The sequence below is a fragment of the Schistocerca gregaria genome, chromosome 2 (assembly GCF_023897955.1).
Source record: "Schistocerca gregaria isolate iqSchGreg1 chromosome 2, iqSchGreg1.2, whole genome shotgun sequence".
Lineage (NCBI taxonomy): Eukaryota > Metazoa > Arthropoda > Insecta > Orthoptera > Acrididae > Schistocerca > Schistocerca gregaria.
The window spans coordinates 29,729,992-30,018,349 of record NC_064921.1 but is presented as its reverse complement, the minus strand read 5'-3'; the positions used below and the strand labels follow the sequence as shown (position 1 = coordinate 30,018,349).

The 288,358-nt window shown below is 42.7% G+C and overlaps 1 protein-coding gene across 1 annotated transcript; it reads right to left on the bottom strand.

The window, feature by feature from the left end:
• Positions 1-63,302: 63,302 nt before the first annotated feature.
• On the bottom strand, positions 63,303-219,608 carry LOC126336187 (odorant receptor Or2-like). The gene is made up of 5 exons (XM_049999694.1): positions 219,572-219,608; positions 150,636-151,402; positions 148,922-149,021; positions 78,408-78,566; positions 63,303-63,922 (listed from the first exon to the last, which is right to left on the bottom strand). Exons 1-5 carry the CDS (start codon positions 219,593-219,595, stop codon positions 63,866-63,868), a joined length of 1,107 nt encoding a protein of 368 aa, XP_049855651.1. The 5' UTR covers positions 219,596-219,608; the 3' UTR covers positions 63,303-63,865.
• Between the last annotated feature and the right edge of the window lie 68,750 nt (positions 219,609-288,358).

Below are 288,358 nucleotides of genomic sequence, written 5' to 3'. Positions count from 1 at the left end.
GGATGCGTTCGGCGACTGAAGTCATGGACGACCGCAATCTGTTATTAATGGCGCGCTCCCGAAAAAAAATGCAAGTACAAGGTCTCACGTTCGGTTAACTCGGAACGCAGGTACTTCCCTATGAGCCTCTGAAACCCTAGTGGATTCAGAGTGCAGGTCGACCCATTTGCTGGTCTGCCAAACCAATTTGACCCCGAGCCACGACTATGCATAATGGAATATGTCAAATGTGAGACCTTAACTTTTCCCGGCGAATCGAATGTTCAAATAACTTACGGGTTTGCTGCCTGGTGACGTCGTCGAACACCGCCGATATTTCGACAAGAGTACACCCTGCCATTCTCAAGGCACAAATGCAATGAAGAAAAATTGTGCAAGCAAATTTAATACCTCGGTTCACAGAAGAGAAACAAGGAAGACACCACACATAGAACAAGTGTCAACACAACCAAAGATAACCAACATCAGAAATATAGATAGTTACTATTAATCAACAAGTGAGGAGGCACTAATTCTGTCCCTCTGTTTCTTGATGAGAGACAGAGCCGGATTCCAAGCAGCATTTAAACAAAATCCACCATTTCTGTTAATAAGATTGCTTGTAGTCTGATTTCAACAGCTTCCTTAATGACACTATCCCAATAGCTGGACGTGCAGGCCAGAATCTCCGTGTTGTATTCCGTAGGATGACCGGTGTCGAGGCAATATTCTGCAATACCGGATTTGCTAGGCTGTTGTAAGCGTGTGTGACGCTTATGTTCAATACACCGGTCTTCTACAGTCCTAATTTTCTGACCAATATATGACATGCCACAACTGCAAGGAATACGATAGACCCCAGCCTTCCGTAAACCAAGATCATCTTTTACGAACGCCAACAGGGCCTTAATCTTAGAAGGTGGTCGAAGAACACGTTTCACATCATATTTCCGCAAAATACGACCAATCGTGTTGGAAATGCTTCCTGCGTAGGGCGAAAAGGCCGTAGACTTGGGTGCCACTTCGTTGCTATCGTCACTCACCCGTTGCACTGAAAGTTGATGGCGCAACGCACGTTTGATCTGCCTCTCACTATAACCATTCTGACGAAAAGTGACTTAGAGATGTGCTAGCTCAGCTGCCAAATTTTCATGGTCTGAGATAACGTGGGCCCTGTGAACCAAGATGCGAAGTACTCCTTACCGCTGAGCTGGATGGTGACAACTATCAGCTCGCAGATACATGTCAGTGTGGGTGGGCTTCCTATAAACAGAATGTCCCAGCGTACCATCAGTCTTCCTTTTGACCAACACACCAAGGAAGGGAAGGCATCCATTCTTTTCCACCTCCATAGTGAATTGAATATTCGGGTGGACTGAATTCAGATGTTCCAAAAACCGGTTTAAATTCTCACTACCATGAGACCAAACAACAAAAGTATCGTCTACATATCTGAAAAAACACGCAGGTTTTAAGGTCGCTGACTCCAATGCACGTTCCTCAAAGTCCTCCATAAACAAATTGGCCACAATAGGTGATAACAGGCATCCCATTGCAACTCCATCAGTCTGTTCGTAGTACTGACCATTGAATAAAAAGTAAGCGAAAGTCAGCAAATGTCGAAACAAATTTGTTAACTTGACACTAAACTTAAACTCAATTAGCTGCAACGAATCAGAGAGAGGAACGCGAGTTAAAAGAGAAACCACTGACTAAAATATCAGAGTCATTCAAACGCAATCCCTGCAATCGACGTACGAAATCTGCAGAGTTCTTAATGTGGTGTTCACACCTACCTACTAGTGGGCTCAACAAACTAGCAAGATGTTTAGCTGCACGATATGTCGGAGCACCAATATTAGAAACAATAGTTCTCAACGGGACAGCCTCTTTATGGACCTTAGGGAGGCCATATAATGCAGGTGGTACAGCACAGTAAGAATTAAGACTCTTGATAGTTTCCTGTGTCAAAGAACTTTTCTTCAGGAGTTTATTAGTCTTTCTCTGAACACTCTTAGTAGGGTCAGCAACGACTTTGTGATACGCCGAATCAGAAAGTAGACATTGCATCTTTTGAATGTAATCGTGCTTGTTCAACAAAACGGTGGCGTTTCCCATGTCCGCAGGGAAAATAACAATATCAGGATCCATTCTAAGTGAACGTAAAGCGGCCGCCTCAGCTGCTGTAATGTTACACTTGGGTGGACGGGCCCCAGTCAACACATGACAAGCTTCCCTCCTAACCTCTTCCGCAGCCTCGGAAGGTAGTTTATAAACAGCCTGTTCGATAGAACTAATAAAATCAACGACTGGTAAACTCTTAGGCGTCGGTGCGAAGTTCAAACCTTTCCCCAGCACAGACAAAGCTGCGTCGTCAAACGTTTTCTCCGTGAGATTGATCACAGAACGTCGAGTATTAGAATTAGACACTGACCCAAGGAAACGTTCAAACTTCGCCTAATAACGAACAGTTCCAGATTGAAATTCCCAGTCAGACTGCAACCAAGAGGCACCGTCCACCCAATCCCAAGAAAATTCAGAAACATTAAACGCCATCAGTAAATGAAACTGAAATAATTTCTTAGAAACAAAATCTAATTGACGGCTAGTATAGTGGATCCTTTCACGAACAAGAGCTAAACCAGCATGTTGCTTGCATTTGTCCCTTGAGAATGGCAGGGTGTGCTCCTGTCGAAATATCGGCGTTGTTCGACGACGTCACCCGGCAGCAAACCCGTAAGTTATTTGAATATGTCAAATGTTTAGACGATCAACTCAGGTCAAATAAGTACAGCCACACATCACTCGTTGTGTGCATGACCCTAGAAGCAGTACCTCTGACGGTTCAGAAGGTGACTAGCACATGCTGTAAGTGGCACACTAGCAAAGGACACAGGTCTCACTTTTTAGGTAGAGACCTGCAATTCTTTACTAGCGAAGTGCCAGTACAAGAGTGATCTTCTCTTTCTGTTCACTTTCTACCTCAGCTCGGTAGCAAATGTCCGTTTACATCTTAGACTTCCCCCACTTAAGCACAAGCCAATCACGAGTTGGAGCATGGCATTCGAAGCTCGAAAGCGCCCCTTGCTCTTCATATACCGACTTGACCAATCAGAGACTTTAAAGTTAATTGGGAAAAAAGAAAAAAAAAAAGAGATTCAGCTTCGCGGCCTTCTTTCTCACGTGTTTATGCCATGTCTTTTCTAACAACATGACCAGGATGGAACCACAGCCCTCCACGAAAAGCTTGTTATCTCCGCTGTTGCGTCCATTCCAAAGTTTCCAAAGAATGGTGAAACTGGCTAAAAGCCTCGTGCTGTTATGTAACAGAGTCTGGACGTCTGGGCGCCAAACCCGTCCCACGGAAATTTGTAGAACGCTCACAGTTGTCCCCATCAGCTTCCTGCCTAACAAGAGCCCATCCTCTGCTTTATTGCCGGTCTACAATGTGCTGTCCATTGCAGCAGCGATTTCTCAGCGCTAGTCCGTCTACCTGGATGCAGATGCCGACCGACCGGCGCCAACCAATAAGACTCCAGAACTTGGCTGTCCGGAAATGTTTCCACCCAGGTTCCGCAGAAAAAGGGCGCTTCACTCGGCTCACAGTCACCATGCACCTTTACTGCAGTCGTTTAAATCGGCACCCTATTCCTTTCAACACAGGAAAAGCTTACTGTTATTCCTTCCCTAAAGCGTGGAAACAAGAGCATTAACTACTGCCCACCATTTCATCATGATGTATGAAGTCAAATCGTAATAAAGATCATCTTCCCTAAGAACATGGAGCGGCATAACACCGAATCAGAAGCGAGAGTGCCCTGCAGCCTCTGAATACTTCATTGCTCTTTTGATCCTTTGTTAGGCAGAGAGGGACAGAGTGGACACACATCTTTGAGTATCCCAACTGGATGACGAGTTTTTCAGCACTACCAATAGAGACATCCAGTTGTGCAGCGAGGTGTTTGATTGTGATCCATCGATCACCTCGAATGAGAGTATCGACACGTCCCAGCATTTCAGTCGTCACAACTGTGTGTGGCCGGCCGGCACCTGGGAGATCGGACAGATCTGCGCGACCTTGTTGCGATGATGACAGATGCCTAGCCCAACGAGTCGCTGAGCTTTTGTTCACTGCCAGGTGTCCGCGCACATTCTGAAAGTATCTATAAATATCTGCGGTGTTCTGGTTTTGTGCGAAAACGAAGTCAGTGACAGCACTCTGCTTGAAACTTACCTCAATCACAGACGGTATTTTGAAGGCTGTGTATAGCACTGGCACACATCGGAACTTCATGGAACTGTAGCAGATGAAACGTGAATTTTCCACGACCTTACAGAACAAATTCTGCACTTTTTTAACCGAAACTGGCCAGGAAAAATCTGTGCTATTAGTTATAAAACATCCATTGTATTAAAGGCTGCTTTCGCCTCTGCACTTTCTTTACTAATTTGATTTGCGGTTGTATTTTTTGGTACTTCGGAATAAATTACACGCAAATTATAAATACACCAGTGCGAGAATAGTCATCAATGGGTCCCAAATGTGTAACTTATTCTGTCACTTACTCATGTCTACTTGAGTCACCCTTTGTTTTCGACCTTGTGCGGCCGCATACACATTCGTCACGGCACGTGGCGGTCTAGGGACGGTTTCTAGCACGTGGTGTCACAATACATATCAGTCACTTGAAGTACAATAAGCTTTTTGAACTTCCAGTAGAATGTTCTCAAACTTCTTGAACCAGTTATATCAAAACTGGCTGTTTGAAAACGTTGGACAAATTTCTACAGGCGCGGAAGATTGTAACAGAATTTCCAGTGGCGACTAGGAAATGAAGCAGTTGAGATAGAAGTGATTGTCAAATAAATAATGACCATATTAACGCACTTCCCTCTTTCTTAATTACTTAATGTGCATTATAACTATATTTTCATCTATTTTATTGCAACGCATAATAAACTATAGGGAACTTGCGATGGGTCACCCTTTTTACCATTCGCAGAGTCAACTGTATTTGAGTTCTTTCCCTAAGCTACATTGTGTATGAATACCTCTAATTGAGATCAGTAGTGTCCATTTGAAATATCGAACGGAGATGGGTTTGCAAGCTCACAAGTAACTCATGTGACAGGTGTAACAGAGGTGTTCTGTGGTTGTCCACGTTATTTGTTAAGAGAGAGTCAACTTACTCCCGTGAGACCCTGGCTAACAAATTCACATAAGTGATGTAAGACATGCACTTCCCGCGAGACGGGGAAGACCTCGCAGCGCAGCGCATCCGCCGGCCGCCAGCAGGCGCAGCTCAGCCGCTCCCCCCTCCAGCCGGCCGCCAGCAGGCGCAGCTCAGCCGCCCCCCCCCCCCCTCCAGCCGGCCGCCAGCAGGCGCAGCTCAGCCGCTCCCCCCTCCAGCCGGCCGCCAGCAGGCGCAGCTCAGCCGCTCCCCCCTCCAGCCGGCCGCCAGCAGGCGCAGCTCAGCCGCTCCCCCCTCCAGCCGGCCGCCAGCAGGCGCAGCTCAGCCGCTCCCCCCCTCCAGCCGGCCGCCAGCAGGCGCAGCTCAGCCGCCCCCCCCCTCCAGCCGGCCGCTGCCGGCCCTCCGCAGCCAGTCGCCCGGCAGTGCCCGGGGAGTGCAGCAACCGCCAAGTGCCGAAGGGTTGAGCTCGCAACCAGTCGCGGACTGCCTCGAAAGAGCTTCGGCTCACCGCTCCCGGTACCCTCCGGTTACCCAGCGTGATTCTCACGTTCTTTTAGGGACTCTGAGGCATTACCAGGGCTCTTTCGCAGGATCACGCCTGCGTGCTGCAGGCCTTTCTTTTTCCGCACCTCCTTTAACAGCGCATATTAGCACAACATAGGGAACTCCCACTTCCGTAGGGAACAACATACGCTTTCTCGCATTTACGGAAAAGCCGATTTGTCGCCTCCTCCTTTCCACCTATAAACAATCCCAAGTGCGAGATGGCGGACGCCGCTAGCACTTCTCCAGCTGCTACCCGCAGCAAGACTGCAACACACGAGGCGCGAGGATCGGATGCACCCGCCCAAACACGCGCCCTGCCGGCTACCAAAGGCAAGGGAGCGGTTGGCGACGTTCGTCAGCTTGGCGCGAAAGCGCAAAAGCAGCTCGAGTCGCGCCGGCTAATCACCGAGCTTTTCGGGGCAGACGTCTCACTAACAAGAACAGCGACACTTAACATAATCCGGCCGGGGTCGCCGAGCGGTTCTAGGCGCTTCAGTCTGGAACCGCGCGACCGCTACGGTCGCAGATTCGAATCCTGCCACGGGTCACCCAGAAACAACAGACCAATAGCACACAGGTAAACAGTCAACAAGACATCGAGAGTGTAACCCATACCACCAAAGCAGTAACACAGGCGCCACAACCTATGCCACAAAACATAAACACAAAATGCAACACACCAATACCCGCACAAACAGCCGCTAACTCTACAACAGCGCCTCAGGCTGCCACACGCAACACCAACACACCAACTGGGTGAATGCTGGAAACACTATTCCCTCGACACACGACCGCTCAAATCCTTACCAAGGTGCTAACGGCCGTTGCTAGACTGATCACTCTGCGAAAGAGCGCCGAACCCGGGCAAAACTGGGCTGTCATACACACTGCCATCACAACACTCTTTCACACTCTTACATGAATAACATACCACACCCGGCCCGTAACGCAAACCCGCACACACTATCACAGACCAGCTCTGGAATGCAGACTCGTTCTACAACAAAAGGGCAGAATTTGCCGCGTTCATGGAGCGCAAGGGAATATTCAGCGAGACTAAGCTTAAACCGCACAAATAATTAAACTTTCCTGGCTACTGCGTCTATCGTACCGACCGACCGGGCGACGCCGTGGCAGGTGGAACTGCAACCGTCATACACAGACATTGAGCACACAAACATAGAGCTCCCTGAACTGGAAAAATCGAGGCTACGGCCGTCAGAGTCAAGTTCAACGGAGCCTACACCGCACTGATATCGGTCTACAACAGCCCTGTAGGCATTTCAACACGCGACATCAGCACACTACTCAAAATCTCACCGCGAGTAACAGTCGCTGGAGATCTGAACGCAAAACACCCAGAATAGAATTCACGCATACGAAATCCCAACGGCAAAAAACGGTTTGAACATTCACTAGGCAGAAACTACATTACACTAGCACCGACTGAATCGGCGCACATTCCCTATCTGAGGGGACACAGGCCAGACGTGTTAGACATGCCCCTCATCAAGGGCATTACATCGCCACTCAACGTTGCCGTTGAAAACGATCTGCCCTCAAACTACCAACCTGTCATACTATACATTGAGGAAACACTGCAGCACGTGGAACAATGCAGGATGTTGGACTATGGGCGTGCGAATTGGACATTGTTCAAGGAAACGCTCGATAGCCACATCCCACGTATACACGAAATTAATGAAACAGCACAAATTGACGAGGCAGTAGAAACCCTCACTAACGCTGTCCAGGACGCAATGGCAGGCACCATACCTGATCACACCTCACAACAACACAATGCGGCCCTGTCCCAGGAAATCCTGGGCCTAATCTCAATGAGGAATCGCCTCAGGAGACAATGGCAGCGCACCAGGCGTCAGTACTTCAAACGGCACATTAACAGGCTACAGGGCATCATACAAGACAAAATACAATGCGACTGCTACGGTCGCAGGTTCGAATCCTGCCTCGGGCATGGATGTGTGTGATGTCCTTAGGTTAGTTAGGTTTAAGTAGTTCTAAGTTCTAGGGGACTAATGACCACAGCAGTTGAGTCCCATAGTACTCAGAGCCATTTGAACCTTTGAACAAAATACAAACACACAGAACACAACAGTGGAACCAAAAACTCGAAGGGCTGGACACCGCCCGACCTGGCGTGTGGCAACTAGCCCGACACTTCACCAGGGAGAAAATGTACACCCCAACGCCAGGGCCAGGTGGACCTGCATACTCAGCGAAAGAGAAAGCAGAGCTAGTGGCCCACACACTCTCATCGTCATTCACACCGAACCTGGTACCATCAGATCCAGTGGTGACACTTGCTACTGACCAGGAGGTTATGCGCATTTTGGCCCAACCATCGTGCGACGACATTCGACATGCTAGTTCAGCTGAAGTCCCCTGGGCCATAATGCATTCAGCTGCTAGAACCCAGTACGTTGTCCTCGATGGTGAGTGTTCATCGGAGGTGAGGTTATCACCTGGAGTACTGCAGGGAAGTGTGGTACGTCCGCTCTTGTTTCCTATCTACATAAATGATCTTTTGGATAGGGTGAATAGCACTGCGCGGCTGTTTGCTGATGATGCTGTGGTGTACGGGAAGGTGTCGTCGTTGAGTGACTGTAGGAGGGTACAAGGTGACTTGGGCAGGATTTGTGATTGGTGTAAAGAATGGCAACTAACTCTAAATATAAATAAATGTAAATTAATGCAGATGAATAGGAAAAAGAATCTCGTAATGTTTGAATACTCCATTAGTAATGTAGCGCTCGACACAGTCACATCGATTAAATCTTTGGGCGTAACACTGAAGAGCGATATGAAGTGGGACAAGCATGTAATGGCAGTTGTGGGAAGGCGGATATTCGTCTTCGGTTCATTGGTAGAATTTTGGGAAGATGTGGTTCATCTGGAAAGGAGACCGCTTATAAAACACTAATATGACCTATTCTTGAGTTCTCCTCGAGCGTTTGGGATCGTTATCAGGTCGGATTGAGGGAGGACATAGAAGCAATTCAGAGGCGGGCTGCTAGATTTGTTACTGGTAGGTTTCCTTGTTTTACTTTTCCTAATCCCCTTCCTGTAACCTCTTTTCAAGACACCAATCATTCCTTCCATCTCCTCTTCTAAACCTTTTCCCACCTGACAGACATCATCTTCAGACCTCTTCCTATCTCTCTCTCTCTCCATTCTCAAATATTGTTTTCTTTCGTGTTATTGACTCTTGTACCTGCAACGTGGTTTCTGTACAAGTTGCAGATAACCACTCACTCTCTGTTACCTTCTGAATGTCAAATAGTGTATTCCAGTCAAAACTGCCAGAAGGTTTTCCTGAATCAATGAATGCTATAAACGTGTCTTTGCCCTCCTTCCACCTGACTTCAAAAACTGTAGGGTCAGCATCGCCTCGCTTACAGAAACGTTTCTACAGAAGCCAAGATGATCTTTACGAAGTTAGAATCTGTCAGTTTTTTTTCCATTCTTCTGTAAATAATTCGCATAATATTTTGAAACAATGACATATTAAACTGATGGTTCAGTAACATATACACTTGTCATCCCATGCCTGCTTTTGATTTGGTATTATTACAAAAATCTCAAAGTATGAGTGTATTTCACCTGTCTGACAGACACTGACGGAAAAATATCACAACACCAAAAAATGATTAATGCAGAGTAATGAAAATTCGGGAATACACATGCGTAGGCAACAAATTAACATTGAGAAGACCACAGGTTAATGGAAGCGCAAGAGGGGCCATTGTATATGTGAAATGCTGATAACCGCAAGAATGTTCAATGTAAGTCTGCAAACGTGAATGCATTGGGTTGCATAAGTAGTGGATGTCAGTCTCTGGAATGGCGTTCCATGCCTATCTCGTTTGTCGCACAACTTCATCTTGGTATGTTCTGTCGGCTTCAGGGTCTTTAGTAATGCAACACGAGCTCTGACAGGGCAAGGTTGGGAATGAGATACTCCGTGTTATTTTCAGAGGAACCATCCGGGAATTTCCCGTAACTGGTTTAGGGATTCCAAAGAAAAGCTAGATCTCCAGCGCCAGACAGGGGTTTGAGGTGGCGTCCGTCTGAAAGCAGGGCCAGTGCCTTGACCACTTTGTGCTCTACTCTGAGGGAAGTCGGCAGGATGTAGGTCGATAGCTCATAGGCAAAGTGGTCCCTTTCTGAAGCAGAGGTTGCCCAGCATTCGTTTCCAATCCAGCAGGAGAAGCTGTATGCTTTTCCAGCTTGAAACCAGTTGCGTGAAACAAGATACCAAACAGAAATTCAGTGGATAAGTCGTAAGGAAATGTATTCGTCCAGAAAATAGGTCCCTGCTTCGATCTCTTTTTGAGCATCGCTCAACATTTTATGATTCGTACCACGCAGAATTGACAGACAACGCAGAGAAGATTCAAACAAGATTGTGCTTAGGCATAGGTTTGATTGGTAAGCGGAGATACTCATCTAAACTGGGTGGAAGATGCTACTAGACATTGTGAGTCACTGATAAGGGAATCGTACACTCAAAGTGAAGTCAATTTTGCTCATACTTCGCATGGTTGCAGACCTGCTTAGAAGTAACTGTAATAGCATGGGCCTACATCACAACCCAGTGTTGTGTCCAGGGCATCATCGACTGCCACAGCCACAGTCGACGACAATCGATGCATCCGCTCTCAGCAAAAGTAGGCCACTTCTGCGGTTCACCGTACCGTCGTGTAGCAACAGTCGGGCCTACGACACTAGCCACAGTTCGAGACGCTTCTGTGTGACATAGAAACGTGGCTTCTTGCACATTGTCAATCCCAGATAGCACTTAAACCCTACAGTGCCAGTCTGTTTGCATCTGACAGCTGGTGCTTGCTAACGACGTCTATTATGTGCTAGGCAACGTTGCACCAACGTCGCAGCTGCCAGCGATGTTGCTGGGTCTCGGACTTTTGACCGCTGCCTGACTATATGCACGCTGGGACAGCTGTGCACTCTGCCGCCTTCACGAGTCTACAACATTGGGTTCCAGCCTTCTCTGCATTTGTCAAGGTTCAAACTAAGAACCTTTCTCCTATGCCATTAGGGCAAGACGCTGTCTGCTGTATTCGGTGTCGGCAGGCGAAGCTAGAGCAAGTTGCAAAGGCTGTAAACATGAGACTTACGCTGACAGAGGCGGCAGGCACAGTATGCGCTCGCTACCGATAACATGGTTGGCGCTGGGAGACTCCGTCTCGGTGTATGTTCCACAAACGCCAGAGATTAACACTAGCACAGCCGAAGACTGATTGAATGTAACTAAACTCGAATATAGGGTCTGTTGTGCTACCTTGATCTGCTACAACCACATCCATCACTGGTATGAAATCACTGCCAACACCTAGCCATCCAAGACACCACATTATATAACAAATGTTGGTCTAGTACGAAGAACTTCGCAAGCATTTTCGACAAATCGAAATTGAAAGTGTTATGAGATTGCTTAATGCCAAAAGGATGTACCAGCCTTCGAGCAGCGGCGTAAGAGCGAACCAACCAAGACGGCATCCAATGAGTCTCTGAGAATTGTACTGTCGGACAGGCCCGTCATTCTAACTTTCGGCTAAAGGGACGTACAGAGACGAAGGTAATTGTCAGATTCCTTGAAGTTATTTTGGATGTCTCCTCAACTGCGAGACCAGGAACTGTATTCGTTTATGGAAACAATCCAGAAACCCACCTAGATGCGTCTCCACCCGCGAATGAAGAAGACATCAGGGGAAGATTTGACAACTGCTTAACTATGAAAGCACAAAAGAGGTCACTCGATAAAGTTATCACATTTCTTTAATATATTATATTATATTTCGTAAAGTGTGCCGCAACTCATCCACAACATGGGAACGGAAACAGAGTATATGTAAACAACTGCTGTGGCATCGCTCTCGTCCTAACAACAACGTCCTCTCAAAAGTTGTACACAACACTGGTGTTGGACAAAATTGTGGAACCACCACGAGAAAAGCATGGTTCAACATAAAAGACAGTTTTACGTGGCCACGAGAGCCACTTGTGCCACGTCCTCAATACGTTGGCAGTGTCACTCGTGACGAGAGCAGTGTCTGGTGCAGTTGTGAGGGCGTCGTGGACGATCCTAGTCAACTGAAACGATAGCAAATTGTTGGTATTCATATGGTGGGTGCTGCCGTAATCAAGGGAGCACCAATCAAAGATTTATACCGTAGACAGTGGAAGCGGATAAACATTAGCCGATAGCTCACAAATTGGACGAAAGTGTGTGCTGCGTGATCGTGACGGATTGTCATAGAAGGCGCTTGTGATAAAAAGTACGGGGATGACAGCTGCAAATGTCACCACAGAAATAAATGTTGTACTCGCTGACCCTGTCAACACGAAGGGAAGTCCAGAAGCAGGGAACTGCAGGGCGATCTGGAACACCAAAACCATTCAAATGCCCACAACAAGAAACCGTGATGTTGAAGCCATAAAACCTGGACTGTGAGGCAATGGAAGAATTTAATTTGCTGAGTCTTGTTTCCACCTTCTCACCGAGTTAATGTCCTAGAGATGAAACATGGCGGAGATTCATGGATGATTAGGGCAGCCTTATCTTGGTATGCCACGGGCCCCCTGGTTACTCTGCAACCTCGCAATACTCCATAACATTATGTGACAATTTTGGCTGTTCATGTCCACCCCATTGTGCAATGTTTATTCTTCAAAGGTGACGTTGTATTCCGAGACTACAATGCACCTGTTCACACATCTTGCATCGTCCAGGACTGGCTTTGTGAGCATGAGGATTAATTCACCAACTCGGATTAATATACGAGATAGAGAACATCAACGCCTTTGTTGTCTACTTTGGAGAGAAGCATGCGTGATCAAGATCCACCTCCTTCATCGTTACGTGTGTTATTTTGTTGGAAGAACGACAAAAAAAATGGTTCAAATGGCTCTGAGCACTATGGGACTTAGCATCTGTGGTCATCAGTCCCCTAAAACTTAGAACTACTTAAACCTAACTAAGGACATCACACACATCCATGCCCGAGGCTGGATTCGAACTTGCAACTGTAGCGGTCTCATGGTTCCAGACTGAAGAGCCTAGAACCGCTCGGCCATACGGCCGGCTTTTGTACGCGTAAAAGACATGAGAATATGTTGTGCTTTTGCTGTTTCCATATTTTTTCCCATCCCCACAGTTGAGGAAACACCAAGGGGATCTCACGAAAGGACTGTGATGAGCTGAGAAGGTTACGAATCTCAAGTCCATCCTTTCATAACGAAACTCAGATTAGATTACATTATATTTACTTTCATTCCAATTGATCCGTAGGAAGGAGGTCCTCCAGAATGTAGAACACGCCAAGAAAACAACAACACATGACAAATATTTACAACTAAAACAAATAAGCTAATGTACCATTCCACAGGTCCCAAGTGGAATGATCGTCATTTTTTAATGAACACTATATGAAAGAGTCATTTTACAAATACTAATGCACTGAATTTAAAATAAAAAAGTTTTTTATTTATTTATAAGGTAATAAACGTGTAATACAACAACTATAATACTTATCAGGAACTAGGAATTCGTGGTGACCAACGTCGATTTCGGAATGGTAAAGTGATCGATTGATATAACTATATTCTTTCAAATCCCATAAGAGTTTGATTTCGATAACAAGATAAAAGCTATTATCCAGCAGACTCTGACTAACATATCTCCTAAGTGAAGTTGAGTGGAGAGATCCATGGTGCCTCTGAAATCAGGACAAAACTGAGACAAGGAAATGGACTATCGCCTTTGCTGTTCAACAGTGTTTTAGAATACATCATCCGAGTATGACGAAAGAAATAAACAATAGAGGAATATAAAATGGGTTAAGGCTACGTTACAGGCATATCTATATTACAATATAGCCTTTTCAGATGATCTAGTGGTCTTTCTCAGATTTCACAGATATGGTAGCCGAAGAAAAAAGCATCAAATCTTATAATTAAATTTTTCTCGAGAAATTTGAGTGTCATATTCACCTTCGATAATGATGGAAGCTGAAGAAATGAATTAATATTGGTACTCCGGCGAGGAGACCCGTGTTCAAGTAATAGCCATGACACAAATTTTAATTCATTTCTTCACCTTCCATCATTAACAAAAGCAAAAGCTGGGTTTTAAACTCCTTTGAGAAGAAGCACCTTATGACAAACTTAAAATTAATTCGAAGAATACTGAAAGTTGGACTAGGAAAAATTATGCAAGAAGAGTAGATTAAATACCTAGTTAAAATGATAGATCCAAACTTATCGGAGAAACGGCTTCGTGTCTTGCGTTAACCAAATGGAAACGGCAAAGAAGTGTTTGATGACTTTAGTCTATACCTGAAAAGCTGCCGAAAATATATGTTTAAAGTTGGTAGTGCCCATAAAACATCGTCCGTATTGGTACTAAATGTTTTCTCCAAAAATTATTTTGGGTAGCTCAAGGAAATATGAGTTTAAAGTGGACAGCGCGCATGAAACATCGTCCAAATTGGTGCTAAATGTATTCTCCAAAAATTATTTCGAGCAGTTACCTCAAGAGCCCCCTAGAACAGTATTGGAGACAACACCGTGTCGAGGACAGACTTCTGAGGAAAACTAGCACACTTGTACTAGTTGCCGCCCAATGTGGCCGAGCAGTTCTACAGTCTGGGACCGTGCGACCGCTACGGTCGGAGGTTCGAATCCTGCCTCGGACATGGGTGTATGTGATGTCCTTAGGTTGGTTAGGTTTAAGTATTTCTAAGTTCCAGGGGACTATTGACCTCAAAAGCTAAGTCCCACTGTGCTCAGAGACATTTGGACCATTTGTACCTGTAAAAGGGACTCCACCAAAAATACGCCAAGCAAATCTAATACTTATTTGGCAGTGGTGATGCCTGAGGATGGCGGTAACGTGTCGCCGAAACTACATGAAACAATAAAGACATTTCCAAGATACAGCTGTGATGGTACTTCTTCTCATTCAGAACAGTAAATGACTGCGATAACGTACTTAAACTCTTAATCTTGAGCAAATACGGATCACCATAACGGATACATGGATTAGTCACAACATGGTCCTTGTAGAAAGACATAATATCGTAACACCACATCCACCAAAAATAAATATGGAAGTATAGAGGAGATAGTCAGAGAGGATATGATAGACAGAATGGAGGACATGGACCAAGAGGAGGCTGAAATGGACAAGAGAGGGGAAGAGAAGGTAGGCAGAGAGAGGGGGGGAGGAATTGAACAGACACAGGAGAGGAGGGGATAGGTGGGGAGAGCGGGAGGGCGAGAAGGGCAGAAGGAGAGGAGTGGAGCAGGCAGACAGAGTGTGGGAGACGAGGACACTATCGGAGAGAGGTGGAGTATAACGTGCCCACTTTTCTCTGAAACTGTCCACTAATATAATTCAGAGGGTGATCCTCAAATTCCCTTGATCAAGTAGTCGTTCAGTTACTCTGTTCTGTATTAGCACCGCCAGTGGCTGTTCTCGCTTTATTGTTTGGTTTTCCGCTTTTCCTATATAGTTGGTCGAGCGATCGAAGACCGGAAAGCTTGCAGATTCGATGCACGGGTAAGGGTCCTTTTAAAAGGATATCTCCGCTATAAAACTGCTGAGCCTAAGCCAGGGGCGCGGCCATGGCATTATCATTCCCCCAGATCGCTATTCAGGGCACAGAACATGCGTTTTGTGGTGTCACCGCCAGACACTACACTTGCTAGGTGTTAGCCTTTAAATCGGCCGCGGTCCGGTAGCATACGTCGGACCCGCGTGTCGCCAACTATCAATGATTGCAGACCGAGCGCCGCCACACGGCAGGTCTAGAGAGACTTCCTAGCACTCGTCCCAGTTGTACAGCCGACTTTCCTAGCGATGGTTCACTGACTTCTACGCTCTCATTTGCCGAGACGATAGTTAGCATAGCCTTCAGCTACGTTATTTGCTACGACCTAGCAAGGCGCCATTACCAGTTACTATTGATATTCTCAATCATGTACCGTCAAGAGCGACGTTAATCATTAATGGATTAAAGTTAAGTATTCCACCAGCTACATCCGTTTTTAGGAAGTCTAATTTCCTTGTCCTGTTCCAGACCTCACGCCAGCCTGCGTGAGCTAAATCGCGTGCCTTTCGGCCTCCGCTAAGTAACACGGTGTTGGCTCTCCTGCCAACCACAACACTGGCGACGAGGCACAACCGCGTTCTTATTGATATTGCCATGATTTACTTGTGTATTGGCTTCGCCAGCAGTGTGTCAGGTTAACCGGACCGCCGGGCGAGCTGCACGGAACCGTCAACAGCCCTCGCGCCCGACAGCGCCGCTGCCGCCAGGCTCTCAGCCACGTGTGCCGCGCCGGCAAGCAAATGCAGTGATCAAATCCTGCCCGCGGTGCGTTACTAGACATTCGCGTGAGAATTGTCCATCACGCGAAGCTATTTGCTTTTATTGTAATAAAAAAGGAGATGTTCAGAGTGTTTGCCAGAAAAAGCTCAGATCAGAAGCTCCAAACCATTCCAGGCCCTTTGCTTCGCGCCGGAATCGGAATCGAACCAAGGATAATCAGGCTCGCGAAACTTCGCCCATGGAAATTCATGTAGCTCATTCCACTTCGCTCAGTGCCACTCTCTCTAGTGGTGACTGTGTTCGTCCGAAAACTGGTGTGCTTCGATATCGCCGGAACTCCCGTCAAGTCGCAAGTGATTATGTACCAGTGTCAGTTCACGTTGCACGAGACAGTCGCTCTTGCCGTCAGCAGGACAATAAACTTTTTGTAGACTTGAATATTAACGGCAAAGTGATACCATTCCATCTCCATACCGGAGCTGCAGTTTCACTGATCAATCAAGACACTTACAAACTTCTGGGCACACTTCCGTTGCGTGCCGCAAATGTTAACTAGCTATTCAGGTCAAGAGAACCCTGTGTTAGGAAAGTGCAGCCTTCTTGCAACATACAAAGGACAAACAAAACTTGTGTCATTTTACGTCCTTCGTTCTTCTTCTGCAGTGAACTTGTTTGGTTTCGATTTATTTCAGTTCTTTAACTTGTCTATAGTAAATCAGGTCCTATCAGTGAACCAGACTGTGCCTTCAGACAGTGTTTCTCGTCTATGTGAAGAATTTGCAGACATTTTTGCACCCGGCCTCGGTTGCGCTAAGAACTATAAAGCACATTTCGAACCGAAAGTAAACGCGCAGCCGAAATTGTTCAGAGCGCGCAATGTTCCCCACGCATTGCGTGATGAGGTCGCAAAAACATTACACGATTTGGAATCACAAGGTGTAATTGAAAGTGTGCAGGCTTCTCTATGGGCGTCACCCTTAGTAATTTTGCCAAAACCTTCCGGAAAATTGAGACATTGTGTGGACTTCAAGGCAACAGTGAATCCACAACTAGTGATTGCAACTATTCCTTTACCCCGCCCCGAAGATCTTTTTGACAAACTGTGCCCGGGTACTTATTTTTCGAAGTTGGGTCTAGCAGATGCGTACTTGCAAATATCGGTGGACGATGAATCCCAGCGCGTTTTGGTGGTTAACACGCATCTTGGGTTGTATCAATTCAAACGACTGCCATTCGGGTGTGTATCCGCCCCTGCATTGTTTCAGCAATATCTACAAACTGTTTGTGCGTCGGTCCCTACCGCAGCAAATTATGTGGACGATATTGTAATTTCCGGAAAGATGGAAGAAGAACATTTGGCCAATCTCCGAACATTAATTCAGGTCTTCCGACAACATGGTATTCGCTTGCGGAAGGACAAATGTGTGTTTTTTGCTCGTGACTTGCCATACTTGGGACATGTACTCAACGCCCAAGGCATACATCCCAGTCCCACGCACCTGCGTGCCATACAAGACTTGCTTCGCCGCAAAATATGAAGCAGGTACAGAGTGTGCTGGGAATAATTGATTATTATCGCCGTTATATACCACACGCCTCTTCCATTTCAACTCCGCTTCATCGCTTACGCCGTAAGGGTGTTCCGTTCGTCTGGACGACGGAATGCGACCACGCCATTCGCCAGTTGAAATCGGCGTTGCTTTCCATTACTTGCCTTACGCCATTCGATCCCCAGAAGCCCCTTTTGTTGATGGTGGATGTATCGGATTTCGGGATCGGTGCTGTGCTTGCGCACAAGATGGATCGCACGATCGCCCCATTGCCTTTGCCTCCAAATTGCTCTCGTCTGCTCAGAGAAATTATTCACAGATCGAGAAAGAAGCACTGGCTCTCGTATTTGGTGTTACAAAGTTTCATGATTTATTGTATGGTCGTCACTTTACCATAATCACAGACCACAAACCTTTGACATCGCTTTTTCATCCGACCAAGCCTGTACCTCTACGTACAGCGCAGAAATTCATTCGCTGGTCTATTTTCCTCTCGTAGTCCCGCTACGATGTCTTTTATCGGTCCATTGCTAAGCAAGGAAACGCCGATGCGTTGTCCCGCTTGCCTGTTGCTGAGGATAGGGCATTCGATTTCTCCGAACTTGGTTGCATGTCATTGATGCGGAAACCGATGACGTGGTCGAATCGTTTCCGATTGATTTTCGTCGTGTAGCTACAGCCACAGCTGCCGACCCTATCATGCTCCCGTTCTGCGTTTTGTTGCTACGCAATGGCCCTTGTCAAAGTCACGGATCGGGGACCCGTTGGTTCGCCGATTTTTTGCTCACAAGGAGACACTTTTTGTACGACGTGGTGTTTTGCTGTTGCGTTCTGATAATGATCAGTCCAGGGTCGTGGTACCACGTTCGTTACTGCCCTCTGTCTTACAGCTTCTCCACCAAGGACATTGGGGTATAGTGAGAACGAAACAACTTGCTCGTCAGCACTGTACTTCGTTTGGAATCGATGCTGCGATTACGAAGATGTGCTCTTCTTGCATGGTGTGTGCCGAACAACAATCAGCACCACCGCGGAAATTCTTTGCAAGGCCAATAGCCACTTCCCCTTGGCGAAACTTAGACATCGATTTTGCTGGTCCATTCTGGAATGCTCGATGGTTGTTTCTGGTAGATTCATTCAGTAATTTTCCTTTTGTTGTCCTGTTGTCTTCCACGACGTCATCTGCCACCATCCAAGCGTTATCTGCTATCTTTTGCATTGAAGGTCTTCCACAGACTATTGTTTCCGACAATGGCCCACAATTAATGTCTGCAGAATTTGAGTCATTCTGCAAGGCCAATGGTATTCAACATCTGACGTCCGCGCCGTTTTCGCCACAGTTAAACGGTGCCGCTGAACAATTGGTCAGGACTTTCAAGTCACAGATGTCGAAGTTGAAAGAGTCGCATTCTCGGGAGGACGCGTTATTGTGAAAGGTCTCTGTTGGATTCCTTTCATGTTAATTTCTTAAATCTGTTGTCATTTACGGCATAAATTCCTCCTCTAAATTTACTGTGGCGTTTCTGACTATCTGCGAGGAGACTGAGTAGTGGAACGTGTTACTTTTACACATAAACAAGAACGATCTGTCACACTACTACACTCTAAAACACAGTATATATGCAATTCATGCCACACAGTCTCATACGGAACCTACATCCGCTTTCTTTTATGTACTGTATATGATAAGATACTGTCATCCCCCTTCCCTTCTGTGTGAGTGGATGAATGAGCAAATGAATTTCTAGTTGCATGCTTGAGGGTAGCAGCAAGCCTGTCTGCTAGAGAACAGTAGGACCAACGTCGGAACAGGTAGCTACGCTTTCTAAAAGCAAAGAGGTTTCTATCCTTAGTATGGTTCTGTCCGTCCCTTGTCATGTTGGTATAGGAAGCTGCCCCACTGGTCACTTCCGTTTTGTATACGGAAGCACCCTTGGTAGGAGCGCAGGTCAGTCTGTCCGTGGCGAGCGTCTGAAGTGGTAAGATCTCCGGCTAAGCGCGTGTCTGCTAAGTCCGCAGGACAATGGATTTCTTAAGTTCAGCCCAACTGAAAATTTAATCACCTTTATTTCAGGTTTTAGCTCTAATAAAATATCTAATGTTATCTTAAATTGCAACGCAGTGTATTTCGAGTGTGAACTTCAGAATATCTTCCAGTAGTTGCTTTGTCACTACTTTGTGAGTAAAGTGGAAACACGTGTTGATCAGTAACTCTAACTAAGATCATCAATCTTAATTGCGAATGTGCGTGAGATTATAACGTCTCGCCTTAACAATATTTTTCAATATAGCAACTTTTCTTTATGTTCAACCCACGTGGGGTGTACTTCGTGAGACCACTACCACCGTGCTTATACAATTGTTTGATCCATCAGGTTAATAGTAAGACGATAGTAACCAGTTCGAGGTTTTTCTTTTGTAAATTGCTTTTCAATCTAATTTATTTTAATTATCAAAATTATTGTGGAGTTACACTCTTTGTGTAAACCAAGTTGACCACGTGAAGCATGTGGTGTAATCATCAAAGTAGCCCTCAGCTATTCTTTTCGGGAAGATTTCTCAGAGAGTTAGTATGAATTTAGTACACCAGTGTGTGGTAATTACATGACGGACAGGATTGCGTTACAAACGTAACTTCTTTGGGTGAAAATTGGATCGGTTGGTTGTGGTTAATTTCCTCTTACATATGTTTCAATGTTCTTCGTGTGTTATTTTATGAATGTAGTGTTGTATGCAGTCTCCCAATCTTGGCTCCCTATTTGATGTGTTCTGTAAGATTACAAACTCACATTTTCACAATCCTAAATAAGGCACCAGCTTAGTTATGACTCAAGTTTAATATGCTGAAATTTCAATGATCAATGTTAAAATAAATTTCCAAATATAAACTGATTTATTTATTTTTATTTAAATTCTCTTTTTTTATATATGTATCACCGGTTTACGTATGACTATTAAAAGATTATAATTAATGTTAGTCTGGTTGGAAATTGGGTAAGCTAGACTGGATACCTGGTGAAACAGTTGCTCAGTAATGCAACGTTAACTTCCTCAGAGAGCTCACAGCTTTTAACCCGCTTTTATTGTCTATCAGCACCGCTTTCACATAACAAATTAAAGCAACAACATTACACATGGCGACCCTGTACTGTGATTCCGTTAGACTCTGGAATCTCTGAAACGTTAGATTGCGAGCGTTGTATAATCTTAATTTTTTTTCCCCCACAGCGCTCAAACAACTTCTGCGTTGTTTTTGAGCATACTTTCAATAGATTCAAGGCGTTGTTGAGCGGCGTTGTGTTGTTTGTCTTGTTTTGTTTCCTATATTTGTGTGTTTTAATGTGTGTGTGTTTTTTTCTGTCTTGTAAATTGCTCTGTTTCGATGAAAGATATAAATTTGTTTTGCGTGTGAAAAAGTGCGTACTAGGTTGGGTACCTTTCGTGTGACTGTCGTGATTTTTGGGGGATACATTTATTCTGATTAGTGTGTTGCGTACCGGTCCGAATGGAAGGGAGCGGGTGGCACAGCCTCGCCTTTTGTTAGGCTCCCCACCTCGTCGCATACGTCAACATAGGGTCCTCCATACGGCGGGCGGAAGCCTTATGCCACAATCGTACGCCGATTTGCGGGGGAGGAATGTTGTGTCACCGCCAGACACCACACTTGCTAGGGGGTAGCCTTAAAATCGGCCGCGGTCCGGTAGTATACGTCGGACCCGCGTGTCGCCACTATCAATGATTATAGACCGAGCGCCGCCACACGACAGGTCTTGAGAGACTTCCTGGCACTCGCCCCAGTTGTACAGCCGACTTTCCTAGCGATGGTTCACTGACTTCTACGCTCTCATTTGCCGAGAAGATAGTTAGCATAGCCTTCAGCTACGTTATTTGCTACGACCTAGCAAGGCGCCATTAGCAGTTACTATTGATATTCTCAATCATGTACCGTCAAGAGCGACGTTAATCATTAATGGATTAAAGTTAAGTATTCCACCAGCTACGTCAGTTTTTCTGAAGTCTAATTTCCTTCTCCTGTTCCAGACCTCACGCCAGCCTGCGTGACCTAAATCGCGTGTCTCAGACCGTTTGAGGCGAAGAAACTGATCTACATCTACATGGATACTCTGCAAATCACACTTGAGTGCACGGCAGAGGGTTCATCAAACCACTTTCACAATTATTCCATTCTAGAACGGTGCGCGCAAAAATTAACGCCTATATCATCCTATGCGAGCTTTGATATCCCTTATTTTATTATGAATATCTTTTCTCCCTGTGTAGGTCCGTTACAACAAAATATTTTCGCATTCGAAGGAGAAATTTGGTGTTTGAAATTTCGTGAGAAGATTACGCCGCTACGAAAAACGCCTTTGTTTTAATTATGTCCACTCCAAATTCCAAATTTTTCGTAATTCTAATTCGTAAGTGTTAAGTTGTCTTTACGGCCTTTAGATGTGACTGATGTGTCATGTTAAGGAAGTTAAGCAGATTCCTTTTAGCACTTACGTGGATCACCTCACATTTTTCATTATTTAGGGTCAATTGTCAATTTTCACACCTTACAAATATATTTCCTAAATCGTTTTACCATTTGTTTTAATCTTCTGATGGCTTTACTAGACATCTTAATTTGAAAACAATCTAAGACTGCTTCTCAGATTGTCTCCTAAATCATTTACATGGATGAGGAACAGCAGAGGGCCTATAACACTACCACGGCTAACGCCAGAAATCGTTTCTGTTTTACTCTAGTTATTTCCATCAATTACTACGAAATATGACGTCTCTGACAGGAAATCACGAATCCAGTCACATAACTCAGACGATATTCCATAAGCACACAATTATACTACAAGCTGCTTGTGTGGTACAGTCTCAAAGACCTTCTGGAAATCTAGAAATACAGGATCAATTTGAAATCCTTTGTCAATAGCACTCAACACTTCGTGTGAGTAAAGAGATACTTGTGATTCACAAGAACGGTGTTTTCAAAATCCGTTTCTACTTTGTGTCAATAGACCGTACTCTTCGAGGTAATACATAATGTTCGAACGCATTATATGTTCCAAAATCTGGCTGCATATCGAAGTTAATGATATGGGCCTCAAATTTACTGGCTTACTCCTACTACGTTTCCTGAATGTTTCTTTGACCTATCCAACTTTCCAGTCTTTGGGTACGGATCTTTCATCTAGCTAGCGGTTGTGTGTGATTGTAAAATATGGAGCTATTGTATCAGCGTACTCTGAAAGGAAACTAACTGGTTTACAGTCTGGACCGGAAGACTTACTTTTATTAAATGATTTAAGTTGCTCCACTACTCAGAAGAGTAACTCTGCTTTAGCAGCACTGTCGTCGATAGCATTTCTTCGCTATCGCTTTGAGAAGGCATCGATTGTGTGTTGCCCCAGCATACTTTACAAACGACCAGAATATCTTTGGATTTTCTGACAAAGTTTCGAGACAAAGTTTCGTTCTGGAAGTTACTTTAAACATCTCGCACTGAAATCAGCGCTAAATTTCGAGCTTCTGTAAAAAATCGGTAATATTAGAGATTTTGCGTTCGTTTTAATTTGGCATGTTTTTCCGTTGTTTTTCTGTAATAGTGTTTTGCAGCAACGGTCTACCAAACGAAACTGCCAATACTAATCCAAAGACACACTACATTAGCAAGTCGTAGTATGGACGGCGCACGCGCATCCTTGTTTTCATTGGGAGAACACGGCTACGGTCGGGAAAACGGTGGTCAGAGAACCAACGTACCAACTCCCCATGAGCCATTAAAGGGAGACTGGCGAGAAAAATGGCAAAAAGCGGAATCAAAATCATCAACGCAGTTCGTGGGCACAGCAATGCCGAACGACGATTAAAGAGATCACAAAGTTCGTGAAGCTCAACAGCGAGGGTTTGTAGAAGCTGATGTTCTGCACGATCCAGACCCGCGAAAGAATCTGCAAGGGCGGTGAGAATAGTCATTAAATATCGGCTGCACGTAAGGTCATTTTAGGTTAAGAGCAGTTAAGTAAGTAGGTAAAAGGCAGTTTGTGTACTCGCTGTGCGGTGTGAGAAAATACGAAGTATTTTGAGAGAGGATGAGCTGTAGTAGAAGTCATGAGCACCGAAACATTATTTTGTGAATACGTACATGAATGCAAAAAATAAAGATTTGTTTCGTATGAAAAGACCCCATAAATCTGAAGATATTTTGTCTGCTAGCAGAGCTGTAACAGAGATCACGAGATGTGAATCATTAATAGGTGAACGTGTAGATGCATGCGGGGAAGGTCACAAGCCGCCATGGGATGACCGCAAAGAGCGTTGTGATGCAGGGCGTTTTTGAACGATGAAGATTTACTGAAAACATGGAGAAGGCCACGCAAAAGCAGATTTATCACTTATAACTTTTTCTATGTATAGTGTGGACCATACCGAGTCAGGAAAATTATCCGCGATGACGCGATGAAAACCGTGAGGTTTAAAGCTTCTTGTGTTACTACTGGCGTTCAGTGCTAGTAGCGGAATGCACTGAGAAACTGTCAGACGCGAAAAAGAGCCGAGCTCTTGTACACCAGGAGCGAAACACACTGTGCGACTGTTTAGGGCAGAGTAGATTTGCAGCGCGCCACGTCACAAAAAGAGACGTCTGTTTGAATATACTGTTCGCAGGGTTTGCGAAGATCGTCCGAGGAAAGTTCACAGCTTAGTGGTTAAAAGGTTTTTGCAGCAACAATACCGCCCATGTGCGAAAAGTTTTAACGTCGGTCTCAAGGGGATAAAGTAGAGTCCAGTGCAGGCACGGAAAGGAATTATTTATTTCCCTTTTAATTTTAATGAGTGCAGTTAGATAAACTTACGCTTTGTGGTGTAATTTATTATGCTCGTGATCGTTGTATACAGAGTGTTACAAAAAGGTACACCCAAACTTTCAAGAAACATTCCTCACACACAAAGGAAGAAAATATGTTATGTGGACATGTGTCCGGAAACGCTTACGTTCCATGTTAGAGCTCATTTTATTACTGTTCTTCAAATCACATTAATCATGGAATGGAAACACACAGCAACAGAACGTACCAGCGTGACTTCAAACACTTTGTTACAGGAAATGTTCAAAATGTCCTCCGTTAGCGAGGATACATGCATTCACCCTCCGTCGCATGGAATCCCTGATGGGCTGATGCAGCCCTGGAGAATGGGGTATTGTATCACAGCCGTCCACAATACGAGCACGAAGAGTCTCTTCATTTGGTACCGGATTTGCGTAGACAAGAGCTTTCAAATGCCCCATACATGAAAGAGGGTTGAGGTGAGGAGAGCGTGGAGGCCACGGAATTGGTCCGCCCCTACCAATCCATCGGTCACCGAATCTGTTGTTGAGAAGCGTACGAACACTTCGATGAAATGTGCAGGAGCTCCATCGTGCATGAACCACATGTTGTGTCGTACTTGTAAAGGGCTTGTTCTAGCAGCACAGGTAGAGTGTCCCGTATGAAATCATTATAACGTGCTCCATTGAGCGTAGGTGGAAGAACATGGGGCCCAATCAAGACATCACCAACAATGCCCGCCCAAACGTTCACAGAAAATCTGTGATTGCACAATCGCGTGCGGATTCTCGTCAGCTCACACATGTTGATTGTGATAATTTACAATTTTATCACGTTGCAATGAAGCCTCATCCGTAAAGTAGTAGTAGTAGTAGTAGTAGTAGAGGGGTTTTTGGGCGCACGACAGCGAGGTCTTCAGCGCCCGTTCAGTAACATAGTGGGACGGGTGTCAAGAAAGAAACTCAGAACAATTATATAAAACGGAACATAAAACACGGTGAACAATCACTGAAAAATATGTGCTCACCCACACCGAAGCGTGGGATGAAGCAGGGCGTCAGCAGTAATACATGGACAACACAGAAAGAAAATGGTAGAAGGAGCTAAAACAATGTAGCAAATGGAAGTGGCTAGCTGACCGCAAGGAAAAAAGGGAGGAGTCAGCCACTCTGCAGTACACTAAAACCTCCAGCCTAAGAGTTTAGGCCAGAGTCCAGACACATCACAAAACTTAAAAACCCTAGACACACACGTCTCATCATTAGCTAAAACAGAAGGCAGATTCCCAGCAACTTGTGCTTCTGCCCGTGCATCACGGTATAAAATGCAGTCTGTTAAAATGTGTCGGACAGAGATGTGCACACCACAAGCATCACAAAACGGAGGATCCTCCCGCTGAAATAAAAAGCTATGTGTCAGAGGACAGTGCCCGATCCAAAGACGTGTCAGGGCCACCTCCTCCAGCCTGAGCAAGCGGCAGGAAGTACTAAACGGCCGAGTGGTTGACTTAATCAACCGCAGTCTATTGGCCGTCACCGCCTGCCATTCATCGTCCCACAACTCCATGCACTTCCTGTCGAGTGCAGAGATGACAGACTGCAAGGGGATAGGACACTGAACCACATCCTGCTCTCTGCAGGCCTCCTTGGCAGCCCGATCGGCCTGTTGATTGCCACATATTCCTACATGACCAGGTACCCAGCAGAAGGATACATCTTTACCCTGCCGTTGTAGCAAGTACAGTTGGTCACATATCAGCTGGACCATCTCCTCAGTCGGGTATAGGTTCTGCAATGATTGTGAGGCACTAAGAGAATCGGAGCAGAGAAGAAATCGATCGCCCCGAACACGAGTCATCTGCTCCAGTGCCTTCAGGATCGCGTGGAGCTCCGCTGCAGAAATGGTATATTCAGCAGGGAGGCGAATCCGGGTAACATGATCAGGGAACACTACAGAACAGCCAAGGAAATTCTCCTGTTTTGAGCCATCAGTGTAAACGACAGTGAAACCGTGATGCACATCTAAAATGTAAAAAAAAAACAGAGATTGGAATGTAAAATCTGGTGTGCTACATTTCTTAAAATGAGTCAAATCTAAAATAAGTTTGGGTCTCCGGAGGAGCCAAGGTGGAGATCTGCTCCAACCGCGACGTAAAACACAAAGACCAGCCATAGACATCGCAGCGAGGCAATCCTGTGCGCAATTCCCTTAGGGCCGCGTCGCACGTTGCCGGTTATGAAATAACCGTGCCAGAGGAGGTTGAGCAACGGTATGGTATGCAGGTGTGTATGTTGTGGACAAAGTTTTATACGCCTGGCGCACTGTCAATAGCCGTCGCCGCATAGGAAGTGGCGGTTCACCAGCCTCTGCACAGAGGCTTGGTATGGGGCTAGTTCGGAATGCCCCAGCGGCCAACCGAAGCCCTTCATGGTGCACAACGTCCAACATCTGTAAGTAAGAAGGCCTCGCAGACCCATACACCGTGCACCCATAATCGAGCCCAGATCGCACAAACACCCTTAAAACTGGAGCAGTCAAGTCCTGTCAGCTCCCCATGTACTGTGGCTAAGACATTTTAAAACATTTAAAGCCTGAAGCGACCGCCGTTTTAGGTCTTTAAGATGAGGTAACCACGTGAGCTTCGAGTAAAAAATGAGCCCCAAGAATCTCACCGTGTCTTTGAAAGTAATAATAGTGTCCCTCATCCTCAACTCAGGAAAGGTTAAAATCGAACGAGAACGGTTAAAAAGAACACATACAGACTTCTTGGTGGAAAACTTAAAACCACTCTTCCGCGCCCAGTCATCCAAACGTCTAATCGTAAGTTGCAACTGACGAGTTGTCGTTGCAAGGCTTGAAAAAGAGCAAAACAAAGAGAAATCATCCACAAACAAAGAACACTGGACAGGACTTTTCACTATGGACGTAATGCTATTAATAGCGATGGCAAAGAAAGTCACACTTAAAACGATACCCTGAGGGACACCGTTCTTCTGTTCAAAGCGTTCAGAAAGGACGTCACCAATTCGGTATCAAAAATATCGTGGCGAGAGGAAAGACTGAATAAAAAGAGGAAGAGAACCACGAAAACCCAATTCGTGAAGTTGCTCCAGGATGGGACGCCCCCAAGTGGTATCGTAGGCCTTCTCAATGTCGAAAAATACACCTAGAAGGTGATGAAGGCGTAGGAAAGCTTCTTGTATAGCCGCCTCCAGGGGGGCAAGGTTATCGAAGGTGAAACGAAACCTCCTGAACCCACACTGAAAGCGACTAAGGACTTGCCAGGATTCTAACATCCAGACAAGGCGGCGGTTGACCATCCGCTCCAAGGTCTTCCCCACGCAATTAGTGAGGGCAACACTACGGTAGCTACTCGGGCTCGTGCGATCTTTCCCAGGATTTAAAAAAGGAATTAAAACTGCCTTACGCCACGCGTCAGGAAAGTGACCCGACGCCCAAATGGCATTAAAAAGCGCGAGGAGGATTTCTCTGTTGCGCATTGAAAGGTGCCATAGCATACTGTAATGGATCCTGTCGTGACCAGGGGATGTGTCACGAGCTCCAGACAATGCAGTATCCAGCTCCCACATAGAAAATGGGCAGTTGTAAACTTCATGAGAGGTGGACTGGAAGTCCACACTACATCTCTCAGCAACGGCCCTATGGCGCTGGAAACCTGGATCCTGACTGGTTGTTGCATTACTGTGGCAAAATACGCTGCCATAGTCTGGGCAATGTCTCGCGGATCTGTGTGGAGAATGCCGTTATTCTTTACAGCAGCTATGGGGCACCTCCCTCCTCTGCCAGAAATTCTCCTGATAGTCTCCTACACAATGGAACTTTTGGTGGAACGATTAATGGTGTTAAGGAACTTTTTACACGACCTCTTCTTGCTCTCACGAATAATGCGGCGACATCTAGCCCTCGCCACCCGAAAGGCTGCAAGATTCTCAGCAGTCGGCCGACACTTGAACCGACGCATAGCTGCACGCCTGGTCCTGATTGCAGAGTGGCATTCGGCACTCCACCAAGGCACAGGTGGCCTCTTCCGGTAGCCTGTGGACTGTGGAATGGATGCTGCAGCGGCCTGGTGGACCGTTTTGGTAATATGATCCACCCACACCACAACCTTGCACAGTGTTCGAATTGGGCCAACTGGCTATAAAATGTCCAGTCGGCTCCACTGAGCACCCATCGTGGTTATCTCCTTTCGGGACCCACGCGATCTGGCAGGTGAATTCAGACTGGGAAATGATCACTGCCGTGCAAGTCAGCGACCACTTCCCAATGAGCACTCGCGGAAAGAGCTGGAGAGCAAAGCGAGAGATCAATGTCAGAGAACGACCCAGTCGCCGTGCAGAAATGAGTGCTCTGTCCTCCATTGAGCAAGTAGGCACAGGGTGACAGGAGAAGCCTCTCAATTGCTCTACCCCTGGGACAGGTAATTGCAGAGCCCCAAAGCACATTGTGGACATTAAAATCACCACAAATAATGAATGGCTGGGGGAGCTGTGTAAGAAGGTCGGTGAGGGCCGCTTCATCAAGTACATCATGTGGGAGCAAGTAAAGCGAACATACAGTCAATGGATGACGCACGTGCACGGACACGGCGACGGCCTGTAAAGTCGTCGTAAGTGAGAGAGGCGAGGAGTGGTAGTCCGTCCTGACGAAAATACCTACGCCTCCTCTAGCTCTCTCTCCACGCCGGTCGTCCTTTTTGTGGAGTGTATAGCCTCGCAGCTCAGGGGAGTAAGAGGGATGGAAATACGTCTCCTGGAGACAGAGACACAGTGGTCTACCCTGAGAGAGTAGACGAAGTTCCTCCACATGCGTCCTGAACCCCTGCAAGTTCCACTGAAGTATGGGAGCCATCTATGTTGGGGGTAGCACCTTCATCCTGACTCTCCGACGGGGCGGGGAGACCGCAGCAGGTGGAGGGGCAGGTGTGGGGCGAGATGATTACCCCACACATACGTCGTATTCCATCAACTCTGGGGAAGAGTCAGATGAAGCCTCACGTAAAACAACAGCCGCATGGTCAGACGGTTTACCACGGGATTTGACCCGGTGTTGCTGCTGTACCGGAGCTTTCTGTGGTTTGGTGGGCTTTGGGGGAGCTGATGTGGGAGTGGTAATTGGCGCACTGGGCTTGGGAACAGCCTCAGCTGTCGGAGGCGACAGGGGCTGGCCCAAGTTCGCCACTGTACCCTTGTCTGCCATTCGAGTAGGGGCTACCGGCTCTGAAACACTGGCTGCGCTGCAAGTGCACTGACAGCTGCAGGTGTTAGTGCCAACACTCACCACCTCGGTCTGCGTTGAGGCATCGACTTTTGGAGTAGGCTTGGGAACCAGGGATGCGAAAGATGTAGCAAATGTGGGAGGTTGCATCGGCTTATAGATCTTCTTGGCCTCACCATATAGGATACGCTTGATTGTTTTTATTTCCTGGACTTTGCGTTCCTCTAAAAATATTCGGCAGTCCCTACTCCAAACAGGGTGGTTCCCAGAGCAATTGATACATTTGGCTGGAGAGGAGCAACTAATTCCTTCATGAGCAGCCTTACCACAGTTGCCACAAGTCACTTCGCCTTTACATCCTAAGGTGGTATCCCCAAAACGCTGGCATTTGAAACAGCGCATTGGGGTTGGAAAATAAGGCCTCACACTAAGGCGAAGGAAGGCAGCCTTAAAATGTTCAGGAAGTTTCGTGCTATTGAAGGTCAGAATAAAGGAGTCGGATTTGACACGATTTCCATCAACCCTCCTCATGATATGTTGGACATCAACGATACCTTCCGGAACCCACTCATGTTGCAGTTCTTCCTTGGAAATGTCAACTAGATCCCGGAATGTCACAACACCTTTGCTGTAGTTCAAGGTGCTGTGCAGTTCAGTGTCTATGGAATATTTTCCAAGGCATTTAGCAGACTGGAGGTTAGTTGCTTGCTGGGAAGTGGAAGTTTTCACTAGCAAGGTCCCATTATGTAAGCGCTTCACCGATTTTAAAGAGCCACAGATTCCCTGCAAACCCTTTTGTATATAGAAGGGCGAAACCTTCTCGAAGCCACCCTCCTTCCGTTTCACAACGAGAAAAACATTCGGGCTACCAAAATGCATTCTGTTACTTAAGACTCGAATTGTCAGAGAAGTGCCGGGGTCAGGGGGACTGACTGCACGAACCCTCTTAAGAGACCGGGTGTCAGAACCTTTCAGCGGCCCACCCTTTCCGCTGGGAGGAAGAAAAGAGGATTTTGAAGGATCCATCTCGGTCCCACGAGCAACTATGGAACTAGAAGTCCACCTAGACAGAGCCTTTCGTGCCTAGAAAAGCCTTATACAACTGGGGTGCGGGAGGTGCCCCAGAGGTTGCCCGCTTGCGACTGTTCCCTTCCTCGCAATCCAGGCGATCAAGCCAAGATTACCATTCCCCGCAACACACAACATTCCACCGCCTCATGAGACCAACTGAAGAGCTACTAGATTGAGAAGTAGCGACTGCAGGCCACAAAAAATTACAGTAGACGGGAGAGTTGTGTACTGACCCTATGTCCATCCAAACTGCACCTCATGACGCCATTCGCAGAGCATGACATGGCAGTCGGTCGGTACCGATGGGCCCACCACTGCCTGTGGGCGGAGAACGGGCTGACAGAATGTGTTACTCAAGCAGACGCTTATCTTTATGTGGAAATAGCCATATATATATATATAATTGGCAGTACATTGGCTGATTTTAACCCAGCAGATTCTGGATCCTCTTCACAGAGTGCTGTTCTCTGGCTACTGTTGTAAAATTTCTCTGTATTCCTAGAATTGCCCTAAATACTAATCACAGTATTTTTTGGGGTGCCGTCTTTTTAGCAAGCAACATAGCTTTCCGAATATAAATGTTTATTATGGTAGTTTTGGAAACGAGCCATGGCATAATTCTTTGTATTTCCTGGCAGATTAAAACCGTGTACTAGACCGAGAATCAGACTCGAGACCTTTGCCAGTCTTGCAAATTCCGTAGGAGATCTTCTGTGAAAGTTTGGAAGGTAGGAGGTGAGGTACTGGTGGAAGTAACCCTGTGACGATGACTCGTGAGTCCAGCTTGGCTAGATCAATTGTTAGAGCACTTGTCCATGACAGCTAAAGTTCTTGAGTTCGAGTATAGATCCAGCAGACAGTTTTAATGTGCCAGGAAGTTTCTTACAGAGTTTTTTTTTTTTTTTTTTTTTAAGATTCAGCAGCTTATTAAGATGTGCTTTGCTTGCTGCTTGCCGAAATTCGATTCGTGACTTCAGATACAGGAAAATAAGGCACGATATGCAGCGCAACACTCTCTCTGAAAAAATTGTTAATCATATTGACTGCAAATATAGTCTTAGATTTCTTACGTGCTGAACAGTTAACTTGCATGTACCATTTCAGATTTGTTTCAACAGGCAAATGTCTGTTCCTTTTGTATCACAGATCTTTCAAAACTTCGTTCTTCAGAAAAGTCTCCTTACACTACTGTGACATACAGCAGTCCACATTAGCAATGCCTTGTAGAGTCGAGACTGCATATACACCGAATAACCAAAGAAACTGGTGCACCTGCCTAATATCATGTGGGGCCCCAATGAGCACGCGGAACTGCCGCAACACGGCGTGGCATGGACTTGACTAATGACTGAAGTAATCAATTATTCAAAATGACAGTCACAATCTCATTATTTATTTTGCCACCAACCGGTTTCAACCCGCGATGGGGTCATCTTCAGGACAATTTACACCATTTGGTCGCTCGCTGGAGTCGTCACTCTTCCTGTGCACAGTTGGTAACTATCAAGTTGGTAACTATCGATAGTTACCAACAGTGCACAGGCAGGGTGACCACTCCAGCGAGCGACCAAATGGTGTAAATTGCCCTGAAGATGACCCCATCGCCGATTGAAACCGGTTGGTGGCAAAATAAAATATGCAATTGTGACTCTCATTTTGAATAATTGATTATAAGTATATTAATCGGTGTTATCTCCACACAACTATGTTGTCTAAAAATTAATGACTGAAATAGTGCTGGAGCGAACTAACGTCATGAATCCTGCAGGTCTGTCCATGAATCCGTAAGAGTACGAGGGGGTGGAGACCTCTTCTGAACAGCACCTGAAAGGCATCCCAGATATGCTCAATAATGTACATGTCTGGGTAGTTTGGTGGGCAGCAGAAGTGTTTAAACTCAGAAGCGTGTTCCTGGAGCCACTCTGTAGCAATTCTGGCCCTATGGAGTGTCGAATTGTTCTGCTGCAATTATACAAGTTCGTTGGAATGAACAAGGGACAGAATGGATGTAGGTGATCAGACAGGACGCTTACGTACGTGTCACCTGTCGGAGTCGTATCTAGACGTATCAGGTGTTCCACATCATTCCAACTGCACACGCCCCACACTATTACAGAGCCTCCACCAGCTTGAACAGTCCCCTGCAGATATGCAGGGTCCATGTATTTATGAGGTTTTTTCCATACCCACACACATCTACCAGCCCAGTAGAACCCGAAACGAGACTCGTCCGATCAGGCAACATGTTTCCAGTCATCAACAGTCCAGTGTCGGTGTTGACTGGCCCAAGTGAGGCTTAAAGCTTTGTGCCATGCAGTCATCAAGGGTACAAGAGTGGGCATTCGGCTCCGAAAGCCAATATCGATGATGTTTCGTTGAATGGTTCGCACGCTGACACTTGTTAATGGCCCAGCACTGAACTCTGCAGCAATTAGCGGAAGGGCTGCACTTCTAGCACGTTGAACAATTCTCATTAGTCGTCGTTGGTCCAGTTCTTGTAGGATCTTTTTCCGGGCGCAACGATGTCGGAGAACTGATGTTTCACCGGATTCCTAATATTCTAGGTACACTCATGAAAAGTTCGTATGGAAAATTCCCACTTCATCGCTACCTCGGAGATGCTGTGTCCCATCGCTCATGCGCCGACAATAAAAACACGTCCAAATTCATTTAAATTTTGATAACTTGCAATTGTAGTAGCAGTATCCGATCTGACAACTACGACAGACACTTGTCTTACATAGGCGTTACCGACCGCAGCGACGAATTCTCTTTGTTTACATATCTCTGTATCGTGCCTATACCAGTTTCTTTGGCGCTTTAGTGTATAAATCCCATTTGAGTCGTAAACAATGAATGATGAGGGTAGTAGCGAATGTTTCAGAACCCTAAAACCTTACATTGTAAGTAACAAAGGACAGCATTACCAATAATCTCTGCCTTCTAACTGTCTCACACAGCATAAATCACAATTATTATACTATTTTTGATGAACAGTTTCAGAAATCTCCAGATCTAGAAATGAATGTTAAAAAATTAAAATGAGTTAAATCTTACACAGAATAAATATTAGTCAGCAATATAAATTAAGTAAATTAGATTATGAATGAATATATTTGGTTACATAAAAACTGGCGCAACAACTGTTGTGCATCGGCAGTTGAACTATTTGCGGTCCCAAAATCTTCACATAAATGTGCAAATGCAGTAAAGTGGTGATCATGCCTTGGAAAAAGTGAAAGACAAAGTTATAACTACATTAAAATGTGCTTCTTTAGCCCATATACACCCATTACGATGAGGAGAACTAGATAAATATGATTTAAAATGTTAAAAGTTTGCACATATGGAAAACAAGTATTAATTCATGTTCTCAGAATGGTATTTAGCTTTAGCTACGATCTTCAAATTATTAAAAGCTTAATTACAGGAAAAATTCCAAGGTCACATATGAAAATAAAAAAGTAAGTAAAGAAAATATTTGAAAAAGTAAACAAGTGTATTCATTATAAGCTAAGTGAAAGTACTTATTTATTTTTTCCATAATATTTTATTTACTTCTTGCATTATAACTTCTTTTATTATGTGACCAAATCTTTTCTTCAATTAAGTTTTCAATAACTTGAAGATAACAGTTAACCTTACATACCATTCTGTTGTTGTCGTTGTTGTCTTCAGTCTGAAGACACTGCTCTATCCTCACTCTTCGCCTCAGAATAATTACTGAAATCTACATTCTTTTGAAGCTGCTTACAGTATTCGTCCCTTGATCTTCTAAGTGCATAAATTAAAGCTGGTTTTTCATATGTATAAGTTTTATTCTGTTAATGATGTAACTTCATAGAATGCTATTTACGCCAGGAAGACTTTTTAGAAGCACTTGACCTTCACTGGCTGAAACTGGTTGTCGAAAATATATATATGATCGAGATCATGTTATTCAGTTTCAGTGAAAGATCGACATTTCCCATGTGATGGGAAGCACCATAACTGAGTGATCTGGAAGCAAGGAGATTGACAAAATGTGAACGACAACTTTCTCCATCTAAAGTGATGAGGCAATAAATTAGGTTACGCTCTTTGAATATTGTTCTCCTTTCTTCACTTACTGTCAACGAAACTGTCCTTATTTTGCGGTGATACAGAAGGCCTCTGGCAGCTCAGAAAATGTATTTTCTCGCTAAAATTAGATAATTTTAATACATTCGTCAAAGGAGTCTTAACTGCCCTTTTGTACAATATCTACTTCTTCTGACTGGGGAGATCAATAAAATACATACATGTACATACTTTTGAATCTGATAATAAAGAAAACTACATCTACAGTAACGTCGCAATGGCAATTTTTTGTAGTCAGTGTCCTCAAAAATACATACTTTAGCTGCATTCATCAAACATACAAAAAAGAGATTCATCTTTCCTGTAACTGAGTTCAGTAGTGTGCATTCTCCCCAAAAGAATATCATAATTCCGTCTTAAGAATGAATTCCCTTTGAGGCGAGCTTTTATTCTTCGTCTTGCGTCATAAGTGTGTTTTCTTTCGGTGCTATGTTGAAATGGCTCTGTGTCACTAACCTACCACCGAGCGAGATGGAGCAGTGGTTGGCACACATGACTCGCTTGACTCGCTTTCGGGAGGACCACAGTTCAAACCCACGTCCGGCCATCCTGATTGAGGTTTTCCGTGATTTCCCCAAATCGCTTCAGCTAAATACCGGGATGGTTCCTATGAAAGGGCACAGCCGACTTCCTTCGCCATCCTTTGCTAGTCTGATGGGACCAATGACCTTGCTGTTCGGTCTGCTCCCTCGAATCAACCAACCAGCCACTAACGTACCTCCCAAGCACTGCCAAGGCTTGACGAGGACCTCGGCGACCGTTTGGCCGATTGAGCTGACCCACTGACTTCGTGTGTTTCAAGGGCATCGGAAGTGAAGAACTAGTTTCATACTCGTTCATGAACGTTCTACAGAGATTCGTGTGGCTATAGTTCTTCACATTTTTCACAAAGATAATTTTTTTATATTTCAGAGATAATGCAGGTCATGGGTACATGACGAAGGTATACTACAAATATATGTGTGTACCGGTACTTACTCAATATCTCTTACAAAAGCACAAGTTTCTTGCAAGTAAATCAAAATTTGTTGGTAAGATGTTTGGTGGTCTACTCCAAATCATGAACAGAAAAAATAAAATGAAGTAGTATTTTTCCTCTATACCAAATCACCCAAAAAATCCAAACTAGTACGAATAAGTCCATGTTGTTGCCGCTGCTCCCCCCCCCCCCCCCCTCCAAAAAAAAAAAAAAAGAAAGCGGCGATGATGTTTGGGCACATGCCAGTTTCAGTTAAATGAAAAACGTGGATAATTCTTTTCTGGAATAGTCTTCACAAGTGACGAGAATCGGTGTTATCAGTATGAATCTCCACAAAGCGACTAAGCCCACGATGGGCCTCTGATTGTTCATCGAGACTGAAGAAAAGTGTCACGTCAGTTGAACAAAGTAGGTCTATTATGACAGTATCACGTGGTCGTTTGAATGTTCTATGCATCATTCTCAAATAGGGGGAAAACGATGTAGAACAAGTGAAGCATTAAAACCCTATCTCAATTTTTCTTCATACTTTTATTAATCCACACTTCGAACATTTTGGACTGACGAGATATACATATAGTGTACTTCCTCGGTTGCATTTTTGCACATTTCCTTATACCATCTGACACAAACCTGGTTTTCAGTTTCGGACAAGTTGTGCAGACTTCATCAACAGCACATCTTTATCACAGATAAATATCCCCACAGTATTTGACATACCTAAGTGTACCTCTACAACCCAGTAAGTCATATGCCAATACTGTTCGATCATACTGTTCACAGCAACGCTGGTTTTTGAATCTGTGGCTAATTTTATATGAGCTTCATAAAATTCATCACTGATGGAAAGGGATTGCGATAACATTCTCAAGAGCAATAATAAATAGTGTTTTCTGAAGGTAAAAGATTACGAAAAGTTCAACAAAGCCAATTCAAGCATTGTTGGCGAATAGGCACGACACTGTTTCTTTAAACATTCACTGCAAACAACCTACCCGTCAAATTTCTGGGGTGTCATTGGTTTAACACTATCACGTGACAAATTATGTGACAATAATAATGTAGCACTTCAATGGGACATTCTGTTGGTAATTTGTATTAAGTTAAAATGTGAACCTCGTAACACAAGTCTGTTTAACTGCAGATGATCCTGTAATAAAGCAAGACTTTACGGAACGTTTATCGAATACAGTAATCAGTGATACCACCTCAGTTGTGACCTGTTTTGAGCATATTTTTATCTGTAAATTATGAAATCCATGAGTGTGAAAGTTTACTATGTCTTCTAGTCAACTGGAGCAAATTTGGAACAAATATATTTTTTCTTTATATGTCGATATCTTAAATTAATGGAAATTAGTTTGTAAATACATAACAGCAAATGCTGATAAAACAAAATTATATCATTTATTGTTATTTTGCTATTTAATTTTAATATCAGATTAAACATAAGTTTCAGTTTGTATTTTTGTTGTGATACTCAATCGCTGTTTCATTACAACATAAATTTAACTGCTTTATGAATATTCTCAACATCATAAAACTCTAGGATCAGCTATAACACTCAAAAATCCTCAAATGAATTGACATTCCTCATAAACACTTATTAAATTAAAACTGAACTATAATTTGAAAACGGAAGTTACACAAACAGCATGTCCGGCATAGTTTTCTGTTGAAAAGGTTAAAATCATATGAAACTCTTTGGAAATGATGTTTTTCGGGTAGATGTGAAACTGTTTTCAAGTTTTCATGTCCGATCTAAACATGTGCTCATCTTGTAATAATGAACCATTATTATGATGGATTGGTTAACGTGCAATACAAATAAATCCACGTATTTTGAAAACAAAAATTATTGCTTCAACCCTGTTATAATAACAACCCGGTTCAAAATCGTCTGAATTAATATGACACTGACACCTAGACGAACTGACGCCACATGCAAATTAAGTAAACTATATTTTGAAAAATGAGATGATGCCTCTCTTAAAACAAATACATATTTTGACTACAGTGCTGTGCACTCTTATAAAAGCCACCAAAAGTATATTTTTCTTCGTATTCAAGTAGGGGGGATCATTACAACAATACTGTTTACACATATGCACACACCCTGCCGTGCGTCAGTGTCAAATTGGAATTGTGGCTAAAGCTATAAGAACTGTCACATTCATGCATGCAAAACACGGTTTAATTTCTTAGACTTTTCTTTGTCCTTTCGTAGAATCCCGTGTACTGCCGGTGGTCTGCGTCTTCCCAGTGCGATATTCCGACGTTGTAACTCGGCGTCTTCATCGAGTGTTTCCTTGGACTGGTCGCTTAGCTTCTTTCTTGTTTTTCTCTTCTACTTTATTTTTAAAAAATCTTTGCATTCCCTCACCTGAGAGGGTGAGGGCAGGCTGTCTAAGAGGTTCTTCATACTCTATCAGCGTTAGGGTTTTACATACATAAGCCCATATATACACATATATTAGAGTTGAGAATACTGTCATTTTAAATTTAAATTACGTCTAAGTATTAACTTTGTCTGTGGTTCTTATGCTTATAGGTAAAAGTTTGTAACAGATCTCACAGCTGTGTGCAGTGACTGGTTTCTAGAATGTTTATTGTACTTATATCTGTTTTACAGATCCCACTGCTTTGTTCAGTGACCGGTTATTACAATGTTTCTTTTGTTTTTTTCCATGTTATACCAATGTGTCACTATCCTGGGTTTTGCTATCTTTTATCGAGATGTGCTGGTGTTTCTTCATGTTCTGTGAGGGAAGAATGGTGAGCGCCATGTCTGGGAAGAGCTAGTCTACTGTTCGCGTTAGTGTACGTAATATAAGGTTTTCTTGTTTTGGTTATTTTTGATATTAGCATGTGTTTTGAAGGATTCATTTTCCATATCAGACTCTCAGGTTGGCTAAGCGCGTTTGCTGCGGGGTTATTCCATCTCTTGCGACACTTCGTTGCTTGGTGTTGTACTGTGAATTCTTAGGAATATGCTTAGTAATCTTCTTTCAGATTTCATTATGCAATGTTCTTGGTCACCGTTGCAGAAATTCCCCCTAGGTCGGTACACCATATTCAAAGAGCGGTCTTGTAAAGGCTTTACAAGAGTGCACTGACGTTCGGATGCTGTAACCTTCGAATCTTCCTTTGACTGCCATAATTAGGTCTTGCCTTTTTCTTATTTTGTTCAGGATTTCTTGTTGATGGGTACGCCAGGTTAGGAATCTGTCAAACCTTAAGCCGAGATTCCTAGCCGTATTGATTAATGTAAGTGGTGTGTCTGTCCCTGATCGAAAGGCGGATGTCTCTCTCGTCTTGGTTCTTCTTCGTGTAAGGTTGCTGTGATGAAGCAAAATCAGTCGAATTTTGTTGGGGTTGCTTTTAATTCGGTTGGCGGTCATACATATTTCCAGCTTAATCAGGTATGTGAGTGCTTTCCGTGGTGTTGCTTGTGTTTGCCTGACAGAGATCTAATACGCAGTATAATCCGTATACAACGTCACTACTTCTTTGTTGTCATCGGTGGTTAGTATGTCTGTCGTTGTACAAGATGTACAACAGCAGCGATATGATGGCTCCCCCTGTGGCAGGACGGTCTGTGGTGGGCAGCAGTCTGACGTTCCCTTTCCTGCATGCACTCTGCACTGACGTTGGCTGATTCGTCTTTTTTTACCGTCATGGTGGAGAGTCCCAAGTTGATTAATTTCATTAGCAGTACGTTGTTCCATGTCTTATCGAACGCTCTTTCGATTTCAAGAAATATTGCAAGTGTGCAGTGGTTGTTGTAGAAAGCTCTCTTAATGGCGTTGGACAGTCTTAAAAAGCGGCTCATTGACAAAATGATTCTTCCTAAATCCTGATTGTATGTTTGGGATCAGGTGCCTCCGTTCTATGTATTTTCGTAGCCGATTAGTTAGTATGTGCTCGTATGTTTTATTGGCCTGTAGCACCCTGGGCTTGCTTGGGGTTGTTCGGGCTTTGGTGGCATTATTTTTTCGTTTCTCCAGGATTCAGGTGTTCCATTTTCCATCAAATTGTTAAATATCGTTACAAATATTGGTTTAATTGCTTCTTGTGGGGCCTTTCTGAGATGGAATCTTCGCAGTTCATCTTCTCCAGGAGCTGAGTTCCTACCCGTAATTATCGCATGAGTTACCTCGTCCTCTGTAACTGGTGTTGCTAAGTGTTTCTTCTTCTTCATTGTTTACAGTCGGAGTGTTGAATTTTGCGGTTATGTTATTTTCTGTTTGTTGTCTATGTATTTCATCGAATCTCGGGTCAGTGGGCAGTGAATGCACTCCTTTTAGTAAATTTCTGAGTTCTTGCACTTTTTTTTCTTCGGTCGTAGGTTCGTCAATTGATAAGCACGGCTCTCCTATTCTCTTCTGTTCCGAGAATGTTTTGAATTTGTGTCAGATTTTTCCCAGTCTTTGTATTCCAGTTGTTTGGAAGCTGCTATCCGATTATTTTGTCCGTAAACAGATTATTCATTTTATTATTGCATTCTCCCTGTTCCAGAAAGGTTGTAGGTTGGAGTCATTTGTCGTTCCAGTTGTTCTGTATATCCTTTTTCTCTCTCTCAAAAGCCTTACGTGCTGCCTCTGGTGTCGCTGGTTGCCAATTTGGGATTTATTTTTTGGAATACTCTCTTCTGTGGCTTTCTAGAGTACTGTTTTGAGTTTGGTGTTGACTGTTTCTGGGTCGTCGTCGTCTGTGATGGGTACTGGGGTCATTAGTTGTTCAAGTACAAGTTGCTAATGTCTCTTCCAGTCTGCTCTCCTACAGTTGCTGATCTTTCTTTCTTCTGGCCTGGGTGGTAACGCCGATGACGGGGCAGGAGAGGGGGCGGATCGGCGCAGTGGTTGCGAATATTATCGGTAGATCGTCATTTGTTATCGGCGATCCAACTTCATGCTGTACCATGGATTCTTGCAGATTTATGTTATATAGGACATGGTCCGGAGTTGAATGGGCGCTGTTCTCTATGAATGTTGGCTGGTCGATGGGTACTCTTTCTACTCGCTGATTTGTATGTGGATCGAATAAGAACTGGCTGCTGTTATCGGTTGGGTGGCCTGAGTGTCTGCGTTTGCCGTACCCGTCCACCATCGGTATTAATTTCCGGTATGTGAATGGCTAGCGGACGAAGCCTGTTGGTAGGAGTTGCCCTCGCTTCGTGTAGAGACAGGCCACTATTGTTTCTCCCTTCCTCTGATCGCGATTTACTTGAATGTGTGGTGTCTGTTCTTTCGGACATGTGTGCAGGTTGGGATTAGAACCAGGGGTCACCTGCTTACTACACAGGTGCGGTAACCACTGCGCCATCCGGGACCCAGCGTTATCGCAGCTGCATGGACTACCCGGGCGCACCTCACGACCGATCCATACTGCCACCGGACGCCACCTATCCATAGTCCCTGTCCATTTTCTCCGTATTCGCTCTTCCGAGATTCCAGCAGGAGATCGGAAGCATTTGTGCTTCCGCACTGAAGTAGGTGGTGTCATTGTCCAGCTAGGCCTGTCAAATTATATGAGTGTGTCGTGTCTGTTCTTTCAGACACGTCCGCGTAATCTACATCAACATCTATGCGACTACTCTGCTATCCACGATAAAGTGCCTGGCAGAGGGTTCAATGAACCACCTTCATGCTGTCTCTCTACCGTTCCACTCTCGAACAGCACGCCGGTAAAACGATCACTTAAGTTTTTCTGTGCGAGCCGTGATTTCTCTTATTTTATCGTAATGATCATTTCTCCCTATGTAGGTGGGTCCCAACAGAATGCTTTCGCAATCGGACGAGAAAACTAGTGATTGAAATTTCATGAGAAGTTCCCGTCATAACGAAAAACTCCTTTGATTTAATGATTGCCACTCCAATTCACGTATCATGTCCCTGGTACTATCTCCCTCATTTTGCAATAACACAAAACTAGAAAACTAGCCGCCTTTCTTTGTACTTTTTCGATGTCTTCCGTCAGTCTCACCTCATGCGGCTCTCAAACCGCACAGCAGTACTCCAGAATAGGGCGGACAACCGTGGTGTAAGCAGTCTCTTTATTAGTAGACCTGTTGCACATTCTAAGTGTTCTGCCTATGAATCGCAGTCTTTGGTTGGCTCTACCAACAACATTATCTATGTGATCGTTCCAATTAAGGTTGTTTGTAAGTGTAATCCCTAAGTATTTACTTGAATTTACAGTCTTCAGAGTTGTGTGATTTATCGCGTAATCGAAATTTAGCGAATTTCTTTTAGTACTCATGTAATTAACTTCACACTTTTCTTTATTCAGGGTCAGTTGCCACTTTTCGCACCATATAGATATCTTATATAAATCATTTTGCAATTCGGCTTAGTGATCTGATGACTTTACAGACGGTATATGACCATCATCTGTAAACAATCTAAGACGGCTACTAAGATTGTCTCCTATGTCGTTAATGTAGATCAGGAACAATGTCCCACTGCAGCTGCCAGCAGTGATCCCTCCCCTTTCCTTGTCTTTCTTCCTCTCTCCATCTTCAATTTACATGTAATGAGTAGCAGCTGCGGATTCTGCGTGGTGTCTGTTCTGTCACCAATTTCTAGCACATTCGTAAAATTTTGCATGGGCCACCGCTGAGCTATAACAACGGTGCAATAAGTTGGCAGCCGGCCGCAAACACTGACTATTAAAAATCGGCACCATTCGGAAGACCTCCTGTTGATTGTTCTCTGATTGAAACAGATGTAGCCCTTAGCGAACCCAAAGTTGTGGCTCTGCAACTGACTAAGTACTAAGTACTGTTATGTTCTCTGTGTGAACAGATGATTAATTAAGAGCAGTAACTACGTACAATTACATGTATTATGCAGTACGATACTCGATCACAAATGTTTATTGAACGTTCTGAATATCATATTTCCTCTCTTACTGTTTACCGCGTTTTAAAATGTCTCTGTAATACGCATTCATGATTCCGTGTTCTTTACGTGTCAAAATTCATACGATAGCAGCTGATCAGTACGAGTCGAGCATGACCTTGAGTTGTCGGTAGTAGAAGACATTTCCCCCTCTCACATCCCCTGACCTCGCAGTGACTGCACTACTTCCGCGCTGCCCATAAGGTAAGCCGTCAAATTTCCTTTCAGCTCACAGCTGAATTCGTCATCTTGAAATATTGCTATCTCTTTAAGTATGTTTGTGTGTCACTGAGCTGGGAAATTTGTCTCTTAAAAATCTCTATTTAGTTGTTATAAGCACGTTATAGCTCCAGTCACATTAATGTGACAACGTGTAGAAAGAATAACCATCTTTTGCAGTGTGGAGCACTGCGGGACGTACTAGAATAGAGTCAATGAGGTTCTGGAAAGTACTGACAAGGATGTGGAGCCAAGCTGAGTCCAGTGGCGTGGCCAGCTGCCCAATGTTTCTCGGATGAGGATACATGGCGAGAACAATCCGACTCAGGGGGTCCGACCCAATCTTGATTGGGTTTCGATTCACGATGCTTCGTGGCCAAGGGAGTACAGTAAACTAATTCTGGTGCTCTTCGGTCCATGTACGTACACTGTGAGCTGTGTGGCTCTGAATGGCTCTGAGCACTATAGGACTTAACATCTTAGGTCATCAGTCCCCTAGAACTTAGAACTACTTAAACCTAACTAACCTAAGGACATCACACAACACCCAGCCATCACGAAGCAGAGAAAATCCCTGACCCCGCCGGGAATCGAACCCGGAACCTGGGCGTGGGAAGCGAGAACGCTACCGCACGACCACGAGATGCGGGCGTGATAAGCCTCCTTCCTCCGGCCTGGAACCTTCAAATGTATGTTGCAGATGTTTGCGTCAAAAACTTTTAAACCGTACACGCCAACAGCCATCTTTCTGAGGTAGCACAGAACGTGGTTCTTGAGAACAGGCCACCTGTCGCCGCTCAGCGGACGTCCAGTTGCGGTACTGGCGAGCGAGTTCCAGTCCAGCCTTCGTCGCCGATGAATGGCAGTCAGTACAGGTGCATGGACTGGACATCTGCTGCAGACGCCCATACGCAGCAGTGTTCGGTGAATCGTATCTGAAGAGACGCTGCTGGCAACCCTTTGGTTCCTCTGGGCCGCCAGTTGCTCAGCAGCTGCACGTCTGTTCGCCAGTACACATATCTGCAGCCGTCGTTCACACTTGTCATACATGGCCCATGGCGCACCACAGTTGCCTCGGAGATGATCTTGGGTAGCGCCATTTTGCCGTGCACGGTATACCTGAACCACATTTTACAGACTTAACCGTTTCGGAACTGTTTCTACCAATGCCCCAAAAGCCAGTGATCATGCCCTTTTGGACGTCAAATGAATCGCTCCATTTCCGCATCACGACAACGATTGCAGTGCTGCCAATATCCCCTGGCACAACTTATATACCCTCCACTGAATACTTGGTTCGGGTCGCGTCTGGTCTGAGGCCCACAATTTGATGACCACTGCTCTGGATCTACGTTGATGTCGAACGGAGAGTACAACATTGCCCGCTGTGACATTCGCATACAGCATAGTAAAGCAAGATGCTACGGACTTCAGACTGTTCATTCTGCTTCACAGTCTCGAGGCCGAAATGACTGTGGGTACACTGTTCCTGTTTGGACTGGAAGGTAATTACGATGAATACGTGAAACACAGCCTCACCAGGACCGGACAAAGAAGGCGTCTCGCTGGTGTACGCACATTAGGCGCTCAATCGAAAGGTCGAGAGCGCTATAATGCCAAGGATAAGCCAGTAACAAACGAAGTTCGGGAGACTTGGTACGAATTTTTATGCCTGTGCGGAAAGTAGCACTACCGGAAAAAAATACTAAAACTCTGCTTTTGACCGTATCTTATCGTTTGTTGCTTTTCGGATGTCATATGCAATTCTAACATTCTGTATGGTGTCTGTTTGTTCTAATTCGTGTCTCTCTACCACTTTCACGCAAAGATGCTCTGAGCGTGTTTTTTAGGGAATTGATTAGTTTGAAGCTGGGACCTGTTGCTGGTGAGGAGACGCCAGACCACATATGACATCTAGAGTTCAGAAGAGTTCAGTGAAACTAGCGATGATATAATCAAACACTTAATTATTTCAGCGTCAGCTCCACTGCACTCCCTGTAAAAGAATCTTAATACTAACTAATTTTAGTTGAAGGGGTTCAAGGGTTTCTTTTAGGTACCTGGTAAAATAACGCCGAAAAATCAGTTAAGTTTACCATTGGAATTTTTATTCTACTCACAAAACATTGTTTATAAATTGCACTATTGATAAAAGGCAATATTTTAATACAGGATGATAAAAACCACCTGCGTTGAATAAAAATGTGAACGAATATTCCCTGAATGGGTTTCCAAGTTCTACAATGGATCGAAGGATGACCTATGCCATATCACATCTATAATCTAGGTTTAAGTTAAGTTTCATAAAAGAGAGAACTATGAAAATGGTCTACAGTGACCCTCAATTATCTTTAATTACTTATTTAACTTGTTGTAAATTACAGTGGTTGATGTGGCTTCTCAATAATTATATAACAGAAAAATCATTGCGTTTCAGATTTTATCTTCAAGTAGCAAATGTGAATATCACGAAGTTTAATTGACGATCTTCAGGGTGCACTCAGCCTCGTGATGCCAATTGAGGAGCTACTCGACCGAATAGTAGCGGCTCCGGTCAAAGAAAACCATCGTAACGACCGGGAGAGCGGTGTGCTGACCACATTCCCCTCCTATCCGTATCGTCAATGAGGATGATACGGCGGTCAGATGATCCCGATGGGCCCCTTGTGGCCTGAAGACGGAGTGCTTAATTGACGATCGACACTAGTATTACATAAAAAGGGGATGTAGCAGATGAGACTTCTGCAGTTCTGAGTGAAGCTTTATGTGCTCTTATGCGGCATCGTGTGCGCTCATTACCTTGTCGGTGGTTAGGCAGCGTCAGGGGCGGCGGGCAGCGCAGCTCCACACACCTCGCCGTCTCGGTAGCAATTCTCTCGAACTTATCTATACTACTGTTTACCAAAGTTGGTTTAAGAAATAGGTATCTGGCTGTGTTTTCAACTGACCAACCAGCATCTCAATGTTATCCTTAAGCTCTGCCTACAAAAATTCTGTCTGTCCAATGAGAAACGTTATACCTTTCGTGGTGGGGCAATGTTTTTAGTGTTTTCTACATAAGAGAGATGCGTATACTCTCACGATAAAACTTACAGCAGGTGTGGCTCTTTTAGTGTTAGCGTAAGATCTATACTGTTCTTCTGGAGGACTCTACCTTTTAACATGGGCTGGGGGATGGACTTCCCGGCGATCGGCCAGCGATGTGGGTGTCCCATTGTCCCACTCTTATCGTAGGGCCTTCTAGCCTACACGGCTCTGTTCTCGGCTTCTGTTCTCGTTTCTCTCCTCAGAACTGCGTCTGTTTCACGGTGGGAAGGTGGTGTTGGTGGTTAGTGTTTAACGTCCCGTCGACAACGAGGTCACTAGAGACAGAGCGCAAGCTCGGGTTAGGGAAGGATTGGGAAGGAAATCGGCCGTGCCCTTTCAAAGGAACCATCCCGGCATTTGCCTGAAGCAATTAGGGTAAATCGCGGAAAACCTAAATCAGGATGGCTGGAGACCGGATTGAACAGTCGTCCTCCCGAATGCCGGTGGGAAGGTATGACATGCATTTAGGCGTTCTTATGTTAGTCTGTGGTATTCCATTTGCTCACTCGTTGATCGTATTACTTTGGTTAATTTAATGTGACATATTGCCGGATTTGGTACCATATCAGGGTTTTCATGGAAGGTGTTGGATTTGCGTGACATCTTACACAATGTAGAGGAAAATTTGGAAATTTGTGGTAAGGTCTTATGGGAGCAAACTGCTGAGGTCATCAGTCCCTAAGCTTACACATTACTTATTCTAACTTAAAATAACTTACACTATGGACAACACAAACATCCATGAGCGAGGGAGGACTCGAACCTCCGATGTGGGGTGCCGCACGGACCGTGACAAGGCGCCCTAGACTGCGTGGCTACCCCGCGCGGCACGATGTCGAGGATTATGACCCTCACCAATAAGACAAAAGCGAAGAGACGACATTCACGTCCTATGCATGAAGCGCTATTATAGCCTAGAGACGAAGATGGACGACGGGATCTTCTTGTACAAGGAAACTGAAACCTCTTTCAATCTTCGCGAATCTTCGATGCTCATCATATCCAAAAGGATGTGGCAACGCGAACAGAAAGCGAGGAACCTTCAGTGCTGCCTTACAGAGGGCACCTGACAAGATCTATATCCAAAGTGCGCCAGTCGGCTTCATTCAGTACTTTTGAAAGAGTGGGTCGCCGTTTCTCTGGTACTCAACTTGTCCAGTAGCAGTTAGCATCGCTGTCTGGCATGCTCTGGGTCGTCAGTTCGAATCCGATCACCAGCAATTATTTGTTATTTAGAGTTTGTCATCTCTGTGATTCATGTGAAAAAATATCCAACATGATTATGGACGCACAACGGCAATCAACAATCTTTCATTGCGGAAATCGTTAGGAAATTCAATATCACAATGTCAAAATGGTGCCGAAAATATCAAATTTTAAGCATTACCTCTCACCACGAACAATGCAGTGGCCGACAGACTTCACTCAATGACCGAGAACAGCGGCGTTCCCGTAGACTTGTCACTGCAAACAGACGCACAACAATGCATGAAATGACTGCAATGAAGTGGAGCAAGTCAATCGTTCCTCTCCCTAGCAACACAGTGGGAAGAATGTAAGGCTACAGAACGACAAGATCCCTATTAGACTCGTTACTTAGTGTGCACCACAGCTGTCGGGAGCTCCTTTCTGGAATGAAGCCTCTGTTTTTTCTTTAAAGTCAGTACCGCCATTAGACTGTCTTTATTATTTGCAGTGTTACATTTACACGATCATTATTTCGGCTTTAAGTCGCCATTATCAAGTGTTTTAATGTTATACAGCGCCCGCTGTCGGAAAATGCGCAGTTGATCGCTTTGATTCAAATGGCATTCTCAAAAAAGTCCCGGGCGTTACTCGCATGTGACAAGCTGGGTGATATGCCTGTTTTGGTCACTCCCCATAAAAGCCCCAACATGATCCAGGGAATTATTTTTCATTGCGATCTCATCTAGCAGTCCAACGACGAGCTACGCGCCAATTTGGAACGATGGAGCGTTCACTTCGTCCGGCGCGTCTATAAAGAGTCTACCGACAATAGGGTTGCCACCGGTGCCTTCATCTTGGCCTGCAAGGGTGATTAGTTGCCTGAAAAGTTCAAGGTGATGTTATGCCAATGCGACATCAAACCTTACGTCCCTCCCCCTATGCGGTGCTTTAGGTGTTTGAAATTCGGGCACATGTCCTTCCAGTGCAATTCCAGCGCCTCAGCCAGCCTCAATGGCCGAACGGTTCTAGGCGCTACAGTCTGGAGCCTGCTTCGGGAATGGATGTGTGTGATGTCCTTAGGTTAGTTAGGTTTAAGTAGTTCTAAGTTCTAGAGGACTGATGACCTCAAAAGTGAAGTCCCATAGTACTCAGAGCCATTTTTGAACCAGCGCCTCATGTAGAGATTGCAGATGTTCGCTGCATCCAAATACTCCATGTGTGCCTCCTCCCACCTGTGTCAACGGTGGAGAGCACCACTTCCCCTGCTAGCTGGACTGCCCGTTACTCCAAAAGGAGCGGAAAAACATGAAGTGCTAGACCCTGGACACGCTGTCTTACTGCGAGGCTAAACTAAAGTTCTAAAGGTTGAACCTTGTTTCTGTGCTATCTACCTGTGCTGCTACTACAACGGCGACGCCATCAATGATGACATTACCACCCGCCCCCCTCCAACGCCTCAGCCTCCTCCAGTGGGCCCACAGGGCTGGCCATCTTCTGGCCCCTCCAGCTAGCTTCTTATGTTGTTCACAAAGCTTCGACATTGGGGGCATCGCCGCCCCAAACGCCAGGAACATTGGTCCCCTACACCCCCCCCCCCCCTCCCAGCCAAAGAAGCATCAGCCATCAGCCTCCTCCAGCTCCTCTCAAGCAGAATGGGTCCTTTGGGATTCTGCCTTCCACAGTCCCCTCCGTGGTCAAGCGGACACCAGCTAGTGATTGAAAGAGCACTGGCTGCTGGTCGAAAGGCTTCATGGTATTTCTCTGTCAAGCTATTTCTGAGAAGCCCTCCCCGCAAGCCAGTAAGGTGCAGTGAGAGCCACCGAAAAAGAAGTCTGCTGATAAACGGGAGCCTCAAGTGGCAACTGCACTATCACTGCCCCACAACTCTGCATCCGAGGACTAGATGCAGATTCTGGCATCCCCTGACACGGCGTCGCCTCAGATGCAATGGTACTAGATACCAACATTCCACCGGTGGTGACAGTTGATGTTGAGGTGTAAATTGTATCCTCGGTCACTTCATGGATTCCCAGACGACAGAAAGTGTCATTTTCCAGCGGAACTAGCTGAGTTACATCAACTTTTAAATGTTACATCTGCATTTCTGCTTGTCCTTCAGGAAGACCGGTTTCCTGCAATGTGGACCCCCACCCTTTATGGCTATTGGGGTACTACAAAAACCATCCTGCATCTCACAGATTGACAAATGTAGTTTGTATTTTTGTAATTATTCCTGCCTGTAGTGAAACTGTGCCACTTCTAACTCCTTTAGAAGCTGTGGCTGTCAGGATAAGGACAACGCAATAAATTACGATCTGTAACATCTACCTCCCTCGAGGTGGTGATGCACTGCCCCATGTATTGGCTGCACTCATTTATCAACTCCCCCCACATTTTCTCCTTCTGAGTGACTTTAATGGGCATAACCTTTTGTGGGGTGGAACCAAGGCTGCAGCCATGGCAAAGATGAAGACCTACTAACTCAACTCGACCTTTGTCCTAAATATAGGCGCCCCCACCTGTTTCAGTGTGGCACATGGCACATACTCGGCCATTGATCTCCCAGTTTGCAGTCCTGGCCTTCTCCCATCTATCCACTGGAGAGCTCACTACGAATTGGGCGGTAATGACTACTTTTCACTCTTCCTACCCCAGCATCCCTCACCTCGACCCTTGCCCACATGGTTTCTCCCCAAGGCTGATTGGGGTGCTTTCACCTCTGCTTCCACCATTGACTCTCCATGGCATAGTAACATCAATGAGGTGACCCACACCACCGTTACTATAATTGTTGCCCCAGCTGAATCGGCAATCTCTTGTTCATGAATTTGTCCCTTATTGACGTAGGTCCCTTGGTGGTCACCAGAAATCACTGTAGCCATTAGAGACTGTAGGTGGGGCCTCCAACGTCATAAGTGCCATCTCACTGCCTTCAAACAGCTCTGTGCCCAGATCCGCTTAATCATCAAATGATGGAAGCAAGACCGTTGGGAGCACTATGTCTCTACCATTGGCACATGACCCTCTCCTTCCCATATTTGGACCATGCTCTAACGATTGTACAGCTATCAGAATTCTCCAAATATAGCTGGAGCTGTATCTGCTGATCCAGACGTAGTCACAGAGTGCTCTGCTCAGCATTATGCTCGCACCCCTGTGTCTCAGAATAACTGCTCTGCCTGTCATCTCCTCAAATAGCAGGTGGAATGGCATCACCTACCTTTTGCCCCACAGCACCCTTAGCCATATAATGCTCCCTTCAGTGAGTGGGAATTTCTCAGTGCCCTAACTGACAGTCCTGGTCCAGACCACATCCATTCCTAAATTCTTAAAAATCTGTCAGCAGCTTACCAGCGCCATCTTCTTGCGATTTTGAACTGCATCTGGGGAAGTGGCGAATTCCTGTCACAATGACGGGAAAGTATGATCTTTCCAGTGCTAAATCCCAGAAACAACCCACTAGATGTTGGCAGTTGTTGTCCTAAAAGCGTCACCAACATTCTGTGCAAGCTGCTCGAATGTATGGTTAGCTGGCGGTTGTGCTGGCTCTTTGAGCCTCGGGGTCTTCTGGCTCGGGGCCAGGGCGGTTTTTGCAAAGGGCGCTACACCATCAACAAATTGATCCACCTGGAATCTGCCGTTCAATTGGGATTTTTCCGGTGACAACACCTTACTGCCGTCTTTTTCGACCTAACGAAGGCCTATGAGACCACTTGGTGACACCATATCCTCGCTACTCTGCTTGATTGAGGTCTCTGGGGCCTGCTCCCGATTCTTAGTCAGACCTTTTGTCGCTCTGCACTTTCCGAGTTTGCATCGGTGCTTCCCACAGTGCATGCTATCCCACAGTGCGTGCTATATACAAGAGAATAGGGTCTGACAGGGCTCTGCCCTGAGTCTCTCGCTCTTTTTAATTGTCATCAATGGTCTCATTATATACTGACGATTTTTGTATTTCATTCTGCTTCTCTTCTATTGGTGTGGCTGAACGCCAGCTGCTGGGACCTATTCTGAAGGCACAATCGTGGGTCCTCACTCAGAGCTTTCAGTTTTTGGCCATGAAGACTTGTGTCAAGCACACCTGTCATCGTCGTACTGTCCACACGATCCAGAACTGTACCTCAACCAACTGCTTGGTGTAGTGGAGACTTACCGCTTTTTGCAACTGGTGTTCAACACCCACTTATCTTGGCTACCCAATCATCGTCAGCTTAAGGACAAGTACTGGTGGCATCTTAATATATGCCTGAGCCACACTCACTGGGGTGCTGATCGTCCTACACTGTCCTCATACAGTCCTGTATTGTCTAAGGGAGCCTGGTGCAGCGTCAACATCGCCCTCCAGATGGCGTCTGTTGGACCCTGTCCATCACTGTGGAAGTCAGCTCATGATGGGAGCTTTCAAAATGAGCCCACTGAACAGCATCCTCATGGAAGCTGGTGTTCCACCATTGCAATTCCAGTGGCAACTACTACTTCCAAATTATACAAACAACATTCATAGTTCACCTCGCCATCCAAATTACTGCCTCCTTTTCCCCACCCATCTCTCACAATGACGGCCCAGAAGTCGAAATTCCTTTGATGTTCGTGTTCAGTCGCTTCTTACTGAACTGTGCTCTTCCCCTCTACCACCTTTCCTGTGGTTCACTCTCCACACACCTCCATGGTCCATACCACAGCCACAGCTTCATCTGGACCTATTGCAAAACGCCAAAGACTCAACTACACCTGAGGCACTCTGCCAACGATTTTTCTCTGTTCTTGGCGAGTTCTTTGTTGGCTTCGCTTACATTCACGTTGGACATACTGAACAGCGCTCGTTGCCGGATGGCTGCAGTGCTTTCACTGCTCAGTTGGTAGCCATCTCTCGCGCTCTTGAACGTATCCAGTCCTGCGCGTGTGAGTCCTTCGTCATCTGTAGTGATTCCTTAAATAGCCTACAAGCTCTCGACCAGTGCTTCCCTCGACATCCTTTGGTAATGACTATCCAGTTGTTTCTTTATGCCCTTGGCAACGGTTGACGTTCAGTGACCTTCATTTGGACCCCAGGACACTGTGAAATGAACTTGCTGACCGCCTGTTCAAACAGACCACCATTAAACCAACTCTGGGGACTGGCCTGTCAGAGACTGATTTGTGATCGGTCTTCTGCATCAGAGTTTTCGCGACTTTGGATACTGAATGGTGCACCCACAGAACACAGTGCTACCAAGAAGACGACGACAGTCATAGATGCGATCCACTTGCAGGGACTCTGTTGTCCTTTGGCAACTGTGCATCGATTGTACATGGCGCAATGACCCACCTCAGTGTCGCTGTGGCTCCCCTATGACTCTCGTCCACATCTTATTGGACTATCCAACTTTAGCCACTCTACGGCGGACTTTTAACCTTCCCAGCACCCTAACTATAGTGCTGGGCGACAGTGTATCTATGGTCGATTTAGATTTGCTTTCTATTCCTGACGGTTTTTTTATCATACAATATAAAGGTGGGCATCTCGCCTTCTCTCCAAGGTCCACATTTTACCTATTCTTCACTCTTTATTTGCATTTTGTTTTCGTTGGTGTTCATCTCCACTTATCTCTTAGACTCGATATTTTAGTGTGTTGCAGAGTGGCTGGCTCATGCCTTTTTATTCTTATGATAAGCCAGCCCAAGCCAGCTGCTCTATGATTTTAGTATCTTCATCTACTTTTCCTTGTGGTTTTGCCCTTTTTTGTTCCCTTCCTTCGTTTTCTCTTTCAGTGTGGTTCAATATTACTTTTATGCCCTATTACTTTACCAAACTAATTGTAGGAGATGTTTTACCCTGAGAATTGTTTACGTGAGGAAAAAGGGATTGATGATCCTCTAGTTTGGTACAAACCTTATGCTCCAAACCAACCATCCGACCAATGTGGAACGTCGACGAACGTATCCTGTAAGACGGTGTGGCGAAATCTGGCGTCAATGGTCTCTGGCAGCGGACGACCAATGCGAGTACCTTTGCTAACAGCACGACATCGCTTGCAGCGCCTCTCCTGGGCTCGCGACCATATCAGTTGGACCCTAGACGACTGTAAAAATGTGTCCCAGTCAGATAAGTCCCGATTTCAGTTGGTAAGAATTAGTGGTAGGATTCAAGTGTGGTGCAGACCCCACAAGCCATGGACGCAAGTTGTCAATAACGCATTGTGCAAGCTGGTGGTGGCTCCTTAGTGGTGTAGGCTGTGTTTACATGGAATGGGCTGGGTCCTCTGGTCCAAACTGAACAGATCATTGACTGTAAATGGTTATGTTCTGCTACTTAGAGACCATCTGCAGATATTCATGGGGTTCATGTTACCAAACAGTGGAAGTTTCGTGAGTGACACTACGCCATGTCACCGGTTAGCAATTCGTTTGAAGCACACTCTGGATCATTCGAGCGAATGGTCTGTCCACCCAGATCATCCAATATGAATTCCATCGAACATTTACGGGACATAATCGACACGTCAGTTCATGCACAATATCCTGCACTGCAACTGTTGTAACTGCGACCGGGACGGTTGCACGGTAGCAAGGACGGAAAGCGCGGCGGGACCCGCAGAGAGGCCCGCGCGCAACAACACAACGGGAGAGGACGGACACGACCAACGAAGGACAGAACGAATACGACAAGATCGAACAACGGAGTCACAAGCAAACAAACATGTCCACTCGTACACAGAATAAGGAAGTAAACTGTCTAACGTGAGGCGAGGTATCAACCGACGTACACGTGATTAGACTGGCTGGCTGAGAGAGAGGTAGGCGCTTAAGTACGCTATCGGGGGGCCGCTATTGGCCGTTGGAACCACGTGTTCCTCTGTGGCGTCCTCACACTAAAAGCGGACCAGGAGGCGCGCGCCGCCACGGCTTACGGCGCGATGGTCCATGACGTCTGGCGCGGATTCAAATTCCGCGGCGCGTGGTACCCGATCCCACCTCCCCGAAACTTGCACGTAGGGCGGAAACGCCCCGGACGGTGAGGAGAACGTACGCCCGAGGTATCCATGACAGCCGATCCAGAGTCCAGGGCGGGGGAGGGAGCTACCGAACCACCCGGAGACGGAGAGGGCTGGCGGCAGGCCCGTGGGGAGACGTCAACCAGGGGCTGGGATGGTGACTCGAGGACCACGTCCGAACCCGAAGGAGGTGGGGAAAGAGGTAGTGGCGCGAGTCCCGAGGCAGCACGAGAGCGGAGCTCATTATGATGGCGGTGCTCCAAGACTTTCGACGTCTGCACCGATGTCACACGCCGTCCATGGGCCACGACGACCTTGGCGGGTGTCCAACCCGCCTTGCACCGGTACTCGTGGGTCCACACGGTCTGCCAGGGGTATACCGCTGCGAGGGCCGGGAGTGGGGGCGGGTGGAGGATGGCAGCAGCAAAATGGAGCAGGGTCCGCGGCTGCCGTGCATGAAGCAGCTCTGCTGGACTGCGTCCGTCAAGTGGCGTAATGCGATAGGTGCTCAAAAACAGGTGCGGGCCGATGTGGTTGGAGATGTGTCGACCACCTTAGTTAGTCAACTGGTGTTTAAAAGTGCAGACAAGCCTCTCCACCACGTTATTGGACAAAGGATGTAAAGGGGGAATACATATATGTCCGATACCATTGGCCCGACAGAAGTCGTGGAAGCAGGACGCTGTGAATTGGGGACCATTATCGGAGACCAATGTGTGGGGCATTCCCTCAATGGCGAGAACCTAGGCCATGGCCGTGAGTGTACTCTCCATGGTGGTGGATGCCAGGCGGACAACATATGGGTATTTGGAGTAGGTATCAACGATGAGTAACCGCATGGACCCCAAAAAGCACCGGACACCCGAGGACTCTGAAGCTGTTGCGGTAAAGCGTGCCGGGCACCGACTTTGTCCGTCAGCAACTGCAGCGACTCTTGTAAGATGTCTAACTGGAGCTGCTGCATAAGCTGCTGCCGTTGTTCCAGCAGACAGAACACCTTCTCCCCGCCATACCAACAACAACCACCGTGTACCTCGTCGGCAAAATGTTGTAACTGCGACCGGGTCGGTCCCGGGGTAGCAATGACGGAAAGCGTGAAGGGGCCCGCGGACAGACCCGTGAGCAACAAAACGACGGGAGAGGACGGTCACGACCAACGAAGGACAACCGAGTCACAAACAAACAAACACGTCCCCTCGTACACAGAACAAGTAAGTAAACTGTCTAACGTGAGACGAGGTGTCAACCGACGCACGCGTGATTGGACTGGCTGGCTCAGCGAGAGGCAGACGCTTGAGTACACTATCGGGGGCGCCGCTACTGGCCGCTGGGACCACGTGTTACACTGTGGCGCCCCCTCACTAAAAGAGGGCGAGGATACGTTCGCCGCCACAGCTTACGGCGTGATGGTGCAGAGACCTCTATGGGTCTCCGACGTCCATGACGTCTGGCGCGTATTCAAATTCCGCGCCGCGCAGTACCAGAGCAACACTTTTAAAATTACGGATGTCTAGAAAGGTGTAGTATTGCTGGCTTTCCAGCCATCATATTTGGCTACAATAACCTCTTTTAAGAGCAACTGAGAAGGCATCAGTTCCGAGATGAATTAATGTGGTGTGAGGTACCGATGATAAGTGGTTTGCTAGGTAAGGGTGTTGTAAGAAAGACCGACTAAATTGTGGTCTTTCTCGGCGATTTTTTGCTGCTTTCAGTAGTTGGGCGCCAAAATGTTAATTTTCTATTATTAGTATTGGTCAAACTACGCAGCACATGTATTTGGATTTCATATTTAAAGGATCTCTCAATAGCATGCTACCATTTCATTATTTCGCAAGTATTAATACCTAGCAGAATAATAAACAACTGCAAAACGAAAAGGCAGACGAAGCACTTCGATGATCTTCGGATCGCGCCTAACTTGGGTGGTTGTAAGACATGAGATCGTTCGGCAGTCTCGGAGGATGGACCTGTTGTCCGCCGTGGTATCAGTTAAGCCTTAATTATCAATGCCTAATGTTTAAATCAGAGCTGACTCGGCAGTGCCAGAGTGGTAGTTAAGACTTTATTAGCAATGTATACTTATTTGGACATACAGGTGAGAACAGTGTAATACAATTTAAGAAAATACACACTTAATTAATTTGCTGAAGAATAAAAATCATTTGTTACTCTGAAAAGGGCTGTAACTGTGCAGTTTCTAGTGTTCTGCCAATTAAAAGCGAGTGGCATTCCGTATAAACAAACTGAATGGAAATCTAACCATCTCTAAAACAATAGTTCCTCGCTAAGAGTTTCTTACAACCTCAACATTACGGATTTATGACCCATGTGCTGTTTTCTGCGCAGAGGACAACGACTATAGAAGTCTGCATGTTGGTGAACATTTGTTAGAACTTTTGCATCCCGCTCAGGACGGTGGAAGGAAACAGGCAAATGGTTTAAAATGGCTCTAAGCACTATGGGACTTTACATTGTACTGAACTGGGGACTTAGAAACGAAGCAGACGCTTCGTCCCGCCGCAGGCCTCAGTGGTTCACAACACCACAACAGGCCACAGCAGTCCGTCCACCCAACTGCCGCCCCACATCGAACCCAGGGGCCGGCCGGCTACAGTCTGGAACCGCGCGACCGCTACTGTTGCAGGTTCGAATCCAGTCTCGGGCACGGAAGTGTGTGATGTCCTTAGGTTAGTTAGGTTTCAGTAGTTCTAAGTTCTAGGGGACTGATGACCTCAGAAGTTAAGTCCCATAGTGAAACCAGGGTTATTGTGCGGTTCGGCCTCCAGTGGACCCCCCCTCCTCCTCCCCCCCCCCCCCCCCCCCCGCCAGTCCCCGAGAACGTCTCATACAAGACGAGTGTAGCCCCAAGTGTTTGTTTGGTATATTAATTATGGTGTACGCGTACGGGGATACGGTGTTTGCGCAGCAATCGGCGACGCAGTGTAACTGAGGCTGAATAAGGGGAACCAGTGCGCATTCGCCGAGGCAGATGGGAAACGGCCTTAAAAGCAATCCACACGTTGGCCGGCACACCGGATCTCGACACTAATCCGCCGGGCGGATTCGCGCCGGGGTCCGGTACTCCTTCCCGCTCGGGAAGCAGCGCGGTAGACCGAGCAGCCAGTCAATCGGGCTAGACACAATACTGATATGGAAATGTAATAAAAGACATAAACGTAATAAATAAGGTTTCATTAGAACGCCACAATATGAAATACAAAGGGTCGAACACACACTGGTTTTAGATGTGTAAGGAATGTGGAATACAGGTTCAACTAAGAATAAGATAATTAGCCCCTACATATTACAAAGTCACACCATGTTCGTATATGAAAGTCAGTAAAAGGTACACTGCCATTACATGAATAGAGTTTCGCTAGTAGTTTTTGTAACAACAATCACAAACAAATGTAGAAAGAATGATGCCTGGTAGTGTGGAATGAAGCAATGATTTGGTAAATGGATTTTTGTGCATTATGTTTGAAGCAAGATCTTGAAAGGCTCTCTCGACGTACATAAAAAACCCAATTATAAGCCTCCGTAGGAAGATTTAAGGACAGGTGACCCCTGCTGATGGCGTGACTCGTTAGGGAATTGGGTCGGTAGCAGCAGATGGTGCGAGCAGGCGCAGAGCTCACTAAGAATGCGAAGGGCAATGACCTAGCTTTGTGTAGCTACAGCTGTGACCAAAACAGGAGCATTGATGAACCACTTTCGTGGTACCGTGTCAACAGTGGCATTGTTCATAGCACAAAATCAAAACAAAACATTACGTACTATGTATTCATATAGTAACAGTGTATGTAAATATGTTTATCTAAAATTTATTATAATTATTAGGAATTTAATTTAAGGTATTTTGTATTGTTTCATGGAATTGTACTGAAGCTGTATGCTGAGGTTTGAGATGTCTGGAGTTTCACAATGCAAGACCTCATCATGGACAACAGTATGGGTTGCTGTTGTGGGCTGCTCGCGTATGTTCTGGTAAAAGGTGTGTGTGCAAAGTTCGTCCGTCTCCACGTATTTGTGAAATGTGTAGGTGCTGTGTTTATTTCATTTGTAACCGTGTGAAGAGGACGTCTTTATGACGCTTTCATATGAATAAGTGCAGAACGACATGGTGTCGACATAATGTTCAAAAAAATGTAAAGTGTAAAGAATGGTTTCATCAAATTTAAGGGACGGCGCGCCGATAGTAATTGTGTAGTACTGTAACAGGTCGAAAAATATTTTGTTGAATTTAATGGACGGCAATGCGCTGATAGTAGTGGCATAGCAGTGGGTGAGTTTAAAGAACAGCGATACGCCAGAAGTGAAAATATAACTTCTTAAGGTATATTTTGTTGAATTTAATAGACGGAAATGCGCCGATAGTAGTTTAACAGGAGAATACAATTTTGTGTTTGAAATTGTGTAGGAGACAGTGAAGTTCTATAAAGTATTCTCGCAGAAATGATAGACTGTAAGTTGGAAAAAAGCTACTGACTACATAAATGCGCAGAATAATGATACTTCAAAAATATTTACTATTTAAAGATTAATGTAATTACAATAGAAAATGTAACTAAAGATTTATGATTTTAGGATATAAGGTTATACACGAATTGATTGAGGGTAACATACATAACACTATGATTATACACGTGGATTAATAACCTGAGAATGAAAAATTATAAAGTAGAATCAACTTTTGAAAAAACAGTAGAGAATTACAAGTTTAGTGGAGTCGTATGGCTCTTGAGAGACGATCACTGAAAAATTTATAAAAAATTGAGTCAAAATTTGAGAGCTAGCCCTGAGAAAACTCTACCATCAGGTGAGCAAGATGTGTGAGACAGGCGAAATACCCTCAGACTTAATAAGAATATAGTAATTCCAATACAAAAGAAAGCATGTGTTGACAGATGTGAAAATTACCGAACTATCAGTTTAATAAGCCACGTCTGCAAAATACTAACACGAATTCTTTACAGACGAATAGAAAAACTGGTAGAAGCCGACCTATAGGAAGATCAGTTTGGATTCCGTAGAAATTTTGGAACACGTGAGGCAATACTGCCCCTACGACTAGGCAAACGTACGTATCTAGCATTTGTAGACTTATAGAAAGCTTTCGACAACTTTGACTGGAATACTCTCATTCAAATTATAAAGGTGGCAGGGGTAAAATACAGGGAGTGGAAGGCCATTTACAATTTGTACAGAAAGCAGATGGCAGTTATAAGAGTCTAGGGACATGGAAGGGAAGCAGCGGTTGAAAGGGGGCGAACAGGGTTGTAGCCTATCGCCGATGTTATTCAATCTGTATATTGAGCAAGCAGTAAAGGAAACAAAAGAAAAGTTAGGAGCAGGTATTAAAATCCATGGAGAAGAAATAAAAACTTTGATGACGTTGTAATTCTGTCAGAGACAGCAAAGGACATGGAAGAGCAGCTGAACGGAATGGACAGTGTCTTGAAAGAAGGATATAAGATAATCATCAACAAAAGCAAACGAGGACAATGGAATTTACTCGAGTTAAATCGGGTGATGGTGAGGGAATCAGATTAGGAAATGAGTCTCTTAAAGTAGTAAATGAGTTTCTCTATTTGGGGAGCAAAATAACTAATGATGGTCGAAGTAGAGAGGATATAAAATGTAGACTGGCAATGGCAAGGAAAGCACTTCTGAAGAAGAGTAATTTGTTAACATCGAGTATAGATGTACGTGTCAGAAAGGCGTTTCTGAAAGTATTTGTATGGAGTGTAGCCATGTATGTAAGTGAAACGAGGACGATAAATAGTTTAGACAAGAAGAGAATAGAAGCTGTCGAAATATAGTTCTACAGAAGAATGCTGAAGATTAGATGGGTAGATTACATAACTAATGAGGAGGTATTGAACTAAATTTGGGAGAAGAGGAGTTTGTGGCACAACTTGACTAGAAGAAGGGATCGGTTGGTAGGACATATCCTGAGGCATCAAGGGATCACCAATTTAGTATTTGAGGGCAGCGTGGGGGGTAAAAATCGAAGAGGGAGACCAAGAGGTGAATACACTAAACAGATTCACATGGATGTAGGTTGCAGTAGGTACTGGGAGATGAAGAACCTTGCACAGGATAGAGTAGCATGGAGAGCTGCATCAAACAGATCTCTGTACTGAAGACCGCAGCAATAATGTAATCTTTTAATGTTGTTTGATTGTAACTGCTAGATTCGAAACAACAGGAGCTGTGACCAAAAAATACGGTGAATGTGTTCTTTTAGCAGAAACTGCTGTTGCTACAACCATTTGATGTGATTTGTCTGGTAGTCTGATCCACTGAGACAAGCAGCCTCAACTTGGAACACGTTCTGACCTGTCAGTTAGGTTCCAGAGGCGCTAAGGTGACAATTTGTTTACCATGTTTGTGGCTCATCAAAGAACTTAATATTTCATATGGTGTAAAGCATTTTAACTGACAATTTGCAAATGAGACGAGTGAGTGTAAAACGTCTTCCCAAACTTGGTGAACGTAAGGAAAACCATGTCATTTTCCACGGTGTTCAAGGATCGTCTTTGTTGTGTACATAGTTCAGCGTAGTCAGCGCATACACATCTTTCCCACTAGAGCGCGCCCCGCTAAGCACAACAGTGCAGGCGCAGCGCTCGTATGTCTCCGCACTACGAGATGGCGCTGCCTTAGAAACGGACCAAATTCTGCTTCCTTCGATCAGCGTATTAATATGTAACGCAGCCAATGAGATTGCTGCTAACGTAGAACCTTTTCTCCTTGCAGATCACACTCGTGCAGTGATACCTGAATGAGCGAGGTATTATAATGGGTGTACAGACCTCCAATTAGTCAGTCTCCATTTGTCTGCACCAGTCTGTACCAGTCTGCATTAGTCTGTACCAGTCTATAGTCAAGTTTCAGTCTGCGCCTAATAAGATTACCATATTTCTGTATATAGCCATGAAGAAAAATGAATAGACATTTTGTCAAGTATCAGAGATATGTGAGAAGAAGATTAACGTACCAAGACCAAAGGAACTTCAGATTGTCAATTGTATACAGCATCCAGAATCAAGTTACGTAATGTCTATGCTTTTTATTATTTTAATAAATGTGAAAATTAATCAAGTTCTGTTTAAAGTTGGTCACCGTCAATCTGCTACTCTAAGTGTGCAAGTGGCATTTCTATCGTCTGACCGAACGGCAGAAGATAAACACGCCATGATAAGACCACGAGACATATTGCTGACACTCGCCTACTTCGTTAGAGCCACAAGTCAAATAATCTGATGGTGTGTGTACCGAAGGTCTTACAGTACGCACAGCACAGTCTTCATCCAGATCCGGACTTCATATCCAAATTTGTAACTGGGGATGAACTTGGGTCTATGCGTATGACACTGAGACGAAAAGTCAAGAGTTCCTAATGGAAAACCAATTAATCTTCTCACCCTAAATAGACATGTCCAGTCAAAATCGAACATCAGTGTCATGTTCACTGATTTTCTTTTATTTTTTCTCGATGTCGAGGGCACAGTACGACCAGATTTCATTCCAAGGGGAACAACTATACACGCCAAATTTTACAAGGGCTGCTGGTAGTGTTTTCGATACGGTATATGAACGAGGTGTCCAGAAAAATGGACCATTGGCTTACTTCTTCATCTTAACAAAGTGCGTGCCCACGTCGCTTTTGATTCATAAGTTTTTGACCGAAAAAAGTGTTACTGTCTCTCCAAATCTGCTTTTCGAGCTTTAGCACCGTGCAACTTCTGGCTCTTCGCAAAAATAGAAACTGTGCTCAAAAGAAAACGTTTTGACATCATTCCTGACATTACGACAGAGCAGCTGAACGCCCTTCCAAAACAAGCCTTCCAGAGATGCTTCCATTCGTGGAATCAACGCTGTTATAAGAGCACTGCTGGCCAAGGACCGTACTTTGAAGGAGAGTAAGTCAAGTTCCATGTAAGCTTACTACTTTGCTTCTAATAAAATTATTCACAGTATTTTTTCGTCCTAATCATATCTAGCATTAAGTCTCACTAACTGGATGAACGATAGCCAGGCCGACCCATCTGCATGCTCACAACGCTGCTTTCACAATGCAGCCTTCGCTGAAGTGTTAAAAACATTAGTATGTGTATAAATTCATTTGAAATTACCATATTTAATACTTTGGCAACGGCCTTGCTGCAGTGGTTACACCGGTTCCCGTGAGATCACCGAAGTTAAGCGTTGTCGGAGGTGGTCGGTACTTGGATGGGTGACCATCAAGGCCGCCATGTTCTGTTGCCATTTTTCGGAGTGCACTCAGCCTCGTGATGTCAATTAAGGAGCTACTCGACCGAATAGTAGCGCCTTCGGTCAAGAATACCATCATAACGACCGGGAGAGCGGTGTGCTGACTACACGCCCCTCCTATCCGCATACTCCTCGGAGGATGACACGGCGTTCGGATGGTCCCGGAGGACCACTCGTAGCCTGTAGACGGAGTGTGAGCGCTATATTTAATATTTTCTCGCTTGCGCACATAATACTATTGTTATCCTTAATTTTCTAGAGTTTACTCTAAAACAGCTCCTCAGCAAGATGTGAAACCTGCAACATTTTAGTACGCATGGTAAATAACAGATTAAGATTGTGTGCCTAGTAAAATCCCCTTTTAGGAGGAATAGCACTTAGTTTTCACTGTGACCAACTCTATAAAATGTCTTCAATAAGGAAGTAAAGTTGATCCTTCAAACTACGCCATGTTTCACAATTTTAATCCATGTTCATCACTGAATAAACTATTTGTGCATAAAAAGTAATATTTGGAATGCTACTATGTCATAACTCATACTGTGAAAGATGCAAGGAAACTAAATCAACGTAACTCCTGGCAGAAAGAGAATGATACTGATTATTTAAGAAGAATTACACCAGTAATAATATTTTTATCTACAGGATAAGAGCAGTTAATGTGATTAGAAGTTGGTCATAAACGATACATTTTCCTTACTTAATTTTATTTGAACTATAAACTTACTATCCGACTTAACCACTATGAACTGCTATATTATGAAATCTGATATAATACTTTTGAACAGAAAAAATGGAAAGTAACTAGACTCAAAGTACTAAATAAGCAATTCCTAGTAACGGAAATGAGTAAGGTAACAGTTAATCTATTCTTGATAGTATGGTCATTCAAGGTTTTGCACACATTCAGTTGTACAAAGATGGGGAAGGAACCCAGCTGCGTCCTGTTTAAATGTAAGTAACTGAGCATGTTTCGAATTTAATTACAATATATTAATGACTGGCTGATTTGCTGAATAAATTGTGAATCATATGGCAGTAACAAGTTACAATTCTGTAGATATAAATGAAAGATATATTGTCGAAGTTTGTGGTGCTACAATGTAATTTTTATTTTACAAATATATTTCTTAGGGGTCAGAGTAGCCAACAAATGTCAGAGTAGTGCCATGTTTATGTGGCCGTCTTTCCCATCTTGCAGTGAACTCTGTGCTGAGAGTGTTGGACAGTGCTGCCACCATCAGAGAGGTGGGCTACAAGCTGGACTCTATGCCGGTGTGCTTTGTGAATAGTGCTCCGTTTGCATCTTGGTCGTGCGATTCTCCCTGCATCTTTCTTTCAGTCGCTGTCCAGTTGTCTCAGCAGCGTGTAGTACGAGTAGGACGCCTTCATCAGCTGCAACACAACACACCGGCAAGGGTTATGTACGAGAGCAAGTTTATTACTCTGGGTCACTCTGCATTTGTTGATACCACTAGAGCAAAGTATTACGTCGATACACAAAACCATCACGTCACACTTTCCGTAAAAAATTACGCAAAAAATTTTTATATTGTTTAGAAGAGATAAAAGGAAATATTTTTTTGCGCAACAAAAATGTCACAAATGGCCCGTTTCTCTCTAGGGATACATGAAGTACTTGAAGCTATGATGAGACTGTGTTCAAACTGCCGTTTGACGAATATTGTTTTAGAGATCTTGATGAAAATGTCTGTTTACATCAATGCTCAACTTGCACCTGTGTGCTAATGATTTTCTAAAACAATACGGTACTGTTTACGGCCAGGGTCATACGTTTTGTTTCTGTAACGCGTTCAGATGAGGATATTGTCCTACCTGTCAACCACCAGTCAAGCTGAGGTAAGGTTCCAACATGACGAGGTCCTACCACACATTACTATTGACGTTAGAGAACATTTAGACATGTCTTCCCCAATTATTGTGGGTCTGGAAGAAGTGAGCTAGTACGGCATCCACTACCACGTTCTTCATTCTACCTTTATTTTTGCAGGTTGGGGGATGGGGATGGGGGAGGAGAGAGGAGAGGAGCAGACGACTGTTTTCGTATGATACAGCAATAGATTCTGTAAAAACTCTGGTTGCCATTTGGCTGAAGCTGCAGCCATTATTCGTGGAACACCTCCTTGTTCTTGTTAAACAATCATGAGGGCGCAGGTACCATAACTTACATTCATGTAAACGGACATTTTCAGCAACATATCTAAAACAATATTCGCCACAACGCAATCCGAACACCATCTCTGAGCACAACTTTCGTCAAAACTTTCTTCGGTCGCTTACGGTGCACCTGGGACATTTTTATAACACAAAAATGTGTATTTCTGAGGGTATTTTTACAGTTTCAAGAAAATGCGTTTTATTTTCTTTTTCTCTCGCTTTGTTAAAGTAAAACATCATCAGTGGTATGCAGTTAAAGATATTTACAATTTGATTCGATTTGTTTCCTATATCGCCGGCCTTTGTCGCCGAGCGGTTCTAGGCACTTCAGTCTGGAACCGCGCAGCTGCTACGGTCGCAGTTTAGAATCATGCCTCGGGCGTTGTTGTGTGTGATGTCCTTAGATTAGTTAGGTTTAAGCAGTTCTTTGTTCTAGGAGACTGATGACCTTAGATGTTAAGACCCATAGTGCTCAGAGCCATATTTTTTTTCCTAGATCGAAAAACAGTTCGTTAACAAATTGTTCGTTTCCACTTACAGTGATTTCTGTTGGATTTTTCGCCAACATTAGGAAGTGCAGTCTGCAAGCACGTTTTTCGTTTTTTTCTTCGTTGTGATCTAATTTTGCGCTGCTTTTCAGAACTAAGTGTTTCTGAAGTTTAACACAGCACAATTTCGTACACCACTGTTCTTTGTTTATTTTTATACTTCTAAGGGCGTACCGGATTTGGTGGTTTAGCCAACATTACCACTGATCTTTTTTATCTATATTTGTTCCTCCCTCTGTAGTTCATTATGTGTAATTTATTCTATTTCATTATGTTACTGTATATTTATATACTGTGTAAGAGAAATGGAGAAGTAGTGACAGAGTTTAAATTTTTGTGTGGTGACTGGTGCGGTGCTGGGGGGGTGGGGGAGGGGGGGGGGGGAAAGGGGAGAGGAGCGAACATGAGTGATGAGTGGATAGTAAGTCATCAAGTGCATAGTAGTGTCATGAAGAATGACTTAGCAGAAAAAGGTGAAAAAGATATTTATTATCTACAAATGATGAATGGTCTGATTTATTCTTTATATCTTGTGTCAAGTGTCCTGCCACTCACCCCAATGTACGTTTTTAACAGTCTCTCCAACTGAGCTGATACATGCCAGATTGCTGGTATCTGTCTGGAGTTAATTTCAGTTTCAGGATGCGTTTTTGTATTGAGTTGTTTGTTAAGCGAGCAACGTTTATGTCTAGTTCTTTGGATATGTTATCTATTTTATGTGTGAATTTGTTATGCTAGATCACTGTATGCCATTCTTTTGTGGTTATGAAGGTTGTAGGTGTTGCTCTGGTTTGGATACTTTTTTCATAATTTACGTCTTTATTTTTCTGAGTAGTTAGTTTCTCCTTCAGTCTTTCTTAGTGCCTGTTTTTAATGCTGTTTGTTTTACAATGTTCAGCTCTTTTTGTAGCCAGAAGTGTTTAGGGGGATACTGTTCAGTCTGTTTAATATGTATTTGATTCTGTTCTATTACTGATCCTGCAGGTGGTTTGAGGATATATTTAAAAGATTGTCACTTGCTGTGGGTTTTCTGCATGTGTCAAATATAAGAAAAGACAATCACAGTCACTTATAACCATTGGAAGCCAGACACTGTATAATATAAGTAATCACATTTTAAAAAAAACTTTCCCTTCCTTCGACCACTCTCACTCAATCGCCCAGCGCCCCTACAACAGTCTCACCTTTTTCCTCCAACTCAGTCTCCATCACTACACTATTACACTATGCACGTACTGCCCACTCATCTCTGGTCCTGTGTGTGGTTGGACCTATAGTGTATTTTCAAATGTTTATGAGTACTGCAACATCAGCAGGAAACCCCGCTGCGCTTTCCACAAATTTCGGTAGTAATATTCTCGTTGAGACTATCATTCCCTTCCAAATGTCAGTGACCATCTACGTGATTAAAGTTACATTTATGGCGACTTTCGAATACTTAGAAGAGTCGTATAAAACATACCTGCAATTACTAATTTCGATCCATTTTTCATGTTTAACTTCAGCCAGATTAATAAATGCTCGGAACCCATGGAAAATTCGCTGGATATTATCAAATTCTTTACTGTTAGAAATACGCCACCACCACTGGCGAGTAACCTACGCTTACAATAAATATTCCAATATGAATTTAGGATTTCGCTGCCATTCATTTCCGTTTTACATCTACGTTCTGTTCTTAATACCATGAAGGTTACAATGTCTAGATAGTATTAGCAACACAAAACTGAAACCGGAAGTGAGAAGCAACGAAATCCTAAATTCAGATTGGAATATTTATTGTAAGCATCGGTTGGCCACTAAACGTGGAGGCGTATTAACTGTAGTAGAGAATTTGATATCTAGCGAAGTTATCAAGGTCTCCTAACGTGAATTAATCTACGTGAAGCTAAACATCAACAGCTGGTTGAAAATTGTAATCATATGCCTTTATAAATGACATGCGTGACAACTTATCAGAATTTCGTGAGTAAGTTTCCTGATCATGCTACTGTAATTGAAGATGTCTTTAACATGCCTGGTATAGATTGGGAGAGTCATGCTATCAACTGCGGTGTCAGACACAGGAATTCATGTGACTTCATTGTTCTTGTCCGAAAATGACTACGAGAGTGTCATTGAAGGTAACGTCTCAGATCTCCTAGCAAGAAATAGGCCTGAACCTATCGACTCACTTGACGGAGAGGAAGACGTGAGTCATTATAAGGCTCTGATATCATATATAACTACAATTATTACAAGGAATGTTAAGAAAGGCAGGAAAATATTTTTTCTTAGCAATAGTGACAGGATACAAATTGCAGAGTATTTGAGTAGTCAGCGTCAAATATTCAGCGCTGGGGACGAAGACGTGGAGCAAAAATGGAAAAAATTCAAAAACATCGCTCAATATTCCTTAGACAAATACGTTCCGAGCAATGTCTTCAGGTATGGAAAAGACTCACCGTGGTCTAATATTCGTGACAGAAAATTGTTCATAAAAAAGAGAACTTCATTTCAGACTGAAGAGACGTTAAAACGTAGCTGAACCAAACAAAAATGACAGCAAGAAGAGCAATGACAGAAGCGTTCGACTTTGAAAGAAAAATTTTGTCAACTCATCTGATCAAAAACTGGAAGAGATTTTGGTCTTCCGTAAAATCAGTAAACGGTCCGAAATCATCTACTCAGTCTCTCAATGATCACAATGGCCCAGAAACGGAAAAAGACAGAGAGAAGGCCGAATTACTGAATTCGGTCTTCCGAACTTGTTTCACCGCGGAAGATCGCGGCTGTCATCGTACGAATTTCGAAATGGCATATACTGAGATAATTGACATCACAATACAATAAACAACTACAATCGCTTTTTAATAGAACCGCATCTGAACCAGATGAGATATCTGTGAGATTCTGCAGAGATTACGCGAATGAACTTGCTCCCATTCAGTCAACTGTTTATCGTAGGTCGCTGAAGTAACGAAGGGTACCTAGCGCAGATTCCCGTTTTCAAGAAGGGCCGTAGAACAAATGGACATAATTTTAGACCTAAGTCGCTGATGCCAAACTGTTATAGGATAATGGAACATGTTGTATGCCCATGTATTATGACGTTTTCGGAGAACGAAAATCTACTCTATCAAAATCCAAATGGATTTCGTAGACAGAGATCGTCTGAAAGTCAGTTCGCCCTGTTTTTCTACGAAATTCGCAGCGCTGTAAATATCAGTTCTCAGGGTGATTAGGTGTTTCGCGACTTCAGGAAGGCATTTGACGCTGTCCCTCACTGCTGTTTATAAAAAAAAAAAAACATTCGATCTTACCGAGTACTGTATCATTTTTGTGACTGTATCCAAGACTTCCTTGCAAATAGATCTCAACACGCCGCTCTTAACAGAACAAAATCGACAGGTGTAAAGGTAATTTTCAGATCACCCCAAGGAAGTGTGATACGATCGCTACTGTTTACATTGTATACAAGTGATCTAGTAGAATGCGTCGAAAGCTCTTTAAGGATGTTCGAAGTGATGCGACTGTCTCTTAAGACAGCAGCTATTTGCAGAAAAGGATCTACAGGATTGATGAATGATGCAGGGTCTGGCAGTTAACACTGACCGTAAGTGCTGAAATCAGACAGTCACGACACTAAATACCAAGATCCATAATGAGGGAACAAAAGAAAAGTGAAGGAAGGAACAAAATAGAAAGACAGTTTTCAAATACTGGTTGGAATGAGATTCAGAAAAACATTAGTCCTAATGTGCTCATCTGTAATATAAAAACGTCATTTTACAATACAGTTAACAACATTGTTAGCACCAATGAGACTGTACGCAATCGGAGTCTGTGAAAAACATTTATGACAACAATTCCATGTAGTTGACACAATAATTCATAGATACACTTGCAGCGGTCACATGAGTAGTTGATAATGGATCAGAGAACAAATATCTCTGATTACAAGAACATCCCCTGAGTATATATCGGTGTCATTGATACACAGGCCGGAAGCACGCTCTTTTCCAGAGGCAAAAAATAACGCTGTGTACTTGTTGCTGGGAAATTTTGTTAGTTACGTCATTAACAAACTAGGATCCGACAGCACCATAGAGTTCAAAGTACAAATGATGTGTGAATATCACAAAATTAGAAGGTATTCGAATCACAAGAAAAAGTTCGGTAATATGTTAAAAATTATATTTGAAAGAATGGGCATTGCTTAATATAAAAAAGAAAACTGTGTTGACAGTGATGTATTGTAATTACCTTAATGATATTATTTAAATTTTTACTGTAAATTTTTGATATGTGCTTTTTCTACTTCAGAAAGTAGTTTTTGAAATTCTATAAACTAATGTACAGAACTTATGTGACAGTCAGGTTGTGTGTCTAATAGTGTGTCAAAACACAAAACATTAAAGCTGTATTATTGGTTTATACTGTAAACATGAAAAATGACAGTTTTTATGGAAATGTCTTTATCGATTGGTTAAAACCATAAGATTGCATCTGATATAATGTAATATTCAATGGCTGGAAAATTGCCCTGTTCATTCTTGCACTGTGATGTGTAAGTCAGTTTTTCAGTGAAAGATCTACTATATAGGCATCATCACTTCAGATAAATAACATTCCATTAATGTAGAGAAAGTTTAGTTGGAAGGCTAGTCAACTTTATGAGATTTCTTTTCCGCCGTTCTCAAGTATTTAAGAGATTGTCTAATATGATTATTAAATTGTTTTTATGTGCGATGGGCACATACATTATGTGTTCATGGTTAGTACATGTACTTAGTATGTATTTGGAATATGTAAAATTGTTCCTGCTATATATAGAAGAGAATTGCCCGCAGAAGGCAAAGGTCATATCTTAACAATTAATACACTCCTGGAAATGGAAAAAAGAACACATTGACACCGGTGTGTCAGACCCACCATACTTGCTCCGGACACTGCGAGAGGGCTGTACAAGCAATGATCACACGCACGGCACAGCGGACACACCAGGAACCGCGGTGTTGGCCGTCGAATGGCGCTAGCTGCGCAGCATTTGTGGACCGCCGCCGTCAGTGTTAGCCAGTTTGCCGTGGCACACGGAGCTCCACCGCAGTCTTTAACACTGGTAGCATGCCACGACAGCGTGGACGTGAACCGTATGTGCAGTTGACGGACTTTGAGCGAGGGCGTATAGTGGGCATGCGGGAGGCCGGGTGGACGTACCGCCGAATTGCTCAACACGTGGGGCGTGAGGTCTCCACAGTACATCGATGTTGTCGCCAGTGGTCGGCGGAAGGTGCACGTGCCCGTCGACCTGGGACCGGACCGCAGCGACGCACGGATGCACGCCAAGACCGTAGGATCCTACGCAGTGCCGTAGGGGACAGCACCGCCACTTCCCAGCAAATTAGGGACACTGTTGCTCCTGGGGTATCGGCGAGGACCATTCGCAACCGTCTCCATGAAGCTGGGCTACAGGCCGTCTTCCGCTCACGCTCCAACATCGTGCAGCCCGCCTCCAGTGGTGTCGCGACAGGCGTGAATGGAGGGACGAATGGAGACGTGTCGTCTTCAGCGATGAGAGTCGCTTCTGCCTTGGTGCCAATGATGGTCGTATGCGTGTTTGGCGCCGTGCAGGTGAGCGCCACAATCAGGACTGCATACGACCGAGGCACACAGGGCCAACACCCGGCATCATGGTGCGGGGAGCGATCTCCTACACTGGCCGTACACCTCTGGTGATCGTCGAGGGGACACTGAATAGTGCACGGTACATCCAAACCGTCATCGAACCCATCGTTCTACCATTCCTAGACCGGCATGGGAACTTGCTGTTCCAACAGGACAATGCACCTCCGCATGTATCCCGTGCCACCCAACGTGCTCTAGAAGGTGTAAGTCAACTACCCTGGCCAGCAAGATCTCCGGATCTGTCCCCCATTGAGCATGTTTGGGACTGGATGAAGTGTCGTCTCACGCGGTCTGCACGTCCAGCACGAACGCTGGTCCAACTGAGGCGCCAGGTGGAAATGGCATGGCAAGCCGTTCCACAGGACTACATCCAGCATCTCTACGATCGTCTCCATGGGAGAGTAGCAGCCTGCATTGCTGCGAAAGGTGGATATACACTGCACTAGCGCCGACATTGTGCATGCTCTGTTGCCTGTGTCTATGTGCCTGTGGTTCTGTCAGTGTGATCATGTGATGTATCTGACCCCAGGAATGTGTCAATAAAGTTTCCCCTTCCTGGGACAATGAATTCACGGTGTTCTTATTTCTATTTCCAGGAGTGTATTATTTGCCTTTGGAAGACAATCATTGTAACTGTGATAAAAACTGGGTTGTACACCCATATGTCAGAAACCACAACAATTCTCACTTTTTAATACTGTCCTGATTTGAACATACGGTAGATGTAATTGAAAAAAAATGTGCCGAGGAAATAATAGGAATCTAGGAATAATAGGAAAGCTACGGGCCTTTTCAGGAGTTATCGCTTTAGTGATCAAGAATATAATTACAACGTTAAATATGAGTTCTGTATATAATACGACTAACTTTATTGCACACTTCGGTCTTGAAGGAAGAAGTTACACAAATTCATAATCGCCACAGAAGCCCTGGGAGAAATAAAATTTGTGCCGAGGATGGATACTACCTCTCATAGCGAATACATCAGTACGACATATGGTAGAGTGCTACGCAAGAGACGTCTGACAGAGAAAGCAAATGAGCAAAAGTGGACAACGCTCTTGAACAAGGGGATGAAGTGCGTCATACACAAACGTTAGACTTCACAGCAGCATCAACATGTCGAATTCTTTACAACGCAGGAAAGATAAGATATTCAAATTATGTTCCAAATTACGAAGTGCATGGATTGAATAACTGATGTAAACACTAGCAGCGAAACTAGAATGTAAGCAGGAGATGACATCGTGTTACTGTACTTTAATAGATGTCATTTATCTTCTTTTTCATCAGGTGACTCCTTCAAACCGATCTAGTCATCTTTTTATTGAGCTTCCTAAAGTTCCTTCGCGTCTGGGTTTATACATTTTTTGTGATTATTGTACCTGGCATACGGCTTTTGTGTTCTTTCCGTCTTACCTGATATTATTTTACTGTGTCAATTATGTTTTGCATATTCAGTTCAGTTCGAGTGTCATCATTTCTCTTTTTATCGATTAAAGTATATCCAGCCATATATGTAAGGAAATTCATTTTACATATTCAATTCTCTTTTCACCTCTTGTTAGGGGTTCAGTCTTCTCATCCACAGAGCAGTGTAGGTATACCCATAATCTTACAGAACGTCCTTAGAGTATCTCTGTGGCTTTCTTTCCCAACATCCTGCCTATATCTTCACAGAAGTTGTTGAGTATGCCTAACTTCCTTTGTATTTCACTATTTATGCCATTGTAATAATGTATGCGGAATATTTAAATGAATTAACTTTCTCTATTATCTGATAATCACTTTGTATTTTAAATCAGATGGGCAGGCATCTTAAATGTTCTGGCGTAACCACAAGAGCCGGAACGAAGATGAGGAACGCAAGAACAGAGAAAGTGGTGAGGAAATGCCGGCCAACGGTGTGCGGAACTGGACGGCGCCGCGCTGCTCCTGCTAGCTTTGGCCGCTAAGATCGCCCCAGCCTGCAACGAACTTTTGTGCTACGCTATCAGATTGTCATGATCCGCATCAAGTGCTCACTTGGACTTCGTGTATAGCAAGAAATTTACTATTTTCATGTCACCCCTCGCTTGCGACTACTACCTGTAAACCTCCAAAATTAAGTACTGACAATTTGCTTCCCAAAAACAAAACTACTAATGTTATTTGTTTGAATGGTTGAATAGCATTCCGAGAACGCAGCATCCTCTAGGCACCCTATTAGTGACGACTGAGTAAGACACCGCATTAAAAACGCCACTGACAATGTCTTCATAAAGGAGACGTTCGTATTGTATTCTATGGCTAATTTATTTGAACTGGAAACAGCCCCATGAACCATGGACTTTGCCGTTGGTGAGGAGGATTACGTGCCTCAGCGAGTAAAATATTCCGGAGGTAAAATAGTCCCCCATTCGGATCTCCGGGCGAGGACTACTCAGGACGACGTTACCAGGAGAAAGAAAACTGGCGTCCTATGGGTCGTAGCGTGGAATGTCAGATCCCTTAATCGGGCAGGTAGGTTAGAAAATTTTAAAAGGGAAATGGATAGGTTAAAGTTAGATACAGTGGGAATTAGTGAAGTTCGGTGGCAGGAGCAAAAAGACTTCTGGTCAGGTGAATACAGGGTTATAAATACAACATCAAATATGGGGTAATGGAGGAGTAGGTATAATAATAAATAAAAAAGTAGGAATGCGGGTACGCTATTACAAACAGAATAGTGAACGCATTATTGTGGACAAGATACATACGAAGCCCATGCCTACCACAGTATTACAAGTTTATATGCCAACTAGTTCCGCAGATGACGAAGACATTGATGAAATGTATGATGAGATAAAAGAAATTATTCAGATAGTGACGCGAGACGAAAATTTAATAGTCATGGGTGACTGCAATTCGATAGTAGGAAAAGGAAGAGAAGGAAACGTAGTAGGTAAATATGGAATGGGGTAAAGAAATGAAAGAGGAAGCCGCCCGGTAGAATTTTGCACAGAGCGTAACTGCAATAGGAAACGGTTTTGCAGACTGCAAGTATTACATATCAAACCACATAATTTTCGTTGGTTTTGTCGTCTGAGTGAATGAGCGCGTCAATGTAGCAGGTATGCCACACACCGTCAGGTGGCTTGCGGAGTATGGATGTAGAAGTAGATGTAGATGGATCGTTGAAACTGTTAAAACTAAATGTGAATCACACACGTGGGGAAGATGATAAATGTAAAATAGCCAGATTTTGGTACTTCAATAATGTAATATTTACTTCGGTCCCTTAGACGGTATAGATGGGGCTAATTCGATTTCATTTGCTTTTTGGAAGGTATCAGTTTGAAATTACCAGGACTCGAACCCGTGATCTGCTCACATGGTAGACCCTCTACCCTTTCTTTTTTTTTAAGAATGCACGACGATTACCACTAGACTACGGGCTCACAGTCCATCTGAGCCACCGAGGACACAGAGAATAGTGCGACTGCAGTAACTAATCTCTGCCACGACTTCCGTAAGACCCACATTCCCAACTTATTGTCCCTCACTGTATACATAGTGCCTGTGCCCATTTTACTCGTTACTCGCGGCTTTTTGCCGATTCCCGTAAGAGTTCAGGCACTTTTTGTGCATGCGCACAGAAGAAGGTGGTCAAATGGCCGGTGTAGTAAAATTATTTCGCCAGTGAGGCTGTTCGGCAGACGGTGATTACGGGTTAAGTGACTCTAAATAGGATCCTGATTGACTATTGCGTTATTCGAGGAATCAGAGATCTTCCGCGCTCTTTGATACCGGGAGAAGATTTTCGTGCGTGAGTCTTGTCGAATCGGTGGTCAGCTTCGTGTGTGCGATCATTTAGCCCAGAGCTGTAATCATTCTTCTGAAAGTCGTGCAATAACTGTTTTTTGAAGAACTGTATTTATATATAAAGGCCGAGGATGACGTCTATGGAAATTTCGAGTTTTTCAGTGGAAAATTACACTTTTTTCGTAGAATAATAAATTCTGGATGGCATACCGTGCAGTCGTGAAAGTGAAATCCCAAGAGTTTTAAATGGGAAGAGTTGCTCGATACTTGAGCGAGCATTGAAAAGTATTATACAGCGTATGTTCCTATAAACTGATAAAATGTGCGCTTCTTTTGATAACATGCCATCATTTAAGAAGTTAATAGCACTACTAGAGAAAGAGTGTGTGCTTTAAGTGTGACAGGATTAGTCCAAACTATGCTTATTTTCGTACTTTCGTTTCTGGAACTTTGTGCTAGAACGCACTTCGTAGCAAGATTTTTGAACTCAAAATGACTGTACAGAACAGACATTTCTTGCAGGGATTTTTCTTCATTTACTCGTTACAAACAACGAAATTAACTCAGTAAACATGTATAATACAGTTATATATCCCTATACACACTGTCGTCATGGGCATCTAGTTTTGTGTCGTTGCAGCTTTACTCAACTGAGGAACATTATACGCCGCGTCATGGCAGATAGTGTTTCTGAAAAGTCACCGAGCTGAGTACTTTCGACGTTAAAAGAAGACAAAAGTGGCACAAGGCCCTGCAGTTGGTTGGTATACTCACACAATAAGCTAAACTCCGTGCCGTGCGAAAGACCCTAAGGATACTGACCAACCGCCGTGTCATCCTCAGCCTATAAGCGTCACAGGATACGAATATGAAGGGGCGTGTGGTCAGAACACCGCTCTACCGACCGCTGTTAGCTTTCGTGACCACACCCGCTGCTTCTCGCACGCACCCTGCTCGCCGGCAGCGCTCGGCAGACCGGACGGTCACCCATTCAAGTGTCAGCCACGCTGGACGGCACTTAACTTCGGTGAGCCGACAGGGGCCGGTGTTACCACTGCGACAGGGCCGATGGCCGTAATCATACAGTACACATCCAAAATTTTAATTTTGATGTGGGGCAGTGGGCACCAATGTCGTGTCTGATAAGGATGCCGTGGGTTTCCTTTGGTCATCACACGAATACTGCACCTGGAAATCATTTACAGTTGCGGTCCCCTCTGCCACTCTCCGAGCCTGTTGGGATGTTTGGCTGATACGAACCAAGTCCTTCAACAGGCTGCCCATCTATCACGAGGTGAAAATAAAGGATGAAAAAAAATTGCATGAATTTGATGATCCAAGTAGGGTTTGGTGTTCCTACCGTGCGGCTGCCCGGCGGAGTACAGTTTCCAACATGCAGTGAACGGAGCTTTTGCACTGATCGGCCAGAACGCGTGTTGTGTGTTTTCAAATAAAATAATTTCATACGCCTGGGGATGGGATTTAAAAATCTCGAAACCAGTCGTGGTTTGAATAAATATTAGTGCAACTGAAGCGGATCTCTCTAAATTAATTATCATGCATCTCAGATGCGAATATTCTATGTACCAAATCTTGTGATTCACAGCAAGTACAAACAATAATTTGTAGAGACATTTGAGTCACAGCCTTGTTGACTATAATAGCTGATTGCAGGCAGTCTGGTAGATTCGTAACCATATTCTCAGCTGAGAGAGCAGCAAAAATTGATTTTACGGACATCAAAAACTCAACTTTTGAAATTTAATTTATCCAACTACAATAATTACATCATCAAAATCAGGGACGTCACTAAAAGTTAATAGTCATTGCGGTTCTGAACACTGCACGTAGACAGTAATCGTAAAAACTGAGACTATTTCAAATAAAATGATCATACATTGATATTACACTTTTGTTAGCTCACCTACAATACGAATGAATTACATTTGCGTTGCGAAGTGTACACCTACCCGTGGCAACAAGCAACGAAATTGGTGTGTATAATGCGACAATCTTAAGTGAATTTTTTTGAGCCATCGGGTTTCATTTCACAGCATTCCTGACCTTCTCTTGGATGCTCTGCAGCAGCCTAAATTCGATATTCTTTTAAAAAAATTCTGGCATTACTTTTCTGCAGTCATAGAATTCGAGGCGAGGCGGTTCTTTTGCTTTTACTTGAGTATTGCACAGCAAATGGTTGGTCCCTTTCGACAGCGGAGCTACGAATGGAAATACTTGTTTTGCAGTGTTATTCTACTGAGCCACACCTTTGTAACAGGAGATGCCTTTCTAGGTGCCAGTGTTTACACTAGCATAAGTCGTTACATTTCAGTAAGACAGTGTTCGTCAAAAACACTTTTAAATGTTTTATTATTGAGGCACAGCACCAGCGTATTACCTCTGGAGGCTAGCTATTACAGTGACAGATGTACATTCATATTTACGGATTGTTTATGTGTGAGATCTGTTTGATTACACACACACACACACACACACACACACACACACACACACACACACAGAGGATAAAAATTAACAAAAGAGACTAACAACAACAAAAAACAAGATTGGAAAGGAGGTATCCCAGCGTTAATTTTTATCGCTTTTTGGAAACCATAGGGCACGTAAGTTAGAATAATTAGACAGTGATTGCTGCCCCAATGTTTTCGTATGAATTCTAACTGTTGTGCCATGATGTGCCTCCGTCATCATCAAGGTGAGAGGGCTGCCACTCACAAGTAGTTAAGTGTCTGCAATTAAATACACGTTCCAGGGACATTAATGTCATAACAGTCTATGTTCGACATCGACGTGCAGTAACCACTCTCAGACGGCAGGTGGCAGGACTAGCAGTGGAGGCTATACAAAGACTGCCGGAAGAAGTGCAGCTGTTGTCGCAATGCGGAGACAGAGCAATTTCTCTGACGTCCGAAAATGTATGTTCACTGGCTTTCGGGCCAAGCGTGGAAACAATTCCGAAACGGCTAAGTTCGTAAACTGTACGTGTGCATGGCAAAGCTGCATTATCCAGAACTGGCACCGACTCAACTGTGGTGGACCACGAGCGTTAGATTACAGGGAGGAACGAGAGCTGAAGAGATGTGCAAGGGAAAATAAACGGGCTACGGTTGAGCATCTCACTGCCGAGGTAAACCGAGGTGATATCAACAGTGTTTCTTCAACGATCGTTCAGTCAAAGTTGCTGCATATCGGCCTCGGCATAATGGCATCTATCAGCAGGACAATGCAACGTGTCACACAGCTCGCTGACTATGTGCACGGTCCTAAGAGCACCACGATGAGATTACTGTACTCCTTTGTCCCCGAAGTCCCCGGATTGAAACCCAATCGAGGGTCTGTGGAACCATCGCGACTGAGCTATTAGCACCTCGGATCCCCTATTGAGATACCTAGCGCACGTGACTACGGTGCTGGAGTCGGCATGGCTCCACATCCTCTTCAGTATCTTCCAGAACCTGGTTTGCTTACTTTCTTGCATCACGCTTCACAGCGGCCCGCACTGGGAAAGGTGGTTGTTCAGGAGTGTGAAGGTGCTCAAATTAATGTGAGTGAACTGTGTAGCCCACCATAATATTCTTCAGTCCACGCAACAGTATTTGATGCAGCCCGCAAGAGCTTTGCTGCTTGGGTTAATGCGTTAAACAGAACAACGACAGCGACAGGTCTAGAGAAACTGGACTGACCGCTACGAAGGCCGCCGTGTTGACGGGGTAGAGGTGGCCCGCCGTGATGAGCAGCGGTTTGTGGGCGCGCGCCATCACGATGCACAGCGCCCTCTGGAATCCAGCACCGGCGCCGACCCAGTGGCTGCTGTACGCCGCCTCAGACAGCGCCTCGCCCTGCCAACAACAGCAACACGGTGGAGCGCACCCTCTGAGATTTGTCCAGATTGCTGCAGGTGGGTCACTCTTTTTGCAATCTGCGTAAAGTGGGTTGCGATCAGAGGCTACTGAGCTGGCTTAGAGTTTAGCGACTTTTCACGTGAAGCAGACATTTTCCGGCAACTGTTAGAAATTAACTTGTGAGAAGATGGGAGGAAACAGCGCTCTCCAGAGAAGTGTTATTACTGGAAGTAGGAATTGTTCAACGAGAAAGTCTGCGTTCTGCTCGTCAGGTTGTCTGCCACAAAGGCCAACATGTGAAAACAGTTTGATGTTGACAGCGGAAGCAGGCGATCTGGCAGAAACCCTCCTGGCCGTAGGTGGTCGGTCGTGGATGAAGTCATCTGTGAGTGTTCAGTGTTTTGGCAGCCAATAGTGTCCCGACCGTCAGAGATGAAAAAATAATTATTCCAATAGGAAAGCATACGAAATTTTGAAAGTGCATACCCATTTACAGGTGTCTCATTATTAACAATTCTTTCGGTTTTCTAGGCAAGTGTGGAGATTTAGTGCAGGTGCTCCGCTCGGTGGGAAGAGTCCTCCTATTAAATCGTTGAGCCATTACCCAGTTGGATGTGATGCAAAGAGACCGAGGTGACAACGCTTTGGATGGTGTTCACATGAGGAAACATATAGGAGCAACATGGCCTGACTGAAGTGTTGCAGACATAGTAGCTAGTAATGGCTAACGATCACGTTGCTGGGACTGGAGCCTCCTATTGACGTATTTTTTCAGTGTCTGTAATGTACACTTGGATTTTTAAAAACCCAGTTTCTGCAAAACACAATTTATTTCTTTTTATATTCTTTATCCATACAAGTTTCGACGCCTATCTATCACCTTCAGTTAGTCTCATTTATTTCTGTAAAATATTACAGAGTACTCTAGGTTGGCATTCTGTTTTAGGTCTAAAAATGTAACATGTGTCTTTTGTTCTGATGCCTCTCTTGCAACGACATTGATTACAAAGATGCCATCGTACAGGTTCGTGGGCTTTTATGATTTGATAGCATGTCATCTGCAAGGTATCGTGAAGACTTTGTTTAAAGAGCTATTATTTGTTAACTTTTTCCGAGAATAATGACGCTGCAAGTTCTGGATTTCCAATTTATTCTCATCCGGTATCACACATCGTCATCCACAAAAAAAAAAAACTGTAGGTAAAATTTTATCCCCACGTTCATCAAAAGATGCTACGTTCCTGTTGCCGCCTACTTGCTCGTCGTTTCGTTTCTGTCTACTGTGGTTATAACTTTGAATGTTTCAGGAGCCGAGTGTGTGTGCGTGTGTGTGTGTGTGTGTGTGTGTGTGTGTGTGTGTCAGAGCGAGAAAGGCAGAGAGAGCGAGAAACTCAGAGAGGGAGAGAGAGCGAGACTGACAGAGAGAGAGAAGAACGGACGAGTGGCTTACGAAGCAGATGTTCTTGGATAACAGAGGATATAGTACGTTTTTATTGAGTACATGTCTTTGTGCAATTCATTACTCCTCCTAACGTTGTTTTCTTGGCTAGTGTTGTGTATTCGTTCAAAACTTTCTTCCCTTGTATTACTGTTTTTCAGTGCGAAAATTATGCTCTATTGGAAGATTTTGGCAGAGACTGCCACTTTTTCTCAGGACCTTGAGATAAGTTGCAAATGTCATTTGGACGATGGATATTCTCTACGGCAGGATTCTGAAAAGTTAAGTGTATGCTATTACCTTTTTTTACGTCCTGAGGGGCTCGCAATGTAACGTTTTTGCAGCGCCATCTGGTTGATGTATTTTAATTTTGTCGTTAAGAATTAGAGCCCCGCTATAGTTTCACGTATGTTACTACGTGTTAATAGTTTTTTCGATAGCATATTAAAACCGAATACGCTGGGAGTGAACAGTCGACTGCTCACTAAAGCTGAGACTACATGAGATAGCATTGTTCAATGGAACACTGTTACATAGAACAATGAAGTGTGGCCAGAATATTACGACTTGGCTGAACTTCGTTATCTTCTGATTATAATGGCAGCAAAGTGCGCTTCTATTTTGTCCTAGTTTCTCAGTTACCCCAGTTGTGAATGTGACAAATTTTTGTGAACTGTCCAAAGTCCGTAGGTTTGCTTTCTTCTTTAAATAATTTTATGAAGGAGGAGACCAGAAAGAGCTTTCCTCGGGCCGGAGAATTTTTGGTAATCTGAGATTTCATCTTGTATGTTAGTGGGAATATAGTTAGCGCCAACGGCAGAAGCAGCAGTCGTTTTTTTTCACGCATCTGGTGGTCTAGCGGTACGAAGAGGAAATCGAGTAGTGGAACCACTGAGACTTTATTTATTTATCTTTTAAGTATGTATTTATTTAATGTGACCTGACTGTGAAATCATAAAATATATACTGGCAGTATTTCCGCTACCACTGCTGCTGCCATTAACAATGATAATAATAATAATAACGTCAATAATAATGAAATTAATAACAACAACGTCAGTGGCAGATATAAAAGTAATTTATAGGTGTACAAAATAAATGTTTTCTGATATAGCGAATTCTGGGGAAAGCATATTTAAGAAGACTGCACCAGCTAAGAATAACGAAAAATGAGGAATATCTGGATGGAAAGGGGGATGTATAGGGATGTATACGTGTGAGGACTGTGTAGTCATTATTGCCGCTACAGTAGGTACGTCATTAATTGTCTTCTGAGGCTGGAGACGTTACCCAGTTTTCTAAGATGCGAGCGGTTATTCCAGAGTCGGGTTCCTACTGCTGATAAGAACTTCTAGAAAGTGCCTGAATGACGGAGTGGGGACAGGTGTTTCTGTCGTGTTGTTCAGAAAAGAGCGTGATGGACGAGAAGAGATATGAGGGACAGTTTACATTTATAAGACAATAGAGAAGACAGAGGAAATCGCTGTGCTTTTCTGCACGCTGACAGGATAGCTGTGCAAATGATGGTGAAATACGACCAAAGAGTTGAAAATAACAGATATAACGAACACGGCGGACATTCATAGCGTTACAGGCACCGTGAACTGTACTGAGAAAAATCTTGAGGGATAACATCGCTGTAATCAATAATTGAAAATCTAAGTGACTGTAAAAGTTTCCTTTTGACTTCGTTCAGAGATGCTGATGTCTTCTTGCACATTCCGTTTACTTGCTCAGTCCAATTTAGATTTTCATCTTATTACTCCGACAATCTTTGCTGATGGAGATAAGTAGCAATTTGTCCCTTTTAAGATTGAAGGTGGTAAGGATCCTCGATATTTCGCACTATGAGCCTCGAATGACCAACCAGCAGCACTTGGGTTTTGGATTGGTTGAGCTTTAACCCCATATTCTGTGTCCATCTTCATGGGGCACACAGGTCATTATTGATACTCTCGATAGCTGCCTTCTGGTTTATTGGCTTTTGCGCCTGGGTACAACTGGAGGTCATCAGCGTACATTTGGTATTTACGGTAAGACAAAACTGATGACACACAAAGTCTAAGGCCTTGGATAGTGAAGGAACAATGCAATTAGATCGTTAATCAGTGTGTGCGACGGCAACGTCCATTTTAGATACCGGCTTAAAAACTAGTCCTTGTTTCCACGCTTCAGGGAAAACATTTGTAGCTAAGGAGTGGTTGAAGACGTCTGTTATTGTGGGCACTAGTGCGTCAATAATAAACTTCATCACTTAGAATGTGAGTTTCACTCTAACGTCAACGTAACCTTCACCTCTTTTGTTTTTGTTCTATAATTAAGATGCAGTTGACACAACAGTGCGTCTGTTTAGTAATTTTAAATGTTGAACCTGAGTAGCAAATCTTAGTTCATCATTCACTGCAAGTTTTGCTAATCACAAAATAAATGTTTTTCGTAGCAATAACTGATTCTGATTTTTAAAAAAAGTCGAAATATATGAACGTATCTTTCTGTACATGATTATCAATTAGCTCTTACAGTGAGACAGTATCTCGTCCTCGCTAGACATTAACAAAGCCAGTTAACTGATTTATAGTCACTCGCGTCATGAGCGCGCTTTCATTGGCAGCGGCGTGGCTGCAGCGCGCGGGTCGCTCGAGTTGTCGACTCTGTATACAAGTAAAAAACTATATCTCTACATACACTGGCCTTTCATTTTTTGAGACATACTTTCCCAGATTTAAATTTAAAACAATTCCCGTCCTGGGCAAGGATTACGAGAGGTTTTCCTCGGATGTAAGGCAAATGTCTGAATTGGAAATCCTCTGACATGTTCCCAACTGCGATTCCCTTTGTTGCCTCACTACCGAACTGCGTGTACCAGCTGCGAAGCCCTGGTCTTCACCTGAAGAACTCGCTCTGCCTTTCGGGGTAGGGAATGAAAAGTATTAAAAAATGCAGAGATCGTGAGTAATTTTTCACAGAGAGCAGAAAATATTACTTTTATAATTATTGTGGACGGAAGGCGTTACGCAAGTATTGTACGACAAATTGGGTTATCTGGGTAGGGCGGAAAACGTACTCGGATAGCCCATGTGGTTAAGGTGACAACTCACATAAAGTGCAGAAATCCACTTTCGAATCCCGATCTGGCAGAAATTTTCACTTGTCGTCATTGAATTCATGTCATTACCCAGTTGTGGCCGACGTCAGAATTTATTTCATTTCACCATCTATACGTACAGTCTTAAGACAATAAAACTGACCGCCGGCCGGCCGCCTCAGAGACTAAGTCCGAGTCGTTCACTTAAGGTGGCCAATAAAACTAATCGCCCCTGACAACTCTAAGCCCGGCCATATGCACGATCTGGCAACACTGTGAGATGCGGAAGTGTCAGCAGGAACTGTTGTCTACTTCACAGACGTTGTCGGGCTGTGTGAGCCCGTGGTCTAATGGTGTAGCTTAGCGTGTTCGGTCAGAGGGTTAGCTGCCCTCTGTACTAAAAAACAAGAGTTAATAGATCAACACCGAACTCAAAAGGGTGTCAGGGTGTCTTACGACGTCCGCCCCGATCGGATTCAACGAACCAATACGAACGAAATGAGATTAATAATATAAAAAAAGAAAGTGGCAAGCGACGTGCGTTCTAAGATTGTAGTCGCCTGTTCGCATCCAACTGTATTTTTTTTTACAACATTTCGGTCTAGAGTTATGTGTCTGACTGAACATTGAAGATAATTCGCTTTTCTACCCACTAGCAATAACAAGTATTCCAGAAAGAATTCCCCAGGACAGCTGCGGCTGCGTCGCGATCCTAACAGCTTACGCTCGAGCATTTCCTCGCGCTGCAGAGGCTACCGGCCACCGGCCAGACGCCACCTGCCGCCTGAAATCCGGCACCGCCCATGTGAACGCGGCGCCACGCTGTCAGTGTATGTATCAACTGTCATTTTCGAATTTGAAGTTGTATTATCATCTTGAAGTTAAGCATTGGATTTTGCATACTTGAAAATCATGAGCTACAGTTAAACATTGCAAAATTGAGTCGCAAGTGGAAATAGGTCTAACATCTGCAACACATCGTTTACTTTTGGTGTAACAGAGGGGTGAATGCAGAGGAGGCAGCTAGAAAGATTTGAATTGTGTGTGGAGCGAGTGCTTTTGGGAAAAATACGCCAGAAAAAGATATTATTGTTTCAACAAAGATCGTTCTGGCATGAATGATTTTCCAATTTAAGGAAGTCTCGACTACTGATATACGTGATGCATTACCATTTTACCGTCATGCGACATTTGCATTCAACAGGCGAAGTTCAGAAGTCTGGTGTAAGAGTACTGCACGCTCTAATTCGAACAACAAAAATCAACGGAGTGACTATTATTGAACGTCATCAGGTCGCTCATTGAGCATACGTATGCAGTACTGTTACTGGTGACGTGTTATGATGCCGTTTTCGTTAACTTCCTAAAAAGAAATGAAAGGCTGAGCCCCTCAAAAGACATAAACTCGAGCAAAGAGTAATGTGAACATAATATTTTACATCTGATAGCTCCTAAAGTGTGTTTTGGGGTACGATTTCTGCTCCAAGGGCTGTGAGCAACACAGCTGGAATATGTTGCCAACAACTGAGACACCTTTCGGTCTCAGTGTAAGAAAATCGAGCAACACAACTCCATCACCTGTGCTACTGCATGATAGCGCACTGTGTTGATTTGAGGAACAAAACTATCCAGGAGATTGATAGGAAGGTCGTCTCTCAGGCACTTGTATTGATAGAGAAGTCCTCTCTCAAGCACTTGTTCCCCTCGTCATATATTCGTCAAATTTTACCTTTCCCGCTATTGATCGCTCAACCGTCAAGGCAATTCATTTCTAGACGAAAATACTCTTAAAACAACTCTGGTATAATGATATCGTTGGAACCAGTAGGTTTCTACTTTAGCATTGTCAGATCGTTTTAGATATCGTGAAAGAAAATTCTTTTGCTGATTAATTTCTCTTTGATGATTACTGTTGCGTTTAGTAAACTAATGGAAAATGCAATTAAAGTATTCACTGTACTAATACAAATTGAATTCAGCATACTACAGAAACATCACGACGGCAGTCTATCTTAATAAAGCATTAAGTTCAAATGGTTCTGAGCACTATGGGACTTAACTTCTGAGGTCATCAGTCCCCTAGAACTTAGAACTACTTAAACCTAACCAACCTAAGGACATCACACACACCCATGCCCGAGGCAGGATTCGAACCTGCGACCGAAGCGGTCACGCGGTTCCAAACTGAAGCGCTTAAAACCGCACGGCCACACCGGCCGGCAAACATTAAGTGTCTGTAAGACGATTGAGCCTACTTTAACGCGAATTAGTAGGATATTACTGACTTTTGACTTCGAAAAGGTCTGTATTTACTTCATTTTTTGTATCATTCGCAAGTATTAGGGAAATGTGGCATTCCATAGATAAAATTATGTATTCACAACAACAGAAAATATGTCTGCAGAAAACAAAACTGGCATTATGAATTTGGCAGTACCGTAAGGTTTTCGTTATGGCACTAAGGATTACTGAAAGTAGCAAGGCGAATTTTGCTCAAGCGTTGTCTTACGATTCCGTTGAGTTTGTATCTGCCTGCTTGTAGCTCTGAGCTGGCCGGGGTGGCAGAGCGGTTCTAGGCGCTACTGTCTGCAACCGCGCTACCGCTACGGTCGAAAGATTCGAATCCTGACTCGGGCATGGAAGTGTGTGATGTCCTTAGGTTAGTTAGGTTGAAGTAGTTCTAAGTTCTAGGGGACTGATGACCTCAGAAGTTAAGTCCCATAGTGCTCAGAGCCATTTCAACCATTTTTTTGTAGCTCTGCTAGAAAAGAATTAAAAATCTGGCTTTCAGCGACTCTCGAAAGGCGAACGAAAGCAGCTTGCACCTGGTAGCCAAGCGTGTTACATGGGAACTGGTTTTTTCCTAAAGTTAGAAGACGTTCTTTTCTGGTTGAATTGTTGGAAAATGTCAGTGAGACGTGTACCGTTGGTCTAAGCGTTTCGGTGTTGAATTTGTACCAATGATTTTTCTACAGGTTTTTTCTGTCCCAAATAGAGAGTTGAAGTCTCCCATTAGTATTTTCACGTCATCTCGGTGAATTTCGCTCATAGTATTTTCGAGTGTATATCTTTTATAGGGGCTCTGAATGAGCATAGTCATAAGTCGATTGTTGAAGGGTGTGATTTCTTCGACAGAGTTGATGATAGATCTGTGTTCGAGAAATGCAGTGCCGAAGACTGGTACGCCTTTCGCTACCTATTGTTGTATTTTGCTCTTGAAGATGCAATGGTTTTCCTAATGCAAGGTTTCATTGTCAATGAGTCGTGGTTCTTGAAGAGCAAGGATGAGAATTTTTTGTCTGTCGATTTCTTTTGTGAGATTATTGAGGTTTCTTGTTTGGATCAATGTATCGATGTTTAGTTTTCAAATGAATGTTTTCTGCTTGTAGGGAAATTTACCAGAGATCTTCGATGTTCTCTGCGTGCTAACCTGGACTCCAGAGTCCGACAATCCAACTGCCGCCTATCGGTGGCCAGGTTGCGTATCACCTGGGGTAAAGCTACCTATGCTTGCATGGTTCATGTTTTCTTATGTTTCATTGGTTTGGCCTGGGTGATACTGGGACCGGACAGGACCAGAGGGTGTGGAAGCCTTTGGAAGCAAATATTTTCAGCCAAGCTCATTGAGCTAACAGACGGTGACCAGAGTAGCGGTGATTTTCACTCAGATATGTCTGGATTTTGGGTTCAACGGGTTGGGTAGCCGTTCAGGATTGTGTTAGTATTTGGTTCACCCTAAGTATTTGATTTTATCGGTACCACCCATATGGGGGAGGGTTACCCCTATCGGGAACACGGGATTTTTATTATTATTATTATTATTATTATTGTCATTATGTCATCAGCAAATCCGATATGGTGTATCTTCCCACCACTGAAATAGATGTGTATTGTTCGATTCAGTATTTCTATCACATAAATACGGGTTATAATTTCGTTACATTGCTGCTAGTAGACATATTTCTCACTTTTTCTTAGACAGTTGCTAGCTGTTACTCCATCATAGGAATTTATGTGGGCAGCATTGTTGAAATACAGACGTTCAAATTATCCGATTTCTGTAATTTCATTTCGATAACAGATCGTCCTAATCGGATTCAGCCTGTCAGTCTTAATGTGGATATCTGACTATGACTCTCATCATATGATAGACTAGGTAAACCACATTCTTAATCTGACTGTTGAATCCAGATCACTGATCTATGACAGGGTCTGAATTCTTAAACACTGTGGAAAATAATAATCCAATGTGCTTATTACAAATACGTTATTTAAATATAAATATATGAACTAATGCGACACCAGTTTATTTACAGGAGCAGAGCCCCATCCATCATAGCAGAGCAGTGCGAGATTGGTTTCAAGGCCAAGAGAGGATAAAGTTGTTGCCGTTTGTTCCACGATCACCGAACATCAACCAGATAGAGAATATGTGGGCAGAGGTAGCAAGGTCATTGCCATGCTGACCTACAAATGCAAGCGACCTTTGGATGAATATAGAAAACGTATGGTGGGAAGTAAACCATCACGCTACACTGTCGACTACTTAATGAAATCACTTCCCCTACGCCCTCGAGAAATCTTACGTAATGATCGTGGGTGGGTTGGTTACTAAAAGTATACTCGTCCACAAAACCCATGTGACAATTATCTCATAATCGGTCAAGCTTTGCTTTTGTCGCAGCTCTTTAGCTAACAACAAGTCCATGTACTTTCAGTCCCCTCCTTACAATTCTTGTAATGCAAGGTAATTGAAAAATCTCACCAACTCGACGCCGACTGAGGAACTGACTGGTGCATGTGTTGTTCAACAGAAAGTAGTTTTCACCCTCACTGGAATCAATGACTGTTTGTGTGCGTGTGTCTGTGTTTTCGTGTTAACGCACAATCTGAATAAATACTATTACCATTAGAGAGACAACCAACAATAAATATTGCATCTAATATGCCTGTAAAGTATTTTAATGCGATGGGAAGTGACAAACTGAATTTTTACCCAACCCACGACCTGCATATTACGTTACGTAAGATGTATGAACTCCATAGTATCGTTAGCAGAGACAGTGCGCTCGTGTTTCGAGGCGCGCGACAAGTGCAGCGATTAGCAGTGCCCAGTGCCGCCGCGATTTGTTTATGTTGGCTGAGCGTGGACACTGCAGCAGACGCTTCGCCATAAACAGAAAGAAATCACTTTGGCTCTGACTGCAGTGAGCGGATATCACTGCCTGCGTGTTCTTATAGTAACCAACGTGAGTCTCTGCTCACAGGTGCCATGGAGAAATTGCAACGGGTATCATGTCATTAGTCATCAGAATATTAACCAGTGATGAAATGCCCACTCTATTTGAATCCCAAGAAAATAGGAACCTTCTCACAAAGGAATGTGAGGTGATATCAAAATTTATCCAGCATATAAAAATTAACTGCAGGGCTTTCATGTATGCAGTAATAGCACACAAGGAAATAGTATGCCTTGGAAGCGTATATTTCATTTTCTCTTCTCATATTGACACCCTTGTTTTAATATAAAGTGAGAAAATAAAAAAACTAAAGTTCCTGAGAAGCATATAAGTCATTTCCTCTTCTCATATCACAACTTTTGTTTTAGTATGAAGTAAAAAAAGAAATAAACAGTTTAGGATTCTGAAGCATAATATCACACCAAATTCTTATCGTAGGCACTATCGGAAACGCAAAAAGCAGGGAGCTGTCCATTCTTTTGTCCAACAGTCTGTTTCCTTTCATGCATTACTCCCGCTAGGAGATTCTTATTTAAGGACTTGTGGGCATCAAGTTCTTCAATAGAACAAGCCTTATGTTATTGTGCTAATTACGGTATGGAAAAAATGCCACAAAGACAATTTCCCCTAAAGCAGTGGGGATATTTGCAAATGTCTGTATTCAGCAATGACTGCCAGCTGTCACAACACTTCACAGAATCCTTGCGACAGGCAACACAACTGTGCGTGCACTTTAGACTTCATTCAGTGAGACCTCAGGAGATGTATGAAAACGTCAAATTAACGTCGCTTTCCGAGTCGTATTCAATCCAGAATGAGGTGTTATTAAGGTAGTTGGGCGTTCTAGCAATTGCACTTTTATATTTCCCATATGAGTATTTCGATAGCCAAAAGAATCCGTTAGTGTGAAACTATCGGGAACTGCATTAATATCAAACTGCAAGAACTTGAGACAATACGTGGACTCTTCTCTTCGCTGGGTTTCCTATTACTGTTATTTAGCATCCTCTCCGTCCTAGTCGTAAGGCATACGAAACTTCAGAGTCGCTTTCCGCTATTCCTGACAAACATCAGCAACCTATAATCACTGAGAGTCACAACTGCATGATGAAAATGGTTTAGATTGTCAGTAGTTGTTGTGGTGTTATGCTGTCAAACTGCTTACAGTAACGTTAAGGTGGCGCATATAATTTAGCGCTGAATACCTACTTAAGTAAAGATAGTGTTGTGGCGTCGTCGCTTGGCCTCAGCTTGAGTAATCCGATTTAACGAACATCGTACTCTAATCGCTGGCTCCTAACACAGTATGACTACAAAGATTATTGTGCGGGTATTACATTAATTCTGCAATAAAATGCTTAACAAATCTTACCCTCAGCTATGCAGCTGGAATGACTCGTTACACAGGTACTCTATGTTTCACTTGGTAAAGGGATCAGTTCGCTGCAAACCTGCTTGTACTGTTCGTAAATACTTGTATACTTCAAAAATGGTTCAAATGGCTCTGAGCGCTATGGGACGTAACGTCTGAGGTCATCAGTCCGCTAGAATTTAGAATTACTTAAACCTACCTAAACCTAGGACATCAAACACATCCATGCCCGAGAAGGATTCGAACGTGCGACCGTAGCGGTCGCGCGGTTCCAGACTGTAGCGCCTAGAACCGCTCGGTCACCCCGGCCGGCATACTTGTATACTGACCATTCGTTATTTGACTAAATATGAACTACAATCTAATTCGCATGTATATGACATGGGTTAGCGCCGGCACAAATGTATGACTAAGGGTTGGACGCCGTTGAAGTCCCGTCACATTGATAGCAAGACAAATGTTCGCAAATCACCTCTATTACCTCCAAAAACAATTGCATCTTAAATATCGAAGGACCGACATCCACACTGTCACAGCGCGTTGAAATACAGCAACGACGGCAGATGAAAATTTGTGACCGACTGGGCCTAGAACCCAGACCTCCTGCTTACTAGATAGACATTCTGATCACTGCACTATTATTTTTTTTTAATTTTTGAGGAGACTTTCAGCATCAGGTAGGCGGAGGCAAAGAGGGCAGGGGTCGAAGATCCGAGGCCTGGCCACAATGCCTCCCCCATACCTGTCACTGAGCAGCTGCATTATTCCCATGTATTCCATGTTTGCACCCGCATATTCCTTTAAATTGTAGAACAAAATTGAAGCAGTAATTAAGGTAAAATAAATTACAGATTGCCGCTTCCAATAGCGTTCGTCCCTTGTAGAACATAACTAATTACAATGAAAAGGGTGACGGGTAAATACATAACAAGCATTCATTCAAAAATATATTCACAATTTAATTTATTATGGACTGGATGCATATGAGATCTGTAAGGAGGCCATATATTTTACAACAAATAAAAGAAATTTCGGAGCCGGAGGAGATTTGCCAAATTAGAACAGTTCTGATTTTAGAACCAACGCAAAAGATTATTCCAAGAATAAAAAAAGTGAAAGAATAGAATTCTGCTTCTAATTAAAAAAACTGTCCACCTCTTCGTATCCCACATAAAGCAATAGATAAAAAATTTTAAACCATTCTTTATATTTGTTATTCTTCTTCAGCTTAAAATGTTCTTCTGCAATATAGAACATGTACTCTTCTAAGTTCTGTTTGTTACGACGTAAAAATGCAAACTGTCCCAGAAGCCACGAATAACTGTTATTCTTTGCGGACGGGTAACATGTCCAGTCGGGTTGCAAAGCTTCAGTTTTCGGTATATGACTTTCTGCGGTTCTCTTGACAGTGCTAATTTCTTCCTAGTCCAGTTCCAAATTCTGATTCTATTTTCACATATGAAGATGTGCGCTACAGTTTCTACAAACCGTCATTTGTCGCAGTATGGAGATGGTCTCAATTTGATTTTCCATAATCGTTCCGCTGTGGGTATGGTTTCGTTTACAACGTCGCAGAATACGACACTGACTCTAGTTGGTATAATTTTATTGTTGATATTTTTCCAGACTTTCCTCCAGTTTTTTGCAGGTTAATTTACCGGAATTGGTTTGTGAAGACGATGTCTGGTAATATAATCATAGACGGTTCTAGTGTTGGTTTGTGCTGGTGGAAGTCTCATACAGCTCCAATAGCCATAGTACTTTCGGACGTAATCTAGGCTGGCGTGCTATATTAACAGGAGCGTTCCTATACCCAGGATCTAACGAGAGGAACAAAAGTTTCGTGTTGCTCGTCTTAGTGGCATGTATTTGTTTAAAAGCATGTCTTTGATTCCAAGTCCTCCGTTTTGCCTCTGCAAAGTCGCCATGTCGAAGGGTACTTTGAAGATATTTTGTTTCCACACATACCAAGAGGCTACAGCTAATATTTTATGTGCAGTGACCTGCAGTATCGGTAAGACTGCTCCGACGTAATATATTTTTCTAAGTATGTATGCATTTATAATCTGAACTTTGTGCAGTCGGTCTAACGATCGCATGTCGTGGTTCTTCAACAAGGTTCTGATTACATTAAGTTTCCGCTCCCAATTATTCATGGCCATGCGCTTGGGATTCGCCCTTAATTACAATCCGAGTTGGAGTCTCTCTTCAGTTACATCTAACCAGTGCGCATCTATTGCATTATTGCAAGAACCAAGTTGCAGTATTTTCGTATTAAAATTTTGTAAATTTGTGGTAAGAACTTATGAGACCAACCCCCCCCCCCCCCCCTCTCCCCGGCCATTATTCCACTCGCTCGCGGCCACACTGTATTCCTGCGTGGATTCGGACGATGTCGTATGTCTAGCACTGAAAACTTTCGATGACCCGTGGAGATCCAAATAATTATACAGGATGTTTCAGGAGGAGTAGTAAATATTGTAGGAGGTGGTAGTATAGACAAATTTCAGAAATAATGACATATAACGTGTGTCCAATTTTTATTGAACATACATATAGTTGGATTCAATGCATTTTCGTTTCGTAAGTTGGTCCTTACAGCACCCAGTTGTCTACACGTCCTTGAAAATGAGCTTCCAGCGTTATTGGAAGAGGTTCATTTGGCTACAAGAATGCGTATGTTCGTCCAGCCTGACGGGGCTCCTGCACATTCTAGTCGTCAGGTAACATTATCCAAACCTAACATTTCCAGAAGATGGATCATTAGATATGGGCACTTTTCTTGGCCTTCAAGGTCCCCGGACCTTATCTCTTTCGATTTTTGCCTGCGGGGATGGTTAAAGGCGAAGTCTACAAGGAAAATGCAAACCCAAGAGCCGATTTGATCGTTTGGATTATGAATAGTGCAGCCCTCATAGAAGAACGCAAAGACGACCTACACGTGGTGTTATCAAGAGAAGTCAAATGTGCATCCTTTCGGCGGTTTCCCTCGCCTGCTCTCAGAAACTGAATCCGAGGTCACAGAATAAAGCATACGTTATGTGTAGACAACTAGCCTACTCGTGCCCTCATCGCTTTCACAGCGATGACATTGCAGAGCCAGTATAGACAATGAGCACAATTTGCTAGCAAGTTAATGCAGTCCTACCTGTTGTGTGATGATGTCCGCCGTCCAGCAGTAGAAATATATCTGGGTGCTGTGAAAGGGCAGGACCATGGCGTACTGCAGGGCTGTAAGGGCGTCCTTAATCTGCACACACATACACACATGTATCAAAGACAAATGTTCCCTAACGTCTCGCCTGCACGTATTATTAACACAACAGAGGCACGCATGTTTACCAGGGCACAATACCCCAATGAAGTTGACTACTGTAGATGTATAAAGAACAGATTGAAAGGAATCTACTATATCCTTTACTGCTTTCATCTCCTGACACATCTCTACAGTAAGCATGTATTAATGCTCCATGGTTTTTTTTTTCACAGCTGAGCTATCTGGCTTGATATCGTTTGTCGCTCCGACGTGCTATCTTCTCTGAGATGCCAGTTGTCCTATGAGTGCTCTAGAGCACCTGGATGCGTAGATCTGGTCTCAGAGTGTACAACCAGCGTGCCTACGTGTTGCCCGTCAAGTTGCAGTCAGGCGAATTAACTCCATTGCCATGTAAATTGATTACAGGCCATATACACTTTTCAGATTATAAACCAAGTGCCACGGGCTATAGCGGTGACTGAAACAGGAAAATGTCAGATCAGCACGATATCATTTACCTGTTAAAAACTAGACTACTCTATGCCATTAAGTGGCAAAATAAATGTTAGTGGGGAAAGCATCACTTCAGATAATAGGTGTGCGAAAATGTATTTCGGGATCCGCATCAGGTGGGACTGATGGATGAGATTGAAAAAGTTCAGATAAGGGCGGCTTGTTTTGTACTATCGCGAAATAGGGAAGATAGTGCCACAGACATGATACGTGTGACGGGATCTTCTCATGAAATTTCAATCACGAGTTTTCTCATCCGATTGCAAAAACATTCTGTTGGCACCCATCTGCATAGGGAGAAATGATCATCGCGTTAAAATAAGATAAAACGGGGCTCGCACAGAAAAAATTAAGTGCTCGTTTATCCCACGCTCCGTTCGAGAGTGGAACGGTAGAGAGACAGCTTGAAGGTGGTTCACTGAACCCTCTGGCAGGCATTTTACTGTGAATAGGAGAGTTATCACGTAGATGTAGATGAAGATGATTAGTCTTTCAATGTCCGGTTATTGTGAGACTTTTAAAACGGTACAACAGTTCACCATGTTCTTCACCAGAAACCTGATCATGCAGAGTTATAGATTCATTGGTTTGGTTTTGGTTTCGTTTTGTTTTAGGGCGCAAAAACAACTGGTGTCATACTCGCCCAAGTCAGAACTATAGATCACAAAGACAGAGAGGAGATAAAGAACGACTATACGTCAACCCCAACCGACGAAAGAGAAGACAGCTCAAAACAGGGACGTGGAGAAAGGGCTATAAAATTTACCATAGAGAAACGGAGGTCCATAACTAAAAATTACATGGCCTTCGGCATATTGCTACGACGGATAAAAGGTAAAACGCGGTCCACAGCCCGCCATCATTTGCTAAAATGGACGATAAATCAGACGGCAAACACAAACGGGAACGTAAACGGTTAAAAATTGGGCATTCTGTCAAGGAACGGCGGACAGTTAAAACTTGAATACAATGTGCTCAAAGTGGACGGGGAGCGCTACTTAAGAAATGGCGATGGCTTAAAAGGCAGTGCCCAATAGGCAATCCAGTTAAAATGACCTCCTGTAGGCGGGAGGGCAGAGAGGAGGTCGTCCAGCCGATGGGAGAGCCTTAATAACCCGGAACCTACTCCCATGAAGGGAGGACAAATGGCGAAGCCAGAGGGATACCACCTCCTGACAGAAGGCAACACACAGATCATCGGAGGGAATACAGGAACTAGCGGACTGAGGAACGACGACTGCAGCTTTGGAAACAGCATCAGCAGCCACAGCCTCGTTTCCTCGCAGACCGACATGACCAGGAACCCAATTAAACTTCATAGGTGCCCCATCAAGAGTGACAAGTGACAGTTTTCCTGGACCCGTTGCACTAACGGATGGGGAGCAGGAATACAAATTAATTTATTTTGCATTCAGGCGACACTTACAGCCACCATGCAACGGATAAGCAACATATAACTTATGAGGTTAGCAGGAATACAAGGCTGATTATGGACCAAACACTGAACCCAGTCATTGAGCTTGGATGTATAACATCTCATAAAGCCCGTCATTGTCCTAAGCTACACTACGCTCCCGTATTTCCACTTATGTCCTCTCCCTTCGGCTCTCCTAAGTCATGTCCCTACCCCTAGCCTCTTACCCCTTCACAGTCCAATACTTTACTGACAAGTCAAATGAGACAGCCAATCATATTTTACTGCATATTAGAAAATAGAAGCTCAATCAGTGTTTGGCTGCCATCTTGGACACGCGGCAGTGACCTCTCTTCGGGCTAGGAAGAGCCAGCGGCTCTCTGGCGTGGCGATCGGCGGTTGTTGACTGGAGCGACGCAAGCCAGAAACGTGGCGGGCGATACGTGGCTTCTGTGCACAGAGAATTGGCCAGGAACAAGTGGTGTGCCCGGCGGCCTGCTCAAGCAGTGCTGTTGCAGAAAGCATAAATGCATTTGTGGCGATGTAAGCACGACGAAGCCGACGTTCAAATTAAGGTATGATTTTATTGTGCCTCTGATGAGAGTTTACTGGAGAAGCCTCTTAGTACTGTTCACTGCTGCCGTCACGGTCTATCAGTTGCGTAATACCAAGTACTACATACATCAAAAAAAGTTTTGCATCACTCCGGTTCTCAGAACTCCTGAAGACAGACGTTGACTGTGGATATTGTGTCACAGACACAGTCGCTTTGACTGTTAAGAGATGTCACTAAACCCGCCTAGAGATGTAAACAACCATGCATGAGCACCGCCTATTAGACGGAGAGGGTCCGACAGCCGATCAGTTCCAGTCATTCCATCAGGAAGGAGGTACACGGATGATGCTGTCTGTAGTTCAACCATGCCTGGACGGTCAGACAGCGGTTCGATCGCTTCCGCATTGTTACTTTGTGCTAGAAAGGACTCTCAACAAGGGCAGTGTTCAGGCGTCTCGGAGTGAACCAAAGCGATGTTGTTCGGACATGGAGGAGACACAGAGAAACAGGAACTGTCGATGACATGTCTGCCTCAGGCCGCCCAAGGCCTACTACGGCAGTGGATAACCTTTACCTACGGATTATGACTCGAAGGAACCCAAACAGCAACGCCACCATGTTGAATCATGCATTTCGTGCACCCGCAGGACGCCGAGTGACGACTCAAACTGCGCGCATGATGCGCAGCTTCACTCCTGACGTTCATGGCGTGGTCCATCTTTGCAACCTCGACACCATGCAGCGCGGTACAGATGGTCCCAGTAACACACCGAATGGACCGCTAAAGATTGGCATAACGTTCTCTTCATCGACAAGTGTCGCATATCCCTTCAACCAGAGAATCGTCGGAGACATGTTTGGAGGCAACACGGTCAGGCTGAACGCCTTGGACACACTGACCTGCGAGTGCAGCAAGGTGGAGGTTATCTGATGTTTTGCGGTGGCATTGCGTGGGGCTCACGTACACCGCTGGTGGTCATGGAAGGTGCCGTAACGGCTGTACGATACGTGAATGCCATCCTCCGACCGATAGCACAACAATATCGGCAGCATATTGGTGAAACAATCGTCTCCATGGACGACAATTCGCGCCCCCATCGTGCACATCTCTTGAATGACTTACTTCAGCATAACGACATCGCTCGCTAGAGTGGCCAGCATGTTCTCCAGATATGAACCTTATCGAACAAGGCTGCGACAGATTGAAAACGGCTGTTTATGGGCCACGTAACACTCACCAACCACTCTGAGAGATCTACGCTGAATCGCCGTTGAGGAGTGGGACAATAGTGGCCAACAGTGCGTTGATGAACTTGTGGATTGTATGCCACGACCAATACAGATATTCATCAGTGCAAGAGGACGTGCTACTAGGTGTTACACGTACCGGTGTGTACAGCAATCTGGACCAACACCTCTGAAGGTCTCGCTGTATGGTGGTACAACATGCAGTGCGTCGTTTTCATGAGCAATAAAATGGGCGGAAATGATTTTTACGTTGAATCCCTATTCCAATTTTTTGTACAGGTTCAGGAACTCTGGGAACCGAGGTGATGCAAAACTTTTTTTGATGTGTGTATTCTGTGGTTCGGAGTTAAGGTGCGCAATTTAATAGTGGTTACTCGTTTACAATGTGTCAATGGTATTTGAAAAGGAAGACTAAAGGCATCCTTATAAGGCATCAGATAGACTGGTGTTTGTAGCAGTTTGACGCTACTGACGTTGCTACGAGTGCTTGCATATTACTTGTTAAGTCGATGAAATGTCCTCTGCATACGAGGGCACGGTCTGTGACGGCCAACTCCATGTAATGTTGCTTCTGTAAAACGAAAACTTGCCAATATACACTGTCTATACTGCTGAATTACTGGACGGGAGAGAGGCAGCGGTTGATAAATGCTGCAACAGAAGACAAGCATTATTTTGTACTCATTACGGATTTCTGTGTTTCTGTAAATGATGCTGAACAATTCGTCTAGCTCCTAACCTGGATCGAAAGACTAGTGGATTCCGTAATTGTAGTGATGTTCGAAAAAGACGATAAATCAAGATGATCGTATTGTGGTCTGACAAAAGTAATACTTTTAGGTTCTGTATTGTTGTTTTTAAAGATTCTTTTCGTAATATCATCCACTCACGTCTCTGATTATCAAAAGCTATAGTATGGAAGTTAAAGGTTGGAAATTGTGTTTTTATAAGATCTTGCTGCAGCAATTCAATTTTTAGTAACTTTATCCTGTTAGTCATACTTATACTACTTTCCGGTCAGTACTTTGTGCTAGTTACGCCGTTTATAATATGGACCACTACTGAGTAATTTGATAAATAAATTTTACCTTTGGGTCCAACTCCCGGCTTCCTTTACACTGTAGTAGCAGAGCGAGCCCAATCGATTGTGTAGCTACTGTAGTTACGGTAACATATTTGATTTCTGTACTGTCAGTTGTTGAAAGCTGATCTGCCGTTTTTTATTTTAGTATGTCCTGGGATTCGACCTGTTGGCGGCAGGGTGAGTGGATCTATGACTTGCAAAGAAGGGATATTCAAGCGTAGAGTTCGGGAACCGATGGAAGCATTACATCAAAATAGCCATAGGCCGCCTTTATGCAAGATTTCGGACCCCTCGATTTCTGCCGCATTTGAGGAAATTACTGAAGTTCCACAGCGAGAAGATGGTATGACTGCCAATGAAATGCGTAGACTACAGGCTCGATTCAGTCACTGCTAGACAGAACGAATGATTTGCTCTGGATATATAAGATTCAGGCTGAGCAGTTGCAAGCGATGCAACGATTCAGCAATGCTTCCAAAATAACAGTCAAATGCACGATCAGTGAAAGAAGTAGTGATAAGAAGGAAGTGGAGCGAAACGTGCTTGAAACCTTGTTTGCTAATATAACTAACCCGTTACAGGTAATACGCCTGGAGTGTGCTAAATTATCATTGACATCAGTCGAACAAATAGTTCATGTGCTCTCTTTCACGCCTGAATTTCATGGCAAGGCGCTGGCATGTCAAATTAGTGATGTTCACGTGTAAGAAATTATGGCGGTTAAGCTGCAAAGTATTATGCACTATAAAATAAAATAATACTTGGGAACAATTTCGCGAAAAAATTGTTAGGCTGTTTCCACCTTGTGCCTTAAAAGAATTAACATTCCATTATTACGAACGTGAACAAAGCCTTGATGAATCGTTAGTAGAATACGTGGAACGGGTTTCAAAAAATGTGATAGTCTTTGCTTTGCAGTATACGGAGGAGCAGCTAGTAACGTATATTTTCCTGGGTTTAAGCCCTGAAACGAGGCAACGTACGGTATTTTGTGGAATTCCGAACAGGATGCCACGATTAGAAGAAACGTTAAGACAAGTACAGGGTATCTAATCTGATACCCGGAGGGAGGCACGGGATAAATACGGAATAGCGAGTGTAAAAGGCAACACGCACGTGAAGCGTTGCGGCGTGGCGGCTCACAGAAGGTCATCTCCACCCGCAAGAGTGGTATCAAGAGTGCGTAAGATGACGTGCTGGGGCTGCGGTAAGCAGGGACACATACAAAGGGTGGAGTGAGGAGAGGCGCAAAGGCAGCAGCGAGCGCTGTGACAATGAATTAACGGTCAAGGAAAGATTGTGAACGGGATTAGCGACAAAGCGGTCCTCGTTGCCGCTAATGTGTGCCGCCTTTAAAGGGGAACCGGCGTGCGGATTTTAGGACTTAGGCAGCGTCATCTCCGCTTTTAATTATGATTGTTTGTTAAATATAGGCATACGTTCAAATTGGGAAGATTGTTGCCAGAGTACTGGACGGCAGATAAAACAAAATTAAGAGTGAGAGGGTGTGTCAAGATTAAAGCTGGTACTGGGAAATTTGCTGGGAGATAGATACGAAGGTGACAGAAAATCTAGCTGCCAATTGTATCCTCGCGACCGATTGGATTTCTAAGATGAGATTAATTCCCAATTGGTCTTGTAGCGGGACAGTGAATTTCACAGCGCTACACTCGTTCCCTCAGATATAAATTATACTGTCGCAGCTGTATGAGCGCTCGACGGCAGAGAAAATATATAAGAAAATGAAGGTACAAAAATTGTAACTCTTTTTGTTTTCTACCCGCTTTTTTCTCTTGAGAGCGGAAGCTTAACTTTGTAAGAGGTCCATGATTAAAGAATTTGTTGCTAGCGCACTCGAGCAGATGTAATTTCGATGTATTGCTCACGCGCTGCCTGCGATATGTAAGCTAGAAGAGAATCTGAGACCAAAGAGCAGTATTGACTGCAGTAGTAACTTGTGTAGCAGTAGGAGTAAGTTGTCGCTACCGAGCAGTCGTGTCTGGTGTATCGTGTTGGCTGGGCCGGTCGTGTGCAGCGATGGCGGAGCCTGAGCGTTGCAGGATAAGGTAAAAGCAGCCTCGCGCATATGTAGTATCGTTACATCAAGTCCCATGTAAATGTTAAAAAAAATCTGTAAATAATAATCTTTCTCATAAAAAGTAACTTTTGACATTCATCTCAATTTACAGAATTCACTAATATCTCTAATCCGTGGCCATCCCGATTATTGAAAAGGAAAATCAGTTTTTTTCTTTTATATAAGACAAATCTATCGGCCAGCATTGCACTTTTCTGCGCCAAGAAAATTTCTTATAGGAGCAGATATATACGGGTTATCCGGTGATCTAATTAAGGTAAGATTTTTCAGTTTATGCAGAATGATGTATCAGGGCCATGACGCAGCATTGCTAACGTCCAAAATTTACCAGGTGAAATTGACTGCCAATTATTGAAAGGTTATAGGTTTGTCACATTGTATTATATTTTCACTGTTGGGTAGTTACGTTAAATGAGAATATTATTCATATTATTTTATTTTTGTGGGGAGGTTACACTTGGCGATAACCGGCCAGGATCGTATTTTTGTGAATTTCTGAGAAGTGGTCAGCTATATATCTGCTCTTATTTACTTAATATTAATAGTAGTTTGCATCTGGCCCAACGCATTTACCAATTTGTCACTTTTTCTTTCACAGATCATCGGCAATTTATTGCTCTTTGTTGTCACTGTATTTGTTCCATTTTTGCTTTGTCTTTGTTTGATTTTGTGCTTAACTTTGAGTTGTGAAAATGCCGCGAAAAACTGCTAACAGTACATCGCGAGTCGTAATGAGTGAAAAAGCCGACTCTAATAATTTGACTGACAATACTAGCGACACTCAGTGTAATAGTGATAATACTCTAATTACAGATAATCAGTGTGTGCCGATAACTAGTAATGATTTCGATGCTAATGATGAGCAAACAAATTCAATTGTGTCCTCTGTTCATTTAACGACAATTGATGACGCGGCACGTTCCGTTACAATGAACGCTGTCCAGTTTGAAACACATGATTTGCAAAATTTACACAGTGAACAGATAAATTTTTCTCACGAAGATGAACAATGTAATCAAAATAGGTCAAATTTATTTGATTACGAGGTAGTGACCCTCAGTGCACATCCAATTAGCAAACCTTTTCGTGAATCAGACAATGACCAAATGGTTTCACAAAATGTGACAAATGCAGATACACCATCACACAGTACAGAGAACAGAGTTGGTAATTTTGGCTTGGATCAAGTTGTAGCATTATTGCTACAATTCAGTGAAAAACAAGACGTTAATTTCAAACGACTTAATGAATCGAACAAACAACTTAATGAAAAACTAGACAACAATTCCAAACAGTCGAATGAAAAACAAGACAACAATTTCAAACAGCTTAGTGAACAGATTAAAGCCGTTGCCGTGCAATGTCATGATACTAAAGAACAATTACGTGAAGAAATTAAGGCATATGCTAGGGACAGTAGTGAAGAAATTAGATCTGTTGCACAAGAATTAAGTAATACACATGCAGCCACAACTAAATTACTTAGAGATGAAATTAGTGTAGTCGCTAAACAATGTTCTGAAAACGCAACACAGTTACGCGACGAATTTAAATTAATGCCAGCAGAACTTTCACACACGCTGGACGCGAAAGTCGACAAGAAATTTGAACAACAAAACAGCCTAATTGACGAACGTTTTAATCACCACCTACAAAACAGTGAAACGCGTTACCGTAAATTCATACAGGATCAGAACAAAGTAAAGAAACAAGTCATGGAAACAATTACTGCACAGAGACAAGAAGATAAGCGTAAATTATTTACAAAAGCAAAAACATACGTAGACAATAACATTGCTACAGTATCAGACGAAATCAATACTATTAAACAGTTGAACAGCGAATTGCATGATGAAATCTCCGATCTTAAAACAAAAACAGACACACACACAGTAGACTCTCAGACAGTGACCAACAGACTTGAACAATTAGAATTAATACAGGATCCCGATGTCATTAAAGCAGACGTTAAGAAATTGAACAAAACTACCCGTAAAATCCAAAAACAAATTAATGCTTGTGACACTAAAAATGATAATCAGGTTAAAGTATTGACTGAAAAATTTGATGAATTGGCCAGTCGTATTGACGTTATCGAAAATAACAATGACACCAAATCAGACGATAGGTCACGAGTTTCGTTTAATCGAACACCCGAATACCAAAATTTACAGCAGACGATTAGTGAGATAGGTTCGTCCAATAATACATTACGTAAGAAATTGTCATCTGTACAGCACGAATTGACGTAGATGAAAAATATGCTCCTGGAAATTGAAATCAGAACACTGTGAATTCATTGTCCCAGGAAGGGGAAACTTTATTGACACATTTCTGGGGTCAGATACATCACATAATCACACTGACAGAACCACAGGCACATAGACACAGGCAACAGAGCACGCACAATGTCGGCACTAGTACAGTGTATATCCACCTTTCGCAGCAATGCAGGCTGCTATTCTCCCATGGAGACGATCGTAGAGATGCTGGATGTAGTCCTGTGGAACGGCTTGCCATGCCATTTCCACCTGGCGCCTCAGTTGGACCAGCGTTCGTGCTGGACGTTCACACCGCGTGAGACGACGCTTCATCCAGTCCCAAACATGCTCAATGGGGGACAGATCCGGAGATCTTGCTGGCCAGGGTAGTTGACTTACACCTTCTAGAGCACGTTGGGTGGCACGGGATACATGCGGACGTGCATTGTTCTGTTGGAACAGCAAGTTCCCTTGCTGGTCTAGGAATGGTAGAACGATGGGTTCGATGACGGTTTGGATGTACCGTGCACTATTCAGTGTCCCCTCGACGATCACCAGAGGTGTACGGCCAGTGTAGGAGATCTCTCCCCACACCATGATGCCGGGTGTTGGCCCTGTGTGCATCAGTCGTATGCAGTCCTGATTGTGGCGCTCACCTGCACGGCGCCAAACACGCATACGACCATCATTGGCACCAAGGCAGAAGCGACTCTCATCGCTGAAGACGACACGTCTCCATTCGTCCCTCCATTCACGCCTGTCGCGACACCACTGGAGGCGAGCTGCACGATGTTGGGGCGTGAGCGAAAGATGGCCTAACGGTGTTGCGGACCGTAGCCCAGCTTCATGGAGACGGTTGCGAATGGTCCTCGCCGATACCCCAGGAGCAACAGTGTCCCTAATTTGCTGGGAAGTGGCGGTGCTGTCCCCTACGGCACTGCGTAGGATCCTACGGTCTTGGCGTGCATCCGTGCGTCGCTGCGGTCCGGTCCCAGGTCGACGGGCACGTGCACCTTCCGCCGACCACTGGCGACAACATTGATGTACTGTGGAGACCTCACGCCCCACGTGTTGAGCAATTCGGCGGTACGTCCACCCGGCCTCCCGCATGCCCACTATACGCCCTCGCTCTAAGTCCGTCAACTGCACATACGGTTCACGTCCACGCTGTCGCGGCATGCTACCAGTGTTAAAGACTGCGATGGAGCTCCGTATGCCACGGCAAACTGGCTGACACTGAGGGCGGCGGTGCACAAATGCTGCGCAGCTAGCGCCATTCGACGGCCAACACCGCGGTTCCTGGTGTGTCCACTGTGCCGTGCGTATGATCATTGCTTGTACAGCCCTCTCGCAGTGTCCGGAGCAAGTATGGTGGGTCTGACACACCGGTGTCAATGTGTTCTTTTTTCCATTTCCAGGAGTGTATTTCAGCCTTTAACACATCACAGCATACGCCACTTTCCGAACATTTCTCACTCTCACACAGCCAGTACAATTTAGGTAATTTACAGAGAGTACGTGACTTAGATTCCGAACAGTCACAGACATATTATCGTACAGTCCTGAACCTGTTCAGACATTCTGAGACGAAAATTTTGATTACAAGCACTTTCTGTCCGTTAGGAAATTTAAGGTATTTAAAAATGACAGAACACAGATTCACCCTTTGGATTGGATACAACAATTTAGGTTTGGTTTTCCACCAACTTGGCCCGTGATACACAAACTTGAATTTATTTGCAGTTTTTTGGAAGGCGAACCGTCAACTCGTATGAGACCGATCGCGAGACAGTGTTACTCGGTAGAAGAATTTCAGAATGCCTTTCTGTCAGCGTATTGGTCGAAGATGACACTGCGCGGTATCAAGGATCAATTAATTAGCTTACGAAATTATGAGAACTCAAATTTTCCCAGTGTCACGCAATTTTTTGAGCACATGGTCCAACAAAACCAATACTTAAGTGACCCATACAGTGAATCAGCACTTATCCAATTATGTATTTCTAAATTACCACGATCGTTAAGAGTATAACTTTTAACAGGTCAGCAGAAAGAAAATATTTCGGCATTCAGAGATCTGTTACAGGTTTTGGAAGTTCATCAATCAGACTATTCTTTCATTAACAAAAATTTTTCACATCATAACCAAGGCAAACAAGCATACGGAAATTACGATCAGCCACGCTATTTTAATAGCAAAGGTGATAGACGGTCCAGGAATGACAACCACCAGAACTTTAAGAACAGACAAAATTTTAATTATCAGTATCCTCATAGTTATCAGCAACAGCAAAGACATTTTGGCAACAATAGAGGCTTTTCCCCAGAACATCAACAAAACCAGTCGGTTTGCATACCTAACCAACAATGTTGTGTGCAAGGTCAACCAAGCTTTAATGTTTCGCCGCCTACACGTATAGCGTCGGCTCCACCAAATAGTAACGCACAGCAACAAGGAAATCACTACGTACAGAGAACACACCATTTCAACTCATATCACAATGCGCCGTATAGCAACGATTATTATGACAGACGTAAAAGTAATGAACACAGTTTTCAGCGTAACAGTCGGTCTTATCAGCAGCAGAATCATCGGCAACAACAGATTATCATGAATGAACCAGACAGTAGATATCATCCCCAACGTAATACGTCAGGGAGAAATAACAGAACAGTACAAATAGTGGAAATGCCACAGCATCCACCCGCAAACAACAGCACGTCAGATAGAATTTGACTAGATACAGCACAGATTGAACCTTCCAGCGATGTAAGCAATACTTTTGATACTTAGGCTCTTGTTCACGAAAATGTTATTACTTTTGACGACATCCGAGACACTCTTTTGCATGAAAAACCAGTTATTCAAGAAACCATTTCCCACCCTGTCATTGAAGTAAAGATTGGATCATCCACATTTTCAGCAGTAATCGACTCTGGATCACCTATGTCAGTTATAAATGAGGAAACGTTCAACGAATGTAACGAAGAGAATACTTATCCTACGTTACCATTAGGCAAAACTAAAGTAAAAGGTGCAGTATCTGGTAAAGGAGTAGATGTAAAATTACAGACACACTTATCATTTTGTATTGCAGGTCATACGTTCCACTCAAATTTTTGGATTGTTCCCTTATTGACAACAGACGTTATTTTAGGTACGAATTTTTTGGTACAACACGACGCAATTATTGACTTTCAAAATTCCTATTTAATGTTAAAGGATGAAAATGGACAACTGGCATTAGAATTTCAGCACTCTTTATCTGCAGAAGAACAAACAATTAATCGGACAGAGGTCATTTCTGCGTCACGTAACATAAACTGTCATTCCACATTGTTCACAGATACGTATGTTCACAACTACAATACACCAGACGAAGCCGACTATGACGTTATACAAATGATTTCGGATAAGGTTAAACAGAGCAGTGCAAATACAGACGACAAACGCACGCAACTACGCAAAATTCTTTTTCAGCAAGCTCCAGTTTTTGACAACATCCCTGGTACTATGTCCGGTTTAATGTATGAATTTCAAGTTAAACAGCACGACACGTTTAAAGCCAAACATTATCCCATTCCGTATATTCACAGAGAACAAGTTAAGAAAGAATTGCAAGCTATGCTTGACCAAGGTATTATTGAACCGGCAGTTAGTCCGTACATAAACCCGCTCCATATTGTTAAGAAAAAGTATGGATCACTTCGACTCGTACTTGATTCGCGTCATGTCAAGGACATTATTATTAATGAAACAGATCGCCCACAGACACTAGAAGAACTTCTACAGAAATTTCATGGTACTGCTGTTTATTCCACATTAGATTTGAGATCGGGATTTTGACAAATTCAGCTCCATCCGAACTGCAGAAAGTACACAGCATTTCTCTTTTTTGGTGACTGTTATCAATTTTGTAAATTACCGGTCGGTTTAACAATTTCTTCAGCAGCGTTTATTCGCGGTTTGAATACTATACTCCCGACAGAACTTAAAGACAGAATCACAACGTATGTAGACGATATTCTTATTGCAGAAGCTAACTGGTCTGAACACAACTTGATTCTGGAACAACTGTTGCAAACTTTTCGTGCACAAGGACTCACAGTTAATCTTAACAAATTGCACTTTGGCAGAACTTCCATAAAATTTCTTGGACATGTAATTTCAGCAGAAGACATTGCGCCTGACCCGGAAAAACTTCAAGCTTTACGTGACATTACTGTTCCTACGACGAAGAAACAACTACGCAGCTTTCTGGGTTTAATCAACTTTTTCCGTACATTTATTCATTACTCTGCTTTAGACACCCCTAGATTATGCCAACTGACGGGTAAAAACACTATTTGGTCCTGGGATAGCCAAGCACAATCTGAGTTTGTTAATTTGAAACAAGCTTTGTTGAACGCACCACTTTTATCACACCCAGAACTTACTAGAAATTTTTCCATTGCCACCGACAGTTCTAACACAGCTTTAGGCGTACACATTTTTCAAGAAATTGAAGAAGACGGTAATACAGTAATTAAAAACATCGCCTTTGCATGTCGCATTCTGTCACCTGCTGAACGCAATTATTCTGTTACAGAACTTGAAACATTATGTGTTGTATGGGCATTTATCCGATTTAGGGATTTTCTTTATGGAAGACATACTACCGTTTACACAGACCACAGAGCTATTCAGTTTTTACTTTCCGTCAGATTTACACACGACAGGTTAAGCAGATGGAAACTTTATTTACAGGAATTTAATTTTACAACTGTTCACATTCCCGGTACACAAAATATTGTAGCAGACGCACTGTCCCGTTCTCTCAGTAACAATCGGCAAGACATCGCAACCAACTTCTGCCAAGCAAATTCTAGCGTCATGTATATTCAACATGTCGCATTTGAAAATTTCATTTCATCGTCATTACGAGACATAGCACAAGAGCAGAGTAACCATCAGAAACCATTACACGGTACGCAATAACATTGTTTCACCGCTCTCACCCTGGTTATTATGCATTCCTGACGAACTTGTTAACAAATTAATTTTGTATACTCATTTAACTTACGCACATTATAGAACCAGAATATGTTTTCTTATACTGAGAACTGTTATTTTGCCAACATGGAGAAACGTATTCGACGAGTTTTAGCGTCATGTAAAATCTGCCAGAAAGCTAAATCAGACACGACTTCACATATTCCTCCGTTACATCCCATTGTACCTGTTAAATTGAGACACATGACCGCTGAAGACAATTTTGGACCGATTCCCAGAACTAATAAAGGTTTTTGCTACATCTTTGTCGCTGTTGAACTCACTTCGAAATTTGTTACCTTCACTCCGTTGCCCAAAGCTACTGCTAAATCTATTTCGAATGCATTTATAAAACATTTTTTATTTCATGTAGGGCATGTATTGAAAGTAATTTCCGACAATGGACCACAATTTCGATCTGCGATATGGACACGTATGTTACGAGCTAGAAACATTTCCCTAATCTATATATCCAAGTATCACGCTTTTCCGAACGACTGATAAAAGAAATTGGTAAATTATGTAGAATATACTGCCATAAAAGATATATTGATTGAGATACACACATACTGTCATTCCAGGATGTAATTAACTCCATACCAACAGAGGAAAGAGTAGATGCAGTAAATTTGAACTTCTATACGCAGGTCTATACAGAATTCGCAGCATTCCTCATCCCAATGTGGTACATGTTGAAACTTTGAGAACCAGAAAAAGCAAAGGCAATCACCACGTCTCCAATATTAAACCCTTTATTGAATGTACATACTTTATGATTTATCACATTGTAATGCCTTTTCCGGTTATTGATATGAACACTTACTGATGATTATCATATTTTTTCCTGGCAAGTGCCCGGCAAGGTAAGGTTAGCAGGTCGCTTTTCTTGTCGTTATATATCAGACCGTGCACATTTTCGATTTTATCTGTATGTATGATTGTTTTCCTGTCGAAAGTAGAATTTTTGTCTGTATGCACTATGAAATGTTTAAGATGTAACAAACACCAGTTGACATTGACATTTTGCCTTATGATATTTCAACATCTTGACTATTCTACATTTTTTGCTACTACATTATGATACTGTGTGTATATTTTATGCACTTAAAAACTGTCTACGTTTTTGACCTAATATGTTTTCTGTCATGCTATGCTGTATGCTTAATTATATTACTAGAAACAAGTTTTTATTTAATGGGTATATGAATTAAATGCAAGATATTAATCCTTATTCATAATTCTTCAGAAAGTAATACCGTGCAAAAGAAATGAATTAAACAACCACAGTGGTTTACTATGAAATGGAAATTTTACCATCAGAATGAAGGAAAGAAAATGCAATATATTGTCATGAAGAGTAAATGGATCAGAATTAACAAGCATTAACCAGAATATACTGTACACATCGTATGATAGCAGTCTTGACTAATTATTTTTCTTTCAGAATACAAGGCGATTGATGCAGACTGTGAGACAGAACTACAGATGTTAATTTTAGTGATGAAATATGCTAGAAGTGAGAAACTCTATGCTATATGAAGTAATGAATGATAATGAATAGTTGTATGAAGTAAATGGTAATATGAATATCCATAATGAAGTGTCTATTTTTTGCAGATGATAATAAATGATGATGAATAGTTATATGAAGAATATGCTAATACGAATAATAAAGTTTTTCTTTGCAAGTGATTATAGTGATGAAGTTATGGTAATATGAATAATGAAGTTTTTCTTTGCGGATGATGATAATGATGTATTTTATATGTTTACTGTTAGTAAAGAAATGCTATGTAGTTATTTAAGTATTTGTTGCAGTTCCTTTTGACAGTAGGTCTTATGTCGCATAGTATAATGACTGAATGTTTTGGGAAAGACAGCTAGAGTACATACATATTAAGTACACGTTTCATTACCTGTTAATTCGAAGTTCACTATTTTTCAGCATAATATGCATTTCTTCTTTCAGCTCAATAATCCATTTTGTATTTTTTCCAGGAGAAGCTTTTCGTGACGTAATATGCTATAAGTAGTTAGTTATTAAACCTGTTCTAGTACTTACATTTTTTTACCGAGTTGTGTCTATCATTTATGGATGTGATCACATATACTGTACTTGTTTCATAACCTTGCTACAGCTGACTCATGACGAATGACGTTAATAATCCTTATTCCCAGCAATAAGTCAAAAGCAAATATTTTCATGCCCCAGCAATTAATTATCGATCCCAGTGCAATGCATTGCTACAAAAAAATTTATTACGAGTCCCAACTATTACCAGTATACAACTAAATAATGCTACCAGTTTAAGATGTATTTTGTTTCCTAAAGATAATGCAAATTTTCTGTGTGTTGATTCCATTATGTCTAGGCATTATTGGAATACCAACCTTGAGTAACAGTTCCAATGTCTTGCATTTTAAATATGTCTTATGTCACTTACATGATATCATATATAAACACCAGTAGCTTGATGCTACACTCAATAGATCCTGTTTTAAATGATGACTTGTGAATAACACTGAATAATGTTTTGTAACACTATATGAATACTTTGTAACTAGCCAATGAATGTCAAAAATTCAATAGTTCCTGTTTTAAATGATGACTTGTGAATAAAAACTGAATAATGTTTTGTAACACTATATGAATACTTTGTAACTGGTCAACGAATGCCACTGACTCAATCAGATGAGTTATGAATAGTGTTTTGTAATACTCAATACTTGCTACATGTTTAGTAACTGGCCAATGAATGCCACTGATTCAATTAGATGAGTTATGAATAGTGTTTTGTAATACTCACTACATCTTTAGTAACTAGCCATTGCGTATATAATAGTTTGTCATTTCTGAATGTTTTGTACTCAGTGCGTGTGCACTCTATTTTGTTAATATATTTTGTACTCATTGCGTATATACTTTGAAATTTCTGAATATGTTTTGTACTCAGAGCGTGTGCACTCTATTTTGTTAATATATTTTGTACTCATTGCGTATATACTTTGTCATTTCTGAATATGTTTTGTACTCAGAGCGTGTGCACTCTATTTTGTTAATATATTTTGTACTCATTGCGTATATACTTTGTCATTTCTGAATATGTTTTGTACTCAGAGCGTGTGCACTCTATTTTGTTAACATATTTTGTACTCATTGCGTATATACTTTGTCATTTCTGAATATGTTTTGTACTCAGTGCATGTGCACTCTATTTAATTTCTTAATATGTTCTGCATTTATCAATGATGTATATATTCTGTGATTGTAGCCTTAGTAAACTAAATAGATTATAGAAAAATTTGTTGCTCATGGCAAGTCCAATTGACTCACCATCGCTGCCAAATTTTTGCCCCCCAGTGGAGGGTTATGTAAGAGGTCCATGATTAAAGAATTTTTTGCTAGCGCACTCGAGCTGATGTAATTTCGATGTATTGCTCACGCGCTGCCTGCGATATGTAAGCTAGAAGAGAATCTGAGACCAAAGAGCAGTATTGACTGCAGTAGTAACTTGTGTAGCAGTAGGAGTAAGTCGTTGCTACCGAGCAGTCGTGTCTGGTGTATCGTGTTGGCTGGGCCAGTCGTGTGCAGCGATGGCGGAGCCTGAGCGTTGTAGGATAAGGTAAAAGCAGCCTCGCGCATATGTAGTATCGTTACATCAAGTCCCATGTAAATGTTAAAAAAATCTGTAAATAATAATCTTTCTCATAAAAAGTAACTTTTGACATTCATCTCAATTTACAGAATTCACTAATTTCTCTAATCCTTGGCCATCCCGATTATTGAAAAGGATAATCAGTTTTTTTCTTTTATATAAGCCAAATCTATCGGCCAGCATTGGACTTTGCTGCGCCAGGAAAATTTCTTATAGGAGCAGATATATACGCGTTATCCGGCGATCTAATTAAGGTAAGATTTTTCAGTTTATTCAGAATGATGTATCATTGCCATGACGCAGCATTGCTAACGTCCAAAATTTACCAGTTTAAATTGACTGTCAATTATTGAAAAGTTATAGGTTTGTCACATTGTATTATATTTGCACTGTTGGGTAGTTACGCTAAATGAGAATATTATTCATATTATTTTATTTTTGTGGGGAGGTTACAACTTCAATTATTCACTAGTCTTAGTATGAATCAGACGCAAAACGTATTAGCTAGTCTTGGTCGGATGAAGACGAAAAAAACTTATTGAAGTGCAGACGTATTGTGGAAGTTTGTATGAAATTCGGAGGATGGAAACAGCAACGTAAAATACATTGCATTCAATATGAAGATGGGTTCCTCGACAATGCAATTTATTGCAAAATTTCGGAGCAGCTAAGACTGTTCACGCAGAAATGAAGCAGGAGATTTTTAGAGAACAAGACCTGGACGCCGCACGAGAGAAGACATGTTAACATGGTAAAGTATGAACTCTTATCTACGCCATTTCCCTGTGTTAATCACATTTTGTTATTCTCTGTTCTCTTTCGAATAATTTTTGTAGTGGAAATTGGTTTGACGTTTGCTCAGAAACGCCACAAGGACCACCCCAACAATAGCTTTTCTGAATCACGAAGTCCGATAACTTTTCGGTAATACAAAGTCCGATTTGCATTTCATTCTTTCCCTTTTTCACAGTCATTAATAATTTTAAAACCCCTTTTTATTCACCATTTCTTCCCACATTTTCAACCTTTTCTTTTCTTCTCTTTTTCTTTTTTATTAACCACTACAACTGGCTCCCGTGACAGGATGCAATCTTCGGATGTGTCGTTTTTGAGCAAATTTGAAACTTTAATTTGTATTTTTTTCCAACAGAGAATAACCAAAATCCTGAAGTTTAAAGGGTAACTAAAAGACCAACTTTATTGTACCTAAGCAAATGATTATACAACAATATCGTAAAGAATTTTTGTAACTAATTCAATCAGTTTTTCTTTGCATGGCATATATTGATGCAAAACTGTTATTTTGAGACCTTTTGGTGATTATCCGATGGAGATGTATTAAGAAAATCCATATTTTCACGAATACGGTTTACGCAGAAGTGATTGACCAGCCGTTGCAGGACAGAAAATTTAATGGTGAGTCACACAATTATATTTCATTCAAATATTCAATAGCCAACTGCTGAATCCATTTCCACACATCCTGTAGTTTTCTTCTAGATTTTTACAAAATTATCTATCTCTGTTGTAGTTTGTGGTAATTATCGTATTGTTGTAGCATATGAAGATCGTGAATTTGACCGCCAAACAGTCATTTCTTACGAAAAATTTTGTCCGCCCTGCTGCATCTTTCGCAATCATTTTTGCAATAGAGCAATCATTTACATTGACGAGAGCCGGTCGCGGTGATCTCGCGGTTAAGGCGCTCAGTCCGGAACCGCGTGACTGCTACGGTCGCAGGTTCGAATCCTGCCTCGGGCATGGATGTGTGTGACGTCCGTAGGTTAGTTAGGTTTAAGTAGTTCTAAGTTCTAGGGGACTGATGACCACAGATGTTTAGTCCCATAGTGCTCAGAGCCATTTGAACCATTTTTTACATTGACGAGAGAATATTTCAACCTAAATTTGAGTCAAATCTTTGTTAATCAGACTTATATTATTCCCTTTTTGACTTACGATTATACATCCTATTACAATGGAACGCGGTAAGGTCGAGATAGTTTCGGCATATGAGTTAAGTGAACCAGATTCATCGTTCAACCAACAAGAAAAAGTTACCGTTTCCCTCCATGGACGAGTTCACAGATCAATGTAATATTTTTGCCTCAAACTCGCAACATTTGTGATAACACACAGATGGCGACTTTAAATGACGCGAGTCTAGACCGTCAGCCCCATCAGTGTAAGAACTGAATATGAGACAAATTCAGCAACGTGACGCAAATCGGACACAGGAGACTGACAAACTGTACCGACTATTAGAGTTATTTGCAAACATGAAACAAGACGTTAGTCAGAAAATTGACGTATTAAACCATACTATGACCGCAAATTTTGAACTAACGACAAAACAGATGACAGAATTAAATACCACCACTCAACAGCTCAGCCAGCGATATGAGACATTGTCCGACCGAGTCACTAAACAGGAAGAAACTTTGGTTACATTCACACATGAAACAAAAAACATATCACCCGATGTGAGAATCAGTTAACTCAAATAGTTAATGTGCAGCAGGAAGTGAACACCCATGTGGAAGAGTTAGCTCAGGCCCACACTTCAGCTAGCTCCAACCAAGTAAAGCTGACTGAAGAAGTGTGAAGTATTAGCTAACAACTCCAAATGGTAGTTCTTGAACAAACCCACCTCAAAGAAAAGATAGAAAAATTAGAAGACCGAGCGGATCTCGCGTCACTAAACAACGACACCAACATGGCCGAAAGAATTGTACATGAATGTAAATTGTGTGACGACTATCTGGACAAGAAACTTGAAACAATTACACAGGACATACTTTCAAAAACAAAGACACATGTTACAAACGAGACAAAACACACAGAAGACGAAGTGACAAAATTACGAGACAATGTTGTGCCGTGTTTGGCGATTGGTGCAAACGCATCGTCAGGGAACGACAAAACAACTAAAACCATGGCTAATGACAAAGACAGAACACCTATTGTGGAATCACCCATTTCCAATCAAAATTACAAAGTGCCGCTTTCTTTTCCACCAAACGAGCAACATTACGGTACAACACCTAGAGAAGCAAGTGACATAGACCACATCAATACAGTTATGCCAACCGGCATGGCCGATGACACGTTTGTGGGGCATGGCTATTTCCAGACATTTTCCAGTGAGGACAAGCACAAAGTCCACCCTATTGTCTTTATCAGATCATTTGACGGTGTTTTTCCACGTAGTTGGTCAGAAGTCGATAAAACCAGATACGTCACCAATCTCATCAGAGGACGAGCAGCTAAGTGGGGTTCCACTTTGAAACGGAGGTGCCTTACGTTTGAACGGTTCGAACATGCCTTCATGGGCGAATTCTGGTCCGAGAATGAGCAACAGAGTCCAAGGAGAGAAGTGTGCAACCCCGACACCTATGACCCTAAAAAAGAGATATTAAGAAAATACTTTGAGAGGTACCTAGACAAGACACTGTACTGGTCCAAACCAGCCGACTTGCCAGCGATAATTGACACTTTAAAGAGCCACTTACCCTTTCCATAACGAGACAGATTAATAGGAGTACCGGAGAATGACATTAAGACTTTCTTAAACTTCTTAGATGAAATTGGCGTATTTCACAGAGGCGATTGACGCCATTCAAATTTTACTAATATTAGTAACCAAAATCAGCACCCACCCCAAAGGAACCGTAGTGACGGTGGTTGGTGGAACCATCCGTCCACGCCGCGACACAATACGATGCCTAGGCGCGAAACATATTCAAATGGAAACGTGTATGACGGTAGGAACAACCGCAGAAATTCGTGGAATAATAAATAACAACAATAATTATCACTCATCTCGAAATGGTAACCAGATGCAAAATGAAAATCACGGACAGTACAACAACAACAGCAATGGGAGACGTGAGAGTAACCGGTACAACCCGGGGTACTTTGACAGGAACATGCCATGTAACAGACATAATTACCACCAAAACAACAACAATCCCAACAATCACCGACAGAATATGTGGAACACACAAAATTCACGCATGACAAATCATAACCCTCCACGGAATCCGCCGCCGTTCCCCAGTAGTTACGCACTCCCCGCCACGAAGTAGCAATAACAATTGCGGCGCGCCATCAGCTGACGCGTGGGCGCCAACCGGCCGGAATGCAAACATAGTGGAGCTGGTCGATGAACCCGGCCAAACACAGCAGACGACGGAAAACAGTCGACGACCGAGCTAAGCGCTCGTGCGTCGGTCGTGAGGGGTTGTAAGAGCGCAACGGCTGAGACGGTTTGTTTCCTCAGGTACGACGACAAAATGACAGCAGAACAGGAATTAACTGACGAAAAAAACATTAAATTAGACAGTTGTATTAAAGAATTCATACAAGCTACGGCATGGGTTAAGTTTAACGATTATGATGTACAAATTTTGTTCGATACTGGTGCTGCTGCAAGTGTGATGTCAAACGCATTCTATAATGAATTGAAACAAATTATAAACATACCTACTTTACGCATACAGAATTGCCACGTGGTTAGTGCCACAGGTACTAAATCTAAGAACATATGCATGCAAGCCCCACTCAAGTTCACATTTTCCAATACACAGTTCAAGTGTAATTGTCTGATTGTAGACAAGGTTATAGTACACTGCATCCCAGGGATGGATTTCTTGAATGAACACAAAGCAATAATAGAGTTAAGTAATGGCATATGTCAATTATCTGTAGGAGAACAACTAATCAATGTTGAACCTAATAAGATGATTGAACCACGACAAAAACATTACGAAGTACGCGAATTTCCATTGATATATCTTACCATAGTTAGTCTATGTAATTTAACACTTGAATATTTAGAATATCAGGAGACTGACCAGGTTTTACTGTAGCAGAAATGTGTTGAATCTGACTATTTAACGAAACAACAACAAGAAGAATTGTACAAATTATTATGTGATTATGCACAAGGTTTCAGTGAGAGGCCTGGTGTAATCAGAGGTTATAGCTACAAAATGGATGTTAAGCCACATAAGACTTATTGTACGACACATTATAATTTTCCATGGGCGAAGAAACCTGCAGTTTTACGTGAAATCGGGCGTATTTTGACCTGGGGTGTCATAGAAAAATCACATATCACATTCCCCTTATTACAGTTCTATCCTGGCGGTAGGCAAGCAAGATGGCAATGTTAGATTGGCGCTAGACGGACGTGAAATCAACAAAATTATTATACCTGTTAACACAAGAACCGTCAACTTGGACGAACAGTTGCTAAAATTCTATAATGTACAATACCTAACTAATATTGACCTCCGCTTATCCTACTGGCAGGTGTCCCTTCACAATGACAGTCGTAAATACACTGCTTTCCCTTGTGAAGGACGCGGTTATCAGTTTTGTGTGTTGCCTTTTGGTTTGCGCGTAAGCGCGGGCGTGTTCATCGAGGCGCTTGACGCCGTTCTCGGCCCGTGTTTGTTGTCACGCTTCACGGCGTACGCCGATGACATTGTCGTGGCAACAAATACATGGGAGAAACATATTGATCTGTTACAGCAAATTTTATTTAAATTTTCACAAGCTGGAGTCACAGTAAATCTTTCGAAGTCCAAAGTGGGAAGGTGTGAAATCAAGTTTTTAGGCCATATTGTCTCGCCGGAAGGCATTCGTCCCGATTCTAAAAAGATTGATGCTATTCGTAATTTCCCTCCTCCACAAAACCGCAAACAGTTGAAAGCATTTTTAGGATTATCTTCTTTCTTCCGGAAGTTCGTTTCACAACAGCTTCTGATCAGCTCTCACCTGCTAACTCTACTGAAAAAGAACGCAATTTAGAGGTGGACAGAGTTTTGCCAAGCTGATTTTCAGGCTATTAAGCATTGGTGAACGCACACCTCCTCTGCCATCCTGACATGACGTCAGATTTTTGCCTTGCCACGGATTCGTCATCATACGGCCTTGGAGCTTTTCTTTTTCAAATTCAATCAGCATCAAGACAAACTGTCATTAAACCAATCAGTTTTGCGAGCCGCGCGCTCTCTGAGTGCGAGAGGTCGTACTCGGTGACGGAGCGGGAGGCTCTTGCCATTATTTGGGCATTCCGTAATTTTCGCTACATTCTTTGGGGTAAATATACTCGCATATACACAGACCATCAAGCCCTTTCTTTCTTTCTTGCTATGATGCAAATTGCTTCATTCACGGCTCACCCGGTAGTGCCTTTCACTCCAAGAGTACGGCTTCGACATAATTTACATTAAAAGTGAATCAAACGTAGTAGCCGTTGCCCTGTCCCGTTTGCAGCAAGGCATACAGGATTTTTCGGAACTTTCCGAGCAAACATCAGACTTTAACATCTTACTTATGTACGATGGTTCGTACGCCCCATACTACCGCAATATGTGCAAGAACTTTGCTTCACTTCAGGGCAGTGACCCAGGTGGTCAAACATCAAAAAGAAATTACGTACAGATCCTTCTTCCCACTTGCAAAAATATTACACTATACACAAAAATGTACTTTTTCATAGGCGTACCCCAGACTCGCACCATTGATGTGATTGTCTACAAGACGCACATATTGACGATTTTTTTCTGTTCAGACACAAAACTTGGGGACACTACGGAGTCACCAAATGCACTGATAAAATAGTATAGTATTGTTATTTCCCCAATCTGCGTCGGAGAGTGTTGCAAATTGTTCGTAAATGCATCATCTGCCAAAAAGCAAAATTTTCCAACTGATCATCTTTGAATGAATTACACCCTATTGTACCAATCCAGAATTTGGAATTAGTATCGTTGGATGTCGCCGGACCTTATCTCAGAGCTCATGGAGGTGTGAAATACATCGTTGCTGTACTTGATGTCTTCTCAAAATACTTAAAATTGTATGCTATCCGCACACTCAACGCATCTGCTATTGCTAGACGTTTGACTAACAGCTACTTTACAAGGTTTGGCACACCCCACAGTATTATCACGGATAACGCACCATATTTTACGGGGAAAAATGGAAATCTTTTGTTTGCCACAGATGACATCAAACATATTCTTACATCAGCATTTCACCTGGAAGGAAACCCAGTAGAAAGGATTTTTAGAGAGTTTGGTCAATTCATGAGAATACATTCACCTCGCAAACACACAAACTGGATTCAATTTTTAGCACCCTTTGTGCAGATAGTAAACAATTTGCCTCATGCCTCAACAGGATACCCACCACAGGAATTATTATTAAACAAACCTGAACAGAACAAGTGGGCTATGCCCATTCCAAAGCTAACCGCATCCATAACACATATACCTTTGGAAGAGAAAGTAAGACAGGCATACACTACGTTGTGCAATAAAGCCAAGATCAGGAAAGAGAAGTATGAGAAACATGTTACAAATACATAAACCTATCAGGTTGATGACCTTGTTCTTTTGCGTTCACATCCCAAGTCTACAAAATTAAAACAACTGAACAGGAAATGGCAGCTATTAAATTCAGGTCCTTTCAGAATAGCAAGCATACCTCACCCAGGTTGTTACTCCCTAGAATACCCGTTATCTCACAAGCCGAGGGGGCTGCAGCCCCACAGACATTTGAAACCCTTTGTGCACTAAAACAACATAATATAATGACAACTAATTTGAACATGAGCAAGTCGCTGTGAAAACGAGATCGTAAATATTTATATTGAATACACGAACATTAAGTTATACAGCCTAACAAACGTTAATTTATGGAAATTATATACTGCAGTTACACTTGTGCACATAACTATGAAGAGGATGTAAAGCCAGGTAAGTACACTTACTGAATGAAAAAAGATATTCATATAGGAATGAGATCTACGCAGGTTACATTTGTTGTTGATTGTAGATTATAAGGTGAATCAACAACTAGTTACTTATTTCAAGGCACTCTAATGACAGGAGATAATAGCTATTGAGATCAGTAATGACATAGGTATGTAGCAGAATGAATGAGGATATGAGAATGAGTTAATATTTAGGTTCAAATGGCTCTGAGCACTATGGGACTCAACTGCTGTGGTCATTAGTCCCCTAGAACTTAGAACTACTTAAACCTAACTAACCTAAGGACATCACACACATCCATGCCCGAGGCAGGATCCGAACCTGCGACCGTAGCAGTCGCACGGTTCCGGACTGCGCGCCTAGAACCGCGAGACCACCGCGGCCGGCAGTTAATATTTAAGTTAATATAAGAAGGTAAGTTACTGTGAAGTAGCTGATGGAGACAAGAGATTATTTGCGAAAGATATTATTGGGGTTTTATGAGAATGGAAGTGCCAGATGGCCCCACGTATATATTAATCTTTGATGAGGAATATGTTTAATGTAAAAGGATAAAAGGATATAAATAGGCCTATATATATATATATATATATATATATATATATATATATATATATATATATTATAATGAATAAGAGAAATATGTAAGTAGGGAATGAGTGAGAATATTTTGGTAATATTGTGCTCCATAGAGAAGTTAGAAGATAGTCTACATCTTTAAGATTACATGAGAATTTCAGTTTGAAAGAAAACATTTGTGATGAGTTAGAACACTTGAGTACAAGACTTTAAATGTGAATCTACACTCCTGGAAATGGAAAACAGAACACATTGACACCGGTGTGTCAGACCCACCATACTTGCTCCGGACACTGCGAGAGGGCTGTACAAGCAATGATCACACGCACGGCACAGCGGACACACCAGGAACCGCGGTGTTGGCTGTCGAATGGCGCTAGCTGCGCAGCATTTGTGCACCGCCGCCCTCAGTGTCAGCCAGTTTGCCGTGGCACACGGAGCTCCATCGCAGTCTTTAACACTGGTAGCATGCCGCGACAGCGTGGACGTGAACCGTATGTGCAGTTGACGGACTTTGAGCGAGGGCGTATGGTGGGCATGCGGGAGGCCGGGTGGACGTACCGCCGAATTGCTCAACACGTGGGGCGTGAGGTCTCCACAGTACATCGATGTTGTCGCCAGTGGCCGGTGGAAAGTGCACGTGCCCGTCGACCTGGGACCGGACCGCAGCGACGCACGGATGCACGCCAAGACCGTAGGATCCTACGCAGTGCCGTAGGGGACCGCACCGCCACTTCCCAGCAAATTAGGGACACTGTTGCTTCTGGGGTATCGGCGAGGACCATTTGCAACCGTCTCCATGAAGCTGGGCTACGGTCCCGCACACCGTTAGGCCGTCTTCCGCTCACGCCCCAACATCGTGCAGCCCGCCTCCAGTGGTGTCGCGACAGGCGTGAATGGAGGGACGAATGGAGACGTGTCGTCTTCAGCGATGAGAGTCGCTTCTGCCTTGGTGCCAATGATGGTCGTATGCGTGTTTGGCGCCATGCAGGTGAGCGCCACAATCAGGACTGCATACGACCAAGGCACACAGGGCAACACCCGGCATCATGGTGTGGGGAGCGATCTCCTACACTGGCCGTACACCTCTGGTGATCGTCGAGGGGACACTGAATAGTGCACGGTACATCCAAACCGTCATCGAACCCATCGTTCTACCATTCCTAGACCAGCAAGGGAACTTGCTGTTCCAACAGAACAATGCACGTCCGCATGTATCCCGTGCCACCCAACGTGCTCTAGAAGGTGTAAGTCAACTACCCTGGCCAGCAAGATCTCCGGATCTGTCCCCCATTGAGCATGTTTGGGACTGGATGAAGCGTCGTCTCACGCGGTCTGCACGTCCAGCACGAACGCTGGTCCAACTGAGGCGCCAGGTGGAAATGGCATGGCAAGCCGTTCCACAGGACTACATCCAGCATCTCTACGATCGTCTCCATGGGAGAATAGCAGCCTGCATTGCTGCGAAAGGTGGATATACACTGTACTAGTGCCGACATTGTGCATGCTCTGTTGCCTGTGTCTATGTGCCTGTGGTTCTGTCAGTGTGATCATGTGATGTATCTGACCCCAGGAATGTGTCAATAAAGTTTCCCCTTCCTGGGACAATGAATTCACGGTGTTCTTATTTCAATTTCCAGGAGTGTATTTACAGTGCCCTTGAAAATGAACGAATGCAAGAAAAGCAGAGTGAACATAATGATGATTACAGCTGTTGAAAGAAGTCTTATAAGAATGTAACTTGGAAGCACATTAGCTTTAATTTATTTCAGACGTATAACTTAGTAACCTTTCGTAAAGTTTTGTTAAGCCACTATGTCGAAGAACACATTTATAGTTCTTGTTCAGACAGGAGAAAGATGTTTTAAGGAACTTAAGTTGAAATATAGTTTTTACACAGCCCTCATGTGAATACATTTGTATAAAATTTTTTTTGAGAAAGTGAAATTTAGTGCCATGTTAACCTTTATTATACTTACACACGACAGAAAACCCCTGAGGAAGGAGAGTTATTAACGCCGTTTTGCGACTTGTACAACACCTCCACTTAAGCGAACAGATGCCAAAATTACATCTACTTTGAAGACAACATTTGACTTTTCAGGTAATGCAAGGTAAGTGCAAAGGAGCAGTGACCACCCGCAGCAACGAACTTCGAGCAACGGAAGCTGAGAAAGAGATGTTTTACTGTCAATTATAATACTATGTTCGTTATTTATGTTTTATAGAAAGAAATGATACACATACATGATGTTTAACCTTCACTAAAGTAGAAGGAAGTTCATGGTTGAACTCGTGAAAGGAAATTTGCTACGTTATGATATAATACACATTATGAGAGAGACAATCTGTGTGAGATATATTTTCCATTTGTATAGACGGTATGCACAAGAACTGGAGATAACGAGTAAGCACTGAGCAGATATGTGATTTATTCATGCAAGGATTTGTTGAGGTATAATACGCTTAGTCGTATGAACAGTCAGAACACAAACTGAGAATCTGTCATGATGTTACACTACACAGACTTGACGTAAGGACACTTAAATTTACCCATGATTTGGTAAATGGTAAGCACCTCCTTTCACACACCCCTTGAAGGTGATGCAAACGTTATAATGTATTATGTTCTTTTTTATGTAGTAGCTGTAGGATTTGGTAGTTTATAGGTAGTGAACAGTTTCTTCCATTCTTTCTTTCTTTCTCCATTATCCTACCACTTCCTGCAGCTGGGTATTGTTTGTTTATGGAATGTAAGAGTATGTTTTGTGACAGTAAATTTTCAGGTATGAATAAAAAAATGACGAAAATTAAGTCTTTTGAAAAGGGATTATTGATGGCATTACAAGCCTGGTCAACCATTAGCCAGATATGGAATGAAAAGAAAGAAATGAATAATAAATGAAGGAATTTCCGTGCTTTAAATATTAAGTCTGATATCCCTTGGCACGCCCAAACTTGAATAAAGAAACTCAAAATGACCATAAACCCCAATAAAAGAAAGCCAATGGGACTTTTTTGTGTAAATATTTCACACGCATATTCTTGTAAATTTATATGTATTTGTATATGTGTTAAGACTTTGTATATTGTCAAAATATTTGGAAATGTGACCACGAAATGTAAGCTTTCATAATTAACGATGTAAACATGCTGGGACACAGTGAACTTTGTTAAAATGTAAATATGTCAAAAAGTGTTGCAAACTGTGTTAATCTGTGTACGTTATAAACGACGAAATTTGTGTTATTTGTGAAACTTATGGTGCATAAACCAAAGAACTGTTTGCAAACCAATATAAACTGCAATTTACTTCGACGATGATGTGGATTTTCACACTGCAAATTAACGTTTGTTGGCGAGTGTAAACAACGTGATGAAACACCTACCTTTGCGAACTTCGACGCCGTTGTTCCTGGCCGGCCTTCAGATACTTTGGACACAACTAAGTCAGCACCTGTCGTAGGCGATGTGGAGCCTAAAACTACATCGACCACATATGCCCCGGGAACAATAGTCATGAAAACGCACAAGGGCCTGGAATGTTGTGTCGTAACAGAAGACATGGACATTGCTTCAGATCACGCACACGCTAAATCTTATGGTGTCACTGGACTTAACATGCCATTTATGCTGGAATAATAACTTGTACTGTGAACTATATGAAAGTGAATACTGTGCAAGACTGTTATAACACAGCGATTTTGAAACTGCCGCACGCGAAATTCAGTGATGCTATTGCGTGTGAGCAAAGACTACGTGCTGCCCGAGATGCGTTGGGAAACCAACGCTGGAAGCACGCAACATTAACTGCGCTGGCGAGCAGCTTTCTCTAACAAACCCTATGTAAATGAAAGTATATTAATTTTGTAAAAAGGATCAAAACTGTAACAATTGTATTTAGTATATAGGTTTAGAAAGTAAGTATTGACAAACATTATTCCCTATGAATGCACGTGGCCTTTCCTATGCAAATATGTATATATTGACATTTAGGTATAACTATTATATTGTTTGCTAGCCTGCCATGCTAAATGTTTTAGCGTGACAGTCGAGGGGGCGATGTAGCGGGACTTTGAATTTCGCCTCGCTACACTCGTTCCCTCAGATATAAATTATTCTGTCGCAGCTGTATGAGCACTCGACGGCAGAGAAAATATATAAGAAAATGAAGGTACAAAAATTGTAACTCTTTTTCTTTTCTACTCGCTTTTGTCTCTTGAGAGCGGAAGCTTAACTTCAATTATTTGCTAGTCTTAGTATGATTCAGACGTAAAAACGTATTAGCTAGTCTTGGTCGGATGAAGACGAAAAAAACTTATTGAAGTGCAGACGTATTGTGGAAGTTTGTATGAAATTCGGAGGATGGAAACAGCAACGTAAAATACATTGCATTCAATATGAAGATGGTTTTGCTTTGTATACATTAGTAATTCCTCGACAATGAAATTTATTGCAAAATTTCGGAGCAGCTAAGACTGTTCACGCAGAAATGATGCAGGAGATTTTTGGAGAACAAGACCTGGACGCCGCACGAGAGAAGACATGTTAACATGGTAAAGTATGAACTCTTATCTACGCCATTTCCCTGTGTTAATCACATTTTGTTATTCTCTGTTCTCTTTCGAATAATTTTTGTAGTGGAAATTGGTTTGACGTTTGCTCAGAAACGCCACAAGGACCACCCCAACAATAGCTTTTCTGAATCACGAAGTCCTATAACTTTTCTGTAATACGAAGTCCGATCTGCATTTCATTCTTTTCCTTTTTCACGGTCATTAACGATTTTAAAACCCCCTTTTATTCACCATTTCTTCCCACATTTTCATACTTTTCTTTTCTTCTCTTTTTCTTTTTTATTAACCACTACAATCTAATTGCCAGCTTTCTTTTAAATTTTGTCCCGAAGAATGTTCTCGTTTTGCCCTCATGAATAGATGACTGGTGTGTTTCTCACAGGGTAAAAAACGGAGTGAACGTGGAACTGATCTGTTGGAAGTACAATTGGCTCACTTGAATGATGCAATAAAAGAGAAAATCAAAGGAGTTTGCGCCGAGTATTCGGATGTTCATACAGATAAATTAGGGTTTACTGGATTACTACAATACTGGGTCAAGTACCGGTAAAGAAGCCACCTTCTGGATTATTTTCACCTAGGCTGAAGTTTTTAAGAGAGCAAGTGGACAAGATGTTACAGAAGAGTGTCAGCGGCTCCTCAGAGTCACCTCACGCTGCACCTGTGTTTCTGGTGCCGAAGGCCAGTGGTGGACAGCGGACAGTGGTTCACTACCGGCAGCTTAATGGAAAGGTCGTGTTATGGTCAGTAACTCTTCTTGACTTGCACTGGTTTAACAGAGTTTACATACTCATCATGCTCCACCTCACCATCTCAACCCGGTCTATAATCACATATCGCTGGATGAAGCCAGTAACAGCTTGTGCTTCTGACTGGAACTTATTCGAGTTTAGTGAAATCTCATTCGGCCCAGCGGCAGGTGCGTCTGCACTTCCCCAATTAACTGATGTGGTATTTTCGGATACCAAATTTGAACATGTGTTCCATTTTCTGGATGATCTTGTCGTTTACAGCAGTCCTATATCAGAGCAAAATTCAACATCTACATGATGTATTTGAACGTTTCAGAATGGCTGGGTTAATGGTCAATCCCACAAAGTTCTTGGAAGTTCTTGATATGGATATTATATTACAAATAGTTGCATCGGCTTTAGGATTGGGAACGGTTTTGCTGAAGAGCAGGAAGTGGACAGCAAGGTGATCGCCTATGCCTACCAAACATTCAACGAATCGGAGAAAAGATATTCTTTCTGCGAGCTGGGGGCATTAGCGGTGATTTTTGGTATTAAAAGGTTTAAATACCATCTTGAACACAGTAAATTTTCGCTCTATCTGGACGACCAAGCCAGGTCGCAGAAAACTGGATACATTGCGAGGTGGATCACTAAGATTTTGATTTTTTAATTCGACGTGCATAATATTAAGGTGTCAGCAAATGTGATCGCTGATAACTTGAGCCGAATGTTTGCAGAAGAAGAGAAACAACAAGCGAATAAGTTCTGCAGATAGGTATGAGGAGCCTATTCTGCAGTCTATTTTGACTCAGGTTCCGTCTCTTGCAAATTAACTTTATGGGTCCTCTGCCTCGATAAGCTAGTGGTAATAAATATATCATCGTGTGTGTGGATGCGTTTACGTGATTTGTTTTGTGGTTACCGACTCATGCCGCTAACACACAGATAGTAATTCAGAATTTACAAGGCATTTCTGGAACATTTGGATCACTCCAATCTTCAGTTACGGATAATGCTACCACCTTTACGTCTACCAAGTTGAAACAATTTTGTCTTGGGATTGAAATCCGTCACCTTGCAATCCTTAATATGCAGAGAGAATGAATCCCCATTAGAAATCTGCATAAATAGCACACCATTGCAGCAGTGAAGGAGGACGCGACTGGTCGTTATTATGGCTCACGACGGCCTTCAGTAGCGCTCGACACGTGAGTGGTAACACTACTCACGTTGGATTATAGGTTATCCACCCCTCTCTGCAATTTGTGTTCCATTGAGGAATTGTTACTGGATAATACAGATTCTCGTCAGGTGATTGCAAACTGGAGCTCGCCGAAAAGGAATATAAGAAAGAGAACGTAAACGCTATAATCAAGGGAGGAAACCGAATACTTATAGAATTTGGGACCGGGTGTTCATAAAGAACTATTAAGGCTTTAGTAGGGTATCACAGAGGATAACTAAACAGTTTGTGCTGCTTTTCAAGGGACCGTTGGAGGTAATTGGGTATCTAATACCTGTTACGGTGAACTTAAGGGACGTGAGACGTTTAAACCGGCGAACAGATTAAAGATCACCTCTCCCAAATAAAACCGGGTCATCAAGGCAAGTATGGGGGCTTCGGTGCTGGCAAAAGTCGTAGGGGGGAGAGGGAGTACGTGGCGTGGGAGAACTTACCCATTTATCGACAGTAGCATCAAGGGCTAATGTCCTCTCTTCAGACCGGGAACGGCCGGAGGTTCTCTGGTGCAGACATCGGTCGCGAGTGAAACGGTTGTTGACTGGAGTGGGGGCCGGCCGCGGTGGTCTTGCAGTTCTAGGCGCGCAGTCCGGAACCGTGCGACTGCTACGGTCGCAGGTTCGAATCCTGGCTCGGGCATGGATGTGTGTGATGTCCTTAGGTTAGTTAGGTTTAAGTAGTTGTAAGTTCTAGGGGACTAATGACCACAGCAGTTGAGTCCCATAGTGCTCAGAGCCATTTGAACCATTTTGAACTGGAGTGGGGCAAGCCGGAAACGTGGCTGGCGAGGAGTGAGCGGTGGGCCGAGAGAACTGGCACCGGTGTGCGCCGTGCCTTGCTCGAGCGGTGTTACTGCACAAGTGTCAGAGCTTCGCTGGAAAACGTAATAACTGCATGTGTGCCGATGTAAGCACGGCGAAGCCGACGTCTGAAAGGAGCTGTTACTGCACTGTGCCTCTGCTGAAGAAGCCTCCTGGAACTGTCCATCGATGTTGTCACAGTATATCTCTTGGCAAATGCCAAGTACTATTTGTGGTTCGGAGACAAGATGCCGAATTTAATACTGGTCACTCCTTTGCAATGTGTCAAAAACTTTTGTCATCTTCTGCTAATAATGTTAACTTACACGCTATCACACAGTAAAGACTATATAAAACTATGCACCATCTATCACTATTTTCCAGCAAGCAGGGAGGGATGGAAGGGATGCTGCCTTTGTGTGACAGGAGGGATGACATGCTGCTATATGCATCCATGCTTAGTCGACATCTATGCTTGTTGGAACAAGCCCTGAAGTGCTCTCATCGACAAGTCTCAACTTGCTGACTAATCACTTTTCCCTGTTGGAAAAAGTCACAAACTGTGGGAACAAGTCTCAACTTGTTTAGTCAGCTACTTATTGGGTTATTTTTTTACAATTTCGTCTAATAATGGTGCTGTATGTGCGAAACTGTTACTATTTTGCCGTAAGATAGTGATGTATGGGGCAAATTTCAACAGTTTTACTGTAACATTTTTATGTATGAGGCAATTTGTTACACTTCTGCTGTAACATGATGTATAGGGCAATTTGTTTTATAATTTTGCTAATACATGGTGATGTATTTCGCAATTTTTCGCAATACTGCTTTAAAGGGCGACGTATCAGGCAATGTGCGACAATTCTGCTGCCAAATTACGATTTATGAGCCGAAATATCATGTAGCTTTCACAGTGTGATAGTGTAAGATAGCATTATTAGCAGAAGTCGACAAATGTTTTCTACAGCAAGTTAATAGCCTAATGGAGCCATTATAAATTTTGGTTGATCTGGAAAAGTAGTAGTAACAAGTGCTGTTCATTAAGCTATTTCATCAAAGTGTCCCGTAATTTCCAATGTGAGATAATAACAGTAACTCTATAAGCTAACTGTAATTGCCACTACTGCATTCATTATGACGATAGTCCCCATAATTGGGGTGACTGCAGCCACTGCTTAACTGTAACATTGTGGTCTTATGAGGTAATTTGTTACAATTTTGCTCTAACATGGTGATATATGGATCAATTTCTTACAAGTTTTGCTGTAACATGGCAGTATGGGCGAATGTGTTACAATTTTGCTGTAACATGGCGGTGTGGGGGTTGAAGTGTCACATAGTCTGCATTGTGCATTAACATAAATTAGCACTATCAGCAGAAGGTGACCAATGTTTTGTGCTGTGTAATAAAGTTTTTACCTAGCTTAGGGGGGGGGGGGGGAGTCACTATAATATTTACGTGACTTTGATATCGGTTTAGCTGAACTAAAACAAGTTATTGACAAATGATACAGGCAGTTCGGACATAGACATAACATTGTTTTCTCTGGAACAAATATCAAACTATTCTCATCAACAAGTGCACTTTAACCAGAAAATTAGGTCAGGAGTAGTGCTGTGCATGTCATGTAATGTTACAGAACAGACATTTACATATATTAATAAGTCATACATACGGTTTTGGTTTCTTTAAAATTTGGCACAGTACTCGAACTACACTCATCAACAAATGCACCTTTCCCAGTATGTTACATTACTAGTACTGCCATATTTTTTGTAATATTATAGCACAATTTGTTATATATTTCGATAAAAATTTTTTTGGTCCTTTAAAATGTAGTACAGTGGTCGATTTGTTCTCAAGAACAAGTGCATCATTAAGTTAGATGAGCACTAGTGTTATGTGTGTTTTGTAATGCTAAAGAGCAAATCTTGAAATTTTTTGATAAACAATAGAGATAATTTCTGAATTTTTTAAAGAGTGGTAAAAAGATTGCAATAAGTTCATTGATAAATTTGGTTTAACCTGTAAGTAGTGCCTGCACTCAAGCAACGCATGTCTTTTTAAAAATCGTGTAGAATACTCAAGTTACGACAGCACTGAAAATTAAACACAAGTTTGTGTAAGCTAGTACCACAGACCTTAAGCTACTGTTGCATGTTATTAGGGCATGCAGCAATGCTATTTTTAATCCAATAGTTGGCCTCACAGCCTGTTTATCGGCACATCGCCTGCGATGCGAGAATTTCAGAACCACTCTTAAACAAAAGGCTTACAGAGGTCATCGGTATAACACCTGTCGAAGCTATATTGGTAATACTAAGGATCTGGTTCTTCGGGAAAAAATGGTTCAAATGGCTCTAAGCACTATGGGACTTAACATCTGAGGTCATCAGTCCCCTAGACTTAGAACTACTTAAATCTAACTAACCTAAGGACATCACACACATCCATGCCCGAGACAGGATTACAACCTGCGACCGTAGCAGCAGGTTCTTCGACATTCGGTATGATATTGAGCAGTGTGCTATTAACTCGAGGCCGACTTAACTGTTTACAAATGACTGCAGTGGAAAAAAAAATTAACAAAATTCAACTCCATATGAATGGAAGCGCGACTGGAACAATAGGACCATCGTTTTATGTGTGTATACCTTTTTTCCAAGTGTTAAAGACAGTTTATGGCCTTTACCTACACAACCTGACTAAGGGATGGCGCACTTTATAACTGGAAATGGTACTTAACCTGTCTACTTACAAATATTGGGAGAGAGGCAACAGCTGTGTACAATCGCTGAGAAGCTGGGATGCCTGAATAAGTAGCGCTCCAATGTGATTTACACCATCTACAAAGGAAGAGGTGAGTGGACGATATGAAATGGTTAAGATAACCAATGGATGAAAGTTACTTTAATGTACTGCCAACAGAATATCAAGAGCCCTTTGTTTTATAAGAGGGAGCAAATGGAAACTGATGATGAAGTACGGCCTAATATACCTGGTAACGAAAAGGATCAACAGCAGGACAACCTTACAAAGTAGTTAAGTCATGAAACATAAAGGGGAAACCTCATCAGAGGGAAGGAGATGGTAATGAATCAGAATCGGATACTAATGAGTAGGCTAATTAATGATGTAATGTATTCAATTAGAGTGTGTAGCAAAGCAAATGGTAATGCGCAGGCTCACGTGCTGCTGAGCCATGCAGGATTATTTTTGCCGTAATTTATCTTACGGATAAACTGAAATGTATTATATTGTGTGGTGCACACTCCTGAGTAATTCCAAGTTTTTAGATTGCCACCGTACCAGTTTAGGGACAGAGGGTCATGGCAGTTGGTTTCCCCTTACTTTCGCGTTCCTAATCCTGCTTTCTTTCTTAATTAATTTTTTTCTATTAATGTAGCTACAGAGTTCAGTTGTATATTTTAATATTACGTATTCATTTTCAAACTGAAACGTATGAAATTTAACAACTTGCCTTAAAAATTAAAACTGCGAAGTCCGATGTGTAGCAATAGATAAAGAACATAAATAGTAGTTCTGCATGTGTTTTGTACTCGAAATAATCATGTTTCTACCTAAATAATAGAGACCGTTGTATTTTGATGCAAATCTCAATTTTTTTGTCAGCAATGAGAAAGATGTAATTATACTTCTGTATATGATAAGCAACATGTGTGTTTTTTATTCAAAAACTTTATCGATTTTGATAAATAGTTGTATTTCGTTGTACAGATCATATTTTTGAGACACTAAACTTTCCTCTCTGTGTGAAACCTTGTCCATTATTGTCTTTGACAATGTCGTGTTGTGTTTAAATTTCATATTTGCAGCATTACACAGTTCTGCTTGTGTATTATGAAAACAGACAGTTTAAGTTATACAAAACATTAAAGATTTCACTAAGCAAGATTTGTTACTCTAAAATGTCAGAAATCCCTGTGGCAGATGATAAATATGCTACCACAAGTATGTTAACGATGAAAAGTAATAAAAAAAGGTTCATCAGTCAGTTAATAACGTTAATCACTATTTATTCATGCATTGCATTCTTTTTCCATAAAATGGTGCTTGGCCACTTCCTGTACTACCAGTAACATACACAGGCGCAGACTCCGTAGGGCCTGGGGGGGGGGGGGGGGGGCAAGCCCCCTCTAAACTTCATTTGGGTGGGGGGGGGGGTGGAGCCATCCCAATAATATAAGAAAATTATTAGTTATATTATGCTGCTTAAAATCACAAAATTATGTTGGAATTTTTTATTTTCCTTGTTTGAGGATAGTTACCTTTTACATTCCGTAATGAGTTAAAACAAATAATTATTATGGTAGTAAGCACGTTAACTGAAAACGCTTTGAGACATTACGGTGCTATTGCTATATAAAGTCCACGGTGCTGTAGCAGTTATTCAGTGTGGACAGTTTCATTCAGTGCATGGCCCGCATCTCGTGGTCGTGCGGTAGCGTTCTCGCGTCCCACGATCGGGTTCCCGGGTTCGATTCCCGGCGGGGTCAGGGATTTTCTCTACCTCGTGATGGCTGGGTGTTGTGTGATGTCCTTAGGTTAGTTAGGTTTAAGTAGTTCTAAGTTCTATGGGACTGATGACCTAAGATGTTAAGTCCCATAGTGCTCAGAGCCATTTGAACCATTCAGTGCATGCTGCAGACGTGTTTAGTGTTCTGACTTTAGTGCCTAGTGAACTATTTTATATGACTTGTTTTCTTCGTTTGCTTTAGTCTCTAAGTGTATTGTGAATAAAGCTTGCAACGGATGAATTTGTTAGCAAAAAAGGCGCACTTGGAAGTTGATGACACTGCAAGTCAACCTCCAACAATTACTGCGTCATCAATTGCTTCGTCGTCTTCAGGCAAGAACCGTTCACAGCTGAAATCTGGACAATCCGGTAAGGGAAGATCGTTTAGGAAGCCTTGGTTAATCAAATGTACATGGCTAGACTATGAAGTATCTACCGAAAAAGTTTTTTGAAAACCTACAAAGAAGTAGGTGCTAAAAAGCTATTACAATTTTCTTAAAAAATGCGTTTACTTCTGTACGGTTTTCTAATTGGAAAAAGGCTTTGGAAAAATTCAGTCTTTATGACAATACGTTCACGCAAAAAGAAGGTGTTCCGAAATTAAATTCAATCACTAATCGAAGTGTGGCCTCCCAATTGAATGAACAGTTCGATAGAGATACGGAGAAAGGCCGTTTAGCTCTTGAGACAATTTTTACTACCGTGCGATTTCTATGCTAACAAGGACTAGCAATTAGAGGGCACGAAGATGTAAACTCGATGTTTTTCAATTGTTGGAACTCTGAAAGAATGACATAACTGAGTTTAAAGATTCGTTAGGGCGTTCGGGGCAGAAGTGGATGTTCCACGATTTTCAAAACGAGATCATTGGTCTACTAGGAATGTCTGTGTTGAGTAAGGTATTGGCTTCAATCAAGAAGAATGAACATTTTTCTATTATGGTTGATGAAACACGTGATTCTTCGATTCACGAAAAATGCCGTTTTCTATTCGTACTGTCGATGATTCCTTAATCATCAATGAAGACTTTATTGGCTTACAACGATACCTCCAACACTATATCACAAACTCTGTGTAGTATTTTAAAAGACTTTTTGCTTGTCTTTATTTGTCAATGGATAACTTAAGAGGGCAGTGCTACGATGGTGCCTCGAATCTGAGAGGTAAGTTCAAAGCACTAAAAAAGTTAGTTTCGGATATACAACCAAACGCACGTTATATATACTGCACTGCTCACAGTTTAGACTTGTTGTAGACAGTCTCCGCCATCTTACGTCTATGATGAATATGGCTTTAGCCAAGGACTTAACAAAAACTGTAAGGGAATCCAACAAAGGGATAGTACTTTTCAGAAACATACGCTGTGAGAGCGCCAACGACCAAGCTGGTCTACGACCCCTTTGCCCGACTCGATGGACTATGCGAGATTCTAGTATCTTGAGAATGTCGAAAAACTTTGAAGAACTTATAGAGTTTTTTGAAACTTTTTTTGCAAACGACAAAACAGAGGCTGGTTGCAAATGTGCAGGGTATCTTGAGTCAATGTTACAATTCAAGACTTATTTCTGTTCACGTCTTTATTGCCATGCAATGAACCCAGTAGAGCATGTCAATGAAAAAATTCAGTGCCATCATCTAAGTGTTGCTGATTTGGAAAAAAATATGAGGGCTCGATTTGTATGTTGAATGGAAGGCGTGATAATTTTAACACTTTAGGGAATTGCGTTTAAAAGCAAAATCTTCAAAAGTTGATGATCCTTCACTTCCTTCGGAGTCGAAGTATACCAAAGAAATTTCGAAACGAAGCCAGCACACTGTACACTTTCAAAACCCCAAAGGAATACGAGAAACCTATTTACACTGAAGTTTGTGAAATGGTGCAATCTTGCATTACTGAGCGTTTTGCTTCCACTGGACTTACGCCGATCATTGCAGTTGAACAAGAGTGCTTGCTTTTAGTAAACAGAAGTGAAACAAATTTGGAAAAACCAACTGAGTTTTTCAAAAATAACTTTGACGTTGAGAGACTGCGCTTACACTTCAATATGTTTGCCGATAACGCTAATAAGAAACAACTGGTCTTAAAAAAACATGCGTGATGTAAGAAAGTACATGTCATAAGAGCCTGCAGTGGGAAAAATGTTATGTGAAATAGTGATGTGCATTAAGTTTCTCCAAGTAGTTTCAATCACGACAGCAACAGTAGAACGGTCATTTGGCGCCCTTAGACGTCTGAAGTCATATCTCCGATCAACAATGGGACAGAAGCGATTGAACAAATTGGCTGTTCTTCATGCCCACCGAGATGTTTTGGATGAATTGGATATCCGACCAGTCATCAACGACTTCATATTCAGTAATGCAGTCAGATTGTCGACATTTACACCTTTCTAAAGACACTCTAGCCGTAATAATGGCATTTAGAGCAATATTAAAAATCTTCATAAAATAGAGAATTAAATACATACATAATGTTACATTTTTAGTTTCGAAATATTAGTACTAGTTTTTTACTATATTACTATATTACTACAGTACTGTATTAGTTATTTTTAGATACTTAAATATTTTTAGGGTGTAAGATCCCATTAAAACCAGCTACTTACATACTTTTTGACTGAAAGTATACTGTCTTAACTTTATCAACTGTATTAAGGCCTTAACTGATACAAGTACGATGGCGGACAGTACAGTATCGTATTGAGAACGCTCTTGTAATGATCGGAAAAGTGGCAGAAGAAGGAGGATATATGAAGAAGGAAATGAAGAACGACTTACTAGAGGCGGTGAGTGAAATGCGAAAATGTTTAGAATCTTTGAAAAACGAAACAAAAGCAAATAAGGTGGAGAATAGGAATACTACAAGAGAATTGGAACATCCAACGAGAGACGAGCGAGGGGCAAGACAGCTGCACTGGCGGACAACTAGCGACATCTATTGAAGAAACTCAGGAAACATCACATAGCAGACAGTGGCCTGCTGGGCACATAGCGACATCTGTTGGTGAAACACAGGAAACAGCACATAGCGGACAGTGGACTGCTAGTCACGTCGCGACATCTATTGGTGAAACGCAGGAAACAGCACATAGACAGACGGAAGAGACACCTATAGGATCTGAGAAGAACTTCAACGGAGACATCGGTGTGGGTAGCTTTCTGGAAAAAGCAAAAAAAGACGGAAATGGGAGAACTGAGGCACAAAGTGGAGGAGATAACTGATTTCCTAAAAAAACCAACTAGGGATATTAATACAAGAGCAAATAAAGAAAACTCTAGAAAAGGAAAGCCACCTAGGCGCACAGAAAACCAAAACTGATGGAAACAACATACAAACTAAATACAACAACAAAGTTAAACCAGAGGGAACGACAATATACAGAAATCCTCTGCTCCAGCAACAAAATCAGCTTCAAGTCCAAATCAATGCACATGAGCAACATAATAAAACCCGAAGTCAGGTTAATGAACTAGAGGAACGGACTTGGAGTAATGTGGCAGGGAGGAGCTGGTACAGAAGAAACCAGAGTAATTATAAAACCATAATGGGTACCAAAAAAGACGAAGAAATGAAAGCAGCAGAAACAACAGCGTGGCTATACATCGGTAACTTAAAGAGAACCACCACAGCTGCTACGAGTACAGTAGTGAAATACCTTAAAAAGAACGGAATACCGGGACAACCAGAATGTGAAGAACTGCACACACTGGGCGACAAAAAAGCTTTCAAAGTAGGCGTTTGAAAAGCTACAATGCACACAAGAACCAGAATTCTGCCAGAAAACATAAAAGTACGTCGATTTCTTTTCCCAATACGATCAATGGATGAGGGAGCAGAGCTCAACTAAACTAAGAAGAAAACAAAAAGAGCAAGAAATAAAAGCAGTCTTGTGGAATACAAAGGGAGTAAAAAGTGCTCTTAACCTAACACCAACAGACATTCTACAAGACTCGGATCTTGCAATTCTAACAGAAACCTTCCTGGTAGACAGCTGGCAACATAAAAATTATCACCTAATGGCAAAGAAGGGAGAAAGAGGACGACCCATGGGAGGAATATCTATCCTACTGAAACCCTGGATAACGCCCACAAAAACGTCATAAAACAAGAAAATAGTATGCTAATAGAAGCGGCAAACATAAATATAATTGCAGCCTATTTTAAACCGCACACAAATGCTGTAGAAATAATTGACGAAATAGTCAAACTCATCAAACAATGCGACAGCAAACCCACCATTATTGTAGGCGATCTCAACTGCAGAATAGACACAGAAAACTATAAAACAAAATAACCCTAGAAGAAGATGGTTTCACCCTACGTAACGATAGACAGATACCTACATACATATGCCACAATGGGAAGAGCACCATTGATATCACATTAACAAGAGGAGACATAGAAGGAAGTATTCAACGAATATGGCATGACTCCATTACTCCTATACGAAAGAACATTCCAATGAAGATAAAAATATATATCGCCACGTCACCACCAGCAAGGATGACTCACCAAATCACACAAAGAAAAACTGATATAGAAAAATTAACAAACCAGCAAGAACAATTAACACAAATAGAATCTTTCGTAGAGGAAGGTGACCTTGAAAAAGCAACAGACCAAATAGAATACCTAATAAAAAATTCGGTGATACAAGCAATCCCCAAAACAAGGACGGCCAAAAGATGGTTCGATGCTGAATGCTACAGCAAAAGGAACACTGTTCTAAGAACCCTCCACAGACTAAGGAACGAGCATGACGAGGAAACATACAAACTGTACACAGAAGAGAGAAGAATCTACAAATAACTAATAGAAGAGAAGAAAAAACAATACATAGAAAGAGAGGCAAAAAGAGAAGCGGATGAAGCAGAGAAAGACCCATACATAGCAGCAAGACCAAGAAAAATGGCTCATACACAAAATATAGACCTGAAGGAATGGGAAGACCACTTCAGTAAGATACTGAACAAACGAGGACTCAAAACACCCCCAAAGAAAGAGAAACAACATCAAACTAAGGAAAAAGACAATACATGGGAACCCCTAAATGAAGATGATGTGAAAGAAGTAATAAAAGCACTGAAGAACAAGAAAGCAGAAGGACCTGATAATATATATATTGAACATATAAAAGATGCAAAAGAGGCCCTCCAACTGTTTAACAAATGCCTGAAACTTGGAAGAATTCCAACACAATGCACACACTCGACAATAAAAGTTCTCTAATGGTAGAGGAGTCCCAATGGACTCAAACAAGTACAGAGGCTTAGCCCTGGAAAACACACAATTCAGGATATTTTCAAAGATAATAACACAAAAAATCCAAGCATCTGTGGACAGTCATCTCCCAGAACGACAAATGGGTTTCAGATCTGGAAGATCAACATTTATGACAGTCAGGCTTCTTCTAAACAACATCGATGATGCGCTACAAAAGAAACAAATGTTCTACACAGTGTTGATAGACTTTACCAAAGCCTTTGACCTATTGGAAAGACATCTCATAGTCTGAAAACTGGAAAACACAATGGGAGACGATAGTGTCTGGGCAAGAATAGTCAAGTCAGTCCTCGAATACAATTTAATTACAATATCATACAACCTCTCTTTTTCGAACACCATTCTACAGTCGAACGTAGTCTTACAGGGTGACCCAATGAGCCCTTTGCTGTACATTCTTGCCACTGAAGAAGTACTCCGAATTGGAGAAAATGAAGAACATGTGTATGTATATGCATACGCTGACTACATAACCATAGGTTCAACAGATATACAGAGGCTGCAGAGAATCATTGAGAAAATAGACAGATGGTGCAGTGAACACAAACTGCACATAAACATTACAAAGACAGAAATGGTAATTTTCAGAAAAGGAGGCAAAACGCCCAGGAATGCGGAAATCAGTATCGGAGGACAAAAAATAACAATTTCATCAGACTTTAAATACTTGCCGGCCACGGTGGTCTCGCGGTTCTAGGGGCACAGTCCGGAACAGTGCGACTGCTACAGTTGCAGGTTCGAATTCTGCCTCGGGCATGGATGTGTGTGATGTCCTTAGGTTAGTTAGGTTTAAGTAGTTCTAAGTTTTAGGGGACTGATGACCACAGCAGTTGAGTCCCATAGTGCTCAGAGCCATTTCTAAATACTTAGGAGTGACATTGCAACCAACAGCCAAATGCTTCACAAAACATACAACAGAACGTGCAGCCCAAGCAATAATAGCAATACAGGACATCAAAAACATCCGCCTACTAAGTCTAGAAACTGCCATGAAATTATTCAACACAAAAATCTTGCCAATCCTGGCCTATGGGATGGAGGTTATATGGGACCACCTGACAGAAAAAAATCTAGAAACACTAGAAAAGATAAAATCGACGTATCTAAAAAGAGCACAAGGTCTCTCAAAGACAAGATCCAGACTAGTGTACCTGCTAGCGAGAGAGACATTCTTAATTGAAGACATCAGACTTTGATATATGATGCCACACGCCGGGGCTTCCAGAAAGTAACTGAAGATCATGGAGGACAAACAAGAACAAATATGGACGGAGTTTTATGGCACCGAAGCAGTAACGAACCGCTCATGGACAGCACCAAACTTCGAACAGTGACATATCGTAACTAGACTTTCTATTCACGGCTTTCATCACTTAAAACAAAACTTATCATGACCCAACCGCAACATGTGTATGTGAACTGTGTAACGAAGCCTGTGAACGATATCACATAGAACTGTGCAGTAAAAGAGTGAATTCGATAATTCAATATGCAAAAATGTAAAATGTAAATGCAAAATGTTAAGCAAAGTAACTGTATATGGATGGCTATTTGGTTGCAATTTTATTAAATAAAATTAAAGCCACAACTTTGAAAAGTTGTTTTTATTTAATGAACCCTAATTCAAAGTAGTCTTAAATTAGCTATTTCACTTATTGATTAAAGTGCTATTACTGTACGACAACAATATTTTATGTTTAACTCTTTTAGTGATAGTTTTGGATTTATTGAAAAATAATTTCAGTCTTGTCAGAGCTCCGTAATAGTCTATAAGGATCATTACTGTAAATTAAGTTAGCTTTCTACGAAAATACCGTGCGTGTGTATGTTTCATTTCTTTTTTCAAAGCCAAAATTTGTATCTGGCTTGTCGAGTTTCCCAGTTTTCGGGGTTTTAATGACTCTAAAATGAATAAAAAGACTTTAAAACTCACTATTTTTCATCTAAAATTTAGAAAATTTCCTGGTGCAAGACCCCCAGTATGCCCCCCCCCCCCTCCAATATTTTTTGTAAGTCGGCGCCACTGGTAACATAATCTTATTTAGGCCTAGGAGGAACTTCCAACTCCCTCCTAAAAAAGTCATTTTAGGAGAGCCATTTGATTTGTACAGTTATAGAACAATTTAGATATAACAATACTGTAAGTTACTTGTGCAAATGTAACAGTCAGCCAACAGGTTCCACACAACTTTTTTGTCGTTGTAAAAGTCAAGTGCAACCGGTTGGCTTCCTATTACGTTTTTATATATTTGCATATACGGTTGGTGAGACCACAGCCGAAAAATGTTTAAAATACCAAGATTTTTACCTGTAAGTTACTCCTTTTACATATTTTCATAGATATTTTGAGCGTGAAAACATCATTCTAATTTTTGACGTAATAGTGTGTTAGCGTTGTTGACGTATTTTTGTAAACATTTTAGATGGAGGAGTACCATAAGTTACACCCTTTAAGTATTTTGACAGACGTTTTCGATGTGCTAATAACGCTGATGTCACCATTGTGTGTCTCCAGATGTATTTTTTTGTAAATTAATATCGTCATTTAGGCCTAGCAGAATCTGTCAAATTTGACTGTTCTAACTCTGTAATAACATAGACATAACTATCATGTGTGTTTACGTATTTTTTTCCATAATAAATACAGTTTAGACGCGAAAATATTTAATATGTACACAAAGTGAGGTGAAGTAAGTGAACTATGCCCGTTGAAAGTGCTGATCTACCAGCAACTTAAGAAATGTAAATGACGTTGAAATAAACATTGTGTGTGTGTGTATGTGTGTGTGTGTGTGTGTGTGTGTCGGTGTGTGTGTGTGTGTCGGTGTGCGTCCATGTGTGACGCAATAATTTGACAGGAGAGAATTTCAAGTACAGCTGTAATTGACACAAATACTTTTATTAAATAATACAGAGATGGAAACATTGAAGCTTACACCATTATTCTCAATATCTTTTCACGTTTTTCTAAAATAATCAAATACTTTTGAACATCATCCAAAATTCAAGTTGTTCTGATACCTGTGTACATGGCGAAGACTGCATCTACATACTGACTGGCCTGTTTAGTTTTAATTGCCGTTAAAACACTGGGCTGTGATTGGCTGTTTTTTTTAATACTGAACTGTGAATGAATTAAGAGATCAGAGGAGGGGTAGCGTTACGACTCAGGGGAGAGGAGGAGGAGCAGCGGAGAGAGGTGGCAGGGTATGATGATATACGTCAAAGATCACAGGCCACGTTACACTCCTGCTGAGATTCTTTGGCTGGCATACTCACATGGCCAGAATTTGACATCCACTTTAGACAGACAAAACTGGTTGGTCAAGTGCACTCCTTACAGCTGTTGCTGAATGAATTAGCCATACGTTTTTGCCATTCATTTTCCGGGACCTGGTTGAGGTCACGTCGCCCTATACGGTCTTCTGTCACACGGTTGTGAAGTGTAGGGTCGCTCTAAATGTATCGGGTGAGCAGCACATACCAGAGGCAGCTAGCCAGATGGCTGAGTGCGTAAAGGTTTCATTTTAGATTAGGTGCTTCTCCTTCTAGTCTAGATAACGGTAGCTCTAAGAGGCCCAGAAATATAAGATCTATGGATACGTCCTCTAACGGCGGATGTATGAAAATCATAGTGATTAACTAACGAAGCAATCGGAAAATGTGTCGGAGTTCTAAGCGGTCCTAAAAAGCGATAAAGTTCATATAAAACTCGATTGGGAAGACTGATTAAAAATGAGATTGACAGCAGCGATATTTTCTGGGATAATTTCAGCGTGTAACAGAAAGATATGCCAATGATAAACGGAGGTAATGTATCTGTCGCATTATACAGTAACTCAATTCCAACGAAATACAAACAGAAACTGCGTCCCAGATTGTCTGGGCAAAACGTAATACTAAGAGTGGGCGTAAACTTGTATTCAGAGCCTTTCATTGACCACTCGACTCACCTCAGGACGTAACCGAAGGTTTCAGAGAGAATCTGAGTTCACTAATATTTAAGTTCCCCAATCACACTTATCACCACTGTAGGAGACTTTAATAATCTATGAGTCAACTGGCAAAATTCAGTTTTGTAAACGGTGAGCGTGACAAGACTACCTGAGAAGTACCTAGAACAGATTTTTGGAAGCCCAGTAATGATGGAAACGATCTGGAACTAACGGCAACAGACAGATCTATCATCTTTGAGAAACTGTAGTGAGTGACCATGAGGTAGTTGTAGCAACAATAATTAAGTAAGTACAAAGGGCAACTAAAGAAAAATTAGGACTTATATCTTCAGAAAATTTGATAAAGAGACAGTAGTATCGTATCTCGATAAAGAATTCAAAATGTTTAGCTCTAGAGAGGACAATTTCAATGAATTTTAGCTGAGTTTTAGAAGAATAGGTGAACACGCTCTTGATAGACATGCACCAACGGAACGGTTCATGATGGAAGAGTCCTCTAGGACATCCAGTCACTGTAAAAAAACTTATAAAGGAACAGAGATTGCTGCGTAATAGCTGTAATTCGTGACATATGGCTATAGATTGGGAGATGTTGAATGAAACAAGTTTAGCTCTGAAAAGGCTTCAACGACTGCTGTAGCAGAATATTATCGAAAGTTCTCTCGCAAAACCCAAAGAAGTTCTGATCGTATGCAAAGGCTGTAAAGGCTGTTTAGTAACACCAAAATTAGTGTACAGACACTCAAGAACAATACAGGGCAACAAAGTGGAAGTAGAAACGCTGTACTACATTTTCAAAAGTTTCTTACAAAGTCTAGGTTTATTGCTCCAGTTTAATTCCCGAAACTCTGGAAATATGAGCGATAAAGATGTTACTGTCAGTGGTGTTAGGAAGCAGCTGAAATCGCCAAATAAGAACAAGGGTACAGGATCCAACAGAATGCCTATCACATTCCATACCAAATCTCCAAGTTAGTCCCTCTTTTAACCACAATGTACTATATTTCCCCCCAACAAAAGGAACTTGGCTTTGTGGTTGAAAAGAAACATAGTTCGCGCCCATTTACAAGAACGGTAGCACAAGTGGTTTGGTTGATTAATACGGGGCAGGGGACCAAACAGCGAGGTCATCGGTTCGATCGGGTTGGGGAAGGAAGTCAGCCGCGCCCTTTCAAGGAACCATACCGGCATTTACCGGAAGCGATTCACGGAAATCACTGAAAACATAAATCAGGGTGGCTACACACGGGTTTGAACCGTCATCCACCCGAATGCGAGCCCAGCTGCTGACCACTGCGCCACCTCGTTCGATGTATCAGTTGTTGTTGTGGTCTTCAGTCCTGAGACTGGTTTGATGCAGCTCCCCATGCTACTCTATCTTGTGCAAGCTTCTTCATGTCCCAGTACCTACTGCAACCTACATCCTTCTGAATCTGCTTAGTATATTCATTTCTTGGCCTCCCTCTACAATTTTTACCTTCCCCGCTGCCCTCCAACGCTAAATTTATGATCCCTTGATGCCTCAGAACATGTCCTACCAACCGGTCCCTTCTTCTAGTCAAGTTGTCTCATAAACTCCTGCCCAATTCTATTCAATACCTCCTCATTAGTTATGTGATCTACGCATCTAATCTTGAGCAGTCTTCTGTAGCATCACATTTCGAAAGCTTCTATTCTCTTTTTGTCTGAACTATTTATCGTCCATGTTTCACTTCCATACATGGCTACACTCCATATAAATACTTTCATAAACGACTTCCTGACACTTAAATGTATACTCGATGTTAACAAATTGCTATTTTTCAGAAACGCTTTTCTTGCCATTGTCAGTCTACATTTTATATTCTCTCTACTTTGACCGTCATCAGTTATTTTGCTCCCCAAATAGCAAAACTCCTTTACTACTTTAAATGTCTCATTTCCTAATCTAATTCCCTCAGCATCGCCCGACTTAATTCGACTACATTCCATTATCCTCGTTTTGCTTTTGTTGATGTTCATCTTATATCCTCCTTTCAAGACACTGTCCATTCCGTTCAGTTGCTCTTCCAGTTCCTTTGCTGTCTCTGACACTATTACAATGTCATCGTTTTTATTTCCTCTCTACCTACTTTTATTTCTTCTCCACCTACTCGGAATTTTTCTTTTGTTTCCTTTACTGCTGGCTCAATATACAGATTGATAACATCGGGGAGAGGCTACAACCCTGTCTCACTCCCTTGCCAACCACTGCTTCCCTTTCATGTTCCTCGACTCTTATAACTGTCATCTGGTTTTTGTACAAATTGTAAATAGCTTTTCGCTCTCTGTATTTTACGCCTGCCACCTTTAGAATTGGAAAGAGAGTATTCCAGTCAACATTGTCAAAAGCTTTCTCTAAGTCTACAAATGCTAGAAACGTAGGTTTGCCTTTCCTTAATCTTTCTTCTAGGATAAGTCGTGAGGTCAGTATTGCCTCATGTGTTCCAACATTTCTACGGAATCCAAACTGATCATCCCCGAGTTCGGCTTCTACCAGTTTTTCCAATCGTCTGTAAAAAAAATACGCGTTAGTATTTTGCAGCTGTGACTTATTAAACTGATAGTTCGGCATATTATTCTACATTTGCCAGTGTTACTGGTAGAGGGTGGTCGGATACCCTTTCTATATATCGTTCCCATCCCCCTCCCCCCAACTGTATGCGTCTAGTGTTATTCCAAATGAAAGTGTGAGAACATTTCCGAAATATTTCAAATCGTGTAACTGATGCAGGAAGTGCATATCAGTCTGGTATTAACGTAATTGCCCAAAAGGAACATCCAGGCTGCCCGGCACTCACTCTCTCTCGGGTGGATTCGTTCTGTGGTGGCGCATCTCCTCGAAACCCGGAAAGGAGTGTTAACGCATGCGGCTATCCGGGCTGGTATCAGATAAAATACTGTAGCTGACAAAAAAAGTGAAGCACCTAGAAGACATGGTAATATAAATGTAACTTCGTCCATGTACACACAATCGGCATGTATGTAAGAGATTAGAATCTGTATTCTTTCTGGCAGAGAGACAGTATCAGAGTGTGTTAGTGTTGTTTATATTTAGAGTTGTTACGAGGTATGGTAGGATTTATATGGGGGGTGGACAGCGTCAGATGACGACGGATCACCGTAAAGAACCCGGAGATGCCGCGTACTCTTGTGGGACTGCGTTACTAGCGTCTGACAGATTTTGAAAGGGGTCTCGTAGCGGACGCTCATTTGGTCGCCTTGTCACTTCGTGCAGTGGCCGGATTCGTGATCCTTTGAATGTGACTGTGGCCCGATGTCGGAGTGTATGGGAAGGTGAGACCCAAAGCGTACTCGTCGTCAAGGTTCCATTCGGCAATGTCTAACAACAAGGGAGGAGCACATCGTACGCCTGTTATACCCGCTCCTGCCATCCGACAACCAGTAATGGACGCTCTGTTAGACTCTGTGTTAATCCACGCAACAATCAGCAGCAGGTCTAAGGAATTGCCCTCCCACGAGTAGGCTGCCGTTAACACCACTAGAGAAACGTCTAACCGCTAATGAATGTCGTCTCCTTTGGATCAGCCATGAACAACAGCTCTGCAGTCACGGATGAACATCGCTGGCAAGTACGGTGGCGACCTTGAAATAACGAGACTGATCATACTGTTTGATGTTTCGAGAAGAATTAAGATCAATCTACGTCAAATATTTGTGGATCATAAAGATCGGTGACGTACATAATGCTTCTTGGGGCACTTAGTAGGCTCATCAGACGTACAAGTAGGATTGGAGAGGCGCATCTGCCAACCGTGAATTTTTCCATCAGAGCAGGGGTGTCAAGTGATGTTGGCAAAGCAACTGAGCGCAAATCGTCACCTTGGCCTCACTGAGTGGAAAAACCTTCGTTTATACCTACCTATCCCGTGCAAGCACCTCAAGGTGCAACCGCCACAGTGCTCGAGGCTATACCCTCGTCTAATTCCCAAACATCTAAAAATGAACCAGATCAACTGGGCGGTGGGAGAGAGAGGGGGGGGGGGGGCGAGGATGGGGAAAGGGTTGGAATGCCAGGTCGCACCAAACTACTACACTTTTCAGTTGCACACAAATACTGAGAGGTTCCCACAGTTTCAGCAACAAACCTCGGGAAGAACTATGGTTAACGATTACTTATGAAATGCCAGCTTTGTAGTGAGTGAGTAGATAAAAATAAACAGCTGGTAAACCTTGCCCCATGCTGAAAGTCCCCTAAGGCAGGCATGTAATTCATGCAGTTTTCTTCATACAACACACTGCAAAAATACAGTTGCCTCCAGAAGGAATATAATGAGAATTCTGGCCCACAGTTCATAAACTTAATGATGCTCACACCCAGGTTGCCTCTATGCAGGTAATGGGAGAGGGGAGCATGGGTGAACGGCACGGGAGTTGGCACAAGCGCACATGCACACGCAGATACGCGCACTCACGCACGCACACACACACACACACACACACACACACACACACAGAGAGAGAGAGAGAGAGAGAGAGAGAGAGAGAGAGAGAGAGAGAGAGAGAGAGAGAGAGAGATTTTGCTCTCCAATCACCACCCAGTTTTTGTACCGACTGGTGCAAGGTACAGTGGACTCTAAAATCAAGCGCCACATCTCTCTCTCTCTCTCATACACACACACACACTCACACACACAAAACACACTGTCACTTCTAATCGGCAAGACAAATTATACGGAAAAGAACTCCAGTGAGTATGTGAAAGGCTTGCTGTACTTCTACTAAGAGTCTCATGAGTGGTAATGTCTTTGGAAAAGGTTCCACACGAAACTTCCAGGCAGATTAAAACTGTATGCCACACTGAGACTCGACCTCGGGACCTTTGCCTTTGCGAGCAAGTGCTCTACCGATTGAGTTACCCAAGCACGACTCACGACCCGTCCTCACAGCTTTAAGCCCCCCAATACTTCGTCTTCTACCTTGGCAGAGCAATTCCCCGCGAAAGGCAAACGTTCCGAGTTCGAGTCTCGGCACAGCTCACACTTTTAATCTGCCGGTAAGTTTCATATCACTGCACACTCCGTTCTGAAACGTTTCACACATCTCTGTACCACAAACGAAATTTCGATCTCTGAACCATGTATGAAAGGTTAATGCCGCCACCAAAATTAATATAGCACTTTAAAGTTACCAAAAAGTATCTGTATTGTTAAATATGTAAAGATATGTTCTATAACAGTACGTCGCACATGTGACTCAGATTATTGGCACTACTGGTGTGAGTTACAGGTTGAGGTACACTTGGAGTCCAGAGTACAATGATGGCTCGATCTTTGTATCCACTTGGTGCAAGACACAATGGGCCCTCAAATTAAGTGCCGCAATGTTACTTCGACGTGTGATATAGGTAAGAAACGGTGCATCCAACGCTTTCAGCTACTCACCTTCGGTTACTTTCCATATACGTATGGAAAAGGCCATGTGCTGCTTTTCAGCTACCCACTTTAGGCTACTTTTTAGAAACGAGGGTTGGTATTCTTTAAATTACCTTGTTTCAGCTAATTTTTTGCGTCACCAGATCCAATAGAATAGATACATGTAAAAGTAATTCGTTTGCAAATGCTGTAAAATTAAAGTTATGTATGGAAACTCTGTATGAATGTAGAGGAGCAGGTATAAAAGAAACGTATACTGGGATCTGTCATCATTTTGTTATTATTATTCTACAGCTCCATACAGATAAGAAGCAAGGGTTGACGTGCTTTCAACTACCCACTTTCAACTAATTACGAAAGCCATAAAGATAAGAAACCACGTTTGTGGTGATTTCAACTAACCAAGCCGTGTCGGTTTCCTTTCCATTAACAAATTACCCGCCTCGTCCCCATGAGTTTGTATCCGCACTGTTTATGTAGGGGGCATGGTGGCGGTGTCGCGATCGGGCAAGCGAGATGCTGCCGCAAGGAGTCGTGAACCGTGACCGGGGGCCGGGGGTGTGTGGGAGGCGGCGTCCTCCGCCTTTAGTGGCAAGAGGGTTCGAATTTGTGACAAAGCGTACTGACTCTGGTAATCGGGAAGTTTACGTGTGCACGACGGTTTTGTGGGGTCTGACCCTTTCTTCGCTTAGGGTTCAGTCAAGTCTTCCTGACTTGATTAATTTATCACGTCGTAATCAAGCTGCGCATGGGACTGATTCATAGCCGCCGAATTAAGCCCCCTTATTGCTTTTTCGCCTAGTGTGGAGTTTGGCTTCGAGAAACCCACTTCCTGTCTGAAAGAATAGCTCGAACTTCTGCACCTGAGCGTAATTGTTCCGGCGGTATTAAGACTCTCACTGCCTCGCCTGTCTCGCTCTCAGTTCCTCTGTAAATCGGAGATGAGCCGAGTTGATTTGCAAATTTGTGGCTGTTTCAGTTTCTTAGTACATGCTCTCTACAGTATTTCTGGAATTATTTTTCTATTCCGATATCTTACTTTGTGATACCCACAGGTGTGTGTGTGTGTGTGTGTGTGTGTGTGTGTGTGTGTGTGTGTGTGTGTGGTGTGTGTGTACCGTGACACATTTTCTCAGCTTGGGCCATCGTGCTGAGCGGTGTAGCTGCGGCAGTTGTTGACGGTGCAGCGGTGGGCCTTCAGTCTGTTCCAGCGTCACGGACAGCGTGGTGTGCCGCTTTATGGGACTCTTGGACCACAGTGCCTTCGCAGCAGTGCTTCTACACGCCACGCCAGCCTGCACCATCTTCGCCGAGGAGGTCTCCGCTCTCTAAGTTATGTAATGGTGATCTAGTAACTCTTTCACGTAAGTGTTGTTTTCCTCGTTCTAATGGCCTAAGCGGTCAGCGGAGGTCGCCGGTCGCTAATTGATGCAATTGTCTAACCGATTGTTTAACCGTCTTAAGTTGGACTTTGTGCAAAAATCGATCATTTGACTCTATTGGCTAGATCTTGTACCTATATACTAATTAAGGTTCTGTTTTTTTTCATATTTATACTTAAACTGTATACACTGTGACTTCGATACGAGTAAATTTATATATTTTAGTGAAACTGTCATTGGTTGTTACACAGCCACCTTTCGAGAAACCGTCAACTTAGGGCATGTCATGCAACACCAGTGTCTGCCGTCACAAGAGAATGGTGATGAGGATTTTTGGCCGTGATCATCGTCAGAACGAAATGTCGACAAGGATCTTTGAACATGAGTGATAATTTACATTTCCAGTTGTGGCTACTCCGCAGGTTTTAAGGTATGAGATGAGGTACTGGCGGAAGAAAAGCTGGGAAAACGACTTTTTGAGTCGAGTTTTGGTAGCTTAGTCGGTAGAGCAGTTTCCTGTGATAGGGGAATGTCCCAGGTTTGAGTCCCAGTCTGGCAGAATGTGTAAGTCTTGCAGGAAGTTTAAATGACGGGGTGTTTGCCACTGCATTCCTCTGGGGACAACAAAGACGGGTCCTTGGTCGAATCATCATACTGTTGTGTCACTCTATGGTTGAAGTACAGATAGACTGTCCTGCCTACGCCAGAAAACACCTCCTCAGTTAGCTAAATCCACGAATCCACGTCAGGGTTTGGTTGAAAGACGAAAACCCGTTTTTTTGTTTTTCAGATCGGCTAAATTTGGGAGTCTCCAGCTAGAATAGAAACAGCAGCATCCGCAACCGGATTCTCCACGAGCTCAAGACCATGTTACCAGGGACGGAGATGAGTGTTGTGGTAGGCAGGAGAGCCAACACCGTGTTACTAAAGGAGGTTAAAATGCACGCGTTTTAGCTCACGCAGGCTGGCGTGAGCTCTGGAACAGGACAAGGAAATTAGAATTTAGAAACAACGGACGTAGCTAGTGGAATACTTAACTTTAATCCATTAATGACGAACGTCGCTCTTGACATTACATGATTCACAGTATAATGGCGCTTTCTAGGTCGAAGCAAATAACGTAGCTGAAGGCTATGCTAACTATCGTCTCGGCAAATGACAGCGTAGAAGTCAGTGAACCATTGCTGTCAAAGGCAGCTGTACAATTGGGGCGAGTGCTAGGAAGTCTCTCTAGACCTGCCGTGTGGCGGTGCTCTGTCTGCAATCACTGATAGTGGCGATACGCGTGTCCGACGTATACTACCGGACCACGGCCGATTTAAAGGCTACCACCTAGCAAGTGTGGTGTCTGGCGGTGACACCACAATGAGACTGCCAGATTCATCTCCATTCTTATGGATGTCAGTGACGCCGACCCAGAGACGTCTCACCCCGCTGAAATGACCATCGAGACGGTTTTCCGTGACATCAAGATGGCTCCGCTGTCTCTTCCCTGTTTGGATAGGGTTGTTTTATCCTAGAGGCTACACCTTACCGCAATACAGCGAGGTCTATTGCTTTTGTACCCAACAGATGTCAACACTATGGGAATAAAATGTTCACGTCCTGTACTGACAAAGGCAGCCTCAGTGTGGCACAGATGGCGCCAAAGTCGCTGCACTGTTTCCCTACACGCATTAAGTGTTCGCAAAGCAAGTGGACACGTAACCTTCTACACAGCTGTTATTTAGGAGCTTTGAAAGTGCACTTGGGTTTGCTTAAAATAAAATTATATTTAAAGAAAACAGGCCTCATAGGAATTTTGTCCTCACCTGAATCTGCTGATAGAGACCCATGCAGAGGCAGATCATGTTGGTGGAGAGCTGCACCAGCACCATGGTGCTCATGGCGGCCTCCAAGTTGCGCAAGTACCTGTAGCACATCCAACAAAGACTGAACCCTGGCCGATCGCATCCCCACTCAGCACACACACTGATACTCATTCACAGGTTGAATTTATAGAACTCTAAATCTGTATACTCACCCGGAAAGTCCAGTCCAGTCAAGGTGTACACTCATTTACATTAAATTGCAAAAGGTTATATTACTGTGCGCTAAAGACCCATGTCGTAATAACATAAAAAACGAAGGACATGAAAATGAAATTGTAGCTGAGCATGGAGTTAGACGATGTTATTGCCTATCTCCAAAGTCATTCAACATGTACATTTAGCAAACGCCTACGGAAATCAGTGAGAGAGTTGGAAGGACAATGAAGAAGTTCGAGGGAAAAGAAATAAAAACAGAAGTTCGAAAATGATGTTGCAGTTCTGTTAGAGATGGCAAAGGATTTTCAGATAAGTTTAACGGAATAAACTGTTGTTTGAAAAGAGGTTTTAAGACGAATATCAACAAAAGAATAAAAAGGACAATAGAACGTAGCTGAAACTAAAGAGGTGATCCTACTGGAAAAATTAAGAAGTTAGACGCAAAAAGTAGTAGATCATTTTTTTTTATTTAGGCAGCAAAATAACTGTGATGGACTAATTAGAGCTGATATAAAATTCAGCCTAGGAACAAAAAGACAAGTATTTCTTAAGAAAGAGATTTGTTAAGATTAAATATAAATTTAAATGCTAGGAATTATTTTCTCTGGTATTTATCTGGAGCGTAGTCTCGTAAGAAAATGAATTGTGGGCGATAAGCAGTTCAGACAAGAAAAAAGTACAATATTTTGCAATGTAATGTTACAGAGGAATACTGCAGACTAAATACATTGGTCGAGTAACTGATGACGAGGTAATGAATCAAATTCTAGAAAAAATATGTGTGTGCACAACCACGCAAAGAAGTGATTGGCAGACAGGACACCTACAGAGATAGAAAGAAATAGTTGATCCGGTTATGGAGGGAAGTAAGGGGTAACAAAGTTACATCAATTAATTTACTATTAATAAAATATTATAATATTGGACGCTAGAGACAAGCAATTTAATGAATTAAAGAAGAATAGTAAGTTCAATAAACACTAAGAAAACTTATGGAAGTGTTTGTTAATAATCTTGAAAGTAATGACAGAGATAGAACTGTATTACGAGAGCTTTTCGTTTTTATTTCGAACAAATTGAAAATTAAACTGCTTATTATACAAAGTGCAATGTCCCAGGTCTACACAATGTTATAAGAAAAGCTGTTCTGTTAGAGATAAGAAAGTACTTGCGAGATAAGTTTAACGGATCTGACTGCCGTTTGAAAAGAGATTGTAAGATGAATATCAACAAAAGAATAAATAGGACACCACAATATCTCTGAAATTCCAAACACCATTGTAACATGAGTGAGCACAGCGAGAGCTCCCTCATTAACCTCAACATCAAAACTATATTGCTGGGAAATCTTAACAATGAGGTTCAACTCAATGCAGGCTAGGTCCTTTCATGATCTGCACGAATGCCGCCATTTGAAATGCATTGTGGAATGTTTTGCTCTTCCATTCCAATCCTATTCCCTTCCATAAATTATGAATCGACTATTATACAGACTTACTTCGTGATCTTCTGATGGTTCACGATGCAGGTACAGAGCTCCGCGTACAGCACTTGCCGCCTCTTAAGACTCACATCGCCAGCCAGGTCCGCGACACTGCCACTGATGACCTGCAGACCAGAGATGCGCTGCCCCAGCAGCTGCAGCAGGGCTGCCACGTGCAGCATGGCCGCCACGAAGAAGCAGTCCAGGCCGATGACGACAGGCACCTGCGTCAGGAGTACAGAACACTGCAGAGCGTACAGCACGGCGTACGCGCCGGGCCACAGCGACCAGTCCACTCCCTCGATCTGCACCACGGGCAGCAGCTTCTGGTCGCCGCCGGCCAGCAGCGGCGCCGGCAGCCACAGCAGGATGAGGGTGTAGATGTAGGCAGTCAGCGACACCGTCATCCGGCGGGCCCAGCGGCGAGCGGACTCCAGTTCGGGACGGTCCCAGTCCTCGGACACCATCAGATCCAGGTCTCGCACCAGCCGGTAAAAGGACTGCCTCTTGCTGAAGAAGAGCCCCGCCTTGACCATGCCGGAGACGACCTCGAGCAAGTGCATTAGCGTGTGCGATATGCCGTCCACGTCCCCTCTGGCGGTGTAAATGCTGGCCACACCGACGGCAATGTAAGCGACGGCACACAGCTGCACCATCACTGAGTGCAGCAAGTAGCGGGCTCCCTGTGCGTGTGGCCACAGCCCGGCCACTCTCAGGTAGAGTATATGACCTGCCAGTGTGCACATGTTGCCGTGTTGCCCATCAACCTCCGACCACGGTTTCTGCGACAGATGGAACTAAACAGTATTCCGACAGCGGCTCCACATAGTAACGTAGCGCTAGCAGTTTTACACTAGGCCTATAGAAAAATTTGTATACATTTCAATCGCTCTATACTGAAATAGCTCAATCACAATATTAGAAAAATAAGTTATTGCCAGAGTAATACTCCTTGGGACCAAGTTAATCTGCTACAATAAAGGGACCTCGGACCCATACTTATAAACCAAAGAAGAAAATACGCATGTTCCGTAATGCTATGAAGAAAGCGTCGCAGTATGTACCTGAAGTTCTTTGTGTGTTTTAATGCCCACAAACCAATCCTTTCAGATCACTGCCTGATGAACGTATAACCAACCAAGATTACAGAAAGCATCTGTTTCGCTATTATGCCACTTTTTCTGTCATCGGTACGTCAGCAAAATCACCCATTCTTTAACAAGTTGTCTTAATGAAAACCAATTCATCATGGCTGGGTGACTGTGTGACACCTCGGGTACAGAAAGCAAAGTACGCAGGGCGAGGCCACACACAAATAGCGCCTGCAAAGCCGGAAACGGACATCATATCTGGGATCACTGGAGAAAAGGTGACTGTATTGTGGTGTGGAGAAGTGTTGTCACTCAAGCACAATTCGCTGGTGCAGCCACTAACTTCAGGCAGTACCATTCAACAGGCCTGATTCCATGCAGTCGCCCACTGATGAGCGCGAGGGTCGAACTGAGTTCCCACTAACCAACGACCGGCTTGGCAACTTCCATGCAACGTGCAGTCAACGAGACACTGTGGTCGGAGGTCACTATCCAGGCTGCATCGCCTTCACTGACAGGCACTGCCGGGTAGGCTGTCCATGCAACCGACTCATCTCTTGGCCGTTTATGACGGCTGCATCGCTAGCACTTGCAACGATTATGCCTCATTTGAAATATGAGGATCATACTTCTCAATTTTATGTGAACGACAAATGTTTATGACGTATGGTGACACATGATTCCTAACAATACAGAACCAGATCTGTTGCAAGAAAGACGCAGAAGTGGGCCAGCGCTGCAAGGGAAAAAAAGCGATCTGTGGCATTGAGGATCATAGTGCCAACAAGATGTCTTGAAAGATGGAGACACGATTCATTTAGCGTTAGCTGTGTTGCCACGCGAGTGCGCAAAATGGCATTAGGGCATTAACTTTAGTAATGTTAACCGATTACCAATGAGTGAAATGACATAAATGCACCAAATTTTCAAAATGTGCGCAACTTACTTTCTCAGACTTGTATGAATAATAAACAGTAAGTCAAAATTTGCAGCCTGATGGATTGTGGCAGAAGTGAGACCAATGAACGTACTGGCTAAAATCAATTTCAAATGAATGAGAGTTTCACTCTGCAGCGGAGTGTGCGCTGATATGAAACATCCTGGCAGATTAAAACTGTGTGCCGGACCGAGACTCGAACTTGGGACCTTTGCCCTTCGCGGGCAAGTGCTGTACCAACTGAGCTACCTAAGCACGTCTCACGCCCCGTCCTCGCAGCTTTACTTCCGCCAGTACCTCCTCTCCTACCTTCCAAACCTTACAGAACCTCTCCCTTCTTTCAGGGGTGCTAGTCCTGCTTGGGTCGCTGGAGAGCTTCTGCAAAGTTTGGAAGGTAGGAGACGAGGTACTGGCGGAAGTGAAGCTGTGAGGACGCGGCGTGAGTCGTGCTTGGGCAGCTCAGTTGGTAGAGCACTTGCCCGCGAAGGGCAAAGGTGCCGAGTTCGAGTCTCGGTCCGGCACACAGTTTTAATCTGCCAGGAAGTTTCAATTTCAAATGATTTGGACACTAATCGAGTGCGGTATTGTGGCCGTGTTCAGTAGCAAATATTCACATCAAAACACTTGTCAATCGAAAGATATTGTTTCTAATGGGAGAGGCTGAAGAACACGCACAGGGGCCAACATAAACCGAGGTGACACGTCGAACATCCTTCAGCCCACCGCAGTGTAGCAACTCGACGTGGCGTGGACTCAACAAGTCGCTGGATGTCTCCTCAGAAATATTGAGCCATGCTCCTTCTATAACAATAAATAACTATGAAAGTATTGCTGGATCAGGATTTTCTGCGCGAACTGTCTCTCTATGTTCCCTAAATCTTCTACGGAATTCATGTTGGGCGATCTAGGTCGTCAACCAATTCGCTCAAACCAATGACGAACAGTTGTAGCCCTGTGATATGTAGCATTGCCATCCATAAAAATTCCATCGCTGAATGGCTGCAAATGGTCACCAAGTAACCGAACATAACCGTTTCGAGTCAATGATCGGTTCAGTTGGAGCAGGCGACTTACTCTATTCCCTCTAAACACAGCCCAAACCATTATGGAGCCACCACCTGCTTGCGTAGTGCCTTGTTGTCATGGCTTCGTGGGGTCAACCACACTCGAACTCTTCCGTCAGCTTTTATCAACTGAAATCGGGACTCTACTGACCAGGCCACGGCTTTCCAGTCATCTAGGCTCTAACAGATATGGCACGAGCCCAGGAGAGCCGCTGCAGGCGATGCCGTGATGTTAGCAAGGGCACTCACGTCGGTCGTCGGCTGTCATAGCACCTTAACGCCAATTTCGCAGCACTAGCCTAACTGATACGCTCGCAGTACGTCCGACATTAATTTCTGGGTTATTTCAAGCAGTGTTACTTGTCTGTTAGCACCGACAACACTACAAACAAACTCCGCCGCTCTCGGTCGTTTAGTGAAGGCCGTCAGCCACAGCGTTTGCCGTGGTAAGACTTAGTACCTGAAGTTTGGTATTCTCGGCACACTCTTGACACTGTGGACTTCGGAATAGTAAAGTCCCTAACTATTTTCGACATGAAATGTCCCATGTTTCTAGCTCCAACTACCATTCAGAGTTCAAAGTCTGCTAATTCCCGTCCTGTGGCCATAATTACGTCGGACACCTTTTGACTTCACTCATCTGAATAGAAATAACAGCTTTGCCAATGTACTGACCTTTTATAACTTGCATACGCGATACTACCTGCATCTCTACACGCGCATATCACTATCCCACGATTTTTGTCACTTCAGTGGAGATCGAGCATGGAAACACTCTGTCCCATTTCTTGACTTCAACTGAATCATTCTACATGGGCGACTAGGACTAAAGAATTATTCAAGTCTCAAGAGGAAATGTATTTCCAAATGTTGAATATTATACTTCGTGAGAAGAATTTTATGATAAGAGCATCAAGAGACGCTTTAAAATCAATGAAAGTCGTAAATATTCGTGTTCTCCTGTACCAAAGGATTATATCAAGCCAAGTTGTTGTTGTTGTTGTTGTTGTTGTTGTTGTGGTCTTCAGTCCTGAGACTGGTTTGATGCAGCTCTCCATGCTACTCTATCCTGTGCAAGCTTCTTCATCTCCCAGTACCTACTGCAACCTACATCATTCTGAATCTGCTTCGTGTAGTCATCTCAAGCCAAGTAAAAGTTTCTAATCATGCATGTAATAAAACGAACTAATATTTAACATGTTGTACATCCAATGAAACAATTCCCAAAGCATTCAAAGAACCCACAGTTATGGCCAGACAACTGTATGTTCGTCTGGTCATAATGTCTTTCTTGTCACAAACATTACTCCCGTGTCATCCTAGAACATCCAAGTAGTTTCAGCCTTCGAAACAGTTATCAGCACCTTCATAGTAGAAACGACTGCCTGATATGTATCGAACAGGCTGTAGACGCGCTATCGACTGGTGCAGAGTGCGAAAGAGAATTAACTCCAGTGAATACAAATCGATTATTTGATCGATTCAGTTCCTCGAAATGGTTTGATGCGGTCCGATACGAATTACTCTCCCGTGCCAAACTTTTCATTTCAGAGTGGCACTTGCAAACCTACGCCTGCAGTTATTTGCTGGATGTATTCCAATCTCTGTCTATCCACAAACATTTTTGCCCTTTACAGCTCCTTCTAGAACTATAGAAGCTATTCATTGATGTCTTAACAGATATCGTAACATAAAGTGCCTTATTCTTGTCAGTGTTTTCCATATACACTCCTGGAAATTGAAATAAGAACACCGGGAATTCATTGTCCCAGGAAGGGGAAACTTTATTGACACATTCCTGGGGTCAGATACATCACATGATCACACTGACAGAACCACAGGCACATAGACACAGGCAACAGAGCATGCACAATGTCGGCACTAGTACAGTTTATATCCACCTTTCGCAGAAATGCAGGCTGCTATTCTCCCATGGAGACGATCGTAGAGATGCTGGATGTAGTCCTGTGGAACGGCTTGCCATGCCATTTCCACCTGGCGCCTCAGTTGGACCAGCGTTCGTGCTGGACGTGCAGACCGCGTGAGACGACGCTTCATCCAGTCCCAAACATGCTCAATGGGGGACAGATCCGGAGATCTTGCCGGCCAGGGTAGTTGACTTACACCTTCTAGAGCATGTTGGGTGGCACGGGATACATGCGGACGTGCATTGTCCTGTTGGAACAGCAAGTTCCCTTGCCGGTCTAGGAATGGTAGAACGAAGGGTTCGATGACGGTTTGGATGTACCGTGCACTATTCAGTGTACTCTCGACGATCACCAGAGGTGTACGGCCAGTGAAGTAGATCGCTCCCCACACCATGATGCCGGGTTTTGGCCCTGTGTGCCTCGGTCGTATGCAGTCCTGATTGTGGCGCTCACCTGCACGGCGCCAAACACGCATACGACCATCATTGGCACCAAGGCAGAAGCGACTCTCATCGCTGAAGACGACAAGTCTCCATTCGTCCCTCCATTCACGCCTGTCGCGACACCACTGGAGGCGGGCTGCACGATGTTGAGGCGTGAGCGGAAGACGGCCTAACGGTGTGCGGGACCGTAGCCCAGCTTCATGGAGACGGTTGCGAATGGTCCTCGCCGATACCCCAGGAGCAACAGTGTCCCTAATTTGCTGGGAAGTGGCGGTGCGGTCCCCTACGGCACTGCGTAGGATCCTACGGTCTTGGCGTGCATCCGTGCGTCGCTGCGGTCCGGTCCCAGGTCGACGGGCACGTGCCCCTCCCGCCGACCACTGGTGACAACATCGATGTACTGTGGAGACCTCACGCCCCACGTGTTGAGCAATTCGGCGGTACGTCCACCCGGCCTCCCGCATGCCCACTATACGCCCTCGCTCAAAGTCCGTCAACTGCACATACGGTTCACGTTCACGGTGTCGCGGCATGCTACCAGTGTTAAAGACTGCGATGGAGCTCCGTGTGCCACGGCAAACTGGCTGACACTGACGGCGGCGGTGCACAGATGCTGTGCAGCTAGCGCCATTCGACGGCCAACACCGCGGTTCCTGGTGTGTCCGCTGTGCCGTGCGTGTGATCATTGCTTGTACAGCCCTCTCGCAGTGTCCGGAGCAAGTATGGTGGGTCTCACACACCGGTGTCAATGTGTTCTTTTTTCCATTTCCTGGAGTGTATTTCTTTAGTCACCGTTCCTCCGGAAGACCTCCCATTTCTTATCTTATCAGTCCACCATTCTTATGTAGCGCCACATCTCAAATATTTCGATTCTTTTCTTTTCCCACAGTACATGTTTCACTACCATATAATTCTCTGCCCCCGACATACATTCTCAGAAATTTCTTCCTCAAAAGTTTGATATGAGCAGACTTTACTTGGTCAGTAAAGCCCTTTATGTCAGTGCTACTGTGCTTTTTAATTTCTCCTTGTCTCGACTGTCACGGGTTATACCTTGACTTCATCTACTTCGCGATCACCAATCCTGATTTTAAATTTCTTGCTGTTCTCATTTCTTTTTTTTTTTCATTACTTTCGTCTTTCTTCGATTTACTCTCAGTTCATATTTTGTACTCCTTAGACTCTTCATTCCGTTCAGCGGATTCTGTAATTCTTCTTCATTTTCACTCAGCATAGCAGTGTCATCAGCGAATCTTATAATTGCTATCCTTTCACCTTGAATTTTAATTCCACTGTTACACCTTTCTTTTATCCCAATCATTGCTGCTTCGTTGTATTGATTGAAGGGCTGTATTCCTGTCTCACCCCTTTTTTATTCCGAGCACTTCGTTCTTGGTGTTCCACTCTTATTGTTCCCTCTTGGCTCTTGCTCTTGTTGTATATTACATGCCTTTCCCTATAGCCCACCTGTATTTTTCTCGGGATTTGTATCATCTTGCACCATTTTACATTGTGGAACACTTTTCCCACGTCGACATATCCTATGAACATGTCTTGATTTTTCTTTAGTCTTGGTTCCATTATCAACCACAGCATCAGAATTGCCTCTCTGGTGCCTTTACCTTTCCTAAAGCCAAACTGATCGTCATCCAACACATTCTCAATTTTCTTTTCCATTCTTTAGTATTTTACTCCTGTCAGAAACTTGGATGCTTGAGCTGTTAAGCTGACTGTGCAATAATTACCACACTTGTCGTCTCCTGCAGTAGTCGGTACTGCGTGGATTATGCCTTTCCGGTAGTCTGATGGTATATCGCCAGTATCATAAGCTCTGTACCCCAACGTGAATAGTCGTTTTGTCGCCACTTCACTCAATTGTTTTAGAACTTCTGACGGAATGTTATCTATCCCCTCTACCTTATTCGATCTTAAGTCTTCCAAAGCTCTTTTAACTTCTTATTCTAGCATTGGATGGCCCATCTCTTTTATGTCGACTCCTGTTTCTTCTTCTATGACATCATCAGTCAAGCGTTCCCCCTCATAGAGACCTTCAATGTACTCTTTGCGTCTATCGGCTTTTAACTTCACGGAAGGTTGTTTTGACATTCCTAACCGTAGGCCACAGGTTCACTATTCATTTGATGGCATTCGCCAATTAGTTCACGACGGATTCCACTGCAGATGACACTAATTGAACAGAGCTACAGAATCTCGACTGATCTTCGTTTACATTGAATGAAGTCTAACTTTGCAAAGAATATTTAGCTGACAGCCAGTGGGAACTTCGCACAGTGATTCTCCACCAGTTGCCGCCAGATTTCTTATCCAGACAGAAATCTCGAGTAACTAGCCACGTTGTGGAGTTTACAGCAGCGGCTGGCGTCCTAGCGCACCTCTCCTCAGGATAGTAGGTTCGACGCCCACCCTGGTCAATGAATGAGGAGCCTGCACCAACGCTGTACACTGTTCGTGATGATGGAGTGAGTCTGGTTACGGCATGAGCATTGGTAGATTTGCACCTGCTCCCCACTGGTTAACCTGCACGCCATGGGTGAGGAAGTTCGAGCGGTCACCCTGGCAAGCCTGAAACTGCTCCCCCGTGCTGCCAGCACCGTTGCAGTGGATATCAGTTGCAACTCTGACCACAGTTGCTGCTCGTATATGCTTCCTCCCTTGTCTCTGTTTCAAATCTCGTGAACAATGAGTGAGCAGATCACTGTTGTTTCTCGCACTTTATTTTCAAATGACATAGACTATTGCTTAGCAATGGAATAATGTCACGTAAAGACCAAAAACAGTCTGAGATATGTGCTTTATAAAATGAAAAATCGAGGTGTAAAATGCAAGAGCAAAAGGTGATCAGCACACGAACTACAAGTTCATTTTAGTAAGCGGTCATTCTTTCCTTTCATGAGGCAGGGAGTTCGCCCTTGTAACAAGTTTCTAGGGAAACGTAACCGAATTTATAGTAACAACATATACGAATGATTATTGTAAACTGCACCAAAGCTAACAAGCTTCTAGAAAGGGAAGCACAGACATCACATCTTTGTTGCAAATTTTACCCAACACAGACCACGATGTTGGAAGGAACGACTAATAGAACCGTTTCTCGAACTAAAAAATGCAAATCAAAATCGCCACCTTCGAGTGTTGCACCCATCACGCCAAGTTGCCTCGTTGTCAGAGACTTCACTGACGGTACGATAAACCACACTTTCTGAGTGGCTCAGCCAGAACAACATGAGGACATTCTACCACCAGCGCAGCACACCCAACAGGAACTGTCCCAATTCAACCCGCCAAGTTGAGTGCTGTAAGAAAACTGCTTCGTTACATACCTGAGGAATAGAAAGAATCTTATGAGGAGCTTCGTACAAGGCCAATATATGAAACTGAAACGACTAATGTTCTTACACAAAAAATAAACAAAGAACATTACAGTTGAAAAGCTAAACAATTTTAAACATTTTCTACATATTGGCTGGTACTATCGATAATGTTACATGATGAAGTATGTATTTAAAAGTACTATAAGTACTATCTGAAAATGCACAGCATTACAATTGTGTGTGCTCCACCACTTCTGGATCTATGTTTTCTAGGGGAAAAACAGACAAAAATTAACAAACTGCACCAGAACGCTTAATAGCACGCAGAAAGGTCCTTAATCAAACATCTCCGTTTTATTATTCACATTAAGCTAACGTTTGAATATCACTAGTATTATGGAACAACATTAAGCATATTAGTGGCTATTTAGCTGGATATTTTTTCGAAACCTAAGACATATTCTAAGTGACTTAAACCGTTTTTCCAGCATACAGACTAATGCCCTTTCAGAATGGGCTCAACTTCTTCTATTTGGAACCTCTAACAGATAGTGGAACGTCTGCTACCATGATACCTACCGCTTTTTGTGATTTCCCTAAATCATTTGTGGCATGATCCGTCCTTTGAGATGCAGACAACGGAACTTATTCCTAACCCATCAACAATGCTAGCCTCTGCTTGATTTCTGATAAATTTCTGATACAACTGTATCTTCACAAATTGGTAATATTTCAATCTTTTAGTAACTTTTTACTGAGTTCATTCTATCCTGTAGTTGCATGTACCGACAGTCGTGCAGCGCAGCTGGTTAAAGCGTGCTCAGTGGAAAAGTATTATCTTTGCCTGAGACAATGTTTGGTGTTCCACCATTGCTGTTCGTGCAGTGGTCTAAGTGAGTAGCGAGTCGGCAGTCGTGAGTTGGTGTGATCTGCTTTTGTGATATGACTGCGCAGATATGTGTGTCTTGGCGCCTTATATCATTCATTATTGTTTCAAATAAGACGCTCCTCTCAATAATGATGAATTTTGTCCAGATTTTTGGTTGAGTTGACATTTCAGTGTGAAAGGCTTCTTGGAATTCGCAACATGCAGACGAGTTTCACGCATTACATAAACCGATTGTTGATGTTCGTCAAAAAAATGAGAAAATAACGATAAAGGTTCTTACCCATAATTGACTGGTACCATATACAGACTTTAACGTCCACATAATCGTCCAGTCCTAATCATAAATTTCACAAAATTATTAAAGCAATTAACCTATAATCATCGAAATATAGACTCTGTACTACAGACAGCGAACGGACGAGATGGAATTCAAACAGGCGAGCAGCATGAAGGTGACGTTATTATTTCGGTGGGAGTGTTACAACATGATCGTCGATGAGACGAAACTTAATCATGACCATTTTTTTGTGTAGTCGAGGACGCAGACGTAGTATTGCTCGACCTGGTACCAAATATTGTGTACCTTACTTTTCGAGCTCTGATGTTTACAATATGCTGAGAGTAGGTGTATTCACCTGTGTGTCAATGGTGATGAGAGAGGAGAGAAACTCCGGCACTTACTCTTGCGTAGCACCAGTGGCTCGTTCTGGCAATGGCCTTGTCACAGAGGACGGAAAAGCGGACAGAGGTTCAGGGCATCCTCTTTCCCCGTGAAACTGCCCTTAAAGCTCGACAAATTAGCAATTATCAATGGCATGAAGATGCAGAAGACTATAGAAACTACTGCATTAGAAACAAATAACATTTTTCAAAGGACATGTGGTCTGTAACTGAAAACAGCGTCATGATGATCTCTTCATTGGTAAAAGATTTCGGACTCGCTCCCATTCGAATCTCTGGTTGGGAACTGCCAAATGTGAGATGAACAAGAGAAAAAGATGGGATGACCAACGAAAGGATAACGTTCTACAAATTGGAGCAAGGAATGTCAGAAGCTTGAACGTGATAGGGAAACTAGAAAATCTGAAAAGGGAAGTGCAATGGCTTAACCTAGATGTAGTAGGGGTCAGTGAAGTGAAATGGAAAGAAGACAAGGATTTCTGATCACATGGGTATAGGGTAATATCAACAGCAGAAGAAATTGGTGTAACGGGAGTAGGATTCGCCATGAATAGGACGGTGGGGCAAAGAGTGTGTTACTGTGAACAGTTCGGTGATAAGGTTGTTCTCATAAGAATCGCCAGCGAATCAACCGACAATAGTAGTTAAAGTATACTAGCCAAAAACCCAAGCACAGGATGAGGAGACAGAGGAAGTATATAAGTACATGAACGCCCTGGACACACTGTCCAGTGAGTGCAGCAATCTGGAGGTTCTCTGATGTTTTGGGGTGGCATTATGTGAGGCCGACGTACGCCGCTGGTGGTCATGAAAAGCGCCGTAACGGCTGTACGATACGTGAATGCCATCCTCCGACTTACCATAGCGGCAGCATATTGGTGAGGCATTCATCTTCATGGACGACAATTCGCGCCCCCATCGTGCACATCTTGTGAATGACTTCCTTCATGATAACGACATTGCTCGACTAGAGTGGCCAGCATATTCTCCATTTCTGAACCCTTTCGAACATTCCTGTGATAGATTGCAAAAGCTGTTTATGGACGACGTGACCCACCAACCACTCTGAGGGATCTACGCCGGATCGCTATTGAGGAGTGGGACAATTTGGACCAACAGCGCCTTGATGAACTTGTGGACAGGATGCCACCACGAATACAGGCATGCATCAGTGCAGGAGGATGTGCTCCTGGGTATTAGCGGTACTGGTGTGTACAGAAATCTGGAACACCACCTCTCAACGTCTCGCTGTATGGTGGTACAACATGCAATGTGTCGTTTTCATGAGCAATAAAATGGGCGTATATGATGTTTATGTTGATCTCTACTCCAATATTCTGTACAGGTTACGGAAGTCTTGAAACCCAGCTGATGCAAAACTTTTCTTGATGTGTGTATATGAAGATATTCAGTATGTTAAGGGAGATGAAAGTCTAACAGTCATGGGGGAGTGAAATGCTATTGTAGTGGAGGGAGTAGAAGAAAGGGTTACGGGAGAATATGGGCTTGCTATTAGGAAAGAGAGAGTAGAAAGACTAATTGGCTTCTTGCAATAAATTTCAGATGCTAATAGCGAATACTCTGTTCAAGAATCACAAGATATACTAGGAAAAGGAAGGGAGTTACGGCAAGATTCCAATTAAGTTACATCATGGCCATGCAGAGTTTCCAGACTCAGATGTTGGATTGCAAGGCGTACCTAGAAGTAGATTGTACGCAGATCACAGATCACTATTCATTTATGATGAAGACTAGATAGAAGTTTAAGAGACAACTCAGAAAGAATCAGTCTGCAAAGAAGTGAGGTGCGGAAATACTAGTGAATGCAGAGACACTCTTGATCTTCTCTGACGCTATAGATACTGCGAAAGCGAATAGCTTAGTAGGTTGTTCAGTTGAAGAGGAGCGGACATCTCAAAAACAGGCAATCACAGAAGTTGGAGAGAAAAGTATAGGTACAAGGAAGGTAACTGCAAAGAAACCATTTTAAAAGAAAAAAATACTTAAGTTGAGCGACGAAAGAAGGCACCACCAAAATGTTTACGGAAATTTAGGAACACAAAAACACAAATCACTTACTAACGGAATAAATAGGTAGTGCAGGGAAGCTATGACAAAATGATTGCTTCAGACATGTGAAAAAACAAATGACTGTCGGTAGGACGGACTGAGTATACAGAAAAGTCCAAACAACCTTCGGTGAAATTAAAAGCAAGGGTGGTAACACGACTGCAATGGGAATACCACTGTGAAATGCAGAGGAGAGAGAGCAGATAGGTGGAAAGAGCACATTGAAGGCCGCTACGAAAGGGAACACTTGACTGGTGACGTAACAGAGGAAGAAACACGAATCCACAGGAAATAAGTAGGATATCCACAGTGAGAGTCCGAAATTAAGCAAGCTTTGGACGACTTACGATCAAAGAAGCAAAAAGAGATAGATAACGTACCATAAGAATTTCTAAAATCGTTGGAGGATGTGCCAACAAAACGGCTATTCACGTTTCTGTTTAGTATGGCAACATACCATCAAACTTTCGAAAAAACATCGTTAAAACATTTTGAACATAGAAAGTCACGACAAGTAAAGTAATTACAGAAAATTCAGTTTAACTGCTCATGCATTCAAGATGCTGACAAGACTAATATGCAGAAGAATGGAGAAGAACACTGAGGATGTGTTAAATGACAATTAGCTTGGCTTTAGGAAAGATAAAGGCGCCAGAGAGGCAGTTTAGACGCTGCGGTTGATAACGGAAGTAATACTAAAGAAAAATCAAAAGACATGCTTTGAATTTGTCGACGTGGAGTAAGCGTTTGACAGTGTAAAATGGTGCAACATGGTCAAAATTCTAAGAAGAATAGAACTGTAGGGATATATGGGTGATATAAAATATGTACAAGAGCCAAGAGAGAACAATTGAAGACCAAAAAGGAAGTTCTCGGGTTATAAAGGGTGTAAGTCAATGGTGTAGCCTTTCGCCCATACGTTTCAGTCTGTACATCGAAGAAGCGATGCCTGAAATAAATGAAAGATTCAAGAGTGGGATTAAAATTTGAGGTTGATGACACTGCCAGCCTCAGTGAAAGTGAAGAAGCATTACATGACGTGCTGAATGGAATGAACATTCTAGTGAGTACAGAATATGAACTGAGAGTAAATCGAAGAAAGACGGAAAGCAATGACTGGTGGCAGAAATGAGAACAGCAAAAAACTTAACATCAGAATTGAAGATCACGAAGTAGACGAAGGTAAGAAATTCTGATAGGTAGGCAGAAAATAACAGCTGACAGACGGAGGAAGGAGAATATAATAAGCAGACTAGCACTGACAAGAAGGGCATCCATGTCTAAGAGAAGTCTACTAGTATCAAATATAGGTCTTAAATTGAGAAAGAAATTTCTGAAAATGTATGTGTGTATGGTAGTGAAACATAGACTGTGGGAAAACCGGAACAGAAGAGAATCGAAGCATTTGCGATGTGGTGTTATAGATGAATGTTGAAAATTAAGTGGTTTGATAATGTAAGCAATGAGGAGGTTCCACACAGAACCAGAGAGGAAAGGAATATGTGGAGAACAGTGACAAGGCGAAAGGTCAGAATGATAGGACATCTGTTAAGAGGTGAGGGAATGACTTCCATGGTACTAGAGGCAGCTGTAGAGGGTAAAAACTGTAGAGGAAGACAGAGATAGGAATACATACAACAAATAACTGAGGGCGTAGGTTGCAAGTGCTACTATGAGATCAAGAGATTGGCACAGGAGAGGAAATCATGGCGGGCACCATCAAACCAGTCAGAAGACTGATGACTCAAATACCCTACAGAGAATGGACATCTGATTCAGGGACTGTCAGCTGTGTAAGTAGGCTGTTAAGGTTTTTATATTGGTAACGCCACGTAGCGCTCAGAAAATCACTGGCTGTGTTGTGTGCAGTCTGTGGCTGGTTTGCATTGTTGTTGGCGATTGTAGTGTTGGGCAGCTGGATGTTAACAGCGTGTAGCGTTGCGCAGTTGGAGGTGAGCCGCCAGCAGTGGTGGATGTGGGGAGAGAGTTGGCGGAGTTTTGAAATTTGTAAGACTGGATGTCATGAACTGCTATATACATTATGACTTTTGAACACTATTGAGGTAAATACATTGTTTGTTCTCTATCAAAGTCTTTCATTTGCTAACTATGCCTATCAGTATTTAGTGCCTTCCGCAGTTTGAATCTTTTAGTTAGCTGGCAGTAATGGCGTTCGCTGTATTGCAGTAGTTCGAGTAACGAAGATTTTTGTGAGGTAAGTGACTTGTGAAACGTATAGGTTAATGTTAGTCAGGGCCATTCTCTTGTAGGGATTACTGAAAGTCAGATTGCGTTGCGCTAAAAAAAATATTGTGTATCAGTTTAAGCACAGTCCTGTACAATTTTTCTAAGGGGACGTTTCATATGTCGACCCTTAGCCGAGGATACCTCACTGGAATCTTCTGATTTTTTTCTTTTAGTTTGTGTAGTTAGTGTAGCCTTTGTTTATTGCTAGCGCGTAATTGTAGAGAGAATTTCCTCTGTAGTTGTAGTCTTTCATTGTTGTACAGTAAAACAGTTGTGGCATGCATGTGGATTGGCACCAAGTATTTCGCAGCTGCGCTTGCAATTAACTAGATATTATTTTCAGTGGTGTGTTAATGTGTTCTCTTATTTTTGCTCTTCAAATTGTGTTTTTCTGTGTTATCGTGTGAAATATTGTAACAATAATGACGTGTGAAAAACGTAACACTAGGCTCCAAAGTAAACTGAGAAATAATAGTGACGACGAGCGTAGCTTATCAGCACCACTGTGTAGTGAATTAACAGACATTCGAAGTAGTAATTTGGTAACTGTGCATAGGAAAATGGAGCGGGCGCCAAATATTGGTATAGACTGTGGTGTCACCGCCAGACACCACACTTGCTAGGTGGTAGCCTTTAAGTCGGCCGCGGTCCGGTAGTATATATCGGACCCGCGTGTCGCCACTATCTATGATTGCAGACCGAGCGCCGCCACACGGCAGGTCTAGAGAGACTTCCTAGCACTCGCCCTAGTTGTACAGCCGACTTTGCTAGCGGTGGTTCACTGACTTCTACGCTCTCATTTGCCGAGACGATAGTTAGCATAGCCTTCAGCTAAGTTGAAACTTCCTGGCAGATTAAAACTGTGTGCCCGACCGAGACTTGAACTCGGGACCTTTGCCTTTCGCGGGCAAGTGCTCTACCAACTGAGATACCGAAGCACGACTCACGCCCGGTACTCGCAGCTGTACTTCTGCCAGTACCTCGTCTCCTACCTTCCAAACTTTACAGAAGCTCTTCTGCGAACCTTGCAGAACTAACACTCCTGAAAGAGCTTCTGTAAAGTTTGGAAGGTAGGAGACGAGGTACTGGCAGAAGTAAAGCTGTGAGTACCGGGCGTGAGTCGTGCTTCAATAGTTCAGTTGGTAGAGCACTTGCCCGCGAAATGCAAAGGTCCCGAGTTCGAGTCTCGGTCGGGCACACAGTTTTAATCTGCCAGGAAGTTTCATATCAGCGCACACTCCGCTGTAGAGTGAAATTCTCTTTCTGGAAACATCCCCCAGGCTGTGGCTAAGCCATGTCTCCGCTATAGCCTTTCTTTCAGGAGTGCTAGTTCTGCAAGTTTCGCAGAATAGCTTCTGTAAAGTTTGGAAGGTAGGAGACGAGGTACTGCAGGAGTAAAGCTGTGAGTACCGGGCGTGAGTCGTGCTTCGGTAGCTCAGTTGGTAGAGCACTTGCCCGCGAAAGGCAAAGGTCCCGAGTTCGAGTCTCGGTCGGGCACAAAGTTTTAATCTGCCAGGAAGTTTCATATCAGCGCACACTCCGCTGCAGAGTGAAAATCTCATTCTGGATTCAGCTAAGTTATTTGCTATGATCTAGCAAGGCGCCAGTATCCGTACTATTGGTATTGTGACTCATGTGCCATAAAGAGCGACATTCTCCATTAATGGATTAAAGTTAAGTATTCCACCAGCTACGTCCGTTTTTCTCAATTCTAATTCCCTTGTCATGTTCCAGACCTCACGCCAGCCTGCGCGAGCTAAAACGCGTGCATTTCGGCCTCCTTTAACCATACGGTTGGCTCTCCTGCCAACCACAACATTGGCGACGAGGCAAAACCGAGTTCGTATCGATATTGCTCTGATTTCATTGTGTAATATCTTCTCCACAATCTCCAGATTCACTGTCCGAATTTTATCCCTTACAGAATCAGCAGACGCAGGCCTTCCTGTATGTCCTTGGACAGCTCATCCAGGGTCAACGTGCGATGCAAAACGATGCGGCGGCAGCCGCTTCACCACTACCTCAGCCACAACACGCAGTTGCACCCACTTTTCGACCTTTGATGCTGCACTGGAAAGCTGAACGGAGTGATCACGCCAATTTGGAGTCCATCTCGCCGCCTACGGAATTCAAGGTAACGAGCGGCAGCCTTATTTATTATCGTCGGTCGGAGTGACCACGTACCGTGTGATAGTCAAATTATTTCCCCGACGCGACGTAGCAACTCTGTCCTACGAAGAAATTTTGTCTGCATTAGATGCATATTTCAAAGAATCAGCGAATGTAGTTGCCAAACGGTATACCTTCTTTCGTACAAAACGTACGGCAGGTCAGACTAATCGGGAGTGGGTTGCAACCTTGCAAGGCCTTACTAGGGATTGTGCTTTTGAGTATCAATGTGGACTCCCTTATTCAGATACTATGGTACGTGATGCAATTGCACAGAACTTTTCTGATGTTCGTATAAGGGAACAGATTTTGAAACTAGCAAATCCCTCCCTTCAACAAGTGATGGACATATTGGATCGGCAGGACGCACTTCACTTTGCTCAGGAATCATTTGAAACTTCGCCAGCAGTGTGTCAGGTTAACCGGCCCGCCGGGCGAGCTGCACGGAACCGTCAACAGCCCTCGCGCCCGACAGCGCCGCTGCCGCCAGGCTCTCAGCCACGTGTGCCGCACCGGCAAGGAAATGCAGCGATCAAATCATGCCCGCGGTGTGCTATTAAACATTCGCGTGAGAACTGCCCGTCACGCCAAGCTATTTGCTTTTATTGTAATAAAAAAGGACATGTTCAGAGTGCTTGCCAGAAAAAGCTCAGATCGGAAGCTCAAAACCGTTCCAGGCCCTTTGCTTCGCATCGAAATCGGAATCGAACCAAGGATACTCAGGCTCGCGAAACTTCGCCCATGGAAATTCATGTTGTTCATTCCACTCCGCCCAGTGCCACTCTCTCTAACAGTGACTGTTCGTCCCAAAAATAGTGTGCGTCGACATCGCCGGAACTCCCGTCAAGTCGCAAGTGATTATGTACCAGTGTCAGTTCACATTGCACGAAACAGTCGCTCTTGTAGTCAGCAGGACAATAAACTTTTTGTGGACTTGGCCATTAACGGCAAAGTGACACCTTTCCAGCTCGATACCGGAGCTGCAGTTTCACTGATCAATCAAGACACTTACAAACTGCTGGGCACACCTCCGTTGCGTGCCCCAAATGTTACGCTAAATAGCTACTCCGGTAAGGATATCCCTGTGTTAGGACAGTGCAGCCTTCTGGCAACATATAAAGGACAAACAAAACTTGTGTCATTTTACGTCCTTCGTTCTTCTTTTGCAGTGAACTTGTTTGGTTTCGATTTATTTCAGTTGTTTAACTTGTCTATAGTAAATCAGGTCCTATCAGTGAACCCGACTGTGCCTTCAGACAGTGTTTCTCGTCTATGTGAAGAATTTGCAGACATTTTTGCACCGGGCCTCGGTTGCGCTAAGAACTATAAAGCACATTTGGAACTGAAAGTAAACGCGCAACCGAAATTTTTCAGAGCGCGCAATGTTCCCCACGCATTGCGTGATGAGGTCGCAAAAACATTACACAATTTGGAATCACGAGGTGTAATTGAACGAGTGCATGCTTCTCTCTGGGCGTCACCCTTAGTAATTTCGCCAAAACCTTATGGAAAATTGAGACTTTGTGTGGACTTCAAGGCAACAGTGAATCCACAACTAGTGATTGCAACTTTTCATTTACCCCACCCGGAAGACCTTTTTGACAAACTATGCCCGTTTAAATATTTTTCGAAGTTGGACCTAGCAGATGCTTACTTGCAAATACCGGTGGACGAAGAATCCCAGCGCGTTTTCGTGGTTAACACGCATCTTGGTTTGTATCGATTCAAACGACTGCCATTCGGGTGTGCATCCGCCCCTGCATTGTTTCAGCAATATCTACAAACTGTTTGTGCGTCGGTCCCTACTGCGGCAAATTATCTGGACGATATTGTGATCTCCGGAAAGACGGAAGAAGAACATTTGGCCAATCTCAGAACATTATTTCAGGTCTTGCGACGAAATGGTCTTCGCTTGCGGAAGGACAAATGTGTGTTTTTTGCTCGGGACTTGCCAAACCTGGGACATGTAATCAATGCCCAAGGCATACATCCCAGTCCCACCCACCTTCGTGCCATACACGACTTGCCTTCGCCGAGGAATTTGAAGCAGCTACAGAGTGTGCTGGGAAAAATTACGTATTACCATAAATATGTGCCGCATGCCTCTTCCATTTCAGCTCCGCTTCATCGCTTACGCCGTAAGGGTGTTCCGTTCGTCTGGACGACGGAATGCGAACGCGCCTTTCGCCAGTTGAAATCGGCATTGCTTTCCAATATTTGCCTTACGCCATTCGATCCCCAGAAGCCCCTTTTGTTGATGGTGGATGCATCAGATTTCGGGATCGGTGCTGTGCTTGCGCACAAAGATGGATCGCACGATCGCCCCATTGCCTTTGCGTCCAAATTGCTCTTGTCTGCGCAAAGAAATTATTCACAGATCGAGAAAGAAGTTTTGGCTCTCATATTTGGTGTTACAAAGTTTCATGATTTCTTGTATGGTCGTCACTTTGCCATAATCACAGACCACAAACCTTTGACATCGCTTTTTCATCCGACCAAGCCTGTACCGCCACGTACAGTGCAGAAATTCATTCGCTGGTCTATTTTCCTCTCGCAGTACCGCTATGATATCTTGTATCGGTCCACTGCTAAGCACGGAAACGCCCATGCGTTGTCCCGCTTGCCTTTTGCTGAGGATAGGACATTCGATTCCTCCGAACTTGCTTGCATGTTCATTGATGCGGAAACCGAGGTCGAATCGTTTCCGATTGATTTTCGTCGTGTAGCTACAGCCACAACTGCCGACCCTATCCTTGCTCCCGTTCTTCGCTTTGTTGCTACGCAATGGCCCTTGTCAAAGTCACGTATCGGGGACCCGTTGGTTCGCCGATTTTTTGCTCACAAGGGGAGACTTTTTGTACGACGTGGTGTTTTGCTGTTGCGTTCTGCTAATGATCAGTCCAGGGTCGTGGTCCCACGATCGTTACAGTCCTCTGTCTTACAGCTTCTCCACCAAGAAGATTGGGGTATAATGAGAACGACACAGCTTGCTCGTCAGCACTGTACTTGGTTCGGAATCGATGCTGCGATTACGAATATGTGCTCTTCTTGCATGGTGTGTGCCGAACAACAATAAGCACCACCGCGGAAATTCTTTGCATGGCCAAAAGCCACTTCCCCTTGGCAACGCTTACACATCGATTTTGCTGGTCCATTCTGGAATGCTCGATGGTTGGTTGTGATAGATTCATTCAGTAATTTTCCTTTTGTTGTCCGGATGTCTTCCACGACGTCATCTGCCACCATCCAAGCGTTATCCGCTATCTTTTGCATTGAAGGTCTTCCACAGACTATTATTTCCGACAATGGCCCACCATTCATGTCCGCAGACTTTTAGTCATTCTGTAAGGCCAATGGCATTCAACATCTGACGTCCGCGCCGTTTTCGCCGCAGTCAAACGGTGCCGCTGAACGGTTGGTCAGGACTTTCAAGTCACAGATGTTGAAGTTGAAAGAGTCGCATTCTCAGGAGGACGCATTATTGGTCTTTTTGTCCTCGTATCGCTCTCAGCCCCGAGATGGTCGCTCTCCGGCTGAGTTGCTCCACGGTCGCCCTCATCGAACCTTGATGTCTTTGCTACATCCGCCGCATCAGGTTCCTGTGCAGCGGCAGAAACCTGCTTTTACTACAGGTGACGTTGTCTACTATCGGCACTATCGAGGTTCACGGCGTTGGCTCGAAGGGCGCATTCTTCCCTGCCTCGGACGCGCTATGTATCCGATTTTGGGGGCCCCTGGTGAGGTGCGTCGGCATCTCAATCAGCTGCGCCTATGTCGTCGCACGGAATCTGCCGCTCGCCGTCTAATTTCAGCGACGGTGCCGTCCGGTCAGCGCCCCGGGGACCCATCTACTGGCTCGCCTCAGCCCCAGGTGTTACCGACGCTGCCTTCCATTTTGCCCCATGGCGACGTGCTGCCGCCGCCGCCACCGCCGCCGCCGCCTGTTCTCCCGCCGGCGACGCCCGCAGTAGACGCGTCGCTGCAACCGCCGGGCGCCATCCTGGGTCACGCGCCGCCGATCGCTTCCCGTGACCAGTTGTCCTCCGACATGGAACTCTTGCCCGCTCCGGACCATATGTCGTCTTCGCCCGTCGGGTGCCCCGGCCCGATGGAGGTCGACCCTTCGGCCCCTCCTGTCTCTCTACGCGCGCATACACTGCATGTTGGCGTGCACCCTGGAGCAGCTTTTCAGGCGTTTCCTAGCTCCCCGCGGTCCGAACGGCAGGGTGCGGGTGGCACAGCCTCGCCTGTTGTTAGGCTCCCCACCTCGTCGCATACGTCAACATGCGGTCCTCCCCCCGGATGGCGGAAGCCTTATTCCACGACCGTGCGCCGATTTGTGGGGGAGGAATGTGGTGTCACCGCCAGACACCACACTTGCTAGGTGGTAGCCTTTAAATCGGCCGCGGTCCGGTAGTATATGTCGGACCCGCGTGTCCCAACTATCAATGATTGCAGACCGAGCGCCGCCACACGACAGGTCTAGAGAGACTTCCTAGCACTCGCCCCAGTTGTACAGTCGACTTTGCTAGCGATGGTTCACTGACTTCTACGCTCTCATTTGCCGAGACGATAGTTAGCATAGCCTTCAGCTACGTTATTTGCTACGACCTAGCAAGGCGCCAGTATCCGTACTATTGATATTGTGAAACATGTACCATAAAGAGCAACGTTCTCCGTTAATGGATTAAAGTTAAGTATTCCACCAGCTACGTCCGTTTTTCTCAATTCTAATTCCTCTGTCATGTTCCAGACCTCACGCCAGCCTGCGTGAGCTAAAACGCGTGCATTTCGGCCTCCTTTAACCATACGGTTGGCTCTCCTGCCAACCACAACATAGACAATGAAACAAGTAGTGAACAAGGAACCATTATCGATCGATCGGTCGCAAACAGCACGCCTCAGGAATCCGAAATGACAGAATACAATATTGCAAATACTGTAGACTTAGGCTTTGGGTCCTCACCGTTTTCTCAAAGGAGTCAAGACACATTTTCTTGTCAAAATGTGAATGTTGCCGGTGAAAATGCACTGCCAAAAAGCATAGAGAAACATATTCCAGATACTAATACATTATTATTGCAATTAATGCAACAAATGGAACAAAATAAGAGACAAACACAGCAAAAGCTTCAAGAGTTACACACAGTGGAACAAAATCTTCAAAAGTGAGACACAATGAAACAACACCAGAGACCAACACAGCAACAATTAGACACAATGGAACAAAAGCTTCAAAAGTTGGACTCAGTGGAACATACGCTTGAACAAACACGTGAAGATTTAACTACTGAGTTACATAACATTGAATCGAAATGTCAGAAAGTCTGTAATGACGTTAAAACAAAGATTTCTGAGCATTTTCAACCTATTTTTTCGCGGCATGAAAATGCATTACAGAATCACGAAGCAGCCATAAAAGAACTGCAAACTATTGTTCATGAAAATCATGAGACCTAGAAAGCTAAAATTGGCTCAGTTGCATCTACCGATTCGGTTACGCAACTTGCAAAAACTCAAGAAAACTTAAAGGACACAGTAGATTCTCTGAAAATTGGTTCAGGAAGACACATGGAGAAAATTAGTTCATTATCAGAAAAAGTAGTTGAACTTTCGGATCAGCTAAATAATTTATCTATGAAGGTAGATGATAATCTGAAGGACACAAAACCGGTAGTCTTTAATGACACTGAAGAGTATGAACAAATTAAAAAATTCAAACAAAATCAAAATCAAATCAATACACAGTACAAAAGAGAAATTCGGGAAGTACAAGATCAGTTGGCACAAGTAATACAAGAATTACATATTTCAGAGGATACTCGCGCTCCAACACAGGAAGAGGGACATAGAAATACGGAACAGCCACAAAATAATAACATAGGGCACTCCGAAAATTATGAAAGAAATTGGCAAGGTACACCGAATTTTGAGATGGAACCGTCGAAACGACGTAACAATGACCGACATGCGAATCGCCGACATGAGGATTTTGACTATAAGCTGTTCATTACTACACGTAAATTCAAAACATTTAAGAATTCTGGCAACGACATTCATCCAGAAGCGTGGCTCCATCAATTCTCTCATTGTTTTCCTCGTAACTGGTCATTAGAGCACAGATTAGAATTTGTGTGTGGCTACTTAGAGTGAACCAGCTGTAAGAATGCGATCGGTCATTCACGATTGTCACAGTGAAGGAGAATTTTATCATGCCTTCCTCTCAGCATATTGGTCTCAAGCTACACAAGACCGAGTAAAACATAGCATCATAATGATGAAACATTTCGAACAATCTGAATTTTCCAGTCTTGTGAAACATTTTGAAGACATGTTGCACAAGAATCAGTACCTGTCAAACCCATACAGCCTCTCAGAACTCATCCGCATTTGCTTAATCAAACTACCTGAACATTTACGACATATTATTTTGGCAGGACGTTGCAAAGACGACATTGAAGCTTTTCAGGGACTCTTACAAGAATTAGAAATTGACACTGGCAATCGCAGAACGCGAAAACAGGAACACAACATTTACAGGTCACACCCGTCGCAATTCCGCGATGAAAGAAATAATAACTGGACACGAAGAGGCTATTCTCAGAACACAAATCGTGACCAAAACAGACATCACCCGTATGATAACCGTTGGCAGAATAGTAATAATTACAGATAAAGATCACCTCCCCGCGGTAGTGACTATCGCAGAGACAATCAGAGAAACAGACAATATGGGAACCAAAATAATTATTATCAAGGGAGACAGAATAACTTTAGACGCAACGGTCCAGCGCGCAGTTACGATTCAGGGAGAAATTCTCCACCATGTGACCGACAAGAAAGAAACTATGGAATCTACCGACATGACGACAGACGATATGATCGTAACGACAGACCTGAATTGCATCAGAACTGGCGAGATTCAAACAGAGCAGGGCCCTCTCAGCAAGGTGAATTTGTAGAAGTTAGGTCTCCTAATCCCAATAACGACGCACGCCAACAAAGAGGCAGACAATGACTCGCACCGCAAGCAGCCACGTGTGCCGGCTGGCTCAGAGAAAAATAACATAGACGTTAACCTTTTGAAAAGTTCCAGTATTCTTTACCGACGTATACCCCATGATAATTGCGTTCAAGTTGAAACTTTGAGTACTATGAAGAGTAAAGGATTGCACCACATTTCACATGTAAAACCGTTTATTGAGAGATAATCTACTTTTTAACTTAATCTTTGCTGTAAAATTTTTCACTTTACATTATTAGTATGCTTTATCAGACTTAGCAACTGTTAACATGCAACAATGTTTGAAGTTAATATCCAGTCAAGAACCAAGAGAACTTATTTAAACAGAAATTACGAATGCATTGTTATAGTGAACAGATGTTACAGTGTTATTGTGTGTGTACATTTTTGCTTGATAGTTGCACGATTACTAACGACTATAAGGCTTACATACTTAAAACATAACTGCTAATGAGATTTTAATGCAACATTTTGGTTTACTTGAAAAGACATTCCTTATTTCAAGTAGTTTTTGTGACATTAAAGATGACTTAGTATTTGGTTTATTTGACAGCTACACGATTTTATCACGACGCTACTAATGAGTGACAATTTACAGTGTTGCTTTTGCGGTGTTTCTTTTTTATATCTGCACAGTTTTTCTGAATTATTCTGGAAAGGGAAACATGTTCTAGTAGTAACTTTAGTGGTATAGATACAATGAGACAGCCTTTTTCGCACCACAGCAATACGTTACATTATAGTACTTTCTTGATCACGTTAAGGTACGTAGTAACTACGATATCTATACACAAAGCATTTCACTTTCGTTTATGATGAGGTAAGTACATTGACTTCAGCATAACTTTGCTTACAGAGGACGATAACTACGACACTTCCACAGAATTATCTTACAGAAAGACGCACATTTAGCGCTACAGGACACACATTTGAGTGATTAATTTTGTACTTTAACCATTTATTTTTCAAGATTTTTGAATTACAAAAAAAGTTTTCCATGATACATTTCATTCCATTGCTGTAATCTGTAACACCTGAGGGTATAATTACTTTAATCCTCAGGGGGGTACACGCTTACTTTGTGTACCATGTGTGTGGCAAGCACAAGGAGCCCTAGCTAATATGGTATTTGCTTATACAACTTTACACATCGGTACACATAAATTACACAGCCATCTGATCATCTAACTTGGAGAGACAAACATTTATTTTACTATGTCAGTGACACATGTTTATCTGCTAGCGTAAGTTCTCGTGATACATCACCCTAGTGTTAAGATGTGACATAGGTATTAAACATGGCCATTTTTACTGTAATATTTTTCTTGAGTTTTGTCATGTTTAGTTATAAGTTATTGCATTTGCTGCTGCTGTTTGCCAGCCATAATGTTACTGAATTTGACTTTGTGTTACTCTGTTAAGACAGTTTTACCATGGATTTATTTTTCTTGTTTGCTGTGCATTGCCTTATATTAGTTGTAATGTTGCATTTGCTGTGCTAATTTAGATTTTCTGCTGCTTGCTTTGACAATTTCCATTTTTTCATTGCTGTTTGTATTAATTGTTTTCTGCTGCTGCATTGCCTCGTCCCTTAGTTTAGCATCTGAGCTCAGTAGATTTAAGTTAGCTTAAGAGGGGGTAGACTATATAAGAGAATGAGTTGCGATGAATTGGAAGGAATGCATTGAGAAGCTAAAAGAAAATGATTTAGCCAAAAAAGGATTTTGAAAGAGGATAGGGTTTAGGGACAACAGGTTTAGGTAGGATTTTCTTGGAAATAAATGATGAGGTAAGATGATGGAAAATAAATAATGAGGTAAGAAATATGTGAACATATAAATACAGAAAGCATGCTTGGATATGATTTTTTTTGGCTGGAGCAAATGTTGAAATAAGAGGGACGATCTATGGAATGAAGTTTTGGGTTGGACTGCAGTACCAAATGTTACACTGAAAACAAATCCTGTCCTTTGCTTTTGTGTTATCCCACTATGTGTTTGTGTACCCTTCTATATTTGTTTTCTTCCTGTCTCTGTGTACTGTTTCATAGAACTTTTTCTCTTCTAATACTAAGCTAAATTCACTATGATGAGGAATACTATTACCCTCAAATATAATTTGTTATTTACTTCGTAAAGATGTTTAGACATTATTTATTCTGTTTTGTTTTAATGCTCATGTGTGAAGTTGATATTTCAAAAGTTATTCTGATATTTTATGTATGTACTTATGTCATAATACCCGTAACACTGATGTATATGTAATTTCGATTCTTTTGTAAAGCCTGTATTACTACAAATGTTATCTGTACTGTTATGTTCTTTAATGATGCATTTTGTACCTTTGTTATTGTATTCTTATGTTATAAAATTGTAATGGACACCAGTTCATCAAATTAAGTAACTTGTAAGTTACGTTTCACTGCACACATTTCTGTTGGTCACAGTATGTGGACAATATGTGAGAAGTAGGAACTAATAGTGTTTGCATGTGCGTTAATAATTCAGCAAAGGACTTGTTAACAGCATTGCTGGTTCTATGGACATCAAAAAAAAATTCTGTGAGTGCACAAGTGGTGGTTTATGGACTTGCTATATTCTCCGCAAGACTATTCGATGGTGGTTGTGCACCAGAACAGTCGCAACAGATGGCTGCTGGCTGTCTCTACATGGACTACAGTGAGTCTGCATCTTTGATGGCCCACCAATACCATACTCTCTACCAGGACTACAGTGGGTCTGCTCTGTGATGACCTACCTACCAATATTCTTGAACTTGGACTGACTCTGCTGTGGGTTTGCTCTGTTGTGGCCCATTACCTGTCTGCATGTTTAGAGTCAGCACTGTCTTTCCGTTGGAAGAACAACACTACTTGTTCAAGACTGCATGGAAATCCACTACTTCCGTGTGCATTTTCTTTTACTGCTCAGACTTTGAGAACAACACTGCTATTTTACTGTGATTATGGACTGTGAGGAAATTTTAGCCTTTGAACAACATTGTATCAATAAGTGTGTGCATTTGATATCTTTGTTATTGTAATTATGAAATATTTTATCAAATCATTATTGGCCACTGCCCAAAACAATTTGTAAAATTTTTGTGGGGAGCATGGGGGCTATGTAAGTAGGCTGTTAAGGTTCTTATACTGGTAACGCCACGTAGCGCTCTGAAACTCACTGGTTGTGCTGTGTGCAGTCTCTGGCTGGTTTGCATTGTTGTTGGCGATTGTAGTGTTGGGCAGCTGGATGTTAACGGCGTGTAGTGTTGCGCAGTTGGAGATGAGCCGCCAGCAGTGGTGGATGTGGGGAGAGAGTTGGCGGAGTTTTGAAATTTGTAAGACTGGATGCATGAACTGCTATATACATTATGACTTAACAACACTATTGAGATAAATACATTGTTTGTTCTCTATCAAAAATTTTCATTTGCTAACTATGCCTATCAGTAGTTAGTGCCTTCCGTAGTTTGAATCTTTTTGTTAGCTGGCAGTAGTGGCGCTCGCTGTATTGCAGTAGTTCGAGTAACGAAGATTTTTGTGACGTAAGTGACTTGTGAAACGTATAGGTTAATGTTAGTCAGGGCCATTCTCTTGTAGGGATTACTGAAAGTCAGACAGCGTTGGGCTAAAAAGATATTGTGTGTCAGTTTAAGCACAGTCTTGTATAATTTCTCTAAGGGGACGTTTCAGCTGTTCGCAGTTGCGAGTACGAACGACCGTCAGCTGTACAAGGGAACCACGACAGTATAATTTGTGCCAGAGCGGGACCCGAACCCGGATTTTCCGCTTTACGCGAGCGGCCCCTTAATCACCTCGCCTGTATTTTTGATATTCGAATGTTAAAACAACAGAAGATGTTTTTTCTGTTCCTCAGTAAGAGGAAAGTCTCTCTCTCTGTGAATGTACGAAGGTAGACGAACGTTACTTTACAGTGTAGTCGATGGTAGCCATTTTGGTTGTGAGAATAAGTGAAACGTCTGTATTTCTGATGCGCAGCGAAGGAAGAATATAGTATTATTTTACCAGTGAAAAGTTGTACGAGTCATTATTCCGAGTAGTACTGCAATATTTAGAGAATCAAGAAGCCCACCTGTGTGCTTTTAAGTTGTCATGAAGATCTGAATAAAACAATTAAAGGACACAGTCAAGATTTTGTAGGTGGATACGGCGATCGGACGTAATATTATTAACTGGCAAACATAGATGTACAACAAGAGAAAGACTATTTTGTTTATATGGAACTAATATGAAAAGATATTTTACCTATTTACAGGGAAAATTTCATAAGAGACAGTAACCAAAATTCCAATTTCAGATCACCTCTTTGTTATTTTCTTACCACCATTAATTAATTTCATTATTTTCATACATCTAAATTTTATTTTTTATTACCTAATAAAGTGGCGATCGTGACAGGACGTAACGCAGTGGGCAAAATAGTGAGCACTAGTATTGTTAAGACAATGAATATACATGTGTGTTAATTATTTCTTAATGTTCCATGTACTCTGATGACATGACAGAGACAATAATGTAATACTGGAAAAATACTGAGGAAAAAAATAATAAAAATAAATTAGAAGAAAGAAGACAACGAGACCAAGAGTGGACAACTAAAAGTACAATTGAGGGTAGTAGCAGGTACGACACAACAATAAGGTAGGAATGCGCAATGCATGAAGAGAATACGTTCCTAGTAGTCCTATTAGAAAATCCAAGCACCTATTTATTAAAATCCAGAACCTAAAGCTTCAGAGGTTAGCGGAATTGCAATCAAGAAGAGAGAATGACATTTCTTTATCGGTACGAAAAGCATATTGAATGAAGTACAATTGAAATTACTTTATATATAGCTGTACATGAATTCTGTCATGTGAGAAACAGTGTGGAACTAAAATCCAAACAGAGCAAATATTAATTTTGATAACTGCAGAGTCGTAAAGATTTTCATAATGGATGGACAAAACGACAATGAAATGTCATTTCAAAATCAAAATGCCAATGCAGTAGACCTGCATTTTCAAAACATAACAATGAGTGGTTTGGAGCGATCAAGCAGTGATTATTGGGTGCTGGGCGCGAGATTTCATTGTTGCATTCGACGTCCATGAACATGGAAAATTTCATCACAAAAAATACGTTTATTACAGTAGACGAAATTAATGATACATCAAGGCAAAGGAATATTTTAAATGGAAGCAGTACGCTTAGTATAGACGCACATGCTGACAAGGGTAGGCCAGATGTGCCTAGGAAAAGATGTTGTTGTGGTCTTCAGCCCTGAGAATGATTTGATGCAGCTATCCATACTACTCTATCTTGTGCAAGCTTCATCATCTCCCAGTACCTACTGCAACCTACATCCTTCTGAATCTGTGTAGTGTATTCATCTCTTTGTCTCCCTCTACGATTATTACCCTCCACGCTGCCCTCCAATACTAAATCGGTGACCCCTTGATGCCCCAGAACATGTGCTACCAACCGATCCCTTCTTCTGGTCAAGTTGTGCCACAAACTCCTCCCCAATCCTATTCAACACTTCCTCATTAGTTATGTGATCTACCCATCTAATCTTCAGCATTCTTCTGTAGCGCCACATTTTGAAAGCTTCTATTCTCTTCTTGTCCAAACTATTTATCGTCCATGTTTCACTTCCATACATGGCTACACTCCATACAAATACTTTCAGAAACGACTTCCTGACACTTAAATCTATACTCAATGTTAACAAATTTCTCTTCTTCAGAAACGCTTTCCTTCCCATTTTATATCCTCTCTACTTCGATCATTATCAGTTATTTTGCTCCCCAAATAGCAAAACTCCTTTACTACTTCAAGAGTCTCATTTCCTAATGTAATTCCCTCAGCATCACCAGACTTAATTCGACTACATTCCATTATCCTCGATTAGATTTTGTTGATGTTCATCTTATATCCTCCTTTCAAGACACTACCCATTTCGTTCAACTGCTCTTCCAAGTCCTTTGCTGTCTCTGGCAGAATTACAATGTCATCGGCGAACCTCAAAGTTTTTATTTCTTCTCCATGGATTTTAATACCTACCCCGAATTTTTATTTTGTTTCCTTTACTGCTTGCTCAATATACAGATTGAATAACATCGTGGAGAGGCTACAACCCTGTCTTACTCCCTTCCCAACAACTGCTTCCCTTTCATGTCCCTCGACTCTTATAACTGCCATCTGGTTTCTGTACAAATTGTAAATAGCCTTTCGCTCCCTGTATTTTACCCGTGCCACATTTAGAATTTGAAAGAGATTATTGCAGTCAACATTGTCAAAAGCTTTCTCTAAGTCTACGAATGCTAGAAACGTAGGTTTGCCTTTCCTTAATCTTTCTTCTAAGGTAAGTCGTAAGGTCAGTATTGCCTCACGTGTTCCAACATTTCTACGGAATCCAAACTGATCTTCCCCGAGGTCGGCTTCTACTAGTTTTTCCATCCGTCTGTAAAGAACTCGCGTTAGTATTTTGCTGCTGTGACTTATTAAACTGATAGTTCGGTAATTTTCACCTCTGTCAACACCTGCTTTCTTTGGGATTGCAATTATTATATTCTTCTTGAAGTCTAAGGGTATTTCGCCTGTCTCATACATCTTGTCACCATATGGTAGAGTTTTGTCAGGACTGGCTCTCCCAAGGCCATCAGTAGTTCCAATGGAATGTTGTCTACCCCAGGGCCTTGTTTCGACACAGATTTTACAGTGCTCTGTCAAACTCTTCACGCAGTATAGCATCTCCCATTTCATCTTCATATACATCCTCTTCCATTTCCATAATATTGTCCTTAAGTACATCGCCCTTGTATAGACCCTCTATATATTCCTTCCACCCTTCTGATTTCCCTTCTTTGCTTAGAACTGGGTTTCCATCTGAGCTCTTGATGTTCATAAAAGTGGTTCCCTTTTTCCAAAGGTCTCTTTAATTTTCCTGTAGGCAGTATCTATCTTACCCCTAGTGAGATAAGCCTCTACATCCTTACATTTGTCCCCTAGCCATTTGAACTTCCTGCCGATTTCATTTTTGAGACGTTTGTATTCCTTTTTGCTTGCTTCATTACTGCATTTTTTATATTTTCTCCTTTCATCAGTTAAATTCAATATTTCTTCTGTTACCCAAGGATTTCTACTAGCTCTGGTCTTTTTACCTACTTGATCCTCTGCTGCCTTCACTACTTCATCCCTCAGAGCTACCCATTCTTCTTCTACTGTATTTCTTTCCCCAATTTTTGTCAATTGTTCCCTTATGCTCTCCCTGAAACTCTGTACAACCTCTGGTTCTTTCAGTTTGTCAAGGTCCTATCTCATTAAATTCCCACCTTTTTGCAGTTTCTTCAGTTTTAATCTACAGGTCATAACCAATAGATTATGGTCAGAGTCCACATCTGCCTCTGGAAATGTTTTACAGTTTAAAACCTGGTTCTTAAATCTCTGTCTTACCATTATATAATCTATCTGAAGCCTGTCAGTTTCTCCAGGCTTCTTCCATGTATACAGCCTTCTTTTATGATTCTTGAACCAAGTGTTAGCTATGATTAAGTTGTGCTCTGTGGAAAATTCCACCCGGTGGCTTCCTCTTTCATATCTTAGCCCCAATCCATATTCACTTACTACGTTTCCTTCTCTCCCTTTTCCTACTGTCGAATTCCAGTCACCCATCACTATTAAATTTTCGTCACCCTTCACTATCTGAATAATTTCTTTTATTTCATGATATATTTCTTCAATTTCTTCGTCATCTGCAGTGCTAGTTGGCATATAAACTTGTACTAATGTAGTAGGTACGGGCTTGGTACCTATCTTGACTACAATAATGCGTTTACTATGCTGTCTGTAGTAGCTTACCCGCATTCCTATTTTCCTATTCATTATTAAACCTACTCTTGCATTACCCCTATTATATTTTGTGTTTATAACCCTGTAGTCACCTGACCAGAAGTCTTGTTCCTCCTGCCACCGAACTTCTCTAATTCCCACTATATCTAAGTTTAATCTATCCATATATATGTAAGCCTAATTTCGATCCTTAACAGAAACAGCACAAACAGACGTGAACGCAACGAAAACAGACATTAATTCGATAACGTCAAGTTTAGAGACCAATTTAAGTACGGTAAATTAAAAAATATGACAAGTTTAGAAACAATACAAGCAGATATTAACACAAAAAATTCAAAGATGTAGAGTTTAAACACAATACAAAAAGACATGACTAACGTGAACGCAGACTTGACCACAGTAAAGTCCGAGAACGGAAAGGTAAATACAAACATGACACATATCAGGTGGAGTAAAAAAATTGCGCACAGAATTCAATAATGTGGATATGAAGTTCACACAGCAGATTGCGCAAATGTTCAAGGAGGTGGATAGAAAAATCAACGAACAATTACAATCTTCAGTTAACGATATGAGTAAGAAATTAAAAGGCACAATGGAAGAAAAATTTGAAACAATTACACTCGCATATGGACAGGAGCAGGAATCAGAGAAACTCAGGATAGTTTACACGTAATGCCAAGGAATAAGCAGGTCAACATACATAATGTACAATCAGAAGTAGCGAAGCTGCATTCGTTCTGTGACAACCTACTAGAAAATATAGAGAAAATCACAGTGTAGATACGATTACTGAAGATAGAACATAAGAGATTCAACTCAGATATTGTGCAACTGTACGAAACAGTAAAGGATAAGACAAAAGATGAAAACACAGCGTCCGTGGAAAAATGCGAATGCGAACAGCGTACTTATGTGGAAGCGGTAAAGGAAGTAATGGGAGTCAAGGAAGAAGAAATTTTAAAACATGGTACCAAACAGGCAGAGCAAAGATTAATGGAAAAAACTAGTTAGCAATAGTAATATCACCGCCGGGGGAAGTAAGCGGAGCTATAAACAAACGTCCGCCGGTGAGAGAAATAAGGAGTGCGGACAACAGTGCCCAGCTGACGTCATTCGAGCGCTTGGCGACGCGCGACGTGGGCAAGAGCAAAACTATGAGACAGACATGTCACCGCCACATGTAAATGCTGTTCCGTCCTGCCGATCAGCGTTGTTAATAGACGAGAGCAGCGGCGGATTTAAAAATTTTGCGCCCCTAAGCACACCATTTTGTATGCGCCCGCCCCCTCCCCCCCCACCCCCAGGCCAAAAAAAATGTTTTAAATAATAACTATTGCCCAATATTGCCGTTTTGGGTAGGAGCGCTGTGAGGTGTTTTCGTATACTGCTATTCGTTGTTCTGAAGGACGCGTCAGCTGTCTAGTTGTGCTCAATCAAGATGTATTATGGTTCCTGAACCGTACTTGGTGTGCGGCAGCGGATAAAACAAACTTAAAACCCGATTGTGTTAACACTTTCTTCTGTCGAAAGACAACAAAGAACACAAGGAAAATTACTTTTCTTTATGGCCTAAAAATTCAGCTGAGCGTGCAGGAGACAACGGATTTTTGTTTACAGTCACTTTTAATATGTTCTTTTACACGAAACCGTTGAAAACGGAAATAAAAAAAGTTGTGTTACGATCTAGAAAATGAAGCGAACATATCATACATTAGAAATTAATACCTACTTTTACAGAGATGCGTTGAAAATTAAAATCGTTTTACGGGCTAATAACTTTCAGCATTAATACGTGAATCTGTACCCCCATGAACCATGAACCTTGCCGGTGGTGGGGAGGCTTGTATGCCTCAACGATACAGATAACGGTACCGTAGGTGCAACCACAACGGATGGGTATCTTTTGAGAGGCCAGACAAACATGTGGTTCCTGAATAGGGGCAGCAGCCTTTTCAGTAGTTGCAGGGGCAACAGTCTGGATGATTGACTGATCTGGCCTTGTAACACTAACCAAAACGGCCTTGCTGTTGTGGTACTGCGAACGGCTGAAAGCAAGGGAAAACTACAGCTGTAATTTTTCCCGAGGGCATGCAGCTCTACTGTATGGTTAAATGATGATGTGATGATGGCGTCCTCTTGGGTAAAATATTCCGGAGGTAAAATAGTCCCCCATTCGTATCTCCGGGCGGGGACTACTGAAGAGGACGTCACTGTCAGAAGAAAGAGGCTGGCATTCTACGGATCGGAGCGTGGAATGTCAGATCCCTTAATCGGGCTGGTAGATTAGAAAATTTAAAAAGGAAATGGATATGTTAAAGTTAGATATAGTGGGAATTAGTGAAGTTCGGTGGCAGGAGGAACAAGACTTCTTGTCAGGGTTATAAATACAAAATCAAATTGGGGTAATGCAGGAGTAGGTTAAATAATGAATAAAAAATAGGAGTGCGGGTAAGCTACTACAAAAAGTGAACGTATTATAGGGGCCAAGATAGACACCAAGCCCATGCCTACTGCAGTAGTACAAGTTTATATACTAACTAGCTCTGCAGATGACGAAGAAATTGAAGAAATGCACGATGAGATAAAAGAAATTATTCACGTAGTGAAGGGAGACGAAAATTTAATAGTCATGGGTGACTGGAATTCGACAGTAGGAAAAGGGAGAAAAGAAAACATAGTAGGTGAATATGGATTGGGGCTAAGAAATGAAAGAGGAAGCAATCTGTTAGAATTTTGCATAGAGCATAACTTAATCATAGCTAACACTTGGTTCAAGAATCATAAAAGAAGGTTGTATACATGGAAGAATCCTGGGGATACTAAAAGGTATCAGATAGATTATATAATGGTAATACAGAGATTTAGGAACCAGGTTTTAAATTGTAGGACTCTGACCACAATTGAACTGTAGATTAAAACTGAAGAAATTGCAAAAAAAAGTGGGAATTTAAGGAGATGAGACCTGGATAAACTGACTAAACCAGAGGTTGTACAGAGTTTCAGGGACAGCATAAGGGAACAATTGACAGGAATGGGGAAAAGAAATACAGTGGAAGACGAATGGTTAGCTCTGAGGGATGAAGCAGTGAAGGCAGCAGAGGATCAAGTAGGTAAAAAGACGAGGGCTAGTTATGAACTGTACATTAAAACTGAAGAAATTGCAAAAAGGTGGGAATTTAAGGAGATGGGTCCTGGATAAACTGACTAAACCAGAGGTTGTACAGAGTTTCAGAGACAGCATAAGGGAACTGTTGACAGGAATGGGGGAAAGAAATATAGCAGAAGACGAATAGGTAGCTCTGAGGGATGAAGTAGTGAAGGCAACAGAGGATCAAGTATGTAAAAAGACGAAGGTTAGTAGAAATCCTTGGGTAACAGAAGAAATATTGAATTTAATTGATGAAAGGAGAAAATATAAAAATGCAGTAAATGAAGCAGGCAAAAAGGAATACAGACGTCTCAAAAATGAGATCGACAGGAAGTGCAAAATGGTTAAGTAGGGATGGCTAGAGGACAAATGTAAGGATGTAGAGGCTTATCTCACTAGGGGTAAGATAGATACAGCCTACAGGAAAATTAAAGATACCTTTGAAGAAAAGAGAACCACTTGTACGAATATCAAGATCTCAGATGGAAACCCAGTTCTAAGCAAAGAGGGGAAAGCAGAAAGGTGGAAGGAGTATATAGAGGGTGTATACAAGGGCGATGTACTTGAGGACAATATTCTGGAAATGGAAGAGGATGTAGATGAAGACTGCCGAACGATTCTACTGCCGTCAACATAGATTGCGCATATGGACCACGAAGATAGGATACGAGGAATTTGGGCTCATACAGAGGCATATAGGCAGTCGTTTTCCCTCGCTCTATTTGAGAGTGGAAAGGGAAAGAAAATTAGTAGTAGTGGTGAAAGATACCCTCCACCACGCACCGTACGGTGGCTTGCTGAGTATCTGTGTGTATGTAGATGTAAACGACTGAAATTTTCATTTTCACAAGAACCTCCGCTTAGTACACAAAAATTCGTTTCTTGCTTAATAACAAAAAACGCATTCTCGTTCTCATTTTATTAGAGATAAAAGTGCGGCGAGATATTGCACTATGCTCTACACGCTGAAGAAATATTGGGGACTATCTCGCTGATAAAATCTATATCACTCTGTATTTACACGGCAAGTGGTCAGAGATGGTAGCAAAGTGCGCAATCTGTTATCTTTGAGTCAGCTTAATGGAGTGAACGTTAAACTTCCGTAACGACTCAGAAAGGCGGCAATAGTGCTGCTGAATGCAGCCTGTCAGTCAGACAGTGATGTAAAGCTGAGAGCTCACATTAGTTCTGTTCGAGACTATTTGCTAGCGCCAGGTTACATTTTCACCTACCTCCACGGTCACACCATAACACACGACAGCACACTCCCAACACTTGACGCTATCACAGGTCGCAATGGTACAACATTCAATGAAAATTCACGGGACAAAATATTAGTTATTCTCCTAAAAGAGCAGAATAGTAGCTTTTAGGTCCTGTAGGCGGTGTACCACTGGTACCAGGTGGTCATGTGGCCTTCACCACCGACGTAAGGGGTGCAAGTGAAGTGGTGAGTTTGTGCCACTTGTATGGAATCAGTGCAGTAAGATGGGTCAAGGTGCAGACATGACGGAACTGGAGTTAGGGCCTATCATGACTGGACTTGCCCGTGACCACATCGTAAATGAAGTCACCGATTTATTGGTGTACCAACGTGGACTGTCCAGGGTGTCTACAAGGAACGGTGTACCACTCACAGCCGGGTACGCTGCATAAGAACAGTGGTCGTAAACAGATAGGGACAAAAGAAGAGTAACACGCGTTGTCGATGACAGTCAGTTTCAGTCTCGACATGAATTACTACTGTCAGTGAAAGCAAGTCCGTGTCAACCAGTTTCTGAGCGGACGCTGTGAAGTTGACATAGCAATCGAAGCTAATGTTGTTTCTTCAGTCCTCATGTTCAATTCTTGGGACAAGTTTTCGCTGCCTCAGGTATCCGTCTCACTCCACAATAAGTGGGGGCTATACAATGCCAAGCTGAAGTCGGTACTAGATCAACTCAACTATTATCGTAAGCTCATTTCATATACCGCGGACATCACCAATTCATTACACCACTTCCTCCTCAAAAATGTCCGCCATACTGGAGTGCGGCATTTCGGAAACTGAAACCGGCTCTCCTATCTCCCACTTACTTGGCAGCGGACGCTACTGCCAAACCTCTCCTCCTGGCGGTCGATGCCTTTGGTTACAGGCTGGGGGCAGTCTTATCCCATGTCATCAATGGAACTGAAAGTCTCATTACCGATGTATCCAAGACGTTGCCTGCGGCAGAACGCAACCATACCCAAGTTCAAAAAGAAACACCATCCACAATTTTTGGTCTCAAAAGATTCTACACTCCTGGAAATTGAAATAAGAACACCGTGAATTCATTGTCCCAGGAAGGGGAAACTTAATTGACACATTCCTGGGGTCAGATACATCACATGATTACACTGACAGAACCACAGGCACATAGACACAGGCAACAGAGCATGCACAATGTCGGCACTAGTACAGTGTATATCCACCTTTCGCAGCAATGCAGGCTGCTATTCTCCCATGGAGACGATCGTAGAGATGCTGGATGTAGTCCTGTGGAACGGCTTGCCATGCCATTTCCACCTGGCGCCTCAGTTGGACCAGCGTTCGTGCTGGACGTGCAGACCGCGTGAGACGACGCTTCATCCAGTCCCAAACATGCTCAATGGGGGACAGATCCGGAGATCTTGCTGGCCAGGGTAGTTGACTTACACCTTCTAAAGCACGTTGGGTGGCACGGGATACATGCGGACGTGCATTGTTCTGTTGGAACAGCAAGTTCCCTTGCTGGTCTAGGAGTGGTAGAACGATGGGTCCGATGACGGTTTGGATGTACCGTGCACTATTCAGTGTAACCTCGACGATCACCAGAGGTGTACGGCCAGTGTAGGAGATCGCTCCCCACACCATGATGCCGGGTGTTGGCACTGTGTGCCTTGGTCGTATGCAGTCCTGATTGTGGCGCTCACCTGCACGGCGCCAAACACGTATACGACCATCATTGGCACCAAGGCAGAAGCGACTCTCATCGCTGAAGACGACACGTCTCCATTCGTCCCTCCATTCACGCCTGTCGCGACACCACTGGAGGCGGGCTGCAAGATGTTGGGGCGTGAGCGGAAGACGGCCTAACGGTGTGCGGGACCGTAGCCCAGCTTCATGGAGACGGTTGCGAATGGTCCTCGCCGATACCCCAGGAGCAACAGTGTCCTTAATTTGCTGGGAAGTGGCGGTGCGGTCCCCTACGGCACTGCGTAGGATCCTACGGTCTTGGCGGCGGTCTTGGCGTGCATCCGTGCGTCGCTGCGGTCCGGTCCCAGGTCGACGGGCACGTGCACCTTCCACCGACCACTGGCGACAACATCGATGTACTGTGGAGACCTCACGCCCCACGTGTTGAGCAATTCGGCGGTACGTCCACACGGCCTCCCGCATGCCCACTGTATTCCCTCGCTCAAAGTCAGTCAACTCCACATACGGTTCACGTCCACGCTGTCGCGGCATGCTACCAGTGTTAAAGACTGCGATGGAGCTCCGTGTGCCACGGCAAACTGGCTGACACTGACGGCGGCGGTGCACAAATGCTGCGCAGCTAGCGCCATTCGACGGCCAACACCGCTGTGCTTGTACAGCTCTCTGGCAGTGTCCGGAGCAAGTATGGTGGGTCTGACACACCGGTGTCTATGTGTTCTTTTTTCAATTTCCAGGAGTGTATGATTACTACTATTTGCACCAGTTTAACCTTTTCACCGATCGCAAGTACTTACTACCTCTTTTCAAGCAATCTAATATTCCGATGAAGACACCACGCCGTCTTCAACATTGGGCCCTGTTTTTGTCTAGGCACAACTGTTGTTGTTGTTGTGGTCTTCATTCCTTTCAGAAAAGACTTCCTAACACTTAAATCTATACTCGATGTTAACATATTTCTCTTCCTCAGAAACGCTTTCCTTGCCATTGCCAGTCTACATTTTATATCCTCTCTTCTTCGACCATCATCAGTTATTTTGCTCTCCATATAGCAAAACTCATTTACTACTTTAAATGTCTCATTTCCTAATCTGATTCACCCAGAATCACCCAACTTAATTCGACTACATTCCATCATCATCGTTTTGCTTTTGTTGATGTTCGTCTTCTATCCTCCTTTCAAGACACTATCCATTCCGTTCAACTGCTCTTCTATGTTCTTTGCTGTCTCTGACAGAATTACAATGTCATCGGCGAACCTCAAAGTTTTTATTTCTTCTCCATGGATTTTAATACCTACTTCGAATTTTCCTTCACTGCTTGCTCAATATACAGATTGAATAACATCGGGGAGAAACTACACCCTGTCTCACTCCCTTCCGAACCACTGCTTCCCTTTCATGTCACTCGACTCTTATAATTGCCATCTGGTTTCTGTACAAATTGTAAATAGCCTTTCGCTCCCTGTATTTTACCCCTGCCACCTTCAGAATTAGAAAGAGAGTATTCAACATTGTCAAAAGCTTTCTCTAAGTCTACAAATGCTAGAAAAGTACGTTTGCCTTTCCTGAATCTAGCTTCTACGATAAGTCATAGGGTCAGTATTTTCTCACGTATACCTATATTTCTACGGAATCCAAACTGATCTTCCCCGAGGTCGGCTTCTACCAGTATTTCGGTTCATCTGTAAAGAATTCGCGTTAGTATTTTACATCCGTGACTTATTAAACTGATTGTTCGGTAATTCCCACATCTGTCAGTACCGTCTTGCTTTGTGATTGGAATTATTATATTCTTCTTGAAATCTGCCTGTCTCATACATCTTGCTTCACAGATGATAGAGTTCTGTCAGGACTGGTACTCCCAAGGCCGACAGTAGTTCTAATGGAATGATGTCTATTCCCGGGCCCTTGTTTCGACTCAGGTCTTTCAGTGCTCTGTCACACTCTTCACGCAGTATCGTATCTCCCATTTCAACTTCATCTACATCCTCTTCCATTTCCATAATATTCTCCTCAAGAACATAGCCCTTGTATAGATCCTCTATATACTCCTTCCACCTTTCTGCTTTCCCTTCTTTGCTTGGAACTGAGTTTCCAACTGAGCTCTTGATATTCATACAATTGGCTCTCTTTACTCCAAAGGTCTCTTTAATTTTCCTGTAGGCAGTATCTATCTTACCCATAGTGAGATAAGCCTCTACATCCTTACATTTGTCCTCTGGCCGTCCCTGCTTAGCCATTTTGCACTTCCTCTTGATCTCATTTTTGAGACGTTTCTATTCCTTTTTGCCTGCTTCATTTACTGCATTTTCATATTTTCTCCTTTCATCAATTGAATTCAATCTTTCTTGTGTTACCCAAGGATTTTTACTAGCCCTGGTCTTTTTACCTACTTGATCCTCTGCTGCCTTCACTACTTCACCTCTCAAAACTACCCGTTCTTCTTCTACTGTATTTCCTTCTCCCTTTGCTGTCAATTGTTCCCTCTTGCTGTGTCTGAAACTCTATACAACCACGTCCCATCTCCTTACATTCCCACCTTTTTGCAGTTTCTTCAGTTTTAATCTACAGTTCATAACCAATAGATTGTGGGCAGAGTCCACATCTGCCCCTGGAAATGTCTTACAATTTAAAACCTGGTTCCTAAATCTCTGTCTTACCATTATATAATCTGATACCTTTTAGTATCTCCAGGGTTCGTCCATGTATACAACCTTCTTTCATGATTCTTAAACCAAGTATTAGCTATGATTAAGTTGTGTTCTGTGCAAAATTCTACCAGGCAGGTTCCTCTTTCATTTCTTAGCCCCAATCCATATTCACTTACTACGTTTCCTTCTATCCCTTTTCCTGCTCTTGAATTTCAATCACCCATAACTATTAAATTTTCAACTCCCTTCACAATCTGAATAATTTATTTTATCTCATCATAAATTTCTTTTATTTCTTCATCATCAAAAGAGCTAGTTGGCATATAAACTTATACTGCTGTAGTAGGTGTGGGCTTGGTGTGTATAGCGGACACAATAATGCGTTCACTATGCTGTTTGTAGTAGCTTACCGGCACTCCTATTTTTTTATTCATTATTAAACCTACTCCTGCATTGTTATTTATAACCGTATATTCAACTGACCAAAACTCTTGTTTCTCCTGCCAGCGAACTTCACTAATTCCTACTATATCTAACTTTAACCTATCCATTTCCCTTTTTAAATTTTCTAACCTACCTGCTCTGTTAAGGGATCTGACATTGCACGCTCCGATCCGTAGAACGCCAGTTTTCTTTCTCCTGATAACGACGTCCTCATGAGTATTCCCCGCCCGGAGATCGGAATGGGGGACTATTTTACCCCCAGAATATTTTTCCCATCATGATTAAACCATACAGTAAAGTTGCATGCCCTCGGGAAAAATTACGGCTGTAGTTTCCCCTTGCTTTCAGCCGTTCGCAGTACCAGCACAGCAACGCCGTTTTGGCTAGTGTGACAAGACCAGATCAGTCAATAATCCAGACTGTTGCCCCTGAAACTACTCTTCAGGAACCACACGTTTGTCTGGTCTCTCAACAGATACCCCTCTGTTGTGCTTGCACCTACGATACGGCTATCTGTGTCGCTGAGGCACGCAAAGCCTCCCCACCAACGGCAGAGGGGGGTGGTGTGTGGTAAGTACAACTATGACGTTCAATTCTGGTCCTCATCTCAGCATACTAATGCAAATCTCCTCTCCTGTTTGTATCTGGGACATGACCCGCCCTTGGACGCTGTTCCTGTGTTTCGGCGTGACCACAAGCCCTGGCACAAAGATAAAGAACGCAAGAGCAGAGAAGGCTGTGAGACGACGTAAGCTAACAGTAAGCCAACTAGGACTGCATCACGACAGGAGCGGCCTCTACAAGAAGAGAACATAAGCGCCGCTCCTGCCAGCCGCGGCCGGAGAGTAGAAGTCGGACACAAGTAGACCCGCACTACAAGAGAGCACCAGAAGAACTGTTACTTGTGATCCATATCCATTACTTGCATGGACATTCTGTACAGCGAAGGAGATTGATTATTTGCATGACGCCAATAGCTTGCTACGTGACGTAGCAAACCAAACCTATATATATATATATATATATATATATATATATATATATATATATATATATATATATACGGGTACTCCGGTCCGCATCTCAGCATACTAATGCAAATCTGCTCTCCTGTTTGTATCTGGGACAAGACCCGCCCATCGACGTTGTTCCTGTGTTTCGGCGTACACCATATCCATATAAGTTTATAGTTGTGGCAATACCGGCCATGACCTTCTTCTTCTGTGCGGTTGCACACATATTACCCTCACTCTTACGGGACTTGGTAAGAATGTCATCCTCGAGTAATGAGTGTGTTCGGTAGGGACACTACGAATGTTATGTGTGGACATATAAGGTGAGAATGTGGGTCTCGCGGGAGGCGTGCGCAAGATTGTCCCTGCAGTCGGACTATCCTCTGTGCCTCGGTGGCTCAGATGGATTGAGCGTCTGACATGTAAGCAGGTGATCCCGGGTTCGAGTCCCGTCGATATATATCAACGCCCGTCAGCAGCAGGTATTAATATATAATTCTAAACCTATATATAGTCAATCTACTTTATTGCAATAAAAACCATTAATGTGATTTGCTTGAATTGTTGTATAGCTATCCGAGGAAGCAGCATCCTTTAGGATGCTATAAGAGACGAGTGGGCAGGACCCCACATCCTGAAGTATGCTTCCATCTGGACAACGCCGTCGACGAAGTGGTGGCAAGATTGTCTGCCTGTACGACACAGATGGCCTCAGGATCAACGGCGCCTTCAACATACCGAGGTATAGGCGCCGTCATGAGCTGGCTACACTCACTGTGGCCCTGTTCATCTGTGGGGACTACGGTCACATGAAGGTCATTGTTCTTACTATATCTCAGTGACTGGGGCGTGGTCCTCACAAAGCGCCTGGCCTGGCAACATGGAGAGAAATGAATGATGCCATCATTCAACGATCAAGGCGTGCCCCACCCGCCGGAACAAACAAGCCACTTCGCTGGGTTGTTTCTTCCATGGCCGGATATAACCGTGTCTTCATCCTGGTTGCATCTGGACATCACAGGGCTTTTCCTGGATTACTCCTGGTTGATCGTCGTTTCCTGAATGTCCTACAAATACGTTGTACAAACTATCTTCACCTTAATAAACCATTATCGTTTTTCAAGCTACCTCAGGTGGTTAATTGCGCAAGAGCTATGAGTAGAGATCTCCTCAAGTGATTGACTGTCATGCGCATGGCACTTCCGTGCTTATACAGCTGCGCCGCCGCCTGTGACGTCACTGGTGCGCAGTCCCTAACAATGTATCGCACTATTTTGGTGGCGCGATCGCCGCGTCCGCTTCAGATCCGTAATCTTAGGATGCCCTGCTATGCTCAGTTGCAATCCATCTTTTTTATTGAGGGTGTTGTCCGATATTTCGATCTCTGTTGTCACATTTATTAGGCTATTCCAGACGACACTGGTGCGTTTAATAATGGAAGAAATATCGTCAAATGCAATTCAGTGTCTGTTTTCCAGCGCATCCTCAGCTACAGCCTTAGGCCCACAACATAGATAAAACTAACGAAGCCTGTGAAAGACGATATAGGCCTCAGACCGCCTGGAATATGCAAAATACCATGTGGGTTTGGGCAGTTTATAACGTTGGTCAGAGAGTCTGCACTACTGAAGAGCACCGCGTAGAACACAAAATGTATTTCCGCCTACACTAAAAATAAAAAATGTCAGACGTATGGAGCTTGCACCACATAACTGACACAAATTGCATTAAACGACACCTCTGTAATTGAACGGACCAAACGCTTCTGGGATACTGTATTAAATGAATCAATAGAGATCCAAATATCGGACGACGCCTTCAATAAAGACGGTGTATTGCAGCTGAGTAAAGCCTGGGCTCATGAGATTAGGGAGTTGAAGCGGTTGCGGCGGTCGCGTCACCAAAACACGTGGTGCAGGACTGGGCACCAGTGACGTCACTGGCGGCGGCGCGACTATATATAAGCTTGGCAGCAGCGTTCACACAGTCAACCTCTTGACAGCGGCAGAAGAGATCTCTACCAAAAAGCACGTGGACACTTAACCACTTCACATGGCCTGAAACCCGAAAATATTTTATTAATGAATGTCATCACGAGAGAGTGCGTTTGTACATCCTCAACTCATCCCGCATTTTTGCTATTCAAGGGCTCCCGGAGATGATAGCCACTGACAATGGCCCCCAATTTGCTTCTACAGAGTTCATCACCTTCTGTGAACCCAATGGTCCCCTTGTACCCAACTTCTAATGGGCTAGCCGAACATATTGTCTATACCTTCAAAACTCAACTATGCAAACTTACTCGTCATCACTATTTGGAAGAAGCTCTCACCTTTTTTCTCGCACTATTTTAGACCGATGCCCTTTCTGTACTTTCCCGGGACCTACTAGCCTACAAAATCATGTAGCCGCTTCCTGTATATAGTGGCCCCTGGCCTATTAAGCGGAACCCACAAACCAACCACCCGATGGTACAAGTCGAGGAATCTCTACACCTTCGTCTCGCAAGCAAGACTGGCACTTCAGCTAGCCGCTCTAAACCGGAGAGAATCTCTTTCGATCGAAAGCAAGACATAGCATTGGTACCAACATGAGCCACCACCTGCAGTTGGCTTCACCCTGTTCTCTTCATAGGATCCAGAAGCGCCCTTTCCAGGTCTGGAATGACTCCTCCCGGTGCACACTGGTTTCCTTCTTCTCCTTGGTAGCCGTATCCCAAAAAACGCGCTTAACTTTGCAGCTCCCAGCTAATAGTAAATCCACCTTCTGTGAATTTCCAGCTTGTGGGCCGAGAGCCTTCCTCTGGAAGAGCGCGAGACATTGCATCTGGCTTAGGGACTTCGTCAGCCAGAGATTGCGCTTGAAACATGTCCGTCAAACATAGCAGCAAGGTTCTCGACTGGGCCTCTTTCGCTGCCTGTCACACCTTGTAGCGACCTTCTACTCGACCGTGGGTGAGAGGTCAACTCCATTGCAGGCATCATCTAGCGTGGTATACACTAGACGACTAATAAACCCAGAACTGTGCCTGATAAATAAACAAACACGCACGAAATTAGCAAGTTGAATAAAATTTAAAACAAGTCGCTTCTTATGAGAAGCTGTGTCATATTCATAGAACGAAATGAAATGCTGTCGTCTGACGTGCTGCAGTCACTAAGGCTAGCACTACAGTAAATACAGTCCTCGGCGTCAGGATACAGTCGGTCTAGCATCCTGACTAGTGACCTCTGCTCGCAGTACAGTCGCCATCTAGTGACTGTGTGTAATGTGGCAGCCCTCGAGTGTTGTCTGTAAGGAGTCCTGCTATCTGCATAACTTGGATGTTATATGTGTTTCTGGCAGAGTAGGCATAAGCCCACGACGCAGCATACCACGCCCCCTCCCTCCCCCCCTCTTCCGGTAATCCGGCCGCGGTGGCCGAGCGGTTCTAGGCGCTTCATTCCGGATCCGCGCTGCTGCTACGGTCACAGGTTCGAATCCTGCCTCGGGCATGGGTGTGAGTGATGTCGTTAGGTTTAAGTAGTTCTAAGTTTAGGGGACTGCTGATCTCAGCTGCCAAGCCCCATAGTGCTTAGAGCCGTTCTCCCGGTAACGGGCGCGAGAGATTGGAGACCTGCGTGAAGTCTTCAGACAGCATCAGGGTTTGTGGTGACTGCTGAGGAGGCAATGGAGGCACAGTCCACTTCCGTGGGTGTTGGAGCTGGCGGCAGCACTGATGTGTCCTCGGGCAACACCTCCAGGGTGCTGTTGTCAGGCTGACTGGCGCTTATATCGTCCAGCATGGGTACTAAGGAGATCCCTTGTCTGAAACGAAAGAACGAGATAAACCGGGCGCCTGAAGTAGCAGAGCACGACAAGGCCACAATTGGTTCACATGTTTGCAGAAGATTGTACCGTCTGAAGGTTTAGTTGTGTCATACAGCGGCCCAACAGTCAGGAAACGATAGCTAGAAGCCATTGTTGACAGCCTTTGGAAGAAAAAATGGCCCAAATAGAATCAAGGGTGGGAAACCTTAGGCCGAATGCTGAGAAGAGGACGGGGCCAGAGTAGGATGAGGAACGGAAAGTTGTGACCTATGGGTGCGGCTATACATTTTTTCAGCTAGGGTTCAGTCTTCCTGAGGGGTGGCTCATGTTGGTACCAATGCTATGTCTTGCTTTCGATCGAAAGAGATTCTCTCCGGTTTCGAGCGGCTAGCTGAAGTGCTTGCGGGAAGAAGGCGTAGAGATTCCTCGACTTGCAACATCGGGTGGTTGGTTTCTGGGTTCCGCTTAATAGGCCAGGGCCACTATATACAGGAAGCGGCTACATGATTTTGTAGGCTAGAAGGTCCCGGGAAAGTACAGAAAGGGCATCAAACTAAAATAGTGCAAGAAAAACACAGGAAGGTAGATCTGGCAAAGTAGTTGTAAATTCCCATAGCTGTGTTACGAAAGAACCAGAGCTCCGAGCTATAAAAGAAAGCACTGAAGCTGAAATCGTTATAGACATGGAAAGCTGGCTAAAGCCAGAAATAAGTTCAGCCGAAATTTTTTCCAATGGTCTAACCGTGTTCAGAAGGGATAGATTAAGCGCAACTCGTGATGAAATGTTTATTGCTGCCAGAAGTACTTTACTTCGTAGCGAAACTGAAGTAGATAGTTCAGTGTGTTAGTATAGGTAGAGGTTATACTTGGAAACCGGAATAAATTAATGACTGGTTCGTTTTACCGGCCCCTCTGGCTCAGATGATACAGTTGCTGAACAGTTAAAAGACAATTCTGAGCCTTATTTTCGTTTTTAAAGACGGCAGTTGGCATAAAACTCCCCCGAAATTATGCTGAATGATTTCTCAGAAAATTATTTCGAACGATTAGTTCAGGAGCCGACTCAAAGTGTAAACGGTAGAGAGAACATACTTGACCTCCTAGCAACAAATATTCCTAACCAAATAGGAAGCATCATCATGACTGATAGAGAGATTGGTGAGCACAAGGCAGTTGTAGCGAGAATGAATACCGTAACATCCGAACCAAACAAAAATAGACGCAAAGTACATCTATTTACAAAAAGAGCAGACAAAAATTCGCTTGACGCCTTTCTACGAGATATTTTCCGCTCCTTCCGATCCGACTACGTAAGCGTAGGTGAGCTGTGTCAAAGAAATAGTTTCAACGGCACTTGAGAGGTATAAATACATCACATAAATTAATAAAAGAGGATACTGATTGCCCATGGTGCACAAAAGACGTCAAAAGACTGTTGCACAAGCAACGAGAAAAGAATGTCAAATTTAAAAAAAAGTAAAATTCCCAAGATTAGCGAAGTTTTACAGGAACTCGAAATTTAGCGTGAACTTCAATGCGAGATGATTTTAATAGTTTTCCGCAATCCAACCTCTGTCTCGAAATCTGACAGAAAAGTCAAAGAGATTCTGGTCATAATCAAAGGACATCAGCGGCAAAACGCAGTCAACACCTTTACTGCGCGGTAACAACATTGACGTCTCTGATGACAGTGACTCTAAAGCACAGTGACTAAACAAGGTTTTTGGAAGCTGCTTCAGCAAAGAAGATGAAGTAAATGCACCAGAATTCGAATCTAGAACAAACCACAGCAGCACAACTACTAAGTCGTAGATATCCTCGGTGTAGATAAGCAGCTTAAATGATTGAATAGTGACAAGGCCTACAGTCCAGATTGTATACCAGTCAGGGTATGCTGATACGATAGCTCCATACTTACCAAACACATACAAAGCTCGTTCTTCGAAAGTTTCGGACTGGAAAGTTGCACAAGTCACGCCCATATCCAAGAAAGGAAATAGGAATAATCCGCTGAATAACAGAGCCATATCACAAACGTCGATATTCAGTAGGATTTTGGAACGTATACTGTGTTCGAACATTATGTATTAACTCGAAGAAAATGATTTATTGATAAATAATATGGATTCAGAAAATGTCGTTCTTCTGAAAAACAAATAGCTCTTACTCTCACGAAGTAATGAGTGCTATCAACGTGAGATGTCAGATTGATTCCACATTTTTAGTTTTTCACAAAACTTTAGACACCGTTCCTCAGAAGCGTCTGCTAATCGAATTGCGTGCCTATGGAGTATCGCCTCTGTTGTGGAAATGGATATGTGATTCCCTGTCAGAAAGGTCACAATTCGAAGTAGGTGATGGAAAGTCATCGAGTAAAACAGAAGTAATTTTGTGTCGCAAAGAAGTGTTATAGGCCCTCTGTGGTTCCTGGCCTACATAAATGACATAGGAGACAATCTAAGCAGCCCTCTTAGATTTTTTGCAGTTGATGCAGTCATTTACTGTCTTGTAAAGTCATCAGATGATCGAAACCAACAAAAAAAAGAATGAGACAAGATATCTGTATGGATTGAAAAGTGGCAATTGAGTCTAAATAATGAAAGGTGTGAAGCCATCCACATGAGTGCTAAGAGAAATCCGCTAAATTTCGGTTACACGATAAATCACACAAATCTAGAGTCTGTAAATTCAGCTAAACACTTAGGAATTGCAATTATGAATAACTTAAATTGGAACAATCACATAGATAATGTTGTGGGTAAAGTTGTCAGCCATTTCTACAGATCACAAACGAACAAAACATGGAATACCAGAGGAAGGGAAGGTAGCTGTGATATGCCGCATCTATAAAAAGAAAGACAAATCAGCATGTGACAACTATAGGAGCAAATCGCTACTCAACATCTGTTATAAGATCTTCTCCAACTGCCTACTAGAACGAATAAAACCTCTAGCAACACACATAATTGGAGAATACGAAGGAGGTTTCCAAGCAAAAAAATGGTTCAAATGGCTCTGAGCACTATGGGACTTAACATCTATGGTCATCAGTCCCCTAGAACTAAGAACTACTTAAACCTAACTAACCTAAGGACATCACACAACACCCAGCCATCACGAGGCAGAGAAAATCCCTGACCCCGCCGGGAATCGAACCCGGGAACCCGGGCATGGGAAGCGAGAACGCTACCGCACGACCACGAGATGCGGGCGTTTCCAAGCAGGACGGTCAACCACGGACCAGATTTTTGTCCTAAAACAGGTATGAGAAAAAATAAATGAATACGGCCGAGAGATACAGCTCCAGTTTGCATACTTCAGGAAGGCTTTCGACAGTATACGTAGTCCTAGCCTGATTAGAACTATGACAGTATTTGGTATGCCAAACCAGTAGAGGCGTGCCTAAATGACACAAAACTTAAGGTTAAGTTAGGCAGTAAAATGACAGAAATCTTCCAAGTTGTAACAGGATTACGCCAAGGAGATACGCTGTCACCTGTCCTGTTCAACCTGGCACATGAGAAGGTAATGAGGGATTTCAACAAGGAAAGTTTCCAGGACATTCAGATCGGCAATGAACACATTACATATCTGGCCTGTACAGACGAACATTCCACTATTAGCATGCACATAAGAAGATCTGAAAAGAAGTATCCAAACCTTGGAGTTATTGGTAGCTAGGATCGGTCTACAAATTAGCTCCGTAGAGACTGAGTGTAAGACCATAGGAAGAAATATCCGAAACTCTCAAGATTTAATTGTGAATCACAGCAGGTATAAACATGTGAAAGAGTTCAAATATCTTGGATCATTTTTATAGAAGCAACATTAACTGAATCAGAGATAAAAGCACGACTGCAAGCGGGAAACAGATGCTATCACTCCCTAGACCCTATATTAAAATGTAGAAGTGCCTCTGAACAAGTAAAGCTACGGTTGTGTAAGACATTAATAGTGCCAGTAGTACTTTATGGTTCTCAAACCTGGAGCACTCGAAAACAAGACCTTAACCGACTGTTTAAATTTGAAAGGAAGCTACTCATGAAAATATTTGGACCAGCCAGAGATCAGACTACTGGAGAATGGAGAAGACGCCGTAACACAGAATTAGAAAAGCCGTAGAATGAGCCTAACGTCTTGGGAGTCATGAGAAGCAAAGGACTGCAATGGGCCGGACATGTTGCTAGAATGGAGGCAACAAGATGGCCCAAAATTTCAATGGACTGGATCCCATCAGGCAGCAGACCAGTGGGATCGATGGAGTGAGAGAAGACCTGTTGCAGCTGGGAGTCACGGAAAACTGGAGACAGGTAGCAGAAGACAGAGACAGATGGAGAGCTCTAACTGTGGTTGCGCGTGGTCAACTGGGCCTGATGCGTGAATGAATGAATGATGATGTCAAATTGGTGTTCTTCCAGGCCCCGTTCCATACGTGGAAATATGGAAAAGTCGCACGGAGCCAGGTCAGCCGAATAAGGTGCGTGCGGTAGCGGAACCATGTCGTTTTTAGCCAAACCTAACAGTGACGGTTGAGTGTGGAAGTGCGTTGTCGTGGTGGAAGAACGAGTCACCAGTCTTCTTTGACAAAGACTGTGGCGAAATCTTCTTAAACTTCAAATAAAAGGTTTTATTGATGATCTGACTTGAGAGGACTAACTCTGAATGACGTATTCCCTTGACATGAAAAAAGCAAATAGGCATTGTTTTTATGTTTGATTTGACTTGTCGGCATTTCTTTAGTCGTGGTGACGATGACGTCTTGGCTTGACTGTTGCTTTGTTTCTGGGTCGTAATAATAGCACCATGACTCACCACTACTAATGACCTTTGACGTTGTTTCAACGCACGACCCATTTCAACTAGACGTTCGTTTTGATTATCAGTCACAATCCGAAGAACAAACCTGCCAGAAACACCTTTCATTCGCAAATCTTCCGTCAAAATTCGCTGAACCGAGCTCTACGATAAACCACTACTATCTGACAATAATTGTCTGTCAACAGTCTGTGAGCACAAGTCTCGAATTTTTATATATTCATCAATTCGGGCAATTGATCGACGTCCAGAACGAGGTGTCTCATCAAACGACATTTCGCCGTTTTTAAATTGAGCAAACTACTCGTACCCTTGAATTTCTCCCACAGCGTCACCTTGATAAGCAGTTTTCAGCACTAAAACACTTTCAGCAGCATTTTTCCCGTGTAGGAAACAAAATTTCACAGCTGCGCGTTGTTCACAAACGAAACAAGAACAAACCAGCGCTAGCAAAAAGATGCACTGCAGATGAACAAAACAAGCCAGGTTGACAAGACAGGCGGCTTTGAACTGGACATGAGTTGCCCTTCCCCTCGTAGATAAGGAAAGATGACGCCGCGGTTTTCTCATTCAGCAATAGCATTAAGTGTTGGTCACGAGTGGGGAGAACGAGTCATGTCCTGTTTATGAAGGAGAAAAGCCCACCTGCAGGCGACAGCGGCAGGATCGTGTTCTGTCGAGAGTGTAGCTAAGTGTTGCACGTATGGGTCATGATTCCACGACTGTAATGTGAAGCTGAAATCGATGGATTCAGAGGGGCCTTGCAAGACGTCAACGGACCTATGCGAGTAGCGCGCGAAAGGACAGACGTATTGATCGCTGAGCTGTGACAAATCACACCGTCACATGACTGCCTTGTTTGCACTTGGGTTGGGATATCGGACGGCCGTATACCGAAATATCAGTATAGTGGCATCAGTTACGACATAGATTTCGTCAATGTTTGTCCACCCGATCTATCAATAACATCGATATTAAATGATGATACAATCGAAAAATTTTATTATCATTATCATCATGTAACTCATAGTAGAGAAAACTCAGCTCTGCTTCCTTTTTAATATTGAAATGTTTACAACACAAGAATGCTACACGCAGTTTTTTTTTCACTCCAAGTTCTAAGGGAAATTTTGACTGTTGTCAGTTGTTTATTTTCACAATCTCCTCTCACTCGAAAGTAAGGTTGGTAGAAATATAGTTCTCCAATCCTCTTCTGTTTTTCTTGCTCACTGACAGTGATCGTTGTGTGTTTGTATTAGCGATTTTTCAATCGTGAAAAATAGGAAATTCCTCTCAAGAGCAATCTGTGGAAGCATTTTAAAACAATCCTTAGTAAAGGTGCGAAGTGAAATTATTGTGGGATGGTACTCCGAATTTCAGATAACACCATCAATGTAAAACCTCATTTACAGTCCAACCATCCTAAAACATTCGATCAGGAACGGACGGCTACAGGTTTGTCGAGGAAAATGACGACAAAATCATAGCCTGATAGTATAGCAACAAGATCTCTCAGTTCCACGTCTACTCCATCAGTTGCTTCGACTTCGTCAGCTGCTTATTCAAACTGTACATAAGCGGGCACCGCCGCTCTTCTGAAAAATGTTGCTTTGTGGAATGAGCAGACAAGGCCAAAAAATAAACAAAAAGATTTCATACTTACAGAGATTTTGTACTATTTTATACCGTGTAGGAAGAAGGTTTCTTCAGTCTTTACAAAAGTTTTAGCTCATGTGTATAAAATAACAATCAGAAAAACTTTTGTAAAATGAATGGAACGTAAAATATGAAATACTTTCTTTGCAGTCCGAACAATAATTAAATAAGATAGCAACAATAACATTAATGGCCGATGTATGGAATGCAGCAGGTCGTGCGCGCTGTGAGCGATCGTGACCAAAAGTGAATAAACTGCATCCACATACATACTCTGCTAGCCACCGTACTGTGCATGGTGGTGGGTGCCCAATACCACCTCCACGCATTTCCTTTCTTGTTCCACTGGCAAATAGACTGGTGGCAGAACTACAATCTATATGGTCCTATGTGCTCTAATTTCACTTATCTTATCGTCGAGGTCCTTACGCCAAATGTATGTTCGCGGCAGTAGAATCGTTCGGCAGTCCGCTTCAAATCTCACTTCTAGAAATTTTCTCAGCAGTGTTCCTCGAAAAGAATGTCGCCTTCCCTCCCGGGGCTTTCATTAGAGTTCCCAAAACAACTCCGTAATACGTTCGTTTTCATCGAACCTACCATTAACAAGCTGGCAGCCCGCGTCTTAATTACTACGCTGTCTTCCACTAACCAGACCTGGTGGAGATCCCACACACCCGATCAGTACCCAAGAATGGTTCTCACGCAGTCTCCTTTACAGGAGATCGACACTTTCCTGAAATTCTCCCAATAAACCGAAGTGGACCATTCGCCTTCCCTACTACCGTCCGTCTATGCTCTTTCCATTTCACATAGCTTCGCAAAGATGTTGTAGAGGATATTCGAACATCACAGGATAATTTGTTTTGCTCATCTGCATTAAGTTGCATTTCTCTACAACTAGGGCTAACTGCAAAAAGTAAAATTTTCTTTAAGTCATCTTGTATCTTCCTAAAGTCACTCAACGATGACACTATCCCGTACAGAACTGCATCATCAACGAAGAACGCCAATTTTCTGTGCACTGTGTCTGCCACGCCATTTATACAGGTTGATTTTTCCCACCGTGTACAAATTCTAGGGATCAATCAACGAGAGGATATGGAACAGAAAGGCCTGATAAACTTATGTCAGAAAATGCATTGTTTTCATGCTAGAGACCATTTATTCAATCATACTTTCTAACAAAGACCGCGGTCTACTATGCTCTGTACCATGCAGCCACAGTTACAGTGTACATGGTTTTCTCCTAGAGGGTGGTACTCTTCCTCATACGTCACGCACTAGCGCCCTCTCGCGCCATACTAATCGGTAATGTATCCGATTCACTTCTCTCGCTGACTCACCGTGTAGTGGATGTGATACAACCTTGTACACAATGGTTCCATACTCGAATCGAGAGGTTGCCGAGGGTGTTTACTTACGGAAATGCAAACGGCAAAGAGCGGCGGGCAGCAAGGTGGTATCATGAGACCTATCCCTGGCGGCAACCACCACGGCTTTCAGTGTTTGCAACAGTGTTTCGCCGTTTGTCTGAGACAGGGTCGTTTCAGGAAGCAGGAAATCATGAAGGACGTACCCGAAATGTTCGGACACCACACTTGGAGGAAAATGTGATTAACAGTGCGGAAGGCAACCGCCGTGTCAGTACCAGGCAGTTGGCCCGCCAGTACTGGGTAACCCAGACGACCGTGTGGAACATTTCCACGACAATTGTTACTACTCTTATCACTTACAGCATGTAAAGAGCTTATTAACGGCAGTCCTTCCACATAGGGAGCAGTTTTGTCACTGGTTTCTTCACCATTCAACCACCATTCCGGGATTGTGTCATCCATCCTATTCACAGATGATGCCACCTTTACGCGGAGTAGAATCTTCAACTTTCGTAACAGTCATTTGTGGGGTAGTATGCAGAACTCCCGTGGCACGGTGACAGTGGAATATCAGTATAATCAGTGAGAGGGACTGTCTGGGTCGGGATAACAGACGACTGTATTTTGGGACCAGTCTTCCTTCCACGTCGCCTAACAGGCCGGAACTATCGGCGTTCCTTGCAGGTGACCTACTGGAAGAAATTCAGTTGACGTGGGGGTCCAGTTGCATGGCCTGCTCGTTCACAGGATCTCAACCCGTGCGATTTATGATTATGGGGCCACCTCAAATGTATCGTGTATGCAGAGCCACTGAGCCAGCGTATTCATGCTGCCCTCGACACTGTTCGGGTGCAGCCAGGCCGATGTGAACGTGTGAAACAGAACATACTATGATGCTACGCATGCGTTGAGGTGCATGGAAACCATTTGCAGCACATACTGTAGCTGTGGCTGCTAGTGCAGCGCGTATTAGATATGACTGAATAAACAAGGTGCATACGCGGACAAGGAAAAAAATTACCGGATTTTTCCGGATTTCCAGGTTAAAAATACACTTTCTCCCAGGCGAAAACACACTTTTTCTGTGTTAAATGATGGTATATTTTCTCTCGGAACTGCAAAACTGATCAATACTTTGAATGGTTATGGTTTTATACACGGGCGTAGAATTTCCCAGCACATTAAAAAACGAAACTGAGGGAGAAAGACACATTTTGGAAATATCTTTCATGTGCAGCAACATGTACGCTGCGTATTTTCGTATTACCAAAGTATACATTGGAATTCACCCAAACACTGCCTGTTACTTTCCGAATCATTGAAATCGAGTTAGCGATGCGCATTTGTAAACCAGTCATAGCTCATACCACGTGATCTCGCCAGCCGATGACAGCGGACATTCAAAGCATCGGACACGTGATGTAGTCGGCCAGCAGCAACATCATTGTCAAGTAGCACGAGCACACAAACAGGTAAAGTTAATAGGTGAAATTAATATGCGCAGTGTTACTACAAGAAAAGCACAGCTGTCACATACAATGTTGGTCTCTAAGGTCAATAATCTGCAAGAGAAGCTAGGCTTTCGCTTCTAATGTTGATCTTTTTTGCGCTTGTTATACTTTAAGATATATCACACAAATGTCCCAGTAAAATTTTTAATAGTGACATAAAAATCTAATCTTCAATGTTCCAAATTCTTCTAAATGGCTCGTCATCAAAGAGTTGAGAGTCAAACACTCTGTGATTTAAGAAATTCATGGTACATTCTCGCACATAGTTCAACTTACGTAAAAGGATATTTACTTGGAAAGTAACGCTTTTCAAACCACCATTCGCAATATTTTCCCGCGACCTGTTAGAAAGAGGTTCGTTCCAGCAGTTGCCAGAGGGTGCGGATTACAGGCGACACCGCATTTACGCACCTACCATGACGTAGGAAGTCCGTATGTACGTACGAGTAAAACATTGAAAGACAATACGTTAAGTCATAAAAGAAACAAGACATCAGAGGATACTCTAAGAGCATCGGAATTTCATGATCCATACTAAAATGTGCACATTTAAAGTGCGTACTTAAAATGCACATTCGTATGTGGAGATTCCCAATGAAGTAGACTTCGACCTTATATTAAGCTTTTCAGTGTGGTTTTCGGGGTATAAATTTTCTTGGAGCACTAGTACTGTATTAAATCATGTTTGGTTCTTTATTATGGCATAATGGCATACGTGCTAGAAGATGAAAACGTGCACTTGAAATGCAGCGAACAGTTGAAACTAGGCAGTACTGTGGAATTAAACATTTCGTTTCAAATACATCGACTGCCTCTGCGGAAAAGGTTAATAAAAGTCAAATTTCTTTAGCAAACAGACAAAAATAACTTCATTGTTCTGCAAGGTGATTAATGCTTGACTGTCACAAAGGTGGAAATAAAATAAAATCTGAAACTAATAAATATTTTAGCCTTCCATAATTATGTGAATGTATTTTAATTCACTTAACAGCTTCCGGCCACAGGTATCCGTTTTGTTTTCATTTGACGTGAGAGTAAGCGAAAGGGAAACAGCAAAATCACTAAATGCAAACAGGGGTCACGTGGAGACTACCCACTATAACTCAGACTACTCTGCGCAGCAGTCCCAGAACTACGACATTCGCTAGTCGGGCCGACAATTAAAAAATAAATAAAAAATAAAAAAATAAAAAAAGTCGAATTTTCAAAAATATGATCATCTTGTAGAGCACATCCTTCTGAAAAGTATGAAACATAAAACATATGTGTTCGAGGAAATGTAAGACATGTTATTTGGTCTTAAGTGTGCCAAAGTATAGTGCCACATCTCTTCATACAGCGTTCTTCTATGGCACGTCACTGTATTTCGCTCTGTGGAATTGAAATGTGTATATTTCGTAATGGATGACATCAAACTATATTCAGGACAATCGATATTTAAATGTCCTGCGGTTCCTCTCCTGTCCCCAGTCGGCCGGTTTGACAGCCTACTTCTCTTAAAAAAAAATATCTCGCAATTAATAGCGGATGCAATTATTTGTAATTGGGAGAACAAGAACTCTTCAGAAAATTTGGACTCATTATTGCCTATTGGCTAATAACTTGCTGTTTTGTGTGACATAAAATTAAATATTGGGCATATAAAACCAATAAAGACGAGAGACAAGCAAGAAAGTACATACTTCTTCAATCCTTAGCATTTTTTCTCTCTAATCTTGCTACAGCTTTACATGGCGTGCTTTCCTTTCTGCGAAAGAATCTATGACCTGATCAAAGTCCGTCAAACGTTTTGAAACATGAAAAATCGAAATGTCGTTATCTAATACTGAAAAAGCTGTTAACACAAATAATACCCAAGACTGGTGTGGTTTCTTGATCTGATTACATCTATTTTGTCATGGTCTGCTAGATAAAACAAAATTTCCATTCCTGATATTGCACCAATTTTGTGACACACCCAACAAACGAGACTGTTTTGGCACAAATGGCCATTTTTATAACACGACAGTATATAATTCATGAAGTACCGATATCAAATGCATATTAGGCTTATTACAAGCAAAAAACTTCATGTTAGGAAATCGTTTCACATTTCATTCATACGCGCCAGATTCTCAATCATGAGATCGAAAAGTAGTAGTACGAAATTTTTATATAAATTTGCGATCGTCTTATTCTTCCATAATTTGTGTGATGTGCCCGTTTCTTCTCCTTTCTCGTTCTAACAAACAGTCTTGTCATTGCCAATTGTGTAGCTATTCCTGCCATTGTCGAAATCTGTTCGCCGATTAACTTCACTAACACTGCCAGAATCACCAGTTTAGTTATCCCGCGAATATTCTTCGGTTAGGCGTTGTTGCATGTTCGTACAACACGTTTTCCGCGTTACTTCCAGAATAGAGCTCAAGCGACTGCTAGCCGGGGACTGTACTTTAACTGGTCCTTACTAGTATAGCGATCTGGCCAAAAATTTTCTGTCAAAATATTATTTAGAAGATAATACGTAAACTTTCTCATCTGTTATTCTCGTTTATTTCCATTCTGGTAGTCTGAATCTGTGGATTTCGTTAGTAATTATAACAACACTGATCATTTGCAAACCAAATCAACCACATAATCAGACAGTGACTGGCATTTATCCGTTCGGCTTTACTCCGCTCAGTTCCTCTTGTCTGCGGAAAGTTTATTTCTAGATGTGATGAGGGTACTCCTGACAAATATCATGTACACTATGCACGCATTCAAAACTGATGTTTTATTCCGAAATCAACTAAATTTTGTGTTCAAAAACCAACAGCGATACGTTTCAAAATCACATGAATAATCGATAGACCAACGTGCGCTGGATGCTAGGCGCTTTGTGAAACAAGGTTTTTTTCTCCTAACAAGTTTATTTTTTCCTCAAGAATCTGAATTTGGCGTCCCCCTTTTCCCGGTAGCATCTAGCTGCTTGCTGTAGTCAGAAGCGGGAGAATCTGCTGCTCAAACGCGACTCAACTGCGCATGCGCATGAGCCCGGTCGTAACCGCTAAAACGAATCTAATGTTATCAGTTGTGACTTCACGCTCATCGGAGGCAATTTTTTGTTATGAAGAATTGCATAGTCTTCCTAAAGCCTTTGACACAATTTGCTGTTGGCATACGCTTGCATGAGCACTGCGTGTCGTTGTTGTATACGGCGCATTTCCTTTGCAATTTACTTTCGTTTTTTCTCTCGTTTATATTTTGTTGTTTCAGTATTATTCTTCAGTATCGGGATCCAGTAATATCCTTTGTTAGAGTATCGGTTCTTAGCAGTCCAAATTACAAAAATTTAACAGAAAACTAAAACAATGAAAAATTCCCGGAATTGTAAAAAATTCCCGGGTTTTTCCCGGATCTCCCGGTTGTCCCGGGTCGCATACACCCTGATAAATGGTCTCTAGAATGGAAACTATGCACTTCCGAACATAAGTTCATCAGACATTTTTCGTTCCGCATCCACTCATCGATCAATCCCTAGACTTTGTACACAGTGGAAAAAAATCACCTTGTATACGTGGAAGATAGCAGCGGTTCTGTGACACTTCCGTGGGACAGTACTGGCGGTACCCTTGTCTCTGATGAACCCTCACCATCGAGGATAGCACACTGTTACTGTTATTTAAGAAGTCTTCGAGTCATTCACATATCTGACAAACTACTCGATATGCTAGTGCCTTCGTTAACTGTATGCAGTGCAGCACCGTGTCAAATGCTTTTCGTAAATCTAGAATTATGAAGTGTGCCTCTGTTTCCCTTCATCCACAGTTCGCAGTGTATCGTGTGAGAAAAGACAAGCTGAGTTTCGTACGAGCGACGCTTTCTAAAACCATGCCGATTCGTGAAATTGTAAATTTGTGGTAAGATCTTATGGGACCAAACTGTTGAGGTCATAGGTCCCTAAGCTTACATACTTCTTAATCTAACTTGAAGTAACTTACGCTAAGGACAACACACACACACCAAAGCCCGAGGGAGGACTCGAACCTCCGTCAGTGGGAGCCACGCGAACCGTCACGAGGCGCCTCAGACCGCACAGCTACCCCACGCGGCGTCATTCGTGAAGTTTTTCGGTCTCTCGAATATTTATTACATTCGAACTCAGAATATGGTCAAGAATTATGCAGCATACCGATGTTGACGATATCCTTCTGTCATTCTGAGAGTCCTATGTCTTCTCATATACAGGAGTCATCTCCGCTTTTATCCATTCCCTTGGGACTATGTGCTGGGAGAATCAATAACAAGTGACAATAAACTGCCGAGCAGTGGTTGCAAAATCAAATAGAACTGTGTTAAGTGAGTGATTGTGAAGGTAAAAGAAGTTTGATTAGCTCACAGAGGGAATCTTTCAAGTTATTTAAGAAGCATCGAGTGGTCGTTTAAACGGTTTTAACATCATTCCGGCCAATTCATCTTATTGTACTATTCAGGCGTGAAATTATGATCAAAAGCAGTGGAGGGTGCAACAGTGCATGTATCAGCAGGCGCACGGTTAGGAACTTTGATATATCGACACGTATGCCGAGAGCATAAATCTGGCCTCCTGTGCACTCCTATCTTGCAAGCCCGATGCCCTGTAATTCACATAGTCAAATAACTCAAACATTTCCTGAAGGGAAAGGAGGGGCGATTTACAAACTTTGTCACATTCTTCAACCAACAGGAAGCTATGCAACCGTATTTTTAATCCAGCATCAGTTCTATTCAGTGCCTAGGCGATTACAGTCATCGCTGATGCCGAAGACGACAGCTGTGCGTATCAAATTTTGTACCCCTTATATCCCTAAATTACCAAAAGATATATTCGTGTATCCTTGTTATTACACTGCATAGGTAGAATAACGCTTCCGGTGAAGATCAAATTGTTGGCGAGCTAACAAAGAATGGAGGACCGGTGCTGGTTAAAAATGCGGAACTGTTAAAAAATGTTTGGGAATATGACATACCGACAACAGATAAAGCAGGAAAAATACTACATAAATTGGTTAGTCTAAATTCAAAATAATACAGGCTACCTCTACCAGTCACACGGTCATACCATTATGTACTTTTCGAATCAGTACTTAGCTTCCCAGCTATCACATGAGCACGTAGACTGAACCTGGTCACTAACAAAGTATCGGTTAGACGAGGGCAGAGAAGTGTCCTACTTAAGCTATCCGGAGCCTTCGGCACCACCTCAGTGGGCGCAATGCATGTGGTGCTCGGAATATGCCCCATAGATATCACGATCAAATACGTAGCTGCAGGTACTGCTAAAGATAGGAAGACTAGAAAATATACATAATAAATGGTGTACCGATATAGATCACACGTCACCTTAAAAGTTGGCGTTTGGATACATGGCAAGGTGAAGAGGATGTAAGTTATAAGGCACGTAGACTGTGCGACTTCCTGCCTGACGGAAGGGAGTGTTTGAGAATTAAACTTAAAATGGTTCAAATGGCTCTGAGCACTATGGGACTTAACATCTGAGGTAATCAGTCCCATAGAACTTAGAACTAATTACACCTACCTAACCTAAGGATGTCACACACATCCATGCCCGAGGCAGGATTCGAATCTGCGACCGTAGCAGACGTGCGGTTCCGGACTGAAGAGCCTAGAACCGCTCGGCCATAACGGCCGGCAATGAAACATATCGATCCCACACGCAGTAAAGAACATTTCTTAACTGGACACAGACCTTATGCCAGACACTTAAGGCCGTGTTACGCTGAGACAGACACCTACATGCATATGCAGGGAAGAAGGTTCCCCAGAACACATTGCATTCTTCTACGAGCAATACGCACGATAGGCATACACCAAACATATACTACACTGAAACAGACATACATTATATACAGCAATAAGAGACCAAGAACAATGGGCACATTTAAATGCATTGACAGACAGTAATCAAAAACAAAACATGAAGAGTACCTGCGGACACGACGTAACTGACGTTCCTATGTGCAACGTAACAACTATCTCCAGAGGGTGGACAGCGACACCCACAGTGACAGCGGAAATAGTGACGCTGAAGAGGAACAGGGGGACAAGGAAGATGAGATTTACCAGTAGATAAGACACCTAGAATTATGAATCACACATAACAGGCCAAAATTCACAGACAAATTGTACACATCAATAAAATAATAGTTATGGATGGTGAATACTACAGTAAATATGGTGTAAGGTGCTGGCAATCGAGGCAGGAAAACATTAAATGTACACGGATGAGTAGCTTATGTCAATACATACGATTAGCAGTACCATTCTCTGCTCCTAACTATAAACTGTTTTGATGTGGCTGGCGGTTAACACCTCGAAGAAACCATCCAAAGGTATTCACCGTCAGTCACAGTTGATAACGGTAGTAACAAATCTCTCATCTATCCTGTCATCTTCTAACATTCTCCTTAAAACAACAAAATTTTATTTATATTTCAATCTCAAATTACGGTTATTGTAAAAAAGTGTTATTCTTTGTCAAATGTATCAGATAAAAACAAAACACAAAACTACACAAAAGACGACAAACGAAAACAGTAAATATACGACCCCTATGTAACAGGTCTTTAAATATGCAATAAATAAATAACATTAAATACTGCCTGACGACTGGAAAATGGCCGTAATCTGCCCAACACTAGAAACGAACGAACTCATTGTATGCGGTAATTATAGAGGGGTTGCACTTCTTAATGCTAGCTACAAAATTTTACGTCAGTCTTACTGAAGAAAATGATTTCAATCGCAGAAGGAAATATAGGGGACCATCGGTGTGGTTTCAGAAAGAACGCTCAGGCAGGTACCCGAGAAAAGCTGAAAACAAACGTTGATATTCACATGGTTTTTGTTGAGTTCAAACAAGCTTACAACATCCTGCAGTGTGTTAACTGTAAGATGGCAGAGTTGCGTAGGGAGTGCGGGGGAGGGGGAGAGGAGGAAGCAAGCATTGGCTGGAGAGGGGAAAGCAACCGTTGCGGGGGGTGGGGTGGGGGGGGGGGGCTAGGTACGCCTACCAGTTGCAGTGCTGGCACTAGAAATTGTGCGTCATGCTTACACGAAAGCAGACGAAAGGCTTGGAAGTAAAACTCGCTTTAAATGTTGTACGTAAACAAAGCTGAAATCGTCATGTACATTAATATCTTTATATATAAAAATGAATGTATGTATGTTTGTCTACTATGTGCTCACAAACCATTCATCCGATTTCAATGAAACTTTGGTCAGTTGTTCTCCGAACGCCCAAAAAGAGTAATGGACAATGTTTTAATGTTTTAACAATTACGTCAGTTGTAGCATGCGTAGTGCAAGTGATTAGATAGCCGGCACGGTAGCTCAGCGTGTTCGGTCAGAGGGCTGCGTGCTCTCTGTAAGAAAAAAATATAAAAAAAAAACTGAATCAAGGCATCAACGATTAACTTGAACGGGTGTCTTGTGACGTCCGCCCAGATCAAACGCAACGAACTATATCGAAAAAAAAAAAAGATAAAGGCTTGTCATGCAGCGGACCCAGGTTCGATTCTCCCTGCTCGCAATTTTTTTATTTCATTCCCCACAATGTTAAACTATTAATTATAAAATTTAAATATACTTAAACAGGTCATATAGGATAACGTAAATGTCAATCTCTATATATAAAAATGAATGTATGTACGTCTGCCCTCTGTGCGGTCCCAAACCATTCATCCGATTGCGATGAAATTTTGGTGATTTGTTCTCCGTACGCCCACGAAGGTTCCTAGTCCCTCAAAAAAGAAATAAGACACATTCTTGAGGAGATATGACGTCATAAACAATGAGATGTCACGGCGGGAAAATACCCAGATTTATGCATCCACTATTTGAGAATGAGAGGACTTAGCGAGCACTTAGCGACTAGCAACAAACGTTACGTACAATTTCAAACCTTTACGAAAATTTATCACTCTGACACCCCCTACAAAATAATGAAAGGAAAAAAGGTTGTCGCTTACTACATTTTCTCAGTTGTTGTTGTTGTTGTGGTCTTCAGTCCTGAGACTGGTTTGATGCAGCTCTCCATGCTATTCTATCCCGTGCAAGCTTCTTCATCTCCCAGTACCTACTGAAAACCTACGTACTTCTGAAACTGCTTAGTGTATTCATCTCTTCGTCTCCCTCTACGATTTTTACCCTCCACGCGGCCCTCCAGTACTAAATTGGTGATCCCTTGATGCCTCCGAACATGTCCTACCAACCGATCCCTTCTTCTGGTCAAGTAGTGCCACAAACTCCTCTTCGCCCTATTCAATACCTTCTCTCAGTACATACCGTAAATCTGTCGCAGTAGGCATGACGTTTTAATGTATTATTTCGTTTCTATTAAACTCTAATCGCAACATATTTCGCATACAGTATCCACATATATCAGTAAATGCGCCGGCAAATTTATGTCTCTTTACGACATATAATTCAGGAGATATGACGTGGTAAACATCGAGATGCGTGAAAAAGTGCCGCGTCAGGTATTACGTTTTGTTCTAATATTTCTTCACTACTATCACTATTCGCAGACGTGTTAAAAAAAGTACATAAAACCACGGGCGTATTCCTAGAAAACGTTGTGGCAAAATTTTAAATCAATCGGGCAACAACTTCCTGAGATTTCTCCCGTTGCGAAGCACGGGCGTACAGCTAGTGTTTAATAAATATCTTAACTGCAGCAATGAAGTACGCTTATCACAAGGAAAGGAAACAGTCTGAAATAGAAATAAAATTTATGACGCAATGAATGACAGATTTTTTTTCGTATTTATTCGAGATCTCATACTTTTGTAAAAACATTTAAAACCATGTGGTCCACCGCGCTTTCACTGTCACTATCTTCCGTTTCTATGTTTGATTAAAATAGAACAGAAATACAATTTACAACAAACTAACAGGAGATTGTTTTTGTTATTTATTCAAGCTGTGATCTTTTGTAAAAATATTTCACGCCATGTGATCAATCGCTTTCACTGTCACTGTCTTCCGTTTGTGTGTCTGAGTCTTCATCACTTACATCTGATGTGGCTGTGTTAATGATAATTGCGTCCACAGCAATTTCGACGACACCATCACGTGCCCAATATTCTTCTTCTGTTTCTTTAACTTTCTTGCAATATCCCTTTCAATCATTGGCAGTAACCGACTGGAAAGCTGTGTCCACAAGACTCAGCATGTTTGTGGAAGCCAAGTCCCCTCATATGTTGTGCTCCCTAACATGCCATTTTATCTTCGCCCATGCTAATTCTATTGCGTTTAAGTCGCAGTTGTAAGGTGGCGAGCGAACGACCTGGTGGCCTATGCTTTCAGCCAACAGGTTTACAGCAAAAGGCTTCTCAGCTGGCTTATTCGCTCGTACTTTTGCATAAGCTCGTTCTCCATCATACTCCCATCACAGGGGATATTTCTGCGTTGCAGCCACTCCAGCATTCGCACTTTCGTGTAATACTTCGTTGGAGTTCTGTTTGCCTGTTATGGTAAGGAGCGTTATCCATAACTATTACTGAATTAGGCGGGAGATTTGGCAGTACATTCTCTCCGAACCACTTCTCAAAGTTTGCCGAATTCATCTGACCGTGATAATCGTCCTTTGTCGACTTTGCCCTTCCTTGACGAACTCATTCTCGGATCCGACACTTGCAACTATCAGTCTTCTCGATGAGCTCCCCCAATCAAGTGCCACCAACGACAATCTCTTCAGGTAAGTCACCCTTCCACTGCCAACATTTATTCAACATTAAGTTATTATCGATCCACGATTCATCGATATAAAATATTTCTCTGCCTGCGAGAAAGGAGATCGCCAGTGCACAATGTCTGGACGTTCTAACAACAAATTCCTCTTGTTTTCCACCTTACGCCATATGAATCCCATAGAGAAAAGTACTTTTCTCAGCGAGACAATACTCCACTTCCAGCCTATTTTGTCGTGCAAAACTGGAAGCAGTGTTTCCAGGCTCGGCACAATCTTCCGCACTGAATAAAATTCCGCTATCGTGTCACGAATGACACGCTGGTTGAAATCATCGATCATTACTTCGATTTCTCCACTTCTTTTCCTAATTTAAAAGAGAGTAAAGATTTATAAGAAAATACCCTCTGCACACCATGTATTTTTTTGAATTTGGCAATGTACTCCAATATGAATGTGTTTCGAAATAATACAATAACCAGTGGTGTTTCCATACAAAGCAATACGGTAGCAAGGAAAAATGAAATATAAGGTAATTCGGACGAAATAGGGGGCTCCTTCAATGTGATCGCGAACAAAATATCTGAAATGGAAACTCACCTTTTCTTGCCAGGCGTTTGTGGTGATACGCCAGGATGATTCGTGGAAAACTATTTGAATCTTCCAATGCTACGCATGCTTTGTCCTGTGTATGTAGTAGCTCTCACTGAAGAATGGAGTGAAGCAATTTTTTTCTGCTCCCTTTCCCTTTCGCGGCATTCATTCACACGCAATATAATTTTACGAGCATCGCTACGTAATACTGGTTTCCTTCTAATCGTGATTTCCCTAAATCACTGCAGGCAAATGCCGGGATGGTTCCTCTGAAAGGGCACGGCCGACTTGCTTCCCCATCCTTCCGTACACCAATGAGACCGATGACCACGCTGTCTGGTCTCCTTCCCCAAACAAACAACCAACCAACCATCCTTCTAATCGTAGGCCTACCGGTAGGGGTTGTTGGCGACTCCCGAGATGGGCCAGCAACTGCCTCTTCACTCATTTTGATAATGTTTAGCACAACTGCACAATAAAAACACGCAGAACAGTACAGCGCAAAACAATAACGAAGCAGACAACAATTGCTACCTTGTACAACAGTGTCAGCTACGTAATGTTGTCAGCAGTCGAAACTGCGTGCCTGCCCCCCGACGTTTACCGACTTCCACCAATTCAGGACTAGGGAGAGGTCTGTCATCTAAAAGATTGCACACTGTACACAGGGGCACAATCACCAATGTCTTGAAAGAGTTTCAGTTTCCACAAACGTTAATAAACGTAGTACAAATGTGCTTTGAGGAAACCTTCTGCACAGTAAAGATCACTAGAGGAATATCTACACCTACATCTACACAGAGACTCTGCAAATTACACTTGAGTGCCTGGCAAGGGTTCATCGAACCACCTTCACAATAATTGTCTATTATTCCAGTCCCGAACACACCGCGGAAAAAACACAGACCTATACCTTTCCACGATAGCTCTGATTTCCCTCATGTTATTATGATGATCGTTTCTCGCTATGTAGGTCGGCGTCAACAAAATATTTTCGCTTTCTGAAGAGAAAGTTGGTGATTGAAATTTCGAGAGAAGATTCTGCCGTAACGAGGAAGCCTTTGTTTTCATGATGTCCAATCCAAATCCTGTATCATGTGAGTGACGCTCTCTCCTCCATTTCGCGGTAATACAAAACGTGCTGCTCTTCTTTGAACTTCCTCGACGTGTTCCGTTGATTCTATCTGGTAAGGATCCCAGACCGCGCAGGAGTACTGCAAAAGAGAACGGAGAAGCATCGTGTAGTATGTTACATTCTCTAAGTGTCCTGCCAATAAAACGCAACCTTTGGTTAGCCTTTCCCACAATATTTTCTGTGTTCCTTCCAATTTACATTGTTCGTAACTGTAATTCCTAAGCATTTACTTTAATTTACGGCCTGTAGATTCGACTGATTATATATATACATTCTAAATCGTTTTGCAATTTTTTTATCCTCTGGTTACCTTACTAGACGATAAACGGCAGCATCATCTGCAAACAACCTGAGAGGCCGCTCATATTGTATAGATAGGGAACAGTAGAGGGCCTCTAAGACTACCTAGGGGAACGCCAGAAATCACTCCTGTTTTGCTCGATGACTTTCGGTCAGTTGCTATGAACCGTGACGTCTCTGTCAGGAAATGACGGAATCCAGTGACACAGCTGAGACGATATTCCGTAAGCACGCAGTTTCACTACAATTCGCTTGCATGGTACAGTGTCAAAAGCCTTCTGGAAATCTAGAAATACGGAATCAATTTGTAATCCCTTGTCAATAGCACTCAACACTTCGTGTTTATAAAGAGCTAGTTGTGTTTCACAGGAACGATGTTGATTATGTGCCAATAGACCACTTTCTTGGAGATAATTCATAACGTTCGAACACAATATATGCTCCAAACTGCTGCTGCATATCGATGTTAATTATATGGGCCTGTAATTTAGTGGGTTGCTCCTACCACCTTTCCTGGATATTGGTGTGACTTATGCAGTTTTGCGTACGGATCTTTCGTCGATCGAATGGTTGTATATGAATCTTAGGTATGGAGTTATTCCATCAGCATACTCTGAATGGAGCCTCATTGGTAAACAGTCTCGACCAGAAGACTTGCTTTCATTAAGTGATTTATGTTGCTCCATTAGTCAGAGGATATCTACTTCTAAGTTACTCAAGTTGACAGCCGTTCTTGATTCGAATTCTGGAATATTTACTTCGTCTTATTTGGTGAAGGAATTTCGGAAGCCTGTGTTAAGTAATTCTGCTTTGACAGCACTGTCATAGTTAGTATTTCCATTCGCATCCAGCTGAGAAGGGAACGATTGTGTCTTGCCGCTAGCATGTTTTACATACGACCAGAATCTCTTTGGATTTTCTGCCAGGTTCCGAGACAAAGTTTCGTTGTGGAACTATTATAAGCGTCTCTCATTGAAGTCAGCGCTAAATTTCGAGCTTCTGTAAAAGATCGCCAGTCTTGGAGAGTTTATGCTGTAATAGAATATCAGAGCATTTTCAAGTTGGAAAAGAGGTTAGACAAGGAGATGCATTATCTCCAATACTTCTTAATTTCATTTTAGAAAAGACAGAAAAAGAACACCAAAAATTAAACCAAACTGGAATAAAACTGGGCAACAACACAGTAAATCGGCTCCCATATGTGGACTACGGTGTTGCAGTAAGTCGCAGCAAAGAGGACTTGCAGCTCTGACAAGTTCTTACAAAAATATTGCAAGTGAAGCACTATTACGAGTTAATGAGGAGAACCTGAGTATATGGTCGTGAGCAAAGCAGCCTATTATGCTACTCCACTGACAGTTGGTGAAGTATCTTTTAAAATATTAGACCGATTTAAATGTTTCGGAAGCAATTTTAATGAGCAGATTGTAATAAAAATCGAGATTAAAAGAAGGATCCTAGTGGCATGTACAGCATATTTTGAATTACGGGACATGCTGTACAGTAAAGAAGTTTAGAAACGGTTTGAAATCAGACTGTACCAGACTGTAACTCTGCCTGTACCTCTAGATGACTCTGAGACATTTACATTAAGGAAAATAGATGAACAAAATCTGACAGTCTTCGAAACAAATATGTTAAGGAAACTATTTGGCCCAGAAGGTACATCCAGCCACAGGAATGGAGGATATTAGAAAAATCAGGAAGAGGGCAACCTATGCTCACAAGCTATTGTCCGAAGGATGAAAAAACGATGTTGATGTTGGCAGGATACCTATTTGGGATCACAGACGAGGTGAAACGATTATATCAACAGGGATATGGAGGTGACGGGCCTGAGAAAAAGAGAATGGGCCACAAAAGCCAGGAACAGAAATTGCTGGTGGAGGCATGTAAGGAACACAACTGGCCCCAAAGCCAAAGCAACAATTAAGAAGAAGAGGAAGAAGAAGATGGAGTAGAAGTAAAATTTCGTTATTTTCTATCCCTCTTGGTGTTGCACGTTTAATAGTCAGAAGTAGACACTGGAGTAGACCGTTTCTGAGCGTTAGTTCACTGAATTCGTTTCATGTTATCGCGCCTTACTTCCACCCATCCCAACCTGCTAAGTCAGACTCACCGTTTTATCTAGTGCTCCAGCCATGGCCGCAGTCGCCTCCCGTGTCTGGCGTCACTGCATTCCCGCACAGCAGAGGCCCCGCTTTTGTCTGCGAGGCTCCTCACCACTGCACTAAATATTTAAATATTTCTGAGGCAATAAAAACGTTTCGAAGCTAATTCAACAGTTTTTTGAAACGGGTCAGCTCATTAAACAGAAAAGTTATTGCAGCTGACTGTCAACAGAATAAACATTAAGCGTCAAACACTATCAGAGAGCTGTTACATGAATACCTTATGTTCTGTAAGAATAGTTAATGATACCGACTTCCGGACAGAGGTATGATCTTTAATTCATTTATCGGAATGCAGTGTTCGAAATCCTGGCAGATAAAAGTAATTTAAAGAGCGTGTCTTTGGATATCAACATGAAACGTGGTCTGTAATCTTCACTACGAAGGCGAAACAATCTGGGGCGACAAATTCCCAAGCAGAGGCTACTCGCCAAGACGACTGGCGACCTTCTACGTCTCCATCAATATTTTACAAACCACTGTGAAGGGCATAACAGAGGCTACTTCCCCCTGTACCACTTAGTGGGGCATCTTTCAGTTCCGTACGCGTATCGAGCGCGGAACATAGGAGTGATTAAATGCCTGCGTGCGTGCCGTAATTCTTCGCACCTTGTCTTTGCGATCGCTGCTGTAGTGGTATGTAAGTGGTTGTAGTATATTCCTGCATTACTCACTTAATGCTGGTCTCTAAAATGTAATAAGGAGGTTTTCGCGAGATCTTATAGCGTCTACCACTTCAGGTTGTTGAGCACCACTGTGACGCTCTCCCATGGCTCGACCAACCCTATGAGCATACGTCCTGCCTTCTTTCTACATGTTCAACATCCCTTCGTGGCCTCATCTGGCTTGGATTCCACACAACCGAGCCGTATTGTAGGATAGCTCGCACGAGCTTTTTATAAGCATTTCCCTTTGTAGACTTTCCACAGTAACCTATTTTAGTTACTTACTTAAACTGATCTGAATAGGGATGTCAGGCACTCTAATACATCAGAATCTTATCTGCATCATAGTTTGTAAGAAATAATTGTAACATGACAAATACTAGTAGAAAAATTTGTGTGTCTGTAGAGATGATGTTTGATGTGATAGAAGAAACAGGAGTCGATTTAGAAGACATAGGGGATCCAGTATTAGAACCACAATTTAAAAGAGCTTTGGAGGACTGAAGATCAAATAAGGCACAGGCGATGGATAACATTCCATTAGAATTTCCAAAATCATAGAGGGAAGTGGCAACAAAACGATTAATCACGTTGGTATGTAGCATCTATATGAAAAATATGATCCACACAATTGCGATGACTGCAAGTGCTGAAACGTAGGAGAATTATGGCACGATCAGCTAAACAAATCTTTCATCCAATATGCTTACAAGAATAATATACAGAAGAATGGAAAAAGTGTTGTGGTTGGCAGGAGAGCCAACACCGTGTTACTAAAGGAGGACGAAATGCACGCGTTTTAGCTCACGCAGGCTGGCGTGAGGTCTGGAACATGACAAGGGAATTAGAATTGAGAAAAACGGACGTAGCTGGTGGAATACTTAACTTGAATCCATTAATGATGAACGTCGCTCGTGACAGTACATGATTCACAATATCAATGGTGACTGAATATGGCGCCTTGGTAGGTCGTAGCAAACAACGTAGCTGAAGGCTGTGCTAACTATCGTCTCGGTAAATGAGAGCGTATTTTGTCAGTGAACCATCGCTAGCAAAGTCGGCTGTACAACTGGGCGAGTGCTAGGAAGTCTCTCTAGACCTGCCGTGTGGCGCTCGGTCTGTAATTATTGATAGTGGCGACACACGGGTCCGACGTATACTACCGGACCGCGGCCGATTTAAAGGCTACCACCTAGCAAGTGTGGTGTCTGGCGGTGACACCACAGAAAGAATTGAGGATGTGTTTAGATGATGATCACTTAGGCTTTAGGAAAGGTAAAAGCACCAGAGAGGCAATTCTGACGTTGCGCTTGAGAATGGAAGCAAGACTACAGAAAAATCAAGGAACGTTCATCGGATTTGTCGACCCGGAAAAAGCGTTCGACAATGTAAAATGGTGCACTATGTTCGAAATTCTGAGAAAAATGGGGATCAGCTATAGGGAGAAACGGGTAATATACACGTACAAAAGCTAACAGGGAATAATGAGAGTGGACAACCAGAAACGAAGTGCTCGGATTAAAAAGGATACAAGACAGGGATGTAGTCTTTCGCCCATACTGTTCAATCTGTACATCGAGAAAAAATGAAGGAAATAAAAGAAAGGTTCAGGAGTGGGATTAAAAGTCAAGGTGAAAGAATATCAATGATACGATTAGCTGATGACATTGCTATCCTGAGTGAAAGTGAAGAAGAATTGTGGGATCTGCGGAATGGGATGAACAGTCTAATGAGTACACAATATGGACTGGGAGTAACTCGAAGAAAGATGAAAGTAATGAGAAGTAGCAGAAACGAGACCAGCGAGAAACTCATCATCGGAATTGATGCTCAAAAAGTAGATGAAGTTAAGGAATTCTGCTACCTAGGAAGCAAAATAAGGGATGACGGATGGAGCAAGAAGGACATCTAAAGCAAACCAGCACTGGCAAAAAAAGGGCATCCCTGGCGAAGAGAAGTCTACTAGTATCAAACATAGGTCTCAATTTGAGGAAGAAATTTCTGTGAGTGTACGTTTGGAGCACAGCATCGTATGGTAGTGAAACATGGACTGTGGGAAAACCGGAACGGAAGAGACTCGAAGCATTTAAGATCTGGTGCTACAGACGAATGTTGAAAATTACTGATAAGGTAAGGTATGAGGTGATTCTGTGGAGAATCGAAGAGGAAAGGAATATGTCGAAAACACTGTCAAGGAGAAAGGGCGGGGTGGTAGTAAATCAATAAGACATCACTGAATTAATGCCACACATGAATGGAATTCGTAGCGGGCCCCATGAAACCAGTTAATAACGGCAGTGCCTCTACGACTGCTGCAACTATAGTGATAATAGTAATAATAATAGTCTAATAATGATGATGATGTCAACAGCATTTACAGAGGCAGATATAAAAAAATATAGTTTTTTTGATATAGTGACTTCTGGAGAAAGAAAATGTAAGAACACTGCTCTAGCTGAGAATACTGGGAATGAGGAAGATGTGGTTAGAAAGAAGGCTGTATAACGATAACGAGCGTCTACAGGAAAGTTCACAGCCCATCGCTAGAGGGCATGTGTGCATGTCAATTGACTATACAGAGCTAGCAGCAGAATGCATCAATCGTCCAACGCTGTCAGTAGCAATGCAAACAGTGACACGGAGGCGCTAACAGAAGAGCAAAGAGGTGTTATTCAAACAGATTTCTGACTTGCAGCCGGTCGTCGTACACTTCACGATATTTCTTCTGGACAACTGCCGGCCATCTTCAGGTGAGCCGAACAAGGACTGAAGAAGACGTATTTTTTTATTTATTGTATTTCAATTCCACATCATGGCGAACTGGCAGCAGGATATGCACTGCTCTTCAGCCGTAAGACATAAAACATACAATAGAAGACATTGAAAAATAACATAAAGGAGAAAACATGGTGTACATAAATACAAAAAAAGGGAGGAACATTAGGGAAGACAATAGACAAAAAAGGGCGACTTAAAATGGAGATAAAAACCGTAAAAAAGTAGTGCACACAAAAAAATTACACTCTGGTACAATTAAAAGAACACAATGCGAAGGATGACGGAAGCACAAAAGTATCGACAGATGGCGTAGCACATTTACAGAGGCAGATATAAAAAAATATCAGAGACAGGAATACTATGTACAAATTCAGCACACAATTAAAATCACACCTCTCGATGAACAGGAGAACAGCACCAAACACAACACTGATATAGCAGACTGATGATGATGAGCAAAACGGAGGATCTACCAGGTGCAAGGAGATGAGAGAGAAGGGAAGAAGGGAGGGAGGAAAAGAGAGGGGCGAGACAGGTGGGGGGCGCGACAATCAGGGCCGTGGAGGGAAGGACGTGGGAGGGGAGGTAAGGAAGGGGTGCAGGGAGTAAGGGGGGGAAGGAGGATAATCCACTCTGGGAGAAGGAGGGGAGAGGAAAAGGGAGGCCCTGGGGAGGAGGAGAGCAAGGCCAGGTTACAGTTGGAAGGAAGGGGAGATGCTGGAAATTGGCCTGATGAAGGAGATGCAAGGTGCAGAGGTGGAGAGTTGGAGGGATACAGCGATAGAGTTGTGGCAATGGGCGAGGGCAGACAGGAAGGAGGAAACCAGGGGGTGGGGGGATCAACCCTGCGGACAGTGCAAAGGATGCACAAATGTTGGACGAAAAGGAGGAGGTGGGGGAAGGGGATGAGGGTGTACAGGAGCCACGTGGGGGAAGAAAGGTGGATACGGAAGGCAAGGTGGAGTGCATGGCGTTCCAGGATTTGGACTGCCTTATAAAAGTGGGTGGGTGTGGACATCCAGGCAACGCTGACACAACAGAGAATAGGTAAGATAAAGGATTTGTAGGTGTGGAGGATGGTGGAAGGATGCAATCCCCATGTTCAACCAGACAAGAGCTTTAGGAGGCAGAGGTGGGAATGGGCTTCCTCCTGGATGGTCAGGAAGTGAGAGGTCCAGGTGAGGTGACGGTCGAGGGTGTTGTGAAGGTATCTCAGGGTTGGGGTGAGCTGGATGGGATGACCATAAAGGGTAAGGTAGAAATCATGGACACAGAAGGAGTGGGTGCTGCGGCCTGTGATGATCGTTGGGTTTTGGAGGCGTTGAGACGAAGGAGCCACTGATTACACCAAGTGGTGAATCGGTCAAGGTGTATTTGGAGGGTGCATTGAGACTGTTGAAGGGTAGGATAGAGAGCCACGAAGGCAGTGTCATCACCATATTGGAGAAGGTGGACAGGTGGTGGTGGCTTGGGCATATCACCTGTGTACAAGAGATAAAGGAGAGAGGAGAGGACGGAGCCCTCGGGGATGCCAGCAGTGGGATAAAAAATACAGGAGTTGGTGTTGTGGCAGGTGACATAGGAAGGAAAGCGCAAGATGAAGGAAGCGATCAGATGGACAAAATTGATAGGCAGGGGATAGGTTTGGAGTTTAAATAGGAGACTGGGATGCCATACACGGTCATAGGCATTTTGGAGGTCGAGGGGAAACAAAAATGGTGGAGTGACAGGAGTTAAACTGAAGGGAGAGACAGTGAATGAGGTAAAGAGTTGGTCTTCAGTGGAGAAGGAGAGTCGGAAGCCACACTGGGTAAGGAGGAGGAGGTGGTGTTGAGGTACAGATCGATACAATGGGAGAGGATAAAGACCTTACTGAAGACGGAGGTGAGACAGATGGGACGATAGGAAGAGGCAATGGAAGGGGGTTTGTTGGGTTTGAGGAATAAGAGGATACAGGAAGTCTTCTGCAGGTCGGGATAGACGCTGGTAGACAGGATGACGTTATAGAGAAGGACAGTTACGAAAGAGAAGGGGCTTTCTCTAAGGTGGCAGTAGGTGACACAGTCGTGACCAGGGGCCATGCTGCATTTGGACAGTAGGGTAAGTTTAATGCCTTGTGATGTGATTGGAGTGCTTATGTCGGAGGCGAATAACTGTTCCAAGTACTGGAGACTAGGAGAAAGTGGAGGAACCGAGGTATCGGTGTGTTCCATGATGGTGGTGACAAGAGAATAATCAAAGTGGGGATTGTCAAGGATGGAGAAAACCTCAGAAAGATGGGAAGCGAAGTGGTTGGCCTTACTGAGGTTGTCAAGAAGGGGGTGGTCGTTGAGGAGAAGGGGGTAAAAAATGGTTCAAATGACTCTGAGCACTATGGGACTTAACAGCTGAGGTCATCAGCCCCCTAGAACTTAGTACTACTTAAACCTAACTAACCGAAGGACATCACACACATCCATGCCCAAGGCAGGATTCGAACCTGCGATCATAGCTGTCTCGCAGTTACAGACTGACACGCCTAGAACCGCACAGCCACACCGGCCGGCAGAAGAGGGTAATGGGGTGCAGAATGGGAACCAGTAAGGCGATAGAAGGCGGACTAGTACTTGGAGGAATTGATGGGCAGGGTGGCATTGAGTTGTGAACAGGTCTGGCGCCAGTTCCGGCGTTTCTTTGCTGTAATAAGTTTCCATAGCTGTCGCTGTATTTGCTGATGGCGGCGTTGGAGTGTATCTCTGTCAGAAGTGCACAGGAAGAGGCGGCGGGATTCGCGGAGGAGGGAGTGGGACGATGGGGTTGGATGGTTTTCTCAGGAACATGGGCCTCCATGGCGTCAGTAATTACCTTCTGAAATAAGGACGAGCTGTGGATGACGTCATCAGGATGGTGATAAGTAAGAGGGTGGCTTTCGACCTGGGCGGCAATTGATTCCCGGTAGGCACCCCAGTTGGTACGATGATAGTGATGGACGACCTTTGGAGGGGGTGCAGGGTGGGGAGCCGGAGGGTGGTGGTGAGCAGACATGATGGTGAGAAGGATGGGGAGGTGGTCGCTACCTGTGGGGTCAAGGATGTCGACGGCGATACACCCAAGGAGGTTGGTAGAGGCAATGACAACATCGGAGTGGTATCACTTTTGGGACGTGTGTGCTGGGGAAGGGGAATGAGGTTACCTTGGATTATTGAGAGGAACTGATGCCAACGCCAAACGGCAGCAGGGGAGCAGCTATTAATGTTAATGTCGGCGGCAATCACGTAGATGGAGAAGGTGCAGTCAATGTGGGAGATGAAGTCATAAGGAAGAGGAGCAGTGGAGAGGATATACATGGTGGCGCAGGTTTACTCTACTTAATTTATTTTTTGTATATCTCCGTTATCAGAGAATCTTTTTAGAGTTATAATTCTCAAGATTTATAATTATAAAATATTTGAGGTCAAGGTGCAGCTTATAGTACAAAGGAGGTGTATTACAATAGATTTTTGTTTATAACAGATTTGATGGTGAAATACTGTTAATGAAGGTGGATTTGATAGTAATTTAATTTAATTACTTTAACTGATATTGGCTCTGAGGTGTGTACACATCGCCCGTCGCTCTCATTATTGATTATTCTATTTTATTATTTTAAAGTAGCTTCAATTTAGATGTGATAAGTCGTACCATAGTAGATGTACTGGAAAGTGTATCTAGGAAGAGGTTCAAGATATAACTTATTAGTAAAGTGTTTCACTTACACTGAAAATTTTTCTGTGCAAATCAGGATATCTTGATTATTTATTTTATTATATTTATTTTTTGTTTATTTAATTATATAATATAAATATATATAATTTAAATAATAAGTGGCAAAGGTGTTCAGTGAGGTTGTTGAACAGGAGCTGTGGCCAGACAGGGATATGCTTTAGGTGAGCCATTGCTACTCCACCCTGAACTCGAGGATGAAGAGTGTCAGTGCAGTGGAGGATATAGGGAGAGGTGCGGATAGAATGGAGGACTGGAGAAAGGTTTTGTTCAAGAGGAAGGTATGGACCTGGTGGCGGGAGAGGATGTTCATGAGTAGATATTTGTTGGTGCGATAAGAGCGGGTGTTCTGGAAGAGGATGTGACCACTCATGCCACACCATGATGGGAAGAGAGGGGGGAAGGGAAGAGAGGGAAGGGAAGCGGCTTAAACTAGGGTGTCGAGGCAGGTGAAGGTGAAGTGGGCTTGGTTGTGGGAGCAAGTGGCAAAGGTGTTCAGGTGGAAAATTGAGCGGGCAGCAAAGCAGATCTGTTCGAAGGTGTGGGTGTACTGAAAAGGATGAATGTTTTGGAGGACAATTGTAAAGAACCAGATTATGTCCTCAGCCATTGGGGTTGGACAGATGGAATTGTTGGGGTGGGTGGGGGGATCAACAGGACAGACAGGGACTGTAAGATCAGGGGTGACAGGAGGGTGTTTGGCTTTACACTTGTATGAGTAGGTGGGATGGGGACCATTGCAGGTATTACAGAAAGGAGGAGCAGCGAGATTGGGGCAGTTTTTAAGAAAGTGGGTGGTCTGGCAATGGGGACAGGTAGGGGGGGGGGGGGTGTTTGCAGTTGGGGGGTCAGGTGGTCATTGTGCATGAGTGGTAGGATTGCAGAGGGAATTTGGAGGATTCAAGAGGGTGATGACAGTGGTAAATCAGGGCACCCTGGATTAGGAGATTGTCAATGAAGGGGGGTAGACTACGAAAAGACCCACGTGAGGTAGGTGGGACCAGAGGCATTTTGGATACGGCAGGCAGAGCAGATTTCCAGGTCCGGGTGGAAGTTCAGTTCCACCAACACCTTATCCTCTGTGATCACCGGGCTGAGCTTGGTGATCATGGCGGTGTAGGTGGGGGAGCAATGGGGAGGCTGGGGCTAACAAGGAGAGGAATAGGAGAGGAAGGGTGTCAGGGATACACGGAGAAACATAACATGTGAGACTTTACAGTGGAGGTCTGTGTGAAAGGAAGGGGATGGGGACTTGATAAGGGCTAAGTCACCGTGGGGAATCAGTTGGGAGGTGTGTGCACTAGTTAGATACCTTCGTATGTTCATGGTGTGGGTATGGGCATCAAGGAACTTAGGGTCTGGGGTTGACAGGACAAAGGTGTGGAGGGTGGCGCGAGGGGTATGGGTGGCTGCAGGAGGGGTGGTATCCATGGAGACGACAGGGGGAGGAGAATGAGGAGGTGCAGACATTTTGTGGGAAGTGGCAGGTGCAGATTTGGCAATGATGCGCTTTTGAGTTTTTTTGGAGACTGTAGGCTAGGTGCAGGCGCGAGGGTCGGGGAGGAGAGGGAGGTGGCAGGTGGCGTGGCGGAGGTGCCAGGAGGAGCAGCTGGTTTAGTGGTGGCGATGGTGGCCCAGCATGACGTGATGCGTGTGGGGGACGCGATGGAAGGTGGTGTACGGACAGCAGGCGTCAGTGTCGATGGACAGTGTCGGGTGAACAGCAGGCAGTGGCGTCGATGGACAGTGGTGGACGGACAGCAGATGGAGGAGACGATGGATGGTGGCGGACAGATGGACAGCAGGCAGCGGATGTGATGGACGGCGGCAGACGGACGGACAGCAGGTGGCGGGCTCGATGGATGGTGGGGGACGGACAGCAGGCGGCGGCATCGATGGACGGTCGTGGACGGACGGACAGCAGGCGGCGGTGGCGATGGACAGCGGTGGACGGACGGCAACGGATGGATAACAAGCGACGGCGATGGACAGCAGGCGGCGGCGAGCCCCCAACAGTGGCGAGGAGGCAGGCAGGCAGGCTGGAACGCAGATGGACAGACGACAACAGCACCAGCAGGCGGCGGTGATGGTGGACGAAACACGCAGGCAGGCAGACAGACAGACAGACAGCAAAACCAACACCAACAAGCTTTTTCAAAGAAGTAGATTTCACCCTTAGGGTAGCCGTTGCTTTGGAATCTGTCACCTTCGAAGGAGGGGATTCAACCCTCTAGATGACAAAGACTCCTTCTTACATAGTGCGCTGATAGTACCGCCGCGCATGCGTTGCAGTAGCGGAAACATAAGGGCCACACTGCCCAGCGACAGAGCCCTTGCTGGTGGAACTGCAATACTCAGCTGCCGTCGGTATTGTCGCTGGCCACAGCTATCGAACTCTTCTGTCGTCTTTGTCTCGAGCAAATTTCGATGATGACGGGATTCCATGCCTTATTCAATTGGTAACCACTGTCACGGTTCATTAGATTTCCCGCAATGCGTATTTCAACGGATTCTTTGATAATGGACACCCAAAAGTTGTTGCTGAGGCCAAAATCGAAGTTTTGTCGCATTCCATCGAATGTCTGTTAGAAATATAATGTTCCGCAACTGCAGACTTACTGGGTTCCAGTAGGCGAGTGCAATGTTGATGTTCTGTACAACGCTCTTCCACTGTACGCGTTGCCTGTCCTATATACGCCATACCACACTGACACGGTATTTTGTAAATTCCCGTCTTATGCAGTAACAAATCATCCTTTACCAATCCAAGAAAACTCGAAATCTTAGAAGCCAGACGAAAAACCACTTTCACACGAAAATTATTAAGAATCCTTGCTATCTTGAAGGAGATATTTCCAACGAAGGGAAGAAAAGCTGGGGCTTGGCTGGCGCGTTCTCCTCTTTATCCACTTCCTTCTTCCTGGATCTACTTGAGAAGGCCCTATTAATTTGCCGGGTCGAGTATCCATTGTCTCTGAACACCATACTTAAATGTGTAAGTTCCTTAGGCAAATTCTCTGCATCCGACACCGTATGTGCCCTGCGCACAAGGGTTTTAAGTACACTCATGGTCTGGGATTGGTGATGACAACTTGAAGAACGCAAGTACAAATCAGTGTGAGTGGGGTTACGATAGACATATTGTCCCACCGAACTGTCACCCTTCCATTTAACCAATACATTCAGGAATGGAAAGCAGCCATATTACTCTAGTTCCATAGTAAATCGAATATTCTCACATATGGAGCAATGATGATGAAAAAACTCCATTAACTTTCCTTCACCGTGGGGCCACACTAGGAAAGTATCATCGACGTATCCCCAAGAGTTTGACAGTGTCGCTATGGGCAGCCCTCTGTCTCCTCTGGTGGCTAACGTTTTTATGGAGGATTTTGAAGAGACAGCACTTGTATGAGCGGTTTTTAAACCAAGCGTTTTTTGGAGATACGTCGATGATACTTTCATAGTGTGGCCCCACGGAGAAGAAAAGTGCAGCCAGGATAGGTGTGCGTATGATGGTGAAATATGATCAAAGTAACAAACATCACAGGTATAACGAACACAGACATTCATAACCGTTTCCAAGCGCCGTGAGCTTTCCTGAGAAAAATCTTGCAGGATAGCATAGGGCATGGAGAGATGCTGTGCCTTCTTACACATCACACTGTAGTTACATGTTCAGATTAGATCTCCATTTGGCTGTTGTTACTGCTAGACTCTTTGCTGGAGCAGAGAAGTTGGTATTTCCGATAAATCAGGCTAATGACCCTAGAATGACCTGTATCCTATGCCCATTCTGGTAGTGCACACAGGTCGGTACTGAGATTCTCGATAGGTTTTGCAGGTTTACTGGTTTTGCACTCAGACACAACCGGGCGTTACCAGCGTACAAGTAGTATTTGCTGTAGAATAGAACTGATGACACATCATTGACGTATAGGAAAAAAGTATAGGATTGCTACCCGAACTCTGGGGGACGCTTAATACTAACCTGCCTGCAGTGTGACTTTATTGTGCTGGACATGATGCATTGCTGGCGAGGCGTCAAGTGTGAGCGAAACCATTTCACTGTACTTGGCGAGAAATTTAGCCTGCTAAGTTTGGCAGTAACATGCCAAAGACGGCGGGTCAAAGGCTTTGCCGAAGTGTAAGAAGCACATGATAGTCGCCTCATATGTATCAATGGCAAGTTTCATGTCATCTTTCAACCTGAACCTATTACAAAGCCTATGAGATCAGCTTATGTCATATCCCAACAGTCTGTTTAAACCAGGTATATTTCTCGGTTGACTGCTTCCAGTTGAGGTTCATGATATTGTAGTCTTAGGAAACTATGCTTCTGTGTTTTGTCAAGACCAAAGTATTACATTTTCGAATAGTCAAAGCAAGTTGCCAATCTTCGTGGCACTTGTAAGGATATGACAGTATTTATGCAGCTTTTTCAAACAGTCATCTGAGAGCCCAGGGAAGACTGTGCGAGACGTACACACGTGGCTGCAGTTATTACAGGTAGTCCCAGATGGAGCAGCCTCCGTCTTCGTCCCAGCAGTTTCCTTTCCTCTTCTACGTTACCTCTTATCAATCGCTTTTCGTCGGCCGTGTTCTTCTGAAAGAAGCACACCAAGAGAACTAGTGTTCCTCAGGGTCGAGCACTGATGTCGCCCAGTTGTTAACATTAATGTGACACACCTACAGGTTAGTCTTAGTTACAGCCTTTAATCGTTTCATCTGGTCTCTCACACAGCGTTTGCCGACTGTTAACTCGGGGTGATACAGTTGTTTGTGAAAGCAATTACTGATTATATGCGTTATGTGCGCAGGTTACCCCAAACTGGCGTCTTAAAGTAATTGCTCCTATACTGCTATTACTTACCTCGTGAAGTTTTGGTGTTTGTGCATCTATCTTGTGATGTTATACAGGGTATCCCAGGAGGACTGGTCAATATTCAGGGATATGACAGCAACAATAGCAAGATGACTGTTACCCTCTTTCTTAATGACTGACAAAAGTGTCATCTAAGCGTCATCGCCATGGCACTCTTAAGAGTGTGCCATGCTAATTTTATGAGGCGTATTTGGAAAGTAAGGTCCGATTAGGTGCGAAATGTAAACCACAGCGATCGCTCTTTTCAGTTCTGAGCGCAAAGTGATCACTGAGAAATGCCTAAAACAACAGTGTCTCCCACCAAGTATGTGGATCTGGTGAGAGATTTCGCCTCGTGCAGCCCATAAACGTAACTGTCATGCGCTTCTTTCTTCAAGACAATTTTCAGCAGCATTCTACAGGGGCAATAAGGACGCTGCTGCAGCGTTTTCGATGGGAAGTGTTTGGTCACCCAAAATACAGTCCTTAACTGGCTCCCTCCGATGTTCATGGCAACTCACATGAACCGCTGGCTACGAACACAAGATTTTGGAACAAACAACGAAAGGCAGACCAGCATAGAGAATTGGCAGTAAGCACAGGCGGCTGCTTCCTGTGACGACGGTAGTGGAAAGTTAGTACAGCGCCACGACAGACGTCTAAGTCAGAGCGACGACTATTTAAAGAGGTAAGTGGAAGGTGTGGCTAACTGCTGCGAATAAAAAACTTTTGATTTGCATTGTGCTATTCATTTCGCGACCGATAGGGCCTTACTTTCTGAACAGCCTTTGTACATTGGGTAGGAAGATGGGACATGTATGTAATTTAATTCGTCTTATTTCATTGATTCTTCGTTCCATGTTCGACTGCAGTTGGATGTTTGCATGGGCCATTGATATTTAACGCATCATTGTGACAGACAACAGAAAAATACAGAAAGTGTTCGATCGTCGGTTTGGTTTTTCAATCTTTACATTACTTTGAGGGTGACAAAGACGCGTCTTGCCTGGGGAAGATGCCAAACTGTAACGAAAATCTCTCCCAACCACCTGATGGAGAATTTTTGTTGGGAGTGACAAAGGCGCCTTTCGACGAGGAAGATGACAAAATGCAGATCGACGAAGGAGAGAATCATTGCGGGTTAAAGTTCTAGCGAAAATTCTTCCCCACTACTCAATAGTGAGAACCAGGTTTAGACGTGAGAGAGACGTGCAGGTCGGAAAAAAGACAGAAAAACTTGTACGCTGCACGGGATTAGTAAGTGTCTTTCAGATCCACCTGTCGCCTTCCCCACACCATGCACACCCCTCTACCTCTGGCTGAGCGCCATTGTGGGAAAAAAAGGAGATAGCCAAATGTGAGAAAGGCAGAGGGGACAGAGCTGTGAGCCTTGGCATAACTGGACATTTTAAAAATCTAATGAGTTTTACCCTCTGCCTTTGGATGCAAAAGTGGTACTCACGAAAGGGTGGGGGTGGCAGACGTTAGGGCAAGAGACAAATTCATACGAGAATTATGGTTGGTCACTTTCAAATTTAACGCATTTTGCTTTCCCCCATACCTACAGAACGTGCAGTCACCTGACTTCCATGAGTTATTGTCCGGAAGACTGAGATTGGCTGGGAAACTGGACGGAGAAGCGAGCAGGAAGTGCTGTCAGGTGGCAGAGGCGCCAACACCGGTGCAGCACCTGGCTGTTGCGTGGTGAGCGCTCCATCCCGATTAGACATAGTCTTTTATTGCTGTCTAGACGCCGGTATTGACACCATGGTAGGTCACATTGCTGTCGCTTTCATTCTTGCCCACTCAATCGTGTTCAATCAGGAGCACGTTTAGGGTAATTTTTACCTCTCATAATAATGGTGGGTTCAACAAGAATTACCACCAGATGTCAGTATTGGGACAAAGCTTTCTCTGGCACACACTGAATTGTTGCCAGATGTATCCAAGACGGCGGCGATGACGTCATCCGATATGGGAGTGTGTAGACTTGCGAACAGTGCATGAAGTAAACCAAGATGGCCCCTGTGACGCCATCCAAGATGGCTGCTGTGACACAATCCAATATAGCAGATTTTGGTGGAAAGTTTAAATTTTGGCAAGAACGTAGGTGAAGTGGGCGAACTCCACTAACCTAACCCCAGTTCCCTCCCGTTCCCCAGAACAATGGCAGGAAGTTCAAATTCCAACAGGATAATGCATCCACACCAGGTTTATCTATACAAACCTAAGAAAATGACAGCAAAATAGCTCAATTGAGCTATCCCGACTAACCCAAGTCATCCAACTGCCACATTGTCCTGCTGTAGAGATGAAGGAGTGTACTTTATTTATTTTGGAACAATTTGTTTAGGGATGGATTTTGGAAGATAGTATATTTATCACACTGATACAGAGAACAAGGTCTGACATGCCACACAGCCTACAGTCCTGTAAACCACTCGTACATAATGCAATACACTTCTGTATAGAGTGTCAAACAATTCATAAATCATCAAAATAGTAATTCATCTAAAAGACTCTGCAAACAATCTTCGTAATTGTCAACTGTCGAAATAATGCACAACTTTTTATTTAAACAGTTTGAGGCACTACCACGATCCAGTGTGTTTGCCAGGAGGTCCAGAGTCCAACTGACGTATTACATAATACCACCAACAAAGGGCACTGTCATCCAGTCCGTCACGTAATCCAAGATGGCGGCTATGACGTCACCTGATGACACAAGTACCATTATCCAAGATGGTGGGAAACAGTGTGTCCACCACAAGGTCTGCTCCTAGTACACAGTACTGCCACCAGAGAGCACTGTCATCCATTCCATGACATAACCGAAGATGACAGTCTGGAGGGGGAAATGACACAGCCTGCACTGGGCTTTTGGAGAGAGGAAGGAGTGTACTTTACTTATTTTGGAAGAATTTATTTAGGGACCGATAGTATACTTATCACACAGATACAAAACACATGGTCTGACATGCTTGGCGTCATGTCACACAGCCCACAGACCTGTAAACTGCTCATAAATAATGCTCTGCAGACACCCAAACAACTCCTAAATTACAGACAGGCAAAGTCCTCCTAAATAATGCACTACACAGATTCACAGACACAAAATCACGTCTTAAACTGTTCAAATAACACACAGCACAGCCTACAGATCTGCGCACAAAGTAATGCAACAGGCACACAAACAACATACACGGGCAATGCCCACCGCCGCCTTTCCACTGCAACACACAGGAGGCTAGCAGCAGCCCCCATGAAGTGAGGCAGCCGTCAACTGCCAAGCCGCACTCAGGTGCCCATTTGGGTCCCTCCAGCATGAGGTGGTGGTACCACCTTCATACTTGACACCTGAGAAATTCCTCTCAAATACATGATCACCTAGGTGCTGTTGACGACACAACTGGACAGGAGCAAAGACCTATTTGCAGAGAGCAGACACTCCAAGATAGGCTGCATGTGCATGTGTTTGCCACTGCTGGTGTGAGCCCTCCCTTTCCCTTCTGTCTGATGAAGAGCTAATTGCCGAGCAATGCTATAGAAATCCATTCCAGAATAGTACAAATTGTTTCTCCTAGCGATTCTAATGGACCATTCATGACATGTGGCTCATGCATCGCCGAGTGTAGCTACATACAATCACAAGGGTAATCTAGCAACGTACTCAATATTATACTGAAGGCACATGGCTATCTAAAATAATAACCAAGTAGAACACTAGAGAATTGCATAGTGTCCCAGAAATACTTAAAGTGAGCTTTTGTAAGAGTTTTCATGATGTCTCAGCTTATATGCAAGGAAATTCTTGCCGTAACACAACCTGTTTACGAAAATACCGCAGAATAACATCGAATGCAGTCTTCCAGGCGGTCCTTACGTGATAGCCTGTCCATCATGAGTTTACACTTCCTGCTTTCAACACACACAAACATTCCCACCACTATGTAAAGACTGCTATATCCCAGCACAAAGGATGTCTTGTGAATAAATCGAGCATTTGATTGGCTCTTATCGAATTTACCGGCCGAATGACTGATACTGCCAGTTTGAAACACCATCTGCCTTTTCTTTCTTTCTGCAGAGGAGGGGAAAAAAAGGATATTTTACACAGATCGTCATATTTAACTGACAATTAAACCCTGCAAAGTGCCCATACATATCGTAAAATATGGAAAGATTCTTATGCAACTACACTGCTTTCCCACTGAGATCGGAAGCATAAATACTAGACCGTGAAACCGATCTCCAACCCAGCAATATATCACTGCGTACCGTGTCGATGTAGGAAACATACAATTCCTATCCTACGCCACACAAAATCATCCCTTTCACATATTCCCGGCTTCAGGCAGTAATGGCTTCGGTAACACAGATTGAGGCTGTTGCGAATGGGCATCACTGTGGGGGTCCAGATGGGGATATGTCGAGGACGGCCAGCTCGTCCCACGCATCCCCCGACAGGACTACGACTGTGGCTGCCCGGGATACTGCCCACATTGAGGCTGATCCCTCACCTGTGGTAGAATGGGAGGTCGTCTCTAGGTGTGGCAGGGGGCCAAAGACATTCCCGAGGGCTGAACGGAAGGCCTCTCCAGTTTGTCTGACGAACCGGTTTCAGGCTCTGTCTCCGGCTGATACTGATCTTCGGCCAGAGGTGGCTGCTTGTCCTGTTCCAGAGGTTGCCCCTCAGTCTGCAAGATCCGGGGAGTCGCAGAGGGTGGGCTTACTGGTAGTAGGGAGCTCCAACGTCAGGTGCGTAATGGGGCCCCTTAGCGATATGGCAGCAAGAGAGGGGAAGAAAACCAATGTGCACTCCGTCTGCAAACCAGAGGAAGTCATTCCAGATGTGGAAAAGGTCCTTCCGGATGCCATGAAGGGTACAGCGGGCACCCATCTGCAGGTGGTCGCTCATGTCGGCTATGGATCGGAGGAAATCCTCTCTGGCTTCCGGCGCCTATCTGATTTGGTGAAGACTGCCAGTCTCGCTAGCGGAATAAAAGCAGAGCTCACCATCTCCAGCATCGTCGACAGGACTGACTACTGACCTTTGATACAGAGCCGAGTGGAGGGTTTGAATCAGAGGCTGAGAAGGTTCTGCGACTGTCTGGGCTGCAGATTCCTCGACTTGCGCCATAGGGTGGTGGGGTTTCGGGTTCCGCTGGATAGGTCAGTAGTCCACTACACGCAGCAAGTGGCTACATGGGTAGCAGGGGTTGTGTGGCGTGGACTGGGTGGTTTTTTAGGTTAGATGGCCTCGGGCAAATACAGAAAGGGCAACAGCCTCAAGGGGTGCGGGGCAAACTCAGGACATGCGGGGACCAAACAGCAATCGGTATTGTAATTGTAAGCTGTCGAAGCTGCATTGGTAAAGTACCGGAACTTCAAGCGTTGATAGAAAGCACCGAAGCTGAAATCGTTATAGGTCCAGAAAGCTGGCTGAAGCCAGAGAAAAATTCAGCCGAAATTTTTACAAAGGCACAGACGGTGTTTAGAAAGGATAGATTGCATGCAACCGGTGGTGGCGTGTTTGTCGCTGTTAGTTGTAGTTTAGCCTGTAGTGAAGTAGAAGTGGATAGTTCCTGTGAAATATTATGGGTGGAGGTCACACTCAACAACCGAGCTAGGTTGATAATTTGCTCCTTTTACCGACTTCCCGACTCAGCAGCATTAGTGGCAGAACAACTGAGAGAAAATTTGGAATACATTTCACATAAATTTTCTCAGTATATTATAGTCTTAGGTGGAGATTTAAATTTACCAGATATAGACTGGGAGATATAGACTGGGACACTCAGACGTTTAGGACGGGTGGTAGGAACAGAGCATCGAGTGACATTAGACTGAGTGCATTATCCAAAAATTACCTCGAGCAATGAAACTGAGAACCGCCTCGTGGAGATAACATCTTGGACTTACTGATAACAAACAGACCAGAACTTTTCGATTCTGTAAGTGCAGAACAGGGAATCAGTGATCACAAGGCCGTTGCAGCATCTATGAATATGGAAGTTAATAGGAATATAAAAAAAGGGAGGAAGGTTTATCTGTTTAGAAAAAAGTAATAGAAGGCAAATTTTAGACTACCTATTAGATCAAAACGAAAATTACTGTTCCGACACTGACAATGTTGAGTGTTTATGGAAAAAGTTTGTGAAAGGCGTTTTAGACAGGTACGTGCCGAGTAAAACTGTGAGGGACGGGAAAAACCCACCATGGTACAACAACAAAGTTAGGAAACTACTGCGAAAGCAAAGAGAGCTTCACTTCAAATTTAAACGCAGCCAAAACCTCTCAGACAAACAGAAGCTAAACGATGTCAAAGTTAGCGTAAGGATGGCTATGCGTGAAGCGTTCAGTGAATTCGGAAGTAAAATTATATGTACCGACTTGACAGAAAATCCTAGGACGTTTTGGTCTTGCGTTAAATCAGTAAGTGGCTCGAAACAGCATATCCAGACACTCCGGGATGATGATGACATTGAAACAGAGGATGACACGCGTAAAGCTGAAATACTAAACACCTTTTTCCAAAGCTGTTTCACAGAGGAAGACCGCACTGCAGTTCCTTCTCTAAATCCTCGCAGAGGAAAGTCCACTGGACCTGACGGGATACCAATTCGATTCTACACAGAGTACGCGAAAGATCTTGCCCCCCTTCTAACGGCCGTGTACCGCAAGTCTCTAGAGGAACGGAAGGTTCCAAATGATTGGAAAAGAGCACAGGTAGTCCCAGTCTTCAATAAGGGTCGTCGAGCTGATGCGCAAAACTATAGACCTATATCTCTGACGTCGATCTGTTGTAGAATTTTAGAACATGTTTTTTGCTCGAGTATCATGTTGTTTTTGGAAACCCGGAATCTACTCTGTAGGAATCAACATGGATTCCAGAAACAGCGATCGTGTGAGACCCAACCCGCTTTATTTGTTCATGAGACCCAGAAGATAGTAGATACAGGCTCCCAGGTAGATGCTATTTTCCTTGATTTCCGGAAGGCGTTCGATACAGTACCGCACTGTCGCCTGATAAACAAAGTAAGAGCCTATGGAATATCAGACCAGCTGTGTGGCTGGATTGAAGAGTTTTTAGCAAACAGAATACAGCATGTTGTTATTAATGGAGAGACGTCTACAGACGTTAAAGTAACCTCTGGCGTGCCACAGGGGAGTGTTATGGGACCATTGCTTTTCAAAATATATATAAATGACCTAGTAGATAGTGTCGGAAGTTCCATGCGGCTTTTCGCGGATGGTGCTGTAGTATACAGAGAAGTTGCAGCATTAGAAAATTGTAGCGAAATGCAGGAAGATCTGCAGCGGATAGGCACTTGGTGCAGGGAGTGGCAACTGACCATTAGAAAGACAAATGTAATGTACTGCGAATACATAGAAATAAGGATCCTTTATTGTATGATTATATGATAGCGGAACAAACACTGGTAGCAGTTACTTCTGTAAAATATCTGGGAGTATGTGTGCGGAACGATCTGAAGTGGAATGATCATATAAAATTAATTGTTGGTAAGGCGGGTAACATGTTGAGATTCATTGGGAGAGTCCTTAGAAAATTTAGTCCATCAACAAAGGAGGTGGCTTACAAAACACTCATTCGACCTATACTTGAGTACTGCTCATCAGTGTGGGATCCGTACCAGATCGGGTTGACGGAGGAGATAGAGAAGATCCAAAGAAGAGCGGCGCGTTTCGCCACAGGGTTATTTGGTAAGCGTGGTAGCGTTACGGAGATGTTTAGCTAACTCAAGTGGCAGACTCTGCAAGAGAGGCGCTCTGCATCACGGTGTAGCGTGCTGTCCAGGTTTTGAGAGGGTGCGTTTCTGAATGAGGTATCGAATATATTGCTTCCCCCTACTTATACCTCTCGAGGAGATCACGAATGTAAAATTAGAGAGATTAGAGCGCGCACGGAGGCTTTTAGAGAGTCGTTCATCCCGCGAACCATACGCGACTGGAACAGAAAGGGAGGTAATGACAGTGCCACGTAAAATGCCCTCCGCCACACATCGTTGGGTGGCTTGCGGAGTATAAATGTAGATGTAGATATCACAGGCAGAAGGCACAGTAGGTATACTCGTGGCACTAGATGTGTCTCTGCGAGGTCGGCGGCCATTCAATCCTGACGGGGGACCAGATTGCCCTCAGCAGGCCAAAGTCACTCTCAGAACTGTTCTACAAATTCGGGCTCGCTTCCCCTCGACATAAACACATTACTGTTTCTGGTCCAGACCTGCTTGCCTGCTCGCTTTTCTACACCCAACTCCAGACCCTGGGATTACAAGAACATATGTATTTTCGCATTGTTCGCCATAATATTATACTATTTTCGCAGTACTTCTAGATATCAAGCATACAGCAGTATCCTAACAATCGCTTGCACAACATAATTCCATACATAATTTTTGCTCTACAACCCAAAACTTTAGCATTTATCGTGTCTGCGAATACCTTTATGCGAGAACTCGAAACAAATAGAGGAAACTGATATATCCACTCACGAATACCGATGTCTGTTATGTAACAGATTCTAAATCATTCCTATAATTTACAAAGTCAACTAATGTGTTTCTCATGTCTAGAGAACCAGGAAAGGTGTCTTTCACCCGCTAGATGCTCACACCACATTCCATATTCCCTCAACTAAATAAATGCGCGAAATGTGCAGAAGCAGTGAACCAAACAATTTACATGGGGAAAATAATGGTCCAGCGCAAACACACCTGCATTTTCAATCTTCTCAATTTTCCACGCGATCACGAAAGCTATCCAACACATACTAACTATTAGTTCACTATTCGATCGTCTGGAGGATAACACAGTTAAGTCATCTACATTTGCACGACTCCAACCATTAACAGGAAACGTGAATCATTCGTGCACAGGACACCTACGCTGCACACATTGACAGAATCATCATCCTAAGAAACCTGCCTAATTTATATTTTATGTCTATACTTACAACTAAATGTTAGGATTGTGGTCTAAGTTGAATGACATTTGACAATGAGCGAAGTATCGGAAATACACCCCGCTGATGGCAGTGGCTCTGGAAATAGAAACATCTGTACCATCGTTATCACTTTAGATACTCTTCCTTTTGCATATTCTGGAACACAAACACATACATTATAAGCCTCATGTTCAAGGTGGATCTATCACGCCTCCCCTACTGCTACTATGATAAATCGCGGATAAATTAAAGGAGACAATACAAAATAATACTGACAGAAAATCAGAGATGACTGGACATGGTTCAAATAGCTCTGAGCAGTATGAGACTTAACATCTGAGATCATCAGTCCCCTAGAACTTAGAACTACTTAAACCTAACTAACCTAAGGACATCACACACATCCATGCCCGAGGGAGGATTCGAACCTGCGACCGTAGCAGTTGCGGCTTTCCAAAATGTAGCACCTAGAGCCACTCAGCCACACTGGCCGATAGCCAGACATGTCTAATAAGTTTTTTTTTTTTTTGAGTGATACCACAGCGTCTTAGAAAGATAGGCGTAATCGTCTCATATGTTTAAAAAAAAACCGATTGCAACAACTACTCTATGTTACTGTCGCAAGCACTCTTGGTTCTACAGGTGCACTAAAGTATCCATGTTAAAAACTATACCTGCTTTATAGATCGAGGTACGACATAAATATGAATCAGGTGTTTTTTTTCCCCAGTCAAATACCGAGAATTATCATATCAGCAGTCACGTTACACGTAGCCCACGATGCAACCTCATGACAAAATCATTGTATTTTGAAAACGATTAGACTAAGGAACAAGGTATGAAGCCATCTGAAACTCCCTCACACCACTAAATATTTCTATAGTATTTGTAACGTACTCTGTCTCGATACCATGTCAGAAGTTCTGCGATATATCCTCTGAGTTATAAGCGATGACTGATTGAGAAGGAATACAAACAGTAGTAGATGGTGTGCTGATTGAGGTCACAAGAAATTGTACACTAGTTCTTCAGATCTTAAGTGTTACGCTATCTGCTAGAAATAATGTCTATGATTTGGAATCAGGTCTTTCCATTCAAGCGCATACCTGGATTGTATGCTATTGACAAGACACTTTAATGATTACAACCACTTCTCAATCATATTTCTGGCACTCTCATACCTCGAAAAGAGGCACCTTTCCGAATCTGTCAGCTACAGTAAAACTCCAACCTGGTTCTCGTCAGCCCCTATACATCTTACAACTGATCCCATTTCTACAGCTTTGCACATGTGATCGTTTCACTTTAAGTCTGAACTGAGCAGAAGTAAGACAATGCCACATCCACCACGTTCTGCAACCCATGTAGAAACAGAAAGACCTGAGTTAGTGCAACAGGACCGTGTTTTAACCATTCAGTGGAAATACTCGCAATGTGGTACGTCTCCAAACCAGATACAGATACTACAATCCCAAGCAGATCTGCATCCATGCACATCTATCTGCGCAGCAAGCTATCATCGTTAATATGTACCACAAAACAGAGAAAAAATTACGAACTGTATAAAGATTCAGTTAACAGGAATACGACTTAACCACATCCTCCCTATCGTAGGTAGAATGCTGGTAGTGGAATCGCATTTCCACCAAAAGCCCAGTCGATGAGCAAATAAACATGCAGCCTCGTAACGACAACACCCTGATGTCAGGAAAGAGAGATTTGCTACACATTGTCAATCAAATACCGAATCCCCTTACGAAGTTGGAAGAACTAACACTTGAAAATTGTAAAGCCTGAGTACATGTCAACAGAAGTAAGACTTATCCACATCCTCCCTATCGTAGGTAGAATGCTGCTAGTGGAGTCTGTAGTGGTCAATAAAAAAAGAAAAAGAGAAGAAAAGAAAAGGTTGAAAATGTGGGAAGAAATGGTGAATCGTTAATGACCGTGAAAAAGGGAAAGAATGAAATGCTAATCGGACTCCGTATTACAGAAAAGTTATCGGACTTCGTGATTCGGAAAAGCTATTGTGGGGTGGTCCTTGTGGCGTTTCTGAGCAAAAGTCAAAACAATTTCCATTACAAAAATTATTGAAAGAGAACAGAGAATAACAAAATGTAACTTACAGGGGGAAATGGCGTAGATAAGAGTACATCCTTTACCATGTTAACATGTCTTCTTTCGTGTGGCGTCCAGGTCTTCAAAAATCTCCTACTTTATTTCTGCGTGGAAAAGTCTTAGCTGCTCCGAAATCTTGCAATCGTCCAGGTTGTGTTGTTTGCGGAAGGAGAACAGACAGCGAGGTCATCGGTCTCATCGGATTAGGGAAGGAAGTCGGCCGTGCCCTTTCAGAGGAACCATCCCGGCATTTGCCTGGATTGATTTAGGGAAATCACGGAAAACCTAAATCAGGATAGCCGGACGCGGGATTGATACGTCGTCCTCCCGAATGCGAGTCCTGTGTCTAATCACTGCGCCACCTCGCTCGGTAATCGTCCAGGAATCACTAATTTATACAAATTAAAATAATCTTGATACTGAATGCAATTTATTTACGTTGTTTCTTCCATCCTCCGAATTTCATAACAACTTCCACAATATGTCAACACATTAACACGTTTTTCCGTCTTAATCAGATCAAGACTGACTAATAGATTTTTTACGTCTGCATTAAGCTTCCGCTCTCAAGAGACAAAAGACGGATAGATAACAAAAAAAAGTAACAATTTTAGTATTGTCTCTGCCGTCGAGCGCTCATAACGCTGCGACGGTATAATTTGTATCTGAGGGATCGAGTGTAGCGCGGCGAAATTGAAAGTTCCGCTACATCGCCCCCTCGACTGTTACGCTAAAACATTTAGCGTGGCAGGCTAGAAACAATATAATAGATATACCTAAATGTCAATATATACATATTTTCATAGGAAGGAGCACGTGCATTCATAGGGGATATTCTTTGTCAATACTTACTTTCTAGATCTATATACTAAATACAATTGTTACAGTTTTGATCCTTTTTACAAAATTAATATACACATATTTACATAGAGTGTGTTTGAGCAAGCTGCTCGCCAGCGCAGTTAACACTTTCAACACTGCTCTCTTACACCCGGCACTTGGCTGTGAACTGGCATATTTAATGAATGTTTGAAATTAGGTTGCAAAGAACTGGAAAATGATAGTAATATGGTTCTTGCATTATTTAAAAGGAAAAGTAAGAGCTTTACATTATAGTGAGTTTATTTTTCAATATAAAACACAAATGTGTGTTATAAATAAAAAAGAAAACACAAAATATGGTGGATAAAAAAGTTTTACATGATCTCTCTCTTGAGTAATGCCATTATTACTGTATCTTAATTTAAAACAAAATATCACTTGATTGTCTAACTGCCGGTACCTGTAAACTAGAGTATTTTAATAGTTCAGATGTAGTTAACCTTTGTGTGAAAATCCTGGTAACACTGTGGGACGCAAAGGCCGACGCCACAGTCCTTACACCACCATCTACTTCCTTCCTGATGCGCTTACCTGTCTCTTTCTTCCCCCTGTCTGAACATACTTTGCAATACCTAGTAGTATTCACCTTGTTTGCAGTGGGTGGGACCTTCTCTGGAAAGTGCCTTGCAAATGTCCTCTCAATTTGTGAGGATGAAACGGCTTGTTGCTGAAAAATATTTCCGCCCTTCTCAGCCAATTTCTTCCCCACTCTGTGAATAAAGTCTACTAGGAATACATTCTACCTAGTGTTCTCTTTATATAAAATAAAACTGTTGACAGTTGACACTATAAACAGCTTTTACCACCACTTCAAGTTTTTCGGCAAACGGGCTCTTCACTTTATGAACAATTGAGACATATACATACTTGAATCGTCACTTGTACTTTCGTCTGGAGAGTACGAATCCTCTTTGTCAGAATCATCAACTTCAGATTCTTCATCTCCATAAAGAATATCTAAGATCTCTGCCTCCGTCAACTCGCTGCGCGATATTTTCACGATCGTAAACACCTGTGAATGAACTGTAGGTAACTTCGACTTTGCAGTGCTCACAGCCGCTCCCAGGATGAGATAGCCGGTAAGTGCTTGCTTCTTGCGGAAGAAGAACGAAATACGTCCACATTAGTTGACGAAACTGCTTCGGAAACCCGCTAAACGCGCTTACGGACCCAAATAAAGGCTCGCCCGTACGGTATACACTTTCACATAGTGTTCATTACAAGTTGTTATTCCAGCATAAATGGCGTGTTAAGACCGGTGACACCATAAGATTTAGCGTGTGCGTCATCTGAAGCAATGTCCATGTCCTCTGTTACGACACAACACTCCAGGTCCTTGTGCGTTTCCATGGCTATTGTTTCCGAGGCATATATGGTCGATGTAGTTTTTAGCCTCCACATCGCCTACAACAGGTGCTGAGTTTGCTTTCTCCAAAGCATCTGAAGGCCGGCCAGGAACAACGGCGTCGATGTTCGCAAAGGTAGGTGTTTCATCACGTTGTTTACACTCGCCAACAAACGTTCATTTGCAGTGTGAAAATCCTCATTACCGTCGAAGTAAATTGCAGTTTATATCGGTTTACAAACAGTTATTTGGTAGTTTCACAAATAACACAAAGTTCGTCGTTTATAACGTTCACAGTGTAACACAGTAACACTTTTTTGCCATATTTATATTTTAACAAAGTTCACTGTGCCCCAGCATGTTTACATCGTTAATTATGAAAGCTTATATTTCGTGGTCACATTTCAAAATATGTTGACAATATGCAAACTTTTAACACATATACAAATACATATAAATTTACAAGAATATGCATGTGAAATATTTACACTAAAAATTATACTAAGTCCCATTGGCTTTCTTTTATTGGGGTATTAATTTTTTTATTCAGGTTTGGGCGTGCCAAGGGATATCAGACTCAATATTTAAAGCACGGGCTTTCCTTCTTTTATTATTTATTTATTTATTTTTATTCCATATCTTGGCTAGTGGTTGACCAGGATTATAATGCCATACTTAATTTTCTTCACGTCTTTTAATTAATACCTGAAAGTTTATTATAATACAACATATTCTTACATTCCATAAACAAACAATACCCAGCTGCAGGAGGTGGTAGGATAATCAAGAAAGAAAAAAAGGCAGAATGGAAGAAACTGTTCACTACCTATAAACTACCAAATCCTACAGCTACCACATAAAAAGAGAACATAATACATTATAACATTTGCATCGCCTTCAAGGGGTGTGTGAAAGGAGGTGCTAACCGTTTACCAAATCATGGGTAAATGTAAGTGTCCTTACGTCAAGTCTGTGTAGTGTAACGTCATGACAGATTCTCTGTTTGTGTTCTGACTGTTCATATGACTAAGTGTATTATACCTTAACAAATCCTTACAAGAGTAAATCCCATATCTGCTCAGTACTTCCTCGACATCTCCACATCTTGTGGATACCGTCGATACACATGGAAAATATATCTCCCAGAGATATTCTCTCTCATAATGTGTATCATTTAATAACATACCAAATTTTCTCTTAAGAGTTCAACCATGAACTTTCCTCTATAAAACATAAATTAAGAACATAGTATTATAATTGACAGTAAAATGTCTCTTTCTCAGATTCCGTTGCTCGACGTCGGCTGCATGGGTGGTCACTGCTCCTTTGCACTTACCTTGCATTACCTGAAAAGTCAAATGTTGTCTTCAAAGTAGATGTAATTGTGTCATCTGTTCGCTTAAGTGGAGGTGTTGCACTAGTCGAAAATCGGCCTTAATAACGCTCCTATCTTTTCTTCCTCAAGGTTTTCTGTCATGTCTAAGTATAATAAAGGCTAACATGGCACTAAATTCCACCTTCGTATTTTTTTTTTAATATACAAATGTATGCACATGAGGGCTGTGTAAAAACTATATTTCAACTTAAGTTCCTTAAAATATCTTTCTCCTGTCTGAACACGAACTATAAATGTTTTCTTCCACACAGTGGCTTAACGAAACTTAACGAATGGTTACTAAGTTACACTTCTGAAATAAATTAAAGCTAATTTGTTTCCAAGTTAAATTCTTATTACACTTCTTTCAACAGCTGTAATCATCATTATCTTCACTCTGCGTTTCTTGCATTCGTTCATTTTCAAGGGCACTGTAAATAGATTCACATTTAATTTCTTGTATTCAAGTGTTCTAACTCATCAAAAATGTTTTCTTTCAAACTGAAATTCTTATGTAAGATGTAGACTGTTTACTCACTTCTCTATGTAGCACAATATTACCAAAACATTGTCACTCATTCCTTACTCACATATTTCACTTATTCTTCATTATATATATATATATATATATATATATATATATATATATATATATATATATATATATATATATATATTAAACCTATTCCTCATCATCAAACAGTAGTATATCACATACGTGGGGCCATTCGGCACTTCCATTATCATAAAACTCCAATAATATCTTCCTCAAATAATCTCTTGTCTCTTATATTAACTTAATATATTAACTCATTCATACTGATAATTCATTCTTACATCCTCATTCATTCTGCTACATTACTGATCTCAATAGTTATTATCTCCTGTCTTTAGGGTGCCTTGAAATAACTAACTAATTGTTGATTCACCTTATAATTTACAATTAACAGCAAATGTAACCTGCGTTGATCTCATTCGTATATGAATATCTTTTCTCGTTCAGTAAGTGTACTCACCTGGGTTTACAATCTCTTCGTAATTACGTGTACAAGTGTAATTGCAGTATATTTCCATAAATCAACGTTTGTGTTCTTGGGCTGTATAACTTAATGTTCGTGTATTCAATACAAATATTTACGATCTCGTTTTCACAGCGACTTGCTCATGTTCAAACTAGTTGGCATTATATTAAGTTGTTTTAGTGCACAAATGGTTTCAAATGTCTGTGGGGATGCAGCCCCCTCGGCTTGTGAGATTACGGGTATTCTAGGGAGTAAAAACCTGGATGAGGTATGCTTGCTATTCTGAAAGGACCTGATTATAATAGCTGCCATTTTCTGTTCAGTTGTTTTAATTTTGTAGACTTGGGATGTGAGCGCAAAAGAACAAGGTCTTTAACCTGATAGGTTTGTTAATTCCTGTTCTGCTGTCATTTTGTCGTCGTACATGAGGAAACAAACCGTCCCAGCCGTTGCGCTCTTACAACCCCTCACGACCGAAGCGCGAGCACTTAGCTCGGTCGTCGACTGTTTTCCGTCGTCTGCTTTGTTTGGCCGGGTTCATCGACCAGCTCCACTATGTTTGCATTCCGGCCGGTTGGCGCCTACGCGTCAGCTGATGGGGCGCCGAAATTGTCATTGCTACTTCGTGGCGGGGAGTGCATAGCTATACTGGGGAACGGCGGCGGATTCCGTGGAGGGTTATGATTTGTCATGCGTGAATTTTGTGTGTTCCACATATTCTGTCGTTGATTGTTGGGATTGTTATTGTTTTGGTGGTAATTATGTCTGTTACATGGCATGTTCCTGTCAAAGTACCCCGGGTTGTACTGGTTATTCTCACGTCTCCTATTGCGCTTGTTGTTGTACTGTCTGTGATTTTCATTTTGCATGTAGTTACCATTATGATATGGGTGGTAATTATTGTCGTTATTTATTATTCCACGAATTTCTGCGGTTGTTTCTACCGTCATGCACGTTTCCATTTGAATATGATTCACGCGCAGGCATCGTATTGTGTCGCGGCGCGGACGGATGGTTCCACCAACCGCCGTCACTACGGTTCCTTTGGGGTGGGTGCTGATTTTGGTTACTAACATGAGTAAAATTTGAATGGCGTCAATCGCCTCTGTAAACTACGTCCATTTCATCTAATAAGTTTAAGAAAGTCTTAATGACCGCCGACTTGCTCGGATACATCAGTCGAGTGTGCCTCTGGTGTTCACGTCATCGATCCTCGACGGTACGCATCGTCTGACCAATATACGACTTGCCACATTGACACGGATACATGTGGCTGAACATTGTTTCTCGGAAAATCACGCTATGGAGTATGAATGCACGAGGATTCTGGTACAGACGTCGAGATATGGGGCAGCGTTGTTAGAGAGGCCGTCGAATCTCGCACCAATGACGAACTCATAAACCGTGACTGTGGCTATAATCTTTGCAAGGCTTGGGAACCAGCGATTGGGTTAATCAAGAGTAAATCGAGCAAACATATTTGTGACGACCATGGCGGACAGAGCCATCACACCGACGTCACCTCAGACGCCGTCGAAATCTGTTCCACCACGCGACCGTGGCGCGGGGTGCGGACGACGGAGTGAGCGCGCCGCGGGCGGAGGGTATTTAACTCGGCCGCCGCCGCCGCGACCGAACCCAGTTCCTCCTGAGCAGCCATAGCGTACGGATCTCCGTGCTGGCACGTTCATAGGAGCAAAGTCCGTCAGTTCACCTGATCATGGCGACATGGATGATCGCCGAAATATTGTGCACGTTGGACAGTGTAGACCGGCAGTACACCCGTGGATATTTCGATTACCAATACGCGTAGGGAAACTCAAGAATCACAGATTGAGTTAATTACAAAAATTCTTTACACTATTGTTGTATAATCAATTGCTTAGGTACAATAAAGTTAGTTTTTTAATTACTATTTAAACTTCCGGATTATTGGTTATTCTCTGCTGGGAAAAAAATACAAATTATGGTTTCAAATTTGCTCAAAAACGACACATCCGAAAATTGCGTCTAGTTGTGGGAGCCAGTAGTAATGGTTAATAAAAAAGAAAAAGAGAAGAAAAGAAAAGGTTGAAAATGTGGGAAGAAATGGTAAATAAAAGAGGGGTTTTAAAATGAATAATGACCGTCAAAAAGGGAAAGAATGAAATGCAAATCGGAATTCGTGTTACAGAAAAGTTATCGGACTTCGTGATTCGGAAAAGCTATTGTTGGGGTGGTCTTTGTGGCGTTTTTGAGCAAAAGTCAAACCAATTATAAAAATTATTGAAAGAGAACTGAGAATAACAAAATGTAACTGACAGGCGGAAATGGCGTAGATAAGAGTACATCTTTTACCATGGTAACATGTCTTCTTTAGTGCGGCGTCCAGGTATTCAAAAATCTCCTACTTCATTTCTCCGTGGAAAAGTCTTAGCTGCCCCGAAATCTTGCAGTCGTCTAGGAATCACTAATTTATACAGATTAAAATCATCTTGATACTGAATGAAATTCATTTTACGTTGCTACTTCCATCCCCGGATTTCATAACTACTTCCACAATGTATCTACACTTTAACAATATTTTCCGTCTTAATCAGATCAAAACTAGCTAACACGTTTCTTACGTCTGCATCAAGCTTCCGCTCTCAAGAGACAAAAGACGGATAGACGACAATTCAGTATTTTCTCTATCGTCGAGCGCTCATACCGCTGCGACGGCATAATTTGTATCTGAGGGAACGAGTGTAAGGCGGCGAAATTTAAAGTCCAGCTACAAGTCGCATTTCCATCAAAAGCCCAGTCGATGAGAAAATAAACATGCAGCCTCGCAACAAAACACCCTGATGTCACGAAAGAAAGATTTATCTGTTTAGCAAGAGTAATAGAAGGTAGATTTCAAACTACCTAACAGATCAAAACGAAAATTTCTGTTCCGACACTGACAATGTTGAGTGTTTATGGAAAAAGTTTAAGGCAATCGTAAAATGCGTTTCATACAGGTACGTGCCGAGCAAAACTGTGAGGAACGGGAAAAACCCACCGTGGTACAACAACAACGATTAGGAAACTACTGCGAAAGCAAAGAGAGCTTCACTCCAAATTTAAACGCAGCCAAAACCTCTCAGACAAACAGAAGCTAATCGATGTCAAAGTTTGCGTAAGGATGGCTATGCGTGAAGCGTTCAGTGAATTCGAAGGTAAAATTCTATGTACCGACTTGACAGAAAATCCTAGGACGTTTTGGTCTTGCGTTAAATCAGTAAGTGGCTCGAAACAGCATATCCAGACACTCCGGGATGATGATGGCATTGAAACAGAGGATGACACGCGTAAAGCTGAAATACTAAACACCTTTTTCCAAAGCTGTTTCACAGAGGAAGACCGCACTGCAGTTCCTTCTCTAAATCCTCGCAGAGGAAAGTCCACTGGACCTGACGGGATACCAATTCGATTCTACACAGAGTACGCGAAAGATCTTGCCCCCCTTCTAACGGCCGTGTACCGCAAGTCTCTAGAGGAACGGAAGGTTCCAAATGATTGGAAAAGAGCACAGGTAGTCCCAGTCTTCAAGAAGGGTCGTCGAGCTGATGCGCAAAACTGACGTCGATCTGTTGTAGAATTTTAGAACGTGTTTTTTGCTCAAGTATCATGTCGTTTTTGGAAACCCAGAATCTACTCTGTAGGAATCAACACGGATTTCGGAAACAGCGATCGTGTGAGACCCAACTCGCTTTATTTGTTTATGTGACCCAGAAAATATTAGAAACAGGCTCCCAGTTAGATGCTATTTTTCTTGACTTCCGGAAGGCATTCGATACAGTTCCGCCCTGTCGCCTGATAAACAAAGTAAGAGCCTACGGAATATCAGACCAGTTGTGTGGCTGGTTTGAAGAGTTTTTAGCAAACAGAGCACAACATGTTGTTATCAATGGAGAGACATCTACAGACGTCAAAGTAACCTCTGGTGTGCCACAGGGGAGTGTTATGGGACCATTGCTTTTCACAATATATATAAATGGCCTAGTAGATAGTGTCGGAAGTTCCATGCGGCTTTTCGCGGATGATGCTGTAGTATACAGAGAAGTTGCAGCATTAGAAAATTGTAGCGAAATGCAGGAAGATCTGCAGCGGATAGGCACTTGGTGCAGGGAGTGGCAACTGACCCTTAACATAGACTAATGTATTGCAAATACATAGAAAGAAGGATCCTTTATTGTATGATTATATGATAGCGGAACAATCACTGGTAGTAGTTACTTCCGAAAAATATCTGGGAGTATGTGTGCGGAACGATATGAAGTGGAATGATCATATAAAATTAATTGTTGGTAAGGCGGGTAACAGGTTGAGATTCATTGGGAGAGTCCTTATAAAATTTAGTCCATCAACAAAGAAGGTGGCTTACAAAACACTCGTTCGACCTATACTTGAGTATTGCTCATCAGTGTGGGATCCGTACCAGATCGAGTTGACGTAGGAGATAGAGAAGATCCAAAGAAGAGCGGCGCGTTTCGTCACAGGGTTATTTGGTAACCGTGATAGCGTTACGGAGATGTTTAACAAACACAAGTGGCAAACTCTGCAAGAGAGGCGCTCTGCGGTGTAGCTTGCTCGCCAGGTTTCGAGAGGGGGCGTTTCTGGATGAGGTATCGATTATATTGTTTCCCCCTACTTATACCTCCCGAGGAGATCACGAATGTAAAATTAGAGAGATTAGAGCGCGCACGGAGTCTTTCAGACAGTCGTTCTTCCCGCGAACCATACGAGACTGGAATAGGAAATAGAGGTAATGACAGTGGCACGTAAAGTGCACTCCGCCACACACCGTTGGGTGGCTTGCGGAGTAGAAACGTAGAATGTAGATGTAGATTGTCAATCCAATACTATATCCTTTTACGAAGTTATAAAAACTAACATTTAGTAATTGTAAAGCAGGGGAAAATGTCAACAGAAAGAAGGCTTATTCCTCTTTCTCCCTATCGTAGGTAGAATGCTTCTAGTGGAGGCGCATTTCCAGCAAAGCCCAGTCGATGAGAAAATACACATGCAGCCTCGAAACGATGTCAGGAAAGAAAGATTTGCTACATATTGTCAATCAAATAGTGAATCATTTTACGAATTTAGAAGGACTAACATTTGCAAATTATAAAGCCGGAGAACACGTCAACAGAAAGAAGGCTTATCCTCTTTCTCCATGTCGTAGATACAATGCTGCTAGTGGAGTCGTATTTCCACCAAAAGATAAGCCGATGACCTAATAAACATGCAGCATCGCAACGATGTCAGGAATGAAAGATTTGCTACACACTGTCAATCAAATACTGAATCCTTTTAAAAAGTTAGAAGTATTAAAATTTAAAAATTATAAAGCCGGAGAACATGTCAACAGAATGAACGCTTAACCTGTTTCTCCCTATCATAGGTAGAATGCTGTTAGAGGAGTCGCATTTCTACCAAAAGCCCAGTCAATGAGCAAATGAACATGCAGCCACGCAACGATAACACCCTGAAGTTGTTGTTGTTGTGGTCTTCAGTCCTTAGACTGGTTTGATGCAACTCTCCATGCTATTCTATCCTGTGCAAGCTTCTTCATCTCCCAGTACCTACTGCAACCTACATCCTTCTGAATCTGCTTAGTGTATTCATCTCTTGGTCTCCCTCTACGATTTTTGCCCTCCACACTGCCCTCCAATACCAAATTGGTGAGCCCTTGATGCCTCAGAACATGTCCTACCAACCGATCCCTTCTTCTTGTCAAGTTGTGCCACAAACTTCTCTTCTCCCCAATCCTATTCAATACTTCCTCCTTAGTTATGTGATCTACCCATGCAATCTTCAACATTCTTCTGTAGCATCACATTTCGAAAGCTTCTATTCTCTTCTTGTCTAAACTATTTATCGTCCATGTTTCACTTACATACATGGCTACACTCCATATAAATACTTTCAGAAATGACTTCCTGACACTTAAATCTGTACTCGATGTTAACAAATTTCTCTTCTTCAGAAACGCTTTCCTTCCCATTGCCAGTCTACATTTTATATCCTGTCTACTTCGACCATCATCAGTTATTTTGCTCCCCAAATAGCAAAACTCCTTTACTACTTTAAGTGTTTCATTTCCTAATCTAATTCCCTCAGCAGCACCCGACTTAATTCGACTACATTCCATTATCCTCGTTTTGATTTTGTTCATGTTCATCTTATATCCTCCTTTCAAGACACTATCAATTCCGTTCAACTGCTCTTCCAAGTCCTTTGCTGTCTCTGACAGAATTACAATGTCATCGGCGAACCTCAAAGTTTTTATTTCTTCTCCATGGATTTTAATACCGAATTTTTCTTTTGTTTCCTTTACTGCTTGCTCGATTTACAGATTGAATAACATCGGGGAGAGGCTACAACCCTGTCTTACTCCCTTCCCAACATCTGCTTCCCTTTCATGTCCCTCGACTCTTATAACTGCCATCTGGTTTCTGTACAAATTGTAAATAGCCTTTCGCTCCCTGTATTTTACCCGTGCCACATTTAGAATTTGAAAGAGAGTATTCCAGTCAACATTATCAAAAACTTCCTCTAAGTCTACGAATGCTAGAAACGTAGGTTTGCCTTTCCTTAATCTTTCTTCTAAGATAAGTCGTAAGGCCAGTATTGCCTCACGTGTTCCAACATTTCTGCGGAATCCAAACTGATCTTCCCCGAGGTCGGCTTCTACTAGTTTTTCCACTCGTCTGTAAACAATTCGTGTTAGTATTTTGCAGCTGTGGCTTATTAAACTGACAATTCAGTAATATTCACATCTGTCAGCACCTGCCTTCTTTGGGATTGGAATTATTATATTCTTCTTGAAGTCTGAGGGTATCTCGCCTGTTTCATACATCTTGTTCACCAGATGGTAGAGTTTTGTCAGGACTGGCTCTCCCAAGGCCGTCAGTAGTTCCAATGGAATGTTGTCTACTCTGGGGGCCTTGTTTCGACTCAGGTCTTTCAGTGCTCCGTCACACTCTTCACGCAGTATCGTATCTTCCATTTCATCTTCATCCACATCCTCTTCCATTTCCATAATATTGTCCTCAAGTACATCGCCCGTATATAGATCCTCTATATACTCCTTCCACCTTTTTGCTTTCCCTTCTTTGCTTAGAACTGGGTTTCAATCTGAGCTCTTGATGTTCATACAAGTGGTTCTCTTATCTCCAAAGGTCTCTTCAATTTTCCTGTAGGCAGTATCTATCTTACCCCTAGTGAGATAAGCCTCTACATCCTTACATTTGTCCTCTAGCCATCCTTGCTTAGCCATTTTGCACTTCCTGTCGATCTCATTTTTGAGACGTTTGTATTCCTTTTTGCCAGCTTCATTTACTGCATTTTTATATTTTCTCCTTTCATCAGTTAAATTCAGTATTTCCTCTGTCACCCAAGGGTTTCTACTAGCCCTCCTTTTTTTACCTAATTAATCCTCTGCTGCCTTCACTACTTCATTCCTCAGAGCTACCCATTCTTCTTCTACTGTATTTGTTTCCCCATTCCTGTCAATTGTTCCCTTACGCTCTCCCTGAGCTCTGTACAACCTCTGGTTCTTTCAGTTTATCCAGGTCATATCTTCTTAAGTTCCCACCTTTTTGCAGTTTCTTCAGTTTTAATCTACAGTTCATAACCAATAGATTGTGGGCAGAGTCCACATCTGCGCCTGGAAATGTCTTACAATTTAAAACCTGGTTCCTAAATCTCTGTCTTACCATTATATAATCTGATACCTTTTAGTATCTCCAGGGTTCGTCCATGTATACAACCTTCTTTCATGATTCTTAAACCAAGTATTAGCTATGATTAAGTTGTGCTCTGTGCAAAATTCTACCAGGCAGGTTCCTCTTTCATTTCTTAGCCCCAACCCATATTCACTTACTACGTTTCCTTCTCTTCCTTTTCCTACCGCCGAATTCCAGTCACCCATTACTATTAAATTTTCATCACCCTTCACTATCTGAATAATTTCTTTTATTTCATCATACATTTCTTCAATGTCTTCGTCATATGCAGAGCTAGTTGGCATTTAAACTTGTACTACTGTAGTAGGTGTAGGCTTCGTATTTATCTTGGCTTCAATAATGCGTTCACTATGCTGTTTGTAGTAGCTTACACGCATTCCTGAAGTCTTGTTCCTCCTGCCACCGAACTTCACTAATTCCCACTATAACTTTAACCTATCCATTTCCTATTTTTAAATTTTCTAACCTACCTGCCCGATTAAGGGATCTGACATTCCACGCTCCGATCCGTAGAACGACAGTTTTCTTTCTCCTAATAACGACATCCTCTTGAGTAGTCCCAGTCCGGAGATCCGAATGGGGGACTATTTTACCTCCGGAATATTTTACCTAAGAGGACGCCATCATCATTAAATCATACAGTAAAGCTGCATGCCCTTGGGAAAAAATTACAGCCGTAGTTTACCCTTGATTTCAGCCGTTCGCAGTACCAGCACAGCAAGGCCGTTTTGGTTATTGTTACAAGGCCAAATCAGTCAATCATCCAGACTGTTGCCCTTGCAACTACTGAAAAGGCTGATGCCCCTCTTCAAGAAGCACTCGTTTGTCTGGCCTATCAACAGATACCCCTCCGTTGTGGTTGCACCTACGTTACGGCTATCTGTATCGTTGAGGCACGCAAGTCTCCCCACCAACGGCAAGGTCCATGGTTCATGGGGGGACACCCTGACGTCAGAAAAGAAACATCTGCCACACATTGTCAGTCAAATACTTAATCCTTTTACGAAGTTAGAAAAACTAACATTTAAAAATTGAAAAGCCAGAGAACATGTCAACACAAAGAAGGCTTATCCACATTCTCCCTATCGTATGTAAAATGCTGCTAGTGGAGTCGCATTTCCACCAAAAGCCCAGTCGATGAGCAAATAAACATGGAGCCTGGCAACGACAACACCCTGACGTCAGGAAAGAAACAATTGCTACACATTGTCAGTCAAATACTGAATCCTTTAACGAAGAAGAATTAACATTTAAAAATTGTAAAGCCGTGAACATGTCAAGAGAAAGAAGGCTTATCCTCCTCCTCCCTACCGTAAGTAGAATGCTGCTACTGGAGTCGCATTTCCACCAAAAGCCAAGTCGAAGAGAAAATATTCATGCAGCCTCGCAACGACAACACCCTGATGTCAGGAAAGAAAGATTCAATACATTTTGTCAATCAAATACTGAATACCTTTACGAAGGTAGAAAAACTAACATTTAAGAATTATATGGCCGCAGAACATCTCAAAAGAAAGAAGGCTTATCCACTTTCTCCCTATCGTTGGTAGAATGCTGATACTGGAGTCGCACTTCCACTGATAGACCAGTCGATGAGAAAATATACATGCAGCCTCGCAACGACAACACCCTGATGTCAGGAAAGAAAGATTCGCTAGTCATTATTAATCAAATACTGAATATCTTTACGGAGATAGAGGAAAACATTTAAAAATTATAAAGCCGGAGAATATGTCAACAGAAAGAAGGCTTTTCTACTTTCTCCCTATCATAGGTATAATGCTGCTACAGAAGCCGCATTTCCACCAAAGGCACAGTCAATGAGAAAATATACACTCCTGGAAATGGAAAAAAGAACACATTGACACCGGTGTGTCAGACCCACCATACTTGCTCCGGACACTGCGAGAGGGCTGTACAAGCAATGATCACACGCACGGCACAGCGGACACACCAGGAACCGCGGTGTTGGCCGTCGAATGGCGCTAGCTGCGCAGCATTTGTGCACCGCCGCCGTCAGTGTCAGCCAGTTTGCCGTGGCACACGGAGCTCCATCGCAGTCTTTAACACTGGTAGCATGCCGCGACAGCGTGGACGTGAACCGTATGTGCAGTTGACGGACTTTGAGCGAGGGCGCATAGTGGGCATGCGGAAGGCCGGGTGGACGTACCGCCGAATTGCTCAACACGTGGGGCGTGAGGTCACAGTACATCGATGTTGTCGCCAGTGGTCGGCGCAAAGTGCACGTGCCCGTCGACCTGGGACCGGACCGCAGCGACGCACGGATGCACGCCAAGACCGTAGGATCCTACGCAGTGCCGTAGGGGACCGCACCGCCACTTCCCAGCAAATTAGGGACACTTTTGCTCCTGGGGTATCGGCGAGGACCATTCGCAACCGTCTCCATGAAGCTGGGCTACGGTCCCGCACACCGTTACACCGTCTTCCGCTCACGCCCCAACATCGTGCAGCCCGCCTCCAGTGGTGTCGCGACAGGCGTGAATGGAGGGACGAATGGAGACGTGTCGTCTTCAGCGATGAGAGTCGCTTCTGCCTTGGTGCCAATGATGGTCGTATGCGTGTTTGGCGCCGTGCAGGTGAGCGCCACAATCAGGACTGCATACGACCGAGGCACACAGGGCCAACACCCGGCATCATGGTGTGGGGAGCGATCTCCTACACTGGCCGTACACCTCTGGTGATCGTCGAGGAGACACTGAATAGTACACGGTACATCCAAACCGTCATCGAACGCATCGTTCTACCATTCCTAGACCGGCAAGGGAACTTGCAGTTCCAACAGGACAATGCACTTCCGCATGTATCGTGTGCCACCCAACGTGCTCTAGAAGGTGTAAGTCAACTACCCTGGCCAGCAAGATCTCCGGATCTGTCCCCCATTGAGCATGTTTTGGACTGGATGAAGCGTCGTCTCACGCGGTCTGCACGTCCAGCAAGAACGCTGGTCCAACTGAGGCGCCAGATGGAAATGGCATGGCAAGCCGTTCCACAGGACTACATCCAGCATCTCTACGATCGTCTCCATGGGAGAATAGCAGCCTGCATTGCTGCGAAAGGTGGATATACACTGTACTAGTGCCGACATTGTGCATGCTCTGTTGCCTGTGTCTATGTGCCTGTGGTTCTGTCAGTGTGATCATGTGATGTATCTGACCCCAGGAATGCGTCAATAAAGTTTCCTGGGACAATGAATTCACGGTGTTCTTATTTCAATATCCAGGAGTGTACATGCAGCCTCGCAACGACAACACCCTGATGTCAGGAAAGAAAGATCGACTAGACATTGTCAATCAATTACTGTCTCCTTTTAGGAAGGTAGAAGACTCACATATAAAAATTTAAAACCGGAGAACATCTCAACAAAAGATGGCTGACCCACTTCCTCCCTATTATAGGTAGAATGCTGCTACAGAAATCGCATTTACACCAAAGGCACAGTCAATGAGAAAATATATATGCAGCCTCGCAACGACAACACCCTGATGTCAGGAAAGAAAGATCAGCTACACATCGTCAATCAAATACTATATCCTTTTAAGAAGGTAGAAGACTAACATTTAAAATATTAAGCTGGAGAACATCTCAACAGAAAGAAGGCTGATCCACTTCCTCCCTATCATAGGTAGAAAGCTGCTACAGAAGTCGCACTTCCACAAAAGGCCAAGTCGATGGGCAAATATACACGCAGCCTCGCAACGACAACACCCTGATGTCAGCAAAGAAAGATCGGCTACACATCGTCAATCAAATACGGCATCCTTTTACGAAAGTAGAAGAGTAAAACTTAAAAATTATAAAGCCGGAGAACATCTCAACAGAAAGAAGACTGATCCACTTCCTCCCTATCATAGGTGGATTGCTGCTACAGGAGTCGAATTTGAACCAAAGGCCCTGTCGATGAGCAAATATACATGCAGCCTCGCAACGGCAACACCCTGATGTCAGGAAAGAAAAATCGGCTAGACATTGTCAAACAAATACTGTATAATTTTACGAAGGTAGAAGACTAACATTTAAAAATTATAAAGCAAAAGAATATGTCAACAGAAAGAAGGCTTATCCACTTTCGCCTTATCGTAGGTAGAATGTGCTACTGGAGTCGCACTTCCACCAAAGGCCCAGTCGATGAGCAAATATACATGCAGCCTCGCAGCGACAAAAACCTGATGTCAGGAAAGAAAGTTCGGGTACACATTGTCAATCAAATACTGTATCTTTTTCCGAAGATAGAAGACTAAAATTTAAAACTTATAAAGCCGGAGAACATCTCAACAGAAAGAAGGATGAACCACTTCCTCTTTATCATAGGTAGAATGCTGCAACAGGAGTCGCATTTCCACCAAATTATCAGTGGATGAGAAAATATACATGCAGCCTCGCAACGACAACACCCTGATGTCAGGAAACAAAGATCGTCTAGACATTGTCAATTAAATACTGTATCTTTTTACGAAGGTAGAAGACTAACATTTAAAAATTATAAAGCCGGAGAACATCTCAACAGAAAGAAGGAAAAATCCACTTCCTACCTATCATAGGTAGAATACAGCAACGGGAGTCGCAATTCCACAAAAATTCCACAAAAGTATCAGTCGATGAGAAAATAAACATGCAGCCTCACAACGACAACACCCTGATGTCAGGAAAGAAAGTTCGGTTACACATTATCAATTAAATACTGTATCCTTTTACGAAGGTATAATACTAACATTTAAAACTTAAAAAGCCGGAGAACATTCCAACAGAAAGAAAGCTGATCCACTTCCTCCCCATCATAGGTAGAATGCTGCAACAGGAGTCGCATTTCCACCACATTATCAGTCGATGAGAAAATATACATTCAGCCTTGCAACGACAACACCCTGTGTCAGGAAAGAAAGATCGCCTACATATTGCCAATTAAATGCTATATCCTTTTACGAAGGTAGAAAACTAAAATTTAAAATTTATAAAGCCGGAGATCATCTAGACAGAAAGAAGGCTAATCCACTTCCTCCCTATCATAGGTTGAATGCTGCAACAGTAGTCGAAAATCCACCAAATTATCAGTCGATGAGAAAATATACATGCAGCCTCGCAACGAAAACATCCTGATGTCAGGAAAGAAAGATCGGCTACACATTGTCAATGAAATACTGTATCCTTTTACGAAGGTAGAAGACTAACATTTAAAAATTATGAAGACGGATATCATCTCAACAGAAAGAAGGCTGATCCACTTCCTCCCTATCGTAGGTAGAATGCTACAACAGGAGTCGCATTTCCACCAAATTATCAGTTGAAGAGAAAATATACATGCAGCCTCGCTACAACAATATCATGATGTCAGGAAAGAAAGATCGGCTACACATTGTCAATCACATACTGTATCCTTTTACGAAGGTAGAAGACTAACATTTAAAAACTATAAAGCCGGAGAACATCTCAACAGAAAGAAGGCTGATCCACTTCCTCCCTATCATAGATAGATTGCTGCTACAGGAGTCGCATTTCCACTAAATTATCAGTTGATGAGAAAATATACATGCAGCCTCGCAACGACAACACCCTGATGTCAGGAAAGAAAGATCGGCTACACATTGTCAATTAAATACTGTATGCTTTTAGGAAGGTAGAAGACTAACATTTAAAACATATAAAGCCGTAGAACATCTCAACAGAAAGAAGGCTGATCCACTTCCTCCCTATCGTAAGTAGAATGCTGCAACAGGAGTCGCATTTCCACCAAATTATCAGTCGATGAGAAAAATACATGCAGCCTCGCAACGACAACACCCTGATGTCAGTAAAGAAAGATTCACTACACATTGTCAATCAAATACTGTATACCTTTACGGATTTAGAGGAACAAACATTTAAAAATTATAAAGCCGGAGAATATGTCAACAGAAAGAAGTCTTATCCACTTTCTCCCTATCATAGGTAGAATGCTGCAACAGGAGTCGCATGTCACCAAAGGCTCAGTCAGGAGAAAATAAACATGCAGCATCGCAACGACAACACCCTGATGTCAGCATAGAAAGATCGGCTACACATTGTCAATGAATTACTGTATCCTTTTACGAAGGTAGAAGACTAACATTTAAAAACTATAAAGCCGGAGATCATCTCAACAGAAAGAAGGCTGATCCACTTTCTCCCTATCATAGGTAGAATGCTGGAACAGGAGTACCGTTTCCACCAAAGGCTCAGTCGATGAGAAAATATACATGCTACATCGCACGACATCACCCTGATGTCAGGAAAGAAAGATCGGCTACACATTGTCAATTAAATACTGTATCCTTTTACGAAGGTAGAAGACTAACATTTATTACATATAAAGCCGGAGAACATCTCATCAGAAAGAAGGCTGATCCATTTCCTCTATATCATAGGTAGAATGCTGCATATGGAGTCGCATTTTTACCAAATTATCAGTCAATGAGAAAATATACATGCAGCCTCGCAACGACAACACCCTGAAGTCAGTAACGAAAGATTCACTACACATTGTCAATCAAATACTGTATACCTTTACGAATTTAGAGGAACAAACATTTAAAAATTATAAAGCCGGAGAATATGTCAACAGAAAGAAGTCTTATCCACTTTCTCCCTATCATAGGTAGAATGCTGGAACAGGAGTCGCATCTCCACCAAAGGCTCAGTCGATGAAAAAATTTACATACAGCCTCGCAACGACAACACCCTGATGTCAGGAAAGAAAGATAGGCTACACATTGTCGATCAAATACTGTATCCTTTTACGAAGGTAGAAAACTAACATTTAAAAATTACAAAGCCGGAGAACATCTCAACAGAAAGAAGGATGATCCACTACCTCCCTATCATAGGTAGAATGCAGCAACAGGAGTCGCATTTCCACCAAATTATCAGTCGAAGAAATAATATACTTGGGGCCTCGGAACGACAACACCCTGATGTCAGCAAAGAAATATCGGCTACACATTGTCAATCAAATACGGTATCCTTTTATGAAGGTAGAAGACTAACATTTAAAAATTATAAAGCCGGAGATCATCTCAACAGAAAGAAGGATGATCCACTTTCTCCCTATAATAGGTAGAATGCTGCAACAGGAGTTGCATTTCCACCAAATTATCAGCCGATGAGAAAATATACATGCAGCCTCGCAACGACAACACCCTCATGTAAGGAAAGAAAGATCGGCTACACATTGTCAAGTAAATACTGTATCCTTTTACGAAGGTAGAAGACTAACATTTAAAAATTATAAAGACAGAGAACATCTCAACAGAAAGAAGGCTGATCCACTTCTTCCCATCATAGGTAGAATGCTGCAACAGGAGTCGCATTTCCACCAAATTATCAGTCGATGAGAAAATATACATGCAGCCTCGCAACAACAACACCCGGATGTCAGGAAAGAAAGTTCGGTTACACATTATCAATTAAATACTGTATCCTTTTACGAAGGTGTAAGACTAACATTTAAAACTTATAAAGCCGGAGAACATTCCAACAGAAAGAAAGCTGATCCACTTCCTCCCCATCATAGGTAGAATGCTGCAACATGAGTCGCATTTCCACCAAGTTATCAGTCGATGAGAAAATATATATGCAGCCTCGCAACGACAACACCCTGTGTCAGGAAACAAAGATCACCTACATATTGCCAATTAAATACTGTATCCTTTTACAAAGGTAGAAGACCAAAATTAAAAATTTATAAAGCCGGAGATCATCTCAACAGAAAGAAGGCTAATCCACTTCCTCCATATCATAGGTATAATGCTGCAACAGTAGTCGAAAATCCACCAAATTATCAGTCGATGAGAAAACATACATGCAGCCTCGCAACGAAAACACCCTGATGTCAGGAAAGAAAGATAAGCTACACATTGTCAATGAAATACTGTATCCTTTTACGAAGGTAGAAGACTAACATTTAAAAATAATGAAGACGGATATCATCTCAACAGAAAGAAGGCTGATCCACTTCCTCCCTATCGTATGTAGTATGCTACAACAGGAGTCGCAATTCCACCAAATTATCAGTTGAAGAGAAAATATAAATTCCACCTCGCAACGACAATACTCTGATGTCAGGAAAGAAAGATCGGCTACACATTGTCAATCACATACTGTATCCTTTTACGAAGGTAGAAGACTAACATTTAAAAACTATAAAGCCGGAGAACATCTCAACAGAAAGAAGGCTGATCCACTTCCTCCCTATCATAGGTAGAATGCAGCAACAGAAGTCGCATTTCCACCAAATGATCAGTCGTTGAGAAAATATTCATGCAGCCCCGCAACGACAACACCCTGATGTCAGGAAAGAAAGATAGGCTACACATTGTCAATTAAATACTGTATGCTTTTAGGAAGGTAGAAGACAAACATTTAAAACATATAAAGCCGTAGAACATCTCAACGGAAAGAAGGCTGATCCACTTCCTCCCTATCGTAAGTAGAATGCTACAACAAGAGTCGCATTTCCACTAAATTATCAGTCGATAAGAAAATACACATGCAGCCTCACAACGACAACACCCTGATGCCAGGAAAGAAAGATTCACGACACATTGTCAATTAAATACTGCATCCTTATATGAAGGTAGAAGACTAACATTTAAAAATTATAAAGCCGGACATCATCTCAACAGAAAGAATTCTGATCCACTTCCTCCCTATCATAGGTAGAATGCTGCTACAGGAGTCGCATGTCACCAAAGGCTCAGTCAGGAGAAAATAAACATGCAGCATCGCAACGACAACACCATGATGTCAGCGAGGAAAGATCGGCTACTCATTGTAAATGAAATACTGTATCCTTTTACGAAGGTAGAAGACTAACATTTAAAAACTATAAAGGCGGAGATCATCTCAACAGAAAGAAGGCTGATCCACTTTCTTCCTATCATAGGTAGAATGCTGGAACAGAAGTACCGTTTCCACCAAAGGCTCAGTCGATGCGAAAATATACATGCTGCCTCGCAACAACATCACCCTGATGTCAGGAAAGAAAGATCGGCTACACATTGTCAATTAAATACTGTATCCTTTTACCAAGTTAAAGGACTAACATTTAAAAATTAAAAAGCAGGAGAACATCTCTACAGAAAGAAGGCTGATCCACTTCCTCCCTTTCATAGATAGAATGCTGAAACAGAAGTCGCATTTCCACCAAATTATCAGTCGATAAGAAAATATACATGTAGCCTCGCAACACCAACACCCTGATGTGAGGAAAGAAAGATTGGCTACACCTTTTCAATCAAATACTGTATCCTTTTACGAAGGTAGAAGACTAACATTTAAAAATTAGAAAGCTGAAGAACATCTCAACAGAAAGAAGGCTGATCCACTTCCTCTCTATCATAGGTAGAATGCTGCAACAGGAGTCGCATTTCCACCGAATTATCAGACAATGAGAAAATATACATGCAGCCTAGCAACGACAACACCCTGACGTCAGGAAAGAAAGATCGGCTACACATTATCGATCAAATACTGTATCTTTTTACGAAGGTAGAAGACTAACATTTAAAACTTATAAAAACGGAGAACATCTCTACAGAAAGAAGGCTGATCCACTTCCTCCCAATCATAGGTAGAATGGTGCAACAGGAGTCGCATTTCAACCAAATTATCAGTTGATGAGAAAATATACATGCAGCCTCGCAACGACAACACCCTGATGTCAGAAAAGAAAGATCAGCTACACATTGTCAATCAAATACTGTATCCTTTTACGAACGTAGAAGACTAACATAAAAAATTATAAAGCCGGAGATCATCTCAACAGAAAGAAGGCTGATCCACTTCCTCCCTATCATAGGTAGAATGCTGCAACAGGAGTCGCATTTCCACCACAGGCTCAGTCGATGAGAAAATAAAAATGCAGACTCGCAACGACATCACCCTGATGTCAGGAAAGAAAGATCGGCTACACATTGTCAATGAAATACTGTATCCTTTTAGGAAGGTAGAAGACTAACATTTAAAAATTATAAATCCGGAGAACATCTCAACAGAAAGAAGGCTGATCCACTTCCTCCCTATCATAGGTAGAATGCTGCTACAGGAGTCGCATTTCCACCAAATTATCAGTCGATGAGAAAATATACATGCAGCCTCGCAATGACAACGCACTGATGTCAGGAAAGAAAGATCGGCTACACATTGTGAATTAAATACTGTTTCCTTTTACGAAGGTAGAAGACTAACATTTATTACATATAAAGCGGGAGAACATCTCAACAGAAAGAAGGCTGATCCATTTCCTCGCTATCATAGGTAGAATGCTGCATGTGGAGTCGCATTTCCAGCAAATTATCAGTCGATGAGAAAATATACATGCAGCCTCGCAACGACAACGCCCTGATGTCAAGAAAGAAAGATTGACTACACATTGTCAATTAAATATTGTATCCTTTTACGAAGGTAGAAGACTAACATTTAAAAATTATAAAGACGGAGAAGATCTCAAGACAAAGAAGGCTGATCCACTTCCTCCCTATCATAGGTTGAATGCTGCTACAGGAGTTACATTTCCACCAAAGGCTCAGACGATGAGAAAATATACATGCAGTCTCGCAACGACAACACCCTGATGTCAGGAAAGAAAGATCGAGTACACATGGTCAATTAAATACTGTATCCTTTTACAAAGGTAGAAGACTAACATTTAAAAATTATAAAGCCGAAGAATATCTCAACTGAAAGAAGTCTGATCCACTTCCTCCCTATCATAGGTAGAATGCTGCAACAGGAGTCGCATTTCCACCAAATTATCAGTCGATGAGAAAATATACATGCAGCCTCGCAAGGACAACACCCTGATGTCAGGAAAGAAAGATCAGCTTCACATTGTCAATCAAATACTGTATCCTTTTACGAAGGTAGAAGACTTAACTTCGAAAAATTATAAAGCCAGATAAACATCTCAACAGAAAGAAGGGTGATCCACTTCCTCCCTATCGTAGGTAGAATGCTGCAACAGGAGTCGCATTTCCACCAAATTATCAGTTGAAGCGAAAATATACATGCAGCTTCGCAACGACAGCACCCTGATGTCAGGAAAGAAAGATCGGCTACACATTGTCAATCAAATACTGTATCCTTTTACGAAGGTAGAAGGCTAACATTTAAAAACTAGAAAGCTGGAGAACATCTCAACAGAAAGAAGGCTGATCCACTTCCTCCCTATCATAGGTCGAATGCTGCAACAGGAGTCGCATTTCCACGAAATTATCAGTCGATGAGACAATATACATGCAGCCTCGCAACGACATCGCCCTGATGTCAGGAAAGAAAGATCGGGTACACATTGTCAATTAAATACTGTATCCTTTTAATAAGGTAGAAGACTAACATTAAAAATTATAAAGCCGAAGAATATCTCAACTGAAAGAAGGTTGATCCACTTTCTCCCTTTCACAGGTAGAATGCTGCAACGGGAGTTTCATTTCCACCAAATTATCAGTCGATGAGAAAAAGTACATGCAGCCTCGCAAAGACAACACCCTGATGTCAAGAAAGAAAGATCGGCTACACAGTGTCAATTAAATACTGTATCTTTTTACGAAGGTAGAAGACTAACATTTTAAAACTATAAAGCCCGAGAAGATCTCAACAGAAAGAAGGCTGATCCACTACCTAACTATCATAGGTAGAATGCAGCAACAGGAGTCGCATTTCCACCAAATTATCAGTCGATGAGAAAATATACATGCAGACTCGCAAAGAGAACACCCTGATGTCAGGAAAGAAAGATCGGCAACACATTGTCAATTAAATACTGTATCCTTTTACGAACGTAGGAGACTAACATTAAAAATTATGCAGCCGGAGATAACCTCAACAGAAAGAAGGCTAATCCACTTCCTCCCTATCATAGGTAGAATGCTGCAACAGGAGTCGCATTTCCACCAAATTATCAGTCGATGAGAAAATATACATGCAGCCTCGCAACGACAACACCCTGATGTCAGGAAAGAAAGATCGGCTTCACATTGTCAATCAAATACTGTATCCTGTTACGAAGGTAGAAGACTAACATTTAAAAATTCTAAAGCCAGATAAACATCTCAACAGAAAGAAGGGTGATCCACTTCCTCCCTATCGTGGGTAGAATGCTGCAACAGGAGTCGCATTTCCACCAAATTATCAGTTGAAGAGATAATATACATGCAGCTTCGCAACGACAGCATCCTGATGTCAGGAAAGAAAGATCGGCTACACATTGTCTATCAAATACTGTATCCTTTTACGAAGGTAGAAGACTAACATTTAAAAACTATAAAGCCGGAGAACATCTCAACAGAAAAAGGCTGATCCACTTCCTCCCTATCACAGGTAGAATGCTGCAACAGGAGTCGCATTTCAACCAAATTATCAGTTGATGAGAAAATATACATGCAGCCTCGCAACGACATCACCCTGATGTCAGGAAAGAGAGATCGGCTACACATTGTCAATTAAAAGCTGTATCCTTTAACGAAAGTAGCAGACTAACATTTTAATATTATAAAACCGGAGAACATCTCTACAGAAAGAAGGCTGTTCCACTTCCTCCCTATCATAGGTAGAATGCTGCAACAGGAGTCGAATTTCCACCAAATTATCAGTCGATTATAAAATATACATGTAGCCTCGCAACGACAACACCCTTATGTCAGGAAAGAAAGATTGGCTACACATTGTCAATCAAATACTGTATCCTTTTACGAAGGTAGAAGGCTAACATTTAAAAACTAGAAAGCTGGAGAACATCTCAACAGAAAGAAGGCTGATCCACTTCCTCCCCATCATAGGTAGAATGCTGCAACAGGAGTCGCATTTCCACGAAATTATCAGTCGATGAGAAAATATACATGCAGCCTCGCAACGACAACGCCCTGATGTCAGGAAAGAAAGAATGGCTACACATTGTCAATTAAATACTGTATCCTTTTACGAAGGTAGAAGACTAACATTTATTACATATAAAGCCGGGGAACATCTCAACAGAAAGAAGGCTGATCCACTTCCTCCCTATCATAGGTAGAATGCTGCTAATGGAGTAGCATTTCATCCAAATTATCAGTCGATGAAAAAATATAGATGCAGCCTAGCAATGACAACACCCTTATGTCAGGAAAGAAAGATTAGCTACACATTGTCAATTAAATACTGTATCCTTTTACGAAGGTAAAAGACTAACATTTAAAACATATAAAGACTGAGAACATCTCTACAGAAAGAAGGCTGTTCCACTTCCTCCCTATCATAGGTAGAATGCTGCAACAGGAGTCGCATTTCAACCAAATTATCAGTTGATGAGAAAATATACATGCAGCCTCGCAACGACATCACCCTGATGTCAGGAAAGAAAGATCGGCTACACATTGACAATTAAACACTGTATCCTTTTACGAAGGTAGATGACTAACATTTAAATATTATAAACCCGGAAAACATCTCTACACAAAGAAGGCTGTTTCACTTCCTCCCTATCATAGGTAGAATGCTGAAACAGGAGTCGCATTTCCACCAAATTATCAGTCGATGAGAAAATATACATGCAGACTCGCAACGACAATACCCTGACGTCAGAAAAGAAAGATCGGCTACATATTATCAACCAAATACTGTATCTTTTTACGAAGGTAGAAGACTAACATTTAAATACTATAAAGCCGGAGAACATCTGAACAGAAAGAAGGCTGATCCACTTCCTCCCTATCATAGGTAGAATGCTGCAACAGGAGTCGCATTTCCACCAAATTATCAGTAGATGAGAAAATATACATGTAGTCTCGCAACGACAACACCCTGATGTCAGAAAAGAAAGATCGGCTACACATTGTCAATCAGATACTGTATCCTTTTATGTAGGTAGAAGACTAACATCTAAAAACTATAAAGCCGGAGAACATCTCAACAGAAAGAAGGCTGATACACTTCCTCCCTATCATAGGTAGAATGCTGCAACAGGACTCGCATTTCCACCAAATTATCAGTCGATGAGAAAATATACATGCAGCCTCGCAACGACAGCACCCTGATGTCAGAAAAGAAAGATCGGCTACACATTGTCAATTAAATACTGTATCCTTTTACGAAGGTAGAAGACTAATATTTAAAAATTATAAAGCCGGGGAACATCTCAACAGAAAAAAGGCTGATCCACTTCCTCCCCATCATAGGTAGAATGCTGCTAATGCAGTAGCATTTCATCCAAATTATCAGTCGATGAGAAAATATACATCTAGCATCGCAACGACAACACCCTCATGTCAGGAAAGAAAGATCGGGTACACATTGTCAATTAAATACTGTATCCTTTTAATAAGGTAGAAGACTAACATTTAAAAATTATAAAGCCGAAGAATATCTCAACTGAAAGAAGGCTGATCCACTTCCTCCCTATCATAGGTAGAATGCTGCAACAGGAGTTGCATTTCCACCAAATTATCAGTCGATGAGAAAATGTACATGCAGCTTCGCAAAGACAACACCCTGATGTCAAGAAAGAAAGATTGGCTACACAGTGTCAATTAAATACTGTATCCTTTTACGAAGGTAGAAGACTAACATTTAAAAATTATAAAGCCCGAGAAGATCTCAACAGAAAGAAGGCTGATCCACTACCTAACTATCATAGGTAGAATGCAGCAACAGGAGTCGCATTTCCACCAAATTATCACTCGATGAGAAAATATACATGCAGCCTCGCAACGACATCACCCTGATGTCAGGAAAGAAAGATCGGCTACACATTGTCAATTAAACACTGTATCCTTTTACGAAGGTAGAAGGCTAACATTTAAAAACTAGAAAGCTGGAGAACATCTCAACAGATAGAAGGCTGATCCACTTCCTCCCTATCATAGGTAGAATGCTGCAACAGGAGTCGCATTTCCACCAAATTATCAGTCGATGAGAAAATATACATGCAGCCTCGCAACGACATCGCCCTGATGTCAGGAAAGAAAGATCGGGTACATATTGTCAATTAAATACTGTATCCTTTTAATAAGGTAGAAGACTAACATTAAAAATTATAAAGCCGAAGAATATCTCAACTGAAAGAAGGCTGATCCACTTTCTCCCTTTCACAGGTAGAATGCTGCAACAGGAGTTTCATTTCCACCAAATTATCAGTCGATGAGAAAATGTACATGCAGCCTCGCAAAGACAACACCCTGATGTCAAGAAAGAAAGATCGGCTAAACAGTGTCAATTAAATACTGTATCCTTTTACTAAGGTAGAAGATTAACATTTTAAAACTATAAAGCCCGAGAAGATCTCAACAGAAAGAAGGCTGATCCACTACCTAACTATCATAGGTAGAATGCAGCAACAGGAGTCGCATTTCCACCAAATTATCAGTCGATGAGAAAATATACATGCAGACTCGCAAAGACAACACCCTGATGTCAGGAAAGAAAGATCGGCAACACATTGTCAATTAAATACTGTATCCTTTTACGAACGTAGAAGACTAACATTAAAAATGATGCAGCCGGAGATAACCTCAACAGAAAGAAGGCTAATCCACCTCCTCCCTATCATAGGTAGAATGCTGCAACAGGAGTCGCATTTCCACCAAATTATCAGTCGATGAGAAAATATACATGCAGCCTCGCAACGACAACACCCTGATGTCAGGAAAGAAAGATCGGCTTCACATTGTCAATCAAATACTGTATCCTTTTACGAAGGTAGAAGACTAACATTTAAAAATTATAAAGCCAGATAAACATCTCAACAGAAAGAAGGGTGATCCACTTCCTCCCTATCGTGGGTAGAATGCTGCAACAGGAGTCGAATTTCCACCAAATTATCAGTCGATTATAAAATATACATGTAGCCTCGCAACGACAACACCCTTATGTCAGGAAAGAAAGATTGACTACACATTGTCAATCAAATACTGTATCCTTTTACGAAGGTAGAAGGCTAACATTTAAAAACTAGAAAGCTGGAGAACATCTCAACAGAAAGAAGGCTGATCCACTTCCTCCCCATCATAGGTAGAATGCTGCAACAGGAGTCGCATTTCCACGAAATTATCAGTCGATGAGAAAATATACATGCAGCCTCGCAACGACAACGCCCTGATGTCAGGAAAGAAAGAATGGCTAGACATTGTCAATTAAATACTGTATCCTTTTACGAAGGTAGAAGACTAACATTTATTACATATAAAGCCGGGGAACATCTCAACAGAAAGAAGGCTGATCCACTTCCTCCCTATCATAGGTAGAATGCTGCTAATGGAGTAGCATTTCATCCAAATTATCAGTCGATGAAAAAATATAGATGCAGCCTCGCAATGACAACACCGTTATGTCAGGAAAGAAAGATTAGCTACACATTGTCAATTAAATACTGTATCCTTTTACGAAGGTAGAAGACTAACATTTAAAACATATAAAGACTGAGAACATCTCTACAGAAAGAAGGCTGTTCCACTTCCTCCCTATCATAGGTAGAATGCTGCAACAGGAGTCGCATTTCAACCAAATTATCAGTTGATGAGAAAATATACATGCAGCCTCGCAACGACATCACCCTGATGTCAGGAAAGAAAGATCGGCTACACATTGACAATTAAACACTGTATCCTTTTACGAAGGTAGATGACTAACATTTAAATATTATAAACCCGGAAAACATCTCTACACAAAGAAGGCTGTTTCACTTCCTCCCTATCATAGGTAGAATGCTGAAACAGGACTCCCATTTCCACCAAATTATCCGTCGATAAGAAAATATACATTTAGCCTCGCAACGACAACACCCTGATGTCAGGAAAGAAAGATTGGCTACACATTGTCAATCAAATACTGTATCCTTTTACGAAGGTAGAAAGCTAACATTTAAAAACAAGAAAGCTGGAGAACATCTCAACAGAAAGAAGGCTGATCCACTTCCTCCCTGTCATAGGTGAATGCTGCAACAGTAGTCGCATTTCCACCAAATTATCAGTCGATGAGAAAATATACATGCAGACTCGCAACGACAATACCCTGACGTCAGGAAAGAAAGATCGGCTACACATTATCAACCAAATACTGTATCTTTTTACGAAGGTAGAAGACTAACATTTAAATACTATAAAGCCGGAGAACATCTGAACAGAAAGAAGGCTGATCCACTTCCTCCCTATCATAGGTAGAATGCTGCAACAGGAGTCGCATTTCCACCAAATTATCAGTAGATGAGAAAATATACATGTAGTCTCGCAACGACAACACCCTGATGTCAGAAAAGAAAGATCGGCTACACATTGTCAATCAGATACTGTATCCTTTTATGTAGGTAGAAGACTAACATTTAAAAACTATAAAGCCGGAGAACATCTCAACAGAAAGAAGGCTGATACACTTCCTCCCTATCATAGGTAGAATGCTGCAACAGGACTCGCATTTCCACCAAATTATCAGTCGATGAGAAAATATACATGCAGCCTCGCAACGACAGCACCCTGATGTCAGAAAAGAAAGATCGGCTACACATTGTCAATTAAATACTGTATCCTTTTACGAAGGTAGAAGACTAACATTTAAAAATTATAAAGCCGGAGAATATCTCAACTGAAAGAAGGCTGATCCACTTCCTCCCTATCATAGGTAGAATGCTGCAACAGGAGTCGCTTTTAAACCAAATTATCAGTCGATGAGAAAATATACATGCAGCCTCGCAACGACAACACCCTGATGTCAGAAAAGAAAGATCAGCTACACATTGTCAATGAAATACTGTATCCTTTTACGAAGGTAGAAGACTAACATTTAAAAATTATAAAGCCGGGGAACATCTCGACAGAAAGAAGGCTGATCCACTTCCTCCCTATCATAGGTAGAATGCTGCTAATGCAGTAGCATTTCATCCAAATTATCAGTCGATGAGAAAATATACATCTAGCATCGCAACGACAACACCCACATGTCAGGAAAGAAAGATCGGGTACACATTGTCAATTAAATACTGTATCCTTTTAATAAGGTAGAAGACTAACATTTAAAAATTATAAAGCCGAAGAATATCTCAACTGAAAGAAGGCTGATCCACTTCCTCCCTATCATAGGTAGAATGCTGCAACAGGAGTTGCATTTCCACCAAATTATCAGTCGATGAGAAAATGTACATGCAGCTTCGCAAAGACAACACCCTGATGTCAAGAAAGAAAGATCGGCTACACAGTGTCAATTAAATACTGTATCCTTTTACGAAGGTAGAAGACTAACATTTAAAAATTATAAAGCCCGAGAAGATCTCAACAGAAAGAAGGCTGATCCACTACCTAACTATCATAGGTAGAATGCAGCAACAGGAGTCGCATTTCCACCAAATTATCAGTCGATGAGAAAATATACATGCAGACTCGCAAAGACAACACCCTGATGTCAGGAAAGAAAGATCGGCAACACATTGTCAATTAAATACTGTATCCTTTTACGAACGTAGAAGACTAACATTAAAAATTATGCAGCCGGAGATAACCTCAACAGAAAGAAGGCTAATCCAATTCCTCCCTATCATAGGTAGAATGCTGCAACAGGAGTCGCATTTGCACCAAATTATCAGTCGATGAGAAAATATACATGCAGCCTCGCAACGACAACACCCTGATGTCAGGAAAGGAAGATCGGCTTCACATTGTCAATCAAATACTGTATCCTTTTACGAAGGTAGAAGACTAACATTTAAAAATTATAAAGATAGATAAACATCTCAACAGAAAGAAGGGTGATCCACTTCCTCCCTATCGTGGGTAAATTGCTGCATCAGGAGTCGCATTTCCACCAAATTATCAGTTGAAGGGAAAATATACATGCAGCTTCGCAACGACAGCACCCTGATGTCAGGAAAGAAAGATCGGCTACACATTGTCAATCAAATACTGTATCCTTTTACGAAGGTAGAAGACTAACGTTTAAAAATTATAAAGCCGGAGAATATCTCAACTGAAAGAAGGCTGATCCACTTCCTCCCTATCATAGGTAGAATGGTGCAACAGGAGTCGCATTTAAACCAAATTATCAGTCGATTATAAAATATACATGCAGCCTCGCAACGACAACACCCTGATGTCAGAAAAGGAAGATCAGCTACACACTGTCAATGAAATACTGTATCCTTTTACGAAGGTAGAAGACTAACATTTAAAAATTATAAAGCCGGGGAACATCTCAACAGAAAGAATTCTGATCCACTTCCTTCCTATCATAGGTAGAATGCTGCTAATGGAGTAGCATTTCATCCAAATTATCAGTCAATGAGAAAATATACATGCAGCATCGCAACGACAACACACTGATGTCAAGAAAGAAAGATTGACTACACATTGTCAATTAAATATTGTATCCTTTTACGAAGCTAGAACACTAACATTTAAAAATTATAAACACGGAGAAGATCTCAACAGAAAGAAGGCTGATCCACTTCCCCCTATCATAGGTTGAATGCTGCTACAGGAGTTGCATTTCCACCAAATTATCAGTCGATGAGAAAATATACATGCAGCATCGCAAAGACAACACCCTGATGTCAAGAAAGAAAGATCCGCTACACAGTGTCAATAAAATACTGTATCCTTTTACGAAGGTAGAAGACTAACATTTAAAAATTATAAAGCCCGAGAAGACCTCAACAGAAAGAAGGCTGATCCACTACCTACCTATCATAGGTAGAATGCTGCAACAGGAGTCGCATTTCCACCAAATTATCAGTCGATGTGAAAATATACATGCAGACTCGCAAAGACAACACCCTGATGTCAGGAAAGAAAGATCGGCTTCACATTGTCAATTAAATACTGTATCCTTTTACGAACGTATAAGACTAACATTTAAAAATTATGCAGCCGGAGAAAACCTCAACAGAAAGAAGGCTAATCCACTTCCTCCCTATCATAGGTAGAATGCTGCAACAGGAGTCACATTTCCACCTAATTATCAGTCGATGAGAAAATATAGATGCAGCCTCGCAATGAACACACCCTTATGTCAGGAAAGAAAGATTGGCTACACATTGTCAATTAAATACTGTATCCTTTTACGAAGGTAGAAGACTAACATTTAAAACATATAAAGACGGAGAACATCTCAACAGAAAGAAGGCTGATCCACTTCCTCCCTATCATAGGTAGAATGCTGCAACAGGAGTCGCATTTTCAGCAAATTATCAGTTGAATGGAAAATATACATGCAGCATCGCAACGACAGCACACTGATGTCAGGAAAGAAAGATCGGCTACACATTGTGAATCAATTACTGTATCCTTTTACGAAGGTAGAAGACTAACATTTAAATACTATAAAGCCGGAGAACATCTCAACAGAAAAAGTCTGATCCACTTCCCCCTATCATAGGCAGAATGCTGCAACAGGAGTCACATTTCCACCAAATTATCAGTCGATGAGAAAATATACATGCAGCATCGCAACGACAACACCCTGATGTCAGGAAAGAATGATCGGCTACACAGTGTCAATTAAATACTGTATCCTTTTACGAAGGTAGAAGACTAACATTTAAAAATTATAAATCCGGGGAACATCTCAACAGAAAGAAGGCTGATCCACTTCCTCCCTATCATAGGTAGAATGCTGCTACAGGAGTCGCATTTCCACCTAATTATCAGTCGATGAGAAAATATAGATGCAGCCTCGCAATGAACACACCCTTATGTCAGGAAAGAAAGATTGGCTACACATTGTCAATTAAATACTGTATCCTTTTACGAAGGTAGAAGACTAACATTTAAAACATATAAAGACGGAGAACATCTCAACAGAAAGAAGGCTGATCCACTTCCTCCCTATCATAGGTAGAATGCTGCAACAGGAGTCGCATTTCCACCAAATTATCAGTTAATGAGAAAATATACATGCAGCCTCGCAATGACAACACCCTTATGTCAGGAAAGAAAGATTGGCTACACATTGTCAATTAAATACTGTATCCTTTTACGAAGGTAGAAGACTTGCATTTAAAACATATAAAGATGGAGAACATCTCAACAGAAAGAATTCTCATCCACTTTCTCCCTATCATAGGTAGAATGCTGCTACAGGAGTCGCATTTCACCAAAGGCTCAGTCATGAGAAAATAAACATGCAGCCTCGCAACGACATCACCCTGATGTCAGGAAAGAAAGATCAGCTACACATTGTCAATTAAACACTATATCCTTTTACGAAGGTAGAAGACTAACATTTAAATATTATAAACCCGGAGAACATCTCTACAGAAAGAGGGCTGTTCCACTTCCTCATTATCATAGGTAGAATGCTGAAACAGGACTCGCATTTCCACCAAATTATCAGTCGATTATAAAATATACATTTAGCCTCGCAACGACAACACCCTGATGTCAGGAAAGAAAGATTGGCTACACATTGTCAATCAAATACTGTATACTTTTACGAAGGTAGAAGGCTAAAATTTAAAAACTAGAAAGCTGGAGTACATCTCAACAGAAAGAAGGCTGATACACTTCCTCCCTATCATAGGTAGAATGCTGCAACAGGACTCGCATTTCCACCAAATTATATGTCGATGTGAAAATATACATGCAGCCTCGCAACGACAGCACACTGATGTCAGGAAAGAAAGATCGGCTACACATTGTCAATTAAATATGGTATCCTTTTACGAAGGTAGAAGACTAACATTAAAAATTATAAAGCCGGAGAATATCTCAACTCAAAGAAGGCTGATACACTTCCTCCCTATCATAGGTAGAATGCTGCAACAGGAGTCGCATTTCTACCAAATTATCAGTCGATGAGAAAAAATACATGCAGCCTCGCAACGAATGCACACTGATGTCAGGAAAGAAAGATCGGCTTCACATTGTCAATCAAATACTGTATCCTTTTACGAAGGTAGAAGACTAACATTTAAAAATTATAAAGCCAGATAAACATCTCAACAGAAAGAAGGCAGATCCACTTCCTCCCTATCGTAGGTAGAATGCTGCAACAGGAGTCGCATTTCCTCCAAATTATCAGTTGAAGGGAAAATATACATGCAGCTTCGCAACGACAGCACCCTGATGTCAGGAAAGAAAGATCGGCTACACATTGTCAATCAAATACTGTATCCTTTTACGAAGGTAGAAGACTAACATTTAAAAAGTATAAAGCCGGAGAAAATCTCAACAGAAAAAGGCTGATCCACTTCCTCCCTATCATAGGTAGAATGCTGCAACAGGAGTCGCATTTCCACCAAATTATCAGTCGATGAGAAAATATACACGCAGCATCGCAACGACAACACACTGATGTCAGGAAAGAAAGATCGGCTACACAGTGTCAATTAAATACTGTATCCTTTTACGAAGGTAGAAGACTAACATTTAAAAATTATAAAGCCGGGGAACACCTCAACAGAAAGAAGGCTGATCCACTTCCTCCCTCTCATAGGTAGAATGCTGCTACAGGAGTCGCATTTCCGCCAAATTATCAGTCGATGAGAAAATGTAGATGCAGCCTAGCAATGAACAGACACTTATGTCAGGAAAGAAAGATTGGCTACACAGTGTCAATTAAATACTGTTTCCTTCTACGAAGGTAGAAAACTAACATTTAAAACATATAAAGACGGAGAACATCTCAACAGAAAGAAGGCCGATCCACTTCCTCCCTATCATAGGTAGACTGCTGCAACAGGAGTCGCATTTCCACCAAATTATCAGTTGATGAGAAAATACACATGCAGCCATGCAATGACAACACCATTATGTCAGGAAAGAAAGATTGGCTACACATTGTCAATTAAATACTGTATCCATTTACGAAGGTAGAAGACTAACATTTAAAACATATAAAGACGGAGAACATCTCAACAGAAAGAATTCTGATCCACTTTCTCCCTATCATAGGTAGAATGCTGCTACAAGGAGTCGCATTTCACCGAAGGCACAGTCATGAGAAAATAAACATGCAGCCTCGCCACGACATCACCCTGATGTCAGGAAAGAAAGATTGGCTACACATTGTCAATTAAATACTGTATCCTTTTACGAAGGTAGAAGACTAACATTTAAAACATATAAAGACGGGGAACATCTCAACAGAAAGAATTCTGATCCACTTTCTGACTATCATAGGTAGAATGCTGCAACAGGAGTCGCATTTCCACCAAATTATCAGGTGATGAGAAAATACACATGCAGCCTTGCAATGACAACACCCTTATGTCAGGAAAGAAAGATTGGCTACACATTGTCAATCAAATACTGTATCCTTTTACGAAGGTAGAAGGCTAACATTCAAAAACTAGAAAACTGGAGAACATCTCAACAGAACGAAGGCTGATCCTGTTCCTCCCTATCATAGGTGAATGCTGCAACAGGAGTGGCATTCCCACCAAATTATCAGTCAATGAGAAAATATAGATGCAGCCTAGCAATGAACACACTGTTATGTCAGGAAACAATGATTGGCTACACATTGTCAATCAAATACTGTATCCTTTTACGAAGGTAGAAAACTAACATTTAAAAACTATAAAGCCGGAGAAAATCTCAACAGAAAAAGTCTGATCCACTTCCTCCCTATCATAGGTAGAATGCTGCAACAGGGGTCGCATTTCCACCAAATTATCAGTCAATGAGAAAATATACATAGAGCCTCGCAACGACACCACCCTGATGTCAGGAAAGAAAGATGGGGTACACATTGTCAATTAAATACTGTACCCTTTTACGAAGGTAGAAGACTAACATTTAAAAATTATAAAGCCGGGGAACATCTCAACAGAAAGAAGGCTGATTAAATTCCTCCCTATCATAGGTAGAATGCTGCTACAGGAGTCGCATTTCCACCAAATTATCAGTCGATGAGAAAATATAGATGCAGCCTAGCAATGAACACACCCTTATGTCAGGAAAGAAAGATTGGCTACACATTGTCAATTAAATACTGTATCCTTTTACGAAGCTAGAAGACTAACATTTAAAACATATAAAGATGGAGAACATCTCAACAGAAAGAATTCTGATCCACTTTCTCTCTATCATAGGTAGAATGCTACAACAGGAGTCGCATTTCCACCAAATTATCAGTTGATGAGAAAATACACATGCAGCCTTGTAATGACAACACCCTTATCTCAGGAAAGAAAGATTGGCTACACATTGTCAATCAAATACTGTATTCTTTTACGAAGGTAGAAGGCTAACATTTAAAAACTAGAAAGCTGGAGAACATCGTAATGACAACACCCTTATGTCAGGAAAGAAAGATTGGCTACACATTGTCAATCAAATACTGTATTCTTTTACGAAGGTAGAAGGCTAACATTTAAAAACTAGAAAGCTGGAGAACATCTCAACAGAATGAAGGCTGATCCTGTTTCTCCCTATCATAGGTGAATGCTGCAACAGGAGTGGCATTTCCACCAAATTATCAGTCAATGAGAAAACATAGATGCAGCCTAGCAATGAACACACCCTTATGTCAGGAAAGAAATATTGGCTACACAATGTCAATGAAATACTGTATCCTTTTACGAAGGTAGAAGACTAACATTTAAAAATTATATAGCCGGAGATCATCTCAACAGAAAGAAGGCTGATCCACTTTCTCCCTATCATATGTAGAATGCTGCAACACGAGTAGCATTTCCACCAAAGGCTCAGTCGATGAGAAAATACACATGCAGCCTCGCAACGACATCACCCTGATGTCAGGAAAGAAAGATCGGCTACACATTGTCAATTAAATACTGTATCCTTTTACGAAGCTAGAAGACTAACATTTAAAACATAAAAAGATGGAGAACATCTCAACAGAAAGAATTCTGATCCACTTTCTCCCTATCATAGGTAGAATGCTACAACAGGAGTCGCATTTCCACCAAATTATCAGTTGATGAGAAAATACACATGCAGCCTTGTAATGACAACACCCTTATGTCAGGAAAGAAAGATTGGCTACACATTGTCAATCAAATACTGTATTCTTTTACGAAGGTAGAAGGCTAACATTTAAAAACTAGAAAGCTGGAGAACATCTCAACAGAAAAAGGCTGATCCACTTCCTCCCTATCATAGGTAGAATGCTGCAACAGGAGTCGCATTTCCACCAAATTATCAGTCAATGAGAAAATATACATGCAGCCTCGCAACGACAGCACCCTGATGTCAGGAAAGAAAGATGGGCTACACATTGTCAATTAAATACTGTATCCTTTTACGAAGGTAGAAGACTAACATTTAAAAATTATAAAGCCAGATAAACATCTCAACAGAAAGAAGGCTGATCCACTAGATCCACTAGAGTGCTGCAACAGGAGTCGCATTTCCACCAAATTATCAGTTGAATGGAAAATATACATGCAGCTTTGCAACGACAGCACCCTGATGTCAGGAAAGAAAGATCAGCGACACATTGTCAATCAAATACTGTATCCTTTTACGTAGGTAGAAGAGTAACATTTAAATACTATAAAGCCGGAGAACATCTCAACATAAAAAGGCTGATCCACTTCCTCCCTATCACAGATAGAATGCTGCAACACGAGTCGCATTTAAACCAAATTATCAGTCGATGAGAAAATATACATGCAGCCTAGTAATGAACACACCCTTATGTCAGGAAAGAAAGATTGGCTACACATTGTCAATTAAATACTGTATCCTTTTACGAAGGTAGAAGACTAACATTTAAAAATTATAAAGCCGGAGATCATCTCAACAGAAAAAAGGCTGATCCACTTTCTCCCTATCATATGCAGAATGCTGAAACAGGACTCGCATTTCCACCAAATTATCAGTCGATGAGAAGAAATTGATGCTGCATCGCAACGACAACACACTGATGTCAGGAAAGAAAGATCGGCTACACAGTGTCAATTAAATACTGTATCCTTTTAGGAAGGTAGAAGACTAACATTTAAAAATTATAAAGCCGGGGAACATCTCAACAGAAAGAAGGCTGATCCACTTCCTCCCTATCATAGGTAGAATGCTGCTACAGGAGTCACATTTCCACCAAATTATCAGTCGATGAGAAAATATAGAAGCAGCCTAGCAATGAACACACCCTTATGTCAGGAAAGAAAGATTGGCTACAAATTGTCAATTAAATACTGTATCCTTTTACGAAGGTAGAAGACTAACATTTAAAACATATAAAGACGGAGAACATCTCAACAGAAAGAAGGCTGATCCACTTCCTCCCTATCATAGGTAGAATGCTGCAACAGGAGTCGCATTTCCACCAAATTATCAGATGATGAGAAAATATACATGCAGCCTCGCAATGACAGCACCCTGTTTACAGATAAGAAAGATCAGCTACACATTGTCAATGAAATACTGTATCCTTTTACGAAGGTAGAAAACTACATTTAAAACATATAAAGCCGGAGAACATCTCAACAAAAAGGATTCTGATCCACTTTCTCCCTATCATAGGTAGAATGCTGCTACAGGAGTCGCATTTCACCAAAGGCTCAGTCATGAGAAAATATACATGCAGCCTCGCAATGACAGCATCCTGATGTCACGAAAGAAAGATCGGCTACACATTGTCAATTAAATACTGTATCCTTTTACGAAGGTAGAAGACTAGCATTTAAATACTATAAAGCCGGAGGACATCTCAACCGAAAAAGGCTGATCCACTTCCTCCCTATCATAGGTAGAATGCTGCAACAGGAGTCGCATTTCCACCAAATTACCAGTCCATGAGAAAATATACATGTAGCCTCGCAACGACAACACACTGATGTCAGGAAAGAAAGATCGGCTTCACATTGTCAATCAAATACTGTTTCCCTTTACGAAGGTAGAAGACTAACATTTAAAAATTATAAAGCCAGATAAACATATCAACAGAAAGAAGGCTGATCCACTTCCTCCCTATCGTAGGTAGAATGCTGCAACAGGAGTCCCATTTCCACCAAGTTATCAGTCGATGAGAAAATATACATGAAGCATCACAACGACAACACACTGATGTCAGGAAAGAAAGATCGGCTTCACATTGTCAATCAAATACTGTTTCCCTTTACGAAGGTAGAAGACTAACATTTAAAAATTATAAAGCCAGATACACATATCAACAGAAAGAAGGCTGATCCACTTCCTCCCTATCGTAGGTAGAATGCTGCAACAGGAGTCGCATTACCACCAAATTATCAGTTGAAGGGAAAATATACATGCAGTTTCGCAACGACAGCACCCTTATGTCAGGAAAGAAAGATCGGCTACACATTGTCAATCAAATACTGTATCCTTTTACGAAGGTAGAAGACTAACATTTAAATACTATAAAGCCGGAGAACATCTCAACAGAAAAAGGCTGATCCACTTCCTCCCTATCATAGGTAGAATGCTGCAACAGGAATCGCATTTCCACCAAATTATCAGTCGATGAGAAAATATACATGCAGCCTCGCAGCGACAACACACTGATGTCAGGAAAGAAAGATCGGCTTCACATTGTCAATCAAATACTGTTTCCCTTTACGAAGGTAGAAGACTAACATTTAAAAATTATAAAGCCAGATAAACATATCAACAGAAAGAAGGCTGATCCACTTCCTCCCTATCATAGGTAGAATGCTGCTAATGGAGTAGCATTTCATCCAAATTATCAGTCGATGAGAAAATATACATGCAGCATCGCAACGACAACACACTGATGTCAGGAAAGAAAGGTCGGCTACACATTGTAAATTAAATACTGTCTCCTTTTACGAAGGTAGAAGACTAACATTTAAAACATATAAAGATGGAGAACATCTCAACAGAAAGAATTCTGATCCACTTTCTCCCTATCATAGGTAGAATGCTGCTACAGGAGTCGCATTTCACCAAAGGCTCAGTCATGAGAAAATATACATGCAGCCTCGCAACGACAGCACCCAGATGTCAGGAAAGAAAGATCGGCTACATATTGTCAATTAAATACTGTATCCTTTTACGAAGGTAGAAGACTAACTTTTAAATATTATAAACCCGGAGAAAATCTCTACAGAAAGAAGGCTGTTCCACTTCCTCCCTATCATAGGTAGAATGCTGAAACAGGACTCGCATTTCCACCAAATTATCAGTCGATAAGAAAATATACTTGTAGCCTCGCAACGACAACACCCTGATGTCAGGAAAGAAAATTTGGCTACACATTGTCATTCAAATACTGTATCCTTTTACGAAGGTAGAAGGCTAATATTTAAAAACAAGAAAGATGGAGAACATCTCAACAGAAAGAAGGCTGATCCTGTTCCTCCCTATCATAGGTGAATGCTGCAACAGGAGTCGCATTTCCACCAAATTATCAGTCGATGAGAAAATATACATGCAGCATCGCAACGACAACACCCTGATGTCAAGAAAGAAAGATCGGCTACACAGTGTCAATAAAATACTGTATCCCTTCACGAACGTATAAGACTAACATTTAAAAATTATAAAGACGGAGAAGATCTCAACAGAAAGAAGGCTGATCCACTTCCCCCTATCATAGGTTGAATGCTGCTACAGGAGTTGCATTTCCACCAAAGGCTCAGACGATGAGAAAATATACATGCAGTCTCGCAACGACAACACCCTGATGTCAGGAAAGAAAGATCGGGTACACATTGTCAATTAAATACTGTATTCTTTTACGAAGATAGAAGACTAACATTTAAATACTATAAAGCCGGAGAACATCTCAACAGAAAAAGGCTGATCCACTTCCTCCCTATCAGAGGTAGAATGCTGCAACAGGAGTCCCATTTCCACCAAGTTATCAGTCGATGAGAAAATATACATGAAGCATCACAACGACAACACACTGATGTCAGGAAAGAAAGATCGGCTACACAGTGTCAATTAAATACTGTATTCTTTTACGAAGGTAGAAGACTAACATTTAAAAATTATAAAGCCGGGGAACATCTCAACAGAAAGAAGGCTGATCCACTTCCTCCCTATCATAGGTAGAATGCTGCTAATGGAGTAGCATTTCATCCAAATTATCAGTCGATGAGAAAATATACATGCAGCCTCGCCACGACATCACCCTGATGTCAGGAAAGAAAGATTGGCTACACATTGTCAATTAAATACTGTATCCTTTTACGAAGGTAGAAGACTAACATTTAAAACATATAAAGACGGAGAACATCTCAACAGAAAGAATTCTGATCCACTTTCTCCCTATCATAGGTAGAATGCTGCAACAGGAGTCGCATTTCCACCAAATTATCAGGTGATGAGAAAATACACATGCAGCCTTGCAATGACAACACCCTTATGTCAGGAAAGAAAGATTGGCTACACATTGTCAATCAAATACTGTATTCTTTTACGAAGGTAGAAGGCTAACATTTAAAAACTAGAAAGCTGGAGAACATCTCAACAGAACGAAGGCTGATCCTGTTCCTCCCTATCATAGGTGAATGCTGCAACAGGAGTGGCATTCCCACCAAATTATCAGTCAATGAGAAAATATAGATGCAGCCTCGCAATGAACACACTGTTATGTCAGGAAACAAAGATTGGCTACACATTGTCAATCAAATACTGTATCCTTTTACGAAGGTAGAAGACTAACATTTAAAAACTATAAAGCCGGAGAAAAACTCAACAGAAAAAGGCTGATCCACTTCCTCCCTATCATAGGTAGAATGCTGCAACAGGACTCGCATTTCCACCAAATTATCAGTCAATGAGAAAATATACATGCAGCCTCGCAACGACAGCACCCTGATGTCAGGAAAGAAAGATGGGCTACACATTGTCAATTAAATACTGTATCCTTTTACGAAGGTAGAAGACTAACATTTAAAAATTATAAAGCCAGATAAACATCTCAACAGAAAGAAGGCTGATCCACCTCCTCCCTATCGTAGGTAGAGTGCTGCAACAGGAGTCGCATTTCCACCAAATTATCAGTTGATGAGAAAATATACATGCAGCCTCGCAATGACAGCACCCTGTTTACAGATAAGAAAGATCAGCTACACATTGTCAATGAAATACTGTATTCTTTTAAGAAGGTAGAAAACTACATTTACAACATATAAAGCCGGAGAACATCTCAACAAAAAGGATTCTGATCCACTTTCTCCCTATCATAGGTAGAATGCTGCTACAGGAGTCGCATTTCACCAAAGGCTCAGTCATGATAAAATATACATGCAGCCTCGCAATGACAGCACCCTGATGTCACGAAAGAAAGATCGGCTACACATTGTCAATTAAATACACTATCCTTTTACGAAGGTAGAGGACTAACATTTAAATACTATAAAGCCGGAGAACATCTCAACCGAAAAAGGCTGATCCACTTCCTCCCTATCATAGGTAGAATGCTGCAACAGGAATCGCATTTCCACCAAATTATCAGTCGATGAGAAAATATACATGCAGCCTCGCAACGACAACACACTGATGTCAGGAAAGAAAGATCGGCTTCACATTGTCAATCAAATACTGTTTCCCTTTACGAAGGTAGAAGACTAACATTTAAAAATTATAAAGCCAGATACACATATCAACAGAAAGAAGGCTGATCCACTTCCTCCCTATCGTAGGTAGAATGCTGCAACAGGAGTCGCATTACCACCAAATTATCAGTTGAAGGGAAAATATAGATGCAGTTTCGCAACGACAGCACCCTTATGTCAGGAAAGAAAGATCGGCTACACATTGTCAATCAAATACTGTATCCTTTTACGAAGGTAGAAGACTAACATTTAAATACTATAAAGCCGGAGAACATCTCAACAGAAAAAGGCTGATCCACTTCCTCCCTATCATAGGTAGAATGCTGCAACAGGAATCGCATTTCCACCAAATTATCAGTCGATGAGAAAATATACATGCAGCCTCGCAGCGACAACACACTGATGTCAGGAAAGAAAGATCGGCTTCACATTGTCAATCAAATACTGTTTCCCTTTACGAAGGTAGAAGACTAACATTTAAAAATTATAAAGCCAGATAAACATATCAACAGAAAGAAGGCTGATCCACTTCCTCCCTATCATAGGTAGAATGCTGCTAATGGAGTAGCATTTCATCCAAATTATCAGTCGATGAGAAAATATACATGCAGCATCGCAACGACAACACACTGATGTCAGGAAAGAAAGGTCGGCTACACATTGTAAATTAAATACTGTCTCCTTTTACGAAGGTAGAAGACTAACATTTAAAACATATAAAGATGGAGAACATCTCAACAGAAAGAATTCTGATCCACTTTCTCCCTATCATAGGTAGAATGCTGCTACAGGAGTCGCATTTCACCAAAGGCTCAGTCATGAGAAAATATACATGCAGCCTCGCAACGACAGCACCCAGATGTCAGGAAAGAAAGATCGGCTACATATTGTCAATTAAATACTGTATCCTTTTACGAAGGTAGAAAACTAACTTTTAAATATTATAAACCCGGAGAAAATCTCTACAGAAAGAAGGCTGTTCCACTTCCTCCCTATCATAGGTAGAATGCTGAAACAGGACTCGCATTTCCACCAAATTATCAGTCGATAAGAAAATATACTTGTAGCCTCGCAACGACAACACCCTGATGTCAGGAAAGAAAATTTGGCTACACATTGTCATTCAAATACTGTATCCTTTTACGAAGGTAGAAGGCTAATATTTAAAAACAAGAAAGATGGAGAACATCTCAACAGAAAGAAGGCTGATCCTGTTCCTCCCTATCATAGGTGAATGCTGCAACAGGAGTCGCATTTCCACCAAATTATCAGTCGATGAGAAAATATTGATGCAGCCTAGCAATGAACACACAATTATGTCAGGAAAGAAATATCGGCTACACATTGTCAATCAAATACTGTATCCTTTTACGAAGGCAGAGGACTAACATTTAAATACTATAAAGCCGGAGAAAATCTCAACAGAAAAAGGCTGATCCACTTCCTCCCTATCATAGGTAGAATGCTGCAACAGGAGTCGCATTTCCACCAAATTATCAGTTGATGAGAAAATATACATGAAGCCTAGCAATGAACACACCCTTATGTCAGGAAAGAAAGATTGGCTACACATTGTCAATTAAATACTGTATCCTTTTACGAAGCTAGAAGACTAACATTTAAAACATATAAAGATGGAGAACATCTCAACAGAAAGAATTCTGATCCACTTTCTCCCTATCATAGGTAGAATGCTGCTACAGGAGTCGCATTTCACCAAAGGCTCAGTCATGATAAAATATACATGCAGCCTCGCAACGACACCACCCTGATGTCAGGAAAGAAAGATCGGCTACACATTGTCAATTAAATACTGTATCCTTTTACGAAGGTAGAAGACTAACATTTAAAAATTATAAAGCCGGAGATCATCTCAACAGAAAAAAGGCTGATCCACTTTCTTCCTATCATATGTAGAATGCTGCAACAGGAGTAGCATTTCCGCCAAAGGCTCAGTCGATGAGAAAATATACATGCAGCCTCGCAACGACATCACCCTGATGTCAGGAAAGATAGATCTGCTACACATTGTCAATTAAATACTGTATATTTTTACGAAGGTAGAAGACTAACATTTAAACATTATAAAGCCGGAGAACATCGCTACAGAAAGAAGGCTGATCCACTTCCTCCCTATCATAGGTAGAATGCTGCAACAGTAGTCGCATTTCCACCAAATTATCAGTCGATGAGAAAATATACATGCAGCATCGCAACGACAACACCCTGATGTTAAGAAAGAAAGATCGGCTACACAGTGACAATAAAATACTGTATCAATTTACGAACGTATAAGACTAACATTTAAAAATTATAAAGACGGAGAAGATCTCAACAGAAAGAAGGCTGATCCACTTCCCCCTATCATAGGTTGAATGCTGCTACAGGAGTTGCATTTCCACCAAAGGCTCAGACGATGAGAAAATATACATGCAGTCTCGCAACGACAACACCCTGATGTCAGGAAAGAAAGATCGGCTTCACATTGTCAATCAAATACTGTATCCTTTTACGAAGGTAGAAGACTAACATTTAAAAATTATAAAGCCAGATAAACATCTCAACAGAAGGAAGGGTGATCCACTTTCTCCCTATCGTAGGTAGAATGCTGCTACAGGAGTCGCATTTCCACCAAATTATCAGTTGAAGGGAAAATATACATGCAGCTTCGCAACGACAGCACCCTGATGTCAGGAAAGAAAGATCGGCTACACATTGTCAATCAAATACTGTATCCTTTTACGAAGGTAGAAGACTAACATTTAAAAACTATAAAGCCGGAGAACA

Bases quoted from the DNA above. Each gene is read 5' to 3' on its own strand.
- LOC126336187 (XM_049999694.1), bottom strand. From the start codon at position 219,595: ATGGCTGGAGCACTAGATAAAACG. The intron at 151,403-219,571 runs GTGAGTCTGACT...CATCTGTCGCAG, and splicing joins CTGGAGCACTAGATAAAACG to AAACCGTGGTCGGAGGTTGA. The intron at 149,022-150,635 runs GTAAGTCTGTAT...GATGTGCTACAG, and splicing joins AACCATCAGAAGATCACGAA to GTACTTGCGCAACTTGGAGG.